At 38.8% G+C, this 281,080-nt stretch overlaps 4 protein-coding genes across 6 annotated transcripts; 1 reads left to right on the top strand and 3 right to left on the bottom strand.

Moving 5' to 3' along the window:
• Positions 1 to 10,038: 10,038 nt before the first annotated feature.
• LOC145981189 (uncharacterized) lies at positions 10,039 to 14,372 on the bottom strand. The gene is made up of 2 exons (XM_083114308.1): positions 13,513 to 14,372; positions 10,039 to 10,111 (listed from the first exon to the last, which is right to left on the bottom strand). Exons 1-2 carry the CDS (start codon positions 14,370 to 14,372, stop codon positions 10,039 to 10,041), a joined length of 933 nt encoding a protein of 310 aa, XP_082970434.1.
• Positions 10,670 to 25,570, bottom strand: kud (oligosaccharyltransferase subunit 5 kud). Its single transcript, XM_083114370.1, has 3 exons — positions 25,399 to 25,570; positions 20,169 to 20,409; positions 10,670 to 10,932 (listed from the first exon to the last, which is right to left on the bottom strand). The coding sequence occupies exons 1-2, from the start codon at positions 25,399 to 25,401 to the stop codon at positions 20,170 to 20,172; spliced, it is 243 nt and encodes an 80-aa protein (XP_082970496.1). The 5' UTR covers positions 25,402 to 25,570; the 3' UTR covers positions 10,670 to 10,932; position 20,169.
• A 335-nt stretch (positions 25,571 to 25,905) lies between these two features.
• Positions 25,906 to 205,803, top strand: LOC145981554 (USP6 N-terminal-like protein). 3 transcript variants are annotated; one of them, XM_083114873.1, is made up of 8 exons: positions 25,906 to 26,154; positions 117,788 to 118,005; positions 126,969 to 127,200; positions 130,683 to 130,962; positions 138,212 to 138,372; positions 145,660 to 146,125; positions 157,833 to 157,895; positions 195,754 to 205,803. In XM_083114873.1, the coding sequence occupies exons 2-8, from the start codon at positions 117,836 to 117,838 to the stop codon at positions 196,371 to 196,373; spliced, it is 1,992 nt and encodes a 663-aa protein (XP_082970999.1). In that variant the 5' UTR covers positions 25,906 to 26,154; positions 117,788 to 117,835; the 3' UTR covers positions 196,374 to 205,803. The 3 variants fall into 3 exon arrangements, with proteins under 3 accessions (XP_082970999.1, XP_082971001.1, XP_082971002.1); XM_083114875.1 differs by lacking the exon at positions 157,833 to 157,895; XM_083114876.1 differs by lacking the exon at positions 157,833 to 157,895 and having other exon boundaries at positions 145,660 to 146,113.
• On the bottom strand, positions 97,128 to 97,655 carry LOC145981190 (uncharacterized). Its single transcript, XM_083114309.1, has one exon. The coding sequence runs from the start codon at positions 97,653 to 97,655 to the stop codon at positions 97,128 to 97,130; it is 528 nt and encodes a 175-aa protein (XP_082970435.1).
• Positions 205,804 to 281,080: the final 75,277 nt, after the last annotated feature.

Below are 281,080 nucleotides of genomic sequence, written 5' to 3' on the forward strand. Positions count from 1 at the left end.
TTTATAGACACTTTATAAGTCTATGTGAGCTATTGGAAATGAAAAAATCCATTGTTCATGCTTTCACAGTTCCTGAAAAATACTTTTTTGCAATATGGATTTAGAGCCTTGGTGGTCTAGTTGGTACGGTGTCTGACTGCTATGCGGGAGACCCAATTTGATTCCTGGGGTGGGTGTTCTAAGGTCGGAATTTTACTGACCTTGTCCATGCATAAAGTGGCTCTGGGGCTCACACAGACTCCAATAAATGGATACCTGGGAGCAACCCTGGATGGTAAAGTCAGCTGGAGCATGGTGCTGATAGCATCACCTCCAATTTAGCTGAGATCGAGAATATGTGGAGGTGCTCTACCCCAAATCCTCCTAAATGGGCCTTCATAGCATGTTGCTGTATGCAGACGGAACTTTTCTCTTTATCTTACCTAATATGGAATGTTTACACATTTCACATCGCACCTGGAGGCAAATAATACTGTGCCATGAAAATGGCGGTGTGCGCACAGATCCTCTGGAGTAAATGGTGGTCATTGGTCTGATTTAATGGTATACCATCCTCTCATCATATGCATGGTGTTAAAATAACATTTTGCAGGTTTGTCTACAATTTAAAGGGGGGGGGGGGGTAATGGGACTTTTGATACACCCTGTATATATAAATTGTTTTCCTTAACTTCATTTTGCAGAAAGTCTTTTTATATACATATATTTTTTACATTATTTACAATGAAACAAATTTACTTTTGTATTTATACATAAATGATTTCTTTTTGGATGCACTTCCCTTCAAGGTCACCGCAGGGAAGGAGTTAATGGAGCATTCAGACCAAAGCATCACATGTGTCACTTGCCGCTTGGCTGTTTTCTCAAGGACATGAATCGCATCATCTCGGACTTGTTCACACATGCACAGAGAATGCTTGCTTATAGGCAGTGTCGTTTCTCTTCTTGCTTCTTCACTGGAGATTAAGATTTAATTTAGCCTGTCGAGCTAGAGAACAAATTGTGAGTACTGAAGTTTCACTTATAAATATGAATCAACCTTCAGAATGGCATAATGTAATGTTGTTGCCTTGTAATAATCAAAGAGTCATCCGAGGTTCAATCCTCAGTGGAGGCACAATGGTTCAGGTCCATTTCAAACTTTGAGTCCAATCCCAATTACCCTATAAAAAGTTTTTCTTGCATGATTCTTTTTAAATGGACCTTTTTGCCATTTGCAGCCAATCTTATTTGATTCTGCCTCAGTTTTAGGGCCACTGTTTCTCACCTGCCACGCTGCGAGAGGTCCGTTATAGCCAGTGGTTAACAAGTAATTTAACCTGTAGCATCCAGATGGTAGAATTTGCAACCACACCTGTGTTCCTGTTGAGGATGGAGCAGCACATGGCAACAATTAACGTGCCATTTCTTGAAAACTACACATGATATTTCAGTTGTTTTTTTCATCTTTAGTATGGCATACTCGAATTACAAAACAACATATCCATTGTTACTATTATTAACAAGCGAAGTTGAAAAATACCTTATTTTCTCCATCCTTACCCCTTATTATTATGGGATAGATTTATAAAATTGGTTATAACTTCTAAACTACTGGATCTTTTTGAAATTTTCAAAATTTTACAAGCAAGAATGAGTAAAAAGCAACATTTTAAACAATGTCCAACAATTAAGGTTTCAGGGGCTAAGCCTGATTGTTGAGATTTGCCCAGACAGCATGGTAGCACACAGCAGGAATTAATGTGCCATTTCTTCAAAACTATCCACTATATTTCATTACTGCCTTTTTGTTCATTAGTATACCTCTAAACATATTATATACTCAAATTACAAAACAATATATCCATTATTACTATTATTAACACGGGCCATTTGAAAAAGCTCTTTGTTTCCCTCTTGTTACTATAGGATAAATTGAAGATAAACGGCTATAACTGCTCAAACATTGCATCTTTTTGAAAAATGTATATTCTAAATGTAAGAGTGAGTAAAAAGCAACATTTTAAGTAATGTCCCACAATTAAGGGGTGAAACAGGACAAAGACCCAAAGTTCAAAACTTTCCATAATTATGCAAAATTTCCAGTATTTTCAAAGTTGCGGCAGGAGCTTTACATATTCTCATAGAGTGGTCTTTTGTCGTGTTTCCCTCCAAATTTGATCCATCCAGCATCCATAGGGCCGACACTAGAAGTGAAATTCCGAACATTATTCTCAAGCTGGCAACACTGCTGCTTCATATAATGTTATTTTTTTACTCAAGAAGTATCAGTCTGATTTCAACGAAACTTTGCTACATATACTTTTGTCTACTGAGGGGGGCACAGGGGTGATGCCAAATTTGCCAAATCAATTTCCTTCTTCCTTTTAACATTAATTATTGGGAGGCACAATGTATAAATATTACATCTGCTAAAAGCCCGGTCTTTAAAAACAAAAGAAATTTCTTCTCTGTACAACAATTAGTTCTCAAGCTAAGATTTTTTTTTGTACTTTGCAGCAAATTTGAAAAGTCCGTGCCTAAAAAAGCAGCCGCTTCAACAGGAAGCTCTGTCCGCTAAAAGTTAAAGCTAATTTTATATTTGTCAGCAAGTCTAGACATAACTAAACTATTACCTTTTGTCATTATTCCACAATTTATTTTTAATATTTAATATTAATTAAAGATGCATGTTCATTAATGTATAAAGTATAAAAGATTGATTACAGTGTGTCTACCAAAATAACACATCCAATACTCTGACTTTTCGTGATTTTTTCTTGACTTTTTTTTTATTTTAATTTTTCTTACCTTTATTTCTTTGACCCCTACTTAGGTAAAAAAGTTGTAAATTAGCAAATGGGCCATTTCATGTGAAATCAACCAATGAAGAGGTCCTTTTCAACCTCAAATATTTTGATTCATTTGAAATTTGGCATACTGAAAGGGCCACCTGAGCTAGGAAAATATGCAAAGTTGCAGATCCATATTTTTTGTATTTCTGAAATTACAGGGTTGCAAACGACTCTTTTACACTAGATATAGCATGCCTATGTTAGTGTAAAAAAAAAAAAAATTGAAGGTGGTGTGAAGAAAATTTTGGTGGACATTATCTCTAAAATGGTCTTCTAATTTTTTTAAAAAAATTATATCTCATTCAAACACTATTACTCAATAACTACAAAATTTAAAAATTAGACGCGAATGGGACCGGAGTTATGTTAGATTTATGTTAGGTTAGGGTAGAATACCAGGTGTGCTGGTTAATAATTCTTAATTGATCCAAAAGAAAACAAGTGTATCTGGGGAGAAAGGTAACAAATGCTTTATTCAAAGTATGCGCCATCGCTAGCTATACATTATGCCCATCTGTCAGTCAAATTGTGGATGCCCTACCAGAAAAATCATTCACATTTTGAGGTGATCCAGTCAGCAAGCCATTGTTCGACATCTTCATAATTGTTGAACTGTTGCTGGGAAAGTGTGTGACATATCAATGAAAACAAGTTGGTAGTCCGAAGGGGCTAAGTCTGATGCGTATGGCAGGTGGGGCAAGAATTCCCCGCCAAGTGCAGAAATGGTGTCTCTGAAGCCTTTCGCTGTGTCATGAGGTGTTGTCGTGCTGCAAAATCACTTTTTCATGTCTTGTCGCCCGATCTGGATCTTTCCCATGGCATGAAGACAATCAGATATGGTTTGGCGACCAACATTTAACTTCTCTGCCAGATGTTGTTGCGTTTGCATATCGTCTTCGTCCAACAGTGCTTGCAATTTGGTATCTTGGAATTTTTTCGGCTGGCCCGGGCCATCTTTGTCTTTCAAGCCTAAATCACCACTTTTGAATCGTCAAAACCAACACACACATGCATCTTGCGTTAGGACATTGTCACCATACGTTTCCACAAGGATACAATGGCTTTCACTCACGTTTTTCTTTTGATTGAACAAGAATTGCACATGCTCCTTATTTGGTTTGAAGGTAAACATATTTCCCATACAAACCCAATATCACAATCACTCGCACTCGGTTGCACATCCACGGTGTTTTGACAAGTACTGTTCTGGCAACACACTGACGTAACAGTTGAGACTGTGCACCAACCCATCCAGCGACGAAATTAAGAATTATTAACCGGCACACCTGGTAGAGTAGGTTCAGTAATGCGTGATAACAGATTTTGATATGTCAAATTCCTAATATTCAAAAGTAAAAGTCTAACAGACCCAAACTTTTCTCCAACATATTCAATATATATATGTTCAACATATTCAATATTGATTGAATTATTGTACACAAATTTGATGTTCAAATTCCCAGTTATTAGAAATACAGGGTGATTCAAAATTCCTGTCGCATAGGCAACTCCGTTATTAGTGCACATAGCGAAATATGGAAAGAGGAGAAACTTGTTGGAAATAGTCAAGTTTCAATCTAAAGTGCTTGAATTGTCAACATATCGTGGACCGTTCAGGCTGTACAAGCCTCATTGGTAGCCGAAAATTCCATATGCTTGGCCTGGAATATTGCATGGCATCACAATACTATACAGTACAGGGTAAATTAAGTATTGATGACAATCATTACAGACAAATGAAACAAGTATAAAAATGTGAGTGTGTGACACGCACAGTGACACAGTGTGAAGTACTTAACGTATTGCAGCCTGATTCTGATTTGTGTCTCTTTAGCCTTTTCTAGTGATCTGGGAAAAGGAGAGGTGTGCATTACGAATGGACTGTTTGCTCAAAAAGACTAATAAAAGCATAATAAAGTGGTCTATAAAAATCACTTGCTGGAATACAACCACCATTAATTTTCAAATACAGTTAATGGGTTGATTCAAGAAAGATAATCTACAATTGGAGATTAATTGAAACAGAATGAACAAGCCTAGACATAATGGAATTATTACTCTTTATCATCATGCCACAATTTATTTATTATGTTTGATTTCAAGGGTACATATTAATTAATGTATAAAACTATAAGAAAATATAAAGTATTTACAAGTAAAATTAATCTGTTTGTTTAAAAACGATTTTTTTTTTCTTTCCAAGTAAGCCAGCAAAATAGTTTAAATCTAAAAACATTTTCCTCATGTTTCAATTCACAAACCATTAGCAATAACAACCTCTGAATGTGTGAGAACTGTTTTTAAGCAGGGCTAAGCCGATACCACTTTCAACTGGTATCCATACTGATGCCGATAAGTAAATTACTTACAAAATTGTATTTATTTTACAGTTTCTGTTTCTGTAACAAACACTGTCTTGTTTGAATCCTACTATAAACTGTCCACCCAATCCCGATTAGGCAATCTGTGCATAATGTGGACTTGAATAAAAACTTGACTCAAATGCATGCAATATATATCCTAGTTTCACACCACTTTTGTTAACAATTGGTTCAAAAGTTTCCATGCAATTTCACTAATACAAGCTGGTACTCCAAAGGAACCTTCAATTCCTTATCCAAGGTTGTTTAATGATTTATATCACTTTAACCTGGTGTTGGTGAACTATGTCGGTATAACGCCGATGGTCGACATGTTAGCGTGATGCTATATTTAGTTGATCTTTTTTGGTTCTGTGGCCCATGAACATTTCTTTGAGTTTGATTGTCATATTCGTCAGCTGATACCTCACTGTTGCTGTCATGATCACTTATGCCAGGCTGCTTCACATCACTATCGTGTATTAACCATTGCAATATATGAGTATTGTGAATCATGAAAAAAATCACTTAAACACAATAAAGCCAATAAAATTCATGAAAATAAAAAAAGGAAAAAGTGTGAGCGTCATGCTAACATTTTGACAATTTGTTGACAGTATCATGGCACAGCTCCTAATAGCAGAAGGAAACACTCACCCCATTTTCCCAACAGTAATAAAAAAAACACAGCTAGAGCTACTTCACTTTTCTGCCCCTTTGGCTAATTGCGAAGATGATTATGAATGGTAGTAAGATAAAATGGATGAAGGGACAATCACAAATATATATGGACCACAACACGAGCTTTCTTATTTTACAATAAATTTATAAGCAGATGAATTTCAATGTTAGCGGAGCGCTAACATGTCGACCAACAGCAGGTTAAAAATAAATAAATAATTTGTACAATAATGTACATCTGGACTCGCAGGCAGTATAATCTTATGTGGGGCTCATGTTGTGGTCCCTGTATATTTGTAATTGTCCCTTCATCCATTCTATCTTACCACCATTCATAATCATCTTCACAATTAGACAAAGGGGCAGAAAAGTGAAGTAGACTAAACTAAATCAATCAGTCATTGTGATAGCAAAAATTCTTGACCACAAGCATAATTTCTTGACTGGATCAGAAATGTATTCACGAGTAAAATTGTTGGGATCAGGGCATCGATTTTTAATTAATAAATGAATTTACTTAGCTCTAGTCTCTCAAAAGGTTGAGAACCACTTGGCCAGAATAAATATATATTTTGCTGAATGCAAATGTAAAGATGTTTCATTTTAGATTTTCAAAAGATGTGCATGTTTGTATGTTAAATCCAAATACTGAAAATCATATACAATAGGTTCTACAACCTTTGTCCAGGACTGAGTTTTAATTCTTTACCTGTGATATTCAAATACAAGAAATGGGTGGTATTCAGTCACCTGACATGTGTTCTGAATAGACATGGCCTTGGAAGTGTTTCCATGCAAACTCACTAGGTGGCAGGGTTGTGCTTAGCACCCCACTGTTCGGCTTGTTGCCGCATTTAGTTGGAAGTTACGTGAGTGACAGGGATTTCAAGTTCATTAAGTTCTGCATTAAGCTAGGGAAAACCTCTAGTAAAACATGGAATATGATACAGCAAGCATGTGGTGACACGGCATTATCGAGAAGCCGTGTCTCTGAATGGCACTAAAGGTTTCGGGAGGGCAGAGATTCAGTGCAAGACGATCCCAGAGAGACAAAGACAATGTTGATTGCATTTTTTTATGCTAAAGTTTTAGTGTACCATGAATATCTGCCTGAAGAACAAACAATAAACCAAAACTTTTATCTTGACATCTGAAATGTTTGTGTCAAGAATATTTGGCGGTGCCATCCTGATTTGTAGGCATCTGGGCTGTGGTTCTTATTGCTCGACAATGCAAGGCCCCATACTGATTTATCAGTCCAGGAATATCTGGCCAAACATTGTATCCGTGCTCTACCACATCCCCCATATTATCACGACCTGTAGCCGTGTGATTGTTTTTTCTTTTCCCATGTGAAAATGCCGCTGAAAGGAAAGGGTTATGATGATATTACAGCAATTCAAACAGCTGTGACAGAAATGCTGAGAAGCGTCCCAGGTGATGATTTCCCTGTTTGCTTCCATGACCTCCACAAACGGTGGCAGCTGGGCATAGATAGCCGAGGGGACTATTTCAACAAGATCTAGGAACATTAGTTCGTAAATTGAATAAATTATTTTTTACGAGCAGAGTCCTGGAAATTTTCTGACTCGCAAAGGTTGAATTTATTAAAAAATTACAAAACTACTCTAGTTATGTGAAACTGAAATTTTAAGTCCACTTTATGCACAGTAAGGCAAATCGGGGCTGGACCTACAGTTTAAAGTTGGATCCGAACCACTATGTGCCTTCACCTGGTATCAAATCCTGGATGCCTTGATTAAAATGTGATGGTGTCACCACTCCATCATCTAGGAAGCTCTATAGTTATGTATATATGTACACAGGGTGAGTCACCTAAAATTACCACTGGAAATATTTCGTGAACCACAATAAATATAGAAAAACTACTTTCGAAGATATAAAGGTATGAGAGGGGTCATGAAATTAGTGGACACAATACATTCAACTATGTAAGAAAGTACAATTTTGAACAGAAACTTATGCTTTTTTAGATGGAAACCCCATATTATTTTTTGTGCATTTGAAAGTAGGAAAAAAATCATTAAAAATGGTATATGTTACACTGTAAAACGTCAAGTAGTTCAATTAATTGTAACGTGAAGTTGACGCTTGAAACAAACATCTTAGAAGCGATATATCGATGTCGATATCAATATTCGATATGTCGACTATCAATATCAACATCGAAATATTACCAGTGGTAATTTTATGTGATTCACCCTGTATACTACATAAATATATTTAATAAACCTAATGAAATATGAAGATAACATTTGGAAAAAAAAAACACCGATTAATACATTCTCTGCTGACACCACCGATCAGCATCATCATGTTGTCTTGCAATATGCAGTTGATGTCTTTGGGCACTTTGTTCCAAAGCACCAATTTTGCCACTGCCGTTGAGAGACTTCGTACAGCAGCAGAGGTCCCATTCTGTGCTGTGACTTCAGTCTTCAATATGAGTGGTGAAACTTACTGGAACTTTAATGAAAATATTTTATGTTGTAAATATGTATAATTTGTATCCATGGAAGTTGATACAAAAGGATATGAATATAAGAAATAGAATTTCACATTTCTTTCGAAGTGATATGTAGTATAATGTGTCGAAAAACTACTAACATATCAAAGCTGCCTTTTGCCATTTTCCACACAGATCACGGAAATTTTGATGTGTGCTAACGATGCCGATAGGCAGCCTTCACTCACTAGTTTGTTAATGTTACTGTTTAGTGCAAAAAATTTCAGCACATGGGGTGAATACATACATTTTCATCATCAGTGCCTCTTTGAACCACTACCCACATCTAGCTATAAATTTCATGTTGTAAATTGTATGTTAACTTTACAAATAAATGTATTTTTTTACAGTAGAGAGAAAAAGGAAAGGCATGGAAAATGAAAAATACTGCCAAAAGGAACGAACGGGAAAAAACTTGTTTCCCTCCCCCCAAAGTGTTTTTTTTAACCCTTCGTAACCTGCACGGCAGCACTGAGTGCCACCTTTTATAAAATTTTGAATTTTTTTTTTTACCAGTGCAATAATGGACCGGAAAGCACTAGGTAACCTATGTACACTATTCAAACGAAAATATAGAGGCGTTCCTGCCTTTTTTCTGGCATTCTTTCAGTTGCTTACACGCCTCTGAAGTGACCAGTCCTCTTTTGTGGCACCCAGTATTGCAAGGAGGAATGTTTTCTACCTTATATCATAGCACGCCAGCCATAAATTTAGTGGAAATAAGAAGAATAAAATGGCTGTATGTTGTTCGGAATGCAAATTATTTGTATGCAGAAACCAATGCAGTACCCATACGAAATATCAGAGTTGTCAAAATAACGATATTGAAAAGTGACAACCTACGTTTCTTTTATTTTAGTCAGTATGTCTTTTTTTACTTATATCTCGCAAAAGAAGGAGACACATATTAAGATTTGAACATTTTAAAAAAAAATTATTTGAGTCGTGTTTAACACATTGGATTGTTTTTTGTGTGATTCAGTAAGATTTTGACTTAGAATTTTGGAATAAATAGTTCCTTTCTAAGCCCATATAAGTTGTTCAACTTCAATTCATTTTGAAAAATAAATTGGAAATTTTTGTAAAATACTTTGAAAGTTTTCTGAATGGAAGTTCATTTTTTAGATCTTTCACTACATGGCAAAGTTTTAATTATTTTCAGAATAATATTTTGGTGCATTTGCTTTAGTCTAAGCTTCTAATTCTATGAGACACTTTCTCTCATTTTTTTAAAGTTTCCTTTAATAGCTAATAAAAATGTCCGAAATGGACATGTTTACGTTCAAAGAATGACCGAATTTTAAAAGTTATATTTAGTGATGAAAACAAATTACAAAAATGGAACAAGTGCAAAATACTCAGAAAATGATAAAGTATTAGCAATGTTATTACATGTGCTCTATGTGTCCTCCATCAGCTGCACAGACAACATCAAGTCAATAGCTAAATTTATCGCACACTTTTTGCAAGATAACTTCTTCTACTGTAGTCACTGCTGCCGATATCCTGTGTTGGAGTTCGTCTAGGTCACGAGCTAACGGTGGAACAAAGAACACGTTCCTTCATGTATCCCCACAAGAAGTTACATGGGGTCATGTCTGAAGATGTAGGGCCTTGTCTCAGAGTCCCGTGCACCCTATCCAGCATTGAGGCAGTGTGTCATTGAGGAATTGTCGTACGTTGTTGTGCCAATGTGGTGGGGCTCCATCCTGTTGAAATAAGAAATCATCAGTGTCCTCATGAAATTGTGGAAAAAGTCAGGTCTGCAGCATTTCAAGATAGCTCACTCACGTCACTGTGTTTTTCTCAAAAAAGAATGGGGCCATAAATCTTTTCATTAGAAATTGCACAAAAAAAAGTTTACTTTTGTGAATCTCGCTCATGCTCATGCGTGAGGATTCTGGAGCCTGATATCCGCACGTTATGATGGTTTACTTTACCAACTTCGATTCAACATCGATTTGCAGCAATAATTCATGTAAACAACGCCGCTTTTGATAAGGTGGCACCGAGTGCCGTGCACAGGGCACTTGTGCTACTATGAGGATGAGGATGATGGAGGGTTAACATGAGGAAATTGGGCAAGTCTTGGCGAGGTAGTAAGCTTGAAAGGAAAATCACATGCCATCAACATATTTGTAGAAAGTTGCAGGTCAAAAATTAATTTGATAGAAAGTATGAATTAATTATTAGTTTGAAGAAAAATATTTTCAAAACACAATTGAAACCAGTTATGCTTCAACTTAAAATGGAATCAAGACAAAACATTAGGTGCAGATTTTATTCTGTAATACATTTCTTTCACAACATTAAATAAAAAAAATCTTAAAAACCTGTCAACAATTAGTTCTCCCCAACCCCTCCCTTTAATTCTATTTTTACATTTTGGTGGTAATTCACTCCATCACACCCATTAATTGCTCCACTTCTGCAGGAATGTGTTTTCTTGACTGTCTTTTGTAGAAAATCCCAACTTAAAACAAGAACTGCCAAACATCCTTTTTTGCCATCATTTTATTCTTCCCGTATTCTGTAAGAAACAAACACAATTAATAAAAAACAAGTACCTGCAACCTGTAATATACACAGTGTTTCAAAATGATGTGAACGATTTCAACTCATTATATTTCATTCATAAATTGTCAAATTAAGATAGAACTTCACACATATGTAATGTAACTGTTCAAGTTTAAGTGCCAATGGCTATCGCGAAGTTAACTCATACATGTTCAATGTGAGCACCCTTCGTTACTCTGCACACGTCAATACAGTACTATTTGACCAGCGATCGGAGAGCTCCAGTTGGCAATGTGCCAAGAAAAAGGGGAAGGTCTTGAGAGAAAGGCAGGTGGGAGAACGTTGTTCGCGGTAGCACGTTGAACCGTGTTACCAATCTACGAGGATGCTTATCCACAAGAACATAACTAACGAAAACTGAGGGACATGCACAGAAGTAAAGGATTGTGACAAGGAGTTTTGTCTTATCACACCCATGCAGTTTGTCCTTCTTCCAATTTAAAATAGAAGGATAGTAGGGTAAAGAATTGTAGATTCACTTATAGGGACATCGTTCGAATAGGGGATGCATCCTCTCCCAAGATTTTGGCAAAGAATTAAAAGATAAAGAACAAAGTTTCATTTCAACAAAATAAACTCATTGCGCAAGTGAAAAGTTCGTAAAGAAGATGTGCAATGAACAAACTTCACAACTATCCGTGTGTTCTTGCAAACATGCCGCACTTCCAATATCTTGTGTTTCAATATTCTCCAGTTGGCAACATTGATTCTCTTTCCCCATGTGACACTCACACTTCAGAGAAGCCCCCAATTTACGAATGGACTCGGCTACTTCGGTCATGCGCAGAAAACTTGAGAGCTCTCTGATTGCTGGTCAAACAGTAATCTAACTCCATCCAGACACATTTCAACATCTTCTCATCAATGGTTTGCACCACAGTGCTAATGCGATAAGAATTATTTGCTGGTTGATCTTTATGAAATTGTGTACGAAGCTGATGTTACACACTCACGACCGACCTACTCTCGCAAAATGCTTTCACCTCACCACTGGCAGCCATTTTACAATTGGTCAGCTTGGCACTTGGCGGCAGAATTTAGACCTAGTGGGACTGTTCCAAAAAATTAAGGATGTGTTCAAATGTATTTCACGGGATATCCGATCGGTGATAATGATGTATTGCTCATGGAACATGTTCTTATTGTTCAGATCATTTTGGGACATGCTGTATATTTTGCTTTCTAGAGAAAACTCCACTACACTGCCCCAAAATGGGGCAAGGGTTAAAAAAAAACCTCTTTTGTCTTGTTTTTTCCTCTTATTTGGCCCCCTCCTTTATCACTCTCCATGACATGAATCAGACCCTTCACAAAGATAGATACGGAATTAGTATGACTAGTGAGGATTCACATGGAATGATTGGAAGGCAACGTTTGTCAGAGGCACACATAACGTGTCCCAGATATTTTCATCAAACAAAACAGCATGATAAAAAACACTAAAAGTTTATGATGGTTGCGGTAAACGCGGTTTAAAATTACTTACGTGAAATTTAGAAGATTTCACACTTCCGCATTGCACAATTTAATAGTTCAATCCTATTAATTTCGAAGATCCACTGTCTTCATTCACAAAAGGGTACGGCGTTTGAAGCGGAGATGGTACCGCGTCACTGCATTGTTTGTTCCCAGGTGGCGGTAGTTGCAATTTCTCCCGTTCGGCAGCACTGGCGCGTGCATCTTGGTTTGCATTGTCTGCTTCCTGTTAGGTGGCGTTGCCAGTTGGGGGTTGGGGGGCTGGGCCGTGCTGCTCGGCAATGTACCGTTCCTGTTCCCCGCGTGGCTGGAGGGGGGTCGAGTATGTGCACCGCATCTTTTCTTTTCCAGGTCGGGGATCTTTCTGAGGACAGGGTGCCAAGTTGGGTGTGCCTGTCCATTGTCCAGGTTCAGTGCTGGTTTCTGCTGGATGATGGCATGGGTTTCTTTGATGGTGTTTTCTATGACAGAGCCGGTTGGGTGAAGTATGGATATGGAGGAGACGGTGTGGTTAGTGGAGTGGAGGTGTTGGGAGAGGCCTGATTTTGGTGTGTCGTTTTTGGCATCTTTTACATGTTCGTTAATCCGTTCTTGGACGGTGCGGATGGTTCTGCCAATGTAGGTGTTGTGGCATTGGCACGTGGTCTTGTAGACACCGGGGGATGCGAGTTTGGGTAGGTAGTATCTCTTGAAGTTGGGTAGTGCCCTTCCGATTTAGGATATGGGTTTGTGTGCTACTCGGATGTTGAAGGGTTTGAGGGCCTTGGCAAATTTGCCAGATGTGGTGGGGTGGTATGGATAGGCGATCCATTTGGGTTTAGGATTTTGGGTCGGGTTATCTCTGTTTCTTGGGTGTCTGAGCTGGGCTTCTGTTTTTGCACACCACATGGATAGTTGGTGCTCGGTGTAACCGTTGTTTAGGCCTATTTCTGTTACGCACGCTATTTCATCATGCAGGTCATCTTCTGTGCAGCTGTGTGTGAAGGCTCTTCTGTAAAAGTTCATCCAAACTCCAGCTTTCTGTTTTGGTGGGTGGTTGGATTTTGCATGGATGTACTGGGTGCCCGAATCTGGTTTCCTGTATACGGATGTGATGAACTTGTCTTGGTGTCGTCGGATGCAGAGGTCGAGAAAGTTAAGGTGGCCATTTTGTTCCCTTTCAACGGTGAAGTTTATGTTGGGGTGTATGTTGTTGAGGGCAGTTAGGAGATGGGTTAGGTCCTCTTCCTGTTTGTAAATGACTATGGTGTCATCGGCATATCTTTTGTATCTTATATGAGCAAACTCTGGTTGGGTGAGAATTGACTGCTCGGCCACATGCAGCACAATGTTGGATAGGGGTGCAGAAAGGGGGCTGCCCATCGCTAGGCCTCCTGTCTGGTGGAAGAAACTGTCCTCGAACTGGAAATAGTTGTGGGTGAGGCAGGCTTGCAGAAGGTTGCAGATTTCATCTGTTACAAATGGGGGTGTGTTATTGCTGAGGAGCCATGTTCTGGTGGAGTCAAGTGCAAGGCTGATTGGAATGGAGGAGTACATGTCCACTACGTCTATGCTGGCTAGTTTGCAGTTGTCGGCTTTCACAAAAGAGGTAACAAATTCTTTTGCTTCAATGCTGTTTTTTAGGCAGTAGGTGAGTTTGTCATTGTGGGCGGTCAGTTTCTGGAGGAGCCATTTGGTCAGGTGGACACTCGGTTGATTGAAGCCGGCCACTATGATTCTCAAGGGGGTTCCTGGTTTGTGAGTTTTTGGTATGCCGTATGCACAGGGAAGGCTGGGGTGGGTGTTCCTTAGTTTCTTCTTTTCACTATCTTCAAGGAGGGCACAGTTATCTATGGCTCGGCGGATGGCTGTATTGTATCTGCTTGTGGGGTCACGTTTCAGCTTTTTGTAGCCATCAGAGTTTAGTTTTGCATGCATTTTGTCACTGTATTGGCCTTTTCCTATTATGACATATTGATTACCCTTGTCCGATTTTATGCACCAACATTTGTTGTCCTGTAGCCATTTTCGGAATTCCTGTGTTGTGTTCCTTAGTTTATTGTGCACTGTGGGTTTATGTTTGCTAGTAGGTTGGGCGTGATGGCGGAGGATGATGGAAGCACAGGTAAGGCGTACACACTCAGCATCTTGGTTAGTTTTAGTTGCAAACGCTGTTTTTTCGGCAGAGCAGATTAAGTCTAGGGAGAGGGGGGGAGTCATTTAGGAGGTTGAATTTGAGGCCGTGTTGGAGGAGGTAGTGGAATTCTGTCGGCACAGTGAGGTTGATTATGGTGCTGGCGGGGGTGCTGGGGTTCACTGGTGGGGTGGTGAGGGCCGGTGGTTGGGCACCAAGGGTTTGCAGTTTCTGTGTTAGGATCGTTGTTTTCTTGTTTTGCGACGATTTTAGCATGAAGTCGATGTTTTGCTGGGCTTTTTTCCAGTCGTCGGGGTTGATTCTCGGTTGTATGTAGTCACGGAGGGTAGCACATGTTTTTTGAAGTGATGCTATTTCACGATATTTATCACTGATCACAGCACTCATTGCCCGTTTTTCGGCATTGAACACGACCTTTTTAACGCTATAGCTGGTGGCGGGTGTTTTCCACTTGAGAAATTTCGGGGTCACTTCACTGTTCCTGCATGCCTTGAGGAATGCAATATCCGCTTGTCGGGTTTGTATTTTCCTGATATTACACTCGTATTCCCGCATTTCCTTCCGTATGAAATGTGTAGAATTAATGATGATTGCGGTAATCGCGGTTTAAAATTACTTACGTGAAATTTAGAACATTTCAGACTTCCGCATTGCACAATTTAATAGTTCAATTATTTTAATTTCGAAGATCCACTGTCATCATTCACAAAAGGGTATGGCATTTGAAGCGGAGATGGTACCGCGTCACTGCATTGTTTGTTCCCGGGTGGTGGTAGTTGCGATTTCTCCCGTTCGGCAGCACTGGCGCGTGCATCTTGGTTTGCGTCGTCTGCTTCCTATTGTCAGGTGGCGTTGCCAGTTGGGGGTTGGGGGGCTGGGCCGTGCTTTCTCGACCTCTGCATCCGACGGCACCAAGACAAGTTCATCACATCCGTATACAGGAAACCAGATTCGGGCACCCAGTACATCCATGCAAAATCCAACCACCCACCAAAACAGAAAGCTGGAGTTTGGATGAACTTTTACAGAAGAGCCTTCACACACAGCTGCACAGAAGAGGACCTGCATGATGAAATAGCGTGCGTAACAGAAATAGGCCTAAACAACGGTTACACCGAGCACCAACTATCCATGTGGTGTGCAAAAACAGAAGCCCAGCTCAGACACCCAAGAAACAGAGATAACCCGACCCAAAATCCTAAACCCAAATGGATCGCCTTTCCATACCACCCCACCACATCTGGCAAATTTGCCAAGGCCCTCAAACCCTTCAACATCCGAGTAGCACACAAACCCATATCCCAAATCGGAAGGGCACTACCCAACTTCAAGAGATACTACCTACCCAAACTCGCATCCCCCGGTGTCTACAAGACCACATGCCAATGCCACAACACCTACATTGGCAGAACCATCCGCACCGTCCAAGAACGGATTAACGAACATGTAAAAGATGCCAAAAACGACACACCAAAATCAGGCCTCTCCCAACACCTCCACTCCACTAACCACACCGTCTCCTCCATATCCATACTTCACCCAACCGGCTCTGTCATAGAAAACACCATCAAAGAAACCCATGCCATCATCCAGCAGAAACCAGCACTGAACCTGGACAATGGACAGGCACACCCAACTTGGCACCCTGTCCTCAGAAAGATCCCCGACCTGGAAAAGAAAAGATGCGGTGCACATACTCGACCTCCCTCCAGCCACGCGGGGAACAGGAACGGTACATTGCCGAGCAGCACGGCCCAGCCCCCCAACTGGCAACGCCACCTGACAACAGGAAGCAGACGATGCAAACCAAGATGCACGCGCCAGTGCTGCCGAACGGGAGAAATTGCAACTACCGCCGCCCGGGAACAAACAATGCAGTGACGCGGTACCATCTCCGCTTCAAACGCCGTACCCTTTTGTGAATGAAGACAGTGGATCTTCGAAATTAATAGGATTGAACTATTAAATTGTGCAACGCGGAAGTGTGAAAAGTACATAGAAGGTATACATACAGAGTGTGTCCCATAATTTTCAAGTCTAGGACAAGAAAACAGGAACCGCACACGAAATGCAACGTTCACGCAGCTTGTCCAAACACTGGAAGTCTTTGATGGGAATAGTGTTGAGATACTCGGTCAAAGCTCTTTGAATGTCTGAAACAGCATCGAACTGGGTCTTTTATGCTGCAATTTCAGTTTCAGGAACAGGAAGTAGTCAGAATGAGACAGATCAGGAGAATAGGGGAGGTGACCAAGCAGAATAATCCTCTTGGAGGAAAAAAAATGATGGACAAGTACAGACCGGTGACTTGGTGCATTTCAATCAAAAGGGACCATGTGCCCTGTGGTCGGTATTGTGAGCGTACCCATCGAATCCATGCCCAAAGATGGTTCAAAACCTCAAGGTAGAACTCCCCTGTTCATTGGGAACAAATTCTCTATGAATGATACCCACGGAGTAGAAGAACGTGATGAACATTGTCTTCATACCTATGGGACTTCTGCAGGCGAACATTCTTGGGTTTTGGCGACACATGGTTCTTCCGCACCAAACTCTGGCACTTTGTTAACACCTCATATTGGAATTCCTGTTCGCAGCCCTAATCAGGTCTGAGCAATGTTGAACCCTTTGATTTTTCTGGTCATTTCCGACATGGCAAGATAGGATGGTGTTGCTTGTGTTACGGTAACTAGCATTCTTTCCTAAAACATCAGGGTAATTTCTAAATCATTCAATATGTAAATGCACTATGACCTCAGACTGGAAAAATATGGAACACACTGTGTATGTACGAGGGTCATTCGGAAGGTAACTTCCGTTTGGGTATAAAAGAAACACCAGGACATGAAATGTCTCAAATTTAGCTTTAGTTTCTTGCTGGGGAGAACCGGGAATTTTTTTTCTTAACCAATTCAAGCGGCTCCAGTGCCCAACCAACTTCCTATAAAGGAGGAGAAACTCTGGAGGGTAAAGGTAGCCAGGGGCAAGGTGCTGATCACATTACCCCTACCTTCGGCCGTGATCAAGAAAGTGTGGGGCCCTAACGCCACAACCCCTATTCACCTTCATGGCCTGGTGCAAAGTACAGGGGAGCACTTTACTTTTTCTTTATATATATATATATATATATATATATATATATATATATATATATATATGTCTGTATGTATGTATGTAAATTTTTTCTAGTTCACATGACAAAACAATCAGTGGCCATTTGCAAGAGGAATCGTCGCACAACTTAAAAAAGACTGGAAAGAAAATAAGGTTTATTTGTCGGACAAATCGGTACAAATTTTTCGTTAAGTTGAAGTGGACCACATAAAGTATGATGTCTTTCAGAAAGGGGTGGAATCGCTTTTCTGGTATATCCACTCCATGTATGCTCAATTCTGAACACTATGTGGACAGATGAAAAATCTTGTTTACATGTCTCAACAATGAAGTCTATCTTGTTGGTATGAATAAACTTTCCCGATAGATGGGGAGATTATGAACAGTTGTGGTTCTTCAACTTCAGCATAGGACTAACATCAAAGATTCATCAGGAGAGAGGAGAAACACTACGCAAGTTCCACTGGAGTTACAATTATCCGTTGATAATGAGAGATCATATTTTGTTTGTTGTTTATAATGTAACACTTATGTGATGCATACTTTCACAAATATAATAATAACAATAGTCTTATGATTGCCTATTTTTCAGGTGGGGTAAACTGACTGACTTGATACATCCTGTTTTTGGGTCAAAATACAGGGTTAGCCTAAAAGAAATAGACAGTTTAAATGCTTTATAAATTGAAATTTGTTTGTTACATCAGAAAGCATTTAGTACTGTTGTAGAGAGAAAGTCTTCAAGTTTACAACTAAGCTTTTCGTTTGTCTTCGGTACGTCAGCATCACATGAGCACCCTTGAAGTCGAGCAGTATGGTCGCTAGCCAGGTGGAGAAAGCTTTCTGTGTGATTGAATTAGCAACAACAAATTTTGTTACTATTCTGCAGCGTCGTTTTAGAACACGGAATGGTAAACAACCAACCACAAGGCAGTCAATCCACGATTGGAGCAAGAAATTTGAGGACACTGGTTGTCTAGAGGAGAACTGGACTATCGCATTGATGTCTGTCGTGTTACAAAAAAAGTCACACATAGAACACTTGTAACTTAGCAATGTAAACTTCAGAGCGTACTCTTCAAACCATGTAAGTACGAGGGAAAGTCAATATATAAGTTGCAAAAAGAAATAACTTTGAATTGTTGCAATGTGAAATTAATATCATTTTTTGCACTGATCCTTTTCACAAGTGTCGGTGTAGGTGGCAGCACCACTGTGTATTGTATACGGTGCTAGTAGTCAAGTTCTCGTGTGACGGTGAGTCATTCGAGTGCCAAGTGGGTAAGATGGCAGGTGTGTTAGCAGAATGTATGCGTGGTGAGCAACGGGCCGTAATTTGATTTTTGTGGGCGCAGGGCAAATCTGCTAAGCAAGTGCTCGAGGAAATGTTACCTGTTTACGGTAACAAATGTTTATCCAGGAAAGCTGTTTACAACTGGGTGGAACATTTCAATTGTGGTCGAACTAGCATCGAACTGTTGGATGACAACGCTCGTCCACACAGTGCCAATACCACAGTGGCTCACACACGGTCCCTAGATTGGGAACGACTGGAACATCCAGCCTACAGTCTGAATTTGGCACCATCCGACTTTCATCTCTTCGGCCCACTGAAAAATCACCTGGGTGGTCACCGGTTCCAGGATATGGAGGATGTCTATCGGGAGGTTACCAGCTGACTACGACACCAACCACAAACCTTCTTCGGTGCTGGCTTATGGGGACTCGTGAAATGCAGGGACAAGTGCCTAAATGTTCATGGAGATTACGTTGAAAAATAAAACACATTTCATCAAGTAACTATTTCAACTTTTCTTTCTATTCCATTTTGCGAGTCACATATTTACTTACCCTCGTATTTCAGCTCTACTATTAAAACTCTTCTTTCTGTAAAACTTTGGGTAAAAATCTGATATTCCCCGGACACCTTTAACTTCTTCATTTTGTCAATTTTTGACATTTGTACTTACCTATCTGCTTCGCGGAACATTCTTTAAGGTGTATTCACGTTTTTCGTCCCGGAATCGGTGGGAAATTTAAACTAAAAAAATATTTTTGTTTGAAATTTTTGAGTCCAAATTTCCCACCGATTCCGGGCTCCGCCCCTGGGGTAATTGACCTACCGCCCCCAACTGCTAACGTGGCCCCGCTTCCTCTCCGGCTCCCCGGCTTTATCTATAGAGTCCCTGTTAAAGGCATGTTAGAAATTGGCCGGAGTCACCTGCCCCCAAATTTTAAATTTGAAGAAATCCGTTACATCACACAAAACACCTTCCAGATGTTAGACAATGTTACAGGAACTTATTACTGTAAGTAGTTTCTTCTGTAAAAATGAAGAAATCTGTCCGGGGAACATCAGATTAGTACCAAACTTTGAAAGTGTCTTTCTTTTAGGTTAACCCTGTATTATGGTCAACCTATTTATGGATGAACAATTGCCATCAGAACCCATTAACATTACATACCTTATACGTAAATGCCAACCCAGAGAAGGAGAAAGAGAATCCCGAATCCAGAGAAAATTGCTGCTACCAGAGACACTAGAAGTTCTTTAAATATGTCCCTTGTAAACTTTGTGCTCGTAACCTCATACACAAAGAACCAGGCTGTGAAAAACACACCAATTCCAAGCAACACCACAGCCAGATGAGGAAACACTGCTGGATTGACTGGAGAAACATAACGAGCCATTGATTCCATCTCCATCTGAAATCAGAAGAATTACAAGATTAAGACAAACTCAATTCAAATGATCTGGATATGTACAGTGGGAATCGATTGCATAATTGAGTACTGATAACAATTCTGAATCTCTAATGATTTACTTAAATGTTTTTTTACAATAGAAGAATTAATCCTAGCTTATCCGAGAGACTGTTAGGCCCACCAATTCTACTTTTTGCAATTTTTCAACTTAATTTTTTTAAGAAATTTAAAAGTAAATTACACCGTTCCTTAGGATGTTCCCAATATTTCTGTGTTACTTTTGTTCATAAAAATATAATTGCAATGTAAATAGAAGGCAAAATGCAATTAGTTGGTAATGTTGATGTGAGTGTTGCAAGAACTAGACTATCGTGTTGATGTGTGCCATGTCACCCGTGGTGTACACATTGAACATTTGCAGGTGTTAACATACTGAGTTCACTCAGGACTAGTTTCATTAACGTAAGTTCAATATTTTAATTACAATAAATACTTGTAACCGCTCAAGTAATTACAAAACATCTGGTATCCTATGACAGCAGGTAGCCCACTTTTTTAACCATGGTGCCAGCAAATGTGTCCAACTTAACAATGTTGTAGGGCCTATCTACTTAGGTTATATTAGCCACATTGATGTGGTTACATTAGTCACAGCTTAGTTGGTGTTTCAGGGTAATATTTCCAAATATAGTTTACGAGGTAATTTATTGGCAATATTTAGGTTCTAACTTTGAATTAATTTTTGGTGTAAGACTTTTGCTCATTTCATCTTTACTTTTTAAAATATGATTTTTCCATGACTAACATAACAATGACATGACAAACATTCAGGACTCTCAAACCAACAGCTAGCTGCACAAGATTTCTTCCATTAAGGCATTTACGCACTTTGTATATTGATTGATTGATTGATTTTGTGTGTTAAGTCCACTTTATGCACAGTAAGTTTAATCGGTACTGGATCTACAGTTTAAAATGAGATCCGAACCACTATGTGCCTCCAACGGGTATTGAACCTGGAACCCCTTGATTACAAGGTGACGACGCTACCTTAGTGCCATCGGGGAAGCCTCGTATATGTCATATATTCATATTATTTGGTCAATAATACATTTTTTATTATTATGTTCTATTTCCTCATCTTTTTTTTCATCCAAAGAACCACAGAAATGAGAAACTTTCATGGGCTTATTTCAACTGCATTGAACATGAATGTCACAATCTTCAATGGAACACTGATTCACCTATTCAGCAATTGCAGAATTTAAGCTTTACAATGATATGAAAAATCAATGCAAGTGTCACAAAATCATGGAATGTCAGAAAATCCCTATTTTTATTTATTAAATAGAAGAAGACAAAAGTAAAACAATCTGATTTCTCCACATGGAAGCCATTTTATGGGTCAGATATTCAACATCCTGAAAATGTGTCAGTGGGGTGGAGCACTGTTTTGTTGAAACCAGACGTGGGGTTGCAAGTGGGCAATCTGTTGAAAGACATGCAGGTGCATTGTTCCTGTAACAGTTTGCTCTGTAAAAAAAAACTGTTTGATGATCAAGTTACACATCAGGTAACACCAGACATACAACTTCAGGTTATCCCATACGTGATGTGGTAGCTCGTTCGAACGTTGAGCTTATTGGAGACATGAAATGTGGCCTTGTCGGAAAACATGTTGGAGCGGACCAGGATGGAAATCAATTATAGACTAGACATCCTTCGTGTGAGCACAGGGGCCCATACAGAAGTGGTGAGATTTTTTTTTACAAACTAAATACGTGGAAGTGTTGTGATGTTATTATTACAAACTTCATACTTGAAAGACTTATGCGTCCCTTATCTTTATTGCTGTGGGATTGGAAAAAAAAATTAGGGAATTTTGAGTCGATTCCCAGGGTGGGTGATCAGAGGTAGTAATATTTCCAGCCTTGTCTCTGCGTAAAGCTCTGGAGCTTACCCAGCCCCAAATCAATGGGTACCTAGGGGCTACCCTGGGGGTTAATGGTGGCTGGAGTGTGGTGCTATATGCATGGGGAAATTTACCTTTTATCTTTACCATTTCAGTGTAGGCACTCCGACCATTTAACCTGAGTCAAGGAACATTATCAAAATTTGACAAACCTAGTAGATATGTATGAAAAAAAAAAAAAAAAAGAGCAAGGAATAATCAACCTATCCAAGAATTGAAACCATGGTACATAGAACTTCACCAAGGGTGAATAAAAATTGGAAGGAATGGTGTAAAAGTGAATTTCAAAATGTCTGTAGATTTTACCAGAGCATAGCTAACTTTCATACAATTACTACGTCCTGATTTGCAAAAGTAAAAGGGGTAACAGTATCGTATAGTGAAAACACATTTCTTCAAATTTACAGGAGAAACTACTTACAGAACTGAGTTTCTGTAGACTTTTGGAAGCTCCTGGAAGTGTTTTCTCCCTTCCCGCAACTTATTCGGCTGGTAAATCATATATTTTTAGACATTAATCTATTTCCGATGCACGATAGCTCTTGCCACCATTACCGTCAATTACGTGAATCAAATGTTCCGTGCGTTCAATTATGTAACCCCTGTTAGTGTAGCAACCACGCGGTAGTTTTACAAGATGACGTGTGAGCGGTTTTTTTCCAATTTAATTTTCTGTTTGCCTAACCTAACCTTCCGTGAATGGTTTGTGGATCAATTTCCGATTAAAAACCTTCTGTGAATAGTTTGTGCGGCATTTTTCTGTTAATAAGTTTGGACCTGTGGGCGGGTTTTTTTCCAATTTAATTTTCTGTTTGCCTAACCTAACTGAAGGTAACATAACCTTCCGTGAATGGTTTGTGGATCAATTTTCGCTTCAAAACCTTCTGTGAATAGTTTGTGCGGCATTTTTCCGTTAGTTTGGAAACACTGCATATCAGCTGACGATAGACAACGTGAGTCAAGATTTGCCCGCCATATTGTGTGTAACGAAAGCGAATTAGCAATGAACAATAAATACTTGTAATTTGAAAAATTTCACTTTTTTCAGTGAAAAAAGCGAACTCCCACCTTCAAAAATGTTCCGCTATGCATAACAGGTAAGTACAAATGTAAATAATTAGGAAATAAACGAGTGAAATGTGTTTTCACTATACCATACTGTTAAAAGGTACAAGCAAGGTAGTAGTATTACAAAGCAGCATCCAGTCAGAACATACAACTATAAACAGTCATTTACAAAAGATTAAAATTGTACAAAACCCTAATTGTAAGTGGTGATCAGGAAAATGTACATTATAGTATATTTGAGTCTGGTAGGTATATGCAGGAAACAAAGACATTCTACAAAAGACTCCCAAAGTGTATAATTCCTTTTCCACATTGTTTGAAAACGTTGGTATATGAAAACCTTTCAGAAAAGTACAATTTCTGCATAGCAAAAGTTATTTGGGTAACAGTTAGATATAGTGAAAACACATTTCTTCAAATTTACAGGATAAAAGACGGGAAAGTAGTTACGGAATTGAGTTACTGTGGACTTTTGGAATCTCGGAATAGTGTTTTTTCCATTCGTGCAACTTACTCGGACGGTAAATAATGTAAATTTTCGACATTAATGTATCTCCATTACACGATAGCTCGTGCCACAATTACCGTCGAATTGTGAAACAAATGTTCCGTGCATTCGATTATGTAACCCCTTGTCAGTGTAGCAACCACGCGGTAGTTTTACAAGATGACGTGTGAGTTGTTTTGTTTTTTTCAATTTAATTTTCTATGTTTGCCTAACCTAACCTTCCGTGAATGGTTTGTGGATCAATTTTCGCTTAAAAAGCTTTTGTGAATAGTTTGTGCGGTATTTATCGGTTCATAAGTTTGGAAAAACTGCATATCAGCTGACGATAGACTTGAGTCAAGATGTGCCCACCGAATTAGCAACGACCAATAAATACATGTAATGTTAAAAATTACGCTTTTTTCAGTGAACAAAATCATAATCCCAAGTTGAAAAATGTTCCGCTATGCTTATAAGGTAAGCACAAATGTAAATAATTTGGAACAGTGGAATGTGCTTGTGTAGAAAATAATGTAGACAAGGTAAAAAAAAAGGCATGGGAGGATGACGGATTTCATCAAATTTACAGGAGAAAGTACTTGCGGAGCTCGTTTTCTGTAGCGTTGTGGAAGTTCGTGAATGTAGTTTTGATCCATTTTAATGCGAATACATGTTGTTTTCTGCTAAAATCTCTGTCCGACATGCTGTTCCTGCTGCCGCCATTTGCTTTCTGCACAAGAGCGCAATGTTCCGTGTGTTAGAGGACGTAATCCTGCAGTCAGTGTTCCAAACTCGCCGTGTTTTCACTAGAATATGACATGTCGAGTATATTCATTTTTAATTTTTTTTTTTTTAACTATGCTTGCCTAACCTAACCTTACGGAAAATGGTTTTTGGGCTAACATGGGTTTGCGAGGTATTAGAATTATTTCAAATCCGGTCACGAAAGTAGGTATTTTCCGGTGAACGAGGTTGCAACACCGCATAAATCGACAAAACACTCGCACAACGGGCGATGAACCAGTACACTGTCGCCATAATGTGTGCGACAGAATCGGAAAAAGTAACAGTAAGTACTCGTAAAAGTAAGAAATAGACATTATCTTAGTTAGAAATGCATTAGTTCACCTTAGGAAATGTTGCGCATTCCAAAATAGTACGTTAGCAATGTAAAAAAGTGCGAAATATATGATTTATAGGTGTCAGCCCCATACTATAATAGTACCAAAATTACAAAAAAAGAAGGTAATCCCAAATAAACAAACAATACTTTTCATATAATGCTTCACGTTCGAACAGAAAACGTGTGTTCAAAACAACTTACCTACTTGCTTCAAGATTTATTTTCGGTTTTTCTGGTTGGGGAATACTCCTAAATGCCAAACATCGACAAGGTTTTTTTTTTTAATTTTAAAAAAAACACATTAAATATATGACACTGAAGTTTTTTACCTCAACTTACCATTTTTAACTATTCAAGATCTAGATTGGCTTATCGTAATCACAAAGGAACTTTCGTTAATATCTAAAAGCCGGCAGAAAACGAAATAAAAAAAGTAACATGTGAAAATCCACTCCACGTTGTTAGTATTCTACACTAATCTGTGTGAAAATTGCCACGAATGAATAGAGGCAGAACATGTATTATCGCACAACACTGCGGCAACATGTAGTTCAGACGTGCCAGATGACAACGAAGATTGCCTATGTTGTTAGGTTTAGTTCTATTAGCATAAATACATTGCAAATGTATTGTTTATGCTGATAAAACTAAACCTAGCTAGCCTAACATAAGAATGCTTTTACTTAGGTTGCCGCCGTGTTGTCCGTTAATAAAGCGAGGTATTTTGTATGCTGTGGTTGTGGAAATTAGTGAGTATAATCTGTGGTTTAGTACACAGATTATTTACTACCGAAGGTGTAGTCTGTGCTGGTAGTCGCAGACCCGTCGATTTTCGCGGTTAATAAACTGTGGCTATAAGTAGGGGAAAGTGGATAGTGGATACGTTCGCTGGTATGTGGATAGAGGCAGACGATGTTTTTCGATTGAAACCTGTGTGTATAGTGTATTTTGGTTATGTTTGCGTTCGATGTCCGGAAAATGAGTGCGTCAACTAGTGTGTGATTATGTGCCAGTATATTTTGTGAAAAAGTGCGTACACTGTCTGTAGTGACAAGCGTGCGGAGGCCTGCTGATTTGTGACATCTTCCTGAAAAGGTAGGCCCCTGTTCCGTTATTAATTGGTATTGTATATTGTAAGAGATACATGGTAATTGAAAAGCATATATATAAATATATATTGCATGTGATCTATTATTGAAACTTGTATTTGTGTTGGGATGCTATGGTTTAAATTAGTAACAAATCCGTGGTACGTCTTATGAGAAGCTCTAGAAACATATAGGCCATTCACATTGAATTGAAACTATGCTTCTGAACATTCATTTGTGAACACCAATAACTCGCTATAAAAAATGGTATTACATTAACATCCATTGGATATTCTTTTTAGGTCTGTATTAAAAATGTTGATGTTTCCATTTTTGGAGTGGAGTGGGTTCCGTAGACTTTCATGTGTTTATTTAATTGTACAAACCAAAACGTGTACACTTACCATCAGCTATCGTCTTCGCAAACAAATTCCATGTAAAAGCCGGTGTTAATGATAACATTAAATACCTTAGAAATGGTTAGCCTGTGTGTTTTGACATGGCTGCTTTGAAAGTTACCAGTTTTGGAGAAAGATGACTACGTATATGTTAATCGTGTTCGTGAACATCAGTTGTAATTTCGAACTAAGATTTTGAATTGTATGTCGCGTACCACACTAAAGCGCAAGTTTCTCCCCCAAAACCTCAGCAAGCTCTCTTTATTATTCCACAAGAAAGAAAGATTGTCGAAATAAACTAGTTCTTCTTGTGATCACCACTGGAACTGGTGAAATATTTGTTTTGTGTTTTCAGATCTCATTTAATCTGTAGATTCAGTCCTCCTCAGCCTTTCAGTGCATAAAATGGATGACAAAAAACAAAAACATAAGGGTGGCAAGTTTAAGCATTAAAATACTGTGACATAAATTACTTTTTTGCCATGCGATTAATTTCCACTAATATCTGAAGAATGAACACACTGTAGCTTCATGATAAACTATATATGTAAGCCGTATTTGCTCTGCTTTGTTCATTCTCCAGCGTATTTTGCAACTTTTAAAGAATATCTGGTCTATCACTGATGCCAGGTGACAGCAATTGATATCATTTCACCAAAAGTGCACTTCATATTTCATGCAATGTAAGTATTGTATGCTTGTAAAGATCTGTTTTGATATTTTAATCAGTTTGAATTGTAGAGGTCAGAGTTTTCAGTACTTGTTTACTATCCTTCGGACACATTTATTTATTTTTACGGAAGAAACTACTTACCGTAATAAGTTCCTGTAGCATTGTCGAACATCGGGAAGGTGTTTTGTGTGATGTGGGAATGTTTCATAGCTGAAATTCATGTTGTTCATTGAAAATTATTCTCCGACGGAGAATAGCTAGCCCCACGAACCATTGGCACATGGATAGGTTAGTTCTGTTAGGTTAGGAAACATAGTTAAAAATTTGGTGTCGTGTTAGTATCAGGATCTAGAAATTGGAAATAATTGCGAACCATTGGCACGTGGTTAGGTTAGTTCTGTTAGGTTAGGAAACATAGTTCAAATTTCATCAAAACAACGTTGATAGACCTTCAAGAATGTTCCGCGAAGCAGATACGTAAGTACGAATGTCAAAAATTGATGAAACGAAAAAATTAGAGGTGTCCGAAGAATAGTAAATTTTTACCATTTTAGTAACTCTAAAGGCTCTAAACTTGAGCCTGACAATTTTTACTTGAATTTCCAAATCCAGTTTTGATTTTTTTAATAATTCAAGTTCAGTTATGGAAATTTCCATTCCCTCTTTTTTAAATAACAAGTACAGTATATATTTGCTCACGTGTTATCTTGTATCATTAAACTGGAATAATCAACATGCCCTTATAAATTTCTGCACTGCTGTTAGCTGGATTTTAAAACCTGCAGTGGTATGGTAGAGTCGGATGTGTATTAGAATGTATGCCTTTTGCATAGTTATTTATGCTATTGTCGGTAGAGCTACTCTGTTACAAGGATCAATTGCTTTTAATCCAATTTTGCGGTAATTAGTAAATTGAATGTGTTAAGGTCACATTTCAAAATGTGTAGCTTTATTTTAGTTGGATTCATGGCTTTCTTAGCCTGTGTTTGAAAAAAAATGCTGGCCCCTGGGAAAAAGAGCTGCACCTGAATTATTTTTAATTCTGTCTACTCTACTCCTGGTTTTAACTCAGTTACTAATGCAGGTGTTTTGTGTCTGAATCTAAGTCTCTCTAACTTGACTGGTGACTCAACAATACTTTGCTTACTTCATTCATTCTACATTCACGTTCTGAAGAAAGTCCTTATATGCACAGATTCCACCAGCGTGCTCAAGAGTCTGGAATTACTGGATTCCAGACATCCTGTGGTGGAGTGTCCGGTGAGCTTCTATGTAAATAAGCCTCTTCACAAACTTTCCCACATATGAAGCACTAATAGTGGTCAAAGATTAGGGGTACCAGACGTCCTATTTTACCCTAAAAATCTTCTAGGTGGGTTGGTAGGAAAATGGGGAAAGGTCCTCTTTTTTGCAGGTATAGGCAACTGCTTGCACTTCAAGAGTCATTGCAGGCACATAGTGGTTCGGATCCCACTTTAAACTGTAAGTCCAGTCCCGATTAGCCTATCTATGCAGAATGTTGACTTAAAACAAAGACTCGAACTTAATTCAAGATTCGTAACAAAATTTTATATTTGTAAATTATTTTTATATTGTTTCTGTGTTGAGTTTCCAAGTAAGGAAATAAAACACACAAAAGCATGCAAAGCATGAAGACAAGAAACTTTTCTTCCAATGAATACTGAATATAAGTAAAGCAGTTCATTATTATATGAATGGCTCGGTGTAAAACATGGTGAAATTTTGGTCATTTTTGAGTTACAAGGTAAAATGTGCCATCCTTCAATTTTCGAGTGAAATTGCCATGTCATCAATTTGCATGGCACTCAGTGAAGCCTTCTGAAATTGGTAAACACAACACGAAAACAATTTATCTACAGTATAGCTTCTAATAACCTTTTTTCTTAATGAACTCTGAAATGACCAAAATGTCCCTTCTTTTACACCCGAGCCCTTCATATAATAGTATCCATTCCCGGGCCTCCCCCATGGCGCAGTGGTAGCGTCATTCCCTTGTAATCAAGAGGTCCCGGGTTCGATACCCGGTGGAGGCACAAGTGGTTCGGATCCCACTTTAAAGTGTAGGTCCAGTCCCGATTAGCCTTACTGTGCATAAAGTGGACTTAAAACACCAACTCAAACCAAATAGTATCCATTCCCGTGTTTCTTCATCTTTTATAGGTCTAAATATTCTCTTAAGTTCTTTATTTTCAAAAACTCTCAATTTATGTTCTTCTTTTAAAGTTAGAGTCCACGTTTCACAACCATATAATACTACCGGCATAGTAAATAAATGATCAAAAAGATCATCACCCTTGAAAGTGTCTCAGACATAGCACAGCATTTTCCTGGAAATTCAAATATCTGGGCTAATTCGCCTATTCCTTTCCAACTTTAGAGTTTTGTTTGTCCCGATCTGGATAACTGGGTTTCAGCAGGTGTGTTTCGGCACAGGAAAAGCGGCAGGGGAATGTTGATGGCACTTACTTTCTGGAAAGTGTAGTGATCGGTTTGGATTTGCTTCCACACCACACGATAGAACTATGCATTTATTTCTTTTTAGACATCATTTGCCGATAGTATACATCAGAAAATCACTGCACTGACGTCAATCGCTTGATATAGAAGGAAGAGACTGGTATGAGTTTTGATTCTCTCCTTACATTTTGTTTACTAAATTCTGTTCTCTTTGTTAAAGGACAAATAAGACACTGAGATTGGTTTTACATTACACTCTTTACTGTTAGCTTTTAGTCTTGTGTTCACAAATGGTTTAATGTTAGTTTGGGAAGAGTGATCTCTTAGTTTTAGTAGTTTTAGAGGAGGTAAAGAGACATGATCTAATTTTTTCAACATGGAGGGGGTGGACGACAACGACACGATTATCTCGCTCTTAGCTTCTCTTAATATTTCTCTCATACTTGAAACATCTGATCGATCATCACTGATCTAAAAAAAGACTGTACAGTTGAAATACATAGTTGCAAGAGAGCATCATTTCGTGGGTTAATTTATTCATCGCCCCTCATCAGAAATGTATACATATAAAATGTAATAATAATAATTACACACATATAATATATACAATTGCTGATTTTTTAGTAGTGGCAACTATTTATTTTCTAGACACACAGCATACATACATGGTTCTAAGTTTTACAGGCCTTCGATGAAGTCCCCAGTGTTGCCAGCAATGTGGAAGCCGTCGGGTGCTGTTGGCACTGCCAAATCTGTTGATAGTGTGAAGAGAGCGATTTACTGCCAGAAGAATGTCTCGAACTAAGCGAATCCCATGAAGTGGTTCCTTCATCTTAGGGATTAGGTCAAGGTCACAGTCCGTGGTGACACTGTTGTGCTGTGCGACCTCTAGCATATTCAATTTTTAACCAGCTCCACTGCTCCTGCTTCGTAAACATCGTGACTGCACTCCCTGACCGCTCGCTCACAACGCTCTGTTCTTGTTGTCACTGTGCACGGACATGGAGTGGGAAGAGTATATTCATTTGCTCTGAGGGAGGGTACGCATGTAACTAACCTTTGGTATAATCAACATTGCCTGGCTCCATTGCACGGTGTCGCTACAGCATAGTTGGCACTACTAAAAAATCAGATTTTTGTTATTTTAAATTGGAATTATAGAAGTATCGGTGAGTGTATTGGTTCAGCCCTAATTTGAAATATGGGTAGAATTTTTGAACTGATAAAGTAAGATAATGAACATAGTTATTTGCTTGTTTTATGACTTTTTTTACATCTCTAGGTTAATCACACCAATGAGATTATGGTGATTAGATGAAGTACATGATGGAACACAGACTCACATTTATCTTTTACCATGATTTGAACCCAGGATCTTTGCTATCGTAGCATGTTAAGTCAACAAGACCACAGTGTGTGCCACAAAATATGTTACAATGAAACTTTTTCATTTAGACTTTTGATTTTATCACTCGTGTTTGCCACCCCTTCCCCTTGCAACGATAAACAAATTTGAGTATCTTCTCTAGTGATCATTTTGCTCCTCACTTCACCACAAAACCTGCCATTTTTAGCAGTATACCTGTGACAACGTACAACTGATTCCAAGATGAAGCACTGTTTTGTAAATGTTAGTGGATATTTCAATATGTTTTTTTTAATTGATGAAACAAATTATTTTGTGATTAGAATGTTGTGCCTAAGGTGAAAGAATTCTGCTACAGCTACAAAGGCATTTTTGACTCATTTATTTCATTTCCTCATAAGCCATCAGAGGCCATTAAATAATACAAAAACACTATTCAACTCTTTTAGATCTACTTCAATGCAGTTTGTTCGCAATTTATTATATATGTGTTTTTTCTAGATGGATGATTCAATCAAGCAAATTATAAATCCACCATATTTAATTGTCTTTATCCAAATGTGATACCATATCAGCCCTCCAAAATATCTAATTTTACTGGAGTTCCCATGGTCATAATACTAGTGAACCTCCAGTTTGGTCCACAATGTTCCCTAAATTTTCACTATACAGGGCTTCTATAAAGGAAAATACATTGTCAATGTTTTATAAAACAAAAACTATTCGTAAAATTGACTTGAATTTTATGCTGGTAGGTTGAGGAACTGTGGAACTTTGGATAGGACACATTGTTGGTGTTTGTTGTTGTCACTGATTGTTGTTCCAGTGCAACAATTGCTAAGAGGCTGCAAACGTTGTTGAAAAATCATATTGTGTTCTTGAACTAGCCAAAACAAACTCCGTTACTGTCCTACAATGACATTTTTGAACACATTTCGGAAAATCAGTACCTACTAGACAGTTGATCTACGATTAATACAGAAAATTTGAAACAACAGGGTGTAAAGGCAAAAGTCTGGGAAGACCCACCGTGTCCGAGGAAAAAGTAGATCGCGTCTGTGCTGGTTTCCAGTGAAGTGCACAGCAAAGGCGAGTTTGGAACTACAAATGCCACAACAAATTATTATTGTGATCAGAAAACATTTTATTTTATTCCACAACCTTCCAAAAATGTAGACACAGGTATTACACCTGGTTTGGGTTGAATGTGATTATCGTCTTGATGTGTGCCGTGTGACACAAGGAGCACATATTGAACATCTGTGAGTTCCCGAAAAATAACTTAAAGAATTACTTTATAAAACAGTGAAAAGTGTTTCCTGATAATATAAATAGTTTTGGATTTATAAACCATTGAAAGTGTATATTTCTTTTGTAGTAGCCGGGTATTTTTTTTAAAAAAAATGGTAATTATGTGATATCGCCCAAACACCTCTCACTCGTTTATTTCATTAACTTTAGCATTGATACTTACCTATTCTGCATTGCGGAAGATTCTTTAAGGTGAAGTTATGCCTTTTTCCATAAAATAGTGTCAACTTTTCATATTACGAGTCATTATTTGTCTTCCTTGTTCCGCTTGGGTAACAGACAATATGGTGTGTACTCGTCATGGATCATCGCGCGTCATGCTTGTGTTTTGTCGATTTGGAGTGGGTATGCAGTGTTTCAACCTTCTTCACCGAAAAATACCTAGTTTTGTGTACATTATGTCATCACAAACCATTGACGAATCGCCCCAACAACCATTCACGATAGCCCCACTGACCATTTCCGGTTAGGTTAGGTACGCATAGTTAAAAAAAAAAGGCACGTTTGGAAACACTGGTGAGACTGCATGACTTTCAACGCTCGTGCCATCTGCAGGTACATAATAGAAACAACGGCATAATGTTGTCGCTTTACAGAAAATGCAAGTTCCTTACATAAAAAGTGATTATTTCTTGTTCTGCAGCATTCTATGGTGGAGTTTTCAGTTTCCGCGAAAGAAAATACCTCAAAGAACTTCGAGAATGCTACAGAAACTGATTTCAGTAAGTAGTTTCTCCTGTAAATTTGAAGAAATCCGTTCGTCCGATATCGCATATTTACCAAAAAATTGCCAAACTATAGCTTAAATAATGCCCTAAATTGTTAATCTCCAAAAAATATACTTAGGCAGTGTCATCAGAATTTGGAGATACCTCAGCATATGAAAAGTCCATTTTTCGTCCCCCATCTTAAAATACTTCAGAGTTTTCACTCAAACACAAAACCAAATCATTCACTACATATATTTAGTTGTGGCATCAATTTCAGCCTAAAGTATCCGAATTTGTTGCAGTTACCATGGTCACAATATCAGTGACCTACCTCCACCCTAACTAAATCATGCACTACATTACAGTATATTTTTTTATTAAAAACCTAAAGCTTTAGTGGTGCCCTAATATTGCTGATACTTGTGTTTCTTGTCTACAAAAATGTAGCCTGATTTTAAAAGTTTTTGCAAGCCGTGTTAAATTGGTCTGTTGTTCGCCATCCTCAAACATAGAGTGCAACGTTGTGAAATCATCCATCTTGAAAAACATTGATTTTGCTCAGATGCAATGCCGTTGCAGTTCAAGTTTTCTATCTGCAGAAATAAATGTATCTGAATGGTTCTAAATTTACAGTTATTATTATGGTCACTTAATAGATGACATATAACTCTCTGTCAGAGTTGCAAAAAGGTGCCTTTTTGGATAAGAAGACAACAGGAAATTTGGCCTTTTTGGCGGTAAATACTCAAATTTTGTTTTTTGTTTGCTTTTTACCAATTGTGGCCAACTTACAGTATTTCACTTGCAGTGTCAGTTAAGGGTTTAGAGGTTCATAATGTCATATTTTGGATCTAACTAAATAATTTTACATGGTGTAGCAGTGAAGAAACACATATTGGCCATTTCTTCTACTTACTAATTTGTTTTTGCCATACTGGTCAATCCATATCAAGTGGTACAACACTGGTTGCCTGACATTTTTAAAGAAGTGTATTTTTTGTGTCGCGTGAGCCTCATGTGTAGAGCCACTGTTATTTTATTTTTACTATCACTGATTTCAAGATGGCGGACATTTCTTTATCATGGCCCCCGTCATTTTCTCCATTCTTAAGCATCAGCAGTAACTTTTTTATCTCAGCTTTGGTAAGTCCTAGTACAATCAGACATAATTAATTTTTTAAGGCCAAAATTGTGTTTCCAAATTGCTCAAAATTTCATTTTCGGTTATTTTTTAGGGGAAAGGCTGTTTGTTTCACACTTCAATTTTTTTTTGCAATTACCTGTGTACCAATAGTGTATGTCTAAATTATTTGAAGCTGGAGACTTTAATATTTTTTTCTACAGGGTCATAAACATGTCCTTTTTGATAAAATTTTCCAAGCTCAGGGCAGTTGTTTAAAATTCTGAAATGTGTACACAATACAGTACTCTATGGTAAGTAACCTCAGTTAAAAATTTGAGTTTTGAGATTCAACTCGTTTAAGAGATAAAACTCACGAAAAATTCTATAATTCGCATTAAATAAGGTATGACTAATTAATTTCTTATTAACATATTTTGTGTTTGAATTCTGCATACTGTAAATTGGAATGTAAATTAACAATATTACAATCCTGAAATGGATCTGTAATAAAGTATATATACGAGGGCGGGCTGAAAAGTATTTCTCGAAGGAGGTAAGTTGCAGAGTTCAATGTACCCAGGCGTCTGGTGAGCTTGACGAGAGAAGTAGTGAAAGATCAGGGCATTCTACCAGAACTAGGAAAGAGACATCCTACATTTCATTTATACTTATTTTCAGTTCTCTATTTTTTAAGAGTTCAATGAGCATTGTAAAATTATGAGCGTAATGTAGGTTCGCCATTCAACTGTCAAGAGTAAATATGCTATAGATCGGCCACAAGGAAAAAAAAAACCTTGGGACGACAAGTCCCCGCGCAGCTTTCCCTTCTTCCCTCCACCTCGGGCCATAAGGAAGCATGGTCAACTCTCCCCCTCCCCTACTCTGGGGGGGGGGGGTATGGTGCACAGGACTCGCGGGTCTGCCCAGGTTGTTTTGCTCATGGTTCCACTATATCACTCGCTCGCTCCAATCTGCTGCCTGCGGCTGAGGAAGCTTTCTAGTCATCCTACAGGCAGATGGGTGAGGGCCATTGCAAGGGTGGGAGGTTGTTTGCCAAGTTATACGGTCCGCGAGGAACCTCTCGTGGCTTCCTAAATCAGTGGCAACCCTAGCATAATAGTTCTAAACCTAGCAAAATTTGAACTTTGTTCGCACCTGACACACTGTCTTTAACATAATGGTAGAATCCGAATGAATATATTTTGAGGAAATATTTTTATTTTTTTATAAATCTCCGGATCTTGTTTGTACTTTTCTAGCGGACTTGTTTCAAACAAACGGAAGTATGCCGACCAAGGGACAAGCTTTTACAGTCTGGTACATCCTCTTCTTTTAATCTTCTCTTTTTCCTCTCCAGTTTAACAAGTGAGGAACATTTTATGAAAGGAAATCGTTAGAAAGTAGGAAGTTACAAATAAAAACAAACGGACGCCGTTACTAGTCGTCGAAATATCTTCAACTTTTTTCAAGCACACAACTGAACCCATTTTTTTTAAAGGGTCGAAATTCCTAATATTGCTTAACTATAATATATAACCAATAACGCAGTTCACAACTCCAAAATAGCTGCATAAATTGAACTTAAAACTACTTCAACCATCAGTCGATACCAGCATAATTATATCGTATTTAGCGTAATTTAAGAGTTGAAAGAGTACTTTTTTTCTCATCAGGAGGTTGGAATTGGCAAAACTGTACTAATTTCACACACGGCAGACAGGGAGAGCCTTCGAAAATTTTCCTCGGTCTGTTTCTCATAACTTCCTACACCCAAAATAATCCGAGTCTCCACTGGTTTGCAGTCGACTCTGTCCAAGAAGGAAAGATTGTTTATCTGTAAAAATATATAATATGAAAGTTCATAAGCAAAAGCGGCTCATTCTTTGCAATCTGAATGAACTGTTTGTGGAGTTCAAAGGAAGAAATGTAGATTGTAAAACTGGAAGATCAAAATTTAAATTTAACCTTTAAGGTGAGGAGGGACAATTTCGCACCAGGCATGCATTTATTTAAATATCGTCGGAATGGGCACTGCTACTAAATCGGAGGGGGACACTTAGATAACCTCCCTTGTTAGTATTACAAGGGAGGTTATCTAAGTGTCCCCCTCCGATTTCCATGAAACTTGGCAGGTGTATAGTGGGGCAAAATGGAAGAAATACGTGTTTTTTTTATTTCAGCTAATAAAAACTGTTTAGGGGGCAAAACCACCTCAAATGTCAAGATGAGGACAAATTTAAGTGAGGATCTGACCCCTGTCCCCCCCTCTGATTTTTCCATGATACTTGGCAGGTGTGTGTATAAACGGGCCCAAAGGAAGAAATACGTGTTTTTTTTTTGTTTTGGCTAAAAAACTGTTTTAGGGGGCAACCCCCCTCAAATGTCAAGATGAGGACAAATTTAAGTGGGCATTTGACCTGTGTGTCCCACTCCGATTTCCATGAAACTTTGCAGGTGTATAGTGGGGCCCAAAGGAAGAAATAAGTGTTTTTTTTTATTTCAGCTAAAAAACTGTTTAGGGGGCAAAACCACCTCAAATGTCAAGATGAGGACAAATTTAAGTGAGGATCTGACCCCTGCGTCCCCCTCCGATTTCCATGAAACTTGGCAGGTGTGTGTATAAACGGGCCCAAATGAAGAAATACGTGTTTTTTTGTTTCGGCTAAAAAACTGTTTTAGGGGGCAACCCCCCCCCAAATGTCAAGATGAGGACAAATTTAAGTGGGCATTTGACCCCTGTGTCCCGCTCCGATTTCCATGAAACTTGGCAGTTTTATAGAGGGGCCCAAAGGAAGAAATACGTGTTTCTTTGTTTCGGCTAAAAATCTGTTCTAGGGGGCAACCTCCCCTCAAATGTCAAGATGAGGACAAATTAAAGTGGGGATCTGACCCCTGTGTCACCCTCCGATTTCCATGAAACGTGGCAGGTGTATAGAGGGGCCCAAAGGAAGAAATTCCTTTTTTTTTTAGTTTCAGTTAAAAACTGTTTTAGGGGGCAAAATCCCCTCAAATGTCAAGATGAGGAGAAATTGAAGTAAGGATCTGACCCTGTGTCCCCCTCCGATTTTCATGAAACTTCGCAGGTGTATAGAGGGGCCCAAAGGAAGAAATACGTGTTTTTTTTGTTTCGGCTAAAAAACTGTTTTGGGGAGCAAAACCCGCCTCAAATGTCAAGATGAGGACAAATTGACGTGGGGATATATATATATATATATATATATATATATATATATGTGTGTGTGTATGTATGTATATTACATATATATGTATATTAGCAGGTAACAATATGTTATAAACACATTCTTACTTTCCTAAGAAGCGCATGTGGGATGGCAAAACGGATCCGGATCCAAAAGTACCAGATCCGGATCCGAAAAATTTTAGGATCCGGAACCAACCGGATCCGGACTTCGGGATCTGGCCATCCCTAGTTTGGATACACAATTTTGACCTTAAAATTAATTATGAAGGAATAATATTTAGAATATTATACACAAATACAATTGTAGCTTATAATGTGCTTATTATGCTAGGACTTCCAGAGCTGAGATAAAAAAAGTTACCGCTAATGCTTACAAATGGAGAAAATGACGCGCGCCATGATAAGGAAATATTCGCCATCTTGAAATCAGTGATAGTAAAAATAAAATAACAGTGGTTCTGAAGTGTCAACGTATGAGGCTCACACCACACAAACCTATATACTTTTTAAAAATATGGTCAGGCAACCAATGTGTTTTTTCTGTACCACTTGATATGGATTGACCCGTACACGTCCCATGTTTGATCCTCACTTAAGACATATTGCATAGTGATTTGGATTCCACTTTAAAACTGTAGGACCAGTCCTGATTAGCCTATTGAACATAAAATGAACTTGAATCAAACTTTCACGTCTATGTGCAGTTGTCATATGTGACATATATATATATATATATATATATATATATATATATATGAAGAAAATGTTAATATTAAAGTATTAAATGATTCAGGGCAATTAAAAACTTTACTATTCATAATACGTATGCAGAACTACATGGATATATACCCCAGTCAGTGGTGGCGATTAGGGGTCATTTCCCCCACTTTTGACCCAGCACTATGCTAAACCTTATATACAAAAGGAAATATACTCAGTTCTGGCACCTTTCCCTCCGCCGAATGTGGAACCCAAACACCGCCGCTCACCTCAGTTAATAATTATAAATACTTCTTGCATATAAATGAGCAACTTACACACACACACACACACACACCATTGGTGCCCGCAGGGCGCACTTGCCCCCCCCTGAGATTTCTGGAAAGAGTTCATGTAATTCAAATGGTGAAATTGTAGATATATTTTATAACAAAAAGTATTGTTTTCTGTGACTTAAAAGCCGTAAGTCACAGCAACTATTATGATAATAATAATTGTTATTATTAATTATTATTTGAAATACAGTTACATTTAAGATTACAGTAAATTTACACTGATTATCCAACAATAAAACAGAGCTTTTTGTCCTACATGAAATAATGTTAAGTATACAGTTATGCAAATTGTACGAGGGCAAATCGAAAAGCATTTCCCCCATTTTTTTCAGCGGAAATAATAAACATGCAGGGAAGTCAAAATATAGGAATTGTTCTATGTAACTTGCACAATTTTTCCACATAGTCACCACAGCGGTTCAGGCATTTGACCCATCTCATTGCTAGTTTGGAGATGCCGCTGTTGTAAAATTCGGCCGGTTGATCGTGGAACTACACCGGACAGTGGTTTTCGCTTCGTAGTCTCAAATGAACCTCTGTCCTGCCAGGAACTTCTTCAGTGCACTGAACACGTGGAAATTAAGGGGGCGAGGTCTGCACTATAAAGTGCATGCTCCAGAATCTCTAATTCAAATGACTGAATTTTGTCGATGGTCCTGTTTGCCATTTGAGGCGTGGCGTTATCGTGGAGAATAACCACATTGTCCACATCGAGAATCCCTTGTCGCTTTTTCCTGATGGCAGCTCCCAGACGTGTGAGTCTGCCACAATAGCTGTCAGCGTTGATGGTGTCACCTCGAGGCGTGAAATCCAGCAGGAGTGCTCCTCGGCGATTCCAGAACACCGTGAGCAATGTTTTCCATTGCCATGAAGGTCTTCTCATCCATTTTCGAACTCACAACACCACCACCGCACACTTCTCAAAGCGAGACACTTGTCCCATACATCGGCTATTGATCTATGGACCTCGATGAGCGTTCTTGACTTGCTCCATAGATAACGAATAACACTTCACTGCACAATACAACGTGGACGTGTTGAGTACTACAGCAATCTTTGCAAACTGACAACAGCGCCGTGCTATGGAGCAGGACCGTTCCAAGAAAAAACTATTCGCGATTAAAATTATCCGATATGCCATCTGGTGGATTTATCCGGAACTGCTCTATGTAGGATACGGTGTTGTGTTGACGTCTCAAAGCATGGGAAATGTGTTCGAAAGAGTAACGTCTAATGTTCCGTTTTTCGCTCCAAATCGTTTTGTGGGTCAAGACAAGTGAAAAGTTTACATGTGTTTCCACCTAATGGAATCAACAAAATGAAATTTGTAAATAAATCAGGTAAAACATAATTATTTGACAGAAGATTGGCATGGACAGATAACATTGAAATGCGGTAAGGAATTACGAAGAATGCACGAGTCCGTTCACTTTATTTTCCGAAAGATAGTAAAGTTTTACATTGTTCTTTATGAATAAAACCATTTTTTTTTCGAAAACAATTTTTATCCAGGGTTTGAAAAAGTTCAACCCACCTGGGTGCAGGTGGGTTTAATAGTTTTTTTGGGTTGAGTTGTTTTTTTCGGGTTTTCTCGAGCTTTTATAAATAAAATGTGAATACATGTAATATAATTCACATTTGTAATTGCCTACCCACTGCACTTCGCCACCCGGCACACCAACTAGCAGATCACAACAAACTGCTAAACCACAGTTTTTATCCTTTATTCTCTTACGATTTCCTGGTTACCTATGTGGTTGATTGATTGATTAGTTTATTTTACTTTTACTTAGTTTTTTTTTTTTTTAATTTTATTTTACTTCGCGGTTTGTGCCTCTCGACTAATTTTCCAAGATGATGATGAGGGATGAAATGATGAAATTGATGAATGGACATTCACAAACAACCAAGCCCGATTCGAACCCGAGACCCCTATCGTCGCAGCGCGATGTGCTAACCACTCGGCCATGGGGTCCGGCAATTTTCCATGAAAGAATAAAAATCTGGACTTCGCCCCATCTTTCCCCACTCCTATGGGATAAGGACGCAAACTTTAGATTTGATTTTATAGTATGGACGTTTCGTAATGAAGTGAAAGTTGTTTCATGTTCCTAGCTGGCACACATTTACACCGCCGTGCGGGTTTGCCGAATGTAACCTCTGATTCGCCGAGGCTTTTCCGCGCGATTTTTAAATTTTTGCACTTATATCGGAAAAACGCCATAACTCGTAGACTATTGGACCAATCTGCTTCGGGTAAGTTTTGAAGCTAGGACACCAGGGCATGCAACTGTGTACAATTCAGAACGCCAAAGTGAAAAAGACGGGGTGGGGTTGGCCGTGCCCCCCAAATTTCCATGATTGATTGATTTAGTTTATTTTACTTCGCGTTTTGTGCCTCTTGGTTAATTTGCGAAGATGGGCATGAGTAATGAAATGATGAAATTGATGAGTTGACATTTACAGACAACCAAGCCCGATTCGAACCCGGGACCCCTAGCGTCGCAGCGCGATGTGCTAACCACTCGGCCTCAGGGTCCGGCTGGTTACCTCTGTGCATAGCAAGTTTGTATGTTTGAATTGATATTAGCAGATATTGCAATAATGGATACATTACGATATAAGATACATTACGACTTTTGTCAGAAGCATCAAGAAATCAATTACAGGTGTGTACTATTATCTTCAGTCACAAGCATAATAAAATTGCAATAGTACACATAGTATTCCCCAATAGTAGATTTTTTTCAAGAAATAGGCTGTTACGTAGAACGTAATAGTTGTGTTATTGTAATAATGTAGTAATCATGTAATTGTATGCTATTTGGTATACAAACTGCAGTAACGAAGGTATTGAATATTGAGCAAACATAAATACGTTGCTGTTCAACATACATATTGGAATCTTTTGTCTAAAGTACCTGCAGAATATACATCTTAGTATAGGCCTATGTGATTTCTTAATGAAGATTAAACGTTTGTATTGGTGTACTGAGCTCTGATATTTCGTTCTACTTCATTTCAATATTAGAAGTATTGTGCATTTAGATAGCAAAATTAATCTCTAGTTTTAATGACAGTCCTTCATTTCAGAAATCATTGAAATACCAAAGCTAATGAAAAAACCCACTGGGTTTTAAAATATATTTTTTCAAGTGGGCTCAACCCTGGTTTTACCACAGACCTTGTCGGTGGTATTATCTATTATGCATGAAATTTGAAACAGGTGCAAGTCAATTAAGTGCGATAATGAAAATAGCTTGAGAATTAATAAATGTCTGTAATCATAAAGGTAACCAGAAAATGAAAATAGACATGCCAATGTTGCTGTTTCATTCAATAAGTATTTTTTTCAGGGAAGATAGCCTCGATGAAATTGTGAATTCTATTATTAGCTTATTATTAAACCAGTCTGCCTCTTCGGGGGAAGAACTGCAACGGTATGTTTAAATTTTTCTCGTGCCCAAGCTTTGCAAATATAGGTGAATTGCTTTATTTTCAAATCATTTCCGAGAGCCGCAGTTACAACCTGAGATGCAGATGAAACAGCACAGCACCAGTGCTTATACATTACTTTCGTCTGCATTTTCATGTTATTTTTGCCTATCATAATTAAATGATTCGTTCTCAGCACAGCTTCACCTTCGTTAAAGTTCCTGGAATTCACATCGCATTCGAAATATTTAAAATATCGCGTAATTTAAACGTTTCTTCCATACCAGCCATGACGACACGCTGCTATTACGTACTACTACTGAATGTAAACAAAGATCTATCCTACATAGAGCGGCCATTGGAAGCGACACTAGCGCTCAGGTGGTAATTTTAATCGCGAATTGCATTGAATGTAGATCTCGGTTTCTCAATCACACTAATATTTCGGCTGAAAGAAAATCGGGGCAAAGACTTTTCGGTTTGCCCTCGTACATAGATATACAGAATATGGAAATTACAAGTGTGTGCAATTTAAAATAACATACGTAGTAGTAATAAAAATAAAACAATAATAATAATAATTAGAGTTTGTAACTGCCCCCCTCCCCCTGAGAAAAATCCTGCGGCCGCCCTTGACACACACACACACACGTGCATTCACATTTGTGCACCATTGCTGTCTCGGTAGATAGATTCTCCCATTTTTATAGCATAAAAAATGTCATGGCTTAATCGTAAATCGCTCCTTGTTTCCGAGAAGCTGGGATCCGAAGTATTGATAAGGTCTGCGAACAGAATTCGCTGTAACTGCTTGGGGAGTAGTAGTTACACAATATGATTCTTTGATGACATAGGGATGGTGTGAAAGTGAAAAATTACAGCTCGATACGTCCGTTGAGAAAAGTACTTCGCTTCCCACAATTCCCTCGTTACATTTCCCATGCGTTTTCGCAACTACGTATATGTAACGCACATGCATGGTGCGAGAGTTCATTACTGTCGAATAATATTGGAGGGAAATTTAGGATGAGTTGCATTTTTCAGCTGGATCATTTGGTGGCCAAAGTTCCTTTTGTTTTATTGCGATTTCATAATGCTACGAATGCATGGTTCGATTTCGATTTACTTCTGTTAACACACACTGCCGAGTTTTAGCCATTACTTAATATTTTGTTCAAAGTATGCTTTCGTAGTTAGGTTAAGCCGGTCAGGTTTCGTTCTCTTAGCATTAAAATAAAGTCCCCAAATGCATTCTACTAAGGTTCCGATTTACTTCTACGTTAATTCCCACTAGTCTACGTCACGATACTCACAGTCGTCGGTTGTCAACGGAAAATACATTGTGCATGGGAAGCGCGCATGCTTGCCTAAGGTACTTTTTATGTTGTTTTTTCAACATAAATAACTTTTTCGAAATCCAAAGAGATCTATTACGTTGAGGAAGTATCAAATTTTGTGTGACAATGATTGCCAAAATTCTACGATATTAGTCTTCCTGCTAGGAGAATTTGAGAAAAAAAATCATAAATCAATCGGAACTGTTATCCAATTGGTTATTAACCTGTACAAACAAGGACGTATTTAGGGAGGTGCAGGTGGTCCGCCCTTATGACTTTCGAAGTACGAAAATTAAATAATGAAAATATGCTTCGGTATAGGTGTAGTATGTCTCCACATTTAATTACGGCAGTATGTCTCCACAGTTTTTCTCGATACATCATTGTGAACCACGTTGGGTTAGGTTAGGTCTGTTTTCTTTACCTAACCCAACCCAACCTAACGTGGTTAACAAGAAAGTAAAGTGAAGAAAAGATACACAAATAGAGAACTTGAAACATACATACATATCACACTTACTGTATATTCTTCCAATGTGGAGACATACTACACTTATACCATTGCTTCTTTAGCATTTGTTGCATAATCGATTGTTAGTAATTGTCTCTGAATTTATTTCAAGGCAAGAATTATATTGGGATCATACGGCTTTGTACCAAAGATTTATGCTTGCACACTACAATTTGTGATAATATGAATAAAATATTAACAAGGAACTTTACTTTTAACCAACTGGGTCTAAAATCCTTTTTTGTTATTGTTTAAATATTGAATTCTTCGTCTATTTGACATGGATTTCTTTGCCAGGGCACTTGTTTTATGCAAATTTTGCCGATCATAACTAAAGGTAAGCTAGATATTGAAATACATGCTGTTGTATCTTTATTCTTATACCGTCTTTTTTACATATCGTGTAATAATATCAATATAATATTAATTAGTTTTGTATTTTAATTAGTGAAAGGCACTGTAGATAAATAAAATATTTTGTTTAATGAAAGCTAATCTATTAGTGGAATTCTGACGATGTGCTTCATGGTTGTATACATTCAGGATGAAACATAGTTTTTCCAGGGTTCGTAGCGTCTGAACGAGCAAGCGTCAACCAGAAAGAGAAGACTATCTCTCCCCTCATCTCAGTGGTTCTTAAACTTTTTCTCATATCCTTTAGTCGAAACTAAACGTCTAATGTACCCAACCATAGCTTTTCTCCGAATAGTGGAGTATTTTTTGGCTGCTTGATTGGTGGGTGTTTTTGATATGTTGGAGGCGTGTGTGCAATAGAGCAAAATGACATTCGGGTTCTATGTGGAAAGATTGTAAACAAATAAACATTAGAATCCTACGTTTATTATTTTATTGGGTGTTCCTACGTTTAAAGAACAAAAATAAGTTTGTCAAGCACAATCCTCAAGAGTTTCTAGTGAGAAGGACGTGCTTGCATCCTGACGCAGTTTCTTGATGTCTAGTTGTGCACTTGTAACTTTGAGGCGAAGATTCGGCTCCATATTTAGTCTATTATAGATTTCGAACGAGTATTTTATTTCAAAGCATATGAAAAAAGATGAAGGTGTTATTGACAAATCAGCTTATTGTCCTGTTGAGTGTTAAAGCTATGAGTCTGAAGCAATGAAGTGACATTTCTCTTCCGAGCTGATCGCGTATACGGCCAGTTCGGTATCTTTGACACAACCCCAGAGGACGCCGACCGGACGTATCTGGTTTCGAGCCACCACCTCTTTTTAGGAAAAGCGCTGTTGTCTCTCTTGCATGCAGTGTTTAGACATCCATTTATTCACTGCGACGTTATACTCCCAAGGTCTTGATCTTCTATATATATAAATGGATGTCTGTGTATACGCGTATATATATGTATGTATGTTTGTTCCGGCATAACTCGAGCGCCAGGAATAATTTCAACCAAACTTGGTATACATATGACTTACAATCAGGAAAGAAATACTATGGGGTAAGATACCCCTGGCACCCCTAGGGGTGGGGGTGACGTGTAAAAATAATAGAAAACGACCGATATTTGTGTGGAATACATAGTTTCCTGGCTCGCTAAGATAAATAGTGACACACCGAATGCCGTTCAACTCCAAGTTTATCACATATCTGAATGTGGGGTGAGAGGGGTGAAATATAAAAATGGATGTATGTGTGTATATATGTATGTATGTTTGTTCCGGCATAACTCTCGAACTCCTTGAGCAATTTCAACCAAACTTGGTACACATATGACTTACAATCTTGAAAGAAATACTGTGGGGTTAAGACACCCCTAGGGGTGGGGGTGGGAAGGGCTGACATATAAAAATAATCGAAAACGACCGATATTAGGGTCGAATCCATAGTTTTCAGAGTCGCTAAGCTAATTGGTGACATTCACGATGACATTTAAACTATAGTTAGAATTCATTGGTTTCCTGTCTAATAGAAGATCGGGATAAATAAATACCCGGGCAAAGGCGGGTTATCTAGTATTGTATAAAAGAAAGTAGCACAATACAATAACACAACCTTGATAAGATAACACAACCTCGCGTTCAGAAATCTCTAAAGAAACTGATTTGGCAATATCTCATTTACTCCACGTGGACTTGACAAGTACTGTCATTTAATAATAATAAATTTTCTTTATTCAGCGGGCGAGGTTCAGCCAAGGGCTGCTCTGCCACCTAACCGTTGTCAATATGATAATACATATGAGATGATATAAACTTATGGAGCAGTAAGCTAAACGTAAATAATAATAATAATAATAATAATAATAATAAAAATTAAAAAATTAAGAAAGAAAAAAATACATGGAAATTAGTTGGATACAAAAAAAAAGTGTAACTAGAAACACGCGGTATTGGTGGGAAAGTTTTGAGGGGACGAACTTCACGTGGACTTGACACAAGGTTGTTAGAGGGAAAAGTGATGTTTCGGAACTTTCTTTGAAGTCAAGTGAGGTTCCAACGCGGACGACCACTATACCCCCTTCAAATCGTTAATGTACCCCTGGAGGTACGCGTACCACAGTTGAGAACCATTGATCTCTCCTATCCAACTGCCCGGACGTGCTTCTGCATATCCTTGACCTCTCAGCTTTCATTCTTTGTAGGAACTTCCTCACATCCAAGAATGCTCGTAAATGAATGGAGCTAGGCGCGAACCTAAGATGCGGCGGCATCTGTTCCGTGTGGTACCCCGTGCGCACGAGGCATTGACCGCCCGTCGGGAAAGTGAAGGTCGCCCACCATATTCTATTGCTTGGCCTTCGGGGCAGTGTTGCCACAATCTGGGGGCACAATTTCCCTTTTTGAACCATTTTTCCCTTTACCTAAACACATATAATAATAATAATTATTATTATTAGCAGTGGTAGTAAAATTTCCGTTGGTCCATGATCGTATGAATAAAATATGTTACACAAATTTTTCATACATGTAAGCTTCATCGCTTTCTGGTCAGATGTCCCAGGTTTAAATCATGGTCAGGAATCCATTAAATCGTTAATTCTAATCGTTACAATTACCCGAAAATACAGAAAAGCGACGTACAATAAACTTAAGAGAAATATAAATAGATACAGGCTTATATTCAAGGCAGCAGAAATAAGAAGGATCAGAAAAAAAAAATGTGAATATGAAACTGGAATTTGACATAAACTGTAATAATGTAGAGTCAGAAGTCTTAAAATTTTCCTGCAATTTTGATATTTTTCATCGAAATTCCCTTTTGGCTAAAATTTCGCTCCGAATTTCCCTGCAAAAGGGAAATTTCCCTTCATGTGGCAACACTGCTTCGGGGGGTTAGGAAGCACAACAGCGAGGTATAGTGCTGGTCCCCAAAGAAACCTCACTTTACTTCAAAGAAAGTTCCGAAAGATCAGTTTTCCCCCTTACAACCATATATCAGGTCCACGTGGAGTCCAGTAAATCCTCCCCTGAAACCTTTCCCACCAATAGCGTTCGTCCAAGAAATGACAGCTCTCATCAAGTCCACGTGGACTAAATGAGATGTTGCTAATTCAGTTTCATAGAGATTTTTGAACACGAGGTTGCGGTTCTCTATCTTTGTTAGGTTGTGTTATTGTGTTTTGCTATTTTTCTATGCAATATGAAGACCTTGGGAGTAAAACGTCACAGTGAATGAATGGATGTCTAAACTCTGCAGGTAAAAGTGACAACAGCGCTTTGCCGAAAAACAGGTGGTGGCTCGAAACCAGATACGGTTCCGGTCAGCTTCCTCTGGGGTTATGTCAAAGATGCCGAACTGCTGCTACGTTCAGGACTTGGGGTATACGAGCTGCCAAGTCTATTTCGCTGCACTTTATTGACTCTCTCTGCACTCACGCGTCTATACGCACGGCCATGAAATTAGGCGGGTGGCAGAAGTTGGCGCTGTTGCCAAGTCGGAGCACAAATACCTCGTTGTAGAGTTTTAGACATGGAACTCCATTCCTATGGCATGTAACGAAGTTTAAATTCACACGATCAGCAGCTCTGTATCGAATAGGACTCGAAAGTTTCCCGGGGAGAGGTCGGTCTGACATTCGAACTAGGCAACGCAGCCACACAGTGCGCCGGAACGAGCGACTTTTGACCCGCTCTCGCTTTGCTTTTCCCATATGTGGCACCAGCGCAATTCTGCCCAGCCGCCTATTTTCATGAACGTGCGTTTAGTTGGTTACACGGTGCAACACCGACTCATCTACTTCGTTGATTTGGTGTCTGCACCGTTTGCACTACGTTCTGGAGCGGTGTGGCGTATGATCACGTGGTGCGTGCTAACTAATCCAGAGCAGCAGAGACGCATTTGTTAAATCTTCTGAACTTGAACACCTCAATTTGCCTACTTGGTTGAACATTTCCTTGCACCAGCCTGACACCGGGATACACTTGCACTGCACCTAGTGTCAAACATTTCAGCGAACTAGACGGAGCCAGTGTAGATAGATATCGTGGCAGACACGCCTGGAAAACCTGTAGAACCTGGAAATCTCGGAAATTTGAAAAATCAAATCTCATTGAAATCTAAAAAAAGAGGTACTATACTCTGTCCCGGATATCCCTGGAGGAAGCGAACGGGATCGCACAGCACTACCTTGCGTTCTGACGTCAGAAGCGGAATGCGTAAGTTGCTAGGTTAGGTCTGTTACGTTTGGTTCCATTAGCATAAATAACATCAGATGTGTTATTCGTGTTAAGAGAACTAAATATAACAAGTCTAACCTAACAACTTAGGTATTTAGCCTAACAATAGAAGCATTCCCCGGTGACGTCAGATAGGAAGGTTGCTCTAGTGTTGTCCTTTAAGGGGATGAGAGACAATTTCGCACCAGTTGTGCATTTATTTCAATATCGTCCGAATGGACAATGCTACTGAGGAAAGAAGCCGGTGTTCAATAAATAGAGTATACATTTCTCCACATGTTGCAAGTGAAAGCGTTTTTTAAAGTTGATTATTAAGTTAGATACGATGTTTGAAAAATATGATGAATGAGAATTTTCAGAAACCAATGTATTCCTTATGGGGAATTAACTTCAACTTAAAGTTACGGCTAATCAAATGAAAGTTTCGACATTTCCGCCTGTCAATTACTACTTTAGTCTGTCCTTTTTCCGTTGATATATTTTTATTTTTCTATGCCATCGGAAGTTTGATATTCCCAAGAGAACAAATAAAATAATACTTCCATAAGAGCAATGTATTTCTCCTTGCCTCCTACGGCTATCCTGGCAGTCTTGCCAAACCTGATGCACATAACAGAGCTAAATTTCACCGCAAACGGTGTAAAAACTTGCAAGGAGCTAGATTTACGAAAGTGGATAAAGTGCCTCCTGGGGTAATTTTAGGTGTCAAATGTGTGGGGAGGGGGCGCTGTTATTACCGTTAGCTTTAAAGTGATGGCAATTTATTCTTAGTTTTCACGGCGGCGTCACCCATCTCAATAATCCACCGATCGTCGTATGAAATCGAAAATAAAGTATTCCCGGATAACAATATACGCCTTCTTCACGTCATCCAAGGCGCTATAAAGAAAATTAGCTGGGGATGTAAGAAAGGGTGGGGCGACGCAGCCAATATAACAATATCACCTCATGTGCAAAATGTATACTTATGACAGAAGTTGTCTATGTAAGCCGGAGCCAGTGATGGCATCATAGTGGGGCAGGGGGCGGGTGCCATAGTTCACATTCAAACGAGTGAACGAAAGAGCGAGATCTGGTTCCAAAAGAGCGAAGCTGGCAACAGTGATCGGTAGCTGCCGAAGAGAGGAGGACCTTGTCCCTCTCTCCCTTAAGGAAGACCCCTGGAAATGGGGGCGACTGCAGCTATACTGCTTCGCTCTGCCCACTCGACCCCCCCCCCCCCCTTCTCTGCGGTATGCACGACCTTGCTCCAGATATACCGGGACATCCTACTGGCAATAATAATTACAATTAATAAATATTAAAAATTATAACTGCAGGGAAACTACACCTAACAGGATTGCATTTAACTTACAGCATACTTTATTCCGCCTAAACACTTTTTGTTAATTGATTTTTTTAATGATCCAAGAGTAAAATCTTCCTTTTTTACGTTTTCCCTTACGAAGAGACCGTGTTTAATAATTTCGCATTCGAAAAGTTTCCATACATTTTAAACAGCTTTGGAATATATTGCATTCCATGATTTTTGGTCCTCTTTTTCGGGCCCTAAAAATGGTCCTTGCGGGATTGTAGGCAAATGGGGAAATGTCATCTTTTTGTGGTGTAGGCCTATAGACAACTACTTCAACTTATTCCTAACAAAATTTTATATATTATTTTATTATTATAATACTGTTGAACTTGAACAATGTTATTTACTAATTTACATGTAAAAACCACGGATTTTTTATATATTATATATTATGATTAACTCTAGTGTAAGTAAGAATTAAAATTGTGAGAATAATGGTACACAACACAAAAATTCAGAGTCTACTTTTGTGTTTTTTAAATAACTATTAAAATACCGAATGTTTAAATGAAAGGTGATGACATACTACATATATAAATTTTAATTACAAATTATGCAGGGTAAATCAAAATGAATGGTGCAACTTTTGCACAGTTATGATGACGTTACTATTTATGATAGAAAATCAGACAAGGCATCAATATAGAGAGGAACTCTGCAAGTTTTACTGACATGACTCACATTATAAGGATTCAACATGGGAACCACGTGTAACGCAGACAAGGTGCAAACGGTAATCAAGTACTTGCTATGCACGAGACAGCAAGTCGTTGTCCACGGTTTCGAAGGCACTAACAATTCGCAGTTGTAACTTTGGGAAACCTTTTGGAAGGGTTTGAAACGCATGCGGAAATGTCTTTGCACCATTGCGATTTAATCAGTTCTCGATAGCTCCAACACACAATACGTCTTCTGCAGGTCATTAACCATTTTGCGACACTGGCATTCCTGGTGGAAAATCGGCTAAGCAGAATAAGCCCGCTAAGTGGGAATCAAACTTCCAGAGTTTTTCTTTTCATGCGTTGTCTGATTTTCTATCATAAATAGTAACGTCATAATAACTGTGTAAAGTTGCAACATTCATTTTGAATTACCCTGTACAATAGAAGCTGACATGAAGCACTGTATTAATATTTTCGTAATCGGTAATGCAAGAGTTAAGTTGAATACATTGTTTTCTTGCTATGCCATTTGTCGAGTAGTATAACGCTTCTGTAAAATCGTTTGTGAAATCTATACATGTCCTCTTTCTTTAAGTTTGTCATCTAGTGACCCTATTTTTGACGTGTTTCGTGTAGAGTGCAAAATGTTACATTTATTTAAATAATCTATATTTTATGTTCGTACTTGCAGTATTTTAGCGTGATAACTCCCTACATTTCAGAGAAATATACAGAACTTGACTTCAGTTGTAACGGCATTTCTTGGCAAAATATGTTTATAAACCACGTGAAAACCATTCCACACCTGCACATTTTTAATGTTGAATTTATTCAAATGATCAATATTTTATGCGACTGTTTTTTACCGTACAAAATCTGGTTGTACCTATTCTTATAATAGTTATAAGTGCAATATTTATTTGAAGTTTTTTTTACGGGGAGGAGGTACAGTTACGCACCAATTGTGCATTTATTTTAATATCGCCCGAATAGGCACTGCTACTAAAAAAAACTGGGTCTATTCAAGAGTATGAATTTCTCCCCATGTTGCTAGTGGAAGCTTTTTTTAATGTTAATTATTAAGCTGGCACGATGTTTGAGAAATGTGATGAATGAGAATTTTCGGAATCCCATGTATTCCTTATGGGGAATCAAGTTCAACATCAAGTTACGGCTAATGAAATGGAAGTTTCGACTTTTCCGCTGGTGAAATGAGTCTTCAAACTGCCCTCTTCCCGTTGATATTTTTTTCTATTCCATCGGAAGTTTGATATTCCCAAGAGAACAAATCAAATAATACTCCCATAAACCCAATGCATTTCCACTTGCCTCCTACGGCCATCCTGGCCTATGTTGCCAAACCTGATGCGCATAAAAGAGCTAAATTTCACCTTAAATGGAGTTAAAACTGACTTTCAAGGAGCTAGATTTACGAAGTCTGGATAAAGGGATGGGGCGCTGCTATTACCGTTAACTCTAAATTGATGACAATTTATTCTTAAGACACCATCTAGATCCGGCTGCATCATCCATCTCAATAATCCACCGATGGTCGTAAGCACAACTGCTAAAGAGATAGGTTTGGAAGTTAACAAAGAGAAAACTAAATATATGCTTACAGGCCGAAACCAAGTGTTAGGTAATAATCAAAATCTAAGTATTGATAACAACTCGTTTGAACCAGTTTCCAAATTCAAATACTTAGGAGTAATATTAACAAATGAAAATTATATTAAAGAGGAAATAAAAAGGAGGATTAATTCAGGAAATGCACGTTACTTCTCTCTTCATAAACTTTTGTCTTCTCGTTTAATATCTAAGAAACTAAAAGTTAAAATATACAAGACAGTAATTTTGCCTGTAGTATTATATGGGTGTGAAACTTGGTATCTTACATTGAAAGAGGAACATAAATTGAGAGTATTTGAAAATAAGATCCTTAGGAAAATATTTGAACCTAAAAGGGATGAGGAGACAGGTGAGTGGAGAAGGTTACATAATTTAGAACTACATAATTTGTATTCATGTCCAGATATTATTAGAATAATTAAATCAAGAAGACTTAGGTGGGCAGGCCACGTGGCACGAATGGGAGAGGAAAGAGGAGTTTACAGGATTCTTGTTGGGAAACCTGATGGTAAGAGACCTGTAGGAAGGCCAAGACGAAGATGGACGGACAACGTTGAGATGGACCTAAGGGAAATCTGTAGGGATGGAAAAGAGTATATAGAAATTGCTGAAGATAGGGAAAGATGGAAGGCCTGTGTTGCTACAGCCATGAACCTTCGGGTTTAAGAAGGCTAGGGAGTTAGTTAGTTGGTCGTAAGTAATCGAAAATAAAGAATTCCCTGATAGCAATATTATGTCAATTTCTCGTCAACACGGCGCTGGGGATATTAGAAGGGTGGGGGTGACGCAGCTAATATCATAATATCACGTCACGTGCAAAATGTATAATAATGGCAAAGTTGATCTGTGTGTGCCGGAACCAGTTGGAGCAGCAGAAAGGACATTTTCAGCATTTGCTGTAGAGGGTAGTAATCTCCCAAACTTACTCTACATTTGTGGCATAACAAATTGTGTTTAACAACAAACATTCTTGTTGAAAAAAATTAGCAAGGAAATGTGTTAGTTTTCTGTGAATCACGCTGTATACGATGCGAGAACATGGAAGTGCTCTTTAGGTACAGCACCTAAAGATCAGGGCTCTACTCGTACCACTGCTTTCAATATTGAATACTCTGGAAAGGTTGACTGACCAGTGTGTATTATTGTGCCATGTGATCAGTCACATCCCAAAAGTCGGCGGTTAAGTCCTGCCAAATTATTCCTTTTTTTTAATCCAATCGTCAGACGAACGGAATGTGCGTGATTGCCACGTTTCCTCTCAGCTGATTGGTATTCAAGTCAGTCGTTGGGAGAAGCACAGGGCGCATTGTGGCCAGATCGTGAATAAAAGAAATGATGTCAGCTGTATCGAGAACACAGCTGACAAGAGGAATGAACGTACGTACAAGACCTGTGTTGTAGTAGATATTGAGGCCGTACTGCCTTGTCCAATGTGGTGTTTACAAATACAAAGCTGTTTACGTTAATGTGCTTAAAGCTATATTTTTTCTAGTCACACCATTTTATCTTTCTTTGAGCTTTAAAGTCGAAGACTTGTATTTTTATATATATATATATATATATATATATATATATATATATATATATACACTAGCTGATTGCCCGGGTATTTATTTGTCCCGATGTTCTATTAGACAGGAAAATATATTGTGTAACATGAACTTGGAGTTGAACGGCATTTGGAGTGTCACGATACATCTTAGCGTCCTCAAAAACTATGGATTCCACACTAATTTCGGTCGTTTTACATGTCGCCCCTTCCCACCCCCCCACCCATTGGGAGTGTCACTATTGACCTTAGCGACCCCGAAAACTATGGATTCCACACTAATATCGGTCGTTTTACATGTCACCTCCTTCCCACCCCCACTCCTAGGGGTGCCAGGCTTGTCTTGGAGTTGAAAGGCATTGGGAATGTCACTATTCATCTTAGCGACCGCGAAAACTATGGCTTGCACACTAATATCGGTCGTTTTACATGTCACCCTCTTCCCACCCCCACTCCTAGGGGCGTCTTAGAGTTGAAGGGCATTGGGAGTGTCACTATTCATCTTAGCAACCCCGAAAACTATGGATTCCACACTAATATCGGTCGATTTGGATTATTTTTATACGTCACCCTCTTCCCACTCCCACCCCTAGAGGTGCCAGGAGTGTGTTGGAGTTGAATGGAATTGGGATTGTCACTATTCATCTTAGCGACTATGGAAACTATAGATTGCACACTAATATCGGTCGTTTTCGATTATTTTTACATGTCACCCCCCTTCCCACCCCTAGGGGTGCCAGTGGTGTCTTACTTCCGCAGTATTTCTTTCCAGATTGTAAGTCATATGTGTATCAAGTTTGGTCATCATAAATGTCACCAATTAGCTTAGCGACTCCGAAAACTATGGATTCGACACTAATCCAGGTCATTTTTTACATTTTAATTTTCACCCCCTCTCACCCCCCATCCCGGTAGGTGATGAACTTGCAATTGGATGGCATTGGGAGTGCCACTATTCATCTTAGCGACCCCGAAAACTATGGATTCCACACTAATATCGGTCGATTTCGATTATTTTTTTACGTCACACCCCTCACCTTATCCGTTAGAGGTGCCAGGGGTGTGTTAGAGTTGAATGGTATTGGGAGTGTCACTATTCTTCTTACCGACCCCGAAAACTATGGATTACACACTAATGTTCGTTTTCGATTATTTTTACATGTTATCCCCTTCTCCCCCTCCCCTAGGGGTGTCTTACCCCACAGTATTTCTTTCCAGGTTGCAAGTGATATGTGTACCAAGTTTGGTTGAAATTGCTCCAGGCGTTCGAGAGTTATGCCTGAACAAACAAGCACACACACCCACACACACAAATCCATTTTTATATATATAGATGATAGATAGATAGAAGATAGTTGTTCGCTTCCTGATAAAATAAAAAGTAACAGATGTTGTGCAATCGTGTTCAGTTCATTAATATTTAGGTATTTATGCAAAGCGATGAGATTTATACATGACAAATATGATTAGCTAATAATGAAATCCTTATTGCTACAAGTGTATTAAATGTATGATATATTAGTTCAACAAAATATTTTTTAAATTAATTAATCCTGCGAATCTCATGTGAATAGCTTGTTCAGTACGCATTGATTACCATTTTTTCTTTCGAGCCAATTCCTAGTCCATACTTTTATTTTTTTATAACAGCAGTAATTCTCGTACAACGTACTTCAAATTGCTCGTCCATCTTTTGAGATTGTTTGCTCTGCGCAATGTCTTATGGGAACAAAAGTATACCGACAAGTACGGTAACAAGTATCGTGTGAGGCGAAAACTAGCAAATGGGTAGCCAGTCCAGCGCCAACTAGGGCATTCCTACTGGAAATCCAGTTCCGTGTGATTGGACCTTTAAGCTTATCGTCGATATGAGCCATATTACTGTCGCTGGAACGTGCAGTAGATTTCATCCTGTCTCTTGGCTCAATGATAGTGTTTATCCCTGACAGGGAGCGGTCGACCTTGATTCGAGCGCCTGCGGTTAATGAAATTTTGAGGCAACCAGGGTTCAAAGCGAGTTTTGACTTAATGCCTATGTTGAACTGTCCTTGAGCTTGCCTGTATCTCGTAAAGGGAATGGAACTTGAGCTGTAATCCACGACCTTTTCATCGCAGATTCTGGGTTCGAATCCTGGCTTGGACTTGTCCTTCAAGTGTGACAGAATATTTACAGCGGTCAAATTTTGCAAATTAACCAAAAATACCTTAACAATATCCTTATTTGTTGGTCAGGGTTGTTAAAGGTCCAGGAATTTTCAATAAATTCAATTCCGGTCCAGGAGAGAAAATCAGCAACCGTAAGGAACCTTTTTATCTGTAAAGTATTTCAATTCAGTCCAGGAAGCTTTTTCTGGATCAAATTATATACGGTCCAGGAAACTTTTTTTGCCCGACGAATTTAAATACGGTGAAGGAACATTTTTTCCGGATCAGTTTAAATAGGGTCCAAGTTCCATATTGAAATGAAACTATACTCAACTTGGACCGAATTTAAATTGTGCGATAGAAAAAAGGGATTTCGGTCTTGTTAGATAGGGTTTTCCAATAAGAACGATATGATTTTACAATGAAATTAAATAAAAAATATTTCCGATACAACCAAACTTTGTTATATTATTTTGAAGCATAGTTTATTACATTATGTTTTTAATAACAGATCATTTAAGCGTCCACCTCGACTTCGTGCACACGAGTGAATTCAATGAACCCAATTTTCGATGACTTGGGCCTAATTTCACGAATGCAGCGTTCGATGTTCAATCTTAATGCATCAAGGGTTCGTGGTCTGTTTGCGTAGAATATGGATTTAAAATAACCCCACAAAAACTAATCTAAAGGAGTTAAATCACAACTTCTTGGAGGCCAACTAACAGCTGCATTTCTTGAAATTATCCTTTCAACAAACTGTTCTTGCAATACGTCGATAGTGGGTGGCATTAGCAGTGTGACATGTGGCACCGTCTCGTTGGAACCACGTGTCCTCCAAATCAATTTCATCTAAATTTGGCCACAAAAAATCTGTTAACATCAATCGGTACCGCTCACAGTCAATGTAACTGCATCTCCTACCTCGTTTTGAAAAAAAAATGGTCGGATGATGCCACCATGTCATAAACCACACCATACAGTGAATGATCTTTTGAGGATTCAAGGGCTTCTCGTGAATCTCTTGTGGATTGTTTTTACACCAAAAACGACAATTTTGTTTGTTAACATCCACTTAACCAGAAATAAGCTTCATCTGAGAAGATAATTTTTGCCCAAATTATGATCCGTTTTAAGTTTCAAAAGGACGTCTATTTTCATATATTTTTTCTGGATAATAACCAAACGTTCTTGAAGCCATGATGAATTGTCACAGTATACTAAACACAAATGACAACTAGTAACAGTTATAACATTTGAAGCATAGTTGCCAGTTCATTTCAAAACCTATCATTCTTATTGGAAAACCCTATAGAACCCATTAAAATGTATGTGTTCCTGGATCTTGAATCTCGGGTTGTTAAAGGTCCAGGAATTGTAAGTAAATTCAATTCCCGACCGGGAGACAAAATCAACAAGAGTAAATGGGTTCTATCTAGACCGTAAAGAACCCTTTTTAACTTCACTTTCCTGCCCCTTTAGGCTAATCGCGAAGGTGAGATGAATGTTAGTAAAATGAGATGGAGGAAGGGATCATCATAAATATTTAGGGAAGACAACACGAGCTACACGTAAGATTATGCTAGCTCTGAGACCAGATGCTAAAGCCTCGCTAGTCTGCCAAATGCAGTTCAGGATGCATTAATAGACATTTCTTTTGTTAAATACAGCTTCAGTTTTCATATTAACTGGCCTTATGGTAGGTTAATAGTTTTTAAATACATATTTATTTTCTTAATTGCTATTGTCCAACTTTACATAAGTAGGGGTTGAATAAATAAAGGTCAAGAAAAACAAAAAAAGGTAAAAAAAAAGTCATGAAAATATCAAGAATTCTGATTTTTTTATTTGGGTAAACACCCTGGGTATGCGGGTGTTTCTTATGATGCTCCTTTTATAACAGACATTGTTATCTGTTCCAAATTACTTGTAACCAAGGTGGATTGATTTAAATCATTTTAAATAAATAATTTATAGAATGATGTAAATAAGGATTTTGTAGGTATCAGAATCACTTTTGGTGAAAGTACATTAATCTCGTAATCATCTAATGGTATTTATAAGGCTTTAAGAAAGGAAACAAAAAAAAAATATGTATTGGTGGGGTGAAGCTCACACAAAAGTAAATATAAATGTAATATGTAAAGTGTAAACAAACTTAATTTTCTCTTGATTTAAAATTCAATAACTTTTGTAGGCAAAAGTAGCAAACATTTTGTGTAGAAAAATATACAAAATACAAATCATGTAAAACCGTAAATAGTGTCATTATCATTGAACTGTAAAATGGCAGCTGATATTTTGCAACCTATCATATTTTTTTTATTATTTGCTTTAATCAAACTGTTCAAATAATATAAAGGTCCATTTACTAGAAAGAGGCTTTCTATATAAAAAATATGCATGGTGCCAAAAACCATACAAGTAATTTTAGGCGTTTTTTTAATCACAATCGATTTAAATTTTTAAATTTCAGATTTAAATAAAGGAAATATTGAAAAATGATTTTTTAAAAACAAAAGTAATGATGTTTTCATCCCTGCTTGTAGCTGTCATTTTGTAAATCAGTGAGTAGAAAAATGGGATAATGCAAGACTTGTGTTATCCTAAACGGAGAAGAACCTCTGCGTCGCTTTTGCTGGAAATTCGAAGGTTGATGGACGTAAAGCCCAATTGTTTGCATTGTCTAGATAGGGAGTGGGCATTAAGTGGCAGCTGCAGTTGTGTGCTTTCAGCTTGTTAAAAGGGCGATGCTAATTGTTTATTTACACCTCTGTGAGCCTTGACCTACTTGTTGTTTAGTAAGTGGCACCGTCTTATACCAATGTATTTAATTATTACCCAATGTTATGGAAACTTTGAGCACATCAGTGGTAATTCCATTTGTGTATGTGTGTTCGTTATTACGTAAATAGTTATTATCATTATTAATTGTTGACAGTGAACAGTGTGTTAGAAGTCATTAATGCCCACTGTGAGCAGTTCGGAATGAAAGTTTTTTTTTCTTCAAAAGTGTGAATAAGACAAAGGCGATGGTTATTGGGAAGACTGACTTAATTCCTTTAGTTCCTACTGTAACTGTGGTACGCGTACCCCCTAGGGTACATGAATGACTTGAAGGGGGGTACGCGATCAGCTCCGAAGAGAAATGTCGAGAATACCCACACGACAACATTTTTGCTGCAGGTGTGTAGAGCAGCTTTAATACTCAGTCCGATTTTGTCAGTGACGCTCTTGTCTTTGTTTCAAATGTTTTGAAATAAAATACTCGTTCGAAATCTTAAGACTAAATTTTGAAAATTCATCTCGCTAGAAACTGTGAGGATTTACAATAAAAATTCCAAAATAGTGCTTGAAAGTTTATTTACAAACTTATTTATGTTTACTTTTTTTTCAAGAACTCCGGAAAAAAATATATGAAAATTAAAGTTTTTTATATACTTCTTAGCATACAAGTGTTTCACATTTTTATTCTTGTAACTAATAATAAAGATTGTAAACGTAGGAACACCCAATAAAATAATAAACATTGGATTCTAATGTTTGTTTGCTCGAATGCCATTTTATCTATTGCAGATATAAGCCTCCAACATATCAAAACGCCCCGCCAATCAGGCAGCCAAAAAATATCACTAAAACCCACTATTCGGAGAAAACCTATGGTGGGGGTACATTAGGCGTTTAGTTACGACCGAAGGGTACAATGAGAGAAAAGTTTAAGAACCACTGATGCATCCACGAAGCGTCTCCATCTCACTTTGTTGCATGCGATTTTCTTCACTTCCCTACAACTTTTCCCTGTTGCTGCCTTGCTTTACTCTCAAATATTGTGTGTCCATAAGCTTTTGGGTTTTACCTTTTTTTCCAGTGCCTTGACGGTTCCGATCAAGTCTTTGTTTCTCGATTGCATTGTCTGCTTTCCTTACTGTGTGTCCTGTCCAGTTCCATTTTCTTCTTTTATTTGGTTTTTAATCTGGTCTTCTGAAGCTCGTGCTCAAAGTTCTTGATTTGCGATTACTCCAGGCCAATGCACATTTGATATTCTCCTGAGACATGTGTTAATGAAAATTTGTAATATGTTTGTAATTTGGTTTGTTCTGCTCCATATAATAATACTGATTTGACGTTGCTTCTAAAAAATCTTTTAACTTATTTTCTGTATTAGAATCTTCTCTCCAGATTGGGCAGATTTGCACAAAGGCCCCATTTGCTTTTCTGATGGTTTGTTTTACATCATCATCTGCCCCTCCGTTTGTTACAATTACACTTGTACAATTTTCCACATCTTCGTTTCGAAGGTTTCGTTTTCTAGTCGAATATATCTAGGGTCATTGCATTTAATCGCACTGTCTTACTCTTTGATTTTTTAAACATCAGTCCATTTTTTTAGCTTCTACAACCAGGTCTTCCAATTTAGTTTTTGAATCTCTATAAGATTCTGATAACAAAATCTAGATCAGAGGTCTCCAAAACTCCAAGAACCATTGAGCTACTTCTTGGATTTGAAAATACATAGTGAGCTACCAAGGGTGCATCGATTTTTTTTATGGTTATTCTTTTGCTTTATAAAAGCTTCCCCTATAACATAAAGAGCATGTCATTTCTTAAAGAAGGTTTAACATATGTGAATACTTTTCTAAAAAAAAAAAAAAAGACAGTTAAATCAAAACGTTAGCATCTTATCATTATCACCTAGCTTATTACAGTGTTACCAACAAGGATGTCACTTTCATCCACAATTTCTGTTGAGTGCATAATTTGTCACAGCGAATGCAATTTTCCAGATGTCCACCTGCCACTGTGTTCCTGAATCTGTTTTTAATTACCTTCATGTTCGAAATAACTAAACCCCACACAGGTGAAGCACAGAACAACACCTTCATCTGCAGTGGAATCCGAACCAAATCCTTGGGCACAAAAGGCTAAATTGCAGTTGAACTTGAGACACTTTCCAATGACAAATCAGTTTGAAAACCTATGAGCTCCATTTCCACTGCAGGTCCGTCTTCTACAAAATATTATGTTAAAATTTCTCAGTATCTATGTCCGGAAAGGCAGTGCGATGAAGGCAGGAACTCGCTTTCTTTGCAATCTTGAAAACTTTTCTGAAATTGCTCTCTCAAGCTTGTGTTTCAAACAGGAAAACTGTTTGACATCTCGGATAAGATTCATTTCCCCCAACTGAAGCTTCTTCGAAAATGCATTGATAATGTTAAGTTCACAAGGAATGCGAAATCATGCAACTAGACGGAATCTTGAAGTGGTAGGTACAGTTCACCGCGTTCTTAAATAAAATACAATTAAAAAAAACTTACACACTCTTCCTCTACTCAAACATTGTGCCTCATTGTGTAGTTCACCAGCAAGCGTTTGAAATAAGCGCCTTGGTTCACAATTTTCACCACAACTGGCGTAGTGTCATTCGTTTTCAGAAACTTTCCATGCGGTTCTTCTTTGTGAATAATGCAATGGTAGGAAACAAATTGAGGAGTGCTTTTATATTTTTAGCGCAATGCTACGAGTTGTTTATCATCCCCAAGCATCTGTTGTCAAACCACACCATTTTACACAGGAATATTCTCTGAGGAAATAATAATCATTGAATACATGTCTTGTCCCATAGTATGCCTTTTAAGAGAAATGAATATTCATCATCCCTCCTGTTCTTCCTAAATCAAACATTGCATTTGGATAGTAATCGGAAAACGATTACTGCGAAGTACAACGCTGAATGTGATATTTTGAGATGCGAAGTAAGCCTTCCCAGCCATGGTAGTTTCAAGATCGCTCGCCACATGTCATATCAGATATGGAATCGGGAATTATTGTCAACCTTCACGAGCTACTGGAAATGACCCCGCGAACTACCGGTAGCTCGCGATCGATGGTTTGGCGATCCCTATCTAGGTCTTCTAACCTATCCGTAAGGCCTCATTGTATTACTCATCTTTTTTCTTTTACGGTAAAAGAACAGCTATACCAGCACATTCATTATCTAGCTTACTTGTAGTGAAGATCGCCAAAATTTGTATAAAAACAACCGCCCTGATAAGTATAAGTTAATGTCAAATACACAAAGAATTGAATATTTATTGAATATCAAAAGAGGAGTTAGATCTAACTGACGAAAAGTAAAGTTTGTGATTAATATTTTATGCATATTATGATAAGTTAGTAGTCCTTCAAAGACGTATGATGTCAATTCCTTGCCTTCCAATAAGTTTGTTGGAAATAAATAACGATCGATTATATAACTATTGAAGTGAGACTCAAATAAATATCGGGGATCAAGAGTCACCGGGCAGCATTAAATCATAAAGCGAAAGGTTTACGGTTCATAATAATTGCAAAAGGGGACCTGCCCTGGTCGTGAAGGAAAAGATGCTATAACTGAGCGAGAATGTTCTGTCCACACTATCATACCTGCCCAAAGTTCCTGTAGAGTTTTATCCTAGATAAAGATGTATGCCGTGTCCATGACGTGTCAGAGTCCTCACTTCGACTCTGACCAACTTGTCCTTCGTTATCCCGCGCCAAGTGTATCGAAGAAGTATCCGAATAAAACTGTGAGCGACTGAGAGCGATGTTTTTCCGGACTTCGCATTTATACTCATGCTAGACTAGAGGTTGTTACTCCTCCAGTCCTCTATCGGCGAGGCTACTTTCGTAACCTCCCGTATAACTTCAGTATTGAAGCAATATGAAATGCAGCGCATTCCTGGGATAACTTGGAGGCAATCGATGAAGGTTAATGAACAGAGTAAAGAGAACATTAAACGAGCCTCTTCTCTAACTTCACTCATTATACCTCATCACTATATAACAAACACTAAACAATTATATTTTAAGTATTTAATTTTAGAACTTTGTAAGTATTTCGGGGGGAAGGAAGGGTCGGGACTCCCTGGGCCCCCCTTATATACGTCCTTGTCCACGGCACGTCAATGGATACAGGTAAATCGAAGTTTCATTTCTTTCCTTTCCAAAATTGATTGTTTTAAACCTACGGTGCGTGTGGGCTTTGAAAATAATGATCTGCGTGACTTCTGTTATTTTTTTGTCAGAAACTCTATACTCGAACATGAACCTTTGTATGCGTATGCAGGGTGTCTACCAGTCGAGAATGTCAAGAAAAGGTCAAGAAATCAACAGGTAGGTCAAGAAAGTGAAGAAATTTTCCTATCTTTTACAGTATATTGAATTTACATTGTCATATACCTGTACTGAGACTTGATAAAATTGAATATTGGGAAATCTAAAATTGTATTGAGTTGTGGTTAAGATTTGCTCACTTTGTTTTTTAAGGATTACATTCTTGTATGCGTGAAGATGAAGTCTGAAGCATTTTACATGCGCTAATAATTAAAGCAAGTCTAAATCTCTTGTTAAAGTTTAGCTTTTTTCCAGTTTTCATCTTAACCGTCCTTGCAATAGGGGTTTTTCATCAAATAAATATATATATAAATATATATATATTTATTTTCAACTACAGTATTGGCCAAATTATTGGACTCACTGTAAATAAGATGCAAATTTCCTTGTTTTGAAAGTGTTCTAACGAAATATGTTTGACGATTGTTATAACTTTTTGTGGGATTAAACTGTTTTGTCTGCTTCGATACAATCTTGTTTCCCACAATCCTTTCTTTTACTGTGTCCCAAGAATAGGTGGCAACGCGATTCTTTGCATATTCGCAAAAATACCTGGAACAATACATACATTGCTTACCATGTTATTTATGCTATTTTTTGTTTATAACAAAAAAAAAAAAAATCTGGTTGTTTTAAGGGTCTTCTTTATTTGTATCTCCAGAGCAACATGTAATTTCATATACCACATGGTTTGAATATTAGAAAAAAGAGTGAAAAGGAATTGGACACAAACAAAGATTAAAATGGGCTCCAAAAGAGCCAAAGGTTGTCGGTCATATGAAGTACTGACAGTACTTGCAGTGTGTATCACAAAACTTTAAATCTGTCAAATTTCTCTACATAAATTGAGTTCATCTGTGTTTCATGTCTTCAACTAATGAGTCAGGGTGGCTACTCACCGAGAATTTCTTGAATTCCGGGAATTATGCGTGAAATATTGGCTCCGTGAATTCGAGTGATTTTTTCTCCGCAGAGGTGAAAATTTTAAATTTTTATTAATGTAAATCCCATTGAATTTATACATGTGTTAATGCTCTGAGGCAAGTTTTTCATAGTTTTGCTCTTATTTTTATCGAGGAAGGAAAAGAAGAGAAACCTGCGTGGAAAATAAAACTGAATTCTCTCAATCCGTTAACTTTGTTAATGTCCTTTGCAGAACAATTTGTCATGCGGAATATTATTAAAAGATATCTGAAAGTTGATTTCTTGAAGTTGATTAGGTAAATTTGAAATGTTTGTACAATTAAAAATTTTATCTTAAATTACTGTATCCCGTAACATTTCTGAGTATGCGAGATGGCAAATGTAGAAACCACGCCTTAAATTAATACTGTATATACACTGTTCAATTGATTTGAATTAGAATTTTTGGATATATTGGAATAGTTGCACAGACCCTTTACATTGTTAATATAAGTATGTGTGCGTGCGTTTGTAGGTGGTGTGAGGCGATAATACGTAAGGTTGAAATAGAGAAGACATCTGCTTGCACCCTTTCCTAAAGAAAGTTCGCCTTGGAAACCGGAAATTATACTTGAATTTTATCATGGTCCTAGAGAAGCCACACCGTGAGTCCAATATATGGCCAATACTGTACATCTAACTAGGAGGCGATAAATGTTAAGAAAAAGGAAAGAAAGGTCAAGAAATACCCATGGAAATGTCAAGAATTTTGGATTTGTTATTTTTGTAGACACCTTGGCATGTTACTGTAAATAAAATTTTAAAAAACAAACTTCGAGAGGCCTTATTAAGCATGCGGATCCCATGCTCCTTTATTGAGGATAGCTAACGGTCAGGCGACAGCCACGTACGTGTAGCGGTCATTGTGTGTTGTGGTGTCTTGCGTCCCGATTACTTTGTAGCAGCTTCTACACAATAGGCCAGAGAGAGGCACTTAGAGCAAGATTTCGGAGAACTGAAATTCGAGCTTCTTCGCCAGATCCTGTTCCTACGAGGTGCTTGAACGGACTGTTTGCTTGGTCCGGTTTTATTATTTACACATCCTCTCCAGAACTTGCATATTTTGTATTCGCTCATTATTGCATGATATTTGAGCAAGCGTCGTCTTAAATTTCTGCATGAGGCACGCATTTGTTGTGCAAAGGTAATAGTGTGCAAATTGTCCATCAGCTCGCTCATTCACTCGACTTAACCCAAATATGAAGTTCAAGTTTCGAAACAAAACTTCCAATCACTAGAAAACAACCCACTTTTAGCATCAGTGCATTTACAGTCAAAGTTTATAAATGAGATAAAGTTCTCCGTTCATATAGATCCGTGCCATGAAGGCACGTTTTAAGGGACCCCACATTCTCGATCTCGGTTAATTTGGAGGTGATGTGATCGCCACCAGGCTCCAACCGCCTTTACCTTCCAGGGTTGTACCCAGGTACCCATTGATTTGAGGCTGGGTGAGGCTTTATGCGGGAACAAGGCCGGAAAATTCCGACCCACCCGGGTCTCCCGTGTTTCTGTGAAAACAGGGACCACCGATTCTTCGGGACTAGAAACTCATTTGAATTTGTATTCGATGTGTATATCAAAGAATGCCGCGTATCGCATTTTCGATCATATCGATGTGTACAATGTGGTGGCAAGCGGACGTGGAAAAATCATTTTTTGTATTTGAGACCGCTTGTAGCTGCAGGAAAATGGATATACCTTCTGAGAACGAATTTGAAGCATCTTTTGAAATAGTAGACACTTCTTGTGAAAGAGGAAATATACTTATGTTGTTGGTCCATGAGCCAGCACCTCAAATTTATTCGATCATTACCACTCGGGAGGAAGGGTTCTCATATAATGTTTTTGGAAGGTCTGTATGCCTGGAGCTGGGAAATGTGTGATAGCATCTCATAACTCTTTGCCTTTTATCAAATATTATTGAATTAGTAACCGTAGCTGAAAATAATGTGTTTTTTTTTCATTTTTTTTTTATAAATAGCATATCAATTCATCACAATATTTGAATAAATAAATTTAATTTCAACAGACTTATTAAATTCAATATTATTTTATAATAATAATTATTAAGTCTAATAATAGTGATTTAACAAAACAAAATTTTATTATTTGTATTCTTCATGATCATCATCACCTTCTGAATAGGTATCATCACTCGTTGATTTTTACATGAGGGAAGTTGCGCTTGTCAGTGCACGTGATGTTATTTAGACAGAAGACACACGTTTGCCGTTATAGTTCCTAATGGAGTTGCAAGCTAGTACATCTAACACAGTTTGAGGTGCTGGCTGCCACTCCGTCCAATGTACTACCTACCAGCTGCTCTGCTCAATCGTGTTATATCAATGTCCACCTTCTCCCACTTGGACTAGGTGTGCATGGATCATTCAGAAGACATCTCTTGCTTATAGCGGCTTGATAATCGCAGGTGTAAGTTGTTAAAATGTCTATCTCACCCTTCTTTGCACAGAATAGACGACGTGACATGCCATTCACATAATGTACGGAAGATTTTGGAGCATACAGTAAGCATGAGAACTACAGTTTTTCCCATTACCTTTTCATTGAGATCCGAGACTGCGAAAACCTTTCCTGTTTATGTCTGTCTGTTGGCAGGAAGGATTTTCAATGCCCTTACTTTTCCTGCAAATGCGTATGGAGACATATCTCGACAAACATTTTTAATAAGAATATTTTCCTAATGCCAAGGACCATCATTAGTATTTTGGTACTATATTTCAGAAACAATTTAACCATGATTCTTTCATGGAATCTCAAACAAACAATACACACATCTGTGTCATCTGAGCCTCTCATTACCTCTTCATAACCCTCACTGGTGGCGGCAGTATTCACCAACAAATTACCATGTTTCCTGTTGAGGTTGAGCACTTTAGGGCTCCCTTCAGATGTGATTTTGCATCATTTATCTCCACAGATCGCAAAGGTTTTACAAAATTATCTGGTTTCCTACATTCCTTGTAACAAGAATTGCAATTAGAGTTGTTTTATTCATTACGAGATACAGGAATTTCCTTCACTTTCTGGCAATCTTGGAAGATGAGATGCTCTGTGACTGATGCCCGAGTTCTTCTCATGTGATTGTCCTTTCGGCGTTCTGTATAGACGCCTCATTGTACGTATCAAACAGACATCTATTCTTGGACTCCTATTGCCTTCCGCAATGCAATGGACAAGGCAGATAGACCTCACCCACGTTTCACTCCTCTTCTATTACTCTCTGAATAAGAGCCATGCCATCAATCGCCGTGGCTGAATTTCCAGATATTTCCTCAAGGGATATAACATTTTGCTGCAAGTATGTCTCTAAAGCCCATGATAATGGTTCTAAGAGAAAGCCCATTGAAGATTCCGATAACAGATACAGTAGAGTATGGATTAGTACAGGTAACAGAAAAACCCTACAGTCGCGTGAACCAATGCTCACATGATGTGCGCCACTATAGAGTAATGTGGCTACTAACAGAACAGCTCAGAAACGGGCATGGCCACAGCAGTAACTCGCCCCTAGTATGGTGTGTGATGTCGAACGGCCAACACCGCTTCACATCTGTGTGGGATGGACTCGATAAGGTGATCGATCAGAGCTTGGGTCATTCTTCGTTACTCTTTACTTTGGGCAATTTCAGCTCTGGAAGAGTTCAGGGAGGTGCCATCTTACCTACAATGCGTCTGCAGAGCGCATCCCAGACATTACTGATGGGATTTAAGTCCACTAATCACGCTGGCCACTCCATACTATCGAATCGTCCTCTGGCACGTTGTGCAATAACATAACTCTGTGAGTACGAGCATTATCGCCGATGAAAAGGAAACAATCACCTATTGCATCTGCGCACGGCATTGCAAGAGGTCTGAGGTTCTCGTCCCAGAATTTTGATTCCAGCCCACACCATCAGTCCACCACCTCCATTTTAGAATGTTTCTTGCAAAAAATCAGGGTTATAGCGTGTTCCACAGAAATATCTGGCGCAGGAAAGGCTAAGCAGTTTCCATCAATACCTTGCGTGATATCACCATTCTTATATTTGGTTCTAGAGCCTTTCTCTCCGTTCATATAATATTTGCTAAGAGAATCGTTGATCACAAACCGTCTACAACAGCAAGGCCATCATCCATTCTTATTAAATTTTAACTGTTATCATCATCAGCGTCGTTTTATTTGCCGAATCGCGATATTCATCTTTATTAAAGATGCCTTGTGCAAATGTAAATAGAAAATTGAATCTCAATCCAAAATTCGGTTTGCGCGACAGGGTTTCATATCAAAGGACATATGTGCATCAGGCAGGGTGGATAAAAATCACGATTTTTATTTTTAAAAAAATATTTTTGATGATTTTTAAAATTTATTATTATTATTTTTAAACATGCTTAAAATTGTTTGTATGTTTTTTGGCACCGTACGTACAAATATATATTTTTTTATAGAAAGACTTTTGTGTTAAACGACCCTGTAAAATATTAGAACAGTTTGATTAAAGCCAATACAAAATATGTAAATAGGGCAATTCTCTGAAAAGTGAAACCAGGATATCAAATAACGAAGTTGCAATATTAATTTTTTATTCATGGTAATCATTGCATTCTACGTACAATCCAAATCATTGAAAAACAAAAAAGAACAGGTAAATAATTAGAAATTATTAAAAAATAAACATCTGTAAAGTTGAAGGTCAATTTACAAGTGAAAAACCCTGAAACTTTATCTCAAGTACGGATATATTTTTATAGATATATATAATTAACATACTTGAATTATTTTTATTTATCAAATAAGGGGTTACTTACTGTTAGCTGCATATTGAATATGGAAATAAAGGAATTAGTCTTTCAATACACTTCAAAACAGGCGTTTTTAAAGTACTCCGCGGCCTTGTCCTGTGCATCACGCAAAATATTAAATTTTTCTTGTGGAGAAAGATTTGTTTGTAGAAAAACATTTCGAAACTAAAATATACTTTCAATACACAGCATAAAGTACTGGAAATGCAATGATTATAATTTCATTCAAGCCACTGAAACACCAGTGCAAATAGTTTTCGTGTCCCGTGCATCACACTTCAATGCATAACATCTTCAAACTTGAACTGTCCTCTGGAATTAACTATGAGAGGAGGCCTTTTTTTTTTTTTGCCTGGTTGGGTACAATAACTTATTAGTCTTCAAAGGCCACTTCCAGTTGTTGGTTTGCTGTAATTTGATTTGGTTTATTATACTTCGTTTTTCTGCCACTTTTGGCTAATCATAAAATCTATGAATGGACACTCACAAACACCCATGCCCAAGTCGGGATTGGAGCCCGGAACCACTGACGTCGTAGCGAGGTGTGCTAACCCCTCCGCCACGGGGTCCGTCCAAGTTGTTGGTACACCAGCCTTCACCATTACGGATCAGCAACCTTTCTCGCAACTGCTCCGCGATAATGTTCGTCGCCATATCTTACTGTCCCAGTCACCAGTGCTGGCTGTAGCCTGCACTCGCATTCACATGAATTTCTAATTCATGAGGTGGAGCGTTCTCAGGGGTATATAAATATCTACCTTGAACAGCTTTTATGGTATGTATAGATTTGGTGCATACAATTGGCTGAGCATCATCCCAACTTTTCTCTCGTGAAATGCTTCTTCATTTATCAAAATAATTAGTTTTGGGCATGAGATTTCGAATTACTTTTGAAAAATCTGAAGCAGTCTGTACAATTGGTGCAGATTTACTTTTGCTCATTACATAAGTACGAATAAGTGATTTTGCTTGTCCGCTAATTCCATCTACTACTCCCTTCCCGTGTGAAATTGCAAAATACTTCCGGATTAATGTTTTTCTGTATTTACAACGAAGTGCTTGCAAAAACAAGGCCTTTTTACTTTTGAATTCTGAAGATGTTCGTTCATTCGACCATACAACTTTATCAATATTGGTGATGGTCTCTGATTTAGCTCAATTTTTTCATACGGAGTACCAACAAAGCAAGTAACAGTATTTTTTTCCCCTTAAACTATGTATCTTAAGCATACAAGATATGTCTGACATTCACCATGGAATGTTGAAGCAGCTGTGAACAATGTACAGGATATAGGATTGGTTGGTTGATTTGGTGCTTTAAGTCCACTTTATGCGCAGTAAGGCTAGTCGGGACTGGACCTACAATTTAAAGTGGAATCCCAACCACTACGTACCTCCACCGGGTATCGAACCCGGGACCCCTTGATTAGAAGGCGACGATGCTCACTGCGCCATCGGAAAGGCCCGTAGGATACAGGAGTTTAATCCTACACTGTTATCTGAAAATCTGCAATACCATTATGCAGAGTTAAATAACAGATATAATATATATATGAGGTAATTTTTGTTAAAGGCTTAAAATACCAAGTATTTTGTCCTTGAGATACTTTAAAAAAAAGTGTTGCCACCTTTTGAGAGAGTTTATGGAGCCAGACATCACCTGCAGTCGAGTGACAACATAAGGGAGAGAAATGTCCCGTGCATCACATATTAAAAATGTGTTTTTTTAAATATAAAAATGTTCTTCATTGCACATTGTGGTACAAAGTCTGTAGCAAACTGTGTCTAAATATGGTACTCTCAAACTGCTTCAAATCACAGAAACAATCAATTAAGAAGAACTATGTGCTTCTCACATCACACAGCTTTTTTATTTAATTTTGCATTGTTAATTTGAGAGAGGATTTTACTTCCTGGCCTATGGTAAGCAACCACCCAGTATTAAAACAATGAATGTGAAAGATCAGTGCAATATCAATTAACCAGCATACCAGACTCATTTAACCATGTGCGAATATCCCGTGCTTCACGTAGAGAATCGTCCAATATACATTTTTCTGTTTCAGATACTGTAAATATGAACCTACTATGGAAATGTTTGTTGAGTGTGTTAGAGAAACTATAATATTTTCAGTAACCTTCCTTCCCTTGAAAATAAAATATTGTAGATGTACTATATAATTATAACTTAAAATATTTTTTTTAGTCTTTGTAGTTGAATTTTTGGAGATTTTTTTTAATGCTGGTTTGCAAAATATCAGCTGCCATGTTTATTTACAGTTTAATGATAGACACTATTTACGGTTTAACATGATTAGTATTTTGTGTAACTTTCTTCACAAATGTTTGCTATGTTTATTATAAAAATATTGAATAGTAAAGCAAGATAAATTTAAGCGTGTTTACAGTTTACATGTTTTCCTTTCGTGTGAGCGTCACCCCATCAGTCCATATATTTTGTTTCCTTTATTTTCCTATCTTAGAGCCCAATAATCAGCATTCAATGATTACGAGATGAATGTACTTGCACCAAAAGTGATTCTGATATCTACAAATTCCTTATGTACATTATTCTATAAATTATTTCTTTAAAGTGATTTAAATCAATCCACCTTGGCACTTGATGACTGAACGTGCGTTGCTCCGTGATTGCTTTTACGTGTGTGAATGTTTAGAATTTGCATTCCAAGATTTATTCCTGTTCTCCTTTCGTTAGCTGAGAAGCTCGTTCGAAGGCGTGCTCGCGTTGCCCGTTTCTGAACTCGAAAAAATCGACAAGAGTTATAAACGAACGAAATCAATAGACCCTGTCAAGGTGATCCGCGACGTCTGTTCCTAACTTTTGTCTCAATGTTAGTGCTAATGATTTGCTACGTTCCCCTTGCTCTTTTTGCCGGTAGCATTGACTCTTTCTAGGCCCACACTGTCTTATTGAGCCATCTCAGGGTCATGGAATCATGAACACTGAATTTATCCGTTAACAGTTTATTTAACAGTCACTTTGGTGTAAAAAGGGGAGTAAAACTCAAATTCTTCGACGAAATTATTTGGCTTTTACTGAATGGAAATATCGGCGAATTTCAAGTAAGTCTGTTTACACCTGGTCCACCCAGGAAAAGTGATCTCTAGTCCACCCAGAGATAAGACCTTCCTAGTCTACCCAGGAAGGGTATTCCTAGTCCAGGGTTTCCAAAGTGTTGGGCACCGGGAAATGTTCCAATAAATAACAATTAATCCAAATATATGCTTATTTAGTACTTTTTACACATAAAATGTTTATAAATTTTATTTTTTAACTTAAGGAACGTAACCACATTAATCGAGCGCTGAAAATGTTACGTAAGCCTATATTCTGACTTGCGCACCGCGGAAGAATCTTCCAACACTAAGAGCTCCGTGAAACGAAAAGGTTTGGGAACCCCTGCCCTAGTCCACCCAGGGAGGGTAACATACTAAAAGTGCTACTGACATTTTAGAGTATTTATACATAAGGTTTCACTATCCCTCCAACCCCCATTAATTACATAATTATCGCATTAAAATATATTTACATTTGGCCTCCCCGATGGCGCAGTGGTAGCGTCGTCGCCTTGTAATCAAAGGGTCCCGGGTTCGATACCCGGTGGAGGTACATAGTGGTTCGGATCCCACTTTAAACTATAGGTCCAGTCCCGATTAGCCTTACTGTGCGTAAAGTGGACTTAAAACAACAAATCAATCTATCACTATACCAATTATTATTAATTGGTCACGTTTCGAGAGAATTTCTTTTCTCGTTAATTTGTTTTTACCGGTAGTGGACATCGAACCCATGTCTGACCTTTACCCCAAAAATCCAACCCCACCTTATGGCGATTATGTTAGAGGAACGTGAAATCATTGAAGGTAATAAAATATAGGAAACAATGCAACTCCATAAATTATCCTTCTTATGAAAAAGAGTTAATGAATTCCTATATGCACAAATGCATTTAAAAGTGGGACAAATTTTCATCCAAATAAGAAATCGGAAACAAGAAGCCATTAAAAGGCACGGAACGAAGAAAATCAACTCTCAGAAAACTGAGAATACAATGAAATTATGAAGATTTGATTAGCTCAGGAAAACATGAATAGTAAGTTGTGTATACGGGATGGCTACACACCGTGAATTTCTTAAATTTCGGGAATTATGCTTGAATTATTGACTCCGGGAATTCTGCGTGAATTTTTCTCCGTAGACGTGAAAAATTGGAACTTTTATTAATACAAATCCCATTGAATGTATACATATTTATAGATGATCTAAGGCATCTTTTTCACAGTTTAGCTTTTATTTTTATCGAGGAAGGAAATGAAAGCTGAGTGGAAAATAAAACAGAATTCTCTCAATTCGTTTATTTTGTCAGTGTTCTTAGTAGAACAATCTAACAGATGGAAGATTATTGCAATATAACTTTGAAGTTGACTTGAGTTCGAAATTCTTTTACAATTAACATTTTTTTAGTAGATTAGTATATCCCATAACATTTGTGACTTGTGTTTGTAGATGTACAGAAGGTCGTTTCACGTCCATGGTAACAAAGTTAGAACCCACCTCACCTTAAGAAAAACCGTGACGTCACGAGCGGTGGTACTCCACGTGATACCCCTGTCTTGCAGCAATGCCCCTGCAGCGGAGTTTGCATTGGAGGAGACTGCGTTGAAGAACACATTGGTCCAAACGATCATATTCCTCCTGACAAGCTTTCCAAAGACCCTCCATTGTGCGGGGCCGTCTGCTTCCCAAGACTCGTTTCAACAACAGAAACCCACAAAAATCCATGGAAGAGGCATCGGGGGATTTCGCAGGGATGTATGTAAAGGGGATTGCATGAATGCCCGTTTCACGTGCCATCCGATCCATGTATGCCTCCGTGGACTTTGCCGTATGACTGGAAGCCTTGTCCTGGTGGATGACAACACGAGATATGTCGCTGCCATAGAGAGAAGGAATATCATGTCTGTAAAGTGGCTCCAAAATATTCGTCTGGTAATAGGCTGCATATATTTTAGCATTTTTGTCCACTCTGCGCAGTGGAAGTTTGCCGTTATGGCAGTAACCACCAACAACCATGAACCCGCGTGGAAAACTTTCAGCACATTCACGTACCTACTCAGATCGACCTCTTGCATCACGTGGACGATAGTAGATGGCCCTTTTTTTACCACATCCCGACAGATACACCCATGCTTCATCCAGGGACACCACATACTTCCAGCGGTCCCCTGCCAGATGGCGTTCGTAGAGCTTCCGACTGTTGGTCTTCCTTTCCTGGGCATGTGAGGCACGCAACTTATGAACTTGAGCCTTGTGCTTCCGCACAAGTTGTAAATCTTGGGCTATGATGCGATTTACAGTTGCAGGGAAACATTGCACTGCCTGTGCAATCACTCTTTGCGTTGCAGGGTTTTCACATCGCACCAAGGATCTCACTTTCCGCACAACATCGGAGGAACGCTTGGGTTTCCGATATGTCCGAGGCCCACTTTGACTGGTTCCAGCAACAGGTACGGTGCAAGCTTTATGGCGATTCAATACTGCATTGATGCCCTTCTTTGACACATGGAATGCTTTCATGTGGCACTGTTTAATTATCTGGCTATAACTATAACCAACGTCGGAAAGGGCACAGATGTACCCCTCCCAAAAGACTGGAATTTTTGGTGCCATATAAACACTCACTCACACACCAACCATCGTCCTTGAAAGTCAACACACAGTACTTTCGTCCTACTGGCTCTGGCTGCTCTGTGCTATGCCTACCTGATGCTCCCTGGTGATCGAAATCGTTACCATCATCGTGAAACAACCTTCTGTATTTCGAGTCTGAGTATGTGAAATGTCATGAGTTCAACGATGAGATTTGTACGTGAAAAATATAATTAGCCGATAATGAAAATCCTTATTATTACAAGTGTATTAAATGTTTGATATATTTAGTTGAATAAAATATTTTGTTACTGAATGAATCCTGCGAATCTCATGTAAAAAGCTTGTTCATTACGCATTGATTACCATATTTTCTTTCGAGCCAATTTCTAGTTCATACTTTAATTTTTAATAACAGCAGTAATTCTCGTACAACGTGCTTCAATTTGCTCGTCCATCTTTTGAGATTGTTTGCTCTGCGCAATGTCTTATGGGAACAAAAGTATACCGACAAGTACGGTAACAAGTATCGCGTGAGGCGAAAACTAGCAGATGGGTAGCCAGTCCATCTTTTGAGATTGTGTGCTCTGCGCAATGTCTTATGGGAACAAAAGTATACCGACAAGTACAGTAACAAGTATCGCGTGAGGCGAAAACTAGCAGATGGGTAGCCAGTCCATCTTTTGAGATTGTTTGCTCTGCGCAATGTCTTATGGGAACAAAAGTATACCGACAAGTACGGTAACAAGTATCGCGTGAGGCGAAAACTAGCAGATGGGTAGCCAGTCCATCTTTAGAGATTGTCTGCTCTGCGCAATGTCTTATGGGAACAACAGTATACCGACAAGTACGGTAACAAGTATCGCGTGAGGCGAAAACTAGCAGATGGGTAGCCAGTCCATCTTTAGAGATTGTTTGCTCTGCACAATGTCTTATGGGAACAAAAGTATACCGACAAGTACGGTAACAAGTATCGCGTGAGGCGAAAACTAGCAGATGGGTAGCCAGTCCATCTTTTGAGATTGTCTGCTCTGCGCAATGTCTTATGGGAACAAAAGTATACCGACAAGTACAGTAACAAGTATCGCGTGAGGCGAAAACTAGCAGATGGGTAGCCAGTCCATCTTTTGAGATTGTTTGCTCTGCGCAATGTCTTATGGGAACAAAAGTATACCGACAAGTACGGTAACAAGTATCGCGTGAGGCGAAAACTAGCAGATGGGTAGCCAGTCCATCTTTAGAGATTGTGTGGTCTGCGCAATGTCTTATGGGAACAAAAGTATACCGACAAGTACAGTAACAAGTATCGCGTGAGGCGAAAACTAGCAGATGGGTAGCCAGTCCATCTTTTGAGATTGTTTGCTCTGCGCAATGTCTTATGGGAACAAAAGTATACCGACAAGTACAGTAACAAGTATCGCGTGAGGCGAAAACTAGCAGATGGGTAGCCAGTCCATCTTTTGAGATTGTTTGCTCTGCGCAATGTCTTATGGGAACAAAAGTATACCGACAAGTACGGTAACAAGTATCGCGTGAGGCGAAAACTAGCAGATGGGTAGCCAGTCCATCTTTTGAGATTGTTTGCTCTGCGCAATGTCTTATGGGAACAAAAGTATACCGACAAGTACAGTAACAAGTATCGCGTGAGGCGAAAACTAGCAGATGGGTAGCCAGTCCATCTTTTGAGATTGTTTGCTCTGCGCAATGTCTTATGGGAACAAAAGTATACCGACAAGTACAGTAACAAGTATCGCGTGAGGCGAAAACTAGCAGATGGGTAGCCAGTCCATCTTTAGAGATTGTTTGCTCTGCGCAATGTCTTATGGGAACAAAAGTATACCGACAAGTACGGTAACAAGTATCGCGTGAGGCGAAAACTAGCAGATGGGTAGCCAGTCCATCTTTTGAGATTGTCTGCTCTGCGCAATGTCTTATGGGAACAAAAGTATACCGACAAGTACGGTAACAAGTATCGCGTGAGGCGAAAACTAGCAGATGGGTAGCCAGTCCATCTTTTGAGATTGTTTGCTCTGCGCAATGTCTTATGGGAACAAAAGTATACCGACAAGTACAGTAACAAGTATCGCGTGAGGCGAAAACTAGCAGATGGGTAGCCAGTCCATCTTTTGAGATTGTCTGCTCTGCGCAATGTCTTATGGGAACAAAAGTATACCGACAAGTACGGTAACAAGTATCGTGTGAGGCGAAAACTAGCAGATGGGTAGCCAGTCCATCTTTTGAGATTGTTTGCTCTGCGCAATGTCTTATGGGAACAAAAGTATACCGACAAGTACGGTAACAAGTATCGTGTGAGGCGAAAACTAGCAGATGGGTAGCCAGTCCAGCGCCAACTATGACATTCCTAGTGGAAATCCCTTTCCTTGTGATTCGAGCTTTAGTACACCCTGTACCATTTGGAATCTTATCCTGGTATCCACTGATTACACGGAGACGAACTCTGATAATAAGGATAAAGTTTCTTTGGGAAATGAATTCACACATGGAAGCTTCACAGAATCGAAATGAAAAATCTGGATTGGTGTTTTGTCTCTCACTCAGTGGACAATATTCTCCTTCCCCGTATCATAATCATGGGCCTGCTATAGGTGAGAGAGATCAGTATTATTTACCAACTACAAACAAATTGCAATCGCAAATCTCGTTGATTTGAGTCTCACAGATTTCCAGCCTTTGTTTTTCCAATGACTAAAGACAATTAGTTCCACATTACAATGACAATGGTGTTATAATTCAATCGGGCACAGGTCGTATCTACATTTGCACGCATATTTGAGACTTCTTATGTCTGACTTATGAAATGCCACGTACGCAAGCGGAGAACTATTTTTCAGATCAGGAGAACTGAGGAAATGACTTTGTACCAGGGTGGATAAAAAACATGATTTTTATTTTAAAAAAAATTTTGTTGATTTTCAAATTCAAATCGATTTTTTTAAAAAAAACACGCTTAAAATTGCTTGTTTGATTTTTGGAACCATACATATAGATATGTTTTTTATAGAAAGGCTTTTTCTACTAAACGGCCCTGTAAAATATTTGAACACTTTGATTAAATCAAATAAAAATATACGTAAATATACATTTTTCTGTTTCTGATACTGTCCCTACTATGGAAATGTTTGTTGACTGTGTTAATGAAACTAATAATAATTTAAGTAACTTTTCTTCCAGTGAAAATAAAACATTGTGGATGTACTCTATAATTGTAACTTAAAATAATAACTTAAATATTTTTAGTCTTTGTATCTGATTTTTTTTTTAAATGAAAGTTTGAAAAATATCAGCTGCCATGTTTAGTAACAGTTTAGTGATAATAACACTATTTATTTTTTAACGAGTAATATTCTGTATATTTTTCTACACAAAATGTTTGCTATTTTTGCTTATAAAAATTATTGAATTTTAAATCATGAGAAATGTGTTTACATTTCCTTTCGTATGAGCTTCACACCATCAGTACATATATTTTATTTCCTTTATTTTCCTTTCTTAGAGCGTAATAAACACCATTAAATGATTACGAGATTAATGTACTTTCACCAAAAGTGATTCTGATATCTACAAAATCCTTATGTACATTATTCTATAAATTATTTATTTAAAGTGATTTAAATCAGTGATTTTTTCAAAAATATCATTTGATTTAAATAAACAGATTTAACTCAGTCCCCCTTGCTTTGTATAGTCTTCAAACTTGGTGCATTCTTATCTTATTATTTATGGAGTTGAAATAAAGAGTAAAGAATGGAGAAGCAGTTGGGGAAAAAAAGGACAAAACGAAGATATGAGCACGTAATGAAAAAAAAACAAGGAAAAAACCTGGAAAATCGGGATGTCTGCTTTAATACATATTATCACGAAGATTTCATCTTTTGGCAGCAAGACAGTCACATTTTTTGGCAGCATCAGCTCCTATTGAGCTTAGGAAACATTAAATCATTGTATCTGTGTGATTCGTAGTTCGGATGCCTACGTTCTTTCTAAATTATAATTTATAGTGGAGAGGGGATGATATAGGAAGGAGATATTCCAGTGAATAGGAAGAACATATTCCAGTGAATGTCAGGGTAGGGAAAAATTATGATTTTTATTTTAAAAATATTTTTTTATTTAAATCTGATTCCGTCTATTTCTTCTCACACCGATGATGCTATGAAATTAGCGAAAATTTTGAATTTTTCTACTGTCCGGTGAGTGTTTCCTTTTACCTTCTTTGATTTATATATATATATATATATATGATTTAAATAAATAAAACAAAATCCTCAGAATTTTGTAGATATCACAATCAGTTTTGGTTAAAGTACATTAATCTCGTAATCATTTCTGTTTATTAGGCTCTAAGAAAGTAAAACAAGTGAAACAGATATAGCTATATACGAGATATATGATTACGAGATTAATGTACTTTCACCAAAACTGATTGTGATATCTACAAAATTCTGAGGATTTTGTTTTATTTATTTAAATCACGATTTAAATCAATCCACCTTGGTGAATATACAAGAATTTAAAAGGCAGACTTCTGTGAAAGACCTTGCCGTTGTGAGGATGCCGGCAGACTATACTATATGTAGAGCAAGAAAACAACCGGGGAAATGCACTGCACCGGAAAGTACTTTCTTCGCTTTCGTTGGCACGGCCATTTCCAGCTGTTATGAAAGACGGTACCTCGGGCGTTGACGAGATTCAGCCTGCTTCCACTTCCTCATCGTGGTTGCACTCCACTGCTCTGCTGCTGCCTGCAGGAATTGCAAGAGTTGACCACAACAAGCTTAAGGCCGCTTTTTTCTCAGAGCGTAACGAGAGTCATGGGGACCCCAGGGCAGACCACTCTAGTAGTAGGGCCCCCAGTTATTGCTGTTATGGTGGCTATGTCTACGAATACAAAAAAAAAAAAAAAAATGCATAATTTTAACATGTGGGGTGTAAGACATTAACATGTGGGGTGTAAGACAATACTATACCGGGTGGCTCCTCACCGGCAATTATGCGTGAATTCTGCTTACATTTTTCTCCGAAGAGGTGAAACATATCAACTTGTATTAATCCAAATCCCATTGAATTTATACATATTTATAAATGCCCTCAGGCAAGTTTTTCACAGTAAAGTTTTTATTTTTGCCAAAGATGGAAAAGAAAGCTGCATTGAAAATAAAACAGAATTCTGTCAACCCGTTTACTTTGTTAGTGTCCTTTGCAGAACAATATGCCACAGACTGAAGATATCTTGAATATGATTAGGTAAATTTTAGTCTGAAATTCTCATATAATTAACATTTTTTCGTAGGTTGGAATATAAACCGAAATATTTGTGACTTGTGTTTGTTGATGTATTTCGGTTGATTTGCTTTATTTTACTTCGCTTTTCTGCCACTTTTGGCTAATTGCGAAGATGGGGATGTTATGATGAAATTGATGAGTGGACACTCACAAACATCCATGGATAGGCCAGGATTCGATGTGTGATGTGCTAACCACTCCGCCACGGGAGTGATGTATTTCGAGTCTGAGTATATGAAGTGGAAAATTTTAGGTGCTTATAAACTCCGCACCGTTCCATTTAATTGAATTATAATTTTGGATACATTGGAACCACACACACCCTTTATATTGTTAGCATTTGGGCGGGAGGTGAGAGGCGGTAGTACGTAAGGTTGAAATAAAGAAAATATATACTTGCAGCCTTGGATTTTTGGAAAATTCGCCTTGGAAGCCTGGAATTATACTTGAATTTTATCATGATCCTTGAGTAGACACCATGAAATATAATTCATTTTATTATGATTTAATTATTTTTTTTTATGTAAGTGGGTGGGCCTCACACGTCAATGTAATCTGCCTGCAGCGGGCAAGTATAACAAAGACACAAGTCAGGAAAATTACAGTCTTCGGGAGGGGCCCCGGCCGCCCCAGCCTAGTTATGCCCCTGATTCTTTTTAACATTTATGCCACGACAAAATGCTACCGTGTAAAGTGAAAAATTTCATGCATATCTCAAGGATAGGATCCGTCTTATTTCCGTAGCATTTTTCGTAGCATAACCAATCAGAAGCGCATATGTAATGGCGGCCGCGTGAGATGTAAACAACGTATCACTTCACGGTTTTAAAAGGCGATAACTATTCAACCGAGAGGAATAACGTTTCCTACAAAAATCAATGGCGCTGCTTGTGCAGTACACGTATGGAAGAAAAAAATCACTGATTTAAATCACTTGAAATAAATAATTTATAGAATAATGTACATGAGCATTTTGTAAATATCTGAATCACTTTTCGTAAGAGTAATCATTTAATGGTGTTTATTACGCTCTAAGAAAGGAAACAAAATATATGTACTGATGGGGTGAAGCTCTTACGAAAGGAAATGTAATATGTAAACTGTAAACATACTTAAATGTATCTTGATTTAAAATTCAATAATTTTTATAGGCAAAAATGGCAAACATTTTGTGTAGAAAAATATACAAAATACTAATCATTTTAAGCCGTAAATAGTGTCATTATCGTTAAACTCGAATTAAGCATGGCATCTGATATTTTGCAAACTATCAGAATGCCTAAATTCAGCTAACAAAGTCCATAAAAATATTTCAAGTTGAGATTATAGCCTACTATCGGCAATCTGAATATATGAACTATTAACATAACCTTTCTCTATAACCTACTGATACGCGACAACACAATTCAATATCCGACAGTGTTGTAAATATTGATTGCTGCTGCGACGGCAGATAACGGGGTGAAATGCAGAAGAAATATATTATTTCTTATTGTTCTCTCATTCATTTCACTTAATTCTCAGTCGTTCTCATCTTCGCGATTAATTTATCGGCAAAAATACGACATAATGAGGTGTTTTATTTTTTAGTTTGGTTTCTTGGCCAAAATAATGTGAAATAAATTTTGAGTTATTGATAGATTTGGTTTATTTTGTTGCACTTTCTGCTGCTTCACTAATCGTGAAGATGAGGATGAAATCGATGATTGATTGATTGAGTTGGTGTTTTAAGTCAACTTTATGCACAGTAAGGCTTGTAATCAAGAGATCGCGGGTTCGTTGATTCAAAAGTCCCTTAACACCTCTTATAAAATGTAAAGGAGTTGATGGGTACAATTGGTCATGATAGAAACAAGTTAGACTATTTTGCAATGTGACTGGATCATTGAAGAGCTTGAGGACTACAGTATTCTCATGCTTTTTCCTCTATTCTCGCAAATATTCATTCATAATATACCATGCATTTTCCTTAATTCATTGTCGGATTGAAAAAGGAAATAATAAAATAGTAAACGCACAAGCACAAGAAAGTGATAGTCACACATTATTGAATTGATTGATCACTTGAATTGTTGTTTTAAGTCCACTTTATGTACAGAAAGGCTAATCGGGACTGGACTTAGTTTAAAATATGATTCGAACCACTGTGCCATGTGCCTCCACAGGGTATCGAACCCGCGATCCCTTGATTACAAGCCTTACTGTGCATAAAGTTGACTTAAAACACCAACTCAATCAATCAATCATCGATTTCATCCTCATCTTCACGATTCACAGCCAAATCAATCCATGGCATAAAGTATACTGAGCTTCAGATATCTACAAACAGATCCATTTGGATTGGATTGATTTGGTGTTTTAAGTCCACTTTATGCACAATAAGGCTAATCGGGACAGGACCTACAGTTTAAAGTTGGATACAAACCACTATGTGGCTCCACCGGGAATCGAACCCGGGACCCCTTGATTACAAGGCGACCACGTCACCACTGCCCCATCAGAGAGGTCTCCATATTATTGATTTTGCCCATTTCAAAGCAGAATCCTGCGTAATTTCCGACCTGTTGTGTGCGAAGTTTCTTTGTGCAAAAGTTATGCAACATGTTTAAAGTAATACATTTGGCCCCTTATAGGTGAGGGCCACATGAGAACTGAAGTGGCTCTGGAATCCCTGCCCCCCCCCCCCCCCCAAGGTTTCGGCGTGGTGATGTGATATATATATATATATGACAATGCTTTCTTACCACCTGGGAATTGATACATTTGTTACTACAATCATGCAGTCATAATTTTTTCCTGATTAATGATAAGTTGAAGAAACCTTCACCGCTGCATTTCTCATGAAATTCCAGCCTGATTTGATTCTAAACTGACTACCACGCGGGAGACCCGGGCTGGGTGATCTAAGGTCGGAATTTTTCCGGTTTTTTCCCGCATAAATCGGTTCCATAACCCAACCAGCCTCAAAAAGGCGGCCGGAGCGTAGTGCTGATCACATCACATCCAAGATGTCCGATACCGAAATTATGGTCCCTACCCCCACATATCCTAAATGGCATGGCACGGTGCCATATGCACAGGGAACTTTAAATTCACCTTTACCTGTATATATTGTATTCGTTTCTGTACCCCTGAGTAACTACGTTTATTTTTTACATACGCATATATGAACCCTCTACTATGTCGATGGCTGAGGGCCCCTTAAATGTTTACTTTCCTCCGGGCCCCCGCGCACTGCGGGGTTTTGCGGCTTGTATATCCGGCAGTCTGTGGAATGCAAGTGAGGTCGCCTTTACACCCCGTCAATTACTTGGAAAGTAATAAATATCACCTTCCTACATCAGAAATATCCACAAAGTTTCGATCATGTTTACATGCATAAGAACTTGGTATTCGCCGAAAGAGGCAACCTAACAGTCACAATTTGACTCTGCCTGGAAGCATAAATGGTGTAACAGGGTGTCTACCAAAATAACAAATCCAAAATTCTTGACTTTTTTTTCCTTGGTCTTTTTCATTTTTCTTAACATTTATTTAATCGCCCCCCTACATAGGTATAGTTGCAAAATTAAGAAAATAGATATTTTAATTCAATGAAAAACCTCTACTACAAGGCGGGTTAGGATGAAAACTGAACAAGGGATGTAGACAGACTTGCTCTATTAATGCATGCAAAATTAGTGATTCAGAGTTTATCCTGGATGGGGAATACATTACTTTATTTAATATTCCTACAGAACTCCACGCACACAAGAATGTAATTCTTAAGAAACAAAGTGAACAAATCTTAACCACAACTGAATACAAATTTAGATTTCCAAATATTCAATTGTATCAAATTCCACTACAGTTATATAAACATCGACACTCAAAGACCCCTGCAAACAAAAAATATCAGTATTTGAAAGAAAATAATAAGAAAAATCTATGGCCCAATTAAAGATGATGATGGTACTTGGAGAATACGAAATAATGAAATAAACAGAATAATTCAAAATAAGACCATAATAAAATTTGTCAAATTCCAAACACTAAGATGGCTAGTACATGTTCATAGAATGTCAGAGGAATGGCTAGTCAAAGGGATATACAAATGGAACCCAGTAGGAACAAGAGCAAGAGGCAGACCAAAAAACAGATGGATAGTTGATGTTATTAAGGATCTGAAAGATATGAAGATCAACAAATGGTGGAAGTGCATCCAGGATAGAAAAATGGAGGGAAATTGTTGAGGAGGCCAAAACTTTCAGTGTATGAAGTTGTAGTGCCTTATGAAGAAGAAGAAGGTATATAACAATGTAAGTTGACTATACTATAAAAAAAATATAAAAAGTATTGACCAAAAGCAAAATTTCTTGACTTTTTCTTTACTTTCTTGGCCTACTTGTTGATATCTTGACTTTCTTGACTGGTATACAAACAGTGGTAAATAAAAGTGATGTAGCAGCAAACACGCCTGCGAAGCCTCGATCACACAATACCTCTGGCTCTTTGAAATATCTCTTCAAAGAAGCTGATCCTACCTAATTCCCAGTTCTGCAGTTAATTGGCGATGTAATCTGCGAGGCATCCTTTGATTTTTTACCACTGGGACCTCTAGCCATTCCCAAGGACGTGATTTAGTTCTTCAACTTTTCTCAGCGCTTTCGGGCGTTAATATTCACTAAAACCTTGCGTGAAGAGCAGGGTGGATAAATATCATGATTTTTATTTAAAAAATCAATTGTGATGATTTTTTAAAATCAAATCTGATTTTTTTAAATTTAAATCGATTTTTATTAATTCGCTTAAAATTTCTTGTATGGTTTTTAGCACCATACATGTAGATAAGTATGTTTTCCATAAGAAGGCTTTTTCTTGTTAAGGGCACTATAAAATATTTGAACAGTTTGATGAAAGCAAATAAAAATTGTATGTAAGAATACATTTTTCTGTTTCTGATACTGTATATAGCTATGAACCTACTATGAAAATGTTTGTTGAGTGCATTAATGAAACTATAATAATTTCAGTAGCTTTTCTTACAGTGAAAACAAAACATTCTAGAGAGCATTCCCTGACATTCGCTACGAGACTCGGCGGCAAGCGGCCCGGCATCTTTCCCGGTGAACGGGTCAGCGACAGTCGCTAGAATCGGCTATTAAAATTACAGTTTTCATATTATGTACTAACCTTGACTACAGGAGGTGTTGAAAATGATGTCCCTCTGCTGCAACACATTCCTGGCATATCCGAAGGAAATTGGCATTTACACGTGCAAGTTCGTCTACTGTAATTCTCCCGATTTTTCGTACAATACTCTCTTTTAACTCACGGATGGTGTGCGGATTGTCTTTGTATACTTTATTTCCCCATTTTTCTTTCCACTTTTATTCAGAACTGACACTGTTACTCTAAACTTTTTTTTTTTACGAGGTTTAATATAAGCGACTGTCGCGGACCCGTTCACCGGGAAAGACAAACGCTGATGCCGGGCCGCTTTCCGCCGAGTCTCGTAGCGAATGTCAGGGAATGCTCTGTATATATATACATAAATACATACAGCAGAGGTTCCCAAAGTGTGCGCCCTCGGACGCTGCGAAATGTTTCAATATTTTCACTGAAATGGTACGATTGCTCCAAATATGTGCTTATTTAGTAATTTGTACATGTAAAATGTTTCTGAATTTGAAATATGTAATTATTTTTTTAACTTCAGACAAGAAACCTAACCACACTAACTGAGCATTGCAAATGTCCTATATAGGCCTATGCTTAAAATCCGTTCTCTAGTAATAACCCTGTACATATACACCCAAAAGATTGAATGTGAGTGGCGATATGCAACTTGAGCAGACTACCCGCGCTCTCCATTGTACCAGACAAGGGTGAATTAGTAATGGCCGGGCTCTGGTCGGAGAATAAAATCGCCGGCCTATTTCAAGGGCTGTGATTACACCGCCTGACACTTAGGGAAGTGCGGAACCAAACGCTTCAGTAAGTTCGTGTTCGTTTCGCTACAAGTTCTTTATTTCCGCATGTACGTAACTGCGCTCTTTGTGTGTTCCGTGGACTGAACCCAGGCGCGGATCCACGGGGAGGGCGATCGCCCCTCCCAGCTGCGAGATTTTTGGACATATTATTATGCCTAATATTTTGAAGATTCCAATGTTTTGTCTTTTTTTTGTGCCGTATTTAAATTGATCAAAAAAAGTCCCTGGACCGAATTGAAATACTTTAAACATAAAAAGGATCTTTACCCATTTACACTTGCTGATTTTCTCTCCCGGATGGAATTGAATTTATTTCCAATTCCTGCACCTTTAACCCCCCAACCCTGGGATTGTTAAAAGATCCAGGAAGCCATGCATTCTAATGGGTTCCGCAACAAGACTGGAATTTTTTTCTCGCACAATTTAAATTTGGTCCAAGTTGCGTATTGTTTCATTTCAATGCGGAATTTGGACCCTATTTATATTGATCCGGTTCCTGCCATATTTAAATTAATCGGGACCGTATTTAAATTCATCCAAAATCCAAAAAAAAAAGGTTCCTGGGCCGAATTGAAATACTTTACGGATAAGAAAGTTTTTTTACAGTCCAGAACCAATTTACGCTTACTGATTTTCTCCCTGGACCGGAATTGAATTTATTTAAAATTCCTGGACCTTTAAAACCCTGCTTTTAATCACGTTTTACCATAAGTCGGAATTATTTTAATGCCTCAATAGATATAGGAGAAGTAGGGGGAAAATGGGAACGTAGAGAATATGGGCACAATTAAGGTTATTGCGTCATAGCGTATGCTGTGTGAAGTGGAAGAAAACAATTGTATGTTGACAACATCGGTGGAGTCTTGATTGTCACTTGTAACTGCGTACTCATCTGAGCTGACGAAAATCTGCGTTCCGAACGTTTTGAAAGGGAAGTACTGGAAATTGTACTAAAAATACAGCTGTTATTGTTGACTACTATAATAGGAGTTAAATCTGAGCAGAACACTTGTTGAGATAATGATCCGTGTATAAGTAACAACAAAGCTAGAAGAATGGTTCACACACTACAAGTTGCATCATAATGTCATGCCTCATCCTACCGCAGTGGTATCAACTTACATAAAAGGTTGCAATTCGGGGGGAAATGAGCACAGCAATTCGGTGTAATGTAGGCACTTGAGAAAGTTTCAAGTTCAGTCGGAGAGAGAAAAACCTCATTCCATCTCAGTGTTTCTATTGTATTGATGGATACTAAACAGGGGCGTATATAGTGTGTGTCCGGACCCACCGAAAATCACTCTATTTGAAGAATTCATGCTTCCTTGGCACAAAAGTTCTCTGTTCCCCTACCCCTTTATATTCCCTCTCTGTGGATCAGACTAATTTACATGTAAACATGATTTCGTACAGCAGATTCAAAACAACTATACATAAGTTATTCAATTCCAACGTGTGACCAATTTATTCTGCGACCACATAGGTGTAACACAACTAGGCTAACGAATAAAATGCGTGAGTCTTAATAGTAATTTGCTGGAGAACGAAGTGAGATAGTCCGATTACATAAGAAATAATCCCGCCATAGTTGCTTGGTACTTTCGTTGATTTGAAACTATTTTTAAGATAATATTGTTTAATAACGGTAATAAGATTTCTCTACACTAAATTGAAAATAAGATCCTTAGGAAAATATTTGGACCTAAAAAGGATGAGGAGACAGGTGAGTGGAGAAGGTTACGTAATTTAGAACTACATAATTTGTATTCATGTCCAGATATTATTAGAATAATTAAATCAAGAAGACTTAGGTGAGCAGGCCATGTGGTACGAATGGGAGAGGAAAGAGGAGTTTACAGGATTCTTGTTGGGAAACCTGATGGTAAGAGACCAGTTGGAAGGCCAAGACAAAGATGGAGGGTCAACGTTGAGATAGACCTAAAGGAATTCGGTAGGAATGGAAAAGAGTACACATATATATATATATATATATATATATATATATATATATATATATATATATATATATCTTGCTCAAGATAGGGACAGATGGAAGGCCTGTGTTGCTGCAGCAATGAACCTTCAGGTTTAACAAGGCTAGAGAGTTAGTTAGTCTACACTAAATTTCTAAGCGAGAGTATCAGAAGGGGCAACTGCCCCCTTGCCCCCCACCCCGTGCTCACGCCTATGTTTGATATGCATTCATTCAATGCTAATTTAAAATATTGGGACCACCTATCACCTTATTTTCTCAAATTAGGGTGGCGACGTAACAGTTGGGCTGAAAAGTTCGTAGGCTGACTCATAGATGGCGTTACTAGAATTAAATCCATGTGATTTTTACTTAGTACTAACCTTCAAAAGATACGTGTATAAATTTCACAGCTGCCGGATAATTAGTTCGTGAGATATAGCATTGTGAGTGAAGCAGCTTTTGTTATTGTGAAAAAATGGATAAAAAAGAATTTCGTGTGTTAATAAAGCATTGCTTTTTGGCAACAAAAAAAAAAAATACTTTTGAAGCCAAGGCTTGGCTTGATAAACATTATTCGGACTCTGCACCAGGAAAATCAACCGTTGAGAAGTGGTTTGCTAAATTTAAACGAGGCGAAATGAGCATCGAAGACGATGCACGCAGTGGACGCCCCAAAGAGGCTGTTACCGACGAAAACATCAAAAAAGTCCACAAAATAATTTTAAATGATCGTAAAGTGAAGTTAATCGAGATAGCTGAGACTTTAAAAATATCAAAGGAACGTGTTGGACATATTGTGCATTTATATTTGAACATGCGAAAGCTGTGTGCAAAATGGGTGCCGCGCGTGCTCACAATCGATCAAAAGCAACAACGTTTTGATGATTCGGAGCAATGTTTAGCGATATTCAACCGTAATAAAATTGCTTCCCCATCCACCATATTCTCCAGATCTGGCCCCCAGTGACTTTTTCCTGTTTGCAGACCTTAAAAGAATGCTCGCTGGAAAGAAATTTAGCACTGATGAAGAGGTAATCGCCGAAACTGAGGCCTATTTTGAGGCTAAAGAGAAATCGTACTATAAAAATGGCATCGAAAAATTGTATGACCGCTATAATCGTTGTATCGCCCTCGAAGGCAACTATATTGAATAATAAGATCGAATTTTGTCAAAAAAATATTTTTTACTATGTTAGCCTACGAACTTTTCAACCCAACTGTTATGCAAGAAAGACGAACGCTGCACACACTGATTTTACTTTACAAAGTTCTCAACCTCAAGTCACCTTCCTATCTCCTCTCGCTTCCAATTTCTTCACGAATTTCACGATCGCGACACCAGATCACGCAGCTCCTCAGTTCTCTCTATCCCCGTCCACAGATCAAACTTCTTCTCCAACTCTTTCTCCGTATCGGTTGTAAGACTATGGAATCAGTTGCCAGAAAGCACTAGAACAGTAAGCTCCGTCGCTTCCTTTAGCAGACGTGTTAGCCACTCTCTTCAGAGTTCTCGTTAGATCTTTCCCTGTCAAGCAGACTAAAGGACATATGCAAGTGCATTAATTCTTAAAATACTTTGTAATTACTTAGTATATACAGTTTTAAATTCTGCATTCCATATATCGCATTTTGTGTGTTATATTCAGGGCTTTAAGACTTGTGTGTATGAGTTAAATGTGTGTGTGTGTGGACCTATGTGAAATGACTTAGTGTACTTTGTGTATAATATAATAATGTATAATTTTAAATGTATGGTTGAGTGGAAGGGCTTTGTACGGCCTTAACTCCGCCATTTAAAACAAGGCATTAATAAATAAATAAATATCCTGCGACTAATTTTTACGTGTATAATTCCTTATATGTATTCATTAAACGTAATTGCCCATATTCCCCCACAGGTTGCTCATATTACCCCCCATCAGTGGGTAATATGGGTTTTGCAGACTTTTGTTTGTGCATTTGGTGCTCCTTTACAAAAATAGATTTTTACTTATGTGCACTACCAAATACAGTGCAATCATTTTGCAATATGAAACTTATTTCTATTTCAATACATCTCTTAATTATTTTACCTTATAGTGGTCATATTCCCCCCACTTCCAATACAAATACTACATATTAAATATAAATAGTTCCTCCTTTATGTTTCAAATAATGATTTGGTCATCATTACAAATTGAACATTCCATTTGACGTGAAATATTTGAGTGGGAGGTTTTACATTTCGCTTCACTAATTGTATTTCTTGAAACTCCATCCACGGCTTGCTGCATGCCGAATGTATCCAGTTCATGCTGTTGTCATGGTAACCGAGTATGCTGATTAAACACGTTGAAAGGGACGTGGGTGTTTCCACGCGTGTCTGCATATGTGTAACACGTGATTACAAAAGAAACACATTGATCGTCCACACTTTTAGGATGAGGGTAGAGATCACATTGTCAAGGAAATTCACAGTATATTGACAGTATATTGAAATAAGGTGACTTCGTGTAGACACGTGCTGTAGTAAAAAGCTGTAGCAACCCATGCGAGTCCAGGACCAGTATCATTTAGTACCTGCAGATATCTTACGATGCAGGGTGGCTAATTATCGGGAATTCTGCACGAATTATTGGCTCCGGGAAACATGCGTGAAAAATAGCAACTTTTATTAATCCAAATCCCATTGAATTTATACATGTTTGTAAATGCCCTGAGGCAAGTTTTTCAGTTTAGCTTTATTTTTAACGAGGAATGAAAGAAAGCTGCTCTGAAAATAAAACAGAATTTTCACAATCCGTTTACTTTGTTAGTGCCCTTTGCCGAACAATCTCTCTGACAGACGAGCTATTATTGCAAGATAAGATATCTTGAAGTTGATTAGGTAAATTTAAGTTTGCTATTCTCATACAATTAAGAATTATTCGTAGATTAGTATATCCCGTAACATTTGTGGCTTGTGTTTGTAGATGCATTTCGAGTCTATCTGAAATGACAAATGTAAACTCCGCAGCTTAAATTAAATATTTAAATATATATACTGTTTATTTGTTAATTGAATTGTAATTTTTTGGTACATTGCAATTATACACATTCTGTACGTTGTTAATATACATCTGTGTATGTGTGTGGGTGGTGAGAGGCTGTAATATGTAAGGATGAAATAGAGAAAACATCTGCTTGTACCCTTGAATTTTTTGGAAAGTTCGTCTTAAAAACAGGGAATTATACTTGAATTTTATCATGTCCTAGAGTGGTCACCCTGTGATGTCGAGACAGATGAAAACTCAGAAAGAATATGGTCACACGTGTGAAATATCACACTAAAGAAAAACCATCAAATGTAATAGGATAAAAGGGGGACAGATGGCGCACATTTTCAGTCAACGCAAAAAAGCTGTTTATTTATATTTTTCTTTATTTTCAATGTACTTTACATCATTTTTCAGTTCTTGAGGACCAATAAAAATGTATAATGGCTAAGTGCTGTATCACCATGAAGCGACAATATGCGCGCAAGTAAATAGTAGCATTTAGCAGTTGGAATGTGATCTGAATATAACAGTTTAGCGCCTCACATCTTCTTCCGTGGTTCCATTTTTTCACTCTTCCACACGCAGAGTACTTATCAGGATGCATTGTTTGCTGTGGCCGTTAACTCTTGGTACAGTTGTAGGCACTCTTTTATTTTCATGTCAGTAATAGATTCGTTGCGGTCACAGAAACATAAGCGAAGATGAGTTCGTTACCGGGTGGAGGCACAAGTGGTTCGGATCCCACTTTTAAACTGTACGTCCGGTCCCGATTAGCCTTCCTGTGCACAACGTGGACCGGGTTAGCCTCTTATCCGGCAATTCCGCAAGTTCTTGGAAAGAAGTCGCCTTCACATGTAGACTCAGTTTTGTGGAATTGTCGACTCGCTTCCCTCACTTTCATCTTCTCGTTAATCATACGCTGTGCAGCTTCCTGATGTCTTCCTCCGTCCAAGATGCTCGTTCCTGGTGAGTTATTGGCATATTTCTGTAAAAAAGTGGAAAGAGTAAAGGCTGAGGTGATGAAACGAGTAGAAAAATTGGTTTATGAGTGATAAAACAATGGTATCAGACTCCGTAGTTGATTACTGATATTGTAAACTTTCATCTAAATATAAAAGACGCTGCCATCTGTCCCACTCAACATTGCGTCATCTTACCCCACAACGTCGAGATAAATGTTGCCGGACCCTGTGGCCTAGTGGTTAGCACATCGCGCTGCGACGCCAAGGGTCCCGGGTTCGAATCCCGCTCGGGCTTGGTTGTTTGTGAATGTCCATTCATCAATTTCATCACTCATCCCCATCTTCGCAAATTAGCCCAGAGGCACAAAACGCGAAGTAAAATAAACTAAATCAATCAATCAATCGAGATAAATGTTTTCACAAAACCTCACCAGATGGCAACACTGACTGAATATACAAAAAAATTAAGCTATGAATACTGACACTGTGCCTATTCTACCTCATTGCCTCCTTCATATAACGTAGCTGCAAAAAATGTTTATTTTAGTCTCTTATATTTTTCAATTATATGGTTCGTCGTTGCTCCAGTCTTCTCATTCTCGTCATTTAATAAGATAAATCGAGAACTCACGGACACTTGTGCGTTGTAATAACTCCATTGAAAGTGAATGGAATTGTTATAATTCAGAACTGTCCGTGAATGTACAACGAAATACCTCTTGTGTACTTGAATCGTACCCTAATGTATGTTTCTGCATTTATACATTTCATCATTAAACGCATCCCATTTGAAAATGTTGTGCAGTCGTTGAGTAATAGTGTATGTATGACACATAAGTTTTTGAAAATAATTGAAGGGCTCGTTTTATGAGAAAACTGCTACCAAAATGTTCTTTACGCCACTTTTTTTATGTATACCCTGACGTAAGCATGCAGTATCTCATGTGAAAGAGCACTTCAAAACCTTTCCAACGCCGTCCGAATCATTTCTATAAGTGCCATGGTTGCCGAAATATTGCAATTTAAAGTTAACAACATGTTGTCAAAAATGTTCAAAATCGCTCATTTTACACCGCAGTAATTTCGGAAATGCAGAAGATATGGATCTAGAACTTTGCATATTTTCTTAGCTCAGGTGGCACTGCCAGTGTGTCAATGTAAGGAAAAGAACCTTGTTGACTTGACATGGATTGGCCTTTGATTGATGTTCTATCATAAATAGTTACGTTGATTCCTTTTGACTTCCTCTTATCGTTACTTCTTATCAGGGTTGTTAAAGGTCCAGGAATTTTAAATAAATTCAATGTCGGTCCAGGAGAGAAAATTAGCAAGCGTAAATGTGTTCTGGACAGTAAAGAACCCTTTTATTTGTGAAGTATTTCAATTCGGTCCAGGAACCTTTTTTCCGGATGAATTTAAATTCAGTCCAGGAACCTTTATTCCAGGCTCAATTTCAATACGGTCCGGGAACCTTTTTTCCTGGATCAGTTTAAATAGGGTCCAAGTTCCGTATTGAAATGAAACATTACGCAACTTGCGTCGAATACGGGCCTGACGATAAACAATTATCCACTTGTGAGCATGAAAGACTAATCCAGGTGCTGGCTGTCTCGAGAATCTAAAGTGCAAGGTAGGAATGGGCGAAACGCAAACGCCGCAGTCACGGTACTTTCTCCATATAGCCCCATTCTCTCGCGCGCGTTCCTTTGCTTGGTTGTAGCAGCACTGCCGCTTCCCTGTTGTAATATCTGCTGGAAACACAGCAGCCTCACGTTACCTCATCGACAGCTCCTATTGGCTGCGGTTTCTGGATCGGATTCGGGGATCAACACGTGACGGGTTTGAACTCAATCAATGTGACGCCACACTAATATAGTCCATTGCGTTATGTACAGTAACTCTTCGACAAGGGAGTTTTTGAACCTGGCCCACGAGAGAACAACAGCGTTTTGATTTATTCCCTGCGCTACGTTTTCTACAACCGCAGTGTGACATTCCAATGTAAAACCTACTCGCGGACATTTTAGAAGACAACTTTTGATCGGTCAACCCTGGTCCAGGAATTGTAAATAAATTCAATCCCGGTCTAGGAGAGAAAATCAGCAAACGTAAATAAGTTCTAGACAATGCATAACCTTTTCATATTTAAATAATTTCAATTCGGTCCAGGAACCTTCTTTCCCGCATTCATTTAAATACGGTCCAGTAACCTTTTTTCACTGTAACAATACGCAACTTGGACCGAATTTAAATTGTGCGAGAAAATATATTCCGGTCATGCAGCGGAACCCAAGAGAACCCATTAAAATTTATGGGTTCCTGGACCTTTAACAACCCTGCTTCTTATTATCGATGGTAGTAGACTTTTAAAATAAATGTGGACATATCCATCCCCCCAGTGATTGATTGATTGAAATGCTGTTTTAAGTGCACTTTATGCACAGTAAGGCTAATCGGAACTGTACCTACAGTTTAAAGTGGGATCCGAACCACTATGTGCCTCCACCGGGAATCCAACCCAGGACCCCTTGCTTACAAGGCAGGGACGCCCATATCCTCGCCAGTGACCCACACACACACACTCTCTCTCTCTCTCTCTCTCTCTCTCTCTCTCTCTCTCTCTCTCTCTCTCTCTCTCTCTCTCATATTTCGCTGAATGCTATATGACGTATCATTGATAAACTACATGCATTTCATTAAATAATATGAGTTTTTCATAATAATCACGAGACGTCAGGGTGGATAAGAATCACGATTTTTATTATTTTTTTTAAATGTAAATATATATTTTTTAATTTTAAAAAAAACTCTTAATTTTGCTTGTATGGCTTTTGGCACCATACATATAGATATGTTTTTTCCATAAAAAGGCTTTTTCTAGTAAATGACCCTGTAAAATATTTGAACAGAGCAAATAAAAATTAAATGTAAATATGCATTTTTCTGTTTCTGATACTGTATGCAGGGTGTCTCAAAGGTAATAGCGCAAACTGACACAGGTGACAGTACACGTTATGAGCCGTTTTCGAGATAATTGCGAATGTGTTATTACAATCCGCCATTGACTACATTGTTTGTAAACGTCGTCCTAGTTGGTAAGATGCTAATAATGTGTGGGAATGTGTGGTTAGAAGCCGTCACTGATTGCATTTTGTAAACACAGAGTGCTTTACTCCTTGCGCGTTCCGAGGTTTGCTCTTTCTTTAAAAAAACAATATTTCCGAGAGGTGGCGTTGTAATCAAACAGGATGGATACAATCAGTACACAGTCTAATCGTACTGTGGGAGTCACGTCAGTTGTGCTGTACTGCCTAGTGAAAATTAAACCTTACAGCAACGAAGAGTACATTTTACCAACTAGGACGACGTTTACAAACAATAAAATCAGTGTCGGCTTTTAATCACACATTCGCAATTATCTCGAAAACGGCTCGTTTGCAGACCCATGTTTGCTGAGACTTTTTTGCTTCTATTATCGTGTACTTTCACCTGTGTCAGTTTGGGCTATTACTTATGAGACACCCTTTATATGAACCTACTATGGAAATGTTTGTTTAATGCGTTAATGAAACTATAATAATTGCAGTAACTTTTCTTTTAGTGAAAATCGAACATTCTGAATGTACCATGTAATTGTAATATCAAATATTTTTTTTAGTCTTTGTAGCTGAATTGTAGATTTTTTTTAATGACACTTTGCAAAATATCAGCTCTCATATTTATTTAGAGTTTAATGATAATGACACTATTTACTGTTTGACATGATTTGCATTAAACACAAAATGTTTGCTCTTTTTGCGTGCACATATTATTGAATTTTCAATCCAGAGAAATTTAAGTGTATTTACAATTTACATATTACATTTCCTTTCGTATGAGCTTCACCCCATCAGTACATATATTTTGTTTCCTTTGTTTTCCTTTCTTATAACCTAATAAACACAATTAAATAATTACGAGATTATTGTACTTTCACCAAAAGCAATTCTGATATATACAAAATCCTTACGTATGCCATAAATTATTTATTTAAAGTGATTTAAATCGGTGATTTTTTTTAAATCACCTGATTGAAATCAATCCACTTTGACGTAAATGCTCATATTTCACAATTCTATTTACGTGAACAATGCTTAGGCTTTTCAAGTTCTGTTGATGCATTACGTGTGTGTAAAAGGATGTAGAATTTCCATTTGCATCTGCAATCAGCCACAACGTCAAATGTCGATTCGCTCAGCAGTGATTTCGTTCAAAGCACGGGAACAGTACTCAATGGCATCGTACGTATTACGAGCTTTGTGGTATTCGTGACGGTGTGAACTGGCAACGCTGAGGCCGGCAGTCCTCGGAGACCAATCGATTGTGTAGATCTGGCGACAAGCCAGGGGGGCTGAGTCATCGCTGGAATCGGAGTTCCCCCACGTGCCCCCATCTACTCCTCCATACCACATGTTGACCGAATTAATGGGACTTGTGGTAACAATGTGAATCCTCAAACAAGGTGGTGGTGTAATTTCCTCATTAGCGCCTGTAATGCTTTTGAACTTGGGAAATAATGCGTTTTAAGCCCGAATCACACGGAACTGGATTTCCAGTAGAATACCCTAGTTGGCGCTGGACTGGCTACCCATCTGCTAGTTTCGCCTCACACGATGCTAGTTATCGTACTTGTCGGTATACTTTTTGTTCCCATAAGACATTGCGCAGAGCAGACAATCTCAAAAGATGGACGAGCAATTTTCTAAGATAATTACTTCGGTGTTAAGAATTAAATATAGAATTGTATGGACTAGAAATTGGCTCGAAAAAAAATATGGTAATCATTGCGTACTGAACAAGCTTTTTAACGAACTCGGGTATGCATATTCATACACGAGATTTTCAGGATTCATTAATTAAAACAATAATTATTTCAACTGAATATATCACACATTCAATGCACTTGTAATAATAAGGATTTTCATTATCGGCTAATTATATTTGTCATGTACAAATCTCATCGCTTTGCATAAATACCTAACGAACTGAACACGAATGCGAATCATCTGTTACTTTTTCTTTTATCGAGAAGCGAGGAGAGCAAACAGACAATTGGAAACCACAGGCAAGAACTTTCCTTCGCCAAATTTAACTATTGATAACTAGTTTGAATCAGTTTCTGTCTGTAGATACCTTCCACGTATCAACATGAAAGAAAACTAGCATCTCTGGGTATGACGCCATATTGAATATCTTACCATAAGGCTGGAACAACGGAGACAGCAACAAATTCGCATATGATACAAGTCCTTTAATTCACTTGGTATTATATAATAATTAAATACGTTTGCACACTGAAGAAATACAAAAAGGCCCACATCCGATAGGCTAGCTGAAATGTTCTCCCGCTGACGCGAGCCGACATGCACCATGCCGCTGTGTTCGAATATCACGCTCCCAGAATTCCGAGTTCTTGCAAGAAGCTCCCAGCGGGAGTAAATAAAAACAAATGAGGAGCGGAAAGCAATACTATTTACAATCTTCAACATTCCCCCCCCCCCCCCGTTGGAATGCACAGCATCCAAACTAAATCATGAAAGTTCAATTGATCTTCCCATCTGGAAGAGGTACAATCTTACTGAGAGCCCTTCGGTACACTCCATCCTTGGTGCGAACCACGGCTACACGAACTAAATTGTCTTTCCCTGGAAACTCTTCTTCTATAATGCCCATTTTCCAAGATAATGGGGGTAGGTTGTCTTCTTTCAGAAGCACAAGTAGTCCTGGTTGCAGGTTGGGCTGCGTGGTTGTCCACTTCTGACGCTGTTGCATACCATGAAGATAATCTCGGGACCAGTTTCTCCAAATCCTTTGTTGAAACTGTTGAACTCGTTGCCACCTGGAAAGTCTATTTTCCTTGAGATCACTTAAGTCTGGTTGAGGAAAGGAAGTTAGTGGACCACCAATAAGAAAGTGGCCTGGAGTGAGGTAATTAAATTCTTCATGAGAATCAGGTAAGGATGTAAGAGGTCGAGAGTTTAAGCAAGCTTCGATTTGGCACAAAAGAGTTGACAGCTCTTCGTATGTCAGTACAGCATTCTTGGCGACTCTACGAAGATGGTACTTCATGGATTTTATGGCGCTTTCCCAGACACCACCGAATGTTGGGCTACGTGGAGGTGAATTTTTCCACTGAAAGTTTTCTTGTGCTGCATACCTTTGAATGTCTTCACTGAATCCTTGCGATTGAAATAGCAATTGAAGTTTCTGAAGTTCGTTCTTCGCTCCTTGAAATGTTGTGGCATTATCGCTGATAATGGTGGAACACTTGCCTCGCCTTGCTGTAAAGCGTCGCAATGTTGCTATGAAAGCTTCAGAAGTAAGGTCTGTTACTAGCTCAAGATGTATTGCTCTCGTGGCTAGGCACGTAAAAAGAGCTATGTAGCATTTCTTTGTGATTTTACTCCTGATTGACCCTACTTTGATGACGTATGGTCCGGCATAGTCTATGCCCACATGATTAAATGCCTTGCTAGGTGTAACTCTGATGGATGGGAGCTGTCCCATTAGCTGTTGTGCTGCAGATGCCTTCAAACGATAACAAGTTAAACACTGATGAATGATTTGCTTAATAACTTGTCGTATTCTAGGTATCCAGTACCTTTCTCGAATGGATGAGATTAACAAGTGAGGTGCTGCGTGCATCAATCGTTCATGCTCTGATGCAATTAGTAAACGGGCGAAGTGACTTTTTGGATGCAAAATGATTTGATGCTTGCTGCTGAATTCCAAGTTGCTATTTTCTAGCCTACCTCCAACACGAAGAATTCCCTGATTATCCAGAAAGGGGTGTAAGTCTTTAAGGATACTTTTGTTGGATACTTGCCCTTTGGCAGTGAGATCATTTATCTCTCGATGAAAGAACGAAATTTGTGTCATAACGACACACGTTTGAGTAGCGTCTTCAATGTCAATTGAAGTAAGTGGATCGCATTGTTTGTTACTTGCATTTTTACAATTGCGAATGAATCTTTTACAGAGCGCTACAATCCTTAACAATTTGAAAAATGTAGAAAAATCGTTTATTATTGCCTCTGATTGCAGATGAGACACCAGTGTAGTTACAGGAAGCTTTCGTTGTTCAGGAACATCTTTGTTCTTAAGACTTGTGTCAGATGATGATGATGGCCAGCACGTTTCATCTTCTTGCAACCAAGCTGGACCATGAAACCATACCGAATGATGATGAATATCTTGAGGTTTAACTCCACGGGAGATTAAATCCGCTGGATTATCCTTGGACGAAACATGTCTCCATTGATAAGTTTGAGTAAATTCTTGAATTTGCGCTACTCTGTTGGATACAAAAGGCTTCCATCTGCTTGCTGACGATCTGAGCCATGCCAGAACTATTTGTGAATCTGTCCACAAATAAACATTGTCAATATTAAGTCTCAAAATTGGGAGAGTCTTGTTGAGTAATTTGGCCAATAAGACTGAAGCGCACAGTTCCAATCTAGGAAGAGTGGTTTTCTTGATCGGGGCGACCCGTGATTTTGAGCACAGTAAGTGAACTTCGGTGTAACCTTCTTCGTTTGCTGAACGAACGTACAAGCAACTGCCATAATTTTTCTCCGATGCATCGGAAACCAGGTGTTAGGATGAAACGTGGTATTTGCATTTCACTGATGACTGGTAGCTGAGAATGAAGATGAACCCATTCAACTTGCAGGCTTTCTGGAAGTGGATCATCCCAGTTTATGTTGTGAAGCCACAACTGTTGTAAAAAATACTTATACATTACAGTTACTGGTGAAAGTAGTCCAATTGGATCAAAAATCTGGGCAATAACACTGGCTACTTGACGTTTGGTTGATTTGTGTGACATCATGTTGACAGACTTGGCTCCAATGTTAATCATGAAAGTGTCTGCCGAGGGATTCCATGAAATTCCTAGAGTTTTAACACCTTCGGTATGAAAATGAATTAGATTTTGAGTCTCTCTCTCAGTGATTCTGGAATAGCGTTGAGTACTTCAGTGCTGTTGGAGCACCACTTTCGTAAGATGAATCCTCCTCTTTTCAGAAGTTCTGAAAGATCTTGATAAAGTTGTAACGCACCTTGCACGCTACTGCTTCCTCCAACGTAATCATCAACATAGAAATCACGCTGCAACACTTGACATGCGTGTGGGAAGTTAACTGCTTCATCTTCGGCTAACTGCTTCAGACATCTGGTTGCTAAAAAGGCACTTGATGTAACCCCATACGAGACCGTATTCAATTGAAATACTGTTATGAGTTCCTGAGGAGAGTTTCTCCACAGAATGCATTGCAGTGGCCTGTCATCTTGTTGTATGTGTATCATTCTATACATCTTTGTTACATCAGAAACCAATGCCACCTTGTGAGTTCGAAATCTTAGAACAATGGAAAACAAATCTTCCTGTATGGTAGGTCCAACCATTTGTATGCTATTTATTGATTCACCGCTTGTTGATGGCGAACTCCCATCAAAAACAACACGTATTTTCGTTGTACTGGAATCCTTGAAAACACAATGATGCGGAATGAAAAATTTTGTGCAGTCATTTGTTTGTACATCATTTAAATTCCCTATGGGTTCCATGTGTCCCAACTGGTAATATTCTTGCATAAATTCTGTATAATCAGCCTTTAATTGTGGTTGACGTTGAAGCCTCGTTTCTAATTGGTGAAATCGAGTTAATGCAGAGTGTGAGGAGTCACCTAACACTGAACGATCCTTACATAATGGCAGCCTGACCGTATAACGGCCACTTTCATCTCGTGTCACATTTCGCTGAAAATGTTGCTCGCAAGCAATTTCTTCTGGTGATTGCAGTTTCGTGTGGATCTCCTCTATGATCCAGAACTGTTGGAGTTGCGAGCTGAGAGAATCTTCCTTTCTCGTGAAAAATGACCTAGTAATACTGTTGCTAGAAGATGTTGCTGGAATCTTACCTGCAATAATCCATCCAAACTCTGTGTCTTGAAGAATGGGGAAATTTCCTGGTTTTGTTCTCTTTTCAGGCTTCATAACGGTAAAGAAAACCTCTGCACCAAGCAGAATCTGTATTTTGCCAGGCGAACAAAAGCTTGGGTCTGCTAAACGAATATCTGTTGGAATGTTCCATTCAGATGCATCAAACTTTTCTGAAGGCATTAGTCCTGTAATGGTTGGCAACACTGAGCACGAAATACTTGCCGTAAAATTGCTATTATTAGATCTCAGACGGATCTCTGCTGAATGACTCGATTCAGCTGACGAATTGTTGATTCCCTGAATGGGAACTCGATGCTTTACCTTTCTAAGACGATGACTTTGAACAAAATCTTCAACAATGAAATTATTCTGACTCGCCGCGTCCAAGAGAGCACGACAATTGACCCAATTGCCCGCTATATCTTGTACTTGAACAATTGCCGTAGCAAGTAACACCTGTGACGCGTTTTTCTGCTTAATTGAACAATAAGAAACCTGAGGTGCTTGATCTGAATGCTGTGAAGAATCGCTTGTATTGTTTACCATCGATGTGTTCACGTGACCCCCAGATGACATTTCTCGCCGCTGGTTTACATTGGATGTACCTTCATCTACATGAAGTAAAGTACTATGCTTCTGTTTACATCGCTTGCACACTCCATATTTACACTGTGCCGAAACGTGATTGTTGCTGCTAAGACAGTTAAAGCATACGCGATTCTCACGTAAAAATGTATACTTTTGTGAAATAGAAGCTTTCTTAAAGGCTTCACACCAAAATAAGCGATGTTTGTTGGTTTTACAAAACATGCACAATGAAGAATCTGTTGTAACATATGACTTCGAAGATTGTTGACATTTAGCACTGTACTGTTTGTGCATATTTGTAGATGATTTTGTTGCTACCTTGTTACCTTCACTCGTAACTGGATTAATATTTTCAAGAGCCTGGCATCTGTGCTCTAGAAAACTAAAGAGCTGATCTAATGTGCTAAATTCAGTATCATTACTTTCTAGTTCAAATGCTCTTCTCGTTGCAGGGTCGAGATTTGAAACAAGATGCTGAACTAAAATTATATCAGTTAACGACATGTTGTCAGCTATCATTTTGAGCGCTGAAATAGAGCTAACTGCAGTGTTTGTAAATGCACGAAGTTCCTGACAATTCTCCTTTACAACTGGATTGATATGTAAAATATCATTTACATGTGAGACTGCAATCAACCTTTTATTGTCGTATCGCTCATTGAGTTGCTCCCAAGCAATAGCGTAATTTGCTTCTGTCATTGGCAAATTTTGAATTAGATGTAAGGCCTCGCCTTTCAACGATACGCGCAAATACTGAAACTTCTGAACATTTGAAATATCTACATTGTTGTGTATCAGCGATACGAACGTGTCCTTGAAAGACACCCACTGCGTGTAATTACCGCTAAAATGTGGTAATGCAATTGCCGGCAGTTTCACTTGCGTATTTGAAGTTTTAGATACACATTTGTTTTCTACACATGTTGCTTTATCATGGTTGTCAATTAATGTTTGCATCTGTGACTTTAAATCGAAATACATTTCTTCGATTTCATTCCTTTCCGCGTCGTGCTCACCCTCGGTTGTTTCTGATTCTATTGTGTCTAGAACGCCTTCCAATTTACTCCAGATAGCATTTACATGTTCCATGCGGGTTTTTATTTGTTGTATTTTAGCTGAGGATTCGTCGTAAGTACTGACATACGATTGAATGCGTATAAGTTTCCCTTTGTGGGAGCTTCTTTCTTTGATCAATGCTCTTACGTTTGCCATGCTTGCTGAGAAACGAAACTGAATGCAGAAATTAACACAAGAATACAAAAGGCTATGAAACAATGAAGGAAAAGGAATGTTATAGGAAACCAGACCTTTGTACTCACCGCTGCCGAAGCTAACACACTTCACGGGGAGTTGATTGTTGATTGTGTTTTTCTCCGCAGAGCTTCATTGTTGATTCCGAAGAAAATCGTAGAACGGAAGAAAAGTTCAAGGTCAGCTATTGCTTCATGCGTTCGCGAACTAGAGTTCCTGAAACAGCTGATTCCACCGTACCGTGACGATTAATGCTACTTAATCGCAACCGAGTTCAAGGTCACTGCAAAATTCGTTGTAACGATGTTCGTTACGAAAGCGCGGAAAACATGTATCTGTGCAAACCAAAAACACTGTTTGTTCTGTAACACTGTCACAATTAGCACTGTCACAACTGATGATCACTGACCTGCACGAAACAAACTGTCACTATATCCGGAATGCGGAGGACCATAAATGTCTGTAGATACCTTCCACGTATCAACATGAAAGGAAACTAGCATCTCTGGGTATGACGCCATATTGAATATCTTACCATAGGGCTGGAACAACGGATACAGCAACAAATTCGCATATGATACAAGTCCTTTAATTCACTTGGTATTATATAATAATTAAATACGTTTGCACACTGAAGAAATACAAAAAGGCCCACATCCGATAGGCTAGCTGAAATGTTCTCCCGCTGACGCGAGCCGACATGCACCATGCCGCTGTGTTCGAATATCACGCTCCCAGAATTCCGAGTTCTTGCAAGAAGCTCCCAGCGGGAGTAAATAAAAACAAATGAGGAGCGGAAAGCAATACTATTTACAATGTTCAACATTTTCCAAATTCAAGTATATAGGGACGCCGGCCTCCGTGGCGGAGTGGTTACTACAGCGCGCTACGACGCCAGGGGTCCCAGGTTCGAATCCCGGTATGGGTGTTTGTGAGTGTTTATTCATCAATTCCATCATGTCATCACTCATCTCCATCTTCCAGATAAGCCAAAAGTGGCAGAAAAGCGAAGTAAAATAGAGCAAACCAATCAAGTACTTAAGGGTAATATTAACAAATGCAAATTATAGCCTATTAAAGAGGAAATAAATAGCAGGCTTGATTCAGAAAATGCGTCTTACTTTTCTCTTCATAAACTTAAATCTTCTCGTATAATGTGTAAGAAACTGAAAGTTAAAATATACAAAACGGTAATTTTGCCTGTAGTATTATATGGATGTGAAACGTGGTCCTTACATTAAGAGAGGAACATAAATTAAGAGTAAATTAAGAGTATTTGAAAATGAAATCCTTAGGAGAATATTTGGACCTAAAAGGGATGAGGAGGTAGGTGAGTGGAGAAGGTTACACATAATGTAGAACTGCGCAATCTGTATAACTGTCCAGATATTATTAGAATAGAATCTTAGGATTAGGATCATGTGACGGGTGCAAGATAGCCCAAGTGCTGACACACCCAAAATTTTAAATTCAATCAATCAATCCCCGGTTCAGGCGTTTATCCCAGTGCTTCACGAGGTTCATGATGCCTATCTCACAGAATTCTGGGTCCTGTTGTCGGAACAAGCCTTTACTTCGTGCTTGACATCATCCGAATGAAACTGGCATCCTCTGAGATGCTTCTTCAAAGGAGCAAGGAGATTGTAATCGCTCGGAGCAAGCTCCGGGAAGTATGCTGGATGATGGAGCACATGACACCCAAAACCCGCCAGGCCAGGACGTAAGGGTTGGGCTCCGACAACAGGACCCCGAGTTCTATGAGACAGGCATCATGAACCTCGTGAAGCGGTGGGATAAATGCTTGAAGCGAGGGAGGAGACTATGTTGAGAAGTAGTGCATGAAGTGTCCTTACACGTTAGTCCGTTTGTATTCATCTAAAAATACACACTAGAATTTACAGGCTTTGTATTATTTTTTACCGATCATCCCTTGTAGATTGGGTTAGATTAGATTTGTCACGTCTCATGGTTAACGAACGGGAAGGGGGCGGGATTGCAATGCATCGTGAATAGAGTAGGTCGGGGTGAGAATTCCAGTTCCGTCATTGGCCGGGCTACCTGGTCGCAGTTGTCTGCATGGGTGTCTTGATGGCAATTGTCCGCGGTCGCAATTGCCCTGGATTCTTTTAGACATCACATTTTGCACTACATAAGTATCGCTCTAAAACTGAAGTACAGGCTGATGTAAAAAGTTGCTATACATACAACAAGATGGCTCCCCTCCCCTTAATCACTACTGCGCGTGCGCACGCCAGTAACTGGATGTGAGTTCCGCAATGACTGGATTGGCCGCTGTGGGCCCATGGAATGGCCGCCACGCTCCCCAGACTTGTCACAACTTTATTCTTATCTGTGGGATCAGTTCAAGGCGATTGTGTATTAGGAGAAGATTCGAGACTTCGGCTTTCAAAGTTGCATTCTTGCATGTTCTAAAGTTCTAAATCATGTTGTAAGATCTCTGCCAAACCACAGAATGGGTCCAACGCATCTACATATCCATTCATAACAAGGGGGATCGCATTGAATATACAAGGGCCATTTTTGTTGTAGTGGCAACATGTATGAGAAAGAGACATGAAAGAAGATACATACCTCGAATCATTTACAATCCTGCTGCTGCGTGAACACGTTTCCAAACATCTGGCAGTCGTTGGATTCCATTGATAGCTCCCGTTCGTGCCAGTGTGCGCAGAGACCGCCCTGTGGCCGAGATGATGCCCAGGATGTCTAGAAAACGTTTCTTCCCTCTGCGGTTCCTTTATCTTGGGAAACATATCATTTCCAGAGCCATAGCTAGAGATTTCTGCGCCCGGGGCGAGAATAAATTTCGGCGCCCCCTACTCGCCTTGTCGAACTTCTACCATTGTTTTTTTAAGGGAGGGGTAGAAGCATTTGTTGTTGTGCCTTACTTAAATAATGTCGTTCATTGATGTTTCATTTATGCTAGTAATTGTATGTAATTGTAGCAATTACAACTATAGAGTTGATTGTACGTATACACATATTCTTCTGAATCAAGGATCATTATTCACCTCTCGGTGTGCAATGATAAATAATCCTAGAAATGAAACTAATCCATGCAAAAAAAAAATCTTACCATATGAATAGCATATATATTTCTTAGGCAGCAGAAAAACCTCCAACAAAGATCATTAATGTAATGTAATGTTTTTTATATTATATGAAACCATTTCAAATGCCCTGCAAAGTCATTGTACAAACTAGCTAAAATCATTCAGTATTAATGTAATGTTTATAAAGTAAAACCTTTTTATACTGCAAAATGTTATACTGATCAGTTGAAATCAACAACAATAAAAACAAAAACTTATTAAGAACTACAATCAGTACATGATTATTTGACAATAATCTTCTGTGCGAACATACTAGCTACAGTTTTACTCTTCTTGCCTTTCGAGCAGCAAAGTCATTAATGGGGCTCGGAAGTTGAAGACCTATAAATTGCCAAAAATGACCTATAAAAAGACCTAAAAATACCAAAAAAAGACCTAAAAACGGAAAAAAGGACGTATAAATGTGATCCAAATTAATTAAAAACTTGTTTTAATTACATATTTAATGAATAAATAAATTCAAAATTTTGGTGGTATGGAACACAGTGCGAGAAAACTATATGAATGAAATGCATCTTCTTCCAGACATTACATATTTTTTAGATTAACATAATTTGAAAAATCATATTTGAAGAATCATATTTGGCTTAACCACACTAAGGTTACAGAAATAGAGCTTTGGATCCTATTTCAGTCGTCCAAAAATGTTTTTCTCTCGTTTCAGGGATGGTTCAAATATATTTCTTTCTTTTTTTTATTTCTTTACTACAGAAAGGACGTTTAAGAGGTGATGAACTGATGATGATTCGAATTGAGAATGAGCAGTAAAAACGTAGTCGAAAGAAGGTGAAGTTGCAAAAAAAAGCCGTTAAGACCTAAAAAAAAAGACTAAAAAGGACCAATAAGCCAACAAAGGCAAAAAAGGACAAATAAAACCCACCATTTTCTGGCCTACAATGACCCAAAATGAACATATATTATGTTGGGCCTTGTCTTCGGACACTAGGGAAAAAAAAGGATTTTTCCTCAACTTCCGAGCCCCAGTCATTAATAACATCATCGAACACAAGTGATTGATCTCTGTACTTCTCAACAGACAAAAGAGCCAGGTTAGTCAGCTTTTCTTGACTCAAGGAAGAACACAAGTAATTCTTTATAAGGTTTAGCTTACTAAAACTTCTTTCACAAGATGCAACAGACGAAGGTAGAGTTAAAAATAGGTTCAGTGCAGTGACAAAAATTTGGGTACTACTCAATACATGATATTTTATGCATGAATGAGACAAGTGGTGACAATTCCGACAAGCATTCCAAGTCAAAGTCTTTTAAAAATGCTTGCGCATGATATTTAAAGAACAACAGTTTGTGAAGTAACTCACTTCCATTGAAATCCTCGGTGTGTAATAAAGCCAGATGAAAGACTATTTTTCTCAGCGTTTCATCTGACATAACTGCCATATTGCTTGGAATAATTACGGAAAAAAAATCTCCAAAACTCAGTTCATTAGCTTGAATCGATCGCCTATTTGTGACAAAATTGAATCCAATGCACAAAACAAGCTCTTCCTCATTTTTTGTTCTTCATTTATGGCTACACTTTTACCTTCTGCAACTTCATCGAAAAACTTGGCTTTCTTTTTGGGACGCTTTTATTTACTTGCAATGTTCATATCGACGCAGATCTGTTTGCTTTTCGGCAGACAGAAAGCTTTGCAGTCCCTGTAAGTGACTAACACCTATATCTATTGTAACAGACTTTTCTTGTAGCCGTAGGTTAACGTCGTTAATAACTGGAAGGATATAAGCCCAGCAGAATAAGAACACAAGATAGTTGGCACCTTGTACTGTTTCGGGTAACTCATTTGAGAGGTCACATAATTCCTCCAAAGCTGCACAGACATCCGGAAATTGGGTACTTAGAAACTGTACTCCGTTTGCTTTTGAAGACCACCTAGTTGCTGATTGACTCTTCACAATAATATGAACATGATTTTTTATATGACATGCATATTGCAGTTTACACCAATAGTATTTTTACAGCTGCATAGGTATACTATTGGAAATATTCACTAAGAAGTTGTAAAACACATCCTCACTAACAAACAAATAATATGTATATAAATTGGATATTTATTTATTTTCTTTTATTTGTTTAAAAAGAAAAGCTTGTAATGCGAGCGCAGCGGGAAAAAAATATATATACCTTTCAAACTGGCAATGATATTGTTTTAATAGGGCGCCAATACTTTCGAGTGGATCGCATGCATCCTTTATTACAAGTAATTATCAATGTTTTTCTTCTTGCGGGGCGACCGCCCCGCTGCCCCCCCCCCCCCTCCCTAGCTACGGCTCTGCTCATCTCGTACATATATAAAAAATATCATTCTCCAGCAATCTGCGAAGTGCATCAAGGTGGTGTGGATCTGTTGCCGTGCGAGGATGCCCTCCACCATGTTCTTTCACGGCTGATTCACGACCACTTTCAAATGCCTTGGCCCATCTGACAACGGTACGATACGGTAATGCGTGGTTCCCGCATGTCTCCCGTAAGCCCTTGTGAATTTGCCGTGCAACCTGAAATTTGATGAATATACGCGGTTCTTCACGCTTGAACATTGTTCAGGGCAGTATTATACACGCACTTGATTTTAACGTCTTCTAACTACCACACAACAGTACTATTCAGCACCAAACACCTACACACGATCCGTAGTACAAGACTAAACAAGACCCGCGTCTTTTGTCCCAGCGACAACTGACAAGCGTATACCAACAGTGTTGCCACTACAAGAAAAATGGCCCTCGTACATATTGTGTAACAACAAAACTGTTATGTATGACGACTTTTGAATTACTATGTAGAATATCTTTCAATAGTTTGAATCTTAAAAAGCAGTGATCGTTTGAAAAGACAGTGCGGATCAATATTTTCCCCAATAACAGTTTCCTAAATTAAATTTTAGAAGCAACTGCAAGAAAATTTTACAAAGAATAAAGAAAAGAACCATGACAAATCGCTTCCCTTTGTTTTTCCTGCTGTTGTGCTAGATTTGGAGTACTGCGCAAGATTAGGTTAAAGCGATAAGATTAAATGTTTTAAAGAGTAATCTTTCGTGGGTGTTACCGTAAAACTATTTCCTCTCTATTGTCTTTTTAAAGAAATGGAGAATGTAATCTCCCCACTTGTCTTTCCTTTTACTTTTCAGCTGCTCCGTAGGAACAGCGGTTGTAAATATGTTTGAAAATACGAGGGTAAGTCATTAAATAACAGGAATCTTATTCTAAACTTCATGTAGATTGATGCACAATGGAAATTTGTATTTCGGAACTCAAATGGTTCCTTAGCAACACTCCATAAAGGTGTCGTGACGATCGAGCAGTGTGCGCCTGCGCAGTAGCTCGTACAATATGGCCGCTCCACTGGTGACTTGCACCGTAGAAGAGCAACGAAAGAGTGATCAGAAAGAGTGAAACCTTCTGAAATTTACAGAATTAAGGTTCAGTACGGAGACAATTTTTTAAGTCAGAGGAGAGTGTATTAAATTAACGGATTCGCTGATCGATCTGCGGTTTCACTGCCTCAGTCGCTACGAAAACTGGCCTCCCACTCCATGTCCATCACTGACATTTCGTCGTCCATCTTTAAATCTTTCCACCCATTCATACACTCTAATGTATGCCTAATTCCTTCTTCAGCTCGGCTTGTATCGCCTGCTTCCCGTTTTTCGTCAACTTGTTGTTTGCATCCCCGCGCACCTGCCGTTCTTTGATTTCCAAGCAGTATTACGTGAACCATTCACTCCATGGAGCGAGTCCATGCAGGCAACATGGAGTGACCAAATCCGTTTCGGAGTCGCGCCACACATGACACTTTTGCTCAGATGGGTCGAAATAAGCTCATTGCGCACTTTTCTATATCATTGTTAATTGTGCCGCACGTGAGTATTTAACTCTAAAGCGGCCCACATACTAATGTGCAAATGCGCGACGTAAATACGCTGCTTATTTACGCAAGTGTGGCCGCGGTGGCTTAGTCGGAAACGCGTCTGACTACCATGCTAAAGGTCCGGGGTTCGATCCCCGGCCGGTTCAAATCCAGGAAATTTTCTAACGTTGGAAGCAACCCCACCGCCCACCCAGCGTCGAATGACATGGGTACATGGGGAAACCCTGGGGGGTAAAGGCGGTCAGGGGCGTGATGCTGATCACATCACCCCCACACCCCTATACGCCTTCATGGCGTGGTGCTAAGCACAGGGGAACACTTTACCTTTTATTTACGCAAGTACGTTACGCCAGATTGCCAAGTCACACTGCGACGTACATTTGCATCCGTACACCTTCCCTCGGAGCCCAGTTCTTCCAAGCACAAGCTCAGGTAGTCCCGTAGCCTACTACCTGCTTTCTACAAAGGGGTTCCCAGAAACCGACCTTTCAGCTGTGGTACCTCACGCATTAGTGTTGTTCACAATAGCTGGGTCTTGTCCGAGGAAAAGCAGGTCAATTATCTCGGCTGGTTTCTTCCAGTCCCAACCCGCCCTTTCATCCCCCAGTCGCCTTTACGCACGCGTATACGCAGAAAAGTTAAGACCTAAATTTTTGGGACGTATGAAAATTATGGGGGTGCGTACGAAAATTACGGTGCTTGCCATCCGCAAGTCCCCAAATACTGTCGGATTTCTACGTTGCGTGCAAAATTTAATGACCTCGACGTGTTTAAACGTTAATGTATGTCCGCCTTAACAAGTGTGTGTGTGAAATATTTTCACATTGATTTTCTATGTAACCTATTTAAATTGCATCCTCGTGGGCCTCCAAAATCTCGTCAATTAAGGTCGAAGATTTTGTCAAAGAGCAAGTTTTCTCAATTTCTTATATTAATAGTACAGGGTGCATACAAAAATACACACATATATTTTAGCATCTATAAGTTTATTAACTTTCTTGTACGGGTTTTGTACAAAGTAACTCAGAAAGTGTTTATGTACGCTGGTACATCTCAATGTGGGCACAATTTGTAGCTCGACAGATATCCAAACGATTCTGAAGCTAGCGCCAAGTGTTTACGAGCATTTGAGGCGTTAGTAGCTCAACGATACCCTGTCTCAAATCACCCAAATCGAGACCTTTCCTCTTTTTCACATCTTTGTAATGAAACCCCATGCAAAATGTTCTAACGGTGTTATATCTTGAGATCTCGGTGGCCAGGCATTTGGGCCGCCGATACAACGTTCAGGAAACGTTTCACTGAGAAACGTGGCAATATGTCTATGAAAGTGTGGTGGGGCATCATCGTGATGAAATGTGAAACATGGAATACATGGTATCGACTGAGCTTCACTACAAGACGATATAAGCTGTTGTTTTTGTATACATCTAGCCCGGACATCCTGTATATCTGAAGTGGCACAAGAGACGTGAAAATGTGTGTGCCTTGAAATTCATCTTCCTCTTGGCCTTCTTTTTATAACGGCACTTCATAAGAGAAATCAAGGTGTCTATTTTCAAGGAACTCTCCAAATCACTGTCCCTTGCACTTGGCCAAGTGCGCACACGGTATGGTCTATCACTTCTATCACTGACTGATTCAATTCCATGATTTACTTCAGGATATTTTTTTTTAGGAAAAGGTGGCACGCACTCAATTTTGATTTGAATTTTGAATTTTGTTACTCCATATAAACCATATATGTACTGTAGATTGGTATTTGGAGGGTTCAGTACAGTTCAGATAAGAAAATATATGATTACACAATTTCTATGAAGGGTCTCCGCGTGGCGCAGTAGTAGGTAGCGTCGTCATCTTGTAATCAAGGGGTACCGGGGTCGATACCCGGTGGAGGCACAGAGTGGTTCGGATCCCACTTTAAAAAACTGTAGGTCCAGTCCATTCTAGCTTTTCTGTGCATAAAGTGAACATAAAACAACAATTCAGTTCAACAATTTCTCTAATTTTCAATTTAAGTATTCACTAACGCTATAATATTCCTTTTTAATAACAGACTTTTTTCCATTTGTTTTTGAACCTTGTCATATCTTCTGCTTGTGTATCATTAGGCAGGTTATTGAATATTTTAATTGCCATCTGTTCGGGGTCCTTCTTGAAGTAAAGTTAGCCTGGTGACATTTTTACGATTTTTTTTAAATGAAAGGGGAAGGAACGGACAAATTTATTTTTGGATCTTGAAAATACAAAAGATTGTTTCAGTCGTTACTCAACGATTAGTGCCGGCCCCCGTGGCGGAGTGGTTAGCACTTCGCGCTACGACGCCAGGGGCCCGGGTTCGAATCCCGGCCTAGGCATGGATGTTTGTAGGTGTCCATTCATGAATTTCATCGTATCATCACTCATCCCCATCTTCGAAAATTAGCCATAAGTGGCACAATAATGCGAGAATACCCAAATGAAAACATTTTTGCTGCAGGTGTGTAGAGCAGACTTCATAGCTTTAACACTGAACAGGAAAATAAGGCTGGTTTTGTCACTGACCCTCTTATCTTTGTTTCGTATATTTTAAAATAAAATACTTGTTCGAAATCTCTTCCCATGTTATTCTTCAACTCAAGAAGCTCACAAACGTTTCTTAAAGTGTAAAAACGTCACTAGTACGACTGGGTACATTGTTGTAGTTTATAAACATGGTGCAATAAAGTTTTTGGATCGCTTTCTCCACTACATATTTATGTGAGTGATTTTTTCATCCATGGCCTACCTAAAAGACAAGTACCGAAATAGACTAAATTCGGAGCAGAATCTGCACTTGTAAGTTTCAAGTACACAACCAGACATCAACAAACTGTGTCAGGCTATGTAGGCACATCCTTCTCACTGGAAACTTTGACGATTTACAATAGAAACTCCAATATTGTGCGCCGGCCCCCTTGGCGGAGTGGTTAGCACTTAGCGCTACGACGCTAGTGGCCCGCGTTCGAATCCTGGCCTGTTCAGGGATGTTTGTGAGTGTCCATTCATCAATTTCATCATGTCATCACTCATCCCCATCTTCGCAAATTAGCCAAAAGTGGCACAAAAGGCGAAGTAAAATAAAGGAAATCAATCAATCCAATATTGTGATTGACAGTTTGTTTAAAACTTGTTCTTTTCTTTTGTTTCAAAAACTAGAAAAAGATATGAAAATTAAAGTTTTTTATGTACTTCTTAGCATGCATGTGTTTCACATTTTTTCACGGAAAAGACGTCGATCGGCGACGTAATTAACCGAACGAGGCCGAAAGATCCCGAGCAGCGGGAGTTCAGCAGATTTGGCGTGTTGACGTGAGTCGAAGCCGAAATGTAGAACACCCAATAAAATAATAAATAATAAACGTATGTTTATGTGTCAGCCATCTTTCCACGTACAGTCCAAATGCTATTTTGCTGTATTGCAGATACGCGCCTCCAACATATCAAAAATGTCCCACCTATCAGGCATCCAAAAAAATTCCCCAAAACCCACTATTCTGAGAAAACTTTGTGGGGGGGGTACGTTTAGTTACGACTAATGGGTAAAATGAGAAAGACGTTTCAGAATCGCTGGTCTATACCATTAGAAATTAACGAAGATCACATCGTCCACGCACTTCAAGAGTTACTATAGGTATTTTCCAGCGGTATGGGTATCGGAAAGTATCGGCTGGAATTCAGCTACCGAAACTTTTCCGACACATTGGTCTTTCACGAAGTCTGAAAAAATGCTGTACGACTAATCATCCTGGAAATTATGCAAAATTCAAAGTTTGTTTTTGTTTTGCACGAATTTTGTGATTGCATAATATCTATTATCATGTTCTGATGAATTTCTTGAATATTCTAATGCAAATTTCTTGGTAAATTGATGCATAAAATGGGAGAAGAATATTTATACACCAACATTGAGGAATATTATGAACAAATTTTTATTATTGCAATTTTCAAGTATCGTTGGGAATCGGTAAGAATGTCGGCATCAGCTCTACTATTTTCATATCTTCAAGTTTTGTGATTTTGACCAGGTCCATTCATACATACCACTGTGCAGGCGGTGTAAAAATCTGAGTATGGGAGCCCGGGGTATTGCCGAACACTAAGGCTTTGAGGTTGAATTACTTACTTATTTGGAAGCATTTTTTGAACTTCATGGATTCTAAAGAAACCTTGATATCTTCTCTTACAAATTAAGACAGAAACAGTGTTCCCAAACTATTTGCTCTACACAAAAAAACCTATGGAGAGGACACATCTACCATGCAGAGTTGTTAAAGGTCCAGGAATTTTAAATAAATGCAATTCCGGTCCAGGAGAGCAAGCAAATGTAAATGGGTTGTAGACCGTAAAGAACCTTTTTATCTGTAAAGTATTTCAATTCGGTCCAGGAACCTTTTTACCAGATGAATTCAAATACGTTCCAGGAACCTTTTTTTCAATGAAACAATACGCAACTTGGATCGAATTTAAATTGTGCGAGAAAGATGGTTCCAGTCTTGTTACGGAACCAATTGGAATGTATGGATTTTTAGATCCGTATTAATCCCAGGGTTTGTTAATTTCCATGAATTGTAAATAAATTCAATTCCCGTCCGGAAGAGAAAATCAGCAAGTGTGAATGGGTTCTAGGCCGTAAGGAGCCTTTTTATGTATTCGATTCAGGAACCTTCTTTCAGGATGAATTTAAATCCGGTCTAGGTCCCTTTTTCCGGATGAATTTAAATACTGTCCAGGAACTTTTTTCCGGCTCAATTTAAATAACGGTCCAGGAATTTTTTCAATGGAACAATACACAACTTTGACCGAATTTAAATTGTGCGAGAAAAGGTTCCGGCCCTGGAGCGGAACCCAATAGAACCCATGCTACCATTGCCCTGAATTTTGGGGTAATGCCGAACACCGTGTTCGCCATTACCCCTTATGAAAAAATAACTATGATAAAGACAAATAATTTTCGATGTCTTCCTTCGTGGGTTCCTCATCTGAAATTGAAATCGTTGTGGTTGTTCAAAACAAAATGATAAAGATATAAACTAACTGACTGGGGTAATGCCGGACATCTGTTCGCCATTCCCCCTTTCCGCGCCATCATGTTTTCATTAGCACCATGCGCGCTGTATTTAATCTACTAACATACGAGTAGCAGTGCGATTTTAAATTGTCAAAATAAATGTACAGCTACAACAGAAAGCGACAATAAAAAATAATATACCATTCTTCACTTACCTCGACGTAAACACATCGTCTACATGACAAGCAAAGTGGACAAAAACAGTTCTTGCCCCCTAGTTTCTACGTTTCACAGAACAATGGCGACGCAAGTAGCTTAACAGTGTCCGTGACATGTGCTAGGTGGCAGCACCTAGGAATAATAATAATAATAATAATAATATCGTCTTTATTGAGAGTGCGTGTTTCGGCCTTACAACAAACCCTTAAATTTTTTAAAAAAAATTACAATTGACACTGGTGTTCGCCATTACCCAAGTGTTCGCGAATACCCCGGTCTCCCCGTGAAGTAAGAATTTCGTGTCGATAAAGGGGGAGGGGGTTCAATTACCGCCCCTTTGTGTTGCGGTTGCTGGCTGTGGTCAGAAGCTTCCAGCGGCAGTTGTTTTCCAATCATCGAGCCACTTGTAACGTCATAACTGCACCCTCAAGTGAAGGCACTGTTGCCAAATACAGCCATAGAGCAAAAATTTGGTTACGAGGCTGGAATGGCGTTTCATTATGTCTTAAGTGTGTACGTAGGAGATGCGTACATGACAAAATAATGATTTTAAAAAATTAAATCACCTGAATATCTCGTGCGCAAAAAAAAATATTAAAAAATCAGTTAATTATGATTTTCAGCACCAGGGTGGATAAAAATCATAATTTTTATTTAAAAAATATTTTTATGATTTTTTAATTATTTTTTAAAATTTTAAAATTTTAAAAACATAATTGGCAGAAGGGGGATGTTTTCTTCATATAATGGCTTTTTCTGTCAAACGTCTCTGTAAAATATTTGAACAGTTTGATTAAAGCAAATAAAAAATTATATGTAAATATACATTTTCCTGTTTCTGATACTCTTAAAATATTCTGGATGTACTATATAATTGTAACTTAATTTTTTTACATTCTTTATAGCTGCATTTTTGTAACTTTTAATGCAAATTTGCAAAATATCAGCTGCCATGTTTATTTGCAGTTTAATGACAATTACACTATTTACGGTTTAATATGATTAGTACTTTGTATATTATTCTACACAAAATGTTTGTTATTTTTGCATATAAAAATTATTCAATTTTAAATCAAGATAAATTCAAGTGTGTTTACAGTTTACATATTACATTTCCTTTCGTATGAGCTTCACCCAATCAGTACATATATTTTGTTTCCTTTCTTAGAGCCTAATGAACACCATTAAATTATTACGAGATTAATGTACTTTCACCAAAGGTAATTCTGATATCTACAAAATCCTTGTGTACATTATTCTACAAAGCATTCCCCGACATTCGCTACGAGACTCGGCGGCAAGCGGCCCGGCATCAGCGCTTGTCTTTCCCGGTGAACGGGTCCGTGACAGTCGCTTATATGAAACCTCGTAAAAATGTTTAGAGTAACAGGGTCAGTTCTGAATAAAAGTGGAAAGAAAAATGGGGAAATAAAGTATACAAAGAGAATCCGCACACCATCCGTGAGTTAAAAGAGAGTATTTTACGAAAAATCGGTAGAATTATAGTGGACGAACTTGCACGTGTAAATGCCAATTTACAATGTCTCGTAGCGAATGTCTGTATAAATTATTTCTTTAAAGTCATTTAGATCAGTGTGTTTTTTAATCGTTATTTAAATCAATCCAATTTGTCCAACACTGACTAGAGATTATCCAGCAGGCCGACCGGGTAAAAAGAAACTGAATGCCAAAGGATGGACTGGAGTGGTTAATGGGGGAAATCTAGGGAAGAACAACTATTAGCTGATAGATAACATTAAATTAAGTGAACACTATGCTGTTGGAAAGAGCAAGGTGCAATATCTGAAACTCATGAGGTTATTATTTAAATTTTCTATTCCGGTTATTTTAGTAGCTTTTCTATCTCTTTTTTTAATGAAGACAGTGAGGATGATTGATGAAGTGGTGAAAAGGAAAAAGACAATGTCTTGTCAAAGTTCAAACTTAAGTAGAACCCCTTGCTGACAGGAGGTTGCAGTAAAAACCTTATCCTAGCTGAAAACGATGAATGAATCCGGCCCAATGTAGGATATGTGTCAACCGCCATATTCAGAAAAAAATGAAAATTCCAAATGCAGTGCGTTAATTACAGACGGCGAGGCATGACGCGGATGCCAGCATTTCGACCGTCACGTCCCTCCTATTTTTACGCACATATCTTTAGCATGCAGACAATTATATTTATGTTGCATCCGCTTATCACACCTGCGTCCGCTTCTTAGAATGAACCCATGGTGCGTTCATTTCGATCTGCAGCCGAGAGATCGGGAGAAGCGTGGCGGGCGGCGCTGACGGAGATGCCGACATTTGCGGCCTGTAATGCCCGCTTATTTTTATAGACATATGCAGACATTTATATAAATATTGCAAAACGATCACTAACCTGTGTTATAACACGCAAAAGTTCTTCTGTAATTCATCCAAGTTCTGCTCTTATATACACAAAAAAATACGCTTTAGAAACGATGTTAAGAGCCACAGATAATAAAACATTTTAATCATAGTTTTGACCAGTAACGTCCTGCTTAAGTTTATATCCTTGAAAGAGTTTTGTGCCGATGGGGATCGTTTGGAAGTTTTGAATGTGCAACACTGTATCAAGATTACGCTGTAGAAGAAACCGTTAAAAGTCAATAGTGTTCGTGAGCTTCCTTGCAATCCGAAATCTCCGAGCTCGAGTTTTTTGTTCCTTAGCGACTAGATGAAGACAGAGTTGTAAATATAGTGGCGAGCAATGTAAACCAAGAGCGTGTTAATTTCGTACTGTGCGCAAGAGTGTTATTCTTGGTTACTTGCAGTTACTTGTTTGTGTTATTGTAGTGTGTATGTGTGACGTGTCAGTGAGACGATTGGAATGCCAGCCGCAAGATTCACGTTAGAACAAAGATTTTTTTTATGTATGACACGTACCTACGTGAAAACAAACTCGTGTCGAGACGTGTGTAGGTAATTTGTACAGAAATTCCCATGCGTTTCAACTCCACACAGAGATACGGTTAGACATCTTGTCCTTAAATTACGAGAAACTGTATCGTTAAATTTTAAAACACCTAAGCAAAAACGACGGATTGAACGACCGTTATAATTTTGTATACATCGCGCAGAAGCTTGAGTCATTTAATTTACGTAGCTCTTATTTTTTGTATTCTAGGGTGGAGAGCGCTCGGAATCATGGCACGGGCCGGCTGAGGCTCGGACTATGAATGACAACAACCTGTCCGAGGACGAACTGCTCCGGCGGGCGGCTGAGGAGCGAGCGATCATCGTCGCTAAGTATGACCGCGGAAGGGAGGAAGGGGCCCAGATCGACCCTTGGGAGGACCCTGCCTTCGAAATCTACCATGCTACTGATCGCTATGGCTTCATACAGTAAGTTCTAATATTTTTTCTCTTACTAATTTTTTTCAGGTGTACTGACAACAGATTATGTGTACAAAGTTGCATTTGTGTGACTGCTGCTAACAGGTGTACTAATGTACTTACAATGAGTGTTCTCCTGTTTCTTATTGTATCTTATTTAGCGTTACTTATCTGCCACCTTTGTCTAATACCGATGAATGAGGTATTGCTGCCAAAAAACAAGAAAACACAACTACTAGTGGCGGCGATTAGGGGTTGAGCGGGGCAGTAGACCCACTACTTTTTGCCACTTTTGCCCATGCACTATGCTAAACCTTATCTACCAAGGGAAAATAAACTGTCATTGTCCCCTAGTTTTGGAACCCAATCGCCGCCACTATACCAACCCTTATAGTGGCACAGAATTTCCTGTTTCCAAACTTTCCCTTCATCTTAAATAAAAGAAAGAAAACTGTGACCACGATCAACAGAACTATATCAACTACTACTACTACTAAAATTACTATTATTGTTGTAGTTGTTGTGGCTGTAGTAGTAAAAGAGAAAGAATGAGGAAAAAGAAAGAATGATGATAATAATAATTCACAGGGTGGCGACAGACCTGGAAAACCGGGAAAAGTCAGGGAATTTGAGGTGTCAAAAAAAATCGGAAATGTCAGGGAATTTCGTCTTCATTGACGTTTTTTATTTATTATTATTTAAAGATATCGTTATGGAACTCTGCACGGGAACAGGAAATCTCATTCGTAAGTTTCGGCCTCAACCTTTAGGCCCCTTTTATGCGCAACACAACCATGCCCCAGAAACCAGTGATGGGAGGAGGAGAGAGAGAGAGAAATTTCTCTCGCCCGGGCTTCTCGGCGGGAATTTTAAATTCCAACACTCCTTGGAGAAAAGTTGTTATAACTCGGGCACTATGAGAGAAATCTACTTCGGATAACTTTTGTTTTGCAGCTAAAACATCAGCGCATTCAACCATGTACAATTCAGAACGCGGGACCGAGGTGGAGGGCTTGGGGGGGGGGGGAGCACGTCCCCCGAATTTCAATGGAAAAAACATAAAAATTTGGAGTTTGCACCCTCTTCTCCAGCTATTTTGAGGAGAAGGCGCGAACTTTAGTATTCTTTTCAAAGAATGAACCCTTTTAAGAGAATGAAACATGTTTCATGTTCTGGGGTGCCATACAAGTTGAATAATAAGCCAAAATGTGATTTTTTTTTTTTACGAAAATAGGTAATTTGCATTTTTCGAGGAAAATTGTTATAACTCGGGCACTATGGGAGCAATCTACTTCGCATAAGTTTTGTTTTGCAGCTAAAACATCAGCGCATTCAACCATGTACAATTCAGAACGCGGGACCGAGGTGGAGGGCTTGGGGGGGGGAGCACGTCCCCCGAATTTCAATGGAAAAAACATAAAAATTTGGAGTTTGCACCCTCTTCTCCAGCTATTTTGAGGAGAAGGCGCGAACTTTAGTATTCTTTTCAAAGAATGAACCCTTTTAAGAGAATGAAACATGTTTCATGTTCTGGGGTGCCATACAAGTTGAATAATAAGCCAAAATGTGATTATTTTTTTTTTTACGAAAATAGGTAATTTGCATTTTTGGAGGAAAATTGTTATAACTCGGGAAGTATGGGAGCAATCTACTTCGGATAAGTTTTGTTTTGCAGCTAAAACATCATAGCATGCAAGCGTGTACAATTCAGAACGCCGGACCGAGGAATGGGGGTTTGGAGGTGCGACCACCGAATTTCAATGAAAAAATCATAAAAATCTGGAGTTTGCCCCCTCTTCTCTCGCTATTTTAGGGAGAAGGCGCAAACCTTAGTATTCTCTTCAAAGAATGGACGTTTCTAAAGAGATTAAAACATGTTTCATGTTTCTGGGTGCCACAAAAGTTGAATAATGAGCCAAAATGTGAAACTCTGTTCAGAAATTTGGCATGGATATATTGCGGAGGGGGGGGGGGGAGAGGTTGGTCATCAATATAAATTTCCCAGGCTTGCTCCAGACCTGTGTCAGAGTTTTCACGCAAACATGATGGTCCAAAAAGCACATTCATTTCGTAATCATCACCATGATACCATATGGTATCATCGGGGGATTAAAGATTAAGCCTCTAAGTATTACGTGGAAAATGCAGTGGGTGGCGCCATCCGATAGTTGTCGGACGTCGTAGTAAGGCATTTTGTTGGGCAAACTGAAGGAACATTATTCCATTATCTAAAATCCTTACCTTAAAATTAAAGAAGTGGTAAATAATGTTCCCAAAATAACTTTCAAGATATCAAACTCTCACGAAGAGGCGTAAGTCATGTAACTTAAAATTTGAAACAGTAGTTTAAAAACACCATGAAGGTATAATTTCATATATTTGCCAGAAAATGCGCTAAAATGAAAATGTGAAATTTGGGAAAATTAACACCGTATAGTAAAAAATAAAAAAAATACACTAATTTGAAAAAAATAACAAAATATCAAGGTCCTTACTGATTAGGCATAAATAAAACAAGAATATCAGTTGTAATTTATTGCATTAGTAACCTAATTTTCGGCATAATCACCACCGTTGTTCTGGCATTTGTCGTAGCATGGCACTAAATTTTGTATGCCCATGGTATGTGTGTCTGACATCAAAGACTGGAACTATCTACCGCAGTGTAGCTGTCAAATCCTTACCCTGCCAGAAACCTCTTCAGTTAAACAAAGAGATGAAAGTCTGTACATTCAAGGCCAGGGCTGTACAGGGAGTGGTACAAGATATCTCACCTGAAGTGATGCAAAGGGCCCGTGTGTACTCAGCTGTGTGGGGTTGTGCACGTTCGATTGGCCTTCCTTGAATTGTCTGCACCATCATCTGACCATACTATCACTCACGACGTCCGGTCTGCACACCTCACACACGATTGCTGATGGCTCTGTGCCAAATTCTGAGCATGCAAGAATCTGATTACTACACTTATGCTACATCGCAGTCGGTGGGAGACTGTATGAAAGCTGCAATCTTTAACCTAGAACTGTCCTAAAATGGCTGCATTGCAACTGTACCAAATTACAGCTATTTGCCACTTCTTCCTGCCTGCATGTGTGTGTGTGTCGCTCTCCGACCACTAGTGCTGCCTATAGGCACCATTGGATCTTTTTTTCAGGATGCCCCTCGTATATGAACTTTCAGAAGCTTTTATTATTACAGTGTTCCTGTTTTATTGTGTGGTTAGCACAATCAAGTAAATCAGGTACCTATACAATGCAATTCTATAAATTCCTTGCGTTAAATTTCTAATACCTACATACCCTTTTCGTCAGCATTAACCTTTTGACGCCCAAGCCCTTTTTCAATAGTAAGCCTCGGTTGCCCAAGCCGATTTTGAGCAAAATGCAGAGTTTCAATTAAATGAGTGTAGTTCGGAAGCTAATTGCCCTAGAGAGATGAGTGATATACCGTTGTACGCGGAATGAACCAGAGATTCAGACTATATGAAATTTTTGCAAATTCGGCGTATATGTGGCGGGGGGGAGGGGGCTAACTCTCAAAACGACCTTGACACAGCGTCTCGATCGAGATGCTTGGGCAATTGAGGGTTACTTTTGGGTATCTCGATCGAGACGCTTGGGCACCTAAAGGTTAATGGTATAACTGCATGTTTGTCAGTTTCACAGTACTTCACTTAGATATACTGTACTGAAGCAGAAATCCCATTGATAATGTAAGGAAATATGACACTTTCTTTTGTACAATTCAATTGTTTCATATATATGCAAGAGTTGTTTGCTTTACGGAGAAGAGAGAAGGAGCTTTATGCATTGAAAAACGAGTCCGCACTCATGGTTCTTGCAAGCAGAGGGTTCCAAACCTCAGTGGAAATATCAACATACAATACCGAGAATGTATAAGGAAACTGATAAATTACAAATTGTATTTCTTAATCAATCACTCTTCACTCTTATCTCATTTAGTCGTAACTTTAAAAATAATCAAGTATTTTATTTTAAACTTACTGCGTATGACAAAATTCCGTAATCATTCCCTTGCTTGTGATTTGTAATAATTTTCCAAATTCACTATTTTGCAGTTTGAATTCAAATCATAGAGAATAGAGAAATTAAGTCAATTTCATAGAAGATAATATTGGTACTTAACAAAACCATACGTGGATCTGTATAAGTTTATTATTTCCATTTCCAAGAACATCGATTTAGTTTAGTTTGTCAAACCTCAGGGAAAAATGTAAACTTTGTCCTGGAAAACCTGGTAAAGTCAGGGAATTTCATTTCTGCTTGTTTGTAGCTACCCTGATTCAGTATTTCATTGACTCAGAAGAAATTAATTTGCAGAAATAATAGACATATTTGAATGGATAAAAACAAAGAGAAACAGATAATGAAGATTACTAACAGTAAATTTGTGCACTTTCGGTAAAAGAGACTAAATACAAAAAGTTTCATAAATATTATTTTCATACTAGCTATGAAATTTTGTGTGTGTAAGGGTGTGTGTGTGTTTGGGTTTGTTTGTTTGTTTTTTGTTTTATTAAGACAGAAAATTTAAAGATAATGACAGTTCATTGGAACAAAAAATATACAATGCATACATACATAAAAGGTGTGGATATGCAGGGTGTCACTTTAGTGGCACCCACGGACCACAGAAACATACAGAAATCATCAAAACAAACAACTTTTCTCTACAATTTTTATCGTTGGTGCATCTTACTACCAACCACATAATGTGCTGTAAATCAAATCGAGGAACCTGTCCAGTAGACCAACGGGAAGTGAACCAACTATACAAAAAATGATACTTACAAAATGAACGTACTTGAAAGGAAATGATAATGTAGATTTTTCTCTTAGCCTACTTGTCAAATATTTGCAAATTTCGTTGCCAAGTTGACATCTATAGGTTAGTCTAGCCACGTGTCCTTCTGATACTAGTTGTGTGTGAGATATTGAACAGTTATAGTAAAAAGTTATGAAAGAACTATACATTTCAAAGGTAAGTAACACATAACTTTAATGTAATATTCATGGCATTCATTACTGTGGTTGTATGTGTTTTAGCCATAATGTAACTGTGAACCTCGGATGCTTCCATTATTATCAGCACTACAATGCATGTATCAGGAGAGTGGATAGACTAGCCTGTAGATATCAACATTGCAATGAGATTTGCAAATATTTGACATGTAGGCTAAGAGACAAGATCCGATATTACCACTTCCTTTTGAATATGTTGTTTTGTACCACTTCCTGTTGGTCTGCTGGACACCTTCCTTGCTTCGTTTTAGAGCACATAATGTGATTGGTAGTTTGTAATTTTTCACAAAATTTGTGTGTTCCTTGCAACACTGATGTGCTCTGTTTCACTGCAGGAAATGATGTCACAGATGCGATCAAATTATGTGTTGTGCTGCCATCATACAGGTGGCAAAATGTTTTTTTTTTTAATGATTGTACCACCCAAAGGACACACCAACCATAAAAATATTGCTGAGAGAAGCTATTTGTTTTGATGTCGTCTATAGGTTTCTGTAGTGGGTGTCATTAAAATGACACACTTCATACACACACCACACACACACACACAGACACACACACACACAGTGCTTTCTTTTCTGGCAGTGTGCAACAATATGCCATACTGGCACCTTTTACAGGTAAGAACATTTTATTGTATCAAGATACCTGCATATATAAGGGTTGTTTGATAAATAAGTGAACTGAGCCTGTGGTTTCGGTGTATGTAGAAATAAGGAAAAAGCGATTGTATTTATTGAGATACACTTGTCTATTGCGCATGTTACATTCGCATAGTTAGTCCATATGGTTTATTGTTTAATTGGTGCAAGGAATTCCGAGCAGGGAGAAGAATTACACACCCTTGTGAATATCTGGAGGAATCCCTCCCTGCACTCATTCACATTTGAGGGTCGAACGTGTACCTGTGAATAAAACAGATGACTAACAATGTGCATGTAACATGTGCAATAGAGGAGTGTATCAATAAACACAATCTTCCTACCGAAACCACAGGCCCAGTCCACTTATTTATCAAACAACCCTTATATAACTCTCTCTTTTGCACACGCATGATCGTTTATGAACTCACCAGAGTATTTTAGTACCTCTTGTGATAAACTTTTCATATAATTTGTCAGAATAAGAAACAAACTTTCTTCCCAGAAAAAAGCACTCTGTGTGTGTGTGTGTGTGTGTGTACACACACATCCCTGCCCAAAGTCATGTGCTAATCATGGTATCTCCAAGTCCTACTCTATACTCATTGCTACATGATGAAAACTACCACATCATGTTTGGTGACGATGGATTCTTCCCCCATGTGACACCAGCACACTTCTGCCAAGCTATCATACCGGGTAGTCCAAAAGTCCCGGAAGGGTCACATATCGTTAGAAATACACATCGAATCGGAAAACTAAAAAGTATGTGTTTAATAAGTGAAAAAAAAGTTATCCAATGATATCACACTTGATTCCCCACCCCGCCCCCTGGGGGTGGGCCGGGTGGCAACTGTGAAATTGTAAATGGAAGAAAGAGGACTTCATTCAGAGTCCAACGAGCTATCAACCATCCTCCTAGCTCAATTAGGAACGGAGATATGGCAATTTTAAATTTTGGAAAGAAAAGAGAAAAAAAAGAAAGAAAAAAAATTCAAAGATTCGGAATCTGGAATCGCTTTCATTCTACCTCAATTATTGGCAGAGATACGTCCCTTTGAATTTTTTTTGTGTTCTATGAAATTTTCACGTTTTTGTTGTTTTTCTTGGCGAAAATTGAAAATCGCCATATCTCCGTTCCTAATTGAGTTAGGAGGATGTTTGATAGCTCGTTGGACTCTGAATGAAGTCCTCTTTCCGATTCTACAATACAAAATAAAGGGGGTTTCCAAGGGGGCGGGGTGGGGAATCAAGTGTGATATCATTGAATAGTTTTCTTTCACTTATTCAACACGTATTTTTTCGTTTTTCGATTCGATGTGTATTTCTCAAGATATGTGCCCGTTCTGGGACTTTTGGACCACCCGGTATATAGCTTAAGTCACTTTCCATCTTTTGTTAAAATTTTACCTAGTCTGGCCATAAATACTGTTACAAACTTCGGGCTTGGACTGTACATCCGGTAGTCAGGCTCATGAACCATGCTTGTGCTGAAGTTTACTCCTGACCATTGTGTGTTCAGCTGTGAAAGAGCAAGCATGTATCTTCTTGTGCTAAGTGTAGAGTGTGGCGAATATGAAAACAGAGTAGCCGTAATTGCTCTGCATATGGTTGGGAAGTCACTCACTGAGATTTTCCAGCCCCTAAAAATCCCGAAGATGAATAAAAGGTTTGTGTATCAGACAATCCAGAGGTTCACTGATACCGGTAGCATGAAAGAGTTGGTCGACTTCACACCGTATGAACAGCGGCGGTGGCTCGCATCCACCAAAATCTCATCCGGAAGCAAGTGATAATTGCACAGGAGCTAAACATTTCACATCAATCAATATTCAGGGTACTTAATGAGAAGCTGGGAATTGGAGCTTACCGGTGGAGTACTGGAAATTTCCTGACGACACAAGCGAAGAAGCAGAGGGAACTGAAATCGAGATGGCTCCTGCAGCGGTACGTTGCCAATGGGCATTGCAGGATTCTCTTCACTGATAAGAAATTGTTCACCACTGAATAAAGTTTTAACCGCCAAAATGAAAGGGTGTATGCTTCAAACTCTAGAGAAGTTTGTGAGAGAGTTTCCAAAAATCAGAGATGCCACCAGCCCTCCTCAGTCTTGGTTTGGTGGGGGGGGGGGGGGGGTGAGCTATTAGAGTTCCACCAGGCCTCATTTTTGAGAAAAGGGCTTAAAAGCCATGGGAATGTGTATGTGGAAAGTGTCCTGGACCCTCTCGTGATACTGTTGAACCAAACAATGTTTCACAATGAATCCTGGATGTTCAAGAAATATTCTGCCGCAGCTCATAAGGCAAGGATGATGTGAATGTGACTGGAGACCAGTGTACTCGATTTCATCTCCACTTCTGATTGGCCATCTGATAGCCATGATCTCAGTACCTTGGAACTACAAACTCTGCCCAGAGCTAGAGGGGACTGTCTGCAAGAAGAGGCACCCTATAATTGAAAGTTAAAAGCACTCCTTGATAGCAGCAGAGGCGGACTTTCCCATCAAGACCATGCGTGCTGTAATAGATGCCTGGCCAGGGAGACTTCGAGCCTGTGTGAAGGCAAAAATTGTACATTTTGAAAACTGATTGGTGCTATTTGTGTGTAATTAAGTGTAACATACTAAAAGAACATTTAAAAATATGAAACCATATTCAATTTATTCACAAAATTCTGTGTAACGGTATTTATGGCCAGACTAGGTAGAAGTTTTGTGTGGCCTTTGTAATAAATATATTAAGTTTATTTTCATAACCAAGTGTAACTGTGTAGGTAAGTGATATGCAAATAGGTTTTTCACATTATTTGTAGGGCTGTGACGATACCAATGCTGATGTATCCGTATTGGCCAATGTCAGTGGTATCGGAAATTATCGGTTGGAATTTATTTTCCGATACCTTTCCTGAACTTTGGTATTTTACTTACTCTGCAAAAATGTCTTTCAACACTTTTGCAGAGTCTAATTATCCTGAAAATTATGCAAAATTGGAAGTTTCTCGTTATTTGGCACGAGTTTTGTGTGAAACACTTAATTTTGTGATGACATAACATGTAATTTAATTTTCTAATGTAATTCTTGTATATTTTAAAGCAAAAATCTTGGTCAATTGGTGCATGTAATTTGAGTGAAATACTTACACGTTATTGTTAATGAATATTTGGAATAACTTTTAATTATTATAATTTTCAAGTATCAGTATTTGTGGGAATCAGTGAGAATATCGGTACCAGTATCCGTTCTAAGTGGGATCAACCAAGCTCTAATTATCTCATAAATTTCTTTTTCAGTGACAAACGATTGCCACAAAAGGCTGATCCACACGAAGTACGGCAGCGTCAGGTGGAAATGGAAAGGATCAAAAAATGGTTGAAAATGATGAAGAATTGGGAAAATGTACGTAATACAGAAAAATTAAAGCGACGTGTTTATAAAGGTATACCAAATTCTTTGCGTGGAGAAGTATGGAGTCTTCTGTTGAATTTGAAGCAAGTCAGGGAAGAGCAGCAGGGGAAATATGAGGTATGTAAACAGCTAGTTCCTGTTGTGTAAAATGAATATAGTCAGTTAAGCCACATATGTGAATAAAATACCAAGATTTTGGTATATTTTGGGAATAAAATGACATTTTGGTGTTAAAATGGTGAATAGAAACCTAAATTTGATATAAGAACTATATTTAATACTAGAGTTTGAAGTAGTCGAAAAAACCAAAACATTTCAAATCTATGACAATACATTACTTGACTGCATTTTTCTTGTTCCACAACTTTCATTTAGCTCTCTACTGTAAAATCACACACATATCTAAATTTAAAATACAACTTTAGGCAAAGAATTCATAGCTAGACATAAGCAGTAGTTGCAAAAGTGCTGGCTTTTTTGAATGGATGGTTCTATCCAAGCGTAATCTTCATATTTCAGTATGTTTATTAAATATATCTACATAGTACATACACACCCACAAAACTTAGAGTAGTTTTGTATATATTTTGTAAATAGAATCTAATTGTATACTAACTAACGTCTCCCGATCTCTCGGCCTCGGAAGGAAATGGACGCACAGTATATGCACATGTAGTTCTGCATACGTACAAGGTGCATTCAATAAATAACCGGAAAAGTAGTATAAAATGTCTAAATTATGACTGTGATTGTTATATGTTTGTTATTTTGTGAAGGCATCTGTAAGCTATTCATAGCTGGGGCTGGCACGCCTGCCTCGTGCAGGGGATGCTGGGAAACAGTTACACAAGATGGCAGCACCCTTACATGAGTGCTCCAAGCTGGTGCAGTGAAGTGTGGTGAGATTTTTGTTGAGTGAAGGCGTGAAACTGATAGAAATTCATCACCGCATGACAGTTCAGTGTGGTGTCAACTGTATGAGTCGATCACAAGTGTATGAGTAGGCTGACAAGACAACAATGGAGTGGCGATATCCTTCGTCTCCCAGACGGAAGAAGGTGCGTGTTCAACGGAATGCCGGAAAGGTCATGTTAACTTTGTGTTGGGACCACAAGGGGCCTATTCTTGAACATTGCATGCCCAGAGGTCATAATGTACCACCTACTGCAACCTTTTGCTTGAAAAACTGAAACCAGCCATTCTGCAGAGAATACGTGGTCTGGTGTCCACTGGTGTGCTTTTGCTCCATGACAATGCAAGACCACACCATTGTCTACCATCGAGGACCTAAAGTTTGAGTGCTTACCACACCATATTCGCTGGATCTCGCACCTTCCGATTTCCACACCCTTGGCCTACTAAAAGATGCACTAAGTAGATCGAGGTTCCAGAATGACGGAGTCCAGTCAGTGGTGCATGCGTGGTTACACATGCACCCAGAAGACTTTTTTTTTTCCTGTGGAATCAGTGCCCTTATAAAGCACTGACATAGGTGCATGGAACTAGGGGGGAGGCTATGTTGAAACATAGTATTGTAGTTCTTTTGGTGCTTGTAATAAATATTTGTTACAACATATTTCCAGTCATACAGGGTGTATCAGAAGTCCCTTACAACCCCTTGTAAAATTCGCAGTGATGTATTTTCATGGAATTTGATATGGGCGATACAAAATAGGCCTAGGGGACACCTTTTGGAGTATGTCACGGGGACGGCCGCCATCTTGGTTCCGCCATCTTGAATTCAACTTTTTTATTTAAAATGATAGGTGGGTCATGTGAAACATGACCAGAGACTAGAATTTCGTCAGGATGTCAAATCTGAAATCAGATTTCATGTAACTTCATTTGGTGAAACGTTATTGGCAACTGAAAATGATGTTTACCTGTTACAGAATGTGCTCCACATGTTGTCCGTGCTGGGCGATGCACATGTGCAGACGCTTCTCCCAATGTCTGTGGACACCGAGCAAGGTATCGGGTGAAATTTGCTCAAAGGTAGCCATGATACGTTGTTGCAGATGACGAAGATCACGAATTTTCACACCATACACCATAGCCTTAACATGTCCCCAAAGGTAGAAGTCAATTTGAATTAGGTCTGGTGATCGGGCAGGCCATTCAACTGGCCCACGTCAACAAATCCATGCCCCAGGAAATTGTTCAAATTTCCATAATGGGGAGGTGCACCATCTTGTTGAAAAAACCTGGGAAATATACCATCTTCCGACATCAGAGCTGGCAGTATCTGGTCCTGTAGCATCCCCAGGTATCGTTCCGCATTTAAAATTCCTTGAATGAAAAAAGGACCAATTATCCATGTTCCCCATATGTCTGCCCACACCATAATTTTGCCTGCACTGGTCATTTTGGAGGGATATGTCCATACGGGGTCTGTCATGTGACCAATAGCGCATGTTTTGCCTATTCACTTCCCCATTTACGTAGAATTTTACTGAATTTTGTAATAACATGACATGCAATTTAATATTCTGATGTAATTCTCGAACATTTTAAAGCAAAAGTCTTGTTAAATTGATGCATATAATAGAATGGAATACTTAAAAAAGTCAATTGCTTCCCTGTGCTTTGCACCATGGCTTGAATGAATATAGGGGGTGTGGAGTAAGGGCCTCACATTTTCTTGATCACTGTCAAAGGTGGGGATGATGTGATCAGCACCACGCCCCTGGCCTCCTTTACCCCCAGTGTTTCCTCCAGGTACCCACTTTATAGAATGATGGGTTGTGCCAAAGCTGGTTGAACTGGTGGAAAAAATCCTGGTTCTCCCCCGTTGGGAATCGAACCTGGGTCTCTCACATGGTAGTCATATGCCCTAACAACTGAGCTACCACTGAATACCATGGAATACTTACAATATTTTGATCAATTATTTCACTTTTCAAGTATCGGAATCGGTGCGGTGCGAGTATCGGTTCAAAGTGGTATCGGCTCAGCCCTAGTAAAATTATCAGGTGATACCAATGGAGTATTGATTGTGACGTTTCTCATTTTTTCTTTGTTAACACATATTGTTATCCACAAGGAATGTATACATCATTTTTTGTCACCATATACACCGATGAGCAATTACATTATGACCACCCCGACCCAGAACATTAAACATGCCTGTAGCATGCTGGCAGCATGATATTAGGCAGGTCAACAGGCTTGCTGTTAGTAGTGTCTCTGGCATCAGAATGGGAAAAGCAGTCGATCTTCTCCAGTTTGATAGAGGTCAAATTGTGATGGCAAGGCACCTTGGTGACAGCATTTCTGAAATGGCTTGTTGGCTGCTCTTGTGCTGCTGTTGTGAGCACATATCGAATGTGATTCAATGATGGGCAAACAACAACGTGCCATCCACGCAGAGCCACAGTGTGAGAAGTCACCCACAAGTACAACAGTGGTGACCAGGAAAAGGTTTCACAGTGCACGGTTCATCGAACACTACTGCGCATGAGACTGCGGGCATAATGTGGTAGCTCGTTAGGTAGGTGGTCATAATGTAATGGCTCATCGGTGTATATGCTGTGTATAATTTCCTGTATCATTCACATAGCTCTTGAAAAACTATATCAATTGAATTTTTCTCTTTGCAGGAAATGAAGCATTTGGCAAGGCGCTGGTCGCCAGACATTCGCCAAATAGACTTAGATGTAAATCGGACGTATCGAGACCACATCATGTTTCGAGAACGATACGGTCTAAAGCAGCAGGCTCTGTTTAATGTTCTTGGAGCATATAGTGTATATAACTTGGACATTGGGTATTGTCAAGGGATGTCACAAATTGCTGCACTTCTACTTATGTATCTCAATGAAGAAGATGCATTTTGGGCTCTTTCTATATTGGTATCAGATAAGAAGTACAACATGCACGGTAAGTGTAGATCAGTTATGTAGGGTGACCTCAGCACTTGGGGTAGCAGTTGATGGTTAAAGCTTTAAAGCGCATTGCACACTCCCCAACCCCCAGTCACACACAAATACATAAAAGTCTAGTTTTGTTTATGTACAGGGTGTCCATAAATGATTCACCCCATAACAGATCAAAATATCTTTACTGTAAAAAGTTTCTTGGAAACAACACACATGAAATTACATTCACTGACTCAAAGAATCTTTACATGCACACCCTGATTGGCTTTCACAATATCAAGTCTATTGATGAATTCACTTCACGTGCTGCAGATCATATCCACGGTGATTGATGCCACAGCCTCCTTGATCTTGGACTTCAATTCCATCAAGTCTGTAAAGTTCTTGCTGTAGACGATGTCCTTCATGTAACTCCACATAAAGTAATCTTAACGCTAAACACAACAAGATATTTTGTTTCCCACACCCACAACACACACATTGCCTTTTCCTGCACCGTCGCTGTTCACTGTTTTGCCGCAATGCATGATGGTACCGAGTGTTGCCAAGTACATGAAAGATTTTTTTGGGATGTTCTTCATGTTAATACTAATAATCTCCACCCCACTTACATAGAAAGTTTTTTATGGACAACATTTATGAAGTGAATAATATCTGGACACTCAAAAGTATTTAACCATCTCAATAATGAAAGTTACTATTGTGGGCAAAAATCTGAATTTTCTTTATCCAAATCTGCATCTGTAAATATCTGTCTGCTAATACACCCAACTTGACACCCTGTCCTCAAAAAGATCCCCGACCAGAAAAAGAAAAGATGTGGTGTGCATACTCGACCCCCTTCCCCTCCAGCCATGCGTGGAACAGGAATTGCACTGCACCGAGCACCACCGCCCAGCCTCCCAACCACCACCCAGCAGCACCACCTGACAAACAGGAACCAAAGCACAGCAGACAAAGCAAACCAGGATACATGCCAGCTCCACCAAACGGGAGAAATTGCAACTACTGCTGCCCGGGAACAAATAAAGCAGTGATGCGGTGAATGAAATTAATAGGATTTAACCATTAAATTGTGTAATGCGGAAATACGAAATTTCAAAATTTCACGTAAGTAATTTTAAACCGCGTTTATTGCATCCATCATGAATTAGATACAGTTTTCTACAAATAGAAAATTTATGTTTTAAATGTGTTTGTTTCAGTTTGATCACTGAATGCTGATATACTGGTTTTGATTGATGATTCAGTTTAGTTCTAAGTCAAATTTTATGCACAGATAGGGTAATTTTAACGGGACCTATAGTTTAAAGTGGGATCCGAACCACTATGTGCCTCCACTGGGTGTCGAACTTGGGACCCTTGATTACAAGGCCAGAACGTTATCACAACACCATCAGAGAGGCCCTGATATATTGGTAATTCGAGTTGAAAGTTCAACCAAAGTTTTGAACTCTTATCATGTAAAATCTGCAGTGATGCGAGGTGACCTCAGCACTTCCGGTAATAACTGATTATAGGGGTAACCTTTAAAGCATCGCACATCCCCCCCCCCCCTGTCTCACCCCGACACCCAAATGCATAGATTTCAGTGTTCTTTCAATACAGACTGAAGAATTTAACTACTTCATGGAAGTGATAATTTAGCACAAATCCTACATTTCATTTAACTGTATCCACGTGTGCGAATACAGTAAAACTTCTCCTAACGGACACCTCTGAATAGCGGACACCTCTAAATTACAGATATTTTTACATTGCCGGGCAGAAATACATGGGGTTTATTGGCAATATTACTTCTCAATAATGGACATGGACACTAAAAACTACCTTCCCAATGCAAATAAAACTTCTTAATAAAGGACAACCTGAAAGAAAACGGTCGCCATTCCAGGAATTCGATACAACAATGGCCAGTATTTCGAACTAGCGTGCATTGTTTCATGTTACACCGAACGTATTTCTTTTTAAAAGTGCAGACAGTAGACAGTATTCTTTGCGGTTATGTTGATAAGTGTGTGTCACTTCTGCTATGATGTCGCAGAAATGCAAACTTCAGTAAATTTAAATTCACCGTATGTGGTACAGTACTTTGTTCCTTGAATGTAGGAAAAAATAAAACATTATGTTCATTATCCTATACACTTTTTTTCTGAATATCGGACACTTCTTAATAACAAGACATTTATTTTTCCCCCAGGCCTGTCTGTTATTGAGAACTTTTACTGTACCTGAATCCTGTATGAAGTTTCACTTCGAATATTAAGCACGGTTTACATTAACATTGTAGTAGATCAGTCCTCACCTTTGCAGTTAAATTGGTAGAACAGCAATGCTAAATAAACTGGAAATGCCCCGTTGGACTTAATTTTCGTTAAACAAAAAATAAGTCATTGTAATTATTTTGCCCCACTTTCCTACCACTGTTGACATTCAAAATACTTTTTCAGCAGCATGATTTCCATTAAAATAATTTTTGTTGGGCCTATGTACGCAAGCACACACACACACATCAGCCGAACATAATATCCGCAACAAGCACAATCTAAAAATCCCCAAACATAAAACCGCCACATATAACAAGTCCATCATTGTTACAGGGATCAGGGAATGGAACAAACTGCCTGCACCATTGACTAACATTATTTGCCATCAAAGTTTTAAAAAAAATCTGAAGAACTTACTATTGTCCCAACAACTTAATTAACCTTCATATGTTAACAATTGCACCTGCACTTATACATCATATAATGCATACCTAACCTACCCCCCCCCCCCCCCGGCATACACATTGAACTACCGAAGACTTATTACTTATCTTTACTCAACAGTATATATACTAATCTATTCAATGTATTATTTTATCATTGTATAATCTTTATATTATCTTTATTGTATTATCATGATCATTATGTGTTTTTTTTTTCTTTCTTTTTGTTTTTATTCATTTATTGTATCTTTGACAAGGGTTGGTTGTAAGAACGGCCCATGAGGCCGAAACACGCCTGCTTAAATAAAGACCATTCTATTCTATTCTATTCTATTCAGAAAGGTCTTGAGTTCGAATTCCGAATATTGTTTATGACTTTTCTTTCATTGGCCATTTTTATTGCCAAATCACAGTTAAAGTTCAAAAACCAGAAAAGTGAAATTGTAAAAATGTAAATTACCATGGCGATAAAACTGATAAGAGGTTTTGTGTAATTTGCCCTTTGTACAGTTTTCCAAGTACAATACACCAACCCACGCCCCCCCCCCCACACACACACTAACACCATCCCCACCACCACCACTATCACACATACACATATTTCAGATATTAGTGTACTTAAATATAATACTACTAAAATGAAAAAGGTTTTTGTTTTTTTATGTTATAATTACTTTCCTTACTGGAGAAAAGGAAACTGTTTCCAGTAATTTGTCCGCATACAAAATATTTTTTTTCTCATTTCATAAATAATAATATTTGAAGCCATATGCCAGTGGTTCCCAAACAGGGTGCTGCAGCTGGCTTGGAGGGGCGTCGCAAAATGTTCCAATAATTTCACTGAAATGACACTTATTCCAAATATGTGTTTATTTTTTACTTATGGCAAGCAACCCTACCATACTAACTGAGCATTGCAAGTGTTAGATAGGTCTACATTCTGACTTGGACACCGTGGAAAAATCTTGAAACACTAAGGGTGCCGTGAAACGATAAAGTTTGGGAGCCCCTGCCATATGCTATTATACATAAATCATCATCATCCTTCACCTTTTCCTGCCTCTAGCTGGGTTGGCATAGAAGTCAGCCTCTCCATTTTTTTCCTGGTCTTCCACCACTCCTCTCTTTCCACGGTGTTCCAATCTTGTCCTCTTCTCCTAACACACTCCACGATCTGTTCTTTGCACCGACATCTTTGTCTCCCCCTTGGCCTTATTCCCACTCCTTGTGCATTGTAAGCTCTTACTGGTAGTCTTTCTGCATCCATCCTCTTCATAAGTCCGAACCATCTCATCTGTGCCTGATCTATCCTGTCCTGAAGCTACACCACACCCACTGTCTGTCCAGTCTCCTCATTCCTTATTCTATCCCTTCTAGTCTTCCCCAATATACTCCTCAAAAATTTCATCTCCACTGCCTGCATCTTCCTTTTGTCTCTCTCTGTCATTGTCCAAGTCTCTGCTGCATTCATAATTATTGGCACATAGTATGTGTTATATATTACCTTCTTGCATTTCATAGGTACATCCCTGTTCCATATTAATCTTCGAACACTTTGATATAGTCCACCACCCATTTGTCCTCTTCTGTTTACCTCCTCATCTATTCTTCCACTTCTCTCAATTATGCTTCCTAGATATTTGAAGCTCTCCACTACTCTCAACTCTTCCATGTCCTCCATCTTTATTTTTGGTTCATTTCTGGCTCTGTTTCTTGTTGTTATTAGCACCTCACTCTTTTCTACACTGAATTTCATTCCTGCTCTTCTGATTTCTTCATTTCAACTATCAAGCTGTCTCTGTACGTCTTCTTCCCTGTTCCCTCATATTACTAAGTCATCAGCAGAAAACTTTCTCAGCACTGGCGGTAATACTCTGTACGTCCTGTGCAAGAGATGCCACGGTACGTAATTGCCTTAATGTTACCATTACACGTGAGATAAATGTAGGCCTCATCCAATGTGACAACTGTCTTCCATTTTGACCCCGCCAAGTGTCTTTCGTACAGTTTGTGGCAGTTGATCTTGCATTCTGCAATGTGGCGTGGGAGGAGGTTGTGAACCCGACCCTTACGTACGCACTGCAGGCCAAGATGGTGACAAATGACGTTGCTGACAGTTAACTGTGCCAACATTAAACCCACGAAGCACCTCAGGCAATACTTTCGCTGGCAACGTCGAACTGCACCTTTGTTGGCGAATGTTTCTCCATGAGCACCATTTGTGTTTGCCTGACCACGATATCTGTAGCTGTGGTCACTCCCATGGTTAAACCATTTTCCTGACACTGTTTCACTATTCTGTTTGTACGAAAAATTTGCATGCAAGAGAGCCATGATGTACGCTTCTCAATAACTGTTATTTTTGGTGCATTTCACTAGCATGTACAAGATGCTCCGGCAACTGCAAGCTCAGACACAACACTGGTTTCATGGTTCTGGTGCAACTACACACATGGCAGCAGCATTGCCAAATCAGTGTGATATATCCGATCAGCCTTCTGTATAAGTTATTTAAATGTGCCTTTTTCTCAAAACTGTCCTGAATGGATTTACGTCACTTATGCTCTGAATCCCTCAAATATTGATACAGTAAATACAGAGAATGCTAACCTATCAGTATCAATATTCAGCAGCATTGTATCCATTCTGATACAGTATTTTGATAAACAATAGTGTTGATTTTGATAAGTTAAATGCTATCATGAAGGTGGATTGACTTAAATGATTTTTTAAATCACTGATTTAAATCCCTTTTAAAGAAATAATTTACAGAATAATGTAGATAAGAATTTTGTAGATATCAGAATCACTTTTAGTGAAAGTACATTAATCTCGTAATCATTTATTGGGCTCTAAGAAAGCAAACAAAATATATGTAGTGATGGGGTGAAGCTCACACAAGAGAAATGTAAAATGTAAACACACTTAATTTTCCCTTGATTTAAAATAATTTTTATAGCAATAATAGCAACATTTTTTGTAGACTAATATACTAAATACTAATAATGTTAAACTGTAATTAGTGCCATTATCGTTAAACTATAAATGAAGAAAAACTAGAAGAAAGTTACTGAAATTATTATTGTTTCATTAACACACACAAGAAACATTTCCATAGTAGGTTCACATGTACAGTATCAGAAACAAAAAAAACGTGTACTTACATATATTTTTTGTTTGCTTTAATCAAATTGTTCAAATATATTTCAAGGCCATTTACCAGAAAAAGCATTTCTATAAAGAAAAAAAATATGTATCTATACCCTGTCTTAGTTATCTCTGGAGCAAGGTCACCCATAGCATCAGAAAAGTGTGGCTGCAGAGCAAAGCAGTACATGCTGCAGGAAAGGCTGGTAACTGCAGTTGTTTTCCCTCCCTCCATACAATCCCCTTCATCTCACGTGCTAATTCGTAGAGCTGTCTCACGTCACTACTTGCAGAGACTTGTTTTTATTTGCCTGCTTCAGAGATAAATGGGACAGAGTGTATATGTATGGTGCCAAAATCCATGCAAACAATGAAATCGATTTAAACAACAAAATAAATGTCCAATTTAATTTTTAAAGATCTGATTTAAATTTAAGAAATCATCAAAAATGATTTTTTAAATAAAAGTCATTGTTTTTATCCACCCTGGCTGTCATGCATATTGCGTTGTCAACTGCAAAATCAGTGCTTTAGTGTGTCTTGAGTGTCAGTTTTTAGAAAACCCCGCACTACATTGGCTAACTAATTGAACTCCACCCTGACCCGAATTATCCTAAATTCGCCGGTTCTTGCACGGTGTCTGGTCAAGAAACAGACGCACAAAGACGATATATACATATATTTAATTACTATAATACAAGTACATGAAGGACTATATGATAAACACGAAGGACTGCCAATTTGGCTGTAGAATCTGCACCTCCAGCGCACTTGTAACCGTGCGCAGGTGTCATGGTTCCTCTCACGAAGACTTTCTTACGATGACTCTTGATGACAACTGCTCGCCAACACCCAAGCAGAGAGCGTGGCTCAGCTCTCGGGACGTTCCCGAATTACACTTGTGGGTGTAAGTTCCCGTTCTCAAAGTCTGTGGGAGGTTCCGCAGTTTTTTACTCCCACACACTTCATGCATGCCTAGCTTACACATATATAAAATCGGTTACACTTGTTGCATATACACAAAAAAGAGAAAGAATAAAAAAAATCACTATATGCATTGTTCACTGAACACATCCAGCGATAAGTGGGACAGAGTGTACATGTATGGTGCCAAAATCCATGCAAGCAAAGAAATCGATTTAAACAAAAATAGAAAAGTCCGATTTAATTTTTTAAAGATCCGACTTTCATCAAAAATGATTTTCTAAATAAAAGTCATTGTTTTTATCCATCCTGGCTGTCATGCACATTGCATTGTCAACTGCAAAATCAGTGCTTTAGTGTGAAATAAGTTGCAAGCATTCATTCTCTGCTGTTCAGTCTGTTTTAAGTTACATTTTTTAATTTTTATATTTTGTCATTTTATATTTACTATGCATTTTATATTTCACAGGCTTCTTTATCCCCGGATTTCCGAAGTTGCTCAGGTATCAAGAACATCATGACAAAATAATGAAAAAGTTCCTTCCAAAATTAAAGAAACATTTAGACAGAAATGGTGTGGATACTGGTATATACACATTAAAGTGGTTCTTTCAGTGTTTCCTTGATCGGGTAAGTTAGTTTTGTTTGTTTTTGCATGCAAGTGACTTAAAACAAAATTGTTTTAATAAGGGAAATACTATTATTGATTAATGTGCTTAACAATTTGAAAATTAGCCTTAAGTAAAAGTATTGTATCCAGTGACATGTGATAAATCAGGTAGGGGAGCATGTCACCCCCCACATACATATATAGATATATATATATATGTATTTTTTATGAATCATCATGATCCTTTGCCGTTTCCGGCCTCTGGCTGGGTCGGCATAGAAGTCAAGCCTCTCCATTTTCTCCTGATCTTCCACCACTCCTCTCTTTCCACAGTGTTCCAATCTCACCTCTTCTCCTAACACTCTTCGCTATCTGCTCTTTCCACCGACATCTTGGTCTCCCCTTGGCCTTATTCCCACTCCTTGTGCATGGTAAGCTCTTACTGGTAGTCTTTCTGCATCCATCCTCTTCATTCATGTGTCCAAACTATCTTGTCTGTGCCTTACTTATCCTGTCCTGTAGTTTCACCATACCCACTGTCTGTCGGATCTCCTCAATTCCTTATTCTATCCCTTCTAGTCTTCCCCAATATACTCCTTAAAAAAATCATCTCCAATGCCTGCATCTTTCTTTTGTCTCTCTCTGTCATACATAATTATTGGCACATAGTATGTGTTATATATTACCTTCTTGCATATCATAGGTACATCCCTGTTCCATATTAATCTTCGAACGCTTTGATATAGTCCACCACCGATTTGTCCTCTTCTGTTTACCTCCTCATCTATTCTTCCACTTCTCTCAATTATGCTTCCTAGATATTTGAAGCCCTCCCCTACCCTCAACTCTTCCATGTCCATCTTTATTCTTGGTTCATTTCTGGCTCTGTTTCTTGTTGTTATTAGCACCTCACTCTTTTCTGCACTGAATTTCATTCCTGCTCTTTCGATTTCCTCATTCCAACTATCAAGCTGTCTCTGTACTTCTTCTTCCCTGTTCCCCCATATTACTAAGTCATAATCAAAAACAGGGCCTTCATCTCCTCTCCTATCTTCTTCCCCATCTCTTCGTTGATTGCATCCACTGTAATTATGAAGAGCACTTACCTGTTTTAATCCATTACTTATACTGAACCACTCCATTCTTCCCACTGGTGTCTTCACACAGCTCTGGTTGGCCTTGTATGTGCTCTGCACTCCGCACACTATCTCTTTCTCGACACCTTTCTGTCTTAGAGTTTATAATGTGTACTTGGGTCGTATATGGGAGTTAAACACAAGGGTGGAAGTCACTTTGAGGCCATGGATAAACTCCTCGGCCAAGTAACGTACAAAGTCTTGATGTTTAGAAACAAAGAACACTAGGTAAATCGTTCGTTTCTACCCTATGCAGGGATCTCTAATAATTCCAAGTTATCACTTCAAACAACATTATTATATTCATTTACGCCATGTAAAAATGCAAGAACTCATATATATTGTCTTCACAACCTGCAAGAAATACACATCAGAATACTCAATTATGATTATCAATGTGGATTTAAATGTTACAGATCAAATTTTTCACATCAGACAGACACTTGAGAAAAAGTGGGAATATAATCAAAATGTCCATCAGCTATTCATTGCTTTCAAAAAAGCATATGATTCGGTCCAAAGAGATAAATTATATAATATATTAGTCGAGTTTGGAATACCTAAGAAGCTTGTTAATATGATAAAAGTAGCACCAATGAAACAGAAAGTAAAATTCATGTGGGTGTTAATGTGTCTGACAAATTTACAATTCATGATGAGTTAAAACAAGGAGATGCATTATCTCCATTGCTCTTTAATTTTGCCTTAGTATATGCTGTTAGGAAGGTAGAAGAAACTAACGAAGGACTAAAATTAAACGGTGTGACTCAGTTGTTAGCATATGCAGATGATGTAGACTTATTAGTGGATGATATAAATACAATTAAGAAGAATGCTAAAATATTTTTCAAAACTGCTAAAGAGATAGGTTTGAAAGTTAGCAAAGAGAAAACTAAATATATGCTTACAGGCCAAAACCAAGTGTTAATCAATAATAATCAAAGTCTAATTATTGATAACAACTCGTTTGAACCAGTTTCCAAATTCAAATACTTAGGAGTAATATTAACAACTGAAAATTATATTAAAGAGGAAATAAAAAGCAGGCTTAATTCAAGAAATGCATGTTACTTTTCTAATCATAAACTTTTGTCTTCTCATTTAATATCTAAGAAACTAAAAGTTAAAATATACAAAACAGTAATTTTGCCTGTAGTATTGTATGGGTGTGAAACTTGGTCCCTTACATTGAAAGAGGAACATAAATTGAGAGTATTTGAAAATAACATCTTAGAAAAATCTTTGGACCTAAAAGGGATGAGGAGACAGGTGTGTGGAGAAGGTTACATAATTTAGAACTAGATAATTTGTATTCATGTGCAGATATTATTAGAATAATTAAACCAAGAAGACTTAGGTGGGCATGCCATGTGGCACGAATGGGAGATGAAAGAGGAGTTCACAGGATTCTTGTTGGGAAACCAGATGGTAAGAGACCTGTAGGAAGGCCGAGACGAAGATGGAGGGACAATGTTGAGATGGACCTAAAGGAAATCGGTAGGGATGGAAAAGAGTATGTAGATCTTGCTCAAGATAGGGACAGATGGAAGGCCTGTGTTGCTGCAGCCACGAACCTTCAGGTTTAAGAAGGCTAGAGAGTTTGTTAGTTACATTCTCCAAAATTTTAACTACCTAACATCATTCCTCTTCCCTCGTACATATAGATAATTTGAATAGCTGGAAAGGGTTATAAATGGGAGGGAACAGCCTGTTTCCTCTGTTCAATGGAGGGACCGCCACTGATTGTATCCCATGCTTTTATTTGCAAATATGGCATCTGGTAAGTCTTTATGTGCGTTAATAAACTTTTTTCATGTAAGCACATGTTTAAAATTTCACACATAAGGAAACTTGATGAATTTAACTTGAGATTTGATATTTTTACACTAGAAACTCTGTTTGTTTTGTTTTGGATCAAGTCAACCCAATGTCTCCTGCAAAACCATATAATAAAGTGAAGTGCTCCCCTGTGCATAGCACCACGCCATGAAGGCATATAGGGGGTGTGGGGGTAACGCCCCACACTTTCTTGATCCGGTCGTGAGTGGGGGTGATATGATCAGCATCATGCCCCTGACCGCCTTTACCCCCCAGGGTTTCCCCCAGGTACCCATGTTATTCAACGCTGGGTGGGCACCGGGGCCGCTTCCACCGTTAGAAAAGTTCCCGGATTTGAACCGGCCAGGGATCGAACCCGGGACCTTTAGCATGGTAGTCAGACGCGTTACCGACTGAGCCACCGTGGCCACCGTATAATAGAGTACCGTAATGAGGGCTTTTTGCTTGGCATACAGAATTGATAGGTCTTCCGCTTGAGCAAAAAATGCTCGAACGAGCGGAATACACTCGAACTCTTGAAGCCTATTAGTACATGTATTTCCGCCATTTGTCTATGGTAGAGGGCTCTCAAATATGGATCGTGAAGTGAAAGACACAGTGAAAATGCAAATTAAGTGAACACAGTCATCATCTCCATGTTAAAATTCAGTTTTGTATGTTTTACAATACGCAGTGATATGTGAAAATGAAATAGATGATTGTGGGCTGAAACTACCTAGGCTGACATTTTGTTTCTAAGATTATTGTCACATTAAAATTATGTTTGATTGTATGTCATAACTACATGTTGTTATTTCACGGGATATGATTATCCTTTTCGGTAAGTGAACAATGATGTACACGTACTTGTTGCACTGTGATACTATATTATTAATTGCTTAGGCAGGTCTGTCAGCATGTGTATCCAAGGGTACCATTTTACGTTTCGGTCTGTAGATTCATATTTGTTGTATGTGAGCCTTACATAATAAAAGGTAAAGGTAAAGTGTTCCCCTGTGCATAGCACCACGCCATGAAGGCGTATAGGGGGTGTGGGGGTAACGCCCCACACTTTCTTGATCCGGTCGTGAGTGGGGGTGATGTGATCAGCATCACGCCCCTGACCGCCTTTACCCCCCAGGGTTTCCCCCAGGTACCCATGTTATTCGACGCTGGGTAGGCGCCGGGGCCGCTTCCACCATTAGAAAAGTTCCCGGATTTGAACCGGCCGGGGATCGAACCCGGGACCTTGAGCATGGTAGTCAGACGCGTTACCAACTGAGCCTTACATAATAATATATGGAATTATGATTGAGAATTGTAATTTCATAGAGTGGTTTTCTTCCATGTATGGGTTTTAGGTTGACATTGCTGCTTATTAGGCTCAGAAATACAGAACGTTGCCAATCATCCTACTACGAGTGTGGAAGACTCCAACGAGTTTGAGCGAGCGAGAGTGGTTCCGTGCAGCACTTAACCATATACGAAGGATAGAATTCCTCCTTGCCTTGCGTTGTTTGCATAAGCTGCACTCGGGAGAAGAGGAAAACGTTTTGAATGATATTAGAGTGATAACATACTGCTTCTACCTACTCCATTATCACCAAAGGAGTGCTCTGATTAGAATGTCTTATAACAACGAAGCACCAGACATTTCATCAGATGACTGATGAGTGGGGCTAAGATTTTTACAAGTCAAGTCACCAAATTATGTAAAATAAAAAATACCCTTATGACCTAAAATTGTAAAGATTATGCACTATAATTTGAAAAATATGCCCTTACAGCTGAACTGTTTCAAATGTCAATATTTAATATATGCCGAGATATTTTCACATACTATTTTTAGTTCATTTTATGAGCTCTGGGTTGTTTAATAATATGCTGGCCCCCGTGGCAAAGTGGTTAGCAAATCTCGCTACGATGCCAGGGTCATGGGTTCGAATCCCAGCCTGTACATGGGTGTTTGTTAGTGTCCATTCATCATATCATCACTCATCCCATCTTCGCAATTAGCCAAAAGTGGCACAAAAGTGAAGTAAACCGAAAGAGAGAGAGAATAAAAGAAGTAGTAAAATTGGTAAGCCCTTCCCATCTTTCCCCCTTCGTCCCTTCCCCTTTCACCCGTTGAAGAGAGATAGGGGGGGAGAGAGAGAGAGAGAGCATTATATATATATATATATATATATATATATATATATATATATATATATATATATATATATATATATCGTAACCCTCACCCCTGTAAAACAAATAAATCAAGTCAATTTTTTTACTGAACCCTGAGCCCTCCAAGTAAATATTTGCTTTGGGTTGTTTTGGGTCAAAGTCCATTTTCTGATTTCATTCCATGAGTAAAGGAGACTGGTTTTCACCATTTTTCAGAAAATGAACTGGTACGTATAATTGTAAAAAATTCAACAACTTGAGTAAACATGGGAGTAAGTAACGAATCCACTTCCAAAATACAAAAGTTTGCTGAATACGAGGGTCACTATTTATATTTTGACCCTTGGCAACACTGATTGAAGTTAGGCACGATTTGACGTTTGCACGGAATCGTCTGGCATTATTGACCATAACGTACTTCAAATGTTTTGTCAATAGTTTGATATGTGTTGTTTATGTTGCCTTGGAGATTGCGCGACAACAATAAAATGGAATTAACTCGTGAACATTTTCGTGCGATGATTTTTTACGATTTTCGACGTGGATTATCAAAACAAGAGTGCATCGATCAACTTACTTCCACATTTGGGGATGAAGCCCCATCCTTTGCCACTGTGAAACGCTGGTATAACGAATTTAACCGTGGCCGCCATTCGCTGACTGACGAGATTCGCGAAGGTCGTCCAAAATCAGTTGTTGTTCAAGAAAACATTGATGCTGTGCAAAACCTAATACTGCAAGATCGTCATGTGACATACTGTGAGATTGAGGCAACCATAGGAATTAGTTCCACCAGCATATATAAAATATTACATGATCATTTAGCTGTGAGAAAGGTATGTTCTCGTTGGATCCCACACAATTTGACAAAAACTCAAAAAGACGCTCGCGTCAATTGGTGCAAACAAATGCTCAATAAATACAATCGTGGTGCTGCAAAAGACGTATATAAGATTGTAACAGGTGACGAATCATGGATATATGCATATGAGCCGGAACGTAAACAGCAGTCGACTTTATGGGTGTTTCAAGATGAACCCAATCCAACAAAAGTTGTTCACGCTCGAAGCACATCGAAACAAATGGTCGCCTGTTTTTTCGGGAAAACTGGTCACGTGGCAACTGTGCCTTTAGAGGAACGTAGAACGGTCAACTCTGAATGGTACACAACAATTTGTTTGCCAGAGGTCTTCGGTCAAATACGGAAAACAAACAAACACCGTCGGATCATTCTTCATCAAGACAATGCCAGCTGTCACACATCTCGTCTAAGAACCGACTTAATGAACAGTCAAGAAATCGAATTGATAGGTCATCCGCCGTACAGTCCTGATTTGGCACCGAATGACTTCTTCTTGTTCCCGAATGTCAAGAATAAATTGCGTGGACAACGATTTTCGTCGGCGGAAGACGCCGTTGATGCGTTCAAAAACCATATTATGGAGGTGTCTCAAGAAGATTGGAAAAACTGCTTTGACAAATGGTTCGAACGAATGCAAAAGTGTATTGACCATAAAGGCGAAAAACAATAAAGCAGTTTTCAATGCCAAATTCCTGTTTTTTCATTGTTAGGCTCAAAATATAAATAGTGACCCTCGTATGACCCAAAATCTATGAAAATCTATCACATAGAAATGGCCAAATATCTCCTAAATAGCACCTCCGTTTAATTGGTTTCTTCATAATATGAATTTATACACCCTCTGTCTAAAAAGTTTGATTATTGGTCTGATATATCAACAGCAAAATGAGCCAGGTGTGCTTGCATGGATGTGGCTATTCAGAGACATGTCGATTGATTGATTTGCTTTATTTTACTTTGCCTTTTGTGCCACTTTTGGCTAATTTGTAAAGATAGGGATGAGTGATGATTGATTAAATTTATGCATGGACACTCACAAACATCCATGCCCAGGCAGGGATTCGAAGCACAATGTGCTAACCACTTCACCACGAGCACCAGCCAGAGACATGTCGAGAAGCATGGATTACACGTGGCCATCATTTTTTTGTAATTTTAAGGTCATTCTGTAGGTAATTTTTTTTAAAATTTTTTAGGTCATCAACTGCCGATCCCTATTGATCACCCTAATTTTTCGTTCTTTATATCATTTGTGTGATTTATTTTAGGGTTAATTGTTCATTATTTTGAAAAGTAAAATCCAGTCTTATCTTTTGCAGGTTCCGTTTACGCTCACCCTACGTGTATGGGATATTTATTTGCTGGATGGAGAAAGGGTTCTCACCGGCATGGCATATAATTTATTGAAAATGCATCGTCGAACTCTTTCACGGATAGGGATGGATGAAATCCTCCAGTTTCTTCAGGTCAGATTGGAGAACGATTTTGGTTTCGATGACGACACGGTCATAACAAACCTAGAGAAAAGTATGGACGAGCTGCGAAAGCAGAAACTAGACTACCCAGGTCCTGCACCTTCTCATGAACTTCCACAGAGGCCTTTCGGTTTGTTCATTGAACCCACGTTTGAGCAGAAAGTTGGCAGAAGAACTGAATTTAGTGAAACAGAGCATGCAGCAAGAGACAGTGTTATACTCCGCAGGGATACGGCAGTCGAGCTCGCAGCCGAAAGCAACGGGCACCAAAGGGATTCGCACATCTCTATAGGAGAAGGTGGGTTTAGGGGTAAGTCCGGCATGGCTGTATTCTTGCACTTTACAATTAATATAGAACTTAGTTTACCTTGAAATGCATGTTTTTTACATGGTTTGGTGATGGTGGATTAATTTTTATGCCACCTTTAAACAATCAGGTTACTACTTCCTTGTTACAGGGTGCAACATACTTTGTGGCCATGATCATCTGGAAGGATGCTACACTTGATGATCTCTGTAACTGCAAATACCATGATGATGTATCGCCGACATGATATGTATCACTAACATATGGTGGCGATACATCTTCAACATGATATATATTGCCAAATATCGTGACGATATATCACTGGCATGATATATATCGCTAAACTATCATGACAATATATTCCCAATATGATATTGCCAAATATCGTGACAATGTATCGCTGACATGATATATATCACCAAATATTGTGATGATATATCACCGACACAATATATATATCGCTAAAATATCATGGCGATACATACATCGTCAACTTGATATATTTTGCCAAATATTGTGACAATATATTGCTGACACGATATATATCATCAAATATAGTGATGATATATCATCGACATGATATTTATCACTAAAATATTCTGGGAATATATCGCCAAATATTGTGATGATACATCATTAACAAGATATATGTCACCAAATATTGTGACAATATATTGCTGACATGATATATATATCATCAAATATTGTGACGATGTATCACCAACATAATATATATCACTAAAATATTGTGGCAATATATCGCGAACATGATATATTGCTAAAATATCATGACTATATATTGCCAACATGATATATGTCACCGAATATTGACAGTATATCACTGACACCATATACGTGTATATCGCTAAAATATTGTGGTGATACATCGCCAACATGATATATATCATCAAATATTGTGACAATATGTCACCAACATGATATATATCGCCAAATATCGTTTAGTTGATATTGCCTGGATGATATTTTTTCAATATCTTGACATATCATAGTCTGTATGATACATCGGTCCAACACTAATGATAACTGGTTTCTCATTTCCTTCCTTCTCCCCCTTGTTTTACCAGTAGCATTTTTTCACTCTCCTATATACAGAGGCAGTTCTTTCATATAAAGAAATACAATAAAGTAACCTATTGAGAAGTTGTGAAGATTGTGGTCCAACCAGGTATCAAACCTGGATGTTGGGCATTCTCTGGCATTGCTCACTGGTTCATTAAGTTGAAGTCATGTATGAGGATTGTTTGATAAATAAGTTGACTTTACTCAATGTGATTCCAGAAGTGGTTTTTATTTGGCATATTCTACATGGTTGTTAAGGCAATGATCCCACAGATACACTAGCCTGTCAATTCCTTTTCTGTAGAACTCTTTGGCTGTGAAGCCGGGAAGAAAATGCATTTTGCACTTTGACGTCTGACACAAAGCACCTTCCCTTGTGGACCTTCTTCATTGGGCAGAACACGTGAAAATCGCAGGGTGATAAGTCGGGACTGTAGGGAGGGTGGGGTAGCACATCTCCTGCAGTCAACAGACATTGTTGCACGAACAATCTCTGCTGGGTGCACACCTTCAGCGAAAAGGAACTGAATCACACCGTTGTACATATCTGCAGGAATCCTTCCCTGCACTCATTCACATATGAGGGTCAAGCATCTACCTGCGGATTAAACAGACTGTGCATCTAACATGTGTATCAATGAACACATCAGTTTTCCTTATTTCAACATACACGAAGCCACAGGCCCAGTCCACTTATTTATGGAACAACCCTTATAAAAGAGAAATAATAGTAATATTTTCCCAAAGTGTGTGTGTTTGTTTGCATGCATGGTGAGTCATGGTTTCCTCATGGTTTCCCTATTCAATAAGAAGTAACCAAGTCAGACACAGCAGAAAGAAACATATCTTAAAACCACCGACCTGGACAAGATTCGAAAAGATGCAGAAAATGTGGAATGCTCTAAAATCGAAAGAAAGGACGACGTGGAGGCCCTGAATGATAACATTATCAGGTTAATAGATAAGTATGCCCCCCAGCGAAAAATTTGCGTAAGCATACCTCCCGCCCCCTTGATTTCAAATTGAGTAAGGGAATTCTGGAAGTTGGGCAACTACTTTCATCTGAGATATATATGAAATACAGGAGACCCAGATGCTCTCCTATCATAGAAATACTTTAGAAACAGAACCAAAAAAGCAGTCAGAAATTCAAAATTTAAACACTGGAACGAAATGGTAAATGTGAAGATAAAAATATGCTCAAAACTTATTTTCGAACCTCAGAAGCAAGGATTTTTACCAAATAAATAGAGAAATGCGCTCTCCTCAGATACATTTCAGCCGGATGCAGTAAACGAGTTCTTTGTTAACCCAAGTGCACACTCAGATAGCAATGCATCGGTGATTGATGAAACTAATACTTATCTTCATCAACCCAACAATGACACGTTCTTTTTTACCCCAGTAAGTAGCGAACGAGTATGTAAAATTATTAACAAAATGAAATCAAAAGCATGCGGTTGTGATGGCATAAACGTAACTGTTCTACAATATTGCATCTCCTTTTGCTACAAGCTCTGAACCTTAAGCTTATTAATATTAACGTTTTCCTTTCTAAAAGTTGGTTCCCTCAAAAATGGAAAAACTGCAAAGTAACACCTATACCTAAGAAAAACAATCCCACAGAAATTAAAGATCTAAGACCTATTAGCATTCTATCCACAATGTCCAAAATACTTGAAAAAGTAATTTATGAACAAATACTTCCGCACGTTCAAGGTTTCCTACCACACTTTCAATCTGGTTTTAGAAAAATGCATAGTACTTGCACTGCACTGGTGGATAAAAAAGGTAAAAAGGTAAAGTGCTCCCCTGTGCATAGCACCACGCCATGAAGGCGTATAGGGGGTGTGGGGGTAACGCCCCACACTTTCTTGATCCGGTCGTGAGTGGGGGTGATGTGATCAGCATCACGCCCCTGACCGCCTTTACCCCCCAGGGTTTCCCCCAGGTACCCATGTTATTCGACGCTGGGTAGGCGCCGGGGCCGCTTTCACCGTTAGAAAAGTTCCCGGATTTGAACCGGCCGGGGATCGAACCCGGGACCTTGAGCATGGTAGTCAGACGCGTTACCGACTGAGCCACCGCGGCCACTGGTGGATATCATAGACAATATAAGTAAAGGAATAGACGAAAATAAAGTTACACTTTTAGTCTTGTTCGACTATTCAAGGGCTTTCAACTCGATTAATCATTAATTGCTATGGTCCAAACTGTATCACTATGGCATTACTGGAAACGTGCTAAATTGGTTTCATTCATATCTCGGCAACAGAAAACAATGTGTCAAATATCAGGAACTGGAAGTTCAATAAGGCATCCCTCAGCGAAGTATAATAGGTCCACTACTCTATATGATTTATGTAGCTGATTTCGGCCATGCTGTCCAATATTGCCACTACCATAAGTATGCTGATGATTCTCAAATCTGTATTCAGTGTAATAAAGAAGATTACAATAATGCAATGGCCAAACTCCAATTCGATCGTGACATTATAACAAATTGGTCACGTAGAAACTCCCTTCAATTAAATCCAACAAAATCTTGCTTCATGATCATAGGAACTTCATAGAAACACTCTTTCTCTTCCAACTCTCTGCAGTATCCCACTAAGCGAAGTGGATTCAAGCAAAAACTTGAGCATTGTGTTCGATCGACACTTAAATTGGGAGGCACAAGTCAAATTTATTGTGAAAATTGTATGGTGGAACTTAACTCTTTGTATAATTTAAAACATACTTTGGATGCTAATGTTAAAGATTGCCGTATGCACTCGTCCTATCCTATTCTTTACTGGATTCACAAGAACAAAGCACTTAAATTGTAAAAATTGCCATAAGTGACGTAAACAAGTGCTATGTAGATTTTAAGGCTATTTTGAGTTCAGATATTTTTTTCTGTTTTTGACGGAATTCTATTCAAGAATCTTAGTTTTACAGCACTGATTATTCAACTATCATGTTCAGACATAATTTCTGAGGTTAAGTTTAAATTAAACTTGCAATTTTGTGTAATAGCAGCACATTCAACATCAAATTCCACATCACAAGCGTGGGGACTCAACAGGAGTGCTGCCACCTACAATAGTTTGTTTTGACCAGGACCGTTGTACAGTGATCACTTTTAATTGCCTATTATAATTGACGAAAAGTAAAGTTCCTCATTAATATTTTATGCATTATCATAAGTAGTAGTGTGCATAAATCTTTGGATCTGTGTCTCAAATCCGTATGAGCCTTCCAATAAGTTCAGCCGAAATAAATAATCATGGATTATGTAACAAATGCAAGACAATTATATTTTGATTTTTTAATGTTAGTACTTGGTAAGTCTTTCAGGGGGGTTACAGGTGGACCTCCCCCCCCCCTTATGGCCATACTTCCACTTTACCTCTGTAGATAACACAGTTTCTAAACTTAAAGCTTTACTTGAACAAATGGCAACTACAGGTTATAACTTGCATTCTTTCAGAATCTTATTTACTTTTAACCTTACTTTATCCATGTATTTGTAACCTGATGTGAGGAAAGCTGCAATATGGGTTATTTTAATAAAAGAATGCAAACATTTGGTCCGTATTCATGTGAACAAAGTTTGAGGATTTATATGAAGGTATTCTCATCAGCAGCATCTGAATGTACGTAGGCTGTTCAATAAGTTTTGCCTCCTGGGCTATAACGTTTTTAATGAGTAAGAGAAGTTTATTATTTTACATTCAAGTGAAAGTTTGGAATGTCCTCTTTTAAAGGGGAGCATCACTTTTCAATGTAGTCCCCACCAGCATTGATACTCTTCCGCCATCGGTACACTAGTTTCTGCATGCCTTCACAACACCAATGGCACACCTTTCCAGTTGATGGCTGTGTCTTAAACTACTTTGGATGAGGTGAGTCCAGATGCCTGTCATTTAGTCGGTGGATCACAAAGATGAGCCCATGTCCCATCGGCGTTGACAATGTAACATAGAAAGTCATCCCTCCATCTTGTAATGCTCCAAATTTTGCTGACACATTTGCACGAGGTCTAACAAGGGACCCACCTGGAACACACTTTTTTAACCCCAGTTCGTTGTTGATGATGTAATTCACTGTTACAAGCCAAGCGATAAGCCCAGAATGTGTCTCCCTGCTTAATGCGCAATTACCACAAATCAGTTCATCAACATGCACCACCATCTCCTGAATGGATGCACAGAGAGGGCATCCACTGTGGTCAGGCTGGATTAAGGTGGGTGCTATTGATGCTGAAATAGGTCCAGATGAAAACAGACGAGAATTTTCTGAAAGCTGAACAGTTTTCTTTTGCTATATTAACCTGAAAATAAATCTTAGAATGAAATTTGGAGCCCCAATTTCGGACGCGTAGACATAGCATTACTTATACAGTTACTATTATTCTTTGCGCTGTGACGTAACTATAACGTTGTGTTTATTGTTCACCAAAGATTTCAAGCATCAGGCCCAATTTCATTTTAATCCGGCCCTGACTGTGGTGATTGTCCTTAAAGTTGCTCTGGCTGGGTTGTCCATGTGTACAGTCATGCAGACTGCAGGGTGCACCATCTCCTGACCTTGACATCACTGCATGTTTCCCCACACATGGCATGCATCCAATGTTGGATTACAATAGGTGGAACATCTTCCGCAGCCGGAATTTCAATCACAGCATGCTGTTTGAATCGTACATCCACGTGGTCCGACATCTTTCAAGCTACTGCTCCGACGTCAGTGGCACTACTTCAAACAGAAAATACCCTCTGAGAGTAGACATTCCAATTTTTTATTTACATTTAAAATTATAAACATCCCTCACTCAATAAAAAAGTTATAGCTAGGAGGCAAAACTTATTGATCAACCCTCGTATCTTCAGTGTATTAAATAATTCATACATAAGCATGATGATAATTAATATTAGTCAGTGTGTTGGTACCCATGCATGGCAGAGATACAAGCACAACCATATTATCATTATCATCTCTCTGAATCTGAGTAATTATTCCATTCAGATCCTCAAAGTTTATTCACAGGAAAACCACAGGAACATGAAGTACATGCACTTCATGAAAGCTTGTATATTTTTCATGATGGATGCACTGAACACAGTTTAAGTATTACCTACGTAAAGTTTCATGTTTCCACGTTTCACAATTGGATAATTTTTTCCAATTAATTTCGAAGGCTCACTGCCTTCATTCACTAATATTATGGCATCTACATCTAAGGGTAGACGCCGTACCCTTAGTGAATGAAGGCAGTGAGCATGGCTACTCACCTTGAATTCTGCATGAAATATCGTCTCTGGGAATCAAGCGTGATTTCTGCGCACATTTTTCTCCTTAGACGTGAAAAATTGCAACTTTTATTAATCCAAATCCCATTGAATTTTAAATTCTACAAGGCAAGTTTTTCAAAGTTTAGCTTTTATTTTTATTGAGGAATGAAAAGAAAGCTGTGTTGAAAATAAAACAGAATTATCTCAATCCGTTTACTTTATTAGTGTCTTTTGCAGAAACATCTATCTATCAGACGGGTAAAGTTGAGTTTGAAATTCTTATACAATTAGCAATTTTTCATATATTAGTATAACATTTTTAACTTGTCTTGTAGATATATTTCAAATCTGAGTATGCAAAATGGCATTGGACCTTTGGCAGCCAGCCGTAAGGGCGAATTTTTTCAAATTTTCAAAAAAAATGTTTTTCAAATGGAGAGGTCAGGGTCCAGAGTCGAGCCTTAAATTAAATATTTATATATAAATATACCATTTAATTGAATTGAATTAAAATTTTTAGAATTAAACAGACCCTTTATATTGTTAATATATTTTTGTGTGTGTATCTGGGTGGATGGTGAGAGGCGGTAATACAGAAGGTTGATAGAAAAAGACATCTCTTGAGTTTGTAGAAAGGTAGAAAGTTTGCCTTGGAAACCGGGAATTGTACTTGAAATTTATCATGGTCCTAGATTGGCCACCCTGTATTCGGAAAAAACTATCCAATTATGCAACGCGGAAACACGAAAGTTCTCGTAGATAATACTGTTCATTTTTATTAATATATAAGCCTTTGTAATTCTAACTACTGCTCGTACTTGCAGATTGGGTGCGATATAATACCTCACATTCTCCCAACTTTTCTACCCATGACCTCTCCAGAACCAAGACCCTTGAATCCTCTGCTCGGTACATTATTGTTGAAGGCACTGAATCACCTTACCGCTCGAGGGATTTGGAAAGAAAAGTGAAGACTTTACCTAGAGGAAACAGATATACCTTAAGGCAATTTACGGATATTGAGTGAAATTACAGGTGCTGAATGTAGCATAGAAGTAATGTTTGCAATTTTGTAATTTATACAAGGATTTCAGCAAAAGTCATGGCAACCATTTTTTTTTTTCACGATAACGTCTGTCAGGCAAGAAATTATACGGTGGAGACCCCATCGCATGCAATGTATTGGGATGCCACTAGATGGCAGTCGCTGCCAAGACTTTGAACTGAGGGAAGTGGGAAGTCAGTGCATGTGTAACAGTCGTTCAGGTTGAATGTGACCCAGCATGAACAGCTTTCTTATGTGAAAATAGCAGTTCTCCGTGGAAGGAATGTGAGAGAATGTCACACTGAGCTTGTGGAAGCTTTAGGAAATTATGCTCTACCATATCGAACTGTTGCGAGGTGGGCAGCAGCATTCGGGCGTGGAAGAGAAGCAACTGCCGATATGCAACATTCAGGACGACCTGTGACTGTGCGTATTTTGTCTTTTTCTCTATCCTGATACAGATCTCTATGTTGTTCAAAATTCTTACATTAAATGTTAGCATATATCATGACCTTCGAATTGTATATTTTACAATTTCTTGCCTGACCCGCATTATCGTGGAAAAAAAGTAGTTGCCTTGACTTTTGCTGTAACCCTCGTATATTGAGTGAGCAAAAATTTAGTTATTGTAACTTGAAGTATTAGCACATTGTTGTTCATGTTACTTATTAATATATTTATGGAATATATTGCCAACATCTGTCGTAGAGTGGTTGATATTTGGTACGGCCAATAAATAACTGGATTAATACCGTGAATAAGTGAAATAAAGTGACAGAGTGATGAAACTTACGGGATATATTTGTACCAGCTGGTTGCCTAAGGGTTAAAGGTTGAATCTGGTGCAAATCGCTTGGAGCCAGGTCGAGACTCTTAAGGAGAGTTTTGCAGTAACTTGCTGCCAAGTTCTCGTAGTGTGCAAATCATGTGGTGAGCAGTATGCAACCATGCATTGTCATTAGTAATCAAACCATGCTATTTTTCCTTGATAGCATTATGCAGGGTGGCTACTAACCGGAAATTCTGGGAATTATGCATGAATTATTGGATCCGGGAATTCTAAGTGAATTGTGCGCAATTTTTTCTCCATAGATGTGAAAAATTGCAATTTTTTTAATCCAAATCCCATTGATCTGGTGCATATTTATAAATGTCCTGAGAATAAGCTGCGTGGAAAATAAAACAGAATTCCCTCAATCCGTTTACTTTCTTAGTGTCCCTTGCAGAACAATCTAGTCTGAGTATGTAAAGTGGCGAATGTAAACTCCGCATGGAGTAACATGGGTCCCAGTCACCTCATATGTTAATCATTGTTAGACGTACATGGCACCATACAGTAATCATAAGATATCTGGTTCACATATTTTGCCCCAAATAACGGGTGATCATTTTATCGTGCACATCATTATACTATACACTATAATTCCACTATGGACAATAATACAGAGATACTCACATTTGATTTCATACATGAAATTTAGTTATGCACAAATGGTAATGTCTTACAGCAAGTGTTGGAAATGTCCACCTGCTTCCTGAAGGCAGGTCCGAACCTTTCGCACCATATTTGTTGACACCCTTCGTAGGACATCAGGGCTAATGGAATTCATCTCTTGAGTAATGCCTCACTCCAGGTCTTGTGGAGTACGTGGGTTTGCTTGATATACACGCCCTTTCCAAAAAACCCAGAGAAATGAGTCTGGTAATGGGAACAAGGGGGCCACAGACCCTTTGAGATCAAGCGATCATCAAACATTTCTTCCAAAACTTCCATGGTGTTGTGGATGTATGGCACATTGCCCCTTCTTGTTGCAGGTAACAATAGCATTCATCACGCTGGAGATGAGCGACAAATTGCATACTGATATCCTGGTATGCCCGACTGTCAAGGGTTTCGTAAAAAAAATCGGGCCCACTATTCGTCGTCTAGAAATTGCACACCAAACCCCTACCTTCTGCGAGTGCAGTGGCGATTCATATAAGATGTGTGGATTATGTGTTGACCAATATCTGTTGTTCTGACTATTGATGTAACCGCTAAGGTGAAAATACGCCCCATCACAAAAAAACACATTATCCAGGAAGTCCATCCCATTACTTTCTGCCTGGTTGATAAACCACTGGCAGTACCTTATTCTTTATTCTTTTTCTTTTTTGCACTCCAGAGAGATATTCCTGTCTGCGATGCTAATTTACGCAAACTTTTCCTTGGAGACCGTTCAAGTACTGTACGTACCTCTTCCATTTTTCCTTCTGTCAATACTGAAGCATGCCTATTCTTCTTCTTGTCAGCAACACTCCCGGTTTCTCGAAAGCAACTGATGATTCACGTTACTGTTGACTTTTTTGGCACAGGTGCACGTGGAAATCTAACACGAAATTGTTTTGTAACATAGTCATATGACTTGCTTTCGAAGTACACCTTGACAATAAACACCCGCTGTGCTATTGAAAATGGCATGATTATTCACAAGGAACATGCCATACCACACCACACTGCATGTTCTGTAATCACAGACCATGTGCTCTTTACGTGCAAAAATCAGTATTGCATACTGCACGCTGCTACCACCTACCGATAGGTTAGCTAACTACGTAGCCAACACCTAGACAAGCATCAACTACCTTTTAAAACATACAAAAATGAAACTAAAACGTGGTCACTCAATGTCAGTGTGCTCAAGACAAATAATGTGATACCAATGTGCACGATAAAATGATCACACTGTATAAGAAAGTCATGAAAAAAAAAAATAATCCGATTCATTGTAGTACGCATGTATAGCATAGAAAATACTAATCTAATAGCAATAATGGTAATAACGAGAAGGAAGGAGCATTTGTTTTCAAAGACAATTGTTTTTGAATTGTTATTTGGAAATAAGGAACAGCTGTTACACTGATTTTCATAAGCATCTGAAAACATTAAAAATCACAGCATGCAACCAATTGAAATGGCTGCCAGATTCAAACACAAACCTGGTAAAAAAACAAAAAAAACTTGGTTTTGGAACTCTCTAAGGATATAGAAAGAAGTGGTTAAATTATTAATATATTTTGAAATGGTGAAGCGACAAGGATTGGTTTCAAATGGTATGGAATGATAAGCTCTCAACAAGCATGCCACCATAAACATATAATGCAACTGCAAGATCCCATAAAGAAATAATGCCATTAATGACCGAACTGAAAAGTACTTGTCAAAATTGAACCAAACCCAATCAGAAGTTTAACATACGAGACTTGAAATTGCCTCTGAAGAAGCTAAGTGTGAATTTACATAATGTATTTCTTCAAAATTTGAATAACCACTCACTAGATCTTGAAAATACTGTAAATAACCTTTGATTTGTCATGGATTCCCACCTGGAATGGGCAGATCATATTTCAGGCCAGATATGCTAAACCAACAAATGTGGTGAGGCTAGTTTTGGCTACATGTTAGAAATCATGAATTTTGCTGTTAGTTGTTAGCCAACATTCTTGCTGTTGCAAATGTCATTTTACAAAGCAGACATTTTAGAAAACTAGTTTGCTAGTGTGAACTGGATTGTGCAATTCCAGTAACTCTCAAACCTTAAGATATTTCTTGAAATTATATTGTTGTTCAGTCAGAGAGAGAGTGTATGTGTGATGAGAGTGAGTGTGTGTTCGTGTAGAGAGAGAGAGAGAGAGAGCGAGAGAGAGAGAGAGAGAGAGAGAGAGAGAGAGAGAGAGAGAGAGAAAGAGAGAGAGAGAGAGAGAGAGAGAGAGAGAGAGAGAGAGAGAGAGAGAGAGAGAGAGAGAGAGTGAGAGAGTGAGAGAGTGAGAGAGTGAGTGAGTGAGTGAGTGAGTGAGTGAGTGTGTGTGTGTGTGTGTGTGTGTGTGTGTGTGTGTGTGTGTGTGTGTGTGTGTTTTTTTCATGTAGAGAGAGTCAGAGGGAGTGAGAGAGAGAGTGTGTGTGTGTGTGTATAGAGACAGTCAAAGTGAGTGAGTGAGGGTGTGCGTAGAGAGAGAGTGAGTGTGTATGTGGTGAGAGTGTGTTCATGTAGAGAGAGTCAAAGTGAGTGAATGAGAGAGTGTGTGTGTGTGTAGAGAGAGAGTTAGTGACAGAGTGTGTGTGTAGAGAAAGAGAGTTTGCAAGTGTGTGTAAAGAGAGTGAGTGTGTGTGTACAGAGAGAGTTCATGTGTGTGTGTGTGTGTGTGTTTGTTTTTTTCAATAGTAAGAGAGGATAACTAAAGAATACTATAACTACTGTTGCTCTTAATTTTTGCAAGCTAACTGTAATATTGTTCTTGTAATCCAATTGTAACATGTTGAATTTGTTCCTAGAGTGTGAGTCAAAGCCGAAGGATCAGCAGGGCTTCCATAACGGTTCAGTGCAGATGCTTGAAGGTATTTGGATTTTGAATGCCTTGCTGATGAACTTAGTCTTGGAATAGGCATGTTGAAAATTTCAGCCCAGTTTCTGACTTAATATATGTGTTATTCCTCCATTAATAAATCGTTTTCTAGTTGTTTGTGCATGCACTTGGCTTTCAAATAACATAATTTTGCTTTTGTTGGTTTTACAGAACAAGCATGAAAATATGATTTTAGCTTTGCTGTAAGATTTACGAACTTTTAAATTTAGTTCAAGTATCTCTATTTTGCATCAGAAAAAATGAAGATGTGTACATTGCAATCTTAGCTGATATGCTGGGAAGTCTGAGACTTACATCAGCTGTAGCTGACCCTACTGAAAATTCTGTCTACTGTTTTCAGTTGATGAACTGTACTACTGCTACTTTTTTCTACTCTTTTTGGTAGTCCAACTGTGTCTCCTGTCTTAAGTAGCTGAACTGTACTCTTAATGTTTTCAGTAACATAATTGTACAAGTAGCATCTTTTATTGTGTTCAGTATATTGCTATGTGAAAACAGTACCGTTATCAGTAGTGAAAAAAAAATCTATGCAACTAAAATAAATGTATGGTAAAGCATGTGGAATTTGCTACTTAGGAATGCTTTCACACAACAAGAAAATGAAATATAGTGAACACGTTTTTGAGCGTGTAGCTTCATTGTGGTTAATGTACTTGTAGAAAATTGTTTTAGACATTAATTGACATATTGTTCTTCCTATATTCATACAAAAACAGTGAAAAATTAGTTTAAACAAAGACTTGGCCCTCAATGTTTGAAATGGACATTTCCACTCAATTTTTTTTACAACAATTTTAAAAACTACACCCTGGAAAAATGACCCCTGCAAGTTCTCGCGTTTCTCTGCGTCCAGTTTAAGGCAGAAACGAGACTTCCAAAGTTGCGAGGCTAGCGTTGCGCTGAAAACACGCCGCCGCCATGTCACTACGTCACTCCTTAGGGAGAGCTCGTTTGTCGTCTGCTTCGAGCGTCCAGTTCCGGATGGGTAGCCCACGGTGAGTGAACACGTGCGCAGCAGTTTTACAAATCTGTACCGATTTAAATAATGGAAGAAGGAGCGATAGGAGAAAGGAAAGCTATGCTTTGTAATGATCATTCTTCTATGAAATATCCGTGCTGCTCACGTGCAAGATAAATGAAAGGGTTCAGCTGTGTGTGTGTTCTAAGGCCATGCGAAAAGTATTGCTTATAAAATTGGTTGTTGACCAGACACTCAAAAATATTTTTTAAACTTATATTTATCGATATTTACCGTAACCTATGTAGTGCAAAATAGGAATTTTCACATTCTTCACTTTACTTATAAAGCCTATTTAATTTTCTTTTCCATAAAGCAATTTCAGTTTGTGTTCCATTTCTTTTGCGCAAATTATGATCAAATATTTTTGTGCAGATAAGAGAAAATACACTGAGAAGATTACATTAGTTGCACAGTACATATCTATACTTAGTTTATGTATAATTATTAAAAGGAAATAATGTATATAACCATGGTCGTATTTAAGGGGGATTCAACGGGTCCAACCCCCCTCTTTTTTTGGTTCACTAAAATTACCAGTTTCCTTGTTCTATCCGCTTGTTCATAAAAAATTCCTTCAGACTTATTTCATTCTCTTAAATTAGAGACGTATAGGACGGGATACGGATGGGAAGGAAATTTCGTAATTCCACACACCAGATGGGACTGCAGACCAATGTCTGCAATTTCCTGATAGTTTCTGAATTTCTGCGATAAGAAACTGCATTGAGACTGTCAAATCAGTAATTTTTCCCCCATGAGTCATCTTATAGATATTTGGTTCTTAAAAACGTAGTGACACAAGATGAACAGAAAAGTATCAATACTAGCGTGACTTCGTGACTACATACACACAACTTTGTCGGGTCCAACATCCCCTCCCCCCATGCTTCCCAACAAGCTTCCGGCCAGCAGTGTTCTGGATTTTCACCTACGAAATAAAGCAACCCTAATCATACCAAAAGTTAATCCATCCAAAGTTGATCCTATCGAGACGAGAAATGGCAGCCTTGGTCTCGTTCTCGTTGAGAGTTGTAAATGTCTGTCTCGTGTTTATTTGTAAATGTCTCATTGACAGTCTCGTCTCCATTTATAAACATCCGTCTCGGTTTGGGAGGGCAATTCTCGTTCTCGTCTCAAGTCTAGAAAAATATAGAATTAACAACGTATGCAAAGGCTTATCATTATAAATACAAAAAAAGAAAACTCTTAATATTTTTTTTATTACTTTTTTTTTACTCCTCGTTTCGACGGTACAGCCCTCGAAATCTAAATATTATCCTGCTTATATATATGCAAACCAAACTGCAGATTCAGAATTACCAGAAAGGAACTGGCGTTGTAATTATTATACACAAAATACATGATTTATCTGAGGAAGTCGCATGTTCCAGGTTTGACTCTCGACCTGGGCATGACTGTTTCCTTGGGAGTGACATTTCATTGAACTGGAAATTGTTACATGGGAGGATGTTTGTTCGAGACTTTGGGGACAGCTAGGGGGATGCTTCTATTGTTAATGTTAGTGTTGCTCACCGTCTCATAAAAGGAGATGGGACAAGTGAATGTTTTCGAAATGAGATGGGATAGAAGGAAAAGTTCGTCTCTTATCATGGCAGGTTGGGTGATACTTAGATTGTGCAGTTGGTGGTAGTGTGTGTGTGTGGGGGGGGGGGTGTACTCCTGCACCCCGACTTCGAATACTGCTTGTAGTTATTCATCTTAATTGTAGCGATTAGCCAAAAGTGGGAAGAAATGTGATGTTAGAGATGATACATAATAAATTAACTATGCGTTCTCATCGTTGCGGTTAAACAAAGTGAACGGAAAAGCGACGTAAAAGTAGGCTAAATACAAAAGTTTGCAATATATATATTAACTGAAGAAAATTGTCATTACTGCAGGACATTTAAAAACTCACCGTATCACCTCTTATATTGCAGAAATTGGCGTGTAAACCAGTGTGTTCTAAAAGTATTATCTTAAAATTTGTGAAGAGAATATTATGACGAAAATAATTGTAATTCCAGAAAAGGCATTCCTATAACATTAAGTTCTTGCCAGTCAGAACTAACCTATGTATTCTGTTCACGTGTTCAGCCATTGACTGTTACAAGGTTTGCTTTGTCACCCTAATGGGAAAACCCTCTACCGAGTGGCTGAATTATAGTAAATATTTCTGTCGCTTCCGCGGCTCATGCTAAGTTGATGGGACGAGCAGAAGCCCCGCCTGCACGCATTTCTAAGTGCTGACGTCAGAGGACCTCCTGTCTGTGGAGGGGACGTTTTCAAATCCGTGACGTAGTAGGTGAATTTCAGCGGTGTTTGAAGGCGTGTTTCTCGAGAACCAAAACAAATATCGCCGAGATATTTTGCACATCTCATGTTTGTGTCATTACCTGTAAAGTGAATGGATTTAAAACGTTTTTCATGTCAAAGTGGAAATGTCCATTCAGTTCATGTACTGTTTTTCGAATGCACTTCTAAATCACTGAAAATGTGGTGTCAAAAATTAAACTATCTCTTCCTGGAGTAAAATTATTTTATAACATATTGTAACAAGTATTATTATTCACATTATTTTTACAGTACAGCCTTACTGTTGAAGTGCAGTAGCTGTGCACTAGACATACAATTGGGTTTCAGTACATTTCATAGTACACAATAGAAGGCATTTGAAAACAGTAGAATTTGCAGGGGAAGTAATCACAGAATGCAGTATTGCTTATGTGGATGTTCTTAGTAGACTGTATACACCAATGAGCCATTACATTATGACCAGCCTGACCCGGGAACATTAAGCATCCCTAGAGCACGGAGATTAACACGTGACATGCTCGCAGCATGGTATATTTTGGCCAGGTCTACAGGCTCGCTGTTAGTAGTGTCTCCGGCGTCAGAATGGGAAAAGCAGCCGATTTCTTCCCAGTTTGATAAGAGGTCAAATTGTGATTGCACGATACCTTGGTACCAGCATCTCTGAAAGGGCGTGGCTTGTTGGCTGCTCTCGTGCCACTGTTGTGAGCATGTATCGAAAGTGGTGCAACGATGGGCAAACGACATGTCGTCCAGCCGTGTGTTGACAATGGCTCATTGATGCCAGAGGCCAGCGGAGGCTGTTGCCCACTGTTCTGAGCGACCGCAGGGGCACAGTGCGAGAAATCGCCCACAGGTACAACAGTGGTGACCAGGACAATGTTTCACAGCACACGGTTCATCGAACACTGCTGCGCATGGGACTGCGGACATAATATGATAGTTCATAAGGTAGGTGGTGATGATGTAATGGCTCATCGGTGTACAAGCTAGATATTTATGTATTGAGTACAAATATCTTCCTCTTCCTCATCCTTGTTTCAGAATCTAAAAAGGAGAATGAAACAACATGATGTAACCATATTCCCAAATTCTAAATACAGCACACCCCATATTAGATTATACCTTGTAAGGTATTGTGGATGGTAAGTGCATGGCTTGTCAGACTTGATAAAATCTAGTTCTCGCTGGTTGTCTATCATTGCAATCTTTATGCCACACAATATTTTAAAGTTTTAGAACATATAGTGGAACCTCAATTTTATGTTTTTCAGGGGATCAAGCTGAAAGAACTTAAAATGTGGCTAACTAACTCTCTATCCTTCTTAAACACAAAACATTTGTGACTGCAGCAACACAAGCCTTCCATCTGTCCCTATCCTGGGCAACATCAATCCAGTCTTTTACTTAAAATATGGGAAAGTGCAAAATCGAGGAAATTTTTTTTGCTATGTTGGGACCATACATGTTGAATGTATAATGCAGGAAAATATACAATCCAGGAATGTAAAATTGGAGTTTCACTATGTATGTTCCCATTTTGTTGATATCCATCAATTTTTACCAGGCTTGTAGTCCCAGTGAGGTTTCTGCATTGTGAATTACATCATTTATTATCAATGGCTGCCCCATGCATTTTATTGTGCATTTTTCTGGGAGCAGTGGTGGCGATTGGGTTCCAAAACAAGGGGAAGGGGGGCAACTGCCAACCTCCCCTAATCGCCACCACTGTCTGGGAGAGAGAGTCAGGATAAAGTGTACACTGTGCATACAGCATATCTAAGGATACCATTGTTGTATTTTTCTGGCTAAAAGATGTACACACTTATTTCATAAAAATCTATAAATACTTTCCCATGTTATGCTTTTTTCCCCCTATCTCTGAATGTCAATAGGCAGAAATGTTACTGATTTACTCATAAATCCACACAGAGACAATAGTTTCAGCTAAATCCATCTATGACTTTTCAGTTTTTCAGTGAAATTCAACACTGTTAAAATAAATGACATCATACGCTTAATGTGGTGTGGTTGTGCACCTGCAAGAGTTGAAAAGTACAATAATGTCTTCAGTCAGTTATTCTGCCTTACCTTTCCTTTCTGTTCTTTATTTTTTTTAAAAGAAAAATGTCTGACGTATTTTCATTTTTAACACAGTTACGCTGTGTTGTAATACACAATCTCAGTGCAGTTTTCAGACTCATGAATATATGAGAAATCATGTACAGGATGTTTACCGTGAGACTCCAACATTTTAATCAAATATAGTTGAAAGGAAAATGTGTATACCATCATTACTATGCATAAAAATGATAATGTAACTCACAAAGTTTACATGGTAATGTTGTAGTTCGGGATTTCCGCTAGAACCACAGTGGCATCCAGGAATTGGTTGTAGAAAATGTGCTGAGATTGAAACACTGCTGGTCGCCAAAACCACTTCTTTACAGTCTTGAATGTCGGCAGGTCCTCATTGTACACACGCCGAAAGTTTTGTTGCGCTTGAGTAACAGATTTTGTTTCTACTTACCACCACATAACGCTCTTTTGGAATTGCCATTTTATGGAGCCACCACAAACAAACGAACCTTAGGCGAAAAGTCTCCATGCACTCCCCCTTCTTCCTTTCAACTCTGCCCATAAGGAAGCATGCTTCACCAGGGTTGCTTTTCGTCTGGAAAACAGGGAAATGTCAGGGAATTTTGCATATCGTCTGAAATTTACGTGCATTTTGGAGTCTGCAAGAGGAAATAGTTGCAAAACGAACAAGCAGTTCACTTCCACTTCTGGATTCGGTTCTTGTGATTCCACTCTGAAAATTCAGTTTAGAAACTTGTTTCTTTCTTTCTTATGATTCTCAGTCTAGTACAAAATTTTGGTTCCTTTGAATTTCTGTAATAAATTTTCACTTTTATAATACTAGATATTAGAAAGAATATCAAAGTAGAACTTGCAGTCCAGATATCTGATTGATAACTAAAGTACATTGACAATATGATCATAATTATCGGATAGGTTGGTGAAGATGAAGTTACCATCTATTATTTTATAGATCTTAGTCTTGTACGCATTTCCTATGAAATTCCTATATGCAACAAAAAATTCTCCAGATGCTGTGTACTTACAAATGTAAGCAAGAAAGCAGCATTTTCTACGACAGTATTTAAAATGAAAAATTGTGTATTGTTTATGGACTTTTTTTGTTGTTTTTATATTGTGAAGAAATTATGGTGAAATTATGTACCTCTGTTACTTTAGCCTGAAGGCTAGATGCATGTGATTTTAGCACCGATTGTAATTTTACATTTTACTCTTCGAATTTTCAGGTGTTCTTGTGTGTGTAGATTGAAATTTGCTAATGATATGTTGTGAAAGTGAATATTCATAATAATTAACAGATTATATATTTAATTGAAAAACACAAGGTTGGTTCAAAAACAAAAATCATGATGATAAACATGTCTGGAAAAATTTCATTTTTGAACTGGAAAACCTGGAAATGTCAGGGAATTTCATAATCAAAATATCGTAGCAACCCTGTCCACTCTGCCCCTCCCCTCCACGTGGGAGTACGGTGCACAGGAGTCGCAGGCTTTTTTGCCTGTGGTTTCACTATAGAAACAATTTATTGTCTTAGCGCCACTGTGGTTCTAGTGCGAACTACAACATTACCAAACTTTTTTAGTATCTGCTTCTGCTCCTATTGGAATCACAACAGTATGACCTAAAATGAGAAAGAAATAATCTTTCAAAATGTTGGAGTCTCACGTTGGACACACTGTATTTAGAAGTAAATTTAACATTACATTGTTTGCTTTCCAATATAAGAGATTTTTGTGTTAATGTCAGAGTTGGGCTGAATTTTACAACATAGAATTAGTGCATGCATAGAAGTGCAAAGGCAACTAACTCATTTTAGAAGAGTGAACTAGGAAGCCTTAGATTGAATCTTCCTATGCATGTAACAAGCGGCAGTATTCTCCATATTGTTTTCTTTAGAATAGAAAATGTAAGCAAATATTTAGCAGCAACAGTAGTATTTAATAATTGATAGCATGTGAAATGTTAGTGTTTACTGTGCTAAATAGAACTAAATGTTACATGTAAATACAATGCTTTCGTTTTTTTCTCTGGGCAAAGAGAGCGTGTGACTGCAGATGGCACGGATGCCGTCATTTTCGACCTGTCATGTCCTGCTTATTTTTACGCACATATCTTTAGGATGCAGACAATTATATTTACAAGGGTTATTTTTTAAGTAAGGTCCGTTTTGCAATAAAAACAAAGTAAGTAAATGTTTTTCAAAAATACATTTATTTTCTGAATTTACATACACTTCTCTATTTTCGACATAATTTCCTTGCCGGTTTAAACAGTTACCGTAATGAACTACGAGTTTTTAAGTACCCTCCTCATAGAACTCTTCCGCCTGTGATGATAGCCAGTTACTCACGGAAGCTGAGTTCATTGTTGTTCCTTGCGGCATGATTCGGTTTTCACGTAAGTGTGATACATAACAGTACCATCACTCTGAACATCTCTCATAGCACAGGTTAGTACTCGCTATGCAATATAAATATAATTGTCTGCATGCTAAAGATATGTGCATAAAAATAAGCGGGACGTCAAGAACACCGGCATCCACGCCACGCCATGCCTTGCCATTCTGCAGGCATGCGCTATTTTGGTCTCTGCTGAAGTGCCTTTAGCTGATGCTCACTTTAAAGCAGAGATCAGTTATGAGCATTTTGAAAATACTATTTACATATGTGTGTGTGTGTGTGTGTTTAACAGGGTTGGTATAGGAAGGAATTTAACTGTTCCTACAATACCAGTCTTATCCTTCAATTCACTGGTGCTGATCCACACAGCGGATTGAAATTGTAGAGGCATTCATCCATACTACAAAAGGAATATGGTGCATTTCATGATAACAATGGATCTTTATTGCTTTGTTTTTAATTCCCGTTGTAGATTTATAGCATAACACTTTTCTCATTATTGCCTGCAGGATGACTAAATAACTAACTCCCTAGCCTTCTTAAACCCAAAGGTTTATGGCTGCAGCAACACATCTGCCCCTATTCTGGGCAAGATCAATCCAATCTTTTCCATCTTTACCGATTTCCTTTAGGTCCATCTCAACGTTATCCTCCATCTTTGTCTTGGCCTTCCTACAGTTCTCTTACCATCAGGTTTCCCGACTAGAATCCTGTAAACTCTTCTATCCTCTCCCATATGTGCCACATGACCTTCCCACCTAATTATTCTAATATCTCGACATGAATACAAATTATGCAGTTCTAAATTGTGTTTAACCACCTCCACTCACCTGTGCCATCATCCCTTTTAGATCCAAATATTTTTATAAGGATTTTATTTCCAAATACTCTTAATTTATGTGCCTGCAGGATGCCTGTATACATTTTCATCATTCATATGAAGCTTCATCACGTTTATCCTAGTTTGTTCCACAGTTTTGTATGCAGTATATTTTCTTTCATTATTTCTTCTTTGTTGTGAGACATTCCTAATGCAGCATTGCTGTGAAAGAGTTTATAAAAGGTGATACACAAGTTGGTTTGTTCTGGAATTCGGGTAGTGATTCATTGCCAGATAATAGTACACCAGGATGAAGGTTAGCCATGAATGGGGTAATTTATCATACAATGTAAAATATTTTACCACTGGAGAAAATGAAGTTTCATGACAGAAAGGACATGTTTTTAAGGCCACACTGAACCTTTGACCTGTGCCACCAAAGCTGCTGCTGAAATTTCCTCTCCTTTAAAAAAAACTGTTATGACATTTAAATTATGAAAAAACTGCATCTATATAGAATTCCTTATTGAGCATTCAATCAAATTTTTGTGTCGTTCGCTTTCACGGTCATCTAGATGTCTCTGATAGAAAATACATTTGCAATGCCTCAAGACAATCACAAATATCTCTACAAAAGCAAAAGCGAACCACACAAAGATTCGCTTGAATACTCTTGAAGGAATTCTAGATAGATGTAATGTTTAATAATTTGGAATATCATGAGAGTTTTCCAAAAGGAGAAGAATTTTCGAGGATGACTTTTCTGCCACAAACCCGAAGTCCAGCACAACCTGAACATTTTATATCAGATGAATGAACATACTGTTGTTAGTATTGGTGAATTTTATGTAGGTCCCTATTTTTATTGATATTTCCATTGACTTATTTTGAATATTTATGTTTAAAATGTCGGCCAGTGCTATAAAAAGTATTGATGCCACTTGTTGTCAGTATCCCAAATAATAAATTAAAACTAATGTCTGTAGACATGTACCTTCATCTTAGCCAAAAACTCAATATGCTGACCAAGGCAGAATTTATTTTATTTTAAAACATAAACTAAACATTATGTTTCAACCTTCTAGCAAGGTCTTCTTCAGACTCTGTACCAAATACAAAGGAAATAAGGCACAAAACAGGAAGATATATATACACACACACAAAAATCACTCCCTCCAGACACAAGATTATTAGGAAGTTGTTTATCTGGAACATTTCTTTCCAGGTATTCCAGCAGGTGGCTAACTCTCACTCTTTTTCCTTATCCTTTCTATCTTCATTCTCCTTTCTTTCAACTTTCTAATAATCTTGTCTGGAGGGGAGTGATTGTTGTGTATATATATCTTCCTGTTTTGTACCTTATTTCATTTGTATTTGGTACAGAGTCTGAAGAAGAACTTGCTAGAATGTTGAAACGTAACGTTTAGTTTATGTTTTAAAATAAAATAAATTCTATCTTGGTCAGCATACTGAGTATATGGTTATCATGGAAACAAGGCTTAATGGTGTCTTCATCTTAGATCTGAACTTTCAAACCCATCTGAGTCTTAATCAGGAACAAAAGGAATAAGCATTACACATAGGTTAAAATGGTAAATAGCATTTTGTAGGTTTGTCGCGTATTACTCACAAATCCAGAATATAAAAAAGGAATGTTAAAAACTGTACTTACGTATGCGAGTATATTGTTTCTACTATAGAACGACGTTTCAGAGATTGACTATCTCCTTCAGGTTCATATAAATAAAATAAAAAAAACTAGGTACTTAGCGTAGTACTGCGTCGAAATGTAATATGAGGATTGTGGATAAGGGTTGGTTTGGATACATTTAAAATATTATGTTTTTGCACTAGAGGTACGTAAAAAGCTCGTCGTTCACTAAAAAAAAACTTGCACAATAAACCTATTCACAGGTAAAAAAGCTAAAAAAGTTAAAAATCTAAAACACCTGCATGAATCACTATACAACTTGCAGGTTTGGTCATTCCTACCCAACTGTGCATCCTAATCCACAGGAAGGTCAGTTTTCCACGGATGTTTCCCCCTCCCCTTAATTTTCTCATTTCCCCTTATTATGTCACAAATCCAACGTAAATTCACGTTCTTCCCGTGCAGCTTGTATAACTTCCGGAGTGACGTGGAAACCGATATTGGGTTCAATCTTCCAGGCTTTGTCCCATTTTTTGAGGAAATTGATCCACCCTTCTTCCAAATTTCCTTCGTCCCTATTAAGATTATTCTTCCCCCCTCTACAAATATTCACTGTTTCATACACGTTATAAAATGGTAAAAAAAAAAAGATAAAAGTGCTCCCCTGTGTATAGCACCATGCCATGAAGGCGTATAGAGGGTGTGGGAGTAACGCCCCACACTTTCTTGATCCGGTCGTGAGTGGGGGGTGATGTGATCAGCATTACGCCCCTGACCACCTTTATCCCCCAGGGTTTCCCCCAGGTACCCATGTTATTCTTGCGATACTAAAGTAACAAAATTGTCCGTAAGCATAATTTATTTATGCTGAAGCAGGGACATCACTTGAGCCCATACAATGAGGTGACAAGATAAAAGGACACCTTCGTTCAAGAATAATTATAATCATACATTTATACATCTGTAATATTTCAATCATATTTGCTGAAAAATTCAAACTATGGTATTTAAAGTAAAAAAAAAGTAGCATATCTGTCTGATACATACAATTATAAGATATGATATAGAACAAAAAATAGGTACAAAAATGAAGGACTGTAAAATATAAAACCTGAATATGATGACTCTTCTATGTACATTCATCACATGTACATCAGTCTAACTTCTTGTTCAGCACAGGCATAATGGTTAGTGGTTAAAAAATTGGTTAAAACATGAACAGTGCTTGGACACCAGGAAAACATGACTAGACATAGAACTGTTTCTAAGTCTATCTCCAGCTTTTGCCATGCTGTATATAAGATACAGTGCCTTTCACAGCCAAGGTGGCCATGGAGCGGTGGCTAGCATGCCAGGAAGTAAGATCGAATCTGCCTGCATTAAGACCCACAGCTGTAAGCTGAACTTGGCACTGGACACTTCAGTATCCAGAAAGCTGGTGTCCAGTTTGCATGTGTTTGTGAAGTGTTAACAAGTGTTTTAGATTGTTTTGTTTTAGTTTACGTATTAGATACTGGTGCTTTTCTGCAGTCTAATAATGCCACGCTATACGCACAATTTAAAACAATAATTTTTTAAGTACGACTCTTACGTCATTACGAACTTAGAATGCATTTTGCAGCAGAATTCCCAAAGAGTGTTCGGATGCTTGTGAAGAAATTGAGGGAATCAGGGTCTATTCTTAATAAGAAGCGAAGGATAAAACAGTGTGTGCTTACTGAGGAGAAAGTAGACGACGTTGGAGCATGATTGGAACATACTCTTCAAAAATCCCTCCGGCACCTTACACATGAAACTGACATTTTCGTGAGTCCTGCTTGGTGAGCTACCAAGCTTTTAATCTTTCCATATATTAAAAGAATTTAAAAAAAAATATATCAGGAGAGAAATTGAAGCAATTTTGGTAGATGCGCTGATACGTGTTAGTGAAAATTTCTAAAAAGATGCCATAAATGTGTGGATACAGGACAACATTTCTAACACCTCTTGTAACAAGGTACATGCTCATTTTATTTATAACTGTGAATGTAATTGTACGAGCTTATTTCATTGCATAGCTAGCAGTTCCAGTTACGCGGATGTTGTTGGTTTGCCAGCAGACACACTCTTCCTTTTCCCCTTGCTAGTCACTTCTCCATGGCCACTTATATATAGGGGATGGACAAAAATATAAAAACACCTGCGAAGAAAAGCTGGAATGCTGTAGCTAATAAGGTGCAGGACCACCTTTAGCTTTGAAAACAGCCTGCAGTCTCCGAGGAATGGACAAATACAAGTCCTGAATGGTAGATAATGGGATCTTGCACCATTCTTCATGCAAAACATGGTCACAATCCTTCTCAATGTCCTTCTGTCTCTGTCACTCAGTGTACATTTTCATCCACACAGGTGTTTATCTGATGATGTCTTTCCGGACACATTATTATGTCATCATGATCTTGGATAGAGTCCCTCTCGATCCGCCAAATAACATGGCTACTGTGGTAACAGAGGTGCCTGCAAGGTGGCACCAACAATTTGCCCTCTTTGAAACACTGTCAGCTTGGACATGATTCAGTATCAACTGCACTGCACCGTATCTACAGTGCAACAATCGACTCCTACCAGTCTGAGAGGGTTCAACCTTACGGCGCAAAACAAATGAATGTCGCACCGCATCTGATTTCAAGTGGAAAGATTGCGTCGATATCACCCGTTCCGATGGTGTGGTGTTTCCATATTTTTGTCCATCCCCTGTATATATTACATATGTTTACAACAGTTTTAGGTATTTTCTTACAATTTAAATTTGCTACTGAAATAATACTCTTAAATATGCTTGAAGTTCAATGTAGTACCTGATGGAAGTTGATGTGCTAAATATATAGAAAGTGCAGTAAGCTTGTTTTAGCATGTTAGAAAAACAGTACTGTTGTAATTATACAATATATTTAATTTATTTGTAATTCAAATACTAAAAATATGTTTTTCTATGAACGCTTTTGAAACCATTTTCAGTAATATTCTAGATTAGTTTCATATTTTGAATCTTTTTACTTTCTACATTATATTATTATCCCATATTCTGCCCTTTTCTTATAAGTGTAATAATAATGTGATAATTTGAAAGCCTTTAATGTACACAACATTTCCTGCATAAATGTTTTCAGCCAAATCAACATCAAAACTCCCTCCAGTAGCAACATAATGTGGAATGGAGTATGATGGATTCACATTTTTTAGGTAACAAATTACAGTTGTTATGTTCAGTCTTGTTCTAAATCTATGCACATGTTTGTCAAGTGCTAACATACCCCATTAGTAACACACTTAGTCCATATGGCACTTAACTTTCTCTGTTTGATCGCATATGTTTTTTTGTTTTTGTTTTTGTCTCAACCCAGACCCTTTGACAATTTCATTGTTTGAAATTTAAGTAATGTTTGACTGAAAATATGTCATAAGGTAACAAAGAGTAATTCAAGAACAAATGGAACAAGAATAGGGATTCAGAAACTGATCATCGATAGCATATTTTACTGAACCACCACTAACAAAATAACATATCGGCAGTTTTCAAAACTAATACAATATTTTTAAGTAGCATGCATGCTTTGTATAGGGATGGAACTAAAGCCTGTTCAGCAAAAGAATGAACTTCAAAATTCTATTTTTGCCTTTTCCGTTACAAGCCAGGGAGGGTCACATGAACCGCTGAACCAATCGGCTTGGTCCAGTACCCGTGGTGAGGGGAGATTCTCGTTGTATTCTTGGTTGCCAGATTTTTTGTTTCGAGTCCTTTTCGAAACATGTGGCACCTCAACATTGCCAAGCATGGGGAAGCCTAATGGTTGCTGCCATGTAGCAAGCGAATGGGTCTTCGATTCCCTGCCTCTCTCTGAAATGCGAGCAAATGGTGCATGTTTACAGCAAAAGATGTTGTGTACAACTGGACAAAAATCAGGCATGCAGCAACACCGCTTTTCTCCACTTGAAACTCTCACAACTGGAGGAGAAAAGTCTGGGTTCCTGAAGTTTATTCTTTGCTCGGTCAGACTTTAGCTGTTAAGAATTGCTTATGGCACCTGGAGGATGTGTGTGAGGAAGAAAGTGAAAGTTATGGTTCAACCACTGATTAAACCTAGGTCTTTGCATGCCAGGCAAGCATGCTTCACTACAACTTACCTCTCTTGTTTATTCATGTGTGTGCCCAAATGAGTATTGAATATCATGGAGCAGCCAAAGCATGAAGCAAATCGAACCTTGTTCCAGCAGATAAGGTGGTAAAAGAGCCAATGCCCCATAAGAGCACATGTAAATGTATCTACAAGGCACATACTGATAGTCTTGAGCCTTGTTCCATTACTCTCGGGCCTTGACAATTTCGGTTGAATCCACATGTATGGCAGGTACAGCCATCTGTTGTCCACTGCATGAACTATATGCTGCTGCATGCGCACCTTTGGTGTCTGTGCTGTCGGTAGGAGGAAAATGGCATCCACAGACAGTTTGTTTCGTCAGCATACTGTCGTTGAATTTCTTGTTAGTGAAATCGTTGGAGCTACAGAAATTCATCAGCATTTACAGAATTTCTATGGAGATGCCTGCAGGGTTACAGTAGAGTGAAAAGCTGAGTGAAACATTTTAGAGATGGTAACACAAACATTGTTGATAAGCCTCGTATTGGCAGACAGAAAATAGCTTCCACACACAACATGGACCAGATTGACAAGCTTAACCAAAGTGACAGGATGATAACTGTACGAGAAATTGCACATTATCTGAACATTGGACACAGGACATCATAAAGACAAGCACAGTGTTATTTTTGCAACATGACAACACCTGTCCCCATACACAGTACAGGAAATTGAAAAGATGGGCTTCCCTACAGCCCAGACCTAGCCCCATCTGACTTTCACCTGTTTGCTCCGTTGAAGAACAGCATTCGGGTTACCAAGTTTGACAATGATGACGAAATGAAGGATGAGGTTTGCCCTTTTTTGCGGAGCGTCTATATTTGTTAGACAGGAAAATAATGAATTCTAACTATAGTTTAAATGTCATCATGAATGTCGCCAATTAGCTTATATTAGCAAATCTATGGATTTGACACTAATGTAGGTAATTTTTGAAATTTTATTTTTCATCCCCTCTCACCCCCCCATGCCAATAGGTGATGAACTTGGAGTTGAATGGCATTCGTGGTGTCACTATTCACCTTAGCGACCCAGAAAACTGTGAATTCCACACTAATATCGGTCGTTTTAGATTATTTTTACATGTCACCCCATTCCCACCCCCCACCCCTAGGGGGCCAGGGCAGTTAGTTCTAAGCACCCATAGAGTAATTTTGGATAATAATTGTGGATTATCAAGATGTCCATTAACAATTTACAATTAAAATTGTAATTCCAACAAATTATAATAATCATGATAGTCTACATAAAGTCTGAATTTACAAAGGTCGGTCAAAAAGTAACGCACAATCCACTATAGCTCGGGAATGGTAAGGACTAGAAAAATGAAATTTTGGTAGGTAGATTCATTGATCCTTTGAAAATGTCACTCAATGTATGATCCATGTGCTTCACTGCACTGCCGCAATCTTGTTTCCATGACACGAATGCACATTCGTAAAACTCTTGAGGTGGGTCTTTACACAACTTTTTCACACACGCAATGAGCTCGTTGTCATCTCCAAACTGTTTCCCACGCAGATGAGCCTTCAGTCGTCCAAACATAGAAATCCGATGGCACTAGAACAGGACTGTATGGTGGTTGTGACACCACTGTCCATCCCAGCTGTCCGTTGCCTTTTTGTTCGTAAGCTATGCTGCAGTTTGTCCAAGGATGAACAATAACATTATTTTGTTAATGGTCATTCCACGTTCGAGAATGTCTATGCAAATCCCCCCGTGATCCCAAATGAATGTCGCCATCAATTTGTTGTGTGACCTTCATGGAGATCCGGAATGCCTCCATTCCCTAGACTGCCTTTTGCTCTCCGGATCGTAATGAAGCAGCTAGGTTTCATCACATGTGATCACAGCTTACTGTGAAACGATGTTGCTGAGTTATCCCCAGATTTATAGAGAAACTCTATCACTGCACGTTGGTGTAGTAGGGTGTCACGTTAGGGTGGTCCTTAAATTCCAGCTTCTAAAATATTACCGGGGCACCATGCCATTCCTTTCTCCTACTTGAAAGATGAGACCCAGTAAAATTTTATTACATTTCATTACGTTTTATAGTGGAACCACGAGCAAAACATCCTGCGCAGACCCGCGAGTCCTGTGCACCGTACCCCTGTGAGTAGGGGAGGGGGAGAGTTGACCATGCTTCCTTATGGCCCGAGGTGGAGGGAAGAAGGGAAAGTTGCGCGGGGACTTCTCGTCCCAAGGTTTTTTTTCCTTGTGGTCGATCTATAGAGGTCGCTACTGTGGATCAAAGTTTAGTCATAATTAATAATTTTCACTTGGGGTGAACACATCTAACTGCTACTCTGACAGCACAGAGCTATGTATTGCTTGGCTCTGTTACATAACACTTTGCTCATTTGCTCTTCCTGGCTCTCCTATAATAAAGCTAACGTAATGGCACTGCGGGATCACATTATTACCCCTCCCTCAAAAACTACTGTTGAGCTCTCGAAACTCGGTTCCTTTTCCTCAGTTATAATGAATTTCTAAAATCTCAAGTAAAGATGTTTCAGTGGAACATCGTGATTTCCCAGCGACACAAAGGCCACCCTGGTAAAATTGGAGGATTAGCTAAAGCACTCGCAAAGAAAGAAGCTGAGGCTGAAAAGAAAAAGGATCGTATGAAAAAGAATGCTGCAGAGAGAGAGGAGCAGAGTATTAAATCAATCACTAAGCAAAATCCAGTCCTACTGTCATCTTCAAGTGAAAATGAAAGCGATTTATCGGATTCATCTTCAGTTCCGAAGAAATGAAGTAGAAAGAAACTTCTTGACACTAATTTGGCTGTTAGTCTCGATGTTGCAAAATTGAGTGACCGAAAAGCAGCTGTCGTGTTGGATGTGATCCTTTGAAATACAGTGTTAACAAGTCTTCCATTTGTTGAGAAATAATAAAGTTTCGACAGAAGATTGCTGAGTCTTTAAAAAATGTGTTCAAGCCAAACGTGCCACTTACCATTCACTGGGACGGAAAAATGATAGATATTTGTGTACATGAAACTGTAGATCGTCTTCCATTTCTAGTGTCAGGTAAGAGCATCGATCAGCTACTTGCAGTGCCAAAACTTGCTTCTGGGACAGGAGAAGCAGCTGCTTCAGCAGTTTATGAGACATTATTAGCGTGGGGACTTTGCGATCAAATAAAATGCATGAGCTTTGACACTACTTCAGCCAATACTGGTCCAAGGAATGGAGCGTGTATTTTGTTGGAGCAGAAGATGGAAAAGGACATGTTATGCTTGGCTTGTGGCCACCACATTATGGAATTTATGCTAGAAGTAATAGTTCTTCAGGTTCTTGGCACATCCGCTGGTCCAAAAAATATTAATTTTCAAAAGATTTAAGAAAACTTGTAGCATAATAGTGAAAACTGACTTTAAAAACTGTTACCACTGATACTTCTGCCATAAAACAGATTAGAAATATTACCACAGATATTACCCAGAATCAGCTTGAACGGTTCAAGCTGCGAGATGACTACAAGGAACTATTAGCCTTACGATTATATTTCTTGGAGGGATCCCTGAAGAAGAAATATCTTTTAGAGCACCTGCGGGACTACATCATGCGAGATGGATGGCTAATGTGATCTATTCTTTGAAGATTTATTTATATAAAGACCAGTTCAAGCTTACAAGAAAAGAAGAGCAGGGAGTTCGTGATATTTGTGTATTTACAGTAAAAATTTACCTGAGATACTGGTTTCAAGCTGCCTCTAGTTGTTGCGCACCTAGAAATGACCTGCAGCTTCTAAAATATTTAAAAGAGTACAAAAAAATTAATCAAGCAATGGCCAAAGTTGCTCTAAGAAGTTTACAGGCCATCTGTGGTACTTGTCAAAAGAGTTGCTTGCGCTTGCTTTTTTCGATGAAGTTACTCTCGCAACGAAAGATAAGATTGTGGATACCTTGCATGGTGAAGGACTCTACCATCGTCCAAAGCGTATAACACTAGATGTTGATCTCGTAGATAAGAAGTCTAGAAGATTTTGTCTCTGCCAATACGCTCAGATTTTTCAACATCACAGGTATTTCCTCAGAGTTTCTTGAGAATAATGTAGACTTATGGGAGGAAGATGAGAAGTATCAAGCAAGTAGAGAACTTGTTCGTTCTATGAGAGTTGTCAACGATATTGCAGAGCGGGGAGTGGCGTTAATGGAAGAATACAATAAATTGCATACAACAGATGAAGAACAAAAACAGTACTTGTTGTTGCTGGTGAAACAGTACAGACAAAAATACCCTGATGCGCGTAAATCCACCTAGCTACATGTTATGATTATTATATACATATATTTTAAGTTTAGAGTTTTGTACGTAACAGTTCCAGTAAGTTTTTAAATTCTGATGTTTATACTGATGTAGCTTACAAATAATCTTTAATATTGTTGTTAAGTTGCTTATAATAAAGTTACGAACCTCCGTATTACGTCTTTTGTAATACAAAACTTCCTGATGTGGTAGCGACCCCTAAAACTTTTATAAAAATTATGAAAATTACTACTTTCTCTTGACAAAGAACCTAACCACAGGGTGCCCCACTGAAAACTAAAAAAAAAAAAAAAAAAATGGTCCCGATAAGGACCACCCTGTCATGTTGATCATCCATGGGGCTCACCTGCAACAACAGGAAATAAAAATTAGGTGTTGATTAGGTGGTAAAGGACCAATGCTTCTAACTACAACATTTCATTTCCCTAGTCCTTGCCATTCCTGAGCTACAGTGGATTGTGCGTTACTTTTTGACAGACCTTTGTATACAGAGGTTGATTCATTTATATTGAGCCGAATTTGAATGTGCCACCTACCTAGGAAATGCAGTTTTTTCCACCATCGGTTGTGTTCGATCTGCAGGCCACCACTATTGACTATTGTCTGGCATCGGATTTTCTATTGCAGGAGACTGCGTTGCAGCTGGATCATGGGTATTGCATCCCACTCCTCGTTACAGGCTTTCCACAGGCCGGAGATGGCGCGGACTCGACGATGGGACAGGCGCCGCTTGAGGAGTCCGAAAGCACAATAGTCCATTGGACTGGCATCTGGACTCTTGACAGGGATGTCAGAGAAGGGAATTGCAGAAATTCCAGTTTCCTGTTCCACTTTCACCGATCACCCGCTAGATGACGTTCATACAGCCTCTTGCAGTTCCTTTTTCGCTCAGCCACATGACACGGTTTCAGGGCGTGCACACTGCTCTTGTGAATGACCTTGAGGCGTAAATACCTGTGAATGGCACGGTTGATTGTCACCTGCGATGTGCGGCATTTGCTGGCCATTGCACGCTGTGTGGGGGGATTTTTGGAGGTTGCCGTACGCCGAACAACATGCAATAACGGCAGGGTCCTCTTCACGGGAGGCCGGTTTCTAGCTGCTCGCGTAGGTGTGGTGGTCCCAGGACTCTGTGCTGCATATTTCCATATAATATGAATCACAGTGGCACGACCTACACGAAAATTATGCACTTTACACATTTCTACGATGCGCGACGCCGTGAACTTACCGTCGGAAAGGGCAACAATGTACCCCTCCCAGAATCTGTTCAGTTTCGGCGGCTTCAGACTACGCTCGACCACACTGCTCTACTGCGTGACTAACGAGATACTGTTGCTTACCTCGGGGCAATCTCACGGTGATGCGTTGCGCATGCACGGTACAGTGGCACATTGAATTCGAGTCAATATAAATAAATCAGCCTCTGTAATACAACAATGAGATGAATCTTTGCTGTACATTCTCCAATGTGCCTTCCATATTTGTATTACATACAAGTTCCAAGTTGTTGTACTATATATTCCAATATAGGCTTTATATACAAAATAAACAACTGAATTAACAGAAACAAATAATTAAAATTTTACCATTTCCTAATTACGAGGCTGCATATGATCTGAAAATAATATATCCATTGTTATCATTATTAAGAAATGACAATCTTTTCCTTCAACATATTATGCAATAGATTTTTATAAATGCACTATTTACTCTTCAACCTCTACTTTTTTGCTGATATATTTCACTTCTACATGTAATAACAAATGAGCGTATTTGCAGCATGCAACGATTAGAGGTTCAGTGGGAAATGCCAAATTTTCAAGATTTCCCAAAAATTTCAACTTTTGAAAATGTTTCATGTTTTCCGTTTTTCTTGGTGGGGGAGATTGGCATTGCATGTTCTGAGAGAGTGGTCTTGTGTCATGCTTCCCTGCAAATTTGGTCTATATAGCGGAAGCAAGAAGTGAAATTCAGTATATTTTTCCCGTAAACTGGCAACACTGCCCCTCTCATACATTGTTGTTATTTTTCCCCCAAGAAGTATCAGCTTATTTTCAACGAAACTTTGCATTGTTATAGGAATGTACCACTTCTGCATACTACATCTTTCATTCACTTTGTTCTCTTGTGGTTAGGGTTGACAAGATAATTTACTTCGTGTAGAAAACCAGTTTCTGTAGAAAATTAGTAATATATAAACTACTTTAATTATATTACATTTTAAACTTTATTTTTGTTACATATTTCGGCACAAAATCATTATTTTCTGAAGATTGCTTACACAGCCACCTCACGTCCTCACCAACAGATTTTTAAAAATAGAACTGTTCTTTCACATGTTAAGAATTGAGAAACCTCTTGATATATATGTCTTGCACATAACATAACGATTAACTTCAATTTATTTTCATTGGATTTTAAAGCTTTAGTAACAGCTTCAAATTCCTTTTTCATACGTATTGTATACTTGCTTGATTGAGTTGATGTTTTAAATCGACTTTGTGCACAGTAACGCTAATCGGGAAGTTTAAAGTGGGATCTGAACCACTATGTGCCTCCACCTTGAATCGAACCCAGGGCCCCTTGATTACAAGGCTACGATGCTATCACTATGCCACAAGAGAGGCCTGCATTGTACATTTGCATAGGCTAATTATGATGTGCATGTGAATATAGCTGTTTGTAAAATTTCAATACAAGAACATACAAATTAGGAAAGAAAGTTATCATTTTTTAATTGTAAAGTTTTTATTTTCTTCTTCTTTCTTTAACTTTCATTATTTGGGAAGTACGATGTGTAAATTTCACCTCTGCTAAAAGCCCCATCATTTTTAAGTAAGGGAAATACACTTTTTTTACCTCGACGACACTCAATTTTGAAGCTACTATTTTGGCCGTGTCCGAAAGGTGGTGTAAGACCTTACTTGAAGCAAACATCCTCAGAGAATGATCTCGTACTTTGGTCTTGAAGTCGTGGACTGGATGTGAAAGTCTTTAGAATTACATTTCAGCTGCAGTGCCAAATACGATCAGTAGATAAAACTGAGGACACATTGTTTTCCCCACGTTATAAACACTTGCTTTCCACCATAGAAATTACATAATATTTTCAAATGTTCTTATACATACATTTCCATATATTAGAACTTCAACCAACAACTTGCTGGCCTACAACATTTATTTAATCTTTGTTGCTGGCTTTCTACCTCTGAGATTTCAAACAAATAAACAACGAATATAGAAATCACATGATCAAGCCTGCAACGATCCGTGCTCCGAGCTGTGGTCTCAACTGCTCGTGTACTTGGCGCTTTCGAACTGCACTAGATGATGTCACTTCCGTCAAGACTGTTCTTCAAGTCTGCTCTTTGTACCTTTCAGACAGAGCCTTTATTTGTACAGTGCTACAAGTTTGAAAAGCATTTCCTTGGAAAGTTCCCGTCCATAGATTCTAACACACAGGAGTAACTTTTGCCCGCTAAGGGTTAATCATTGTCCAGAAATAGTACAGTAGATATATGGAAAAAATAGGTGATAGGTGCAACTAATTCCCACAAAGACGGGGATGGAATTTTTTAGTTCGTTGTTGGTATCTTTGTGACATACTAAAGGTCTAGAAAAATGTGAGTGTGCGAAATGCATTTTTTTGGTCTCCATCTTGAAAAAAAAATCATAAGAAATCGTGTGTGGTATCAAATTACGGAAAATTTCATGCTGAAAAAGATTATGAGATTGGTTTTAAAAAATAAAAATAAATAACAAAATAGTGGCCGAAAAACTGAAAGCTTATGCAGTGTTGAAAATCATATTTTCAGTAATCAAAATGCATTTTATAATACAAATGCATATGTATTTCATCAATCTTACATCTTACATAAGAGAAAAGCTAAATCTAATAGTTTTCTTCAGTTTCTTCTAAATCACTTTCTTTCAGTGCACTATTTGTGCAATCTCTACCAGAACAGTTACAACATATCTCAGTACATTCCACACCATAACGTCGACATGTACATCTACCACTACCACACGGCTCATTTGTATCCGTTTTGCAGGTATAGCGAATTATGTGTAGTAATTACTCTGGTGCAGGGCTCATTTCACATGTTATGGGCTGTAGTTTGTCTCCTACTTTTTTCCAACCCCACTCTTCGGGATTGGCAATATTGGTGTTCATAGTTTTCCAGCAAAGACATTGTAAATGTACGTGGAGAAGATGAAGTAGGTGGCAGTCTTGCAATATTAAATTCACTTTTGGCAGTTGTGATTATTTTTTTTTCAAGTAGAGATTATATTGTAGTAGGTTCAGAGTCTGTCTTTGGATATCCACCGTACAATGATACCAATGCTTTCCTCTCTGTTTGCATTTTCTGATCCAAACAGAGTAGCGCAAATGCTAAATTCCTCACATTTCCAAAAATGTAGATATGCTGCTGATTTACTTTTACCAAATAAGGAGCTTGTGGTATTGCATGCAGTTAAAGCATGTGGAAAGATAATAATTTTGCATCCCTTTTTGCCAAGCACATGTTGCATCAATTTAATATCACGTTTTTTATCACTGAACGTAGAGACTGCAAACAAATATTTCATGTATTATGGTAAATCAAAAGTACAAGAATATCGGTGTCGTCAGCAACAACTGTTACATGCTTTTCTTCTGCCAAGGTCAGTACAATAACTGTGTCAGCATCATCTGTAGCATGAATCACAGTGTGGCCTTCCCAAGCATGGTTATAAAGCACTGTTTATTTTCATTATTAGAAAGAAAGGGTCCTTTGCCAATAAGAAGTGGGGAGCTCTCAGTAAATTTCACTGTTACTGATGATTGTTTTGTGCTTATCTGATGCTCTACATCCTTTGTACTGGAGATGGCATAGCCATCAAATACGATTGTCCCAACTTTATACTGCTTAACAATATGACTGCTATATAGTTGTAACATCTCAAAATTTCCCAGTTTTTGGCCATGGCAATTTGTGTAGTAGTGCACCCCCATCAAGAATATACGATGTTTCCGCAGGTAACATGTAATTTAAACTATTTGCTGTGTCATCCAAAGTTCTTGCCAATGATGATTTGTCACTTTTTCTCAATAACTGAGTTTCTGGATCAAATAGAGATGGAGGAAGTATAGATAATTCATAATTGAAGTTCTCCTTTAATTTTTGCAGATCAGGATTTACAGACAAACATACCAGCATTCTCTGGGTGAGGAGTCCTGTATCAATATGTTGAATAGCTCCGTCAACGACATTACCTTTTCTTAATATCTTCATTGTGACAGCTTGATCATTTTTAACCATGATAACAGAGTTGAAAGCATTTCCAGTCAGTTTGGATTGGATACGAGGTCCAATTAACTAAGCTTCATCTGCAGTTACCTTGTGTTGACTGTCTACTAACCCACTGAAAATATTATGTAGCTCAACGCATTGTGAATCAAATGGATTGTGATCTTCCAAAAATTGAAGTAGGGTAAGAAAATCCTTCATATCTCTAGATTTTCTAGCATCGGATATTTCAATGTGTTGTTCACTGCTAACACGGGAGACATCAGTGAGATTGCTCATAGCGAAAATAACTTCGCAGCATGCAGGGTGGCTCAATATCCATGAAGCTCGTTGACTATCACCCATGATTCTTCCACGTGTTAACCCACCTCGACTTTTTGTTGATCGCATTAAGGTTTGTTCGATGAACATATTATTTCCTTGAAACCACCTACATACTTCCAAAAAAGCATCATGTTTTTTGCTCTGCAGGATGACCAAGGGGCTTGCAACGTAATTCGTCTTAGGAATCATCTCAGTACTTCTTTGGGATCGGGTCACCTTTTCGAAAATTTACGCTGCATGCCTGGTGATAAATGGCATCTGCTGCTGGTAAATCATTAACTGATAGCAATCATGATTGAACATTGGCTGACCATAAATCATTTCTGGAGTTACACGACTTCATGACAGAATTTTGAAACATTACTGTACGGACCTGTATAATGCCAGATTTGACCCGTTTCTCATAATAAAGCAACCACAAAACAAACAGTGTTCTTTAAATGTAAATTTTGGTATATCCGACCGTAATACTCTACTGTAGCTGGCTAGTGCTTCATTCTGAGTATGCAACTTTAATTTCATATCACTCTTGATATTATTGGGATTTGTGTACAGATGGTGGCATTCGACATGGACACTCACAGGGTGATCAGGAAATGGTTCAAATAACTCATGGATATTGTCTTTTCGAATTTTACTTGCACTGACGATACGTTGTATACCTTTAGTAGACAACTTAACACACTTCGAAGTTTTGCTTTCACTTTCAGAGCACAAGATACAGTTCCTTTCTGCCATTTTCAATTTCTTAGAAGACGTCAATACTTGAAGAAGTCACCTGAAAAAAAAATTGAATTTAAATATTTTTACACACCTACGTCATCTTTGTAAACATTTTACTTCTAAAAACCATTATTATATTATTTTCCAGCATGAAATACCATGTAATTTGTTACCACACATAACTTTCTTTAATTTTTGATGTTGTTTGGCAGCCAAAAAAACGTATTTTGCACACTCAGATTTTTCTAGACTTTTAGTATATCAAAAAGATACCAACAACGAACTACAAAATTCAAACCCCGTCTTTGTGGGAATTAGTTCCACCGAAAAACCTATATCTCCTGTACTAAAGCAAGTGTTGCCATTAGAGAAACAGGCATTTAATACAGGGTGATTCAAAAGTCACTATACATTTTGTGTTTAAACAGGTTTTATTGTGCCATATGCAATTGTACTGAAACATACACCAAAACAGCACACAGATTCAATATATTTCAATGTCACCACCTTGCACGTCGAGACACAACTCCCAGCACTCCACGACAGATCAAAAAACTCCTGGGTGTAATTGCAGCAGCTGCAGCCTGAATCCGTTGTTTGAGTTGTTGAATGCTCTGGATCTTCACCTGGTAAATCTGAGACTTGATGAACCCCCAGGCAAAAAAGTCTAAGGGTGTCAGATCTGGTGAGCAGGGAGCCCACAACTAGGCATGCCATGACCAATCCATCTACTGGGAAAAACATGTTTCAGGTAGTCCCAGACAATTAGGGCAAAATGGGGGTGGCGCCCCATCCTGTTGAAAAACAACAGTATCCCTAATCCTATCGGATACCAACTAGGGCTCCACAACAAGTTCCAACATATGTATGTGTGTCCGGTCACAGTTGCTTCAGTGAACATGAAGGGGCCGTACACTTTTGACCTCATTATCCTCAACCATACATTCACTTTGGGTGTGTCCCATTGCCACTCCTGCAGCGCATGCGGTTGTTCCTCTGCCCAGATCCTACAGTTGTGTGTATTCACATGCCCACAGGTGTGGAATGTGGCTTCATCGCTGAACAGGACATTCTGCATCAAATTGTCATTTTCCACAGCCTGTAGCAGGTCGTGACACATAGCTTCTCTGGCTGCATAGTCTTCAGCTTGTAACGGAGAGTTCTCCACACAGTGGTTTGCGGAATACCAAGCTTCCCGATGTGCTGGGGTTACATGTGATTGCATCCTCTTCACTTTGCATGTTTTCTGGCATTATGGCCGGCCTCCCTGGACGTTCTTCGTCTGCAACACTACCAATATGTATGGATTTATTGACTAGGTGTTTGATAGCCACCCTGGTGGTGCCTGGTTCCTTAAATTTATGGGTGAAGTCTGCCCGCACCTGTTTGTACGGCATTCCATGTAGACGCGCAGCAACAACAGCTACTCATTCTTCTTTTAACAGCATTCTATCACATTACTTGCAAGAACAAAATTTTCAGTCAGTACATCCTGGAAATGTATAGTGAGATCTAAACTTGGCATATTTAATTCTTTTAATTTCTCTAAAACCTCACATACCAAATAAGTGTGTTAGTTTGAATATACTTTTAATAATACCTTTTATTGTCGTTAAGCGTTTTATGCTAGGTGTGATCCAAGGTCAGCAAATTCCTTTCTTTCCATGTACCATCTTAGGGGCATTGTTGTTAACACCTATCAGTATCACAGGACTCAAGAATACTTTTGAGATTACACTGCAATTTTGTGTAAAGACGTAGAAAATTACCCTTACTAAAATTATATATTTGAGAATGCTGGTGCAGTGACAAATTTTCAATACCATGATAAATCCCAGTGATGAAACTTAATGAAGGGTCCGGGACTAAACCAGACGGTTTTTAACCAGGGAGAATGCACATGGTGACATCTTACGTGAGGAGGCGTGCTTGGTGAAAATTACCATGCTCGAATATTTAGGTCTATTGAGCTTGTTTCATCATATTTTAAAATTAGTTTTCTTGTATTTTTTTGCTTCCTACTTTCTCTTATAAATTTCTATTTTTTTTAATACAATATATAAATCTGGTGTGAGATTTCAAAAGTTTGATACACTTTTTTGAGAAAATGTTTTGTTCTCTTTTTTTGTAAGAATATAACAGACAAAAGAAACACGATTTTACAAAAGTTTGATAGGTAATTGTTTTTTTCTTGTTCATTTTTATTATTGTAAGAATACAATATAATTATGAAACAAACATAATTTTACATAAGTTTGATACAAAGGTTTTAGAGAAAACAAAGTTATATTATTGAAAGGTATTTACAATTGTAGTATTTTTTCTATGTTTACTGCAGTTTTTTAAAATTTATTTATTTCATCTCTTTACTCCACATGCACTTCATCGCCATCAAGATTTCCATTTGCACATTCCATACATTAAAAATACTATGCATGTGGGCCAGACGTAGAGTGGACAGTTGATGATGCATTATCTTACTTTTTCTGATTTACATTCTTCATCGTCGAAAGGTGTCATCTTATTTTTTCAAATTACCTTCCGAGGTCTTTACATTGTTCCTCCTTTTCGAAGCCCATGAATTTGATCCTCTTTTTCTGGGTTCATAATTATAGGGGAATATCCAATAAAGATCTGCTGTTAAATCTATAGCACAAGAATGCCACACAGTCAAAAGCATCGCAGATGAAACTGAACTGTACCTTTTAAATGATAGATGGTCAATGTTAAAATTGTTGTCTGGCCAGCAGGTCTCCCACATGCCCAGCATGGATAAGGTGGGGAGAAGAAGCTAAGCCAACATGTATGCGCAAAAAGGCAAGCAGAGAAAGAAATTTACTGTCAAATCCTCGCCACGGAAGGTTCTCGCCTGGGTTAATTACAAATAAAAACAAAACTCTTTCATGCAACGAAGTCAATTTAATACATGTTGTACTACATCTCGGTGCATTTTAGGAAGATAGCGTGAGTGGCAGTTTCATGCAATTTCTTGACAATGACAGTTTATTTTTTGAATGACTCCTCAAAACAGAGACCCGAATTTGTTCGATGGTCTCTGGAGTGCTAACCTTATAATATACACCAGGTGTTTTTGTCACTGCTGATGCTGTCTCCTTGAAGTTCCTTACCCACAGCAAAATGGTATTCCGACTGAACATGCAAGTTATGATGAATGTTAAAATGCCAACGGAAGGCACACTGCGTTGCCACGACACATTCATTATGAAAAATGTCTCAACCACAAAAGCACTTTGTGCTGACTGACATGCTTTGAGATAACGAACAGCTGAATGTCGTTACCTCAAGCAACTTCTGTTCACTGTTGGTTTAAAAACAGTCAGGTTTAATTGCCAGATGCAATATAAGTGAAGATAAAGTTTGTGGTGAAAATCAGCAGATGAAACCTGCACCCTTTTTCCTGCTAGCAGAAATTGTTTGGCAAGACTTAGCATTCAATTACCCTCAACAAAAGACAATCTACTATTTCCATGTTTTTGTTGATTTACTAAAATTCAATACTCATGTGCCCATTTCAAGCATCCTGTCCACAAGAACCCGTATCTGGTTTTGAGCGAACACCTGTTTTTATGAAAAGCACTGTTGTCACTTTTACCTGCAGTGTTTAGACATCAATTCATTCACTGGGTCTCAAGGTCCCAAGGTCTCCACATTGTATAAAAAAAGTACCACAACACAATAATACAACCTAGTAAAGATAACGCAACCACAACCTCATGTTCAGAAATCTCTAAAGAGATTGAATTGGCAACATCTCTTTTACTCCATGTGGTGACAAGCAGGCCCGTAGCCAGGAATTGTTTGTAGGGGGGGCGAAGTCAATCCTAGAGGGGGCAAATTTTTAATATATTGTATCGCATTGACAGATATGGTAGGGTACACAGAGGCACTTGCCCCCTTCCCCCAAAAGCTATAAGGAACAGAAAAGGGATAGTATCTTGAAACTGCAACGAACAATAATAATAATAAAAAACTTTGAGCAACATAAAATAGCGATATTTCGATAATGACCTTTCCAGATTGCCACAGAATATAAAGTTTAACATAAATGGCTAATAGGGACTGTATCTACTTGATATTGTAATTGATTGATTTGGTGTTTTAAGTCCACTTTATGCACACTAAGGCTAATTGGGACTGGACCTACAGTTTAAAGTGGGATTTGAACCACTATGTGCCTCCACCCTACTTGATATTTACAGGTCGATAATGTTAATTGATGACTAACAACAGCTTTGGGCCTCTCTGCAGAAGTGATTAAGGGAGCCCTTTATAAATCATGCTTCATAATGATTCCCTCTAGTTTCCAGTATGCAAGATATTTACGCACAAAGGAATCTAACGAGAATCCAACACCACCATTGTGTTGTGTTCTACAAACAAAATCGAATTAATTAAATAATAATGGTTACATATTATCTGCACTTTGATGAATTGTGTAAAAAATTGTAATACTTTTTTTTACCTTGCTAAAACATTAAAACATGGGTCCCTTAGTCCACCACGGACTCTATTTTCTTCAAAGGGGAGACTCTTGCATCCCTACAGACAATGTTTGCCTACTGGTTACGTTAACCATTTTGCAAAATATTGTGTGAATTGTATTATATTATAGTTAAAATACATGTTTCGACACCTGACAAACAAATAAGAATCCCCTGATTGATCAATGACTTCTTAGATTACTACAGTGTCATCATTAATATTTGGTATTAAGTTTCATAGAAAGAAATTGTTTTAATAGGGCGCAAATAATTTTACGGGAGCGCTATGGCATTCTTAATATTCTTTTTCCATATAGATCGTTTGGCTCCCAGGGCCGACTCCTGCCGTCTCATATAGCTTTGGCTCTGAACTTGGACTATAAGAATAGGAGAAATTGCGAGCGAAGCGAGCAAGAAAAATTTACGAAATGTATTTTTATTTGTATAAAATTTGAAATTTGAAATTTGAAATGCAAGGTACATGTAAAAACTAATTCCATCATGAGTATCCAATTGTCCTGCTATTCTTAGATTCTCCTAGACTTGTTTTTTTACTTCAATGTTTGCTTCCCCTAGAATGAACTTCCCGTCCAAGGTCGGGAGAGGGGGAATATGGCCCCTGCCCCCTGTGCTTGCGGCACTGTCTGTGAGTGTCTCTTCATCAATTTCACGTCATCATTCATTATTGTGATTAGCTAGAAGTGGCAGAAAAGCAACGCTAAGTAACAAGATTCAAATATCCACTCCCTCCCTCTACCACAAGAATCACTATTACCAAAAGGTAGACTTGGGAAACAAAAATTTAAGCAGTTCGAAGAACACATCCAAGAAAAAACATCTGAACACATTCGGCACCATTAATTCAAGACTACTCAAAATGTCACAACTGTTCTAGATACTGAAAATTGTAAAATCATTTCCCGAAGTCTGAATCTGGAAGGGAATTTCCCCCACAATCCTGATACGACATTATACGGAATCCCATACACCCTAATAAATCACAAAATCAATTAGTGTCTTTGTTATGTTGCTAGAGTAACACATGATATAATTTTAAACATTAGTGAGAATTTCAGGTAGGCATGTGTTCTATATTTTTCACAGGGGGGGCAAAGGAGGCTCTCAGGGGGGGCAGTTGCCCCCCCTGCCCCCCCTCTAGCTACGGGCCTGGTGACAAGTTCTGTCAGTTCTTGAATGAACGCTATTGGTGAGAAAGGTTTGCGTGGAGGATTTACTGGTCTCCACGTGAACTTGACATATGGTGGTTAGAAGTAAAACTGATCTTTCAGAACTTTCTGTGAAATAAAGTTTGTTCCGATTCAGACTGAAACTATAGCTGATAGTATTGGGTGGAAAGGTGCAAGGCATACTTGGAATGGGCAAAAAGAAGGAAAAAGAGAAAACTTAAAAGTGATCTAAAGTTGCTGAAGTTGTGTTGAAAACAGCCTAATTGGTAGAGCATTGACCGATAATTCCATGGATCCATTCGTGTCTTCTGAGTATTAGGGGAAAATCTGGAGAAAGTCAGGGAAATGTTTTCCCAACATTTCTGTATCCATCTCAACGACTCACCAAAATTATGATGTTTCCCATGCTGCTTAAACCTTTTGACTTTGCCCCACAAGTGACTTCATTGTTTTTGCATGTTTGGTACCGCAACTAGATAAATAATACATTCTAATAAAAGAAAATGCAAGATTATCAGTGAGTCAGTAGGGCAAAAGGATATATATCTATCATGAGCATGTACGTAACGCATCACCAATTCATGCATCCCCATAAAGTCAGTTGTTGTGAGGAATTACAATGAGAGGCAAGCATTAGCAGCTTTCACATGGAAAGAAATGTTTGTTTGTCATGCAGTGTTTCTAACCTCAGAAGAATTTCTCTGTTCCCAATATTAACATGCCAAATGGCAACTATTTTCTACCATTATTCCTCATACTTAAGTTTTCCGTTTTGTTCTCTTATTAAAATGTTCTAACGTAGTGTATGACTTCATGTTGTAAGCAAGAATATAAATATTTTTGCCATGTTTCTTGACTATTAGAATGGCCTGTATTCAAGTTGGCTACCCTCTGCTGGTGCTCAAGGGCGATGTTGCCACATTAATGATTTCTGAATAGATTTGAGGGTTCTCAGGTAACTTGTGGAGGAGTGTACATCCCTATTCTAATTTTCCACGTAGTTGCCACCCATTTTTCAGGCACTAGCGTTTGTATCCCCTCATTGGAAAATTTTGCTTTGTTGGTGCGTAGCCACATTGCTCGTAGTTGTATAATGAAATGCCATTGACATGACATCTGTGCATGCGCACGATGCTGTTTACTCAATCTCATACAGTGTGTTTCAACTGATTTGCCCCAATTTAAATCTTTATTTGAGAAAAGTACAACAGATACAAACTTACACAAGGTACTGTTCGAAAGAGGAAGATTCAAAGTTTATTTTAGAATGTTTTCAATATGGCCACCATGCAGTATGGCAACACGATGAAGGCGAACACACATGTCGTCGAAAATACGTTTCAATGTTTTCTTTGAAATGTTGCAGTCATCCTCCTGACTTCATCTTGCAGTTTATTGATAGTCCTCGGGCCAGATTTAAAAACTTCTTGTTTCATTTACCCCCACAAGTAGAAATCATGTGGATTTAAGTCTGGACTTGTGGAAGGCCACGACATGCCACAGTTGAACATTTCACAATGTCGATTCAAAATGACACGATGTCGGAAATGCTAGTTCATGAATTGAAGAATTTCTTCTGTGGTGTGAAGCCTGGCCCCACCTTGTTGAAACCACTGTCTTTGTGTTGGAATATGTTTGAGTTGCAGTTCTGGGATGAGAAAGGTATTGAGCATTTCCAGGTAATTTTCAGACGTGACTTACTCCTCGAAAGAAGGGACCTATAACACCATGTCTCGAAATTGCACACCAGACATGCATTTTCTTGGGTTGGTGTGACGACACAACTCGTGTGGGCTCTTGGTAGCCTAAAATCGAATATTTTGTTTATTCACTTTCCCGGTGAGATGAGAATAAACCTAGTCACTTGCCCATAAATTTTCCAGCACAGAATCATCCGAGAATTCATGTGAAAAGTCTTATGTGTTTCTGCTTTCCCATCTCTGGCAACAATAGCAGTACTTGTAATATTGACAAACTGGTGGCGATAACTAAAGAGCATTCCCTGACATTCGCTACAAGACTCGGCTGCAAGCTGTCCGGCGTCAGCGATAGTCTTTCCCGGTGAACGGGGTCCGCGACAGTCGCACGCTACAGTCTGTTTCTTTCGCTCTCCCTGCCTTCAGTCTCTTTCCCTTTCTGTTGATGTTGCAGACTGACGCCAGTATAATCCTCCCTCGGCAGTTGTGTTGTGTCGTGTCCATGTGCTGAAGATTGTGGCTTAATATGGCACCACAAAAGTTTACATTACAACAAAGGATTTATCTTGTGGAGTGTTACTTTGGAAAGGGGAATTGTGGAGAAGTGCGACGACGTTTTGCAATGAAATTTCCTGGTGTTCCCATTCCACATAGGACCAGTATATTAAACTCGTAAAAAGGTTTAGAGTAACAGGGTCAGTTCTGAATAAAAGTGGGAAAAAAACCCACATGTACTTACTGAGGAAAAACTTGATGAGATAGGACAAAGGTTAGAACACTCTCCTCAGAAATCTATCCGCCGCCTCTCACAAGAAACGGGTGTTTCAAAACCCTCTAGGTCCCCCGATTTGTCAGCCTGCTATTTTTATTTATGGGGAAATCTAAAAAATAAAGTATACAAAGACAATCCACACACCATCCGTGAGTTAAAAGAGAGCATTTTACGAGAAATCTGGAGAATTACAGTAGACGAATTTGCACGTGTAAATGCCAATTTCCTTCGGAGATGCCAGGAATGTGTTGCAGCAGAGGGACATCATTTTCAACACCTTCTGTAGTCAAGGTTAGTACACAATAGAAAACTGTAATTTTAATAGCCGACTGTCGCAGACCCCGTTCGCTGGGAAAGACAAGCGCTGACGCCAGGCCGCTTGCCACGGAGTCGCTTAGCAAATGTCAGGGAATGCTCTGTATTAGTAAAACTTGGAATCTTCCTCTTTCCAATGGTATTTTGTGCAAGTTTGTATCTGCTGTAGTAATATTTTAAATACAGATTGAAATCAGGGCAAATCAGCTGAAACACCCTGTATGAGGGAAACTGGTCTGCTCCAATTAGAGAGCAGTGTGCTATTTAATATGGCCACTTTCATCAATGACTCTGATAAGTGTCAAGATTGCTCTGTCATTTGATCCCTCCTAGCTGAAAGGCATGATGTGACAAAAATAATTGTAGGCAGGACTCGACGGGATTGTACATAACATGTAATACTTACTCGTACATTGTAACATATTCAACTGCTCTGAAAATATTTCAGTTGCCACATTTTTTGTATCTATCAGTATTGTCACAAATCAGTAAGAGTGCCAGCATCAGGGATGGAACTAATCACACAGCTATGGAATTAGGCAGGTGGTAGAAGTTTGCACTTTTGCCACATTGGAGCACAACCACGTGTGTTCGGAGTTTATAAGAGCAGTCCGACATGTAGATATGAACTCTATTTCTGGGGCCCGTAATGAACTTCCATAATCACCAGCTCTGTATCGAATTGGGCCCAAAAGTGCCCCAGATAGACGTCGGTCTGATGCTCGAAGTAGGCAATGCAGCCCGGTTGACGTTACCGCACAGTGCGTGGAACCAGTGACTTTTGTCCTGATCTTGCTTTGCTTTTCCATATTTGGGATCAGCGCAATTCTGCGTATTCATGGCCATGCGTTTAGTTAAAAGTAAAATCAGATATACAGTGGAGCATCAATTTATGTTTTTCAGGGGACCAAGTTGAAAAACAACTTCAAATGTGGGAAAATTTAAAATCTGTTTTTTTTATTATTACATTTTGCTGAGTTGGGACTATAGTGTATAATGCAGGAAGATGTAAAATCCGAGAACGTAAATTGGGCTTCCACTATATCTAAATTGTCGTGTGTTTCACATTTTGGCTTTGAATTGAGAGAAATATCTTGTATTGTTGTAACAATGCATGTTAATGATGTGCACAATATTTTATTCATGAATGTTGTTTGTGTCATAAGCAGTTACTGAATGTGCATTTATCCAAATTATTTAAGATTTAATAATATTAAGGTTTAAGTAAGAGGAAATGTGGCATATTTTTTTTTTGCCAATATGTAATCATGAGTTAATTTCATGGTAAATTCTTTGATGTTCCACTTTTACCTGTGTGTAAAAGAGAATTGCATGCTAGTATATGGTGAAATCCTTCCTTACTGTCTAAACATATGAAACATGTCAGGAAAGTTAAGATACAAGGGATATATACAGTATCTTAGGGAAAATATGTAAGGTGTAAGGTGGCAACACTGACAGCAACCTTGATCCTTATTTTTTCAAGTAGTGTTTATTTGCAGTGCTGTTCTGAGTCTTTTGTGAGTCATACGTGCTGGAAATGGCTGTGGCAATAAAGAATCCCGCCAAATGCAGGGGGAATGACCAGCGGACATTCATTGTCAAATTACGGTAGTTTATGGGAACATTATGAATTGTCAGAATGTGAATTTATTCTTAGTTTTCACCATCTAGATCCAGCAGCATCACCCATTTCATGTTCGTATCAAATCGAAAATAAAGGATTCCCTGATAAGAATAGTATGCCAATTTCACGTGAACACGGCGCTATAAAAAAAGTAGCTGGGCATATAAGAGGGGGTGGGGCGATTTAGCCAATATAACAATATCATGTCACGTGCAAAATGTATAATCATAGCAAACGTTGGTCTATGTGGGCCAGAACCAGTGATGGTATCATAGTGAGGCATGGGGACGTGTGCCCCAGTTCACAGCCAAACGAGTACACGAAAGAGCCAGATCTGGCTCCAAGAGAGCTAAGTTGGCAACACTGACTCGATGGGAAAAGCCAGGCGGAGACTGTCCCTCATGCCCTTAATGTTGGTATTTTTCTTGTGAATATGAAAGCATTGGGGGGGGGGGGGATCCCACAAGACATGTGATCACATACATTAAATGTTTGCTATTCTGAACCAGTATTCTGTAAAAAAATAAAAAAAATAGGACTATCAGTGCACTTTACTTTTACTATTTATTCAACTTGGAAAACAAGATTTTTTTCATTTTTTATATCAACAAACAAAAATGTATTCATTGAAGTGGAAATTGTCAGGTTAAGAAAAGGTTGTGGATGAAATTTTCCCTTGTATATTTCAAAATATACTACTTTTCTATCTATAGCAAAAGGATGAAATGGTTGAGTGTAATTAAATGGAATTAAAGTTTCTTGTTTCCTGATTTGGTCATCGTAAGTCTATGAATTGAATTCCATTTTATTTAAGGAATCGCGTTAATTTTGCATCCTTTCTTCTTTTCGTAAATATTCAAGGCTTGGAAACATGTATCTGAATTATATATTCTCAAATTTTTGCACACTACCTCTATTTTTAACAAGATTTTAAAGAACAACAATGCTTAACGTAAAGTGTATAGGATGGCAACACTTATTATGGAATGTGCACTCGAGATACAGAGATTGTCTAATTTATTCAGGTTATTTTTACTCAATTTTGAAAGTTGCGGCTGACACTTCTCAATCATGTGGTACAGTGAAGAAAAATCGTTCGTACTCCAGGCACATGCTGATTTGTTTTTATCTGGTTTCTCTTATGCTCGCAACGTGAGATCTTCCTAATTTATTCTTGCAATTGTAACAACCAGGTGACTTCTGGATAGGGTTCAGAGCTTTTGAGAGCTAACATGACTCTCATGTTCAGGGATTGAATTGCAGAGATATGTCAGGGTATAGTTATAGGTGTGGGAGGGGTACGGTGTAGGTGGCGGGTCAATCACGTGCCATCTCTCCGACGTCTACACTCCCAGTTAACTATCGCTAACCAGTTCAGGGCCCATGTCCCTGTTGAGGTTTTCCTTTTCCCTGTGTATGGCTATTGGTTCTTTGATGATTCGGTCCCAGTAATTGGATGACTTATTTATGATCTTGGCACTTGTGAAGTCGATTCTATGGCCCTTCTGGATTAAATGTTTTGCTGATCCTGATTTTTCTGGATGAAAATTCTTGATGTAGCTGACATGTTCTTTGCAGCGTTGTTCGATTGTCCTCCCTGTTTGTGGAATGTAGGCTTTACCACAGGAACAGTTGATATGGTAAACCCTGGACTCGAACTGAACCCAGCCTGGTTAGCGATAGTCGACTAGGAGTGCGGACATCGCAGAGACAGCACCTGATTGGCCCACCACCTACATAAGACCCATCCCACACCAAATACATACAAACTTACCCTGACATATATCTGCATTTCAATCCCTGAAGATGAGAGTGGCGTTAGCTCTCGAAAGCTCAGTACCCTATTCGGAATTCACCTGGTTGATATCCCAAGAAATCCTCTTCATCATACGCTGCCAGCATGGGTATCGGGAGGGAGGGATCGAAGGGGTCTGTAGACACCCCCCCCCCCCCCGGAAATTGACATCGTTCATTTAAAGATACAAGAAAGCCGAAAGTTTGTTACTTTAATTGTTAAGAACAGAAATAAAGTTCATTTAGTTATCATTCGAACAGAATAATCTGAAGTAAAAATGCATTGGATCGAAAACATTGAGTGAAAAATACAGGAGCAAGTTTATATTCTACCATTTCATCCAAAGAACAAATGGTTCCACAGTTTTCAAAATTCTAATAAGTTATAGGTGAGAGGTCACACAACAAACTTTGTGAAAAAAAAATTCCCCAAACAGTTAAAGCCTTTCCTTGAACGAGACGTGCAAATAAATGCACAATAAATAATAGAAAGTAGTTATGCTGGTATTCACTTGTTTTGTGGATCGTGTCTCCCCATTTATATAATAATTATTATTATTATAATTATTATTATTGTTTCGAATAAAATTTATTTTTATTTATTTTATAATGTTTATTATTGTATAACATTTATAACCATGGTAATAATACTTATTATTTTTCTAATATTCAATTTTTATCATCCCCCCCCCCCCCTGCAAAACTTTCTGGCGACACCCATGGCTGCCAGGAGAGCTTCAAGAATGAAATATATTACCTGTTTTACTCTAATGCGTCTACAATAATGTCAACCATTTTTACTATTTGATATTGATCTCTCTTTTTCTTTTTTTAGGTTCTAAATTCTCATTTGATCCAAGCATTGATGACACCAGCTCTTTAGTGGATCATCACGGGTCTCGGAACTCTTTGGCAGAAACCAGTGTCACTTCAACGGCAGACTTATCCGTATTCTCCACGAACACGGCAAGCAGATCGCAAGTTTTGGACAATAGTTTGGACACGCACAGTAACGCATCGGACAAAAGCAACATAAGTACATACTCTGCACCAGTGAGCGTGCATTCGCAGAAAGCAGCCAGTGCCAATCATTCCAACAACTCCGGAAGATCGACGCCAAAGGCCCAGCATCTCGATCTCTCGTCGCTGTCTCCCAAAATGTATTCCGGCGGCCCCGACGGAGACTCGAGAGGCAGCAGCCCGACGACTGCTCCTTCCCCAAATCGCAAGAGTCCAGACGTAGTGAGAATCTATGTGCCATACAACTCCCCTGGTGGTATCTCTTCACAGAATGGGGACGTGCGTGTCGTACCGCGAGCATTGCCTACGGACCCGAACAAAATTCGTATTAAAGTAGATACTTTGGAAGAGAAGACTCCGGTCGTAGAACATGGTCAGATATCTCCGTTCAGGCTAGAAAGCCCAGACGAGTATAACCGGTTTGATTTGAAATGACAAGAAGTTTATATCTAATGACCGTTCAGCAGAGTGCTGGGATGCCAGGAGTACATTGTCAGTTGGTGGAATGGAAACGCTAACAGCTGTGAGTTACATTTTGAACAAGTATCGATGTGCTGTTAATTTATAATGGAAAGAAATTTCTAGTTTAAGTGTTCATTATTTACATTCGTCACCTTTACTACCTTTTGTATGTTATTGGCATTTTTATTCATTCCAAGAATTTGATGCCTCATCATTCCAAACAACCATAAACTCATAGTTTGTAGTTCTTGGTGCATCATTAAGCTTTCGTGTGGCTTAGAGGTTGAACTTGTATATAGATATATATATATAATATTTTTATTTGTGACCTAGAAAGTTATAATAGGTAGTAATAATAAAAATGTAAAAAGTAATTTCAGAAATGAATGAGTCTTGTAATAAGATGTAGTTGTTAGGATGGACCATTGTTTAAAAATAATAATAATAATTCTGTGAGGAAATTAGTAATTCTGTCTGCACTGAAGTGAAGAATATAAGTTTGAAAAAATCTTTACATTAGAAGTGAATAAAGGAAAATATATTTCTGTGCAAATTAGTGTAAGTGTTGGTTGGTGTCAATTGGTATCCAAAATACAAAAAATATACATTAAACTTATTTTCATTGCATATTTATCCATGAAAAAAAAATATTCTAAAAACTGTAGGTTACGTAATTTCTTCCATAAGAAATGTGGAAGTGTTAAGAAACAGATGTGCATACCTTTCAACATCCATATAATTGGTGCAGAAGTTTGTCCCCCTCCCTGAGTAAAAGTCTGAGAATATATGTGGGTTGGAAATTTAATAGTGGCAACTATTTATTCTCAAATGATACAAAAGAAATACATCTGTAAAACTTTCACAGCCCTTCGATGTAGTCACCAGCATTGTGTACAACCTTTGCAAGCGATGTGGAAGTCATATTATTTCTGTAGCAGCGCCTGTTGTGTTGATGGTTTGAATGGAGCGGTCCATTGCCTGAAGAATCTCTGGAACAGTTTGGAAGTCAATGCCCTTCATCTTAGGGATCAAATCAAAGTTACGGGGGCTGGTAGAGCATCTGCCAGCCCCATCGATGTGACAAATCAGCCACAGGTTGCAACGCAGCTCGCAGGTTATGTTCCAAAAATGAACAGTAATACTTTGCATTGATGGTCTGTCGTGGAGGTACGGCGAGAATCACTAGAACTTCCACATTAGTGGGGGTCTGACTACACAACTTTAGACTGCCAGTTCCAATGATACTCTATTCCTCTATTCCTCATCTAGTTGGAAGGAAGAGTCCATTTTACTGGTAGGTATCAAACTAACATGTGGTATAAGTGAGAAGCACCAGTTCTGTTTCATGGCATATATACAGCAGTGTTGCCACTTTTAAATTTCCAACCCCTTTATAAATATAGTTTGTAGAGTAAAAACAATTACAATAAAATTATGTATATAATACCGCTTTAATTTATTACAATTTTAATGTATCTAGGAACATTTTGTGGCAGTTGTGGTACATCATCTAACAGGCCTACCAATACACATTACATGATTGATGGAACTACATTTATTTTTTAAAAATAAATACATTTTGGAAAACATTATATACGAGAATAAATGTACAAAAACTTCACATCCAATAACTTAGTTCATATATGTATAATTGCAAAAATACAGTTTGTCGCAAAATAATGTTTGCACTCTTTGAACTTTAATAACAGAGAAACTATTAAGGATGACTTGACTGGACTTCCTGCATTTGAAGCTGCAATGTCTATGTTGAACATGTGTGAGAGCATATAGGCCTTCTTTTGTTTTTAGTTCCGTCACAGCCTGCCCAGCGGTAGTCATTAGTGTACACAATGGCAGAGATGAGAAATTTTTCTTTCTAGAAACGTAAGAAGGGTATCCATCCAGATCTTCTAATTTAACAGTTAAATTACTACCTGTGGGGAAGTCTGATGAATTCTGTGTACGCTACAAAGCGTACACTGAGTGACATGGGGCATGCAATTGAGACAACCTATGCTTCCCTTCCCGCAGAAACCGTATCTGCTGTTTATCGGTCTGTTCAGATTACACATAATGTATTACTGACAATGATGGTCATTTTGAACATCTATAACTTTAAGGTGTGTGACACCAAAAAGAGTTCGTCCTTGCTGTTATTAGTGTACTTGTTAATGATGTTCAAACAGTGTAAACACCATTTTGGGACACTGTATAACTTCTGCTGCTAGTATTACTTGCAGAATGTTGTTCTTGAAGAAAACAAATGTTTCCTTGATAGATTGTAACACAAGTTCTTGTCATGATGCATAAACTGCAAATTAAAATCTTGGCTTATCTGCATTGAAGTAGTAGCATGGAATGCATAAGTATCACAAAACAAGTTGTCCATTACCATGATTATCCTTTTGTTTTGCCCAATGAGAGCTTCAAGAACTCAAGTAACTGGCCAACGTAGTGAAAATGGTTGGCCAAACGTAAGAACATGCTGTTGGGCAATGGTAAATAATGCTGTGGTTCCAACGTTGGGTCAGTGTGTGGTTTTTACCACCAACGTACTGAGAACTAAAGTACATATAGGTTTGTGTTCTGATACATACATAATTTGTGAGGCAAAATGTAAACAATAGTACACATAAGTAAAAATTTTAAAAAATACACAGCATTTTCTCAGTCACATGGTATCATTGTTTTCAAGGCACCATACGTTCAAGTGGTAGCACAAAAACCTTCTAGAGTTTATTTAGTTTTCAACCTTTCATGGAATTTAGTCTGCACATAACATTGCTTAACCACTTTCACAATAATAGCTGTAAGAATGCTCTTGTTCTAGTGCAGCAAAAGAGACAAACAATAATCAATTACCAATACATCTTTCATCCATGGCGGCTGACAAAGGACTGGTGAGCGACTGCAAGTTAGAAATAGCTTCTACTTAAAAAATATATTATATTTTCAGTATGGGCTGTGGCGGAAATATTTGTTACATGTCACTTATTGTACACTCTAGAATTGACAGCATACTCTTGAAAGTTTTCTTAGCATGAGAAAATTGATTTTAAAACTGATTTTGACTCACTTTCCCATGGTTGGGCAAACGTTGGCAACCACGTTGGCCCAATGTTTAGACCAACATCAATTTGCGAACCTATCCCACGTAAAAACTGACGTTGGCCCAACGGTTGTGGTTACTTGGAACCAGTTCTTAAAAACACACAGACTGCAAGAAAAATGTTCATAGTCATGGACAATTTGCCGAGCAATACTTGTGCATCCCACTGTACATGAGATGTATGAATGTAAGATATAAAGTTGACATTAGTTTTTGTGCACCCAACCTATACATTAGTGGGAATGAGAATTCTATTTTAATTTCTGTTGTAGTCTAAATTATTGTTGTATATCCAACAACACTAACATAATACAGATTTATCAATGGGAGAAGAATTTGACACAGTAGTACAAAGAAAACGTTTACAAGGAATAATTGTTTTATATCTACACTTATTACTATTTGTGTTAATTTTCTAAGAATGTGGGTGCATTTTGAACATAAATTGTAAACGTTTCCCCTGTTCTTTCAGTGCATATGTTTGTAGTAGGGGTGTGTGAGACATTTTTTTTTTTTAGTCAGGATGAGAAATTTTTCTATCCCAACATTCGGGATGGGAAATGTTTGAAATTTCCCGAAGCTCTGGAAATCTTGAATTCTACATGTCATCTTTCACCTTAAGTGATTGTTTTTGCATTTCTGGTACAAAAATTAATGATTTCCGATAAGTTCCAGACATTTACAATGCAGAAAACATTGAGAATTATTACTTTTTAAAATGACCTTTCAGTATTTCCTGTCTGCTAGGGATCCAGAAATGTCGGGAAGTAGTTTCCCGAAGTCCGGATCACGACAGGAAATTTTTTCCCCGGTCTTGACTTTTCGGGATCTTGCACACCCTTAATTTGTAGTATGCACAAAGCTTCCCATTTTTCTTTCTTTTAAAAATTACTTTATATGAATACAGGTGGTCCCTCGAACTTCCCTGATTTCTGTTGCTTCCCAAAAGAAAACAAAAGACAGGAGGATAATTTTGTCACTTTTATCAGAAAGTACAACTCAAATATTTTCTTGAAAAGAATTAGTAGGTTTCTATCTGGGCTCCTTGGGTGGCACGAACAATATCCAAACAATACTCAATTTCAGTCAAGGATTGCTCCAGCATATCTGGTGTGATGGTTGCTACTTCTTCTACAAATGCGTGCACGTAAGTTTCATGTCAGGTATCCTGGCGGAGTACACAATGTCCTACACACAGCCCCAAAAGAAAAAGGGCATAGGCATTTCTAACCTATTCTACTCGCTCTTCAGATGCGCGATGATCTCCTCCATGTTGCTTTTGCACACTGCCTGTAGCTAACAATGTTGCAGACTTTTGTTGATAGATTTTGGATCTGGTGCATCTTTGTGCAACACACGTCTAAATTGTCTTTGAACAGTGATTACAGAATTGCTTTCTGCAAACCATTCAACTGCTTGCACTTTCTCTTGCATTGACGCCATGTTATAAATAAACTACACCAGCGCCACCCAGTGATGATTTTCCGAATTCAGAAAATTACTATGAAACTTGACTATTTCCACTCTCTCCTTTACTTCCTACTGGAATACCATATCTGCAACAGACAAATTTTAAAAGTTAGTTAAAATCAGGGAAGTTTAAGGGGACCACCCTGTACATTTTGATACTTTGGATTGAAGTGTTCGAAATAGTGAAAATAGAAATGAGTGTATTTAGTTTACAGCTGTGCTATGACAGTTATTTGGATTTTGGTTTCAAATTTGTTGTGAATAAGGATTGAAATTTCCTGTCCTGCAATTCAAATTATTAAGAAGAAAAACAATTTTGTAATTGTTGTGCATTTTTCTTAGTGTTTCATCACCTCCTTCCAAATGAGTATTACTTATGTCACAATCATTCACATCTCATTATTATTAGGAATGTAAATAATTTATATTTTGTATATTTTGCAGTATTAGAGTACTGGTATTATAAAATAACTTGAAATGCATATTTATTGCTTATGCTGTACTTGAAGTTTTAACAGGTTAGATTTTTTGTCTGTACATCATGTACACCATGTTTGAAAATGATTTGAAGGATTTTAACTCGTTATATTTTATTCATAAATGGTCAAAATAAGATGCAATTTCATATGTATGTAATGTAACTGTGTAAGTTTAAGTGCCAATGATTATCACAAAGTTAACTCATAAATGCTCAATGTGAGCACCCTCTGTTACTAGACACATGTCAATACGGTAATCTAACTTCATCCAGACACGTTTCAGCATGTTCTCATCAATGGTATGCACCACAGCGCTAATGCGTTAGAGTTCTTTGCTGGTGGATCTTTATGAAATCGTGTATGAAACTGACGTTGTACACTCACGAGTCACAAGTGACCTACTCTCGTAAATAAGATGCAAAATGCTTAACACCATTAAGCCTGGTTTCCATGATAACCAAAAATCCTATATGCTGACCAAGGAAGAATTTATTTTATTTTAAAAAAACATAAACTAAATGTTACGTTAAAACCTTCTCGCAAGGTCTTCTTGAGACTCTGTACCAAATACAAATGAAATAAGGTACAAAACAGGAAGATATATATACACAAATATCACTCCCCTCCAGACACAAGAATATTAGAAAGTTGTTTATCTGGGACATTCCTTTCTAGGTGTTCCAGCAAGTGGCTTTTCTCCTGTCAACCGTTGTTTCACCTGACAGGCAATTGAGATCTCATGATCTTTTTCCTTATTCTTTCTTTCTTTCTTCATTCTTCTCCTTCTTTTCTCCTCCTTCGCTTTTGTCCTTTTCACTCTTTCTAACACCTTCTTCCATTCTTTGTTTATCTTGAGTCCCCCATTCCAGTTCATTGTGTCTTCTTCACCTTTCTTCTCTATTTCCTTGGCCTCCTTCCATTCTCTCACTAGTATTCTCTTCTCCCTTCCTATCTGCTTAGCCTCATCCCACTCTATGTCAGGTCCTGTTTCTCTCGTGTGCTTAAATTTCTCTCTCTCTCTCTTAAGTCGTACATCATCCCTATGTTCTTTCAACCTGTCTTTAAGCCTCTTTTTTGTTTCTCCTATTTACACACTGACATTCTTCACACTTCACTTTGTAGATAAATCCCTTCCTCTTCTCTTCTTGTTCACATTCTTCACTATTCTTAAGATGCTTCGTTCTCCCTTCCTGTAAGTTTTAATGCTACTTTCCTAAGCACTTTGCATACCTTTTCTGTGGTCTTCTCCAAACTCCTTACAAACAATCTCTCTTTTCCTTTCTCTTCCTCTTCTCCCCTGCCACTTATCTTCCTTCTTCTTCTGTGTATGTCCAAACTATCTTCCTTCTTGTAGCCATTCTTTTCCAGCTGTTTCCATAGGCTACCTTCTTTTTCACATTCTTTCGTGCATATTTTCTTGATTCTGTCCTCCATATTATGTTTTTAAAATAAAATAAATTCTGCCTTGGTCAGCATATTGGATTTTTGGCAAAATGCTTTCTCCTCACCACTGCAAGCCATTTTACAACTGGTCAGTCTGGCACCTGATGGCAGAATTTAGAACTACTAGTACCGTTTTAAAAAAAAATTAAGGATGTGTTTGAATTTATTTCACGGGATATTTGATCGGTGATTATATTGTATTGCTCATGGAACTTGCTTTTATCATTCAAATCATTATTATACTAAATGGTGTAGGGAATAATCTTTCAGCAGTACTTTATGCTACATGTAAATTGTCCATGTAGCTACGACATCTTACAAGTAATATTATGAATGGAACTATTTGTTTAGTGTAATTTTGCTCAGCATTTTGATGTACTACATATACATCTTTATCAAGAGCTAAATAAAGAAATTAAAGAAATTTGGCTGTTAACAGTTAACAACAGTTCTTATTAATAATATTATTTGTAGTAGTTACTGGCTGTATTCTTTAATACTTGAATATTTCCATCATGCTAAACATTTTCTTACACTGTATTGTATTAAAAAAGAAACTAACGTAGAGGAACTTGATAATAAGGGTAATACATTTTTAAACATATTAAAACAGGGAAAGAATAGCATCTTATAAAGTGGTTATTTATGGAGAACTATGTCAAGAAATTCAAAGTTTAAAAAGGACATGATCTCCATTCTGTAGCAACTCTGTGACCTAAGTTCATGTACAGCTGTGAACATTTCATCGGAGTTTTGCCAGCCAGGAGTAACTTTTGTATCAAGCCAAATTGAAGGGTTTTTTTTATTTGTGATTTACAAATTTGCCTGCAGGATTTGACAGATAGTTTCTAAAAATGAGAAATCTGGGTCATTCGTAGGAAGTGTAATTCTGGGTTGTAACACTCGCATTAAATTTCAATGGAATCATTACAACCAAGAAGTGTCCGTGAATGTACATGGGAGCAGTAACTAATGTAAGAAGTAATTTGATGTATATGAAAATCAGGAAAAGAAAGATTACACTCATTTTAATGATCTGCAGGATAAAAGTTCAACCAGCCAATATATGAGAAATCATCAAGAGAGTAAGTCCTTCATTTTTGGCACACATATTCAGGCAACTTTATGTTTTAAAATATATGTACTCAATTTTATACAAAACTTCTGTTATGTATAAAAGGTAGGAATTATCAAATGAGGGTATCAATCTTGAATGGTGAAGCAATTTTAAGCATACGATATATTGCACCCTTCATAACATCTACAATATTGGCCAAATTATTGGACTCGTTGCAAAAAGGAAGCACATTTCCTTGTTTTGAAAGTGTTCTAACTAAATAAATTTGACGATTGTTATAACTTTTTATGGTATTAAACTGTTTGTCTGGATATAATGGTGTTTCCCACAATCGTTTCTTTTAATGTGTCCGAAGAATAGGTGGCAACACAGTTCTTCACATATTCGCAAAAATACCTGGAACAATATGGACATTGTTTACCATGTTATGCTATTTGTTTGGTTATAAGAAACGAAATAATATTAATTCTGATTGTTGTAAGGGTCTTCTTTATTTGTATCTCCAGAGCAATGCGTAATTTCATAAACCACTTGGTTTGAAGTTTAGAAATAAGAGTGATAAAGGAATTCTACAGAAGCAGTGATTAAAATGGGCTCGAAAAGAGCCAAAGGTGGTCATACGAAGTACTGGCAGTACTTGCAGTGTGTATAATAATGCAATGTGCATCACAAAACATTAAAACTGTCAAATTTCTCTACGTAGAGAGAGTTAATCTGTGTTTCATTTTTTCAACTAATGAGTCCAATAATTGGCCAATACTGGTTCTTTCTAGATGCCAAGCTGAAGCTGTTATTCCATAGGTGATAATAAAAAGTAGTCTTCACTTGTATTAATGAAAAATATAGAGAAATATGTCTGAATGCACTGTCATCTTTATGAATAGCACATTATGTTTTGCCAGTTTTGTTTGCTAGCAAAATGAAATGACCAGTACCAGAGCCATTTTTTCTAAATAAATAAAACACAAACTCTATTTATAACAAATTATCTTGAAATATGCAGCTTATATGTTCACTTCTAATAATTTCCAGAATATGTATATATTTGTAAAAGTTTTTATTTAGGCATGAGATATTTAAATTGTATTTGAACTAAAGAAAGCTTGTCATAGCTTGCACCTTTCAGCAAAATTTTATAACAGTGATAGTATACACTACCTCACAACCACCTGTTATTATCGAAGAAGTGTAACTTATCTCATGAAAAAAAAATCCTTTCATGTTTTTTTTTTTAACACAGCACTTGTATAACTTTATTAATTAATCAAAGGTAAGAACGAGAGATGTTTAACTTATGGCTAGCATGGAACCAGATGTAATGAATGTGCCAATATTGTGTGAAAAAAGGTAAACAACTATGGGAATTAAACCTTTAATCATCAGATATTCACACCACATTTAATAGAGAATAGTTAAAATGAAAGTGGGCAGAAATAGTCATGTAAAGTTGAAGCCTGAAGCAATGGCAACTGCCAGAACTATTGCTCTTTTGGAATTAAAATTTGAATCTAAACTTTCAAAAGCAAGGATTTCAATAACAGCAGACTTTTATAAATATTTTTCATTGAACATATACAGGGTGTTTCCGTGACCTTGATTTAGACTTGCAGGATGGTTGGAGACTGACCCAAGTACCAATATGAGATTAGGAATCCCAGTCCCGAAACGCACCATTAAAAAGTTGTAAACCAAAACTATTTGGGCCTGCCTGTTACAGTGGAATGAGACAACTGAGAGATGCAGCTTGCAGATTTAATATGGATGTTACTACAGTGTACCGTAGTACTCTACGTCGAAAACGTTACAGTAATTGTTCAAAATGGCAGCCCCAGCATCAATACATGTACACAAGAAGCTCTGTTGCATTTGCTCTAACATCTCTGGAACCATTCTGATGATATCACAGGCAGCAAGGATTCTTCCCATGATGTCCTTCCCACTTTCTACAGGTGTCTTACAGACAACACTTTTGACATGACAGCACAAGAAAACAATTGAGTGGGTCAGATCAGGCAAATGAGCTGGCCAAGGAACAGGACCACCTCATCCTATCCATGGTCGAAGAAAAGTAGAGTCATTTCAAAAGTGTTGTCTACGAGACACCCGTAGAAAGTGGGAAGGACATGCTGGGAAGAATCCTTGCTGCCTGTGATATCATCAGAACGGCTCCAGAGTTGTTAGAGCAAATGCAACAGAGTTTCTTACATACCTGCATTGATGTTGGGGGCTGCCATGCAACGTTACCGTCGTAGGGTGCTACGGTACACTGTAGTAACATCCACATTGATTCTGCAAGCTTCGTCTTTTAGTTGTCTTACTCCACTGTCATAGAAAGACCCAACTAGTTTGGGCTTATAACTTTTTAATGGCACGTTTCCGGGCCGGGGTTCCTAATCTCATATTGGTACGTCGGTCAGTCTCCAACCACCCTACCAGTTTGAATCAAGGTCACGGAAACAAACGGTGTCAATCTGGTTTAAATCAATAAATCCATATCTAATATCTGGCTTGATGTCTCAACTGTTTCCCTGACTTAACAAAGGAGAATCTGAAACAGCATGAAAAATTCCTTATTAAAATAAATCTTAATGAATATAATAGTGTATGAATGTGCATTGTTATGAAGTTTCTCTATACTGCAATTATGCTGCTAGATTAACAGTAATGTACAAATCAAGTGAACAGAGGCAACACAAAACAGCCATGCCTTACCAGGAAATCAAACCCAAGCTATCTGGAGTCATACAGTACCAACCACCACAGCAATGGAGTGGGTTGAAGTCCTTCCCTTAATTTGATTGAACCTAAATCCCACTTCTAGTTCTCATGAGGAAAATGTGAAAGATTTGATAATACTAACAGATTTAAACATCAGTGTCTCATTTTATTAGTGTCAAAACATGCAATGAATTTTTTATCTATTATTGTTGAGAAAATATAAGTAATCATTCCCAATACTATATTGACTATTCATTTGAGAAAAAAAAAGTTGTTTTTTTTGTAAGCATTTTCCAGTTTTCAATTGTATTTGTTGAAGAAATGAATAGTGCATAACATCAGGGGAAGAACATAAAAGCAGGTTGCAAATGTTCTGCAATACTTTTATTTATAGTAGTTTGAAAAAATATACATAAATTATGCTGAAAATTCATCAAAATGAAATTCTGTAAATTTCACGATGTCTCACATGTAGATCACTACCTATAACCTGTTCCAACTATCTCTGGAGCAAGGCCACGTTTAGTGTCAAAGAAGCCAGGGGGAAATCAAGTGGCCAGAACGAAGGCTGGCAACTGCAGTTGCTTTCCCCCCTCTATGCAATCCTGTTCCCTCTCATGTTTATTGGTGGTGCCGTCTTGCATCACTCCTTGCGCAGAGACTTGTTTTTGTTCGCCTGCTCCAGAGATAATTAGATGGGACAGAGTATAGATTTCGTTCAGTACTGAGCTAAGTCTGTGGTTTTCTTTCAAACAAGTATCGCATATGCATTTTATTCATCTTGTGAATTTTGTAATACAGTGAAACTTCTCAATAACGGACAGGCCTGGGGGAAAAAATGTCCGTTATTAAGAAGTTTCCGCTATTCAGAAAAAAGTGTAGGATGTTACACAATAGGATAACCATATTACAGTACGTACTTTACGAACATAATGTTTTTTTTCGTACATTAAGGAACAAAATGCTATACTACATATGGTCAATTTAAATTTCCTAAGTATCCCTACATACATACATTACAAATTTCAAAAAAGAAAATACAGTACATGTATTGTAATCCTTTGTTAAATTACTGCATTCAAAATGCTCTTTCATGTGACATCGTAGCAGAAGTGGCACACACTTCTCAAGATAACCACAAAGAATCTGTCTACTGTCTGCACTTTTGAAAGAGATACGTTAATTACATTTACCGTATATGTATAAAATTATGTAATAATAATCAGGTTCCATTGTATGTGGTTGAAATTCCTATAAAATGTAGAACTGTCTGCCCATGTAACAATGAAGATCAGGTGAAGGATTATCATTTGTCATTTGAGAAAAGTCTTTCATCTGCTGCATGAAGGTATTTTACCTTGTTTAGAAGCATATGTGTGTGTATATAGCGGGGGGAGGGGGGCAGTTGCCCTCCAGTTTTCGCCACTTTTGTCCCTGCACTATGCTAAGTTTTATCTATAGGGTGTCCCATAAAGTCCGCAACTTTTGAATCGGGCGCCATTTTTTAAATGTTTTGTTGGCAGCCCTGTTCTTATAATTTCTAGTATCTACTATCACTCCGATTTGATTAGCAGTTGTTGTTTTCTTTATTGTTGCAGGTGTTGCCATGGAGCGGTTCACAAATGAACAGCACAAAAAACACACCATACGGTCGTCCTTTGCGGATGCATTTGATGTTCGTGGGTCACTCGTGGATTTTCAGTCCCCCAAATCCTGCAGTTTTGTTTATTAACAAATCCACTTAGGTGGAAGTGGGCTTCGTCGCTGAAAATGATGTTTTTTGCGAAATTTTCATCCGCTGCCAGTCTCTCTTCAATCCATTCGCAAAATCGTCTTCTTTTTTGATGACCCGCCGGCTTAAGTTTCTGCACCAGTTGGATTTTGTATGCATGCATGTGAAGGTCTTTACTCAAAATTATTTGCAATGAACTGCGTGGAATGTTCAACTGCTGTGACCGTCAGCGAATTGATTTCCTTGGACTTACTGTTACACTTTGTTGCACTACTGCGATTTGTTGAGCATTTCGTTGAATGCGATTTCGCCCAGGTGATTTCACAGTAGCAACAGAACCAGTTGTTTCGAACTTCTTTATCAGCCGCAGAACTGTAGACTTGTTGGGCGCTTCATTTCTTCCGAAAACCGCGCGAAGTCGTCTTACCGTCTCGGCCCCACTTTCAAGATTTTGATAATAAGTTTTCACGATCAGAACGCGCTGTTCATTTGTGAACCGCTCCATGGCAATACCTGCAACAATAAAGAAAACAACAACTGCTAATCAAATCGGAGTGATAGTAGATATTAGAAATGATAAGAACAGGGCTGCCAACAAAACATTTAAAAAATGGCGCCAGATTCAAAAGTTGCGCACTTTATGGGACACCCTTTATGAAGGGAAATGTACTGTATTTGCCCCTCCCCCCCAGTTTTGGATTGGGTTCCAAAACTAGGGAGGCAAGGTGCCAAAACGGGGAGGGGGGGGGCAAGAACAGTTTTCTTTCCCTTGATACATAAGGTTTTGTATAGTGTGAGAGCAAAAGTAGCCAAAGTAGTAGGCCCACTGCCCCCCCTAGTATAGTTGTCCATAAAGGTGCACAAATTATGTCACTATTTTTTTCATGCCATCTGTTTATGCAGTTTACTTGACTCCTGTTTTCATTACATAAAACAAAGAGAATGAATATACTTATATTCACAATGCTTGTAGCTGTAAGGGAAAGTTTACTATTTGCAAGAGATGGTATACTAATTGACAATAAAGCCTTTCTATAATAAATATTATGGATAACTCAGGATCACATACTGCAAAATATATGAAAAAGACAATATTAACATTTTCTTACAAACAAAGAATTAATTATTAAATCTAAATTGTTACTTACTCCCTCACCACTTTATCTTTTGTACAAAATAATAGAATTTTCTGATAATAAACTCACTGAAGGGAACTGGTCTGTAATCTTTATCCTGATTGTAATTAAACTTAGAATTTCTATAATTAGAATAAAACGTTAATAAATGAATAAAGAACTCTAAAACTATCATTGAAAAATTCAGAATGATTAATGTTGGGGCATGCCTTAGAATAAAATATTTTCGTGTAGGAAATAACACAACCTGTATTTATTTAATCTTGATTTACTTGTGTTTTGTTAATATGTTCTTAAGGGAGAATTCACACCGAAGCGACACATGTCACTTGGAAACGAACCAATCGGCAGCAATGTTTCACATCATAGCAGAAGCCTACATTTGATTGGTGAAATCCTCAAGCGACACATGTCGCTTCAGTGTGAATTCTCCCTTACAGAGTCACAATACTTGCAATTAACAAGTGGATATCGCTGTACGAATGTTAAAATAGTTTCAAAACAACTTCAGTGTAAAATATATCACTAATGTAATTCTCTCAATTTATTGAACATTACGCAATTACAAATTCATATTTGCATAATGGTAATTGCACTAAACTACATAAACTATTTGTAAGTATTCAGTGTGTTACAGAAGAAATGTTGATTCATGTATTTAAAAACAACACCAAATTATGCATTCATGGATAATCTGATTTGTCACATGATATTTTAAAAAGAAAATTAGTACTATTCAAGAAGGGCCTTAACTGTGATTGGGGAGGACACTTTAATTATTTTTTATGAGTTAGGATACGGGTGCTTCAGATCAACTCCAAGAAGAAGGCCTACAACATGACATCATGACATCTTCATCCATGAAGAAGGCCTTCATCATTCACAAGATGAAGCAATATTTAAATTTAACTAAATCTCATCTCTGCACTATCCCCATGCAGTTCTAATCTAAAACATAGAATCCAGTAGTATAGAAAAATGTACAACTTCTTCATAAGCAACTATTTTTACATCAAAAAATAATCTGATTGAACCAATTCTTGCTCTTCACAACACAATTTTTCAAAATTCTTCACCCTGATTGTGAAACAATGTCTTCTGTTATCTTCTTACAATTATATATTTGAGCATTTTTTTAAATTTTGAAATATTGTTCCAGGCAGGCTGTCAAATCTATTTTCATTTTGTACGTGATCGGCAGTACTGATTTTTCTATTGTCTTTATCTTTCACATAGTTAAAAAATTATGATTTGTCTCTTTGAGAAGATTTTATCTTTGCAACCAGTTTCAAACTATCAGTAGGTTGAATCTATAAATTGCATCACATTTATAGTATATATGTATGTATACTGGGGTTGTTTACAAGCTGATAGCACTGACTTTTGCACAGACAGGTTCAACAATTTTCCGATTCCCTGGAGAAGTAACTTCAGGGCTACTGTTTTTTTCTTACAGTTGATTTTAATTATTTTCCACTTTCTTTCCATTTATATTCGTGCAGTACTAGAATTAGCAGTTGGTAGTAATGGCAAGCAAGGTTACGGACCCATAATACAGAATGTAACTTAATAATGCTACGTAGGTTGTAAATTTAAAAGTGGCAACACTGTCAGGAAAAGGTGATAACACTGTCCATGTGCTATCAGGCATTGAGCAATGTCAGTTGAGGCTCATGTCGATGTGTGGAGTGTCAAAAGTGGTCGGTGCTGTTGCGTGTGTGCGAGGTTGAAATGAATACCATTTTGCACTGCCCTAAAACATGTTTACAAAGGTAAAACAGTGATTGTGGATGAAAATCCAGGTTTGTTCCTGAGTGCATTTCTTTAGGGGGTTGCGATGCATCAGTGAGAACAACCTCAACATGAGGAAAATTGCATCATGCCAGGTTCTCGATATTGTCACCATTGTGCAACCATCAGCTACGACTAGGTATTGTTGCTACAGGCTTCATGCAAGTTGATCATATTCTCACACATTTTTGCCAGGAACAAACCTGGATTTTCATCCACAATCACTGTTTTACCTTTGTAAACATGTTTTAGGGCAGTAAACAAAATGGTGTTCATTTCAACCTCGCACACTAGAGCGCCGCATCAGGCTTTTTTGCTCGATCGTCTAATAGTTCGCATGGATGATGCTAGATGGAGTACGGAATCGACTGTTTCTTCACTCAAGCGAATAACGCTTAAATAGGCAAACGATCAGTATATGCTCTAAACCCAGTAGTTCACGTACAACCATAATTTGTCTGTGGTAGTGGGTCTTCAAATATGCTTCGTGAAGTGAAAAATGGAGTGAAATTGAAACTAAAGTGAGCAGAGTCATCATCTCCAAGTTAAAGTGTAATTTAGTCTATCTTACCAATACATAGCAATCAATATATGAAAATGAATAGATGATTATGGGCTGAAACTACCAACATGAATTTTTCACATATATTTTTATGGTTATTGTCACATTGAAATGGTATTTGATGTTCTATATATTTGAGCGAATCATGCTCGGTCATGGGAGATTCAAGCGAATGAAAGTGGTCCAATGCAGTACTCTGTCGCACACACACAGCAGCACTCGCTGCACCAGTCACTGTTGGTACTCCACACATCAACATCAGCCCCAACTGACACTGCTCACTGCCTGTGATAGCACATGCATGGTGTTTGCCACATTTAAATTTACAACCCACGTATTTAGTATATTACTGTGCACTTCCAGTTTTTTAGACTAAGAAATCAATCTCTCTTGTATTCTTGCGAAACATTGGTTACAGGCTGTGCACCTACCTGTTTCTGACCTTGCTAGTCATTACTTGAGTTCCCTCACATTATACTCTTAAATTTCTCCAGAAGGAAACAATCCAGAATCGATTGTATTTTGATGTAATTTGTATCCATTCACTCTGGAATGCACACACGATATAGGTTGCAGGATTTAATGAGCATGGTCCTTCTTGTGTATGTACATGTGCACATAAAGAGAACAGTCCCATTGTGTCATTTCAAGGGTGCAGATAATTGTTCTGCATTGGTAGTAGCCGATAGCTATTTTTTACACTAATGAAACAAGTCACAAACAGCACGATAAAAGACATTAGTTCTTCCAAGCTTTCGATTCTATCTTGGAATCATCATTAGGGCTCGTCAAGAGACGACGAAGGGGATGCAGTTGAAGTTCCGCTGGCACTGAACGGAACTTCAACCGCATCCCCTTCGCTGTCTCTTGACCAGCCCTGATTATGATTCCGAGATGGAATCGAAAGCTTGGACAAACTCTTAAAGTGTTTTTTATCGTGCTGTTCATGTGTCATGTGTTTTCAAGTATGTTGCCAGCACATGACGTAAGAAAAATGTTTTTTACTGCTATAAAAGTTGTTTCTAAGATAGAGAATTTCTGAGTGTTACTAAGCGTAAGAACAAAGTGAAGCAAAACTAAATATGTTCTCTCTAATTTACAAATACTATGCATGTTTTCCTAACCTTCCTGCAAACAAATTATTGTTTTTTTTTTTAAGGTTTGTGATAATGGTACTGTTTGGTAGTGTGGCCAGACTTTTATAAGAAGCTTATTTTACTCTGTTTTCTTCCCTTGCTTGTTGTATTTTTTTCATAGACATTGTGGCACATCACTGGTACTGTGATGCATTAGTCAAAATGATTGCTACATTAACCATGGTAAATATTCTGAACGGGTGAGCATGTAAGAATATACCAGATTGAGTGAGGCTTTGGTATCATGAGGTAAACTTAAATCCCCTGGAATGCATACTGTTTCTGTCAGTTGAAATAAGATATTCTGTTTATGGTGTGTATTACAAGTGGGGATATTTATATATTTGCAGCAGCTTTGCAAAAAGGTGTTTTAATGCTTGTAAAAATAGAGAAGTTTCAATAATGGTTTTCTGGTATATTAGAAGTTACTTAATTTCTAAATGTGAATCCAATAAAGCAAGTAATTGTCAAAATTTAGAAGAAAAAAAGCAAAAATGCTGAATTTATGTATGTGCACAAAAGCCATTCCCATAATAATGGATTGTGATGGTTTAAATTATAGTTGTTGTGTACTTCTGATATATTGTTAATGAAAAATCACTGCTCATATTGAACCACAGTGATATTGTTATAAGGCATCTGACCTTAATATGTATATTAAATAGCCTGGTTTTGATCACATGAAAGCATATGTAAGGTTTAAAACAAATTTTGTTCCAAATTGACAATTTAGTGTAGAGATATCAAAGTAATTCTCAAATAACAAAAAAGTTAATTTAAGAATGAAGAAGAGTATTTCCAATCATGTAAGGATGATTATGTATACAAGTTGATGCAAGATTATTGATAATAAATCTTGGGTTATAATTTATTTGTCATTGGTAAAAATTAATTTGTTGTCTCCAGAAAAAGCAATAACATGTTAAATGATGTAAAGTAGATTCTACATAGCACTGTGTATCCCAGATAAGTATATGGCGTACGGTTTTAGAAGTGATATCGAGCAGGGTCAAGCAGAGTGTGTTCGTGTTGACCAGTCAATGGCAGGAGTGCAACATTGTACAGTTATCAAACTGTGGCATGCAAGTTAAACACAGTGTTCTGTGTTTTTCTTGCATGCAAGAAGTTTTCATTAATATCGCCACTTTAAGGTTTGAACCTGACTGTCCCAGTCTCATAAATTCCTGTCGCCTACAGCCGGAGTTATTGTTTCTCGAATAACATGGGAAACAACATGTTTCAACACACACACAATGACCCTTTCATTTTCCTTCCGTCTGTCTTTTCGTTGCCACTGTGTTGACAGCTGAGTTGTTCTGACTTGCAAAAACAATGAGTGTTAAATTCGTGGGAGTTCTCCAACATTGTGAGTCTGAGTCAGTTTGAGTTCTTTTATGATGCAGTGATATATTATAATCCTATGTAAAAATATTCACTGTATTATTTCACTGTACTCATATATTCTATGTATGCATTCTAAAAATAAAAATAGTTGAATATTGGAAACAGCAACTTCTCTCTTTCCCTTCCGCCAGCAGTTAGTTTGGCAACAGCACAATAACACTGGTTGCGTATTGGCTGAACTCATGTTCGTTCTAAAGGCGTACACCAGATAGCAATTCTCTATCTCTAATATTGTTAGAACAGCTGCATTGTACTTTGTCTTGTCAGCTTAATCAGTGGAAGGAGATAAAACATATATTTTCATTTTGTATGTGTGATAATGTTCCTGAAAAAAAAAGGTGACCATCTTTTAAGTTGCCATTGAATAGATTGCAACCCTGCTATTTCATTTACGTGCAACCAGAAAATGTAAACCTCTTAAAATTACTTCATCTTGAAGTTGTTTACGAAAAGTTAAAAGTAACTCTCGTATAATTATTATATGTAACTCAAATATATTCCAACAAATTATTATGGACTAATACAATACCCACAAATAGGTACACATTTTTGGTTGTGGAATGCATGCAACATGCTATAGAAGAGGTTAATTCAAATGTAAAGTGTAGGAACATTAACCGTTCCATAGCAACAGTTCTAGCATTGCTCAACTGTAATGAAGAAGTTATATAAATATATATATATTGTATATAGTTGTATCATAAGATATGTTTGTATGTGGATATATACTGTGGTAGTTATGCTATTTATTGAGAAATAAAGCTATTAACATCATACGCAATAAGGGTGGTCTTGTATGTATTGTGAGAAGAGAAACACTTTTGTAATGACAGACTGTTAGCCTGGTGTGACTGGTATAAAGTATTTTGTAATAAAAACCTGTCCTCGGAGTGTTCTTGTTTTTTCTTTTTCAATTCTAAAATATTCTGAAGAATGGACCTTTCCAAAAGTATTGTGGCCATGTCCGAAACGTGCAAGACTGTACTTGAAGTGAGCATACTTCGAGACTGGTGTTACAGTTCTGTCTTGAAGTCGTGGACTGGAAGTGAAAGTCTTTCGAATTCCACTTTGACTGCAGCGCCAAATACGATCAGCAGATAAAGCGGAGGACACATTGACCGGATCAAGAAAGTGTGGGGCATTACCCCCACACCCCCTATATGCCTTCATGGCATGGTGCTAAGCACAGGGGAGCACTTTTACACGTTGTTTTCCCTGCGGTTTAAACACTTGTTTTTCACCATAGAAATCACAAAGCCTTTTCAAATGTGCTTACACATACATTTGCACACATTAGAAGAACTTCAACCAACAACTTGCTGGCTTTCTACTTCAATGATTTCAAACAAATGAATGAGTCCACAACTCACATGATCTAGCCTGCAACATCCGTGCTCCGCCCTGTGGTCTTGATTGCTTGTGTACTTGGTGCATTTCAAACTGCACTAGGTGATATCACTTCCATCAAGACTGTACTTCAAGTTTGCTCTTTGTACCTTTCGGACACAGCCTGTATTGCATTGTTTAGCTCTGGATAATGGAGGAAAGGATATGACAGGATGGAAGGAGTTCTTCTGCTTTGGGGGGGAGGGGGTCTGTTCTGAAGTTGGAATATCCTGGTGTGGGCATCGATGTTCTTTCCTGACTGAAAATTCTGTCTACTGTTTTCACTAACATGTAATTTTAAAACTCACATCTTTTACTGTGTTCAGTATATTTCTATATGAAAACAGATTGTCAGTAATAAAAATAATCTTAACTATACAACTGAAAATGCAATGGACAATAAACAACTAAAATAAATGTACAGTAAAGAACGTGGAATTTGCTACTTGGGAATGCTTTCACACAACAAAAAAATCAAATATGGTGAACATGTTTTTAAGTTTGATTTATTTCAATCCACTTGAACATATGAGTACAGAGGTTGTTCGCTTTATATCCGACCATTGGCGATTTGGTGCTGCCACCTGCCGTATCATGCTGGAACTATGGGTCTGCTGGCGGGAGCAGTGTTGTGTCTGACCTTGTAGGTGCGTGAGTGTTGGTATTGAATGTTATCAAATGGCGCCGAAAATCAACCGATATTGGGAGGGTTATGTAATGGCCCCTTTTCCATGCTAAGTTTTCATACGTACGCATTGTGAAACAGTGTCGGGTACACCACCTTCTACCGCATCACATTGCCGAAAGAATGACGAACTGCAGGAAACTGTATGAAAAGTACCTGGCAGGTTCCAAATGGAAGAAAGTTGTCACAATGGATTAATCATATGCCCATCTCACTGCTGGTGGTCACATTCGGGCAATCACATACCATGACATTGACGGCAAAGGGCGCAGCAACTTTGTTCATCAGTGCAGAGAAAGTTTCCCTCGGGGCTTTATGGTTGTGACGGGATTCAGATATGAGGGTAAGTTGATGATACGCAAGGTGGACAAAAACGTGAAGGTGAATGCCAGATACTTCCAAGACTCCATTCTGACACCTATCTATCGGAGAGACATCCCACAATTGTATGGAATGGGCGCGAACCAGGTGATGATCCATATGGACAAGGCTTCGAGTCATACCTCCAGAACATCACTACGTTTTTATCAGGAAATGACAGAGGAATTAGGAATTCATGTCATTCCATTTGAAGTCATTCCTGTGAAAAGCTCAGATGCCAGTCTAATGGATTTTTGCGCATTTGGACTGTTGAAACGATGTCTTCAACATCGCTGCCCATGCACCCTGGATGGTCTATGGAAAGCTTGCAGGGAGGAGTGGGACAGAATTCCCATGCCTGTCCTACGCTGGAGCTTGCTGCAATAGAAACTGCGATGCCAGGCGATAGTCCACAATGCTGGGGGTCCAATAGAACATGATCGGTGGTGGCGGTGCGGTATCTCTTAAAGTGAGTACCCGTCAAACATGGTCGGATATAAAGCGAACAACCTTCTGTACAAATAGCACTATGATATGGGATAGGTCAATTAACAGTTGGGCTGAAAAGTTCGTAGGCTAACATAGTAAAAAAAAAAAAATTGACAAAATTCGATTTTATTATTCAATATAGTGGCCTTCGAGGGCGATACAACGATTATAGCGGTCATACAATTTTTCGATGCCATTTTTATAGTACGATTTCTCTTTAGCCTCAAAATAGGCCTCAGTTTCGGCGATTACCTCATCATCAGTGCTAAATTTCTTTCCAGTGAGCATTCTATTTAAGGTCTGCAAACAGGAAAAAGTCACTGGGGGCCAGATCTGGAGAATATGGTGGATGGGGAAGCAATTCGTAGTCTAATTCATATAATTTTGCCATCGTTTTCATTGATTTGTGAGACGGTGCATTGTCTTGATGAAACAACACTTTTTTCTTCTTCAAATGCGGCCGTTTTTTCGTGATTTCATCCTTTAAACGCTCCAACAACGCTATGTAATTATCGCTGTTGATGGTCTGGCCCTTTTTGAGGTAATCGATGAATATAATACCATGCGCATCCCAGAATACTGATGCCATAACCTTGCCAGTCGACTGTTGCGTCTTTCCACGCTTTGGATTCGGTTCATCACGTGTAGTCCACTCGGCTGACTGTCGATTGGACTCTGGAGTGTAGTTATGGAGCCATGTTTCATCCATTGTAATATATCGACGGAAAAATTCGTGTTTATTACGGTTGAATATAATCATCAAAACGTTGTTGCTTTTGATCGATTGTGAGCACGCGCGGCACCCATTTTGCACTCAGCTTTGGCATGTTCAAATATTCATGCACAATACAGAAGGTTGTTTCACGGAGATGGTAACGATTTCGATCACCAGGGAGCAGCACGTAGGCATAGCACAGAGCAACCAGAGCCTGTAGGACGAAAGTACTGTGTGTTGACTTTCAAAGACGATGGGTGGTGTGTGAGTGAGTGTTTATATGGCACCAAAAATTCCAGTCTTTTGGGAGGGGTACATCTGTGCCCTTTCCGACGTTGGTTATAGTTATAGCCAGATAATTAAACAGTGCCACATGAAAGCATTCCATGTGTCAAAGAAGGGCATCGGACATATCGGAAGCCCAAGCGTTCCTCCGATGTTGTGCGGAAAGGGAGATCCGTGGTGCGATGTGAAAAGCCTGCAATGCAAAGAGTGATTGCACAGGCAGTGCAATGTTTCCCTGCAACTGCAAATCGCATCATAGCCCAAGATTTACAACTTGTGCGGAAGCACTAGGCTCATGTTCATAAGTTGCGTGCCTCACATGTCCAGGAGAGGAAGACCAACAGTCGGAAGCTCTACGAACGCCATCTGCCAGGGGACCGCTGGAGGTATGTGGTGTCCCTGGATGAAGCATGGGTGTATCTGTCAGGATGTGGTAAAAAAAAAAAGGGCCATCTACTATCGTCCACGTGATGCAAGAGGTCGATCTGAGTGGGTACGTGAATGTGCTGAAAGTTTTCCAAGCGGGTTCATGGTTGTTGGTGGTTACTGCCTTAACGGCAAACTTCTACTGCGCAGAGTGGAAAAAAAGGCTAAAATAAATGCAGCCTATTACCAGACGAATATTTTGGAGCCACTTTACAAACATGATATTCCTTCTCTCTATGGCAGTGACACATCTCGTGTTGTCATCCACCAGGACAAGGCTTCCAGTCATAAGGCAAAGTCCACGCAGGCATACATGGATCGGATGGCACGTGAAACGGGAATTCATGCAATCCCCTTTACAGACATCCCTGTGAAATCCCCCGATGCCTCTTAAATGGATTTTTGTGGGTTTCCGTTGTTGAAACGAGCATTGGGAAGCAGTCGGCTCCGCACAATTGAGGGTCTTTGGAAAGCTTTTCAGGAGGAATATAATCGTTTGGACCAATGTGTTCTTCAACGCAGTCTCCTCCAATGGAAACTTCGCTGCAGGGCCATTGCTGCAAGACAGGGGTATCGCGTGGAGCACCACCGCTCGTGGCATCATGGTTTTTCTTAAGGTGAGGTGGGGTCTAACTTTGTTACCATGGACGTGAAACGACCTTCTGTATGTCCAACACGTTCCTTTGATATTTTTAAAGTCTCAGCTATCTCGATGAACTTCACTTTACGATCATTTAAAATTATTTTGTGGACTTTTTTGATGTTTTCGTCGGTAACAGCCTCTTTGGGGCGTCCACTGCGTGCATCGTCTTCGATTCTCATTTCGCCTCGTTTAAATTTAGCAAACCACTTCTCAACGGTTGATTTTCCTGGTGCAGAGTCCGAATAATGTTTATCAAGCCAAGCCTTGGCTTCAACAGTATTTTTTTCCACCAAAAAGCAATGCTTTATTAACACACGAAATTCATTTTTATCCATTTTTTCACAATAACAAAAGCTGCTTCACTCACAATGCTATATCTCACGAACTAATTATCCGGCAGCTGTGAAATTTATACATGTATCTTTTGAAGGTTAGTACTAAGTAAAAATCACATGGATTTAATTCTAGTAACGCCATCTATGAGTCAGCCTACGAACTTTTCAGCCCAACTGTTACATGTACAATTTTGAGTACAAAGGAATTAACACATACTTAAGCATATTAAAACGTATAAAAGAGTATAAAATAACATAAAAAATAAAAATAGAAGAAAGATCAAAGGTTATGTCTATTAATGAGAAGAAAAATGAAGGTTATGTCTATTAATGAAAAATATGATCTAAGTACTCCTCTGTGCTATAAAACAAATACTTCATTAGCAAGCTCTTTACTGTCATTTTAAATTTAGTTGGATTATGATTCTTGAATTCCTCTGGCACTTTGTTATAGTTTTACACCTTGAAATCCTAGACCATTATGTGTTTTGGATGTGCGAACAGTAGAAAGGTGAAGGGAGTTATGCATACGAGTACTGTATTTGTGTCCAGATTTTTTGAGAAGATTTCAGAATTTGTATGAATAAAGTACAATGTTTCTAATGTGTAGAAACATGGAAAAGGTAATATTTGAAATTCATTGAAAATTTGTTTCGTTGGGCTTGAGAGGGATACATTTTTCATAATTTTTAATATCCGTTTTTTTTTTGTTTTTTTTTTTTTTTGTGAACTGCCCCAGAAAGAGATAGCATATGTAAGTACAGGTTGAATCTGTCCAAAATATACTGTCCTTAAATCATTTAAAGATAAAACATTTCTCATCATGTAGCAGAGACTGCTTAACTTTTGAGTTAAAATAGTAATTTGCATGTCCCAAGACAGGTTTGTGTCTATCCATATTCCTAAGAATTTTATTGCATTGCTTTCTTTGACGACTTCATTGTTAATAATTACATTTAAGTTTTTTGTTTGTTTTACTGGATTAAAATTTATTAGAACTGTTTTATTAACATTCAGGGAAAGCTTATTGTTGTTTAGCCAGGTGTTTAGTTGTGTTGTTGTCATGTTCCAGGCTTTTTACTCTGATGTTTGTATCATCCGCAAAAAGTATTGTTTGAGAGACTGATAAAGTTTCTGGAAGATCATTTATGTAAAGTAGAAATAAAACTGGTCCTAGAATTGAACCTTGCGGTACACCTGTTTTGAGGAACAATTTACCTGTCTTGATTTTGTTAATATCTACATACTGACATCTGTCTTTTAAGTAAGAAGTGAACCATTTTTTTTGCTAAACCCCTGATTCCATAATGGTCCATTTTATCTAGTAGAATGTCATGCTGTACCAAATCAAATGCTTTGGTAAAAATCTAAAAATAATCCATACACATGCATTTTTTGTCTGTCGATTTTAGTATGTTATTTGTAACTTCGAAAATAGCTTCTGATATTGATTTACTATTTTGATATCCAAATTGATGTTTGGATAAAATTTTGTATTTTTCTAAGAAACTTACTAATCTATTGAGCATAATTTTCTCTATTACCGTAGAGAAAACTGACAAAAGAGAAATTGGCCTATAGTTTGAGCATTCCTCTTCGTTGCCTTTTTTGAACAATGGTCTCACTTTTCCTATTTTGTACTCGCTAGAAAAAATACCAGTTTCTAAAGATGTGTTGCAAGTACTTACTACTGGTTCTAATATACTATTCCCACATTTTTTTAGTAGAGAACTTTAAAATGCATCTGGCCCTGATGAATACTTATTTTTTAAATAAAAATCAAAAGCAAATTCCCTGTGTCGCTTATAAACCCATACATATTCATAATGTACAACGCGATTGTTTCTTTCGACGGTCCAATCTGAGTAGACTACCTAAAATATACTAAATTAACTCTTTAAAAAAGCTAATCCGTAGAGCATAGCTGTCTCCAAAAGAAACATATATTGTTAATATAAAACAGTGCAAATGTAGGTTCGGTTCTGTACCCGACTCTGAAATTTGCTCCTCCCAACAGTAATTTCTGGATCCGCCACTGCTTTCACACAGAGACAGTGTTCAGATACTTGTGAACAAATTCAGGGAGACAGGGTCTGTTCTTGATAAGAAGCGAAGGGTGAAACTGCGTGTGCTTACTGAGAAGAAAATAGACGACGTTGAGGATGATTGGAACATACTCTTCAAAAATCCCTCCGACGCTTGCACAAGAAACGGACATTTTCATGAGGTCTGCATGGTGAGCTACCATGTCGTTTTAAGAATAGAATTCCCTTCAGAGCATCTCTAAGACATGGCCTTTTAAAAATCAGTTCTAGAGAAGAAACCTTGTCCAATTCACGTTTTCAACTTGTTTCCTTGTGTAGTTTTTAAAGAAGAGAAAAGTTATCACAATTGGTAATCTGGTGAACAAGATCGAAGTCGAATATGTAATTGTATGTTCCATATACAGACCGCCCAATGTCCCAGACACAAAACTTACATTGATCGAAGAATTAATATCCGAAATATATCCACTAGTTGATAATCTCTTCCTGTTAGGAGATGTAAACTGCGATTATCTCACCCCGAATAAACCAGAAACACGGTTTTTAAGATCGATTTTTGATTCATTTGGTCTAACGCAAATAGTTAATAAACCAAACCGTATCACCGAAAAAAGTAAAACGCTGCTTGACATCATAGCCGTCGACAATACAGAATTACTGTTTAAAACTGACGTCACTGTCCCAATCGGTAAATCAGATCACTGCGTTGCGTAGAGTGCCACACACGTAAATTTGCCGTTGCGTAGAAACGAATTTTCGTTTCGTCTCCCTCTCTCTTAGCATCATGTGTTCTACCCTGCTCGAAAACCTTCGCTATTGTTGCCATATTGTCATTCCATTCCTGGACACACTCGCGCAAACATCATTGAAAACAATTGAATAGCGCTCCAGCTCGCGGTTCCCACCTTTCGGCAGGGACGGAAATGTGGCAATATAGCACGGCGTAGTGCTTGCTTCTTTTATGCAGTGCATGTTCATTGGCTAGCTAGTAACTAGTGTTGCCAACTGTAATAATGAAGCACGAAAGGCAGGTAAAGTGGCGGTGAGTTTTGTTGGATTGGAAGCACCATATTTTTATTTTATACTAAGTATTTGACCGGTTTGACGTTGTGTGCGTGTATTGCGTGTGTGTATGTAAAAGTGTGTGTTTGCTAATGAACGTTAAATTCCATAATGCCTCCAGTTCTGTCGAAGTTGAAATCAAAAACCTTGCATAGCCAAGCTCGGGAAATTCTAAGCAACGTGCACGCGTTCATGAAGGCCGCGCAGCTTATCGTCTAGTGGCAGTATATGTACTTGTTATTGTTGTGGAAGCCGGCATCCTTTGTAAATGTACAACAAAGGCAACCGACTGTCGCCGATCTCAGAGAGGAAATAATAATACTGCTTCAGGAGGAGTGTTATGGTGCAATTGTAGCGTTTTAACACGTTTGCATGTTATTATCTGCCGTTGCAGTTCCATACCAGTGTATACGGGTTTTGGGAGTGAAAAGTTAGAACGCCACCAGTGCATTAATACAATGAAAAATAATATATATATTTTTTTTATTTTGTTTGAAATCACTCAAATAAGGAATCGTATGAAGAAGTCTTCTTTGCAGCATTTTTGGTAATTTTACTTATGTGTTAGTTCATATTTTGCGAATTTTTAGTCCATATGTATGTAGCTACATACAAAGCCACTTGTTAGTACATATTAATCCTAGTCCTGATATAATGCATGACGTTTAAAACTCAACGTTAGATAGACCTGAATTCTCTAATTTTATTGTTGTACGTAACAGCTGTGCATCGGCGCACTGCAGCGATTTTTCTATCTGCTCCATTAGCAACACTGCTTCTTTAGTTGTTTCGCGCATCGCACGGCAGAAATATCTGCGCTGGACTCTACGCTGATTTCTTGTTGCAGAAACCGGAACCTCAAGCGAGTTACGTTTATTGTAGAAATTTTAATACCTTCAACGAAGAAATTTTTGTAAAAGATATAACTGATGTAGATTGGTGAAAGCTTTACTCACTTGATGATGTTAATAATAAAGTGGAGTTTTTGACCTCAAATATACAAAATGTTTTTGACACACACGCACCTTTAAAATTCGTAAAACACAATAAGAAAAATGCACCGTGGATCACCAGTAATGTTAAATTGTTGATGCGAATCAGAGATAACGCGCTACGAAAGTTCAAACGTTCGAACAATCCAAGCGACTGGCAACAATATAAAGAACTCCTGAACTTTACAACAACTGTCATAAGACAAGAAAAGAAATGTTATCTTACCTTCAAATTTGGTGGGAAAAATTTAAACCGGAGAGAAACATGGAATGAGTTGAAACAATTGGGTATTGTTAACAACAAAAAGTCTCACGATAATACATTCTCGCTCATAAGTACCACTGAAGATTTAGATGCTGTTAATGACCATTTTGGTAAAATTTGCAATGAATCTGAAATTCCTCCTCTACTTAAGGCTCAGCAAATAAAGCATTTCGAGAACAAAACCTGTTCCACCGCTGAACAATATTTTAACTTTACTGAGGTAACTGAAAAAGATGTACATAAAACTATTTATAGCATACGTTCAAATAGTTTTGGAGTAGATGGTATCAGCACTAAAATGCTTAAACTTTCTTTGCCTTATGTTTTATCTCCGCTATCGCACGTCATTAACTCCTCTCTTTCCAGTGGCGTCTTTCCTGAAATGTGGAAAGAAGCACGAATCCTGCCACTTCAGAAAAAGCAGACCGCCACTTCTTACAATGACTTTAGGCCTATCAGTCTTTTGCCTGTGCTATCTAAAGTACTCGAGAAAATAGTGCATTCGCAGACGTTAAACTACGTTAACACGAATAATTTACTGCCCCCCGCTGCAATACGGATTTCGTGAGAAACACAGCACAGCCACTGCTCTTGCTAAAATTGTGGATGATATTCTCTATGCCATTGATAAACAGCAAGTCACTATTTTAGTACTTCTGGATCTCAGTAAGGCTTTTCACACGGTGCAGCATGATTTATTATTAGCCAAACTTAAATATTACAAGTTTTCTCCTTCAACATTAAACTGGTTTCAAACATATCTATTTAACAGACGTCAAAGGGTCGTATTACATAATTCACCATCTCACGTGTCTCAACCTATAACGCTGAAAGCAGGCGTGCCGCAAGGATCGATATTAGGCCCCCTCCTCTTCACCCTTTACACTGCAGATTTGCAGAAAGTCATAAGATTCTTCGCTCCACATTTTTACGCAGACGATACCCAGTTATATTTCTCAGATCATTACGCTTCGTTGGAACGTAAGCTTCAGTCACTAAATTCTGACTTGAACATCGTCAGTAACTGGTGTGTATCTAACGGTCTTAAAATAAATCCCGAAGAATCCACTTTCATGATCATTGGTTCTAATTATTCAAGGTCGTTAATTAAAAATATCAAGATCGAGCTCAAAATAAACAATTTGTCCATTGTCAGGAATAACACTGCTAAAAATCTTGGTCTGATTTTTGACGAAATTTTTGATTGGACAGAACATGTAAAGACGCAATGTAAGAAAGCTTATGGAACACTTAGGAATCTGAATCGTTTCCGTGACTTCCTCCCTGCGGAATGCAAACTAAGACTCATCCAAGCATTAATCTACCCATTGTTTGACTATTGTGATAATGTTTACGGCCCGCAACTCTCGCAAAAACTCAGTAAAAAAATACAAATTGTGCAAAATGCGTGCTTCCGATACATTTTCCAAGCCAAAAGATCCGATCATATTCTTCCATTCTTAAATAATAATCAGGTTCTTACCATGGCAAACAGAAGGAAGTTGCACTATCTCTGTTTTATACGCCGCATACTGACAGAAGGTAAACCGCAGTACCTGTTTGAGAAGATGCATTCCCGTAGGGAAATCCATCAGTATGTTACCCGTAAGCGGAACAACTTCGATTTACCCCATCACTCTACCACGGCCTACAAATCCTCTTTCTCCTTTTCGGCTCCCAAAGCATGGAATGCATTGCCTGCAAATATCGCTAGTGTAAAAAACCCATTATATTTCAAAGGTAAAATAAAAGATCTGCTGTTAGTGGAACAATGGCAGAGTCGGGGCACATACTGAAGGTATCAAGTCACTCACGATGAGGAATTGTATTGTTGTATTATTATTACTATTGTCTTTTGTATTTCTAGTTACACCTTTTTTTTTGTATCCAACTAATTCCTATGTATTTTTTTCTTTCTTCATTTTTTTTCATTATTATTTTACGTTTAGCTTACTGCTCCATAAGTTTATATCATCTCATATGTATTATCTTATTGACAAGGGTTAGGTGGCAGAGCAGCCCTTGGCTGAACCTCGCCCGCTGAATAAAGAAAATTTATTATTATTATTATTATTATTGAAACCAAAATTTTAATGTACGTACCACGATATTTTTACTGACTGAAAAGTTTTTGTTTCCTAATTTTGATTGAGCAGAGGGCTCTCTCACTGCACCTGCCGCCTCCAACCCTATGCTAATCGTTTGAGTATCTTGAGTTTGAGTTTCTGTTACTTTATATACAGATAGACTAATCGGGACTGGATCTACATTTATAGTGGGGTTGAACTAACTATTAGGCGTCCACCGGATACCAAACTCGGGACATTTTAAATTACAAGGGGGGATGCAAAATATATCTGAAACTAAGAAGAAATTTTGAATGGAATGTAGAACGTAGGAGGCACCGTTCACACTAAAGGGGAAGAAGCCAGGAAATTCTCCCTCCCCTTTCCTAACCTGTAAATCTCTAAAGCCCCTATCACACGGAACTGGTATATATGTAAGCAGCGCCATGTGTTTTGTACCTAATAACGTTTTATACGAAACGTTATTCCTCTCGGTTGTATAGTTATCGGCTTTTAAAAATGTGAAGGGATACATTGTTTACATCTCACGCGGCCGCCATTACAACTTCCCTCGTATCGGAACAAAAGTCTATCGACAAGTACTCTGATAAGTATCGTGTGAGGCGAAAACTAGCAAATTGGCAGCCAGTCCAGCGTCAAGTAGCAGGCACGTATCCAGGAATTTTATTTCGGGGGTGGGGGGGCTCAACACCATTTTTTAAGGGGTATAGTAAGAACCTCACAATTGTATGTTCAAGACCAGTGGTGGCAATTGGGTTCCAAAACGGGGGGGGGGGGGGTGCGGAGGGTGTTGCAAGGAAAGGTTACTTTCTCTTGGTAGACAAGGCTTAACATTAAGAGGCCATAATGTTGAGGCAAGAAAATAAAAAATGGGGAGCAACTATCCCTTAAATCGCCGCCACTGTAAGGCTGTCATTTTAATCAGAACGTGAAATAGGAACATTTTTTACCACTCGACTCCTCTGTTTCCATGCATTAACATTGTGTGCCGGAACCATCTCAGTATGTGTGTTTGTCCATTTCTTCTCATCAGGACAAACATCATAAAAGCATCTATGGTGTCTTTGACTGTTTTTACGAAGCTGTTACACATGCACGGGATGGACAATCCACTCCACAACGCGAGATTCAAATTGTGGGCTGCGAACTGTACGCAGACAGCTCTCGAATATTTCTCTCTGATTCGAGCCTGAACACCACTAACGTGTCTTGTCTTCCCATGTTTGCAGCTCTTATAAAAGGCGAAACCCACCAAATTGTTCAGATTCAGGCCTTAGCACTCACAAGTGTTCAAAAATGCTTGACACAGCTTCCGCTGTCTTGTCATATATCGGCACGAAACAAAGGAAGTCTTCTCGAATATAGGTGGTTCACGAAACAATTAATGCACAGTGAAAACCCTTCCGTTCCCAACACATCTAATGTTTCGTCTCCCAGTATGATCAAATGCTTACTCATTTATCTCCAGTGACGTGCCCAAGGGAGGGTTGGTGAGGTCATAACCCCATTTGACCCAGTATTCCTATTTTTTTTTTAAAAAAAAAAGAAGAACGTCAAAGACAGGAAAAAAATGGCAAAATCAGGACTGACCACCAAAAATAGTATGCGTAACCCCTCTCCCTTCCGAAAATCCTGGGCACGCCTCTCTATATCTCGGACACATTTTTTAAAATCAACTCACTAGAAGTTTCTATCATTCCGTATTGGAGATTGAAGTAAGATGCGTTCTTCCTGCAGGTTTGGATATGATCCTTTAGGGTGCTGTCGTCTGCTTGCCTTCACACCTAACCTTAACAAGGCCCTAATTTTCCATCCTTGTGACTTGGATTTTCAAGACTTAGGAAGGTTTCAGACCGAAGTGACACGCGATACAAGTCGATTGGAATGGGCCAATCAACAGCAACGTTTCACACCGTAGCGACACAAAAGGCCGCACAAACCTAATCTTCAGGCGACACGGTGTGAAATCTCCCTTATTAGGCCACTGTCATTGTCACCTCAAAGTAGTAGCTCTTGTTGACCACAGAAAAAATATTATCCTCAACCGGTGGGAATGCTCCTCAGTTTTCTTCTCTCTCCTATATTTTCCGTGCTTGTTCACTATACAGGCAACACCTTACGATTTGATATACATACACAGGACATGTACTATGTAGAAATTTTAACGAAAAATCGGTTGAAGTCAAGGATGGCTAGGTGGCTCAGTTGGTAGAGCCCTGATTCGGGTTCTGGTAGAGCCTGCAATTTCCGCCTGAAAGTCTACATATGCAACATCTTCTTGCTTTCTCTTCTCGACATTCATAAAATTTTCGGCTGTCTCTTTATGGTAGTTAAGTGTTTGAATGTGTTTCGAGCCCAGTAGGCTTAAACAAAAGTATTTTTTATACCATGAAATTCTCGGACTGCATATACGAAATTTAGTTTTGGCAAAACTAAATCATCACTCAAAACTTTGATTTTCAGTTGATCTATGCAGCTTATTTCTGTTTTAATAAACCACTCCAATATCCGGTACTGCTGAAATATTCACTTTAGAGAGAGAGAGAGAGAGAGAGAGGGGCAGAGGCAGAGGCCTTGAACTCTTCAGCCCTCGAACCGAACTAGCACTACACTGTGACCCGGAAGTTCTGTTGTCGTCAATGTCTTCATTTTCGAATCACTATATTTTATAAAGAAACAAGAGGATTCTGACTGATCTGATCACCAATCGACTGTATGAATTGTCACACTTACCTCTGAAATCTCATTAACCGATTCTTTGTACAGATCAACTGAAAAATTGAATCCACGTATTTAGTATATCCTCATTATATTCTAGAACGTTCCGCAGATAAAACGATTCGTTAATATCGCCAGTAGTTGACTCATTCTCTCATTCAAGAACGAACCATCTCCCGCCTTCCAGAGATTAGAAATTACAACGAATCGTCCTACGTGTGGCGCTACCTTTGTTGTGCAGCTTCCAAATGCTGACAAGTCTCTCTACATAGTGCTCAAGTTCGCTGCGACAACACCGAAAGCGCAAGAAAAGTTTACGTGCAATATTATCAACAACAGGGTTATAGAACATTCTCCGTCTTGCCTCGATAATTATTTCTCTCCTTAAATTATTGTCTCATTATTTTATTTCACACCACAAGAAACCAAAAACCTCATTTTATCTAGTGTAAACCTAAAACTTTCGGTGGGTCTCGAGCCCCCTAAGCTCCCCCTCTGGATACGTGCCTGTCAACTAGGGCATACGTACTGAATAGGGGTAAAAAGACAGTTCTGCAACAGAAAGTGGCAAGTTTTTTGCAACCTTAACGGAAAATATCGTAAGGCAAACGTGAAAGTCGCGCGCTCGCAGTGTTGCCAGCCCACCCCAAGAAAATTTCACCATGTGATCTTTTACAGGCGAAGCTAACCTACAAATAAGAGTTGGCAACACTGACTATCAGCGTCTTGGAAAACGTCTTAAGACAAATATTTTAATCTTTAAGAAAGTCGACTTCCGGTTTGTCAATTCCGGCTTCAAGAGGCTAATCTACAAATAGGAGTTGACGGCGTAATATTTTGTAGCCTTCTAAGATGATAAGTATGCAATAAGATGAAGAAGAGTTGGTGACGCTAACTAGCAATAGTGGTGGTGGTGCAGTGTTAATATCCCCCTCCTCTATTTTTTCTAGCATACTGATCTATTGCAAGAGTAGTATAGTGTGCTCGGTTCACCAACCTTAAGTGGGGTTCAGTGTTGCCAACCCACCCCAAGAAAATTTCACCATGTGATATTTTACAGGCGAAGCTAACCTACCAATAGGAGTTGGCAACACTGACTAGTTGCTTCTCAGCGTCTTGGAAAACGTCTTAAGACAAATATCTTAATCTTTAAGAAAGTCAAGTTCCGGTTTGTCAATTCCGGCCTGTCAAGAAAATTTTCTTGAGACAAATATCTTAAGACGTTTTCCAAGACATTAATTTTCTTGGCTCCTAATTGAGCTAGGATGATGATTTTAGGTTTGTTGGATAGGATTCGACGAGAACTATTCGACTGGTAAATGAAATCGATTCTACCCCCTCCCCCTCTGTATTTTCTAGCATACTGATCTATTGCGTGCTAACCAAACCTCTTTTGAGGCATGGGGGCTCTTGTAACGCTACGTATGTATGTATGTAATGCGATTTGTGGGAAGAGGGGGAAGAGGGGGCTAAAATTTTAATTTTACAGCTAGAAAATGTTTCTATAAAATAACAATGCCTATGAACCTGTATGGCTTCAGGAAGCAAGCTATGGAAGTGCCCGTTCAGCCCACGTCGTCGTCGAGCTTCAACGAACTCCTCCCTTCCATGCTATCTAAACTTAACGGTCTGTTAATTATACACTTGAATAACATTCTGACCCAGTACGACGAGGATGTGGGCAAAACTTTCTATGTATTCAACAACAACTTGAATTATTACCGGTTCCCCATCTCCGGCAAACTTAAGTTCGACATGAACCCCGAGAACGAAGGGGAGGCCAAGGTTTCCTCTGGCAAGAACATCTATCGCATCAAGCACGATAGGATGGATGCGACTACAACGTACGATGTCTCTGCTGGCGATCGCCTGTACGTGGAGCTCTTGGACGACTACGATAAACTCATCCCTCTTTTCATAGAAATGAAAATCACCTACCCTATAATAAATAAACACACCAACAATGCCTAACGACATTTTTGGTCACACCAAGCGCGACGATCACGGCGACGAGCTTCTCATGCTCGACGTCAGGGTCAAGAAGTTGCGAAGCGACCTGCAGGCCCTGCAGTCCACGCTCAACTCCAGCCTCCAGTCAGAGATAGCTAGAGGCGAATACTTTTGATATTGTGTTTTCTGATTAGTTAAAAAATACTTAATGTGATGACTCATATCTTCTGATTGCGCAAGTTATTACGTAACGTGATGACTCATATCTTCTGATTGCGCAACAAATTATGACGTAATATGATGACTCATATCTAACGTGGTCTCTTCTGATTGGTGGGAAAATACGTCATACTTAACGTGGTCTCTTCTGATTGGAGGAAAAATACGTCATAAATAAACCGAGGTTATATAAGGGGGGCCAGAGCAGTCAGTCACAGTCTGCGAGAGCAGCTTGAAGAGTACGGACGTCCTGTCGCAGTGTTCCTCGTAGATTTGCCTTACATGGTGATATTTTCTGTTTGATTTTTAAAAATTGTATACACAGTAGTTGAGTTTTTGTGAGACTGGTTGAAGAGTAGTTATTTTTCTTGTAGTGCTCTTTTTTGGGGGTATCTATTTGTACAACACTCAGTACCTAATTGTACAATACTCTGTACCTAATTGTACTGCACTTTATACCTAATTGTACAACATTTTGTACCAAATTGTACAACAGTACGTATGGATTCGACATCTAAAAAAATCATACATCAGCATATCTACATATATAAATAAACACCCCCCAAAAATATGCGTCCTACGAAGATTTGTATTACATGTAAGAAAAATATTTCCAGTGATCATTATGCACGCCATAGTCGTTCGTACCTGTGTGCCTGGCAAGCATTTAACAGCAACCGAATTGTGTCCTAAGTGTAACAAACACTTTACAATTGCACATGTCAAAAAACATATGCCTAATTGCAAGGGTACTGGAGACCCTGTTCTGCAACCATCGACCTCGGTCAAAAGGAAGGCTGAAGCAGATTTTTTTTAGCATATTACCATCTGCCAAACGCGTCAAGTCGGCAACAAAATCAAGCCGGTTTGCTTTTGATCATATATTAGAGGATTTTGATTTTACCTCAGATAGCTTACGTAGCTTCCTAGAGAGTGTGCGACCCAAGATAATTTCTATCTTAAGTGATGTACTGGCTTTAAACTCTACTAAATTTTATGCATCGCTGGGATGCCAATACAAAAAACCATCTGATGGGAAATACAGCTTTCACCATAATACCAAGGCAAAAATATTGCACTTGGCAGATGTTGCCAACCTCGAGAGTATCTACGACAAATTCTTGGAGGAGCTGGTTGCCAAACAGGAAGAACATCAGGCTGAAGGCTCAGGTGGTTCGTTGTGTGGTACTCCGCATAAACTTAAATTGAGTCTTAACAAGTTTGTTCCACTGTCTGGGTCTAGTTATGTTCCACTGCCGGCAATAATTGCAGTCAAGAAGGCTGTTCTAAACATCCAGAATAGCGATTCAAAATGTTTTCTTTGGTCGGTGCTGGCAGCGCTGCATCGCATCCACCGGAAAGATCATCCGCATCGTGTTACCCACTACATGCCCTACGAATCAAAATTAGAAAATGCGATGGCTGGGATTACCTACCCAGTTCAGTTGTCGGACATAAACAAATTCGAGACCCGTGTACACAATTTATTAAACCTGCAACTAGCTATCAATGTTTACGGCCTTACTAAGAACACAAATATTGTACGCCCTATTCGAGTGAGCAACATGGAAGGTGAAGCTGTACAAGAAATCAATTTGTTACTTATCAAGAACGAGACTTGCCATCATTACACGCTTATTCGCTCTCTCTCCCGGCTAGTTTCAGGTCAAAAAAGCAAGCATGATGGTTGCATAGAAGTCTGTCGCAGGTGCTTGTCCACGTTTGATAATCAAAAACCACAATATTACCAACATATTCAAGGTCCTGACATTGCTGCCCAGAAGTTTGCACACCACATGCGCTATTGTAACGACAACAGGCCTGGGGTTGCAGTCTTACCCGAGCCTGGTACTGTGGAGCAATTTCGGGCGCATAGTGCTATGGGAGAGCACCCTGCTATTATCATTGCAGATTTAGAGGCCTTCCTTGAACCGCTGTCCACCTGTAAACCCAACCCAGAAGTTTCTTCTACCATGCCTTGTCAAATTCACAAGGTCTCTAGTTTTGCCTATGTAGTGGTGCGACGAAATCAAATAATTGCCCCTAAGCCATATGTATATCGCGGTCCCGATGCAGCCAAACATTTTCTGGAGAGGATGATTGTAGAAGTGAACGAGATACAAGTATTGTTAGATCCTATAGCTATGCGAGACTTAACTCCCGAAGAAAAGCGTAAACACGAAGAGGCTACACACTGTCCAGTTTGTAACGAAAAATTTATTGATAATAGGAAAAAAAAGAAAGTTCGACACCACGGTCACTTCACCGGAAGCTATATTGATTCTTGGTGTAACGGGTGCAACCTGAAGGCTAAGGACCCGCGTTTCGTCCCCGTATTCTTCCATAACGGCTCCGGGTACGATTTTGACCACCTTATCAGGCATCTCGGATACGACGATGCGCGCATTAATATTGTTGCACAAAATGAGGAGCACTACATTGCCATCTCTAAATGGGTGCAAGGCATAGAACTTCGGTTTCTCGATTCCCTGAGGTTTCTCCAGGCAGGCCTCGATGCTCTTGCTGGGATGCTCAACAACAATCAACTAATTATTACCTCAGCCAATTTCCCGAACTTGGATGCTAGTCTCTTCAGGTGTAAGGGAGTCTACCCCTACGAGTATGTCAGCGACCCTTCCAAGTTCGAGGAGGAGTCGTTGCCTCCCCAGGCTAAGTTTCACAGCCGGCTGCGAGGTTCGGGCATCAGCGATGAAGAATATCAGCATGGTCAGTCCATGTGGCTCAAGCTGGGTTGTCGAAATTTTGGAGAATACCACGATGCCTACTTAAAACTTGATGTAACACTCCTCGCAGGCGTCTTTCAAGCGTTTCGCGCAAATGCAATGCAAATCTACAAGCTGGACCCTGCATACTTCTACGGTCTCCCCGGGCTGGCATGGTCGGCCATGCCTCTTCTAACAAAAGTCAAGCTCGAGCTTATTTCCAATGTGGACATGATGCTTTTTGTGGAAAAGCTTGTTCGGGGTGGCATGGTCCAGGTGTCACAACGGTACGCTCGCGCCAACAACCAACACATATCGACCGGGTACGACCCTTCTCAACCATCTAGCTACATCATGTACACGGATGCTAATAATCTTTACGGGCAGTCCATGGTGCAAAAACTTCCATTTGGAGGATTTGAGTGGGCTGATCCTTCCAAATTCGACGTAGAAGGTTTCGACGACTCGGAACGAGGCTGCTTTGTCGAGGTGGACCTCGAGTTTTCCGAGAAGCTGCAGGATGTGTTCTGCGACCTCCCACCAGCATCGGAATTCAAGTGTCCACCTGCGTCGAAGCAGAAAAAACTTATTATGGATTTCAAACCCAAAAAGCGTTACGGGTTGCACTACCGAAATCTTCGGTGGTTGATGCAACGAGGGGTCATGATTACAGCAATTCACTGAGTCCTCACTTTCAACCATTCAAATTGGTTGAAGCCATACATCGACCTCAATACTAAACATCGTACTGCTGCTACCTCGGAACTTGATCGCAAATTTTTTAAGGACATGAATAATATAATATTTGGTAAAACAATGGAAAACACGCGAAATCGTGAAGACATAAGGTTGCTTACTAGCGTCGACCGTTGTCGCAAACTTGTTGCAAGCCCACTGTTTAAATCTCGAACAATCTACAACAAACAGCTTGCTTTGGTACACATGAATCGTGGTGAGGTAAAGCTCAAACAAACCAGTCTATGTTGGTGCCACAGTGTTAGAGTTAAGCAAGCTGCAAATGTTCGAGATATATTATGATATATATGGTAACACTATGGTAACAACATCAACCTTCTCTACACAGATACGGACAGTCCGGTATATCACGCCCACACTGCTAACGCATATGAAGATATCGCCAGGATTCCAGCTCTCGTTAACTTGTTCGACACGTCGAGCTATCCCCAACCAAATCGATATGAAATCCTGGCTCGAAACAAAAAAGTACCTGGCAAACTAAAGGATGAAAAAGATGGGGATATTATATTAGAGTTTGCTGGTCTTCGTGCCAAAACATATGCAATTCAAGCTGAGAATTCTGTGACCAAAAAAGCTAAAGGCATAGGCAAGCAGGTGGTTCAGAGAAAACTCAAGTTTGAAGACTACGTCGAGTGCCTCGAAACCAAAAAGCCGATTCTGCGAAAAGAGTATCGAATCCAGAGTGTTAAACATATACTTACAACCAAGGCCGTCAGGAAAATTGCTCTGGATGCACGAGACGACAAGAGATGTGTTCTCGAATGTGGGATTCATACCCTGCCGTGGGGCCACTATCGCCTGAAAACAGGTAAAACTTGCTCTGTGTGCTCAAAATAAAAAAAAAGAAATTTGCCCTCGAATGCAAAAACGAGGGGGTGAAGGTGGGATATTTTTCAAAATATTAATTTCACACTTTTTTTTTGTAATACATACTAAATATTCAATCAATAGAATATTTTGTTGACCTACACAAAAGAATACAAAAAATTAACAATATCTGCAAATATATAGTATGTATATTTTTTTTACGGAACTAACTCCCGCCGTGTCCTACGGGACGCAAAATTTGGGGCATGTGTAGGGCCAAAGGGGAAGTTCCTTTGTGCGCTCAAGCATGGCTTTTTTTAATTTCTTGTTATTTCCTATGCATATTTAAAACTGCTCTGTTACTCGCTCGTTCCTGACATCATACACAAAAGTTTTCTCTGCAATAAGGATAACGCTACACAGTGTGTCCGCAGGCAGAGCATCGTGGAACTCGCACACAATCTTGATGTTGGTGCGATCGTTAACAACTACCTGCTTTCTCTTCGATGTGTTAATGACGAACATGGGTCTGCGAGCTATGAACTCATTGGGGTTGTAGTACACGTCCACGTTGCCGGAGGTCACCCTCTTGTAAGCTGTGTATGCCTCGTACAGTTTCAGGTAGTCGTTGTTTGCAATGTTCAGGTTGTAGTTCTCACGCGGGAATATCTCGTTCCTGCCATTTTTGAGGTAGATGTTTTTGATCTTGCAATTGTCGAACTGGCTCGAATCTTTTTCTTGGTTGTTGTCCTCCCCCGTCTGGAAGAGCACGACCACAAACTCCGGCATATCGTACCGCATGCTGTTAAACTGTGTGGTCACGTCAAATTCAAAATGGTTGCCGGAAGCAGGTTTCTGCACGCACTGGTAACCGTAAAATTGGATGGGTACTTGGGGATTCTTCAAAATGTCTGCTTTGTACTTGAGAGCGTAGTTAGTTTCGTATTCCACTACGGGCATGCGCAGCTCCATGGACTGGATGATGCACTTGGTAGGATCGGTTAGTGTGTTGGGAAGTGCTGAACCATCTGCACTCAAGGTGTTGTATCGCATCAGCGCACTGTTGTCGTTTGCGCTTCTGCGAAAAGTGACGCGCAAACCACCCTTCCACATAATCTCTGTGTAGTCGGAGAAGAAGCCAGGAAGCAGGCGCATGGCAAACAGTACTGTGTGACTTTGAGTTTTGATTTTTGTACCTGCTTCGAATCCACCTGCCTGGTAGTATGCTGCTTCGGTCTTGGAGAGTTTCAGTGTTCCCACAGCTGTAGAGGTAATCCCGGGGTAGTCAACCCTATCGATGACGGTGCCATGCTTTCTAACTTCCAGCTGCGAGAATAAGTACGGCACAAAATTATCTACGAGTCTTAAATTTGCATTGGCAAGGAATGCTTCGCCGTTGTCTCTCCTCACAACATCAAACTTGATATACAAATCGGCCCTGTGAGGGTGAATGAATCCATCCCCGACGTCCACGTCGTATTCTATCTCTCGATTCGCTTCGTTGAGGTTGGCAAACGTGCGACGATTGGGAGGGAAGGACTGCAACTCGTAACTTTCGATTTGCTCCATGATGGTTTTTTTTATATGTTAATCTCCACGACGGCAGTGGTCGTGGCTCCTGCAAAATCAACCACCTCTCCCTTCTCGTTTGTAATTGCCAATTCTATGTTGTCTATGCGATTACGAGATACAGCCAAGTATATCGGTGGGGAGGGTGTGTAGATAATTGGTTCCATGAACTCAGAGTTTGGTTTGAACCTAGCGATAATACCTGTTTGCTTGTGACTCCCTGGGATGCCGTCCGAGGATTTGGTGATCATACCTTCTGCCACATTGCAATGTATATTCAGAGTCTCGATGGCTAGAAATTTAGGAATGTTAGCACCAATATGCTTGATGCCAGGTTCGAGCTTTGTGTTGTTCTCGAATCCCAAAAGCTCTCCGATGGTACCTAGGTCTACGGTTTCCGTGGCAGACACGAGTTCCACCCTGTGAGTTACAGAATTTTGCGACAGCAGTACACTTCTTGGTAATTGAGCCTGCAAGGTAGACAGGTGGTACTGGCCAGGGGTGATGCTGATTTTTTCGCTGCCAATTTTGATGGTATTGTTGTGTACCGTCACGTTAGGAAGAAGAGCAATAGATTTAGGATAGATGATGTCGTCATGCAATGTGAGTTTCAGAAGCGAAGTCTCGCTTGTGAGATGGAATACTCCCATAGTGCTTCAGGTGCCACAATGCTTTCTGGAAATCCTCGATCGTTGGCTTATTTAATTGCGAGAGGAAGACAAGCATGGAAACGCAGAGATGGCCACAGTTCACATCACCGAAACCCTGGATGCGTTCGTCATTGTAGTAGAGGTTGGCAACACTGAGATACGTTACCAACCCAGCAGGTGGCGTGCCTCCGAATGAATCGAAAACAAATGCTTTGTTGTTGTTGTTGGCTTTGAGGTAGCATATCCAATGTGTACCTGGCTTTGAGGTAGCATATCCAATGTGTACCTGGATTTTCGTAACTGTCCATGTTAACCACGCCACACTCTTTTTTCTTCACAACAGAAGGTAGAGAATCAGACATGAAAACGCCCCTGAAGTGCTTGACCCCCAACGATTCGATCAAAGATTCAATATCGAGGTTGGACAGGGGCTCTTCTTTTTGTTTAAACTTTTTCAAAGCTTCGAGGTTGTTTTTTTCGCTTTTTGGTCACACCTTTCCCCTTCTTCTCCATAGCCAGGTTGTGACGTTTCTGCTCTTCCAGCTCGGCCTTGTTCTTTTTAGCATCGATGACGGTCTTGGGCAATGGCGGCACTGCCTCCTGCCAAGCTGCCTACAGCGCCTAATGCTGCCAAGATAGCCGGGATGCTGAATATGAAACCTCCAGTCTTCTGCTGCTTTCGCGAACCTTGTAACCTCCTCAACTGAGGAATGCTAAGCAGCAATTTCATTCCATGACCTTTTGCCAGGCAGGAATGTTTTTTCTCGCGCTGCTTTTTGGTGAGCAATCCATCAAGAGCTCCGAGAGACTTGAGGTTTGCGTAGGGTATTTGGTAAACGACACCTTTGGGTTTCATGGTGATAGTATGTTATTTATATATATCGTGAAAGGGTAAGGCTTTGCCCCCCTAATAGGTTAGTTATACAAGTTGTTTTTTTTCACAGGGTGTTATTTATTTACAGCCCCCACCCCAATTTTCGTTTTGTGTTCATGGCGATGGTTGTACCCAATGCAGCAACCCGTTCACCTAGCGAGGCATCTCTGCTGACGAGTCTCCCGAAAGCTGCATGCTCCAACTTCCTGTCGGCATCGTGACGTGCATCGAGATCTGTGTGAGTATTGTAGGCAATGTCGTGATCCTTGCATGCAGCGTCCAGTGGGTTCACACCCTTGTCTCCTTTCTCCAGTCGCTGTTCGAGTTTCGTACCCGGACCGCAGTACTGGTAACCCGGCAGGTGCATCTCGAAGGGTAGCTTGTTGATAATATCGTTCACCAAACCTCGACTCTCGGCTACATTCCAGAATTTGGGAGGCAGGGTGTTGATGATTTTGATGAGGTAACCTATACCTTTGCTGTCGTTGACAATAAAGTTGCTAAGCTTGGTGCTAATCATGTCCATGATGTCCACCTTCTCGTTGTGGAAGTTGCGATTGCCTGCATTTTCTTCGCCTGCGATAACCAGCAATCGATCTACAAGCTTCCTTACGTCGTCTACCCAAACAAACTCTTTAGGTAGGGTATTGTAGAGTTTGACACCGCTGCCAGTCTTGAGCTGGGTCCATATCGGCTTGATAAGGTTCCTGTACTTTTCTCCACTGCTAGATTTCACGCGATTCTGTGTTGCATCGTTGTTTTGGTACAGGGCGTCCGTCATGATTAAAATTTCTGTGTAATTTTGGTAATCCTCGTCTGTATAATCTTTAGGTTGCTTCTTCTTGATAAGTTCCCACAGTCCCACCGTGCCGGGATACCTAGTCCAGCTGTTCTTCTCGCCCAAATTGATTTTCACGTCGTCGCCCTCGAACGTGACTTTTGACTTTCCAATTTTCCAAACCACACCCTCGTTATGTTCCATGGTCGGGTACAATCCGAATACCTCGTCTTTTTCGAATTTCACAGTGCTTAGGTAATCCCTCGCCAACGGACCCAGCTCGACTAGCTTGTCCGAAGAGGTACTGCCTAGGGCCTGACGTCTCGGAGCCGGAGCAAGTTCGAACGGAGTAGTATGAATGCTGGATATCGGTGTGGATATGGTATAATTTCGAGCAGTAAGTGGCACGAGCTCGTTGATGAACTCTTTGTTTTGCTCGGTGACATCTTTGATTTCTTTACCAAGTCCACTGATGGCATCGATGATAGGTTGGTCCTGACGCTTTTTCTCTTCGTAAATTCCACGATTCTCGGATTTCCAACCCTTAACCGTTTTGCCAGGTAGCTACGCAGCTTCAGGTTGTCGTCTGCAAGCTTGCGTTTCATTTTTTTTTGGTATGTAGTTATTTATAATAGGTCTTGTAACGTTGCAACGTTAAGAAAATTATAAATTTTGTTTCTGTATTTTCCGTTATTGGGTTTCCTCGTCATGTCTATTGTCACAAATCCAAAATCATCTTGGTTCCAACATTAAGAGCAAAATTTGGAAAACTGATTGTAGTTTATGTCCCCACCTACGTAATCATCGTAAGCATGTTTTAAATTGGTGTAGTCTTGACGAAACAAACAAATAAAATTAGCATTGTCTCGGAGTAGCTGCTTGGGGATTTTGGAAAAAGTCTGAGCAAGGTAGAAGCATTCCATGCCTCTGTGCCGACCCTGAGTAAAAAAATTGCGAATTTCGTTCTGGTTCTCCAGGATCACATCGTCAAAAACTACCACCGAATTCTCGAGACAGCAGTCTAGTGGTATCACTTCAGAAGCAAATATAGCTATGCCTAGTCCCTCGTACAGTTTCGACAGCTGGCGATACTTCGATTGCTCCAAACTTTTGGAGAAAACGTACAGGTGCCTGTTCTTCCAGTTTAACCAGTTGGGTGCAAGAAGAAAATTATCAATAAGCAACGTTGTTTTTCCACATCCAGAAGGTCCAACAATAAGGCAACGAATATTGTCGGGTAAATGCTCGCCATTTTTCATATCCTGACGTTCCGATGAAAAATCTGGCAGTCGCCGTACCACGTCCCAAGCACCCGTTACACAATCACCTCGTTTTCGTTTATCCAACTTTTTTCCTCGAGTCCCAGCCATTTCACCAACAGTTTGTCACCTTTTCTACGTAATACTTTTTCAATAAGATACGTGTCGGGGTATTTTGTTTTAGAAAGTTCCTCTTCGTAAAATCTTCCTTTCAGAATTTCGTCGCGATTATCTTTTATTATATACGTGTGACGGTTTCCGGGTAAGACTCGAACTACGGTGAAAAGTTCCGTACTCCAATTTTTTGTGAAGCCCTTTTAGAACGCTTAACTTTACTGATTCTCACCTGATCTCCAATTTTGTATTTCGGTTTCTTGCTTGTAAATTTGTACTTTGGACAATAAACCGTAGACATTAAACGTCGCTCGTCAGATTTGTTGACGTCAACCGGTTTCATGTTTATCGTGCGATGCAAACTGTGATTATAGCTGTTAACGAGTTCCGGAAGCATGTCGAGCCACTTGTAATTCCCCTGAAGCGTGAACTGTTTCCACATCCGTGTTTTGAGAGTTCGGTTGAAACGTTCCACTATGGTGGCTTTGATGTGACTAAAGGTGGAGTAATGTTGAATATTTCGTTTTTGAATAAATTGCCGAAAGACAGAGTTGTAGAATTCTCTTCTGTTATCTGTGTGAAGAAATCGAGGTCGCCTGCCACTTTCGTCGAAAATAGTTTTGAATGCTTCCACTACGCAGGTTTATGTTTTTGCCTTGAGGGGTAAAGCCCACGCAAATTTTGAAAATGTGTCTATAACGGTGAGAAGATACTTGTATCCCTTGTTGATTCTATGTAAATTTTTTAGATTGCCACTGCTCATTTCCACAAGGTCAGCTTCGCACAAGTCGTCTATGCCTTTGGTCACTACCGCCAGTCGTTTGTAGTTTCGCCGTGCAGGTTTGTGCAGCTCGTTCACAATAGCCTGCCTAGACATTGCGCGAAAATAAGAATATAGCTTGGATGGGATTTCTGGCCGCAGACAATGCCGGGTTTTCTATGTACAGCTTATCACCTACTTCTATGTCGATAATTTGAGTGGCATCTTCGGCATAGGCAGTCTCGCGAGTTTCGGGATGGGTGAAATCGACCAACTCCACTCCTCTTATTTTAGGCTCGTCACTGATGTTCGTCACGGTCATGGTTGGGTAATGGGTTGCGTGAGGCAAAGACCAGTATGAAACCTTGACGAACTGTAGTGTGCCAGCGATGAAAAACTGGTGATGGGCTTTGGCAGGAGTCAGCATGTAGAGTTTGGCACCCGGATGGAAGAGCGAGGAAAATTCCCTGTTTGGAATGCTGTACAGTTCGATGACGACGGTGGACTTGAGATTGTCGATGCTGGCGTTCAGGGTGTTTACATTGGTTCGAACATCGCTCTCCACATCCTCCAATCTACCGTTCACCGATTCCAGGTGTTCCTCGATAGCACGGACAACAGTGTCGTAATCGGGCTTGATCTTCACATCGACAATTAGCCTCTTGAATTTTTCGTTTAAGTCATGTAGTTGGGTACTGAAATTGGTTATGGCCGATTCCTGGCTCGCCTCGATGCTGCCAATTTGCTCTTTCACACTGGCGATAATCTGCTGCAGACTTTCCACGAGTGACAACTTGGAGCTCTGGGTTGCGAGGTCGTGGACCTGGGTTCTAATTTCCGCAAACAATCCATGTAGCTCGCTTATGTTCTGGTTGGTGAGTAAGGTTGCAACAGACTCCCGAAGCAATTCAATTTCGGTTTGGATGTTTTTGATGTCGTCGGATTTGAGTATTCGGTTGAGAGCCCTCTTCACGCTTTTCAGTTCCTGCGAGGTGGGCAGGGTGGCCACCGTATTTTGGAGCGACTCCAAAGCTTTTTTCATCGCGTCCAACTCCGAGGCAGCAGCAGCAGCGCGTATGCCTTCTTGTAATTGTGTTATGTCGTCCTGGGTGGGGTGGATTGTTGCAAAGTTTTCAACTTAGCCCGTATGTCGTCGATCAAGGGATGAAAATGCGACAACTCTGATTCGGTGTTTAGATTTTCCAGCTTGGTGATCTGCTGTTGGACGCTGGCCAGAGTATCCCTGATGCCAGGCAGTTTGGATTCCAGTGCTTCGTGTACGTTTGCCCGATAATTTTTGATGACGGCGAGAGCATCCTCAACATGAGCTATGGTACCTTGCAGCTTCCCGAAATCCTCGTAGGTCTCAAGTTGGAGTTTTATGTTGGCAACACTACGGGCAATGGCATTCAGCTCGCTGGACGAAGGTAGATTGTCGATGAAGTCCTGTAGCGTTTGGAGTTTAGTTTTGACTTCGTTGATGGCTGCATGCAAAGCGTCCGTTTGAAGCTCAACCTTGATGCTTTCCAACGTAGGAATTTCGAACGATTGAAACTGTTCGTGCAATTTACAATACTGGCATTCACACGATCGTAGTCATCTTGAGTCTTTATGCTCTGGATAATGTTTTGCAGTTCAGTCTGGATGGTGTTCGTTTGGTCCTGCAAGTGTCGCTTCAGCTGTTCCACGTCAGAAGTTTGCGCTTGCTGCAGCTTCACAAGTTCGTTTTGGAGCTTGCCTACACTCAGCGCCAAGTTGTCGAAGTTGTCTATTGAAGCAAGGTCGGTGTACTTTTGCAGCAGCGATTTAAGCTCGGCGTCAATTTTGAGTACGGGGTCCAGGCACTGAGGCTGCAGACTGGCTATCTCTGACTGGAGGCTGGAGTTGAGCGTGGACTGCAGGGCCTGCAGGTCGCTTCGCAACTTCTTGACCCTGACGTCGAGCATGAGAAGCTCGTCGCCGTGATCGTCGCGCTTGGTGTGACCAAAAATGTCGTTAGGCATTGTTGGTGTGTTTATTTATTATAGGGTAGGTGATTTTCATTTCTATGAAAAGAGGGATGAGTTTATCGTAGTCGTCCAAGAGCTCCACGTACAGGCGATCGCCAGCAGAGACATCGTACGTTGTAGTCGCATCCATCTTATCATGCTTGATGCGATAGATGTTCTTGCCAGAGGAAACCTTGGCCTCCCCTTCGTTCTCGGGGTTCATGTCGAACTTAAGTTTGCCGGAGATGGGGAACCGGTAATAATTCAAGTTGTTGTTGAATACATAGAAAGTTTTGCCCACATCCTCGTCGTACTGGGTCAGAATGTTATTCAAGTGTATAATTAACAGACCGTTAAGTTTAGATAGCATGGAAGGGAGGAGTTCGTTGAAGCTCGACGACGACGTGGGCTGAACGGGCACTTCCATAGCTTGCTTCCTGAAGCCATACAGGTTCATAGGCATTGTTATTTTATAGAAACATTTTCTAGCTGTAAAATTAAAATTTTAGCCCCCTCTTCCCCCTCTTCCCACAAATCGCATTACATACATACATACGTAGCGTTACAAGAGCCCCCATGCCTCAAAAGAGGTTTGGTTAGCACGCAATAGATCAGTATGCTAGAAAATACAGAGGGGGAGGGGGTAGAATCGATTTCATTTACCAGTCGAATAGTTCTCGTCGAATCCTATCCAACAAACCTAAAATCATCATCCTAGCTCAATTAGGAGCCAAGAAAATTAATGTCTTGGAAAACGTCTTAAGATATTTGTCTCAAGAAAATTTTCTTGACAGGCCGGAATTGACAAACCGGAACTTGACTTTCTTAAAGATTAAGATATTTGTCTTAAGACGTTTTCCAAGACGCTGAGAAGCAACTAGTCAGTGTTGCCAACTCCTATTGGTAGGTTAGCTTCGCCTGTAAAATATCACATGGTGAAATTTTCTTGGGGTGGGTTGGCAACACTGAACCCCACTTAAGGTTGGTGAACCGAGCACACTATACTACTCTTGCAATAGATCAGTATGCTAGAAAAAATAGAGGAGGGGGATATTAACACTGCACCACCACCACTATTGCTAGTTAGCGTCACCAACTCTTCTTCATCTTATTGCATACTTATCATCTTAGAAGGCTACAAAATATTACGCCGTCAACTCCTATTTGTAGATTAGCCTCTTGAAGCCGGAATTGACAAACCGGAAGTCGACTTTCTTAAAGATTAAGATATTTGTCTTAAGACGTTTTCCAAGACGCTGATAGTCAGTGTTGCCAACTCTTATTTGTAGGTTAGCTTCGCCTGTAAAAGATCACATGGTGAAATTTTCTTGGGGTGGGCTGGCAACACTGCGAGCGCGCCACTTTCACGTTTGCCTTACGATATTTTCCGTTAAGGTTGCAAAAAACTTGCCACTTTCTGTTGCAGAACTGTCTTTTTACCCCTACTGTACTGGATTTCCAGTTCCGTGTGATGCGGGCTTTATTTGATTCTCAGCTAAAGCAAGAATTTTATCGAATATTTTATATCACTTTTGTTATTGTTAATGAAGAACTCGATAATTTGTCTTTAAATCTCAAGTTAACAAGTCAGCCAAATTATGTTTTTATACTAAATTTTACATTAATTGAAGATTTGCAAAGAAACAGTAAACGTTTTCGTTGGTTGGTTGATTTCGTATTTTAACTCCACTTTATGCACAGTAAGGCTAATCGGGACTGGACCTACAGTTTAAAGTTGAATCCGAACCACTATGTGCCTCCACCGGGTATCGAACCCGGGACCCCTTAATTACAAGGCGACAACGCTACCAATGCGCCATCGGGGAGGCCAGTGTAAACCTTTTCGTGATCGTTCCACTCCAAAAACAGATGTTTCTGTAAGAGCCACATCAAGTTTATGCTTGGAAGTAGTGATGTTCTATGAGACACACACACACACACACATGTATATGTAAGCAACGACAATATTATTATAACTTGGGGAGGATATGATTTGCGAGCGGAACAAGCATGGGAATTTAACAAAGTTTCCTTGCGAATCATCAATTATGTACATGTATTTCCTGACTACAGCGTTGACTCACAAAATAATACATATCAGGTAAAAACTGTCGAAATGTAAAAAGAGGAAGCGCTACTTCCCCCCTCGCCGCCTTTTCTACATTTTATTCAAATCGGACGCGGTAAGCAGGCACGTATATAGTACCTATATATTTCGGAGGGAGGTCCTCACCGAATGTCTCAAAATAATAATAATGTTAAGTTAAAATAAGTACGGGTACATTAAATTAATTAAAGTAGTATTAATTAACATATTCAAATTAATTAATATATTTTTATTATATGGATAGGTAAAAAGGCGGTATAACGATAGTGATACGAGGGTCGCACTGAAAGTTTCGGGAAAATGACATAAAGAAGAAGAATGAAAGTACATCAATTTTTTATTGCTTTTCAAAATATTCACCCTTTACAGCAATGCATTGTTTCATGCGATGGAACCAATTGTTGAAACAGTTATGCCAGTCTGAACTTGGTACCTGCGAGACATGCATTTCATATGCTTCGGTAGCTTCTTCGGGAGTGAAAAATCGCTGACCACGCAACTTGTTCTTGATTGTTGGGAACAAAAAAAAATCACATGGGGCTAAGTCAGGTGAATAAGCTGTATGAGTCATGAGTTCAACTTGTTCATGATCCAGAAAGTTCCTTGTGTCAGATGCTGTGTGCGAGCTGGCATTGTCGTGATGCAGAATGATTCGACGATTGGGGTTTGAAGTTCTGAGCACGTGGAATACTTGTGGCAGGCAAATTGTGGTATACCATTCTGCACTGACTGTTCTACGATTCTCTAGTGCAACAGTCGCAATGTGACCTGATTTACCGAAAAAAGAGGCAACCATTTTTTTTCGACACACTGCGTGAACGAACAATTTTCGTTGGTTTAGGTTCATCCTGGAACACCCACACAGCAGATTGTCGCTTTGTTTCAGGTTCATAAGAGTAAATCCATGATTCATCGCCCGTGACGATGTTAAACACAAGATTTGATGATCCCGACTTGAACAGTTTGATCATAGGCTTGCACCACTTCACACGGTCGTCTTTTTGTGCTTTTGTTAAATTGTGTGGGATCCAACGGGCACAAGGCTTTTTCACACCTAAATGATTGTGCAAAATTGTTTGTATTTGACTCATGCCAATACCTAAGGAACCCTGAATTTCCCGATAAGTCACTTGTCGATCACTGTTGATTAGTTCACGAACTGCATGAATGTTTTCTGGTACAATGGCTGTCGATGGGCGGCCTTCACGAATTTCATCACTAAGGCTAACCCGGCCACATCTGAATTCTTGAAACCAGCGATAAATTGTCGTCTTTGATGGAGCATATTCGTGAAAAGTTTCGATCATTCGAGTAACACACTGTTGCTGTGTTAAACTTTGCCGAAAATCATAATAAATCATGGCACGTAAGTTCTCTCTTGTCAATTCCATTTTTTTTTACAAACACCTCACTTCAAACTTCTATCCTGAAACGAAAAAGAATCCGTGTTACACCAGTCCTTGTATTTACAGTCGACAAATATCACAGTTTATAAATATAACAAAATCTAACAGATTGCATAGTTGTCAGTACCTGATTCCTGAAACTTTCAGTGCGGCCCTCGTATAACATCATGTATTCATTATCTAGCTCAAGATAGGGACAGATGGAAGGCCTGTGTTGCTGCAGCCATGAACCTACGGGTTTAAGAAGGCTAGAGAGTTAGTTACAGTTGGGAGCTGAGAAGACTGCGAGTGCGGGGTGAGGTTCGGGGTGAATGGGGAGAAAGTGTGGGGAGGGCAGCTTCCACTTGGTGTTCAATTTTTCAGTGTTGCCAGACATGCAGAAGTCCCTGTAGGAAAGGGTGAGAGAGAATCTGATAATGGAATCGGGACTTACGGGAGGTAAGTTCGGAAAAGTTCGGAACCATTCGTGAACCTCCAGCCACGGGACATCTCAGACCAGCAACGGCATAGGAATTCACACTTCTTCCGTGTATTCGGAAATAAATTTGTTTTAAAAATCAGATGAATGTTTTGGCGTGTGTGTATAAGTAAATGTATATGTATACAGCAGACTATATCTAGTAAACTGGGTCGCTGAAGGTTAACTATCAATAGAATTAACATGCAACGAAAAGCGGGAAAGCCGGCTCGGGGGTTGAGCAAAGTTTTATTCAGAATTTTTTATTTGAGGGGTGTAAGTTTGTGTTTATGAGTGAAAAGGTATACCGTACTTATAGCCAAAATGACCATAAATTTGTCCTTATATAAAAATTGTGTGGGGTGTTAGGGCGTAGTGTGGGTGTCACTGAGGCCGAGACAATACAACTTCATGTTCCATAATCCGAAAGTTGCAGAAAAGCAATGCTACATACCAAAATGTAAACACAAACGACAGAGAAAATGTACTACCCTGCATAAGTTAAAATTAATTGATCCATGTCCAGGAAAGAAGCATTAACAAGACGCTAGGAAATACACAAAAAGCACGCACACACACCCTTACTTTCTTAGTCACGTTGGAAGCAGATTGCTTTGATTTGTGAAGTTTTATTCCATTATTAGTACTGCTTTCACTTGTTACTATGCAATATGTTCCATTCATTTGCAATGCGTTTTCGTACCATGCCTTTTTTATTTATGCCGCTGCCACCCTGAAAAGCAGACGAGCTGGCTGCACACGGCGACAACAAGCAGGTCAGTTTCGCATTCCTCAGCCTCGCAGTCTTCTCAGCTCCCAACTGTAGTTTATTCATTATCTAGCTTACGTGTAGTTAAGGTCGGCAAAATTTGTAATAAAAATAAATAAAGGAACTGTCCTGGCAAGGCAATTAATGTGAAGTAGATAAAGAATTGATTATGAATATCAAAAAAGGATGTTAGATTGAATTGACGAAAAGTAAAATTCCTGGTAATATTGTATGCATATTATTATACGTAATAATAAATCTTCTTTGGTACTATCGTTCAAAGTCGTATGATCCCAATATAATCCTTGCCTTGCCTTCCAATAAGTTCTGCGGAAATAAGTAACCATCTATTAAATAAGTATATTTTCATTATTTAATTGTAGTTATTATATTATTTAGTTATTTTCATTATTTTGAACTTAATAAGTCTTTCAAAATACGTCCTTGGCGGTAGGGTTCGACATAAAGTGTCACTGATTCCAATTCACAGTAAATATGCTCTGCTTCTTGGTTTCTTGTCTGGGAAAGAGGCAATAATTCAAGCAGTGACAGCTAAGAGACCTTTGCCGACGAGGGGACGGAACCCAGTTGTGCAGAGGATTCAAACACCCGCGCGAACTAGCTCTCCCCGTCAGCCTGGGCAATTTTGCAACAAAGGCATCTAGAGTGCGCGTCAAATCTCCTGCATATGGCCTTGAAAGGCTGAACAGCACCAGCGAATCACAGACGTGCGGCGTTGCCAGCGCTGCCTAGTTCCGTGCTCTCCGTGACAAGGTGTTTCGCTCAAACACGCTGTCTCTTTTCCGTGTAAGACATGGCACCGCTGCAGTGCGCTGCTATTGGCTATCGCCATATGCAGGAGATTTGACGCGCACTCTAGTGGCCAAGTGGCGAACCGCTTGCGATTTCAGAACATGCTGGCGGCCGTATTTTTCGCCGTTGATAATACATGAGCATTTTTGGCTGTGCAAGTGTCTTTTGAAAGAAAAGCCCTTTCTAGATTGGTCGTAAAAGAATTGAGCATTACATTAGTAATCATAATGGCCATTTTCGTTGGTGCTACCCACAAATCGTATAACATTCTGTGCTTATTTACATATTTTCTTATGGGAAATTGAAAAAAAAATAATGCAATTTGTGCACATTTGTCAAATTGAAATTGCATAAATGTGTCATGTACTCAAAGTTTCATAAAGTAAGTTCACATCTACTTCGTGTTTTCAGCAAATTTTTGTCCTAAAACGTTATATTAAAAAAAAAAATGTTACATTTAAGCGCTTTTCACGGCGACCTTCGCCAAACTCCACCGCCCTCTTAAGCTTGAAGCCATACATTAGAAGAATTGAAAGAAAATATCAGGAGAGAAATTGAAGCAATTTCGGAAGAGGAAACTTTCCGACAAAGTGTGGATGCAGGAGGACATCATTTCCAACACCTCTGGTAACAAGGTACGTGCTCATTTTAATTGTAACTGTCAATGTAATTGTACGAGATTATTTCATTACATAGTTAGTGGTTCCAGTTAAGCGGATGTTGCATCCTATTTGCCGGCAGACGAGCTCTTACTTCCCGACGCGCTAAACGTCGCTCCACGGCCATCTCGTCCGTGAAAGGCACTGTATCAGTGGCGGTCCCTCCATGGAACAGAGGGAACAGGCTGTTCCCTCCTACTTATCGCCCATTGAAGCTATTTAAATTATCTATATTAACATACACTCTGTAAAAAAAATTAGCATCACTGTATTCTTATTACGGATGTTGACAATTTTGAGTTTCGCATGCATGCATCTTTCCTGCTGTAAGCCCATAGTGTAATATTGCTCATGAATGACGGATGTAGACTCAACAGACAAGTGACTCTGGAAGGTTCTGCCATTGGCTGAGCTTCTGCGCTGGTCGAGCGAGAAGTTTAGCGTGGCAGATCCTTGCCGACTACGAGAGACGTCTGACGTACTGGACTCTGGCTGGACAGGCTGAGTATATTGCATTACAGTCTATCGCCCTTTATAGGCCCTCATGGCCGGGTGTAATTTACCTAAAGTCTATTGATTTATTTTTAGTTCTTAAAAGTGCAAGAAAAGGAAATTGTTTTAGTTTAGATTTTTTGGTGGATTGCTCCGGGTCATGTTGGCTGTGGGGGGGTTTTGGGCTGGGTTGCGATTTGCTCTGACTCGTGTAGCCTTTACTTACCGACTGCTGACTATCAAATGGGACAAATTAAACTAGGTTAACTGGGAGATAATCCATAGACATTTCTGTTGAATTAATTGTATTTGGAAAGTATAAATACTAATATGTATTGTAATAAATATTGGGTTAACGAATATTAAGTTCCAATTGTATACTTTAAGTACCTAATATATGATCATCCACTGCGCCGATAAGACAATCCTCGTCTCACTTCTTTGGTATTAAAGGGGAAACAAGAGACGTAGAGGATTATAAGAGCAGAGCATGGTTACATGCTGGTTCTGTCTCTGGTAGTCATGTACAATTGGCTATCAATATATCAATATTTCTAGTTTGGTTAGACTGTAAATGGTGCGGTACTATGGCTACCTCCCGGAATTATTATACTGTAGATATTACGGGAACAGTGGATGGGAGGAATTTTGGTCCGCCTTTTCCCCCACTTTCTTGAACTCGTAGAGAACATTCTGCTTCGCAGTTGTTAAATGAATTTGTAGGACCCTTACCACACACCCCAGAAAATGCCCAAGGACGACAAAGGGAGGGGGAAGATGTAGAAACGTACGTAAAGGTACCTTGTAAACCTCGGTGGGTGAATAAACGCCCAAGTAAGCCTTTGGAAAGTTCTTCGTCGTCTGATGAAGACGAACGAGTATTATATAATAGGTCCGATTTGAGAAAGTTAAATATGGAAATGGCCAAAGAAAATTTGACTCAATTAATAGCTACCGTACCTATAGTTAAGGAAATTAATGCTGAAAGCCTGTATAGATTTTTGTATGTATTGCAGGGTATTAAAGACAGAAAAATGTTTCCTTCTCACGAGATTATGCTCGCAGTTTTACCAAAATTAAATACTGAAATGGGTAAATTATGGATGAAATGTATAATTGAAAATATCCCTTGGAATGATGTATTTCAAATGATCTTAAATAAGTATGCAACTTCTATTGGGAGACAGTATTTATGTAATAAATATGTACTGGGTAATCAAAGAGACAATGAAACTCCATTAGAGTATTTAGACAGTAGAGTTCGAGCTGCTAAGATTTTACAGTATGTAAAGAAAAAGTAAAAGTAAAGTGTTCCCCTGTGCATAGCACCACGCCATGAAGGCGTATAGGGGGTGTGGGGGTAACGCCCCACACTTTCTTGATCCGGTCGTGAGTGGGGGTGATGTGATCAGCATCACGCCCCTGACCGCCTTTACCCCCCAGGGTTTCCCCCAGGTACCCATGTTATTCGACGCTGGGTAGGCGCCGGGGCCGCTTCCACCGTTAGAAAAGTTCCCGGATTTGAACCGGCCGGGGATCGAACCCGGGACCTTGAGCATGGTAGTCAGACGCGTTACCGACTGAGCCACCGCGGCCACTTTTACAGTATGATATGGATGAATGTACTTTTGTAAGTTATCTTGTTGATAGACTTAAACCTCAGTATTCCCAAAAAATGTATCTAAAGGGGATACCTAATACTTTAAATGAATTGCAGAACGAGTTGAAAGTTTTAGAAAAACTTTCTTATTTGTCCAAAGATTTTTGGGGATTACAAAATATCGAACGACAATTCAAGGCTAAAGGTCCTGCATACAAAGAATATACGCCCAAATATTGTCGTAAATGTTCAGTAAGTGATCATTTTGAGCGATGGTGTCCGATGCAGGTGAGAGGTGCTCAATTTGCTTTGCAAGGATCGCGTAGTGACATAAGACCCACACAAGGTGGTGAAACTAAAGTGACTGCTGTGTTTGTTGACTGTAAAATCAATAATCTGAATTTATTGGCCTGTTTAGATTCTGCGTCAACATATAGTTTAATTAGTGAAAGTCTCTTAGAACGAATAAAGACTAGGGGAACTGTTCGAGAATGGGATTTGGATATGCAAGTGATAGTTGGTAACAACAACCTTATGAATATTAATAAAGGAGTTATGTTAAATGTTGGTCTTGGAAATTTATCGTGGACCACAACTTTTCATGTTTGCAAAAACATGCCTTTAGACTTAGTGCTTGGTGTGAGATTTCAGAAACAGTGCCACATGGTGATTAACTATTTAGAACTAATTGTTGGTTTTTCCGGAAGTGATGAGAAAATCCCTATTAAATGGACATCGGAAAGCTTATGCAAAAATTTTCGTGTTTTACAGAATATAGGTCAAAGACAAAGACAAGATCGTCCTTCATTTCCTGTACGTTCTCCTGCCCAGGGTTCAGCCAGCACAGGCCGAGGTGTCGGAGCTCGGTCTTATCAGCGCACGAGAACTGACCAAGGTCAACATGTAGCTTTCCAGCAGGCAGCAGCTGCGAACCAGGAAAACTTCGTCAGAAATGTAAACAATGGTGAGAACTCCTTTCGGAGCCAGTCCAGGACTTCGTGGAGGCCACGAGAGAGAAGGCGTGGACTCGAATCCAGAGCTTCTGATGTTTCTGGCGCATCTTTTGGACAGTTTGCATTAGAGGATACTGAACAACAGTTATGTAAGTTGAAAAGTGAATTTTCTGATGTTATTACTTCTAAGCTAGGACGTTTAAAGAACTTTTCGTATAAAATTAAATTATATGATAATGTTCCTGTACATCGGAGTCCATATTTTGTTCCACCATCTAAACAACAGGAACTAGATGGAGTGATTACTGAATTATTAGAACAAAACATTATTGAAGCATCTTCGTCACCGTACGCAGCACCTTGCTTTGTAATTCCTTCTTCAGGGGGGACTAAAAGACTTATTTGTGATTATTCTGCAGTGAATAAGAAAATAATCTATGATGCGCACCCAGTGGCTAATATGGAAGAAACTATGGCTCAATTGAGTCAGGGGAGAGTATTTTCTGTTATTGATTTGAAAAGAGCGTTCAACCAAGTAAACTTGGATGAATCTAGTAGAGATGTAACAGCCTTTGTAACTCCCAATAATCAGTATAGATATAAGGTCATTCCATTTGGCATTAGTATTGGGCCAAGTTGCATGTCACGAGTTATGAACAAAGTTTTTCATGATTATAAGGGAAGGTTTTTACATTTATTTTGTGATGACATAATTGTTCATAGTGCTAATGAGAAAGAACATCTGGAACATTTACGTTTAGTACTGCAGAGATTACGTGAATATGGGTTAACGATTTCCCCCAATAAAAGTTGTTTTTTGAAAAGGAGAATAAAATTCTTGGGATTTATTGTGGGGCAAGGAAATTGTGAAATGGATCCAGACAGAATTGAAGCTATTCAAAATCTCCCTTCTCCGAGAAATTTAAAAGGATTATTAAGATTATTGGGTACCTTAAATATTTATTCTAAATTTATTCCAGAGTATTCTACTGTGGTAGCTCCCTTAAATGAAATCCGGACACCCAAAATAAAATTTTATTGGGGTTCTAGGCAACAAGAGGCACTAGAAAAAATTAAAAATCTATTTAGAGAACATGTAATTTTGAAATTGCCTGACTTAAATAAACCGTTTGTTATTCAATGTGATGGGTCCTTGAGAGGATTCGGCTCTTGTCTTTTACAAGCTGATGAAAATAATAATCTGAGACCAGTGGCGTTCTTTTCTAAAAGATTAAAAGAAGTTGATAGAAAACGAACAATTTATGAGATTGAACTTATAAGTTTAATGCAAGCCATATCACGTTTTGAATACTGTTTGAAAATTCAGCCTTTTATTATTCAATTAGATAATATGAGCCTTAGTTATATGGTTAAACAATCTCGGAAATATTCCAAATATGCGAGATGGATGGAGAAACTCTCTTGTTATAAGTTTGAAGTGGTGCACATACCCTCTAAGCAAAATGTGACTTCTGATTTATTATCTCGTATGTATGATTGGAGAGATTATCACACGGAAGAATTAGATTCTGATTATGTTAGTAATGTTAATTTGGCCATGTTGGTAAACCCATTTCATGCCGATACCTTGAAGAAAGAAATGTTGAAAGATCAGGAATTGGCCAATATTATGAGACAAATGGAGCAAGGTATAAATTTCCCAAATTATAAATTGCATCGAGGTTTCTTATACAAAAGAACTAAAGCCAAGAATTTTCCTTATAGGATATGTGTACCAGATAATTTGAAACATCCTTTAATATTATATTATCACACTAATATGCGAACAGGATCTCATGGTAATTGGTTGAAAACACTTAAGCGTCTACAGAGACACGTTACTTGGGAACATATGTCTCAGGATGTTAAGGATTTAGTTCAATCTTGTGATGTATGTCAACGAGCTAAGTGTAAAAACACAACCCCTGAAAATATATTAACGTCTGAAATTGTAACAATTCCTATGAAAAGGTTGTACATAGATATTTGTGGACCATTACCTGTATCTAATGGTTATAAATATATTTTTGTTCTGGTAGATGGAGCATCAAAATTTTGTATATTTGAGCCAATTAGGAAATTGAGTTCAAAGGTATTGATTGATAAATTAGATCATATTTTTATGATTTATGGCTATTGTTATGAGATTGTATCAGACAATGCGTCATATTTTGTATCAGATGCATTTACCAGTTATTTATTTAACCATGGAATTCAGCATATTAGATTATCTGTTGGCAATCCTCAGGCCAATTTAAGTGAAAGATACATACGTACTTTGAAAACTGCCTTGAGATGTTATTATTCAGCAGATCAAACTAAATGGCATGAAGGTTTGAAAAAGATACAGTATAGTTTAAATTGTTCATACCATCATACATTGAAGTATACTCCGTCGGAATTGTTTTTGGGACGACAATTGTGGGATCCATTGGAAGTTCAATGGCAATTATCTGATATGGATTTTAATGTAGCAGATGGTAATTTGCAAGATAAATGGAAAAATGCTATCAGAAATATGCAAAGGGAATGGGAAAAGAGAAAACAATTGTATAAGAAGCGATATGCACCCATAACGTTTCAAGTCAATGACAAAGTATTAGTTAGGACTAAGATTAAATCTTCCTTAGAGGACAAGATAACTAAAAGTCTTTCTAATATGTACGAGGGTCCATATTTCATAAGTAAATTTCTAACAGAGAATTCAGTTCTGGTTAAGAAAGTTGATGATGACAAGGTATGTTCCAAAATACATGTACATAAATTGAAAAGATATTTGGAGCCCAGGAGAGGCAATAATAGGTAATTTTATACATGGATCGGCAAGATCTCTGACTATGTAAGGTTAATTAAGGATTCTCCCATTATATAAATGTAAATTATTGTAGATTTGGTGTATGTTGCCTGTATTATAGTAAGAATGCCTGGTTTATGTTTGTAAACCTGTACTGGTACCAGTTTTTCTTTCTCTTTTTCTTTTTGAATATTTACAGGCGATGGAGTTGGAGGGATGACATGCGCAAACCCCTATAACTATTACGAAACCTCGCTCTAAAGCTTGAAACTTGGTTATGTAAGAAGAGTATGTTTGAAATGTGAATTCTAAAAAGATATGTGTAACTCGTAGTACACTATGTGCTAGAAAATTGTAAATTTTGGGGGAGAGGTTGTTTTGTAAGCCCATAGTGTAATATTGCTCATGAATGACGGATGTAGACTCAACAGACAAGTGACTCTGGAAGGTTCTGCCATTGGCTGAGCTTCTGCGCTGGTCGAGCGAGAAGTTTAGCGTGGCAGATCCTTGCCGACTACGAGAGACGTCTGACGTACTGGACTCTGGCTGGAGAGGCTGAGTATATTGCATTACAGTCTATCGCCCTTTATAGGCCCTCATGGCCGGGTGTAATTTACCTAAAGTCTATTGATTTATTTTGAGTTCTTAAAAGTGCAAGAAAAGGAAATTGTTTTAGTTTAGATTTTTTGGTGGATTGCTCCGGGTCATGTTGGCTGTGGGGGGGTTTTGGGCTGGGTTGCGATTTGCTCTGACTCGTGTAGCCTTTACTTACTGACTGCTGACTATCAAATGGGACAAATTAAACTAGGTTAACTGGGAGATAATCCATAGACATTTCTGTTGAATTAATTGTATTTGGAAAGTATAAATACTAATATGTATTGTAATAAATATTGGGTTAACGAATATTAAGTTCCAATTGTATACTTTAAGTACCTAATATATGATCATCCACTGCGCCGATAAGACAATCCTCGTCTCACTTCTTTGGTATTAAAGGGGAAACAAGAGACGTAGAGGATTATACTGCGCAACTTGAAATCAATTGATTGAAGTATTGGACTGGTATCACTGCGTAGTGTGGTGTTATTCTTTTGTTGATTTAGTGTTTGGAGTGTCCGCTAGAGGGTGTTGCAATCAGTTACTGCTGCAAGGCTTTGTAATCAATTGTCAGGAATCTGTAAAACGATTGTTAGTAGTGCAACTTGTGACGTGTTTTATGTTGCAACTACATGTCCATTATTGACAGTTTGGATACGTTATCATATTTGTGAAGTGTTCTGGTGGTGTGTAGTGTATTTGAGCGTGTTTTCTCGAAAAAATGGGCAGAAAATGTGACATTTCACCACGTAAGCAAGGAATGGTTCTTGCTTTGCATATGGATGGTCATTCTCAGAGAGAAATTGGTCGACAACTTCAAATGCATCAATCCACAGTTAGCTGCTGCCTGCAAAAGTAACAAGAACATGGAAAATCTTCACTGAGAAGTCACTGTGGCAGAAAAAAAAGACATCACCTCGACTGGATCGTATGATAAAGGACATGGCACTGAAGAACAGAGGAATGAGTTCACGCCAAATTGAACATAAACTTCAAAATAAGGTGGGAGTTAATCTTACTCATGCTACTGTAGTATCCCGACTAAAGAAACAGGATGTTTCTAAACATGTCCCACGTAAAAAACCCAGACTAACTGACGCACATGCAAAAGCTAGACGTGAGTTTGTCACACGTTATGGCGCATGGAATGATACAGATTGGGAACATGTGATATTTTCTGATGAAAAATAATTTAAATTGCTGGGGAATGACAGCTCAGTTAAACTGTGGATGCGGAAGGGATAAGAACTTGCAAAATCTTGTATTTTAGAAACTCAAAAGTTTTGTCGCAGTGTTATGATTTGGGCATGTTTCTCTGCAAAAGGGATTGGCAGGATGCATTTTGCACATGGACCGTTAAGGCTGATCAATATCTGGAAATCCTGAATCGGAAAGTTCTACAAACTGCAGGAGATCATTTTTCTGGACAGAATTTGGACTACTTTATTTTTCAAGACGATAATGCAAACTGTCACCGTGCTCAGGTGGTGAATAACTGGTTTCATGATATGAATATTGAAAGACTTTGGTGGCCGCCCAACTCTCCAGACATGAATCCTATAGAAAACCTGTGGGCTATGATATGCAAAAAACTTGGTAATCAGACGTACAGGTCAAAAGAGGAACTTATGGCAGCAATTGTACATGTTTGGAATGAAATTGAGGTCGAATATTGTCAAAATCTCATTCATAGCATGCCCCGAAGGTTGGAAGCACTTAGGAAGGCCAGGGGTGGCAACACTAAGTACTAGTCAATGTATTTACTTACTATCATTTCAAATTGACATATCATGATGCATGTAAAACCTTTGTTCAATCTTTTTACTTGCAAAAATTGCCTTTGTGCGAAAACGTTCCACAAGCTATATTTGCAATAATTTTGTTATTAGTTCTGTCAAGTGCATTATGTACGTAACTATGACTTGAATAATAAAAATATATTGTACAGATATAGTGTTTTATATAATTGTTAGGAAAACAAATTGACAAGTGGAATTAAATCAATAAAACAACTGATAATTCACGAGCGAAATGCTGACGACCAAAAATAATGAAGTGATGCTATTTTTTTTTACAGAGTGTAATAACAACACTTCTTTCTCCCGAAATCAACATTTCCAAAAGTAACGCCGAAGAAAAACATTCACCGTGACAGGGCGTTTGTTTACTTCACCTACCCTCGTCGTTCATTCCTCTACGGCCTGATGCCGAGTATTTCCGACCACGCGCGAAGGTAAACGATCCTCACCACGGAAGCTGAACTCTAGCTGTTCCCTGCGAGAGACATAGCGAATTCCTTTTCCTTCGAATTCTTGCTATGTGCTAAAGTTTAATTTTTTCCTAATTTCATTGCAAAATTGCGTCTGTCATTCATAACGAACTGGAAAAATGTTCTATAGTCTAAGCGTCTGCTAAATGCTTTGGCTAAACGCTGCAAAATAGCTTCCGAGGTAACAGCTCGCATCCATCTGTTCCACCAGCCCCAAGCCAAGGCCCAAGACGCACGCAGCGGCAGGACAAGAAAGCGAATGTTGCGAGCGTAGGGTTGCGAATGTTGTATGATCGACCGGCTAAAGACGAAGACGAAAGCTTTTAGTTCATTGAACTTTACAGGAAAGACAGCAAACCAATAATATCCTAACTGGATTAAAGACTAAAACGAAATCATACACAAGTCATTTTCAAACAAGTTACTCAGGCACGAATCCAGGAATTCCTTTCGGGTGGGGGGAGGGGCGCTGAACACCATTTTTTAAAGGGCTATAGATAAAACCTCACAATTGTATGTTTAAGGCCAGTGGTGACAATTGGGTGCCAAAACGGGGGATAGACAAGGCTTAGCATTAAGAGGCCATAGTGTGATAGTGCAGGCAAAAAATGGGGAGCAACTATCCCCTAAATCGTTGCCACTGTTTGAAGCTGTCATTTTCATCAGAACGTGAAATCGGAACACTTTCTACCTATCAACTCCTCTGTTTCCATGCTGTAACGGAACCATCTCAGTATGTGAGTTAGTCCATTTCTTCTCATCAGGCATCAAAACATCTATGTATCAGAAGTGTTTTTACGAAGCTGTTACACATGCACGGGATGCACAAATCACTCGACAACACGAAATTCAAACTATGGGCTGCAAACTGGACGCTGACAGTTCTCGAATATGATTTGAGCTTGAACACCACTAATGTGTCTTGTCCTCCCATATTATATTTGCAGCTCTTAGGCTCCGGAAGTTCCGCTGTCGTCAATGTCTTCAGCTTTGGACCCGAACTAGAACTAGTGGTAGACTTTGTTACTTTATGGTATTTAGTCATTTTCATTTTCGAATCACTAGATCTTATAAAGCAACCAATGGACACTGACTGATCACTAATCGACTGCATGAATTGCCACACTTACCTATGAAGTCTTATTAACAGATTCTGTTGTACAGTGTCTCTCAAAAGTTTTAGGACAACGACATTTTAAACTAGGCAACCCAATTTACACAAGCCGTTGGTGGGTTGCGTGCAGAGTTAGGCTCAATTTCAGGGTTGCCACATGCACAATATATATTTATAAAATACGCGAAAGAAATATAAACAAGTATTATTGTATAAAATTATTAAAAATATCACTATTATATCGCAAATGACAAAATTCTTTCTGAAAGAAAAAATAGGTTTTCTAGTATTTCATCGCTGATGAGTCTACAGTAAGGAAAAGAGGTGAGAGGAAACGAAAGGTTACAAAGGAGAGGAGAAAGAGAAAGCGAAAGGAGAAGAGGAAAAGTAGAGGAGAGAAGAAAGATAGGATAGACGAGGAGAGGAGATGTAGTGAGGAGAATGGAAAAAGATTCGAGGAGAGATGAGGAAAAAAAGAACAAAGAAGAGAAAATAGGAGGAAAACGAGAGGAGAGGAGAGGAGAAGACGAGCAGAGGGAAGTGGAGAGTAGAGTAAAGGAGAGAAAAAGAGAAGATCGAAAAAAGAGAGTGCAGTGGAGTCGGAAATCTAAGACAGGAAAGGAGATAAGAGGAGTGGAGAAGAGTGGGATGGAGATAAGATGCGAGAAAAGTAGGGAAGGCGATATGAGATAAAAGCAGAACAGAAAGAGGGGAGAGAAGAAGGAGAAGGAACTGGAGAGAACAGGTAGTTGCAGAAAATATCGTCTGAGCGTCAAGAATGGATGCATTGGTAAAATTATCGACATGAAACATTCAATAACATTTTGAAATGTATTGGAGAATATATTAGATCGGTGCGAAATGCCTTTTGGCTGAGTTCAGAGCAAATTAAAATCTTCCATGTAAGATCTTTGAATTTACCTGAGATTACACCACTAAAAAAATGAACGTAATTTTTAATATTTATAAGAATTATTCAATTTTTCTCCACTTCTCGGTTCGTTGAAATTGAGATTTTGTAATTCAGTATTTCCCCTCCCCCATCGTTAATTCCAAACTGAATCATTCCGTTTCACACGGCGTGGACAATGAACACAATGGGATATGTCTAAAACTTACGAAAATTTTCTGCCACCGGAAGAGTTTGAACCTACGACCATCAGATTGACAATCCTGAACGGTAGCCACTACCCTACAAGCTTTCGCTCCTTAAGCCAGGTAGAAGGAGCTGACCAATGTGAAATGTAGATGCAACTCTCCTGCATGTAACGTGCAAACAAGTATTGTTTGTAACAAAGAAAACGAAAGTAGTACGACTCGGCGAAAACATTTAATGGAGAATTGCACATTTTGAGAACTTTTCATTCGATATTTGCGGAGGTATCCTTGCATTGAACTTAAGTGGGAAAAGGGGTAAAATTAGCATGTCCTGAATTGCCACACATATAAATAGTTATTTCATTAACATTTGTCAATGTCTTTGAAGCAGTACACAATTATCGTTAGAGTGTCATAATTCACGATCTTATATATAAAAATATCCCGTTGAACGTGTGTCAATTCATTTATTTGTTTATTTTTTTCTTATAAATTCCATATGCAGAACAATGTAGCCACTATATACTGCTATTACAAATAATGTTACCATGCTCTTGTTTAATGGAAGGGATTCTTTTTTAAGGAACATCTAGTATGGAGGATCGAAAAGGGACCACAATGCTTTCAAGAACTCTAACCAATACACTACGCCCTTTGTTTTCTTGGAGCTACAGTTCCTAATTATTCTGTCGCCTCAATATTGTAAACGTTATCTGCAAAAAAAAGTTAAATACTCAGATATAGCTCTGTACTTCTAGAATTACTTTATACACATGCATTTGAAATTTAACTCTGAATTTCTTTCTTCGTATTAGTATATCTAAGCTTGTGAATATATTTTATTTGTAATTTTATAACGGTTTCATGAACATCTACGAAATAGTTCCTTATAACTTGGAATATGGTGAATAGATATGAAATGTCTTGAAATTAATTTTCGACCACTAGATTTTGGCAAGATTTCCAACCATTCATTGCTTAAACAAACGTTTTAAAACTATGTGGAATTTTCATTCTGGGATAAGTTTCTTTACTTGCTACATGTATGCGAACTACACTCTGTCCTACTTATCTCTGGAGCAGGTGAACGAAAACAAGTATCTGAGCAGCGATGAACACGTGAGAGGAATGGGATTGCGTGGAGGGAGAAAAACCACTGCAGTTACCAGCCTTCCCAGCAGCGTGCACTGATTCGCTCTGTCCACTCGATCCCCTCTCCCCTCTCTCCACTTCTCTTCCGCTATGCGCGGCTTTGCTCCAGAGATGTTGGGACAGGGTACAGTTAATTGTTTCTCAAAAGGTATCATCTATCTCTGTATGCCACACATTTAATTCTTACTCACATGGAAAAAAATGTTAATTTGTATTCAGGGGTAGTTTCACAGTTACACACTATTTTGGCCTTGATGAGAAGTTTAGTGTAAGTAGGCATTTTGTTTATAATTTTGAAATTGAGGTCGTCTAAGGTTGAAATCCTCATATTTAGGGCTTGAACTCGTCACCTAAGAGGTTGAAGATCGTCCTCTACGTTGTGCGTGACCTTCTTTATTTTTGTATTCATAATTCATCCTCATCGTCGCGATTAGCCAAAGGTAAGATAAGAAAAGTCCTCCTCCGTGACCGTGCGGTCTAAGGAGCTGTGCTTTGGACTCCGACTGCACGACGGCATGGATTCGAGTCCGCCTATGCTCACTCTATAGGTTCTCGGCCTGTGTATGGGACCGGTGGCAACCCACCACCGTGAGGATGGGGAGCTACGAGTGAGTAGCATAATCCGGTCTCGGAAATCTCCTATGGGGCATGTTCCTGGGTAAACAAAAAATAATCGATCAGACAATTCGATTATCGAAGGCGATAAAATAACCTCCGGTTGACCAAGTTGCCAATATAAATAAATGGAATACAGATTGTCTTCGAGCTTACATTGTTAAAAAGGAGCGGATACACGTATTACTATCCCAATAATTATTCAATATGGTTTTTTGTTTGTCAGGAATTATCACTTAAACTATTGCATGTTGAGCTGGTGCCTACCTAGCCGCCTCTGATTAAATCTACCATTCTTCAGATTCTCTTTAAAATTCGACTCTGGTCACTTGTAACGTGCTGGGTGCAGACACTGTGCATCGAAGCTCAGTGTTTTGCGATAAGAAGCGGCCTTGAATAGCGTGAGTGAGTCACTTTGATCGCGAGCAAGGTAGACTACAAGCTTGTCTGCCTTTGAAAACCAAGTCATTTTTTTCACGGTTTCCGAACGCGATTGCTATTGTAGAAGTATATATTCTCTCAAAAGAGCAAGAAAGGAAATTCGACCAATGTTCTCCCGTCGTCTAAAACCAAATATTATCTATTAAACGAAAAGTTCACGATTGTCAATAAACGGTTTAACCTATCTGAGCATAAGGTGAATGTAAATACTAAATTTAATAGAAAGGTTCTCCAAAATTTCTCTTCCACTGTCTACGTAAGGTCAGTACCCAGGGGAGGGCCCATGTGGGCCATGCTCCCCCCTCGAACCCTAAAAAATTTAAATGTGAACCTATAAATAAATAAATACGAAAATAACATCGTCGATTTTTGAAATGTGTAAAAATTTCAATTTTGCTCTTGCATAAATGAATCTATTTCTTGCGCAAAAGTCTTCAAGCTGCAATATTGGGTGGTTTTAGTTTCATAATCATTGATGCAAGGCTACCAGACGTCCGATTCACAGATTTCTGCAGGACAGTGCGTTACTTTCAATCCCTGTCCCGACCTGCAATCGTGATGCGAAAATGTCTCTTTATTATTGTTTTTTTTGTTAATGTCACAATTAGACATGTTCTTTATTGTATGAATAATTCTAAGTACGCAACATAGAATTATCATGACTTTTTAATGGCGCTCGCACTATTTGAACTATTTTGTAATATCTGTCTGTCTGTCTGTCTCTCTCTCTGGTCTACGTCAATGACAGAAATGCAAGCAATATTCTTATTTATTTTTAACCAAATTAAAGGAAAGTGTAAGAATTTAAAAGAAATAAGAAAGATCATCACTGTTGCTCTTCCTTAGAAATTGTTGTTCTTCGAGGAATTAGAAGGATTTAGTCCAGCACCTTAACACAGTGTCCCACGAGTCTCTCTTGACTAATACTGTCAAATGTGACATGATTTTATGAATAAAATTTTCCGCCTGTTTACGTATAACGTTGCACAGATTTGGTAGTTCGCACACGGTGTAATTATTTCGTGTTACCTTACGCAACAGCAAATACATTTCATAAGACTGTTCTGGACACAAGATTTGCATCAGTAAACAAGCATTTTGTCTGTTACAGTATCACAGGAAAAGAACATCGTCCTGTAATGTTCAAGCCTCTAGATATTTTCCATTAGTAATGTCTAATCACAATAATAAGTTAGAAGAAATAACTCGCATTTTCACAAATACCAATATTCTCGTTTTTAATCACTTCGAAAATTATTTCGCGAAGATATCGGTTATACTATAAGAAAGCAAATCAAAATTAAAGAAAAAGTTCAACTACACGTATACCAAACGACATTTACAATATTGGAGCGACAGAATTCTTAAAAAAAATTGTTGTTTCATTCGAAGGTAAAGGCGTGGTGTAGTCCTTCTTCTATCTTGTTTAAGGAGCGAATGTTTGTAGGGTAGTGGCTACCGTTCAGGATTGTCAATCTGATGGTCGTAGGTTCAAACCCTTCCGGTGGCAGAAAATTTTCGTAAGTTTTAGACATATCCCATTGTGTTCATTGTCCACGCCGTGTGAAACGGAATGATTCAGTTTGGAATTAACGATGGGGGAGGGGAAATACTGAATTACAAAATCTCAATTTCAACGAACCGAGAAGTGGAGAAAAATTGAATAATTCTTATAAATATTAAAAATTACGTTCATTTTTTTAGTGGTGTAATCTCAGGTAAATTCAAAGATCTTACATGGAAGATTTTAATTTGCTCTGAACTCAGCCAAAAGGCATTTCGCACCGATCTAATATATTCTCCAATACATTTCAAAATGTTATTGAATGTTTCATGTCGATAATTTTACCAATGCATCCATTCTTGACGCTCAGACGATATTTTCTGCAACTACCTGTTCTCTCCAGTTCCTTCTCCTTCTTCTCTCCCCTCTTTCTGTTCTGCTTTTATCTCATATCGCCTTCCCTACTTTTCTCGCATCTTATCTCCATCCCACTCTTCTCCACTCCTCTTATCTCCTTTCCTGTCTTAGATTTCCGACTCCACTGCACTCTCTTTTTTCGATCTTCTCTTTTTCTCTCCTTTACTCTACTCTCCACTTCCCTCTGCTCGTCTTCTCCTCTCCTCTCCTCTCGTTTTCCTCCTATTTTCTCTTCTTTGTTCTTTTTTTCCTCATCTCTCCTCGAATCTTTTTCCATTCTCCTCACTACATCTCCTCTCCTCGTCTATCCTATCTTTCTTCTCTCCTCTACTTTTCCTCTTCTCCTTTCGCTTTCTCTTTCTCCTCTCCTTTGTAACCTTTCGTTTCCTCTCACCTCTTTTCCTTACTGTAGACTCATCAGCGATGAAATACTAGAAAACCTATTTTTTCTTTCAGAAAGAATTTTGTCATTTGCGATATAATAGTGATATTTTTAATAATTTTATACAATAATACTTGTTTATATTTCTTTCGCGTATTTTATAAATATCTATTGTGCATGTGGCAACCCTGAAATTGAGCCTTACTCTGCACGCAACCCACCAACGGCTTGTGTAAATTGGGTTGCCTAGTTTAAAATGTCGTTGTCCTAAAACTTTTGAGAGACACTGTACAGATCAACCGCGAAATTGAAGCCGCGTATTTATACCTTCATTATATTCTATATAATGAGGGTATATAAAAACTATTCGTTAATATTGCCAGTAGTTCGACTCCTTCTCTTATTCAATAACGTTCCCTCTCGCTCCTTCCACAGATTAAAAATTACAACGAATCGCCCTACGTGTGGCGCTACCTTTGTTGTGCAGCTTCCAAATGCTGACAAGTCTCTACATAGTGTTAAGTTCGCTGCAACAACACCGAAAGAGCAAAAAAAGTTTACGTGCAATATTATCAAAAACAGGATTATTGAACATTCTCCGTCTTGTATCGATAATTATTTATCTCGAATTATTATCACATTATTCAAGAAGACAAAAACCTAATTTTATGTAGTGTAAACTGAAAACAATTCTGGTGGGGGGTGGGTCCCCTCGAGCCGCCTGATCCTCACCTTGGTTACGCGCTATTAACAATAACAGGGTTATAGAACAAAATAACATTATCCGTCTTGTCTCGATAATTATTTATCTCGAATTATCATCACATTATTCAAGAACCTACGTAATTTTATCTAGTGTAAACAGAAAAATATCCTGAAAGGAGGGGGGGGGCTCGAGCCCCTGATGCCCACCTTGAATACCTGCTATTTACAATAATAGGGTTATACGTAGAACATTCTCCGTCTTGCCTTGATAATTATTTCTCCTTAAATTAACGTCACATTATTTTATTTCACACCACAAGAAACAAAAAATATCATTTTATCTAATGTAAACCGAAAACATTCGGGGGGCTCGAGCCCCCTAAGACCCCTCTTGGATACGTGCCTGTAAAATGATTAACTGGATACTCTTCCAGCGGCAAATTATTGTTGTCCTTGTTTGTTCTTGAGAAGGGAGTTTGGAACATTTCGGGTATTGTCACAATTTCTACAAATCTAGCGGACGTCATGAAAAATCTCTGCCATCTGAATGTAATTATTTCATTGAGGACGTTTGAATTACAAGAATACGCAACTCTACAAAAAAAATGTCAACGTAATATACAAATAGAGAGATGAAACAGGATTCGACCAAACATTTATTTCCTCTCATCATTCATAAATTGCTTTCATTATTTTTTTCTTTGTTGTGCATCAACAATTTTGTTTTTAATGTTTTCTCAAGGCCCTTCACGGCTGTTGCGCAAAGGATTATTATTACATTATATCATATTTGCTTTAACAGTTTTATTGTCATAATTTTAACGTGTTTCATGTATGTCACTTCTGACAATTTGTAACATATGTATCATATATTTATTTAGTTCATTTCAGTAAGGGTTGAATTTTACTTTGTCTACTGCATTATATTACGACAGGCATGGGAGGTTGTGGGGGGGGGGCAAGTGCAGGTCACCTGTTCACCTGCCTGATTTAGCACCGCACGCCACTGCACTGTATGAACCACTCTCGCAAAGATAACGTTGTAACTTATCTTGAAACATCAAAATTATCATATTCTAGCAACCCGCTCGTGCTCCTTTTTACACTTTCGTAAAACCGGGCGACAAACTCGCGTCGACAACAAAACCCGGTTGACAAATATTGCGTCATGCGGGGTAAATTTTGTGCGGGGAGAAGCAGAGCGGACGAGAACGATCGTCATTTGTTGCTGGCGGGGAGACAGGCGTCTTTGTTGCGGAATAACGAAGTGCACAGTGAGCTGAGGTGGCGTGAATGAACATTATAATGTACGGTTGGAAACCAACGAGCTAGAACTGTCACTGTTCAAGTCTCCATCGCCACTTTCATTTGTGGCTCCGTGCAGTGTTGCCAAGTCTGAAGTCGAAAGTGCCACCATTTGTTCCTCCTCCTACCACTACCTTGTGCTGTACAATGCTCTGTTCTGGTTCATATACCCTGCGAAATGCAGGCCAGCTGTAGACGAGAGCATTTTCCTTGGCATTTTTCTTAACATTTATGGTCATCAAAATGCTACCTTGTAAATTGAAAAATTTTATGGCATTTCAGATAGCATGGCATTTCTCAAGGATAGGATCGGTCCTGTTTCCGTATCATTATTCGTAGCATAACCAATCAGAATCGACCTCTAGGTCACGGGTGCAGATTTAATGGTGGCCGCGTGAGATGTAAACAATGTATCACTTCACATTTTTAAAAGACGATAACTATTCAACCGAGAGGAAAAAACGTTTTCTATTTAATGGTTTTAGGTACATTTAAATGGCGCTGCTTAAATACATGCTTTATAACGTATACAGTACACATGTGGAATAATATTTTCCAATTGCAAACACCGTGGACTCAGCATAGATGGTGTAACTCGACGTGCCTTTCGTGCTGTATATGTTATACATTGTAATTGCAAAACCTAACCGAAATTTTTCATGAAATGCTTCCGTGTAAAGTACGATCTGCTATAAGATGTTTGGAAGCATTTACATAGATAGCATTTATGCTAGCAAAAATGTTAAAGGCCATATTAAGCCGGCCTAAATTGTTCACTTTTTGGCGATAAACGTACATTATTATTCAGTGGTACCCCCCCCCCCCAAGCTGGCTAATTGTCACCTCACCATGTTAAACCATAGCAGCATCCGCCCATATAAACCTGAGGCTGGACGAAACATCACCCCAGCTACGTTTTACATTTCAAGCGCTGTTATTGCTAATAAATAACTAGAAAAAATGGGCCTGGTCAAAGCAAACTATTGTAGGTGGCAGCACCCATGTTGTGTCCCCACGCTTTTGACGGGCAATTGTTCTCCCATATACGTAAATACATGGGGAATTTGATGCTGAACATGCTGCTGTTACATTAAATTACAAGTTTAATTTCATCTTAATCTCAGAAATTATGTCGGAACATGATAGATAAATAATCAGAGCTGTGAAACTAAGAATTTTTATAACACGATCGTCAACAACAGAAAATATATCGGAACTCAAAAAAGCCTTAAAATTTACACAACACTTGTTTACGTCACTTGCAATTTCACAATTTAAGTGCTTTATTCTTGTGAATCTGGTAAAGAATAGTACATAATAATTCCACGCTACTGTACTTTTATTTTTATAGTTGTTATTAATAACTGACTCCTTTTTTACGTGATATCGTACTTTCCCTCATAGCTAGTAAATATGGTTCTCTATATTATAAGAACACACTTATCGAGAAGAATAGCTATTACAAAAATATTTTATATTCTGCTTCATGTCTCGCAACCTCCAGGGCTTTCTTATTTGCAGGAATTATAATTTTAAAATTGTTGTAACCCAAAACAAAAAGGACGAAAATAGGGCGAAATGTCTGTTTAATATAAATAAAACATATGTTAATATTAAGTTATCGGATAGAGCATAGTGTATAATAATAAATATCGTGTGCTTACTCACTTAATACATTTTTTTTTTTTTGTAATTTGGTGAGTTTCTCCGATTCCTATTCCCGCCGTTGAATTACACATGTATTCGCAAGTCGCAACAAGAGGAAACGTAAAAGCGTAGTGTAAAAATCTAAATTTTTGTATTATAGGCCTATGACAGCTAGGAACGACCAAAATTACATCAAGTTTAGTGCTCTTTGTTCATAAACATACTATATTTTGCGCGTCTGAGCTACCCTACCGTTGTGCTTTAATATATTAATTCTTAAGTTCAGGAGAATATAATTTTCGGGAGCTTATGACTTGCTACATAATCTTAAAGGTTTTCTAAACACATTTTTGTTATCGATTTACACGAGAAATTCTTATTTTCGTTGAAAATGGGGTTTGAATAGCCATCCTATCGCTCTCCAATGTAAAGCTTAGGGCAACCAGATGACGAACGAATTTTTTTAGGGACACAACAGGAGTGTCGCCTCTAGCGAAAAAGTTCAAAACTGGATATTTTTTCCATCGCCCAAATAAACTCTGACTTCCTCCGATGGCATATTTGCAACACTGTTGCTCGCCTTCTAATCTATAATCTTCGATCCAAGGTGGATGAACAATGCACAGTAGTTCGGATCCTGCTTTAAACTATAGATCCAGCCAACCACGATGGGCTATCTGAGGCTGTGTCCGAAAGATACAAAGTGCAGACTTGAAGTACTTGACGGAAGTGACGTCAACTAGTGCAGTTCGAAAGCGCCAAGTACAAAAGCATAGGCATAGTTTCGTCAGTCGACTTGGGGGAGCTAAATGGGGCTAACATTATTCATGCTTTTATCCATTACGAAAACCATACGAGGGTCACTATTTATATTTTGAGCTTAACAATGAAAAAACAGGAATTTGGCATTGAAAACTGCTTTATTGTTTTTTTTCGAAGTATTCTCCTTTATGGTCAATACACTTTTGCATTCGTTCGAACCATTTGTCAAAGCAGTTTTTCCAATCTTCTTGAGACACCTCCATAATATGGTTTTTGAACGCATCAAGGGCGTCTTCCGCCGACGAAAATCGTTGTCCACGCAATTTATTCTTGACATTCGGGAACAAGAAGAAGTCATTGGGTGTCAAACCAGGACTGTACGGCGGATGACTAGTGTTGCCCACGGGACGAGACGGGGCAGGCTTTTAAAAATTCGAGACGAGACGAGATTGACCATGTGTCATAAGACAAACGAATATTTTCGAGACGAGACAGCATTTCCACGAGACTCCACGAGACGAGACAGGCCAAAGTCTCGTCTCGTGGGCAACACTACGGATGACCCATCAATTCGATTTTTTGACTGTTCATAAAGTCGGTTGTTAGAGGAGATGTGTGACAGCTGGCATTGTCTTGATGAAGAATGATCCGACGGCGTTTGTTTGTTTTCCGTATTTGACCACCGAAGACCTCTGGCAAACAAATTGTTGCGTACCATTCAGAGTTGACCGTTCTACGTTCCTCTAAACCTAAAGGCACAGTTGCCACATGACCAGTTTTCCCGAAAAAACAGGCGACCATTTGTTTCGATGTGCTTCGAGCGCGAACAACTTTTGTTGGATTGGGTTCTTCTTGAAACACCCATACAGTCGACTGCTGTTTACGTTCCGGCTCATATGCATATATCCATGATTCGTCACCTGTTACAATCTTATATATGTCTTTTGAAGCACCACGATTTTATTTATTGAGCATTTGTTTGCACCAATTGACGCGAGCGTCTTTTTGAGTTTTTGTCAAATTGTGTGGGATCCAACGAGAACTTTCTCACAGCTAAATGATCATGTAATATTTTATATTTGCTGGTGGAACTAATGCCTATGGTTGCCTCAATCTCACAGTATGTTACATAACGATCTTGAAGTATTAGGTTTTGCACAGCATCAATGTTTTCTTGAAGAACAACTGATTTTGGACGACCTTCGCGAATCTCGTCGGTGAGCGAATGGCGGCCACGATTAAATTCGTTATACCAGCGTTTCACAGTGGCAAAGGTTGGGGCTTCATCGCCAAATGTGGAAGTAAGTTGATCGATGCACTCTTGTCTTGATAATCCACGTCGAAAATCGTAAAAAATCATCGCACGAAAATGTTCACGAGTTAATTCCATTTTATTGTTGTCGCGCAATCTCCAAGGCAACATAAACAACACAAATGAAGCTATTGACAAAACTTTTGAAGTACGTTATGGTCAATAATGCCAGACGATTCCGTGCAAACGTCAAATCGCGCGTAACTTCAATCAGTGTTGCCAGGGCTCAAAATGTAAATAGTGACCCTCGTAGTGGCCATACTCCTTGGAAAACAGATGATCCCCACAACATATTTTCAAAATAAATGGAATTGTGTTTATATAGGAAAGGGAAGGGAAAAAGTACACTATTATAGAGGTTGCAAATTTATTAAAGAACACACTTCTTCTTTAGGATAAAGAAGGTACAATTTTAGTGCGTTATTATTGGGTAATTCATTGTTCACGGGAATGAAAAAAATATAATGCTGAAAGGCAAAGCACAGAAAAGTACTTACGATTAGTTCCGTGAAAAATTACGATTTTACACAAATTGCAAAACTGTCTTACCTCCTTTTTGCTTTTCTGTTTAATTTCCTTAAGAATTATTTGCTACAATTTCTCTTTCTATGATCCAATAGTGTCTTGCCTCGTGGTTCACCTTGGCCATAATTTCAGACGTTTCATTGCAGAAAAAGATTGTGCAGTTGGAGCTGAATGCACTGTGTAATGTTCATCATTTTGTGCAACTGAAAATGAACATCTATCTACCCAGGCTGCAATTTGTGTCTACACCAGAGGCGTCTCGTGAGCGCATGCGTTATACGGCGCATGCGTCAATTGTAGGGAAAACGACAGCTTTTTTTTTTAAGAATTATCATAGGCACCTGAAGAGAAGTTCTAAGAAACAAAATGTGAACATACTTATACTAAACATGCACTAATAATAATTAATGGCGTGATGCATACAGAAACTTGCAATTTAGGAAATATATTATTCAATTATCCTTTAAAACTAGACTTATGATTGACTGATTGATTTGTTTTATTTTAATTCGCTCTTCCGGCACTTTTGTCTAATCGCGAAGATTTTTTTAGAATGGCGATTCTCAACCAAACAACTTTTATATAACCCTGATCAGATGACTTGAAAAGAACACCAAGTATGACATTCAAAGCAGGTTTTATAATATCATTTTGCATATGCATTGTTTAATTTTTCTTTCTCAAATTCAATAGCGTGAGTCTGTTCGATCGACGCCTGACATTTATTATTAACAAATTCTTTAATCAAAAGGAATTATCATTTTGTCGTGTGTGACTTCACACGTGAAATGTCTGTGACTTAATTTCACAAAAAAGTACGATAAAAACATCAAAGGACGATTTTCTGATAATTTCCAATCTCCAAAAGATGATTAAGATTTATTGCCGTTATCAACCAGCATAAGCACGTGCCCTTCCACGATAATCTTCCTGTGGTTTACTCGAAACAACAAATAAGCTTCTTTCTTTTTACCTCCAGAATAATTCATCTAACCTGAGACTCCAAGAGATACCCCGAGATTCCAAGTGCAGCATCAGTAGAAGTGATCCAGTGGGAGAGTTGAACACAAAGAAAGCATGTAATTTTGTGTACTTTTGAATACGATTTAGGAAGCAATGGTGCCTGCTCAACACACGGCTCTACTAACAGAAGCGACAGGAAACCTGAAGGAACAATATTCCATAAGCAAATAACGCTAGTTATAGTTTGTTCTGTAGTATTTAAGTGTAAAGTAAACCTCGAGTTTTCGTTTGTAGTTGGAGCCTACTTCCATGCTCCTTCCAGCCGCGTGCGCTTGCAGCAGCCGATGCGATGTTCTTCTGTCTGTGAAGTCATTGGCTGAAGTAGATGCGACCATCTTACGCCGACAAACTTAAGCTCCGCCCACTGGCTTCAAAACGAAAGCAAGGAGTGATACGAGACTGCAAGCACCTGGTTTCGAATGTGCAACACTGTATCAAGATCACGTTGCAGACTAAACCGTTAAAAGTCAATGGTTTTCGTGAGCATTGTTTGCAGTCTGAAAGCTCCGAGCTTGAGTTGGTCTTTCCTTCGCGACTACAGGTGCCCTGGACAGAGCTGCGAATGAAGGGAGCAGAGTGAAAGAGTGTGGTTTTTGGTCACTTGCCGTGCTACTTCTTTGTGTAATTGCAGTGTGTGTGTGTTGTGTGTAAGTGAGGCGATTGAAATGCCAGCCGCAAAGTTCACTTTAGAACAAAGAATTTTTATGACTTGCGTGAAAACAGACTCGTGTCGAGACGTGTGTAGGCAATTTGCACAGAAATTCCCTGGCGTTTCACCTCCAGGTAGAGATACGGTTAGACGTCTTTAACTGGATCGTTAAATTTTAGACCCCTAAGAAAACACGACGGATTCTAACCGAAGAAAAACTCGACGAAATTGGGGCAGCGTTAGAATGCTCTCCAAACAAACCTTTATGCAGTGTTTCACAGGAGGTGGGTGTGTCAAAATCATCAACGCACAGCCACTAAGCTAATAAAATTAAAACCCTCATAGTATTGATGAACTAAAAGACAATATAACGCCAGAACGTGGAAGAATTACGGGAGAATAACTTTTGCGTGTGAATCAAAATTCATCGAACGATGCCAGGAATGTGTGAGTGTAGGTGGACATCACTTTGAAGAACTCTTATAACGCAGGTTAGTGCTCGTTTTGCAATATCAATATAAATATCTGCATGCTAAAGATATGTCCATAAGCCCGACCCTGTGGCCGAGCGGTTAGCACATCGCGCTGCGACGCCAAGGGTCCCGGGTTCGAATCCTGGTCGGGCTTGGTTGTTTGTGAATGTCCATTCATCAATTTCATCCTTTCATCACTCATCCTCATCTTCGCAAATTAGCCAAGAGGCACAAAACGCGAAGTAAAATAAACTAAATCAATCAATCAATCAAGATATGTCCATAAATATAAGCGGGACGTTAATGGTCGAAACTGTCGGCATCTCCGCTAGCGCCGCCCGCCACACTTCTCCCAATCTCTCGGCCTCGCAAGGAAATGGACTTTCAACTGCATCGCCCTCGCACAATGGAAAATTCAAGTCACGCGCATGTGCATACATATTTGTGACGTGGCGCAACGTACACAAATGACTTGGAAAGGAACGATTCCATTAATGATCTGTAATGATCATTGTGTGCGATCGAGTCGCTTCTTCACGACCGCGACACATTTATCATACATTCACACGATATTTTTAAATGATCCGTACGCAATGCAGATCCAACAGGAAGTAGCTTCACTTCTTTTCTTCTGACGCCTCTTCCTCATCAAAACTGATATTCTATTCAAGTCTCTACAATGAATTGTTATTGCTATTTTTTAAGAACATTTCATGCAGTTTAAAATGGAATCTCACTGTATCTCCACCAGGTTTCGAATCAGATAACCCTTAATTACGCGGTCATGTCCAGGGCCGGATTAAGACGAAATTGGGCCTGATGCTTCAAGCATCTTCGGTGAACAATAAACACAACGATGTTATCGTTACGTCATAGCGCAAAGCATAATAGTAACTGTAATAAGTAACGCTGTGTCGAGGCGTCGGAAATTGGGGCTACAAATTTCATTCTAAGATTTATTTTCAGGTTAATATAGCAAAAGAAAACTGTTCAGCTTTCGGAAAATTCTCGTCTGTTTTCATCTGGGCCTATTTCAGGAATGGGCCTAATGCTGCAGCATCAATAGCACCCACCTTAATCCGGCAATGGCCATGTCTGTACAATGCCGTCTCTTTTTCATGTTCAGAAAAGCTCAATTGTAGGAAGACATTGTTGATAGACTGAATTTATGTAAACACTGTATTCCAAGCCGCAATTGTTTGAAAGCAACAACATTATTGTTACCGTACGCTCCAAGGTGGAATATCAAAGAAATAAGGGTGATGTACTTTCTTTGAAATCTTGTCCGTATATGAGGGTAAAAAATGCATGTGGACTTCAACTTTTATGGAGAATAAATCTACCTTTTGTTGCTTACCGTATCACGCCTTGCGTGACTCGAACCTGTAACCCCGGGCGTCATAGTCCAATAGTCTAATCAGTGGCGAAGCGTGATATTTTTACGTAGTCATCGCAAGACTTGTCGAACGTCAGGGTCAGTCTTTCAACTGGGGCGGGGCGGGGGGGGGATCCCTACATCGATAATGATGATAACAGTGTTCGTACATGACGTACGAAGTACAGATGGCCAAATCCATTTATTTCCTACGGAGTATATGATCGTAAAATAAGGAAGACAAAACTTTCTTCATAAATTCTACCCAAAAAATGGAAAAATTGATAAACCTCTCTCTCCGAAATTGGGATTGCCTCCGAAATCCGGGTAGTAAAATTTCTGAATCGAGATTTTAGATTTTCCGGAATCCTGACATATGGTGTGAAAGTAAGATATGTTAGGAAAAAGGTTCTGTCTAAGTAAGTATGTCCTTCATCTCGAGATCAAAAATCTTGATGTAAGAATAGTAAACACAAAACAACCTGAAGTACTTCGTGTTTTGTAAAACAAGAACATTTTCTTTTCCGAAATGGATATTTGAACCGCATGATCAAAAAAAAAAAAAAAAAAAAAGGAGAAATACTATGAAGGAAATACAATGGATCCAGAACGGCTTTTCCCCCCAGTTCTTTCTAGCACTAACCGTGGGGAAATCACCATTACTTTCATGTATTCTGTGTAAGTTGCGTTGCGATGCTCTTTAATATGTGTTTTCTCTATACCATCAGATAGATGCTTGCTGCTTTTGTATATAACAATATCATCTGCATATTGCAATAATCTAGCATACTTCAATACTTGTTTACCAAGATCGTAAGTATACAAATTAAATAATGTTGGACTTAACACCGCACCTTGCGGAAGTCCTTGACTAGTTGTGCGAGCATTTGAAAGTTGATGACCGTAACGAACATAAATTTTTCTCTGTAGTAATAATCCAACTATACTTTTAATAAATTGCTTAGTAAGATTGAGATTTTTTTTAGTTTTTTAACAAGCAAATCTATAAGGACTGCATCATATGCGATGACCTGGCCCGCCTGACACCATTGCACTCAACAGGAAACGTAGCGGAACAGTTGGGTATGCATCATATGCCCTAGCAAGATCCAGAAAAACAACTATACAAAATTCGCAACGAACAATTGACAACCATATGTCTAAAATAAGTGTAGTCAAAACATCTATTGTCCCCATTCCTCTTCTGAATCCCATTTGATATTTTGGTAATATATTGTTATATTCAATCCACCAAGTAATTCTATTAAGTATAAGATGTTCATACATTTTTGATAAGCATGACGCTAGTGCTATTGGCCGATAATTTTTAGAACATCCTGGTGCTTTTCCTGGTTTAAGGATTGAAATTATAACAATTTCCTTCCATTGAAGGGGAACTTGTCCACTATTCCATATCACGTTATAAAGTTCTAATAATTTATCTATCCCCAGTTGCGGTAAGTTTTGTATACATTCATATGATATGCCATGCATTCCTGGTGACGACGAAGGTTTCCTATCACTTATAACTTTTCTTAATTCTGCACTGGTATATGGACATTCCAATGTTGATGGCGTGGATTCATTCATTGAATGAAGGTTAATCCGGACTGGACCTACAGTTTAAAGTTTTACTTCCAGCCTTCGTACGCTTGCAGCATTCGATGCGATGTTCTTCTGTCAGTAGATGCGGCCATCTTACACTGACCAACTTAAGCTCCGCCCACTGGCTTCAAACCCAAGGCATTGAATGATACAGACACTGCAGGGACCTGAGAAAATGCCCCTTGCACCTGCTTTTGCAGGCGAATTGAAAATAGATGCACGGGAATCGGCTTTGCTCACAAGAGAGAAATGGGAAATATTGCATTTGCCTGGTGAGATTAGATTATTCTGCCTTGGACAGCGACGCGGCGTAATTACATTACAGGGAATACATACGCTCCGCGTAAATTGAAACCACGAACCACTGTTACCCTTCCGCACGGAGAACTCTTGGGGAACTCACGGGATTATGTAATTCCTGTATTACACAAGCAAGGAGAACTGTATCGAAATAAGAATCGCTTGGGAAAAAATCGAAAGGGGGCCAAAATTAAAATATTGTGTTCTGAAGTAAAATTCTGATAAACAGTGGCGCAAACATAGGGGGCAGGGGGCATTGCCCCACCTAACATTCGACGGAAATCAATTCTAGGGGACATACATATATCTAGGAACTTTAGAAAAGAATCCAAAGTGATATGTCGATTTGACTGAGATATAACTTTTTCTGTTAACACAGCAGGCTACCACCATGGCCTCGGCAATAACCAGATCCATGCAAAATTTTAAAATTTTAGCCTCCTGTTTCTCAGTAACTATGAGGTTTACAGAAGAAAATTTTTGCATGTGTTCGTGCCTCGGTAGTATTAACAAATGCACCAGGTTTCATTGATATCTGGATCGGTGGGTGTCATGGCCTGGGTGATTTGACATGTAGTGTCATAGAAGGTGTTGGCCCTGGGTTGCATAGGGCATTCATCCACCATTCTTCTATTACCGAGAGGTTGATATCTGTAATTATGGATTCATAAATTCACGGACCCAGTGCTCCTCACCGCTCTTGTCTTGATCACCTTTTTCTGTAGAGCACAACACCAGTTCAGCCAGTGGCGCAACCACAGGGGGCAGGGTGCATTGTCCTACCAACCTTGAACGAAAATCAATTCTAGAGGTGGGCAAACATTGAAGTAAAAAAAAACAAGAAAAAATAAACAAACAAGACTAGCAGAATCTGAGAGTAGCAGAACAAAAGGATATTCAAGATGGAATAGTTTTCACGCATTTTTCTGCCAGACGGGCAAGGGCACCTGCAACGGGGCACAGAGGGGCAATATTGCTCACCCTCGATTTAAAATAGTATTCAAATAAAAATCCATTCCGTAAAATTTTCTTACAGTCTCCGAAAGAAGAGCCCAGTAGAGATGAGTCGTTCGCGAACGAACGAATCTTTTTGAACGAATCTTTCAAACGAACGACATATGGCCGTGTGCACGAACGAAGATCAAATTTTAAACTCGGATCGGGAAAGGATCACTGGAAAATTCCATTGCACGAAGACGGTTCAACACTTGATCGCGATCTAGGAACATCAAAACGAGTTTATCTTCTGAACGGCCATTCGAGACCGTTTTGGTGGCCGATCCTGGTTCACGATACTGACGCTTCGACTGCAGGCAGTTGTTTTTGAATATAAACAAAGCGGAAAGTGATATCGAGGGCGTGCAAACGCTAGAGATGTTGGATGTACAATGCTGATAATTCGAGAGTTGTGTAAAGTAAACTAAAAACTGCCAAAATAATAATAATAATTTGTGGTTCTGTGGTGCAAAGTCGAAATTTTTCTAAATACTGTACTTTCTATCCCAGAACACAAAACATGTGCAAGTGCAAGGTAAATTAGAACAGAGCAATGTTACGATATTGCTACATGGTGTTGCTACACGACATGACAATATAAATATATAAGAATTAAGAAATGAAAAATTCAAATACTTACCACAATACAGTAAACAACACTTGAAATCGACGTTCAGTGGGATACTCATAGTAACGTAGACACTCCCAAACTTGCGTTGGAGCCCGAGAAAATATTACGCAAATACGTGTGGACTAAAGAGGGGGAGGAACAATACAAGATAATTATGACCGATGACGTAACAAAAATGTTGCAAGAGCGTTTTAAAATAGCCATCGAGGGAAATAATATACAGGAAGCAGTGGGATTAGGATATCATATTCTCGAAAGGGCCGGAAGTCATATGTTAAAGGGAGAGGGGAAGGGGGGCAAACATGTTAAGGGGGGGTGGTACAACGAGAGATGCAAAATAATGAAGAAAAGGTTGGACCGAGCTTTGAAACTCTACAGAAACACAAATAGCGAAGAGAGCAGAAATAACTACCTCATGGTCAGAAGAGCGTATAACAACATTTTAGAGCAAGAAAAAGAAAAATGGCAAGTTGAAAAATTCGAAGAAATTAGAAAGGCAATCTCGGAGAGGAATATTTCGGCATTATGGGGAGTTCTACGTACATTGAGGGGTCAGAAAAACAACTGGGTGCATATTGAGCCACATATTTGGGAATCTCACTGTCGTTCTTTACTTGGAGGGGAGGGGGAGACATCTCGAACAGAAATTGCACGGGAACGTTACTTCCTAGGGGACTACATACCGATACTTGATGAGGATATACGAGTGGATAAGCTAAGAATGGCGATTGGGAAATTGAAAAAAGGGAAAGCGGCTGGATTGGATAATATCGGAACGGACTTCTTTAAAGCAATTGGGGAAGACATTAATATGTTAGAAAATATCCGTAGACTACTAGATAAGATTTTCAAAGAGGGACATTTCCCGAAGGAGTGGGCCACATCAATAATTTGCCCTATATATAAAGGCAAGGGGGATAGGAGCGAAGCGGGCAATTTTAGGGGTATCTCTTTGCTTCCAATATGGAGCAAAATATATACGCATATTTTAAACCGTAGAATACAAAAGTGGTCAGAAATATTTGATAAAATTTCCCCTTTACAAGCAGGATTCAGGAAAGGGCATAGTACCCTAGATAATATATTCATATTGCACACATTAGTACTTGAGCGAATTAAAGAGAAACGAAAAAAGTTGTACGCGTGCTTCATTGATTACGAGAAGGCGTTTGACAAAGTTCACAGGGGCATTTTGTGGGGGAAACTGCAGGAAAAAGGAATGTCGGCGCGCATGATAAGGGCGCTACAAGCTATTTATGAAAACGTACAATTTTGTGTGAGATGCGATGGCCACAGAGTATCATCATTACAACCCTCGCATTCCGGGTTAAAACAAGGATGTATCCTGTCGCCAATTTTATTCTCTCTCTTCATTGATTGGGTGGCGAACGAAGTATCATGGGAGCAGGGCGCAACCCCATCTATAGGGGAGCAAGAGATACCTGTACTCTTGTATGCGGACGATATAGTCATCATGTCGGAGACAATAGAGGGGCTACAAAGGGGACTAAATAGCATATACGAGGGGTGCCAAAAATACAAAATGACAGTTAACATTAAAAAAAACTAAAATCATGGCTTTCAAAAATGGGTATACTTTCAGCAAACAAGAAAAATGGAATTACGGGGGGGAAGTAATTGAGCCTGTCAAGCGTTTCACGTACTTAGGAGTAACATTATCTATGACTGGAAGTTGGACGCAACATATACAGACACGAAAAAGCAAAGCAAAGCTCGCAATAGACCAAGTAATACGTACCATAAGTAAAGTACCGCAAATGCCGTTCTCAGTGATTCAGGGTTTGTACAAGTCAATAATAACAGGAACTTTGAACTATGGGGTTGAGCTGTGGGGGGCAAGAGGGGGGAGCACAGTCGCAAGCATTCAAACAGAATACTACAAAAAAGTGTTGTGTGTAAGTAGAAGTACTGCCAATTGTGGGGTACTTAAAGAATTAGGTCTAAGCAAAGAGACAGTACAAGCTAGGATGAGAACTTTAAAGTATTGGCTTCAGCTAGCAAGGGAGGGTAACACGACACTTAAGGGTAAATGTCTGATAATGCAAGTAAGAGAAGAAAATACACGGAACTGGGCGAGGGATATAAAAAACATGTTGAACTCTATTGGGATGGGGTGGGTTTGGGAAGCAGGAGGGAGGGTAGATACATCAGTTGAAAATCAGATTAGAGGGAGACTTATGGACATAGACAGGCAAGAAACACTAGCCGACTGTCAGACGAAGACTTCACTAAGAGATCATTTGAAATCAAGGGATTGGGGGAAAGCAAGATACATAAACTTGGTAGGCAAAAAAGAAAGGGGAGGGATAGCATGGTTCAGACTGGGGGGTTGGAAACAAGTAAAAATTAAGAATGAAGCAGGGGAAACTATATGCTCTTTGTGCGGGGAGGGAGAGACGGGCGAGCATCTGCTCTCTGCCTGCCCCTCTACGCGTGATTTACGAGACAAGTGGGTTGAGAACGTAACAGAGAGGGAAATAATGGAAGTGGTAGAAGACAGAAGAGGAATCATAAGTGAGATAGTGCAACGAGTGGGGAGATATTTGTGGGAAGTGAGGGAGCGACGAGGAAAGGCGTTAGCGGTCAGCGATAAGAACGAAGAAACCGCACAAAGTGAACCGAGCGTGTAATACGTGTACTGTGGGTCTAGCAGTGTGCAATGTATATGTGTTTTGTTTTGTTCTGTTCTGTTTTGTTTTCCACATTAT

Source organism: Lepisma saccharinum, chromosome 29, assembly GCF_977018435.1.
Source record: "Lepisma saccharinum chromosome 29, izLepSacc3.1, whole genome shotgun sequence".
Classification (NCBI taxonomy): Eukaryota; Metazoa; Arthropoda; class Insecta; order Zygentoma; family Lepismatidae; genus Lepisma; species Lepisma saccharinum.

Excerpts from the sequence above, each read along its gene's own strand:
- LOC145981190 (XM_083114309.1), bottom strand. The coding sequence starts at position 97,655 with ATGAAGTACCATCTTCGTAGAGTCGCCAAGAATGCTGTACTGACATAC.
- LOC145981189 (XM_083114308.1), bottom strand. The coding sequence starts at position 14,372 with ATGCATGCAAAACTAAACTCTGATGGCTACAAAAAGCTGAAACGTGAC. Across the intron at positions 10,112-13,512 it reads AAACCAGATTCGGGCACCCA|GATGGAGCCCCACCACATTG; the intron begins GTACATCCATGC and ends TTATTTCAACAG.
- LOC145981554 (XM_083114873.1), top strand. The coding sequence starts at position 117,836 with ATGAATGACAACAACCTGTCCGAGGACGAACTGCTCCGGCGGGCGGCT. Across the intron at positions 146,126-157,832 it reads AGGAGAAGGTGGGTTTAGGG|AGTGTGAGTCAAAGCCGAAG; the intron begins GTAAGTCCGGCA and ends ATTTGTTCCTAG. Across the intron at positions 157,896-195,753 it reads TTCAGTGCAGATGCTTGAAG|GTTCTAAATTCTCATTTGAT; the intron begins GTATTTGGATTT and ends TTCTTTTTTTAG.